The following is a 269329-nucleotide window of genomic DNA, read 5'->3' on the forward strand; positions in this document are numbered from 1 at the left end:
ATCCCGCCTGGCCTGCTCCTCGTCCAGCGACTCCATGATGGCGTGAGCCAGGCATGGAGGCTTGTCCCTGGCCAGGCACCTCTGCAGGTCCCGCCTGGCTTGCTCCTTGTCCAGCGACTCCACGACGGCATGAGCCAGGAACGGGGGCTTGTCCTCGGCCAGGCACATCTGCAGGTCCTGCCTGGCCTGCTCCTTGTCCAGTGACTGCATGACGGCATGAGCCAGGAACGGGGGCTTGTCCTCGGCCAAGCACATCTGCAGGTCCTGCCTGGCTTGCTTCTTGTCCAGCGACTGCACAACAGTGTGAGCCAGGAATGGGGGCTTGTCCTTGGCCAGGTGCATCTGCAGGTCCTGCTTGGCCTGCTCCTCGTCCAGCGACTGCACGACGGTGTGAGCCAGGCATGGGGGCTTTGCAGAGGGCTGCACAAACTTGTGGCTCTCCTGGTGCAGTTCGAGTTGGGCTGTGGCAATGCCAGGCACCTCCAGCTGGTCCTGGCACATGGAAGCCAGCTCTAGGAATGGCAGATGCACTGAGCCAGGTTCTGCCCGGCTCCCGCTGGCTTTGGGGCCTTCTGGCGCGGCGTCGGCCCAGCTTAGCCGGCGGGTCTTCCGGTCCAGCATCATGCAGATCTCGACGTCCGTCGCCTTGTCCTTGGGGCTGCTGGCTCCTCCTGGGGCCTCCTTCGGAGTGCTGGGTCTCCTGCCGCGGCTGCTGCTGCGGCCTTCCTTCCCCCTCTCCTTGGGGGTCCCGGGCCTCCCAGGCTCCCTTGCCGGGGGGCTCCTGCTTTGACCGAGCAAGCAGAGGAGTCCTGCCAGCTCCGCCTTGGGACACCCGCTGCTCATCTTGCCCTCTGCCAGGGCCTGGAGGCTGCTGCGGCTCTCGGACGGGCAGATCAGGAGTGGGGGAGGCAGCAAGGCTTTGGGGGACGGCACGAGGGGCCAGGGCCTGGGGTCGGGGCTGTGGCTGCAGCTGTGCACATGGGGGAGCTTTGGGGGGGTCTGGCGGACCTGCCGGATGGCTTGCAGAGGGGTGCGGCTGCGTGGCCCCTGGCGAGTGGGGCGCTGCTGGCTCACCCACTGCAGGCCCCCCTCCTGCGGGGCCTTGATGGCATCGACCTGCACCGTGGCTTCCATGGCAAGAGCCCGGAGGGGCGTTGGCACGCCCTCTTCCCGAGGCCTCTTCTCCCGATGCTTCTTCTGGACGTGCCAGTCCAGCAGCTCCTGCTCCTTGTAGCCCAGGAAATGAATCCTGCTGCCAAGCCTCTGGAGGTGGGCAGTGCTGCCTCTGCCGCGGCCTGGGCGCCAGCCTTCTGCGGCTCCGTCCAGGGCAGCGGGAGTCGGGGCGGGGGGCCTTCCGGACTGGCCAAAGGGGCTGTTCCTTGGTGAGTGGCCGTAGAGGGAAGTGATGGATGCCACGGAGCTGCTGGACATGAAGCGTGGGACCCTGGAGGTGGAGGACAAAACCAATGCGTCAGAACAGCCACCCCGCATTGGAGCCAGCCGTCAGCTCAGCCCTTTGTGCCCAAGGGCGCGAAGGGCACCGTACCGTGGGAATTCAGAAAAAGCGATGTGTCGGGCAAGGAATCTCCACTTCCCTTTTAAAAAGCCAATTTCCGCCCCTCCACAGAGATGCTCACAAATCTGCAGGCAACGTTTCTACGATCTCAGAAGCCAGGCAGGGTGCCCATGGGGCAGGGGTGGAGATCAGGGCCCTGTATCGCTGCTTCCTCTCCCGTGGCTCCCCTCTTGCTGAAGCAAAACCTGGCCAAGTCACGGACCCTCAGCCTCACTCACCTTCCAGAGATGCTCTTAGTTTAACAGGAAACCTGGAGGTGGAGCTGTCTACGAGTATCTCACTCCAAGGGGGCCCTGTGCTGGTGTAGCAGTGAGACAAGGGGCTGTATGGAGAGGCTGTACACAACTGTTTGTTTGTTTGTTACATGCATATCCCGTCTTTCCTCCAAGGAGCCCAAGGAGGCATACATGATCCTCCTCCTCTCCATGTTATCCCCACAACAACCCTGCGGGGTAGTTAGGGTGAGAGTCAGTGGCTGGCCCAGAGTCTCCTGGCCCTCTTCATGGCAGAGTGGGGACTAGAACCCAGACCTTCCCCCCGTCCCAGTCCAGCATGCTAACCGCTCCACCACGCTGGCTCTCACAGGCGGAAAAGCCGACAGCACCTGCGGTTCCAGGGGCCTCCCAGCCAAGGACTGTCCAAGCCTGAACATGCTTTGCTTCCGAGATCAGAGGGGACTGGGCATGTTCAGGGCACGTTGGCCACCGACGGGGCTGTTCCGTACCGCGAGACTTCAGAGGCGGCCTCGCCTGTCGTGATGTGTTCAGGCAGCATGGGAAAGAGGCCAGGGCGTGTGTGCGTACCTTCATACATATAGATCTGTGCTCCCTCCATAACCGAGAACCAGATCGCACCCTGGAAAAGGGTGTTGTGGAGGTCCAAAGCTCACATGCTTTTACCCCATAGAGTCACTAAGATACAGCGCTGTGCCTGCTGAGTTTCTCTCGCTTTGTGGGGCCAGCTCTGCCAGTGGTGCTGTGTGGCCAAAGGAAAAAGAGCTGCCTGGAAGGTCAGCAGCAGGGCGGAGACACGTGTCCACAGCTGGCTGGAAGGAGGTGCCTTGGGGTGGGGGCGGGGGGTGCTGATAGTGCTTTACAGACGGCCTTTGCCTGCCTGCCTGCCTGTCACTTCTGGTCTGCTCCTCCATGCTCAATGTGCGGATTTGTGAATAGGCCAGCTGTGAGCAAATCTCATTTTTTTCTGGCAATCGCCTCGGCGGCGCCTTCCCCAGCCCAGATGAGAAGCTGAGGTTTGTCGCTGCGCTTGCCATGGGCCTGTGAGGGCACTTTGGGGAGCAGAGAGCCGTTCTGCTGCTGCTGAGCGCCTCTGAAACTCATCCCGACATCAGAGAGCATCTCTTGCCCATCTGGGCAGATTTAGCGGAGACTGCAAAGTCTGGCTGGCTGCAGCCCTGGCTGTAAATAACCACATTGCAAAACAGCAGCCAAAGGCTAAATAGACCAGAAAAATGGCTATCCCTTAGACTGTTAATTGGGTGGATGGAGGCAGGTTTAATTTTCTGTGCCAGAGTAAAACGCTGGTAAATGTAGAGCAAGAGGAGAAGGGCTGGACAAATGCTGGGTGGGGAGATTACAGAATGTCTGTCTTGCTGGCACCAAGTAACTCTGCCGTAAGGTTGGTCCCCTCTGTGCCATTGGCCATCGAAACGGGAATGAACCCATGTGAGAACCGGCTGCTGTGCGACAGCCCTACCCAGAGTGCTGGGAGCAGCGGATGCTGGTCGTTCCACCCCCCACTGTCCATTCTGATGGCTCCTTCCATCACTCAGGACCCCCATGCTACGGAGTCTGCATGCCTCTTTCCCTGCAGGGATCCTGCCTGGGGCTGCCTTACCTGAAGTGCTTCATGTGCCTGGCGAGGGACCGGTAGGTCCTGTCCAAGGTGTCCAGAGCATGGTAAAGGGTCTGGTTCTCATGCGACCTAGGGGGGGACGCATATTAGGGGGCTGCTTTACTCTTGCTTGTGAGTTTCCCCTTCTGATGCTGCTTTTCACCCTTCCATCTTTTTCAGAACCTCTCTGCTACATTCATCTTCCCCTCCCAACAGTACAACCACTGCAGACCTCTCTTTCGCCACCTCACTGTTGCTGTTACCTTCTCCCAGCCCATTGGATTGGGCAGGCTGCACACTTACACAAATCAACAAGTCAAACTTTATTTTAGTCTCCCCTGTGACAAAGCATGGTTCCATGATGTTGGGTTTGACTTTCCCTGCCCTCAAGGACATCTTGGACTGTCAAAAAATAGCCACCTTGAGCACTTTGTAAAACGCCTCTGGCGCTTTACTGCTCTACTCTGAAAGGGTCCTGCCCCTGTGGGCATCCTTGGGCCCCATCCTGCACCCCCCCTGGGACATCTCTGCCCCTCCAGAGAACAAAGCAGAAGGCTTTTGGTCTACAAGGCTGAAGGAGAGGACTGGCCCTGGGGTTTGCCAGTGGGACACGGGGCGGTCTGCAGGCTGCTCACCTCCGTCCTCTGTCTACGGCTGTGTCCATTTCTTCTTCCAAGAACACTGCAGACAAAAGAGATCCAAGAAAGATCCGTGAGTCTCTGGGGATGCCAGGAACAACATCCCAGTTGCCAGAGGACAAGGGCAAAAAGGGGAGGGAGGGGGAGCCGTGTGCACGCCTTACTCGTCCACGTTGCCAACTTCTTGGCCCGCTTCTTCCCGAGACAAGGAGGCACCTGTCACGGAAGAGCAAGACACAAAACACAGGTCAGCAGGGGGATGCAGCTGCTAGAAAGGTGAATGTGAGGCCAAGCTGCATGAACAGAGCCAGAGTTTCCAGCTCACACAAATGAATGAACTCTGTCCATGTTCAGGCATTCCCTCCCCACGTGTTTACCGTTGTGTGCGGGGGGAGAAACAGGGTCACGCTTGCTGCCTCCACACATTGGTGGAGGAGGTTTGATGCGGGAGCCTGCCCCCGTGAACCACTCTCGGGGCATGGGCGTCCGCTGGCATTTCTCCAGCAGGGAGCAAAGCCACCCAACAGCTTGTGGCTGCAATTCGTGCGCATAGCGTGCACTCCTACAACACCCCTGTGCGCTTTCCTTGTGCCCTTCGTTGCTTAGTGTCACACTGCATGACATTTAGAAGCCTACACAGCCTGGAAGAAGATCCTGGGAGTTGAACAGCACTAATGCAGAAGAGTGTTATATTCAGGAGGCCTCATGAACTCCGACAAAGCTTAACTTGGAGTGAGAGATTAAAAAAGGCACACCTAGGAACAAGAGAAGAAAACCCCAAATGCATAAGCACGGTTCAGCTGCCTTCAGAATACCATATTGTATATTTTATATGCGGATGGCCTGGTTGGCTAAAAAGCAATAAACTATGTGTATGTGTATATTTTATGGCATCCCTGCCCTTGTCGTAACATTGACAACTCACATGACACATCCTAGAATGTTTTCCTTCAACTTGGAAACGGTGAACACTCTAGAACAGTCTTCCCCAATCTCATGCCCGCCAGTTGTTTTGGACTGAATCCCCAGCATTCTGGACCATTGGCCCTGCTAGCTGGGGCTAATGGGAGTTGAAGTCCAAACCATATGAAGGGCACCAGGATGGGAAAGGGAGCTCTACAGAGTACCAGTGGAGTCTGTGGGGAGTGTCTTTATCAGTGGAAGGAGAAATGCGTACGCTCGACCTGGTTTTAGGGTTCCAGAGGAGCCTGGACCACTCATTTGACTTTTCCAATTGTTATCAAGCCACTTTTCCCATCAGCTAACGATACATCTTTTGCATGGCTTGAATTTTGGAACTGCATATTTGTCCTCAAACGGCACATTTTGCTACAATACATTTCACAGTCCCACCTATGTTTCCCTAAAACACCAACAACATTGGACTACACTGCAGAGCTGTCATATGCTACTCTAACACACATTCCCCTCGATGAAATCGGAAGAACAGCACTGGGCCGCTTTGCAGGACTCTGTAACCTAGACTTCCTCAGCCACACGCTTGCCTCTTGCAAGATGAGTATAATAATAATGAATATTATCTGCACACACGGTCAAGGTAATTTTTTAAATGTTTATAAACTCTGAAAAAAAAATCTTGACAAGACCTGAGTTATCACAAAGTCCTGTCTTTTCTGCTACCTTTTGTTTTTTTTTTTGTAGACGCTCTACTGGCTACAGGAATTTCAAAACTGGATTTAGATTTCTACATTTTTTTTAATGATGATGATGTAATTCCTTTCTAACAGGGAAGATCCCCCAAAAGCTCAACGTACCCAGAAGGGTGAACACACCCAGATGGTGGCTGTGTGAACCATTGCCGTGACTTCATTTGTTGGCTAAAAATACTGAAGGGGGGGAGCAGGTCAGTTTCTCGCAAAATTAATAGGCAGATTAGTGGCTGCACATATTCCCTCATATCTCAGCTTCTACAAGGGCTAGAGACTTGCTTAAAAAACACACACACAAACAAAGATGGTAATCTGGGCATTATGTCTCATTCCCTACAGGAATTTCTAAATTGGATGTAGATGTCCAGTTTTTTATGATGCTGCAATTACTTCCTAACAGGGAAGATCCCGAAACGGCTCAACGTATCCAGAAGGGTGAACACACCCAGATGGTGGCTGTGTGAACGATTGCTGTGACTTCATTCGTTGGCTAAAAATACTAAAAGGGGGGAGCCGACTCATTTCTCACAAAATGAATAGGCTGAATAGTGGTTGCACATTTCCCCTCATATCTCCGGTTCTACAATGGCTAGAGACTTGCTGTTTTACAACAACAAAGCTGATAATCTGGAGATTATGTCTCATCCCCAGGGGGTCAGTTGCCCCTTCCTGCAGGTGCCCATGAGCACGGATGAAATATGGAACAGCTCTCCTCCTAATGTGGCAGTTAGCCATCTCTCCCTTTCCCGTATGCTCTTTTTCAGCACTTTCCTAGCCTTTGTGGGAGAAAGCAGAGGGTTTTAAGGGGTTTTCAATACCAACATTCACAGCCCACTCCTATGCATGTTCACGGCGGTGGGGTTAAGCCACAAAAAGCCAGTGGATGTAAGGAGTGCATCTTCCCTTGTGATTGTGGGACTGGCAGGGATTGTCTTTGCAGGCTACACCCCTCAACCACTTCCCAGATGGGTGATGTTCTTGAGTTCTCTCCCACCATGCCTCACTTGTGGGCTGGAAAACAACTCACTGGGCTACTTTAAATTAAACTCAGCCTGGGGCCCACAGCAGGTAGAGCAGGGCAGGAAGTCAGTGGTTTGTGGCATCCTCGCAGTTAGCAAGGGAGCCTGTCGTGCTGCTGCCCATTTGCTGTGTGAGGCAGGAGGTACCGCAGGCTACCCAACCGAGGGCTGAACAGGCCACAGTGCCGCCTGGCTGGGCCGGCCAGTCAGCTGGCCTCACCACCCCTTCCAGAGCCATGTAATACCGTTTGCATTGCAGCCGTGCTCAACCGGGTTGGAGAGAATCCCACCAACATGGGGAATTTATAGACCTCTGGGCCTCACCCATCTGTGTTGTGAGGAGGTGGAGAACAGACAGGCGCAGTACATAGGTGGCACAGGGGTGCACAGAATGAGATGTTGTTGCCACTCTCAGAATGGAGCTACTTTGGCATGGAGGAGCCTGTTCGTTCCACCACCTGCTACTACCTCTTTACCTTATGAGGTGCTTCTGCAGCGCCGGTTAAACTCAAGGGCATCCCCGAACCCGCCGTGTTTAATTTATCGACCTCCTCTTCTGCCCTGATCTCATCCGGTGAGACAAGGGAAGTTTTGCTTTCTGTGGGATCCCTAATTTTTCGGGTCAGTAGGCACATTTGGAATTTTGAGAGCCTGCCACGGGCACTCCCACAAAATGGCTGCCGGAGTGGAGCGGGCGGCTTGCCCATTCATAAAACAGCTGTCAGAAAACACTAATTTCCCAGAAGGCACACTGGTGAAGAACCTATGGACAAGGCAAGGGTGGGATCTGAGCTCTGAAACACAAAACCACTCTTTGAACCCAAATAAAGATGGTGCTGGAGGGCAGAACTTTGCTTTGCAGCCTCTCAGGCATATAGATAGAGACAGAGAGATAGATAGATAGTTCTCCTTATGAAATAAAATAGCCTGCCTCTTACCCAGAATGTTTTCACCCTTTTGAAGGCCCACTTAGTGGCAAAGAGAAACACAAGCAGTAACAGCAGCAAGTGGCAGCTGTCTAAAATGGCATCCATCACCATGGTCAGCATGATCCTGAGTTTAGGCTAGAATAGCAGCAACTGCTCTGAAAGGGGCTGATATCAGGCCGATAGCCCTCCAGGCTGGGAGACCACAGGGCTCCCCCTTCCCGAGGTGACGCCTGCATCACAAATGACTTTTGTAGCCCACACTGTACATGCTCAAATGTACTCCCCTCTTTATTACTTCACTTGCTCTCAGCACTGAAAACATGTCTCCATGTCTTCCCCTTCACCTGCTACCTAAGATTCTTTGAGTGGAGATATCAAGGGTTAACCTGGGATCTCCTGTATGTCATCCTCAAGGGTCCTTCTCCAGGAGCCCCCGCCAAAGGAAGTGAGGCGGGTGGCTACCAGGAGGAGGGCCTTTTATGCTGTGGCCCCCTGGCTGTGGAATGAGCTCCCTAGAGAGGTTTGCCTGGCGCCTATGTTGTGCTCTTTCTGGTGCCAGGTTTATTCTCCAGTAATTTAGCATTTTAGCGTCTTAATCTTTTAGCTCTGGTGTTTTAAATCTGTACTTTAAACCTCTGCGTTGCTGCTAGGTTTTATTCTGGTTGTATTGTTATATTGTGGTTTTAACCTTTAATGTTTTATATTGTTTTATGTCACACTCTGTGGTTTTATTTTTTGTGAACTGCCCAGAGCTTCGGCTATTGGGCGGTATAGAAATGACATAAACAAACAAACAAACAAACAAATATTACGAAGTGTATACCTGCTACAACCATGCGGCTATCTTTTAACTAAACCTATTTAATAGTTACAGTGTTTGAAATAGTTTTCTAAATATATACAGTTGTATGTGAAAACGAAGACCAGCTGCTGCCTGTTTTGGATGGCATAAGATAATTTATCCATCATTGACTCTTGAGAGATACAGTAAAACCAAGTAAGAGAAGCACAAGAGAGAAAACATAAATATTAATTTGACTTCTGCCTCATCTTTCAACCCAGACATATCCCTAACCAGGCACAGTAGAATGTGGGTTAACAGTCAGGATGTGTGGTGTATGCTGTGGCAAAAAGACAACTGAGTACAAACTCGTTTCCGCTCGTTTAGGGCTTGCCGCTGGAAGCGCTACATCATGGCCGCCAGTGGTAGGGGCTCGGTGCGCACGGCCCCCATTGGAGCCTACCCTTGGAGTTAGTTTGTAGTAGTCATTGAGGAAGAAGGTCTGGTGGGCAGTGTTTTAGAAGGATTAGGGGAAAGCTGAGGAGAAAGTGCATCGCTAAGGCCTGAATATTAAACTATTCCTTCTCTGTGGGGTAATCCTACGTGGCTAGTGACGATCAGGTGTAGGGCAGCTGTGTTATACCACGAGGCTGCCCTAAAATCCTGCCAGAAGAAGGTGACACAAGCAGGCAGTACAAAACCCAGATAAACTGTCCAGGCGGTCATAAATACAACATAAATACAAGCTCTGGGAGTCAGAGGAAGACTCTATGTAGCGCACAGCTAAGGCCTGAATATTAAACTATTAAACTATACCTTCTCTATGGGGTAACTATATGTCGCTGGTGACAATATAAATACAAGTGTTGGGAGTCAGAAAAAGATTCTGCCCGAGAGCTGGACTTGGTTATGGGTGTATTTGGCCGGGGTGAAGGTGTAGGGAATTTGGCCTGAGGTAAAAGACATCATTAAGAGGCTTGTAGGAGCTACAGTGTCTCTTTGGTCCTCCAGAATTGTCACTAAACTGTCTTTTGACACCCCCCCCCCCAATAAATATTAGCATTCCTTTATGTACAAAATATCCCGTTAATTTGTTAATCCATAGGTGGTGGCAATGCTGGGGAGAGGAAATCTCATAGGGAGCAGGTAAAGCCAAATTCTGAGGGGCTGGGGAGTGTAGCGAGGTGGAAAAGAGCGGGAAACGTCAGCTGGAATTAGTCAGCCTGTGGTAGTCAATGAGGGCGAAGATGTGCTGTTTGGTGGGTGGTGTTTTAGACGGACTAGGAAAACTGAGGAGAAAGTGCATAGCTAAGGCCTGAATATAAACGACTCCTTCTCTGTGGGGTAACCCTATGTGGCTTGTGACAATCAGGTTTAGGGTGGCTGTGTAATTTTAGGCTGCCCTAAAATCTTGCCAGAAGAAGGTGACACAAGCAGGCAGTACAAAACCCAGATAAACTGTCCAAGCGGTCATAAATACAACATAAATACAAGCTCTGGGAGTCAGAGGAAGACTTTACGAAGCGCACAGCTAAGGCCTGAATCTTAAACTATTAAACTATACCTTCTCTGTGGGGTAACCATATGTCGCTGGTGACAATATACATACAAGTGTTGGGAGTCAGAAAAAGATTCTGCCCGAGAGCTGGACTTGGTTGTGGGTGTATTTGGCCGGGGTGAAGGTGTAGGGAATTTGGCCTGAGGTAAAAGACATCATTAAGAGGCTTGTAGGAGCTACAGTGTCTCTTCGGTCCTCCAAAATCGTCACTAAGCAGTCTTTTGACACCCCCACCCCTGTAAATATTAGCATTCCCTTATATACAAAATATCCCGTTAATTTGTTAATCCATAGGTGGTGGCAGTGCTGGGGAGAGGAAATCTCATAGGGAGCAGGTAAAGCCAATTCTGAGGGGCTGGGGAGTGTAGCGAGGTGGAAAAGAGCGGGAAACTGTAGCGAGGTGGAAAAGAGCGGGAAACGTCAGCTGGAATTAGTCTGTGGTAGTCAATGAGGGAGATGTGCTGTGTGGTGGGTGGTGTTTTAGAAGGACTAGGAAAGCTGAGGAGAAAGTGCATAGCTAAGGCCTGAATATAAACGACTCCTTCTCTGTGGGGTAACCCTACGTGGCTAGTGATGGTCAGGTGTAGGGCGGCTGTGTTATGCCACGAGGCTGCCCTAAAATCTTGCCAGAAGAAGGTGACACAAGCAGGCAGTACAAAACCCAGATAAACTGTCCAAGCGGTCATAAATACAACATAAATACAAGCTCTGGGAGTCATAGAATCATAGAAAAGTAGGGTTGGAAGGGGCCTACAAGGCCATCGAGTCCAACCCCCTGCTCAATGCAGGAATAAAGTCAGAGGAAGACTTTATGTAGCGCACAGCTAAGGCCTGAATATTAAACTATTAAACTACACCTTCTTTGTGGGGTAACCCTACGTGGCTGGTGACAATATAAATACAAGTGTTGGGAGTCAGAAAAAGATTCTGCCCGAGAGCTGGACTTGGTTATGGGTGTATTTGGCCGGGGTGAAGGTGTAGGGAATTTGGCCTGAGGTAAAAGAAGTCATTACGAGGCTTGTAGGAGCTATAGTGTCTCTTCGGTCCTCCAGAATCGTCACTAAGCAGTCTTTTGAAACCCCCCCCCCCCAGTAAATATTAGCATTCCCTTATGTACAAAATATCCCGTTAATTTGTTAATCCATAGGTGGTGGCAGTGCTGGGGAGAGGAAATCTCATAGGGAGCAGGTAAAGCCAATTCTGAGGGGCTGGGGAGTGTAGCGAGGTGGAGAAGAGCGGGAAAAGTGGGCTGGAATGAGTCAGTCAGTGGTAGCCCGTGATAGTGGTGGTCTATTTGGCTGGGGCGAAGGTTTAGGGAATTTGGCCTGAGGTAAAAGACGTCATTAAGAGGCTTGTAGCAGCTACAGTGTGCCTTGAGCCCTCCAGAGTTGTCCCTAAGCAGTCTTGAAAACTGCGAAGAGAAAACTCCCTGGAAAAGACCCTGATGCTGGGAAAGATCGAAGGCAAAAGGAGAAGGGGACGGCAGAGGATGGGATGGCTAGATAGCATCACCGATGCAATGAACATGGACTTGAGCACACTCCGGGAGAGAGCGCAGGACAGGAAGGCCCGGCGTGCCATGGTCCGTGGGGTCACGAAGGGTCGGACACGACTGAACGACTGAACAACAAGTCTTGAAAAACCCCAAATAAATATCAGCATTCCCTCATGTACAGCATATCCCTTTGATACATTAACTTGTTTAATAGTTCGCCTTGTCTCTGGTGTTGGTGCTGTGGGGTGTACTGGAATGTATCCTGTACAGCACCCTGTGTGGGGCGCTGTACAGGATACATTCCAGTGCCCACAAACCTCCTGTTTGTGTCCATCTGTGGCCGTTCCGACGGGCACTTGGCTATTATGGCCATGCGCAAGCAGGGGGCATTGCTGGGGCACCGCTGCCTTTGGGTATTTGTGGGTACTCTCTTTGCACACGTGAGGAATATTGGGGGCACTGCTGCGGAGCAGCTTTCTGTGGAGCTGCTGCCACGATTCCAATGCATCCCTATGGCCATTGAGTAGGAAAGATTTGAAAGGGGCATTTGCAGGAGGGGGGGGGATCTGTAAAGACAAAATAATTCCAGACCCTTTTCGTAACCCTCACATGCATCAGCCATTTGAACATGGCGCTTATAGCTCATTATGTTAGGCTGCAGTCGCCTTTTACTTATTTCCTTCGGATTTCTTTGTCTGTTTGGAGACGACCCCTAGGAACTGCTGCGTTAGGGGTCATAGCAGCTGCTCCCTGACGCCACTCGTAAGGAAGCTTTTGCATTTGGATTGGCTTTCTCTGGAAAACAACTGCTTAGTCGATGCGGGTATTTTGATTTGATGACGGTCCCTGAGGCCCGGGCCGCTTAGCGACATTCCGAACGGGGAGGGGGGGAATTGCTTCCAATAGGAACAGGAGGGGCCTGGACCGGGCAACGTCGATTCTGATTGGCTGCGGGGTGTAGCTGGGCGGAAAGCGCGGGAAAAGGCAGCTGCGGCTCGTCAGTCGCTCTCTGGCGGTCGGTGAGGGTGGAGGTCGCTGCTTGGTGAGCGGCGTGTTGAGGGGGCTGGGAGAGCGCTGCTAAAGCGTGAAGAAGCAGCCTGCTTTTATATGAGGGTTTTGCACGGGGCAAAGCTGCTCCCTGGGCGCAATCTGCTGAAAGTCAGCCCTCAGCACAGCTTTTGTCTGTGTTGCAGTGGGTGGGTGTCATCCACCCATTCACCATGCACTGAGTAGACCAGGCCTCTGGGAGGTGGCTGACTATATCTGGGTCCCCTGTGGTCATCAGGCGGGGTAAGTGGCCAGTGAGCGAGGTGACTCGCCGTGGCCTCTGGAAGTGTTACTGCCTGGGTCTGAAATGCTGCCCCCCTCCACCATTCAGTCCTTAATTCTCTCTCAACAATCTCAGGAACCCCCCAAAAACCCATTCAAGACAGGCCTCTGCAGTAAATCACCAAACACTCACAACTCTCACCCAGAGTCCAAATTAGCAGAGAGGATTAATTCATGTCTTACCCCCATCTGGAGCCCACAATTGAAGAAAGTTGGTGCTCTGTTCCCACAATTTCCATATGCCCCATGGGAATTTTTTTTAATTGGTCCTTTGAGTACTACAGAGCTGAAGGGGGTAAAGGGATGGGGCTGGTGCTTAGGGAAAAAGTCTGCTTTGCATGGAGAAGGTCAGTGTCAGAAGAACCAGTTCCTCAAGGTTTTGTTTTCTGATTTTTAATGGCTCCATTTAACAATGCAGAGTGCTAAAAGGGTCAAGGCGGGAAGGCTCTGCTCAGAAACGAGTCTACTCATGAGGAGGGAGAACCAGCCATGCAGAAGTTGTTAAAATAGGTGTTTTTTTTCCTTTTAAAAAGTTTCAGTGCTACAGAACATCAAAAAGGTTAAGGTGCTATGGGGCAAAGCATCAAAGAGATCAAGGCTGGGAGAACCTACTCATGAGGAGAAAGACCCAGCTGTGAGTACTAATGAGCCAGACTCAGTTCAGCTGGGCTACATAGCCACAGACATTGTTTATTTAAGTTCTAAGTGTTGCTTATACTTTGGCTGGGTGGAGAGTTTCTGCAGAGCTCTTCTTCCCCGACACAAGACACTACATTCTGGGCTAGCATGCAAAAGGGTAGATTGGGCACTTACTCCGTTCCCCATCTCCTCCCCCCCCCCCCCCCCGGGCCTGGCTGTTCGGAAGAGCAAATAAGCAAATAAACTATTGAAATCCAGCTTTAGTTTGAGGGATGTCTGAAAGTCAGGTCCCTCTCTGGATGTGGAAATGAGTAAGTTTTACACTGAGTTAGTTTTGGTGTTTTATTCCTTTTCCTGTGTAATTGTGCATTTTTAATCCTCAGCCCCAGTTGCCTGTTTGTTCCAGATATGCAAGGAAACCACTTTGAAGATTGTTACCAAATGACGTGAAACATTGAAAGGTTCCTGCACAGGAAGAGCCCGCCCTGCAGGAATGGTTAAAGCTTTTTTTCTTTTCTTATTGCTGCTTTCGCTGCCACGGAGCGTCAAAAGGGTCCAGGTGCCACGAAGTGTTGGAAGGGTCAAGGGACCATGGCGGGTCAGAAGGGTCAAAGCTAGAAGGGCCTACTCATGAGCAGGAAGAACCCACTGTGAGTACTATTGAGCCAGGCTCAATTCAGCTGGGGCTACATATCCGCAGACCTGGTTTATATAAGCTCTGGGTCTTCCCCATACCTTTGCTCTGTGGGGAGTTTGTACAGAGCTCTTCTCCCCCGGCCCAGGATGCTGCCTTGGCCAGGCCAAAGAGTAGATCCTGCACTTGCACTGTTCCCCTTCTCCCCCCCCATCCCACCGGGCCCCTGGTCCCGGCCATACTAAAAAAAACAAGTCAGGAAAGAGAGCCTATTGAAATCCAGCTTCAGTTTGAGGGAGATCTGAAAAGCCAGGTCCCTCTATGGATATGGAAGTGAGTGACTTTCCCTGTGTTAGTTCTGGTGTTTCCGTTGCTTCTTCTGTGTAATTGTGCGTTTTCATTCCTCAGCCCCAGCTTGTCTGTCTCCTCCACATAGGGACTCGGGAAGCTGCTTTGGCTGGGCTGGCCGAAGACTTCATGAGCGCCTCATCTGCTTCCTCCTCGTGGACGCGCGGAAGGAATGGAAATGCAGCTTCCGTTCTGGGGGTGTGTGGAAACGTTGCTGTTACCACAGGCCAGTCTCGCCTTCCTTTCATGTGGATGGTTTAGCTTGGTCCTGGGGTTCAGCCGCGCCTTGACAAACTGCCCTTAATTGGGCATTTCCGACATGGGGTGCACACATGCAAGGTGAGCCTCCCCTTCATGGAGATGGCTACGCTCCCAGCTGTTCACACAGTACTGGAAATCTTCCCCTTCATGGGGATATCGACGCCCATTCCTGGCTGGGCTTAGTAGTGGGATTCACCCCTGCCAGGAAGCCGCCTCCTTCATGGAGATGGCTGTGTAATGGATGCTGGATGCCTGTGACGCCTCATCTCTGCCTCACCTTAGTGCTGGGTTGAAGTCCGGCCTGGCCACTCCGCCTAATGGGACTGTCTCGTAAGACACGTAGTTCACACGTGCATGGGAAGTCTCCCATTCTTGGCTGACTTCTGTGGTTCATATCTGCGAGATAATTGGCCTGTTCATGGGGATCGCTGTGCTCAGAGCTGGGGTTCACACAGGCCTGTAAGGTGTCCTCTTCATGGGGAAATCTTTGCTTCTTCCTGAAAAAGAATCTGTGGCACCTTAAAGACAAACAGGTCCTTATTACTAAGGCATGAGCTTCCGTGGGCCTAACCCACTCGGTCAGATGCAGGAATGGATAGGTACAGGATGGAAAACCCAGTGACAGGTAGGTAGACGGCCGCCATTCCATTTCAGTTTAAAGAGGCGTCTACAATATTAAGGAAAGAGAACTGCAAGACGGGACTTGGGCTCTGCTCACTGTCACGACTCGCCCATTCAGCCGACCTGTTCAAGCCAAGTTCCAAGGTGTGGAACTTAACCATGAATGTCGGCTGTGAGGCCTCACGCTGAATTCTGCCTCTCTAGTTTCTCTGTTGCCAGGCAGCCACTTGGAGGACTGTTCCCGAACGTCCCGAAGCGTTGAAAGGCTCCTCCACATTTTGCTGGTAGCGGTGTTAGTTGCAGGGCCGGGGTGCAGTGTTGTGGCCTGTTCAGAGTGGTCCTGTCGCGTTGAGTCTGTCAGAGGGACAGGAACCAATGCGCTTGTATCGCAGGGCCTGGCTGTAGACAATGGATCGCGTGGTGTGTCCAGGTGGGTAGCTTGAGGCGTGTAGGGATGCATAGTGGCCTGTGGGCTGCTGGTAGGATGAGGTGTTTCTGTGTGCATTGTGGAGCCGTCTAGTGGTGTCCGGTTGTGTCCCTGGCACACCTGTGGAGGAGCCTTCCAGCGTTTCAGGTCATTCCGTAACAGCCCTCGAAGTGGCTGTCTTGCGGCAGAGAAACTCCAGAGAGGACATTCATTGTTTAAGTTCCACGCCTTGGAACTTGGCTTGAAGAGATGGTCCGAATTGCTGGGCGCTTACAGCGTGTAGAGTCCAGGTCCCATCATGCCCTTCACTGTCCTTCGTATTGGAGAAGTCTCCTTCATCTGAAATGGAAGGTGTCCCTTCTGCCTACCTGTCGCTGACTTGAACATCTTGTCCCTCTCCATTCCAGCATTTGTCAAAGTGGGTTTGGCCCACGGAAGCTCATGCCTTAGTATTAAAACACCGTTAGTCTTTAAGGTGCCACAGACCCTTCTGTGTTTTCATAGCACAGACTAAGGCAGCTGCCCCTTTGGTAGCGGTAGCTTCTTGCTGGTGTTCACCTGTTCCTGGCAAGACCCGCCTTGAAGGGAATGGCTTCGCTTTGAGCTGAGTTGCCCCCTGCCAGGCATGCATCCTGTTCATGGGGATGTCTTAGCTTAGACCTAGGGTTGACACATGCTTAGCAAGCCTCTTCCTCGTGGGGATGGCACTGTTTAACACACCCCTGGCAACTCCCCTTTTGGGGCTTCCCTAGGTTAGACCGGGCCTCCCGCAAGTCACGCAATCCTCCTCTTCATGGGGAGAGCTGTGCTTCTCACATACCTGGCAAGCCGCCTCTTCATGGGGTGGTTGAGTTTAGAGGTCGGTTTAAGCCTGCGTGGGAAGCCTCCTCTTTATGGGGATACCTGTCTTTCTTCCTGGGGTTCGGCCCGGCCCAGCCCAGCCCAGCCCAGCCCCCTCCCCTCCCCTCCCCTCCCCTCCCAATGCCTGGGGATGATTCAGCGGTGAGCTGGGGTTTACCCATTCCGGCGAACCTCCCCTTCATGGGGTGGTTGAGTTTAGAGGTCCGTTTAAGCCTGCGTGGGAAGCCTCCTCTTTATGGGGATACCTGTCTTTCTTCCTGGGGTTCACCCCCGCCCGGCCCGGCCCGGCCCAGCCCAGCCCGGCCCGGCCCAGCCCAGCCCAGCCCAGCCCAGCCCCCTCCCTTCCCAATTCCTGGGGATGATTCAGCGGTGAGCTGGGGCTCACCTATTCCAGGGAACCTCCCCTTCATGGGGATGGTTGAGTTTAGAGGTCCGTTTAAGCCTGTGTAGGAAGCCTCCTCTTTATGGGGATACCTGACTTTCTTCCTGGGGTTCACCCCCTCCCGGCCCCCTCCCGGCCCCCTCCCCATTCCTGGGGATGATTCAGCAGCGAGTGGGGGTTTACCCATTCCGGGGAACCTCCCCTTCATGGGGATGGTTGAGTATAGAGCTCTGTTTAATGCGTGTATGGGAAGCCTGCTCTTTATGGGGATACCTGTCTTCATTCCTGGGGTTTGCCCCCTCCCGATTCCTCTCCCGATTCCTCTCCCGATTCCTGGGGATGATTCAGCAGTGAGCTGGGGTTCCCACATTTCGAGGAACGTCCGCTTCATGGGGATGGTTGAGTTTACAGTCCTGTTTAATGCGTGCGTGGGAAGCCTCCTTTGAAACCCAGCAAGACGGTGAGGTATTGACATGCGTGGTAACTCCCCTCTATGGGGCTGTCTCAGGTTGGAGATGTAGTTCACGTAGTTATTTATGTTATTTATTCATTACGTTTATCTCCCACCTTTTTTCCTCTATGAGGAACCCAAGGTGGTGTACATAATCCTCCTCCTCCTCCTCCTCCTCCTCCTCCTCCTCCTCCTCTCCATTTGAACCTCACAACAGCAACAACCCTGTGAGGTAGGTTGGGCTGAGAGTCTGTGACCCAGTGACCCAGTCAGCTTCTGTGGCCCAGTGAGCTTCTGTGGCCGAGCGGAGACTAGAACCCAGATCTCCTGGCTCCCAGTGGAACACTCTAACCACTACACCACACTGGCTCTCAGTATGCGTGGGAAGTCTCCCGTTCTTGGCTGACTTTGGTGGCTCAGACCTGCGAGTTAATTTGCCCCTCCCCGGGGACAGGTTGGCTTCTTGCTGAGGTGTGCGGATACCACTCAGGCCTCACCTTCCCAGACCTGCATTTCACACATGCTAGGCAACCCTCCCCCTCACGGGGGTGGCTGAGTTTATTACTGTGGAGCACTAAAAGGGTCAAGGCTGGAATGGCCTACTCAGATGCAAGAGTCTACTGATGAGGAGGAAGAACCCGCTCTGCAGGAATGGTTAAAGCTTTTTTTCTTTTCTTATTGCTGCTTTCGCTGCCACGGAGCGTCAAAAGGGTCCAGGTGCCACGAAGTGTTGGAAGGGTCAAGGGACCATGGCGGGTCAGAAGGGTCAAAGCTAGAAGGGCCTACTCATGAGCAGGAAGAACCCACTGTGAGTACTATTGAGCCAGGCTCAATTCAGCTGGGGCTACATATCCGCAGACCTGGTTTATATAAGCTCTGGGTCTTCCCCATACCTTTGCTCTGTGGGGAGTTTGTACAGAGCTCTTCTCCCCCGGCCCAGGATGCTGCCTTGGCCAGGCCAAAGAGTAGATCCTGCACTTGCACTGTTCCCCTTCTCCCCCCCCATCCCACCGGGCCCCTGGTCCCGGCCATACTAAAAAAAACAAGTCAGGAAAGAGAGCCTATTGAAATCCAGCTTCAGTTTGAGGGAGATCTGAAAAGCCAGGTCCCTCTATGGATATGGAAGTGAGTGACTTTCCCTGTGTTAGTTCTGGTGTTTCCGTTGCTTCTTCTGTGTAATTGTGCGTTTTCATTCCTCAGCCCCAGCTTGTCTGTCTCCTCCACATAGGGACTCGGGAAGCTGCTTTGGCTGGGCTGGCCGAAGACTTCATGAGCGCCTCATCTGCTTCCTCCTCGTGGACGCGCGGAAGGAATGGAAATGCAGCTTCCGTTCTGGGGGTGTGTGGAAACGTTGCTGTTACCACAGGCCAGTCTCGCCTTCCTTTCATGTGGATGGTTTAGCTTGGTCCTGGGGTTCAGCCGCGCCTTGACAAACTGCCCTTAATTGGGCATTTCCGACATGGGGTGCACACATGCAAGGTGAGCCTCCCCTTCATGGAGATGGCTACGCTCCCAGCTGTTCACACAGTACTGGAAATCTTCCCCTTCATGGGGATATCGACGCCCATTCCTGGCTGGGCTTAGTAGTGGGATTCACCCCTGCCAGGAAGCCGCCTCCTTCATGGAGATGGCTGTGTAATGGATGCTGGATGCCTGTGACGCCTCATCTCTGCCTCACCTTAGTGCTGGGTTGAAGTCCGGCCTGGCCACTCCGCCTAATGGGACTGTCTCGTAAGACACGTAGTTCACACGTGCATGGGAAGTCTCCCATTCTTGGCTGACTTCTGTGGTTCATATCTGCGAGATAATTGGCCTGTTCATGGGGATCGCTGTGCTCAGAGCTGGGGTTCACACAGGCCTGTAAGGTGTCCTCTTCATGGGGAAATCTTTGCTTCTTCCTGAAAAAGAATCTGTGGCACCTTAAAGACAAACAGGTCCTTATTACTAAGGCATGAGCTTCTGTGGGCCTAACCCACTCGGTCAGATGCAGGAATGGATAGGTACAGGATGGAAAACCCAGTGACAGGTAGGTAGACGGCCGCCATTCCATTTCAGTTTAAAGAGGCGTCTACAATATTAAGGAAAGAGAACTGCAAGACGGGACTTGGGCTCTGCTCACTGTCACGACTCGCCCATTCAGCCGACCTGTTCAAGCCAAGTTCCAAGGTGTGGAACTTAACCATGAATGTCGGCTGTGAGGCCTCACGCTGAATTCTGCCTCTCTAGTTTCTCTGTTGCCAGGCAGCCACTTGGAGGACTGTTCCCGAACGTCCCGAAGCGTTGAAAGGCTCCTCCACATTTTGCTGGTAGCGGTGTTAGTTGCAGGGCCGGGGTGCAGTGTTGTGGCCTGTTCAGAGTGGTCCTGTCGGGTTGAGTCTGTCAGAGGGACAGGAACCAATGCGCTTGTATCGCAGGGCCTGGCTGTAGACAATGGATCGCGTGGTGTGTCCAGGTGGGTAGCTTGAGGCGTGTAGGGATGCATAGTGGCCTGTGGGCTGCTGGTAGGATGAGGTGTTTCTGTGTGCATTGTGGAGCCGTCTAGTGGTGTCCGGTTGTGTCCCTGGCACACCTGTGGAGGAGCCTTCCAGCGTTTCAGGTCATTCCGTAACAGCCCTCGAAGTGGCTGTCTTGCGGCAGAGAAACTCCAGAGAGGACATTCATTGTTTAAGTTCCACGCCTTGGAACTTGGCTTGAAGAGATGGTCCGAATTGCTGGGCGCTTACAGCGTGTAGAGTCCAGGTCCCATCATGCCCTTCACTGTCCTTCGTATTGGAGAAGTCTCCTTCATCTGAAATGGAAGGTGTCCCTTCTGCCTACCTGTCGCTGACTTGAACATCTTGTCCCTCTCCATTCCAGCATTTGTCAAAGTGGGTTTGGCCCACGGAAGCTCATGCCTTAGTATTAAAACACCGTTAGTCTTTAAGGTGCCACAGACCCTTCTGTGTTTTCATAGCACAGACTAAGGCAGCTGCCCCTTTGGTAGCGGTAGCTTCTTGCTGGTGTTCACCTGTTCCTGGCAAGACCCGCCTTGAAGGGAATGGCTTCGCTTTGAGCTGAGTTGCCCCCTGCCAGGCATGCATCCTGTTCATGGGGATGTCTTAGCTTAGACCTAGGGTTGACACATGCTTAGCAAGCCTCTTCCTCGTGGGGATGGCACTGTTTAACACACCCCTGGCAACTCCCCTTTTGGGGCTTCCCTAGGTTAGACCGGGCCTCCCGCAAGTCACGCAATCCTCCTCTTCATGGGGAGAGCTGTGCTTCTCACATACCTGGCAAGCCGCCTCTTCATGGGGTGGTTGAGTTTAGAGGTCGGTTTAAGCCTGCGTGGGAAGCCTCCTCTTTATGGGGATACCTGTCTTTCTTCCTGGGGTTCACCCCCGCCCGGCCCGGCCCGGCCCGGCCCAGCCCAGCCCCCTCCCCTCCCCTCCCCTCCCAATGCCTGGGGATGATTCAGCGGTGAGCTGGGGTTTACCCATTCCGGCGAACCTCCCCTTCATGGGGTGGTTGAGTTTAGAGGTCCGTTTAAGCCTGCGTGGGAAGCCTCCTCTTTATGGGGATACCTGTCTTTCTTCCTGGGGTTCACCCCCGCCCGGCCCGGCCCGGCCCGGCCCGGCCCAGCCCAGCCCAGCCCAGCCCAGCCCCCTCCCTTCCCAATTCCTGGGGATGATTCAGCGGTGAGCTGGGGTTTACCCATTCCATGGGGATGGTTGAGTATAGAGCTCTGTTTAATGCATGCGTTGGAAGCCTCCTCTTTATGGGGATACCTGTCTTCCTTCCTGGGGTTCACCCCCTCCCGGCCCCCTCCCGGCCCCCTCCCGGCCCCCTCCCGGCCCCCTCCCGGCCCCCTCCCCATTCCTGGGGATGATTCAGCGGTGAGCTGGGGCTCACCTATTCCAGGGAACCTCCCCTTCATGGGGATGGTTGAGTTTAGAGGTCCGTTTAAGCCTGTGTAGGAAGCCTCCTCTTTATGGGGATACCTGACTTTCTTCCTGGGGTTCACCCCCTCCCGGCCCCCTCCCGGCCCCCTCCCCATTCCTGTGGATGATTCAGCAGCGAGTGGGGGTTTACCCATTCCGGGGAACCTCCCCTTCATGGGGATGGTTGAGTATAGAGCTCTGTTTAATGTGTGTATGGGAAGCCTGCTCTTTATGGGGATACCTGTCTTCATTCCTGGGGTTTGCCCCCTCCCGATTCCTCTCCCGATTCCTCTCCCGATTCCTCTCCCGATTCCTCTCCCGATTCCTGGGGATGATTCAGCAGTGAGCTGGGGTTCCCACATTTCGAGGAACGTCCGCTTCATGGGGATGGTTGAGTTTACAGTCCTGTTTAATGCGTGCGTGGGAAGCCTCCTTTGAAACCCAGCAAGACGGTGAGGTATTGACATGCGTGGTAACTCCCCTCTATGGGGCTGTCTCAGGTTGGAGATGTAGTTCACGTAGTTATTTATGTTATTTATTCATTACGTTTATCTCCCACCTTTTTTCCTCTATGAGGAACCCAAGGTGGTGTACATAATCCTCCTCCTCCTCTCCATTTGAACCTCACAACAGCAACAACCCTGTGAGGTAGGTTGGGCTGAGAGTCTGTGACCCAGTGATCCAGTGAGCTTCTGTGGCCGAGCGGAGACTAGAACCCAGATCTCCTGGCTCCCAGTGGAACACTCTAGCCACTACACCACACTGGCTCTCAGTATGCGTGGGAAGTCTCCCGTTCTTGGCTGACTTTGGTGGCTCAGACCTGCGAGTTAATTTGCCCCTCCCCGGGGACAGGTTGGCTTCTTGCTGAGGTGTGCGGATACCACTCAGGCCTCACCTTCCCAGACCTGCATTTCACACATGCTAGGCAACCCTCCCCCTCACGGGGGTGGCTGAGTTTATTACTGTGGAGCACTAAAAGGGTCAAGGCTGGAAGGGCCTACTCAGATGCAAGAGTCTACTGATGAGGAGGAAGAACCCGCTCTGCAGGAATGGTTAAAGCTTTTTTTCTTTTCTTATTGCTGCTTTTGCTGCCACGGAGCGTCAAAAGGGTCCAGGTGCCACGAAGTGTTGGAAGGGTCAAGGGACCATGGCGGGTCAGAAGGGTCAAAGCTAGAAGGGCCTACTCATGAGCAGGAAGAACCCACTGTGAGTACTATTGAGCCAGGCTCAATTCAGCTGGGGCTACATATCCGCAGACCTGGTTTATATAAGCTCTGGGTCTTCCCCATACCTTTGCTCTGTGGGGAGTTTGTACAGAGCTCTTCTCCCCCGGCCCAGGATGCTCCCTTGGCCTGGCCAAAGAGTAGATCCTGCACTTGCACTGTTCCCCTTCTCCCCCCCCATCCCACCGGGCCCCTGGTCCCGGCCATACTAAAAAAAACAAGTCAGGAAAGAGAGCCTATTGAAATCCAGCTTCAGTTTGAGGGAGATCTGAAAAGCCAGGTCCCTCTATGGATATGGAAGTGAGTGACTTTCCCTGTGTTAGTTCTGGTGTTTCCGTTGCTTCTTCTGTGTAATTGTGCGTTTTCATTCCTCAGCCCCAGCTTGTCTGTCTCCTCCACATAGGGACTCGGGAAGCTGCTTTGGCTGGGCTGGCCGAAGACTTCATGAGCGCCTCATCTGCTTCCTCCTCGTGGACGCGCGGAAGGAATGGAAATGCAGCTTCCGTTCTGGGGGTGTGTGGAAACGTTGCTGTTACCACAGGCCAGTCTCGCCTTCCTTTCATGTGGATGGTTTAGCTTGGTCCTGGGGTTCAGCCGCGCCTTGACAAACTGCCCTTAATTGGGCATTTCCGAGATGGGGTGCACACATGCAAGGTGAGCCTCCCCTTCATGGAGATGGCTACGCTCCCAGCCGTTCACACAGTACTGGAAATCTTCCCCTTCATGGGGATATCGACGCCCATTCCTGGCTGGGCTTAGTAGTGGGATTCACCCCTGCCAGGAAGCCGCCTCCTTCATGGAGATGGCTGTGTAATGGATGCTGGATGCCTGTGACGCCTCATCTCTACCTCACCTTAGTGCTGGGTTGAAGTCCGGCCTGGCCACTCCGCCTAATGGGACTGTCTCGTAAGACACGTAGTTCACACGTGCATGGGAAGTCTCCCATTCTTGGCTGACTTCTGTGGTTCATATCTGCGAGATAATTGGCCTGTTCATGGGGATCGCTGTGCTCAGAGCTGGGGTTCACACAGGCCTGTAAGGTGTCCTCTTCATGGGGAAATCTTTGCTTCTTCCTGAAAAAGAATCTGTGGCACCTTAAAGACAAACAGGTCCTTATTACTAAGGCATGAGCTTCCGTGGGCCTAACCCACTCGGTCAGATGCAGGAATGGATAGGTACAGGATGGAAAACCCAGTGACAGGTAGGTAGACGGCCGCCATTCCATTTCAGTTTAAAGAGGCGTCTACAATATTAAGGAAAGAGAACTGCAAGACGGGACTTGGGCTCTGCTCACTGTCACGACTCGCCCATTCAGCCGACCTGTTCAAGCCAAGTTCCAAGGTGTGGAACTTAACCATGAATGTCGGCTGTGAGGCCTCACGCTGAATTCTGCCTCTCTAGTTTCTCTGTTGCCAGGCAGCCACTTGGAGGACTGTTCCCGAACGTCCCGAAGCGTTGAAAGGCTCCTCCACATTTTGCTGGTAGCGGTGTTAGTTGCAGGGCCGGGGTGCAGTGTTGTGGCCTGTTCAGAGTGGTCCTGTCGGGTTGAGTCTGTCAGAGGGACAGGAACCAATGCGCTTGTATCGCAGGGCCTGGCTGTAGACAATGGATCGCGTGGTGTGTCCAGGTGGGTAGCTTGAGGCGTGTAGGGATGCATAGTGGCCTGTGGGCTGCTGGTAGGATGAGGTGTTTCTGTGTGCATTGTGGAGCCGTCTAGTGGTGTCCGGTTGTGTCCCTGGCACACCTGTGGAGGAGCCTTCCAGCGTTTCAGGTCATTCCGTAACAGCCCTCGAAGTGGCTGTCTTGCGGCAGAGAAACTCCAGAGAGGACATTCATTGTTTAAGTTCCACGCCTTGGAACTTGGCTTGAAGAGATGGTCCGAATTGCTGGGCGCTTACAGCGTGTAGAGTCCAGGTCCCATCATGCCCTTCACTGTCCTTCGTATTGGAGAAGTCTCCTTCATCTGAAATGGAAGGTGTCCCTTCTGCCTACCTGTCGCTGACTTGAACATCTTGTCCCTCTCCATTCCAGCATTTGTCAAAGTGGGTTTGGCCCACGGAAGCTCATGCCTTAGTATTAAAACACCGTTAGTCTTTAAGGTGCCACAGACCCTTCTGTGTTTTCATAGCACAGACTAAGGCAGCTGCCCCTTTGGTAGCGGTAGCTTCTTGCTGGTGTTCACCTGTTCCTGGCAAGACCCGCCTTGAAGGGAATGGCTTCGCTTTGAGCTGAGTTGCCCCCTGCCAGGCATGCATCCTGTTCATGGGGATGTCTTAGCTTAGACCTAGGGTTGACACATGCTTAGCAAGCCTCTTCCTCGTGGGGATGGCACTGTTTAACACACCCCTGGCAACTCCCCTTTTGGGGCTTCCCTAGGTTAGACCGGGCCTCCCGCAAGTCACGCAATCCTCCTCTTCATGGGGAGAGCTGTGCTTCTCACATACCTGGCAAGCCGCCTCTTCATGGGGTGGTTGAGTTTAGAGGTCGGTTTAAGCCTGCGTGGGAAGCCTCCTCTTTATGGGGATACCTGTCTTTCTTCCTGGGGTTCACCCCCGCCCGGCCCGGCCCGGCCCGGCCCGGCCCAGCCCCCTCCCCTCCCAATGCCTGGGGATGATTCAGCGGTGAGCTGGGGTTTACCCATTCCATGGGGATGGTTGAGTATAGAGCTCTGTTTAATGCATGCGTTGGAAGCCTCCTCTTTATGGGGATACCTGTCTTCCTTCCTGGGGTTCACCCCCTCCCGGCCCCCTCCCGGCCCCCTCCCGGCCCCCTCCCGGCCCCCTCCCGGCCCCCTCCCGGCCCCCTCCCCATTCCTGGGGATGATTCAGCGGTGAGCTGGGGCTCACCTATTCCAGGGAACCTCCCCTTCATGGGGATGGTTGAGTTTAGAGGTCCGTTTAAGCCTGTGTAGGAAGCCTCCTCTTTATGGGGATACCTGACTTTCTTCCTGGGGTTTGCCCCCTCCCGGTCCCCTCCCGGTCCCCTCCCGATTCCTGGGGATGATTCAGCAGTGAGCTGGGGTTCCCACATTTCGAGGAACGTCCGCTTCATGGGGATGGTTGAGTTTACAGTCCTGTTTAATGCGTGCGTGGGAAGCCTCCTTTGAAACCCAGCAAGACGGTGAGGTATTGACATGCGTGGTAACACCCTTCTATGGGGCTGTCTCAGGTTGGAGATGTAGTTCACGTAGTTATTTATGTTATTTATTCATTACGTTTATCTCCCACCTTTTTTCCTCTATGAGGAACCCAAGGTGGTGTACATAATCCTCCTCCTCTCCATTTGAACCTCACAACAGCAACAACCCTGTGAGGTAGGTTGGGCTGAGAGTCTGTGACCCAGTGACCCAGTGAGCTTCTGTGACCCAGTGACCCAGTGAGCTTCTGTGGCCGAGCGGAGACTAGAACCCAGATCTCCTGGCTCCCAGTGGAACACTCTAGCCACTACACCACACTGGCTCTCAGTATGCGTGGGAAGTCTCCCGTTCTTGGCTGACTTTGGTGGCTCAGACCTGCGAGTTAATTTGCCCCTCCCCGGGGACAGGTTGGCTTCTTGCTGAGGTGTGCGGATACCACTCAGGCCTCACCTTCCCAGACCTGCATTTCACACATGCTAGGCAACCCTCCCCCTCACGGGGGTGGCTGAGTTTATTACTGTGGAGCACTAAAAGGGTCAAGGCTGGAAGGGCCTACTCAGATGCAAGAGTCTACTGATGAGGAGGAAGAACCCGCTCTGCAGGAATGGTTAAAGCTTTTTTTCTTTTCTTATTGCTGCTTTCGCTGCCACGGAGCGTCAAAAGGGTCCAGGTGCCACGAAGTGTTGGAAGGGTCAAGGGACCATGGCGGGTCAGAAGGGTCAAAGCTAGAAGGGCCTACTCATGAGCAGGAAGAACCCACTGTGAGTACTATTGAGCCAGGCTCAATTCAGCTGGGGCTACATATCCGCAGACCTGGTTAATATAAGCTCTGGGTCTTCCCCATACCTTTGCTCTGTGGGGAGTTTGTACAGAGCTCTTCTCCCCCGGCCCAGGATGCTCCCTTGGCCAGGCCAAAGAGTAGATCCTGCACTTGCACTGTTCCCCTTCTCCCCCCCCATCCCACCGGGCCCCTGGTCCCGGCCATACTAAAAAAAACAAGTCAGGAAAGAGAGCCTATTGAAATCCAGCTTCAGTTTGAGGGAGATCTGAAAAGCCAGGTCCCTCTATGGATATGGAAGTGAGTGACTTTCCCTGTGTTAGTTCTGGTGTTTCCGTTGCTTCTTCTGTGTAATTGTGCGTTTTCATTCCTCAGCCCCAGCTTGTCTGTCTCCTCCACATAGGGACTCGGGAAGCTGCTTTGGCTGGGCTGGCCGAAGACTTCATGAGCGCCTCATCTGCTTCCTCCTCGTGGACGCGCGGAAGGAATGGAAATGCAGCTTCCGTTCTGGGGGTGTGTGGAAACGTTGCTGTTACCACAGGCCAGTCTCGCCTTCCTTTCATGTGGATGGTTTAGCTTGGTCCTGGGGTTCAGCCGCGCCTTGACAAACTGCCCTTAATTGGGCATTTCCGAGATGGGGTGCACACATGCAAGGTGAGCCTCCCCTTCATGGAGATGGCTACGCTCCCAGCCGTTCACACAGTACTGGAAATCTTCCCCTTCATGGGGATATCGACGCCCATTCCTGGCTGGGCTTAGTAGTGGGATTCACCCCTGCCAGGAAGCCGCCTCCTTCATGGAGATGGCTGTGTAATGGATGCTGGATGCCTGTGACGCCTCATCTCTACCTCACCTTAGTGCTGGGTTGAAGTCCGGCCTGGCCACTCCGCCTAATGGGACTGTCTCGTAAGACACGTAGTTCACACGTGCATGGGAAGTCTCCCATTCTTGGCTGACTTCTGTGGTTCATATCTGCGAGATAATTGGCCTGTTCATGGGGATCGCTGTGCTCAGAGCTGGGGTTCACACAGGCCTGTAAGGTGTCCTCTTCATGGGGAAATCTTTGCTTCTTCCTGAAAAAGAATCTGTGGCACCTTAAAGACAAACAGGTCCTTATTACTAAGGCATGAGCTTCCGTGGGCCTAACCCACTCGGTCAGATGCAGGAATGGATAGGTACAGGATGGAAAACCCAGTGACAGGTAGGTAGACGGCCGCCATTCCATTTCAGTTTAAAGAGGCGTCTACAATATTAAGGAAAGAGAACTGCAAGACGGGACTTGGGCTCTGCTCACTGTCACGACTCGCCCATTCAGCCGACCTGTTCAAGCCAAGTTCCAAGGTGTGGAACTTAACCATGAATGTCGGCTGTGAGGCCTCACGCTGAATTCTGCCTCTCTAGTTTCTCTGTTGCCAGGCAGCCACTTGGAGGACTGTTCCCGAACGTCCCGAAGCGTTGAAAGGCTCCTCCACATTTTGCTGGTAGCGGTGTTAGTTGCAGGGCCGGGGTGCAGTGTTGTGGCCTGTTCAGAGTGGTCCTGTTGGGTTGAGTCTGTCAGAGGGACAGGAACCAATGCGCTTGTATCGCAGGGCCTGGCTGTAGACAATGGATCGCGTGGTGTGTCCAGGTGGGTAGCTTGAGGCGTGTAGGGATGCATAGTGGCCTGTGGGCTGCTGGTAGGATGAGGTGTTTCTGTGTGCATTGTGGAGCCGTCTAGTGGTGTCCGGTTGTGTCCCTGGCACACCTGTGGAGGAGCCTTCCAGCGTTTCAGGTCATTCCGTAACAGCCCTCGAAGTGGCTGTCTTGCGGCAGAGAAACTCCAGAGAGGACATTCATTGTTTAAGTTCCACGCCTTGGAACTTGGCTTGAAGAGATGGTCCGAATTGCTGGGCGCTTACAGCGTGTAGAGTCCAGGTCCCATCATGCCCTTCACTGTCCTTCGTATTGGAGAAGTCTCCTTCATCTGAAATGGAAGGTGTCCCTTCTGCCTACCCGTCGCTGACTTGAACATCTTGTCCCTCTCCATTCCAGCATTTGTCAAAGTGGGTTTGGCCCACGGAAGCTCATGCCTTAGTATTAAAACACCGTTAGTCTTTAAGGTGCCACAGACCCTTCTGTGTTTTCATAGCACAGACTAAGGCAGCTGCCCCTTTGGTAGCGGTAGCTTCTTGCTGGTGTTCACCTGTTCCTGGCAAGACCCGCCTTGAAGGGAATGGCTTCGCTTTGAGCTGAGTTGCCCCCTGCCAGGCATGCATCCTGTTCATGGGGATGTCTTAGCTTAGACCTAGGTTTGACACATGCTTAGCAAGCCTCTTCCTCGTGGGGATGGCACTGTTTAACACACCCCTGGCAACTCCCCTTTTGGGGCTTCCCTAGGTTAGACCGGGCCTCTCACAAGTCACGCAATCCTCCTCTTCATGGGGAGAGCTGTGCTTCTCACATACCTGGCAAGCCGCCTCTTCATGGGGTGGTTGAGTTTAGAGGTCGGTTTAAGCCTGCGTGGGAAGCCTCCTCTTTATGGGGATACCTGTCTTTCTTCCTGGGGTTCACCCCCGCCCGGCCCGGCCCGGCCCAGCCCAGCCCAGCCCAGCCCAGCCCCGCCCAGCCCCCTCCCTTCCCAATTCCTGGGGATGATTCAGCGGTGAGCTGGGGCTCACCTATTCCAGGGAACCTCCCCTTCATGGGGATGGTTGAGTTTAGAGGTCCGTTTAAGCCTGTGTAGGAAGCCTCCTCTTTATGGGGATACCTGACTTTCTTCCTGGGGTTCACCCCCGCCCGGCCCCCTCCCCATTCCTGGGGATGATTCAGCGGTGAGCTGGGGCTCACCTATTCCAGGGAACCTCCCCTTCATGGGGATGGTTGAGTTTAGAGGTCCGTTTAAGCCTGTGTAGGAAGCCTCCTCTTTATGGGGATACCTGACTTTCTTCCTGGGGTTCACCCCCTCCCGGCCCCCTCCCGGCCCCCTCCCCTCCCAATGCCTGGGGATGATTCAGCAGTGAGTGGGGGTTTACCCATTCCGGCGAACCTCCCCTTCATGGGGATGGTTGAGTATAGAGCTCTGTTTAAGCCTGCGTGGGAAGCCTCCTCTTTATGGGGATACCTGACTTTCTTCCTGGGGTTCACCCCCGCCCGGCCCCCTCCCCATTCCTGGGGATGATTCAGCGGTGAGCTGGGGCTCACCTATTCCAGGGAACCTCCCCTTCATGGGGATGGTTGAGTTTAGAGGTCCGTTTAAGCCTGTGTAGGAAGCCTCCTCTTTATGGGGATACCTGTCTTTCTTCCTGGGGTTCACCCCCGCCCGGCCCAGCCCGGCCCGGCCCGGCCCAGCCCAGCCCAGCCCCCTCCCTTCCCAATTCCTGGGGATGATTCAGCGGTGAGCTGGGGCTCACCTATTCCAGGGAACCTCCCCTTCATGGGGATGGTTGAGTTTAGAGGTCCGTTTAAGCCTGTGTAGGAAGTCTCCTCTTTATGGGGATACCTGACTTTCTTCCTGGGGTTCACCCCCGCCCGGCCCCCTCCCGGCCCCCTCCCCTCCCCTCCCAATGCCTGGGGATGATTCAGCAGTGAGTGGGGGTTTACCCATTCCGGCGAACCTCCCCTTCATGGGGATGGTTGAGTATAGAGCTCTGTTTAAGCCTGCGTGGGAAGCCTCCTCTTTATGGGGATACCTGTCTTTCTTCCTGGGGTTCACCCCCGCCCGGCCCGGCCCGGCCCGGCCCAGCCCAGCCCAGCCCCCTCCCTTCCCAATTCCTGGGGATGATTCAGCGGTGAGCTGGGGCTCACTTATTCCAGGGAACCTCCCCTTCATGGGGTGGTTGAGTTTAGAGGTCCGTTTAAGCCTGTGTAGGAAGCCTCCTCTTTATGGGGATACCTGACTTTCTTCCTGGGGTTCACCCCCGCCCGGCCCCCTCCCGGCCCCCTCCCCATTCCTGGGGATGATTCAGCGGTGAGCTGGGGCTCACCTATTCCAGGGAACCTCCCCTTCATGGGGATGGTTGAGTTTAGAGGTCCGTTTAAGCCTGTGTAGGAAGCCTCCTCTTTATGGGGATACCTGACTTTCTTCCTGGGGTTCACCCCCTCCCGGCCCCCTCCCGGCCCCCTCCCGGCCCCCTCCCCATTCCTGGGGATGATTCAGCAGCGAGTGTGGGTTTACCCATTCCGGGGAACCTCCCCTTCATGGGGATGGTTGAGTATAGAGCTCTGTTTAATGCGTGTATGGGAAGCCTGCTCTTTATGGGGATACCTGTCTTCATTCCTGGGGTTTGCCCCCTCCCGGTCCCCTCCCGGTCCCCTCCCGGTCCCCTCCCGGTCCCCTCCCGGTCCCCTCCCGGTCCCCTCCCGATTCCTGGGGATGATTCAGCAGTGAGCTGGGGTTCCCACATTTCGAGGAACGTCCGCTTCATGGGGATGGTTGAGTTTACAGTCCTGTTTAATGCGTGCGTGGGAAGCCTCCTTTGAAACCCAGCAAGACGGTGAGGTATTGACATGTGTGGTAACACCCTTCTATGGGGCTGTCTCAGGTTGGAGATGTAGTTCACGTAGTTACTTATGTTATTTATTCATTACGTTTATCTCCCACCTTTTTTCCTCCCACCTTTTTTCCTCTATGAGGAACCCAAGGTGGTGTACATAATCCTCCTCCTCCTCCTCCTCTCCATTTGAACCTCACAACAGCAACAACCCTGTGAGGTAGGTTGGGCTGAGAGTCTGTGACCCAGTGACCCAGTGAGCTTCTGTGGCCGAGCGGAGACTAGAACCCAGATCTCCTGGCTCCCAGTGGAACACTCTAGCCACTACACCACACTGGCTCTCAGTATGCGTGGGAAGTCTCCCGTTCTTGGCTGACTTTGGTGGCTCAGACCTGCGAGTTAATTTGCCCCTCCCCGGGGACAGGTTGGCTTCTTGCTGAGGTGTGCGGATACCACTCAGGCCTCACCTTCCCAGACCTGCATTTCACACATGCTAGGCAACCCTCCCCCTCACGGGGGTGGCTGAGTTTATTACTGTGGAGCACTAAAAGGGTCAAGGCTGGAAGGGCCTACTCAGATGCAAGAGTCTACTGATGAGGAGGAAGAACCCGCTCTGCAGGAATGGTTAAAGCTTTTTTTCTTTTCTTATTGCTGCTTTCGCTGCCACGGAGCGTCAAAAGGGTCCAGGTGCCACGAAGTGTTGGAAGGGTCAAGGGACCATGGCGGGTCAGAAGGGTCAAAGCTAGAAGGGCCTACTCATGAGCAGGAAGAACCCACTGTGAGTACTATTGAGCCAGGCTCAATTCAGCTGGGGCTACATATCCGCAGACCTGGTTAATATAAGCTCTGGGTCTTCCCCATACCTTTGCTCTGTGGGGAGTTTGTACAGAGCTCTTCTCCCCCGGCCCAGGATGCTCCCTTGGCCAGGCCAAAGAGTAGATCCTGCACTTGCACTGTTCCCCTTCTCCCCCCCCATCCCACCGGGCCCCTGGTCCCGGCCATACTAAAAAAAACAAGTCAGGAAAGAGAGCCTATTGAAATCCAGCTTCAGTTTGAGGGAGATCTGAAAAGCCAGGTCCCTCTATGGATATGGAAGTGAGTGACTTTCCCTGTGTTAGTTCTGGTGTTTCCGTTGCTTCTTCTGTGTAATTGTGCGTTTTCATTCCTCAGCCCCAGCTTGTCTGTCTCCTCCACATAGGGACTCGGGAAGCTGCTTTGGCTGGGCTGGCCGAAGACTTCATGAGCGCCTCATCTGCTTCCTCCTCGTGGACGCGCGGAAGGAATGGAAATGCAGCTTCCGTTCTGGGGGTGTGTGGAAACGTTGCTGTTACCACAGGCCAGTCTCGCCTTCCTTTCATGTGGATGGTTTAGCTTGGTCCTGGGGTTCAGCCGCGCCTTGACAAACTGCCCTTAATTGGGCATTTCCGAGATGGGGTGCACACATGCAAGGTGAGCCTCCCCTTCATGGAGATGGCTACGCTCCCAGCCGTTCACACAGTACTGGAAATCTTCCCCTTCATGGGGATATCGACGCCCATTCCTGGCTGGGCTTAGTAGTGGGATTCACCCCTGCCAGGAAGCCGCCTCCTTCATGGAGATGGCTGTGTAATGGATGCTGGATGCCTGTGACGCCTCATCTCTACCTCACCTTAGTGCTGGGTTGAAGTCCGGCCTGGCCACTCCGCCTAATGGGACTGTCTCGTAAGACACGTAGTTCACACGTGCATGGGAAGTCTCCCATTCTTGGCTGACTTCTGTGGTTCATATCTGCGAGATAATTGGCCTGTTCATGGGGATCGCTGTGCTCAGAGCTGGGGTTCACACAGGCCTGTAAGGTGTCCTCTTCATGGGGAAATCTTTGCTTCTTCCTGAAAAAGAATCTGTGGCACCTTAAAGACAAACAGGTCCTTATTACTAAGGCATGAGCTTCCGTGGGCCTAACCCACTCGGTCAGATGCAGGAATGGATAGGTACAGGATGGAAAACCCAGTGACAGGTAGGTAGACGGCCGCCATTCCATTTCAGTTTAAAGAGGCGTCTACAATATTAAGGAAAGAGAACTGCAAGACGGGACTTGGGCTCTGCTCACTGTCACGACTCGCCCATTCAGCCGACCTGTTCAAGCCAAGTTCCAAGGTGTGGAACTTAACCATGAATGTCGGCTGTGAGGCCTCACGCTGAATTCTGCCTCTCTAGTTTCTCTGTTGCCAGGCAGCCACTTGGAGGACTGTTCCCGAACGTCCCGAAGCGTTGAAAGGCTCCTCCACATTTTGCTGGTAGCGGTGTTAGTTGCAGGGCCGGGGTGCAGTGTTGTGGCCTGTTCAGAGTGGTCCTGTCGGGTTGAGTCTGTCAGAGGGACAGGAACCAATGCGCTTGTATCGCAGGGCCTGGCTGTAGACAATGGATCGCGTGGTGTGTCCAGGTGGGTAGCTTGAGGCGTGTAGGGATGCATAGTGGCCTGTGGGCTGCTGGTAGGATGAGGTGTTTCTGTGTGCATTGTGGAGCCGTCTAGTGGTGTCCGGTTGTGTCCCTGGCACACCTGTGGAGGAGCCTTCCAGCGTTTCAGGTCATTCCGTAACAGCCCTCGAAGTGGCTGTCTTGCGGCAGAGAAACTCCAGAGAGGACATTCATTGTTTAAGTTCCACGCCTTGGAACTTGGCTTGAAGAGATGGTCCGAATTGCTGGGCGCTTACAGCGTGTAGAGTCCAGGTCCCATCATGCCCTTCACTGTCCTTCGTATTGGAGAAGTCTCCTTCATCTGAAATGGAAGGTGTCCCTTCTGCCTACCCGTCGCTGACTTGAACATCTTGTCCCTCTCCATTCCAGCATTTGTCAAAGTGGGTTTGGCCCACGGAAGCTCATGCCTTAGTATTAAAACACCGTTAGTCTTTAAGGTGCCACAGACCCTTCTGTGTTTTCATAGCACAGACTAAGGCAGCTGCCCCTTTGGTAGCGGTAGCTTCTTGCTGGTGTTCACCTGTTCCTGGCAAGACCCGCCTTGAAGGGAATGGCTTCGCTTTGAGCTGAGTTGCCCCCTGCCAGGCATGCATCCTGTTCATGGGGATGTCTTAGCTTAGACCTAGGGTTGACACATGCTTAGCAAGCCTCTTCCTCGTGGGGATGGCACTGTTTAACACACCCCTGGCAACTCCCCTTTTGGGGCTTCCCTAGGTTAGACCGGGCCTCCCGCAAGTCACGCAATCCTTCTCTTCATGGGGAGAGCTGTGCTTCTCACATACCTGGCAAGCCGCCTCTTCATGGGGTGGTTGAGTTTAGAGGTCGGTTTAAGCCTGCGTGGGAAGCCTCCTCTTTATGGGGATACCTGTCTTTCTTCCTGGGGTTCACCCCCGCCCGGCCCGGCCCGGCCCAGCCCAGCCCCCTCCCCTCCCCTCCCAATGCCTGGGGATGATTCAGCGGTGAGCTGGGGTTTACCCATTCCGGCGAACCTCCCCTTCATGGGGTGGTTGAGTTTAGAGGTCCGTTTAAGCCTGCGTGGGAAGCCTCCTCTTTATGGGGATACCTGTCTTTCTTCCTGGGGTTCACCCCCGCCCGGCCCGGCCCGGCCCAGCCCAGCCCAGCCCCCTCCCTTCCCAATTCCTGGGGATGATTCAGCGGTGAGCTGGGGTTTACCCATTCCATGGGGATGGTTGAGTATAGAGCTCTGTTTAATGCATGCGTTGGAAGCCTCCTCTTTATGGGGATACCTGTCTTCCTTCCTGGGGTTCACCCCCTCCCGGCCCCCTCCCGGCCCCCTCCCGGCCCCCTCCCGGCCCCCTCCCGGCCCCCTCCCGGCCCCCTCCCGGCCCCCTCCCGGCCCCCTCCCCATTCCTGGGGATGATTCAGCGGTGAGCTGGGGCTCACCTATTCCAGGGAACCTCCCCTTCATGGGGATGGTTGAGTTTAGAGGTCCGTTTAAGCCTGTGTAGGAAGCCTCCTCTTTATGGGGATACCTGACTTTCTTCCTGGGGTTCACCCCCTCCCGGCCCCCTCCCGGCCCCCTCCCGGCCCCCTCCCCATTCCTGGGGATGATTCAGCGGTGAGCTGGGGCTCACCTATTCCAGGGAACCTCCCCTTCATGGGGATGGTTGAGTTTAGAGGTCCGTTTAAGCCTGTGTAGGAAGCCTGCTCTTTATGGGGATACCTGTCTTCATTCCTGGGGTTTGCCCCCTCCCGGTCCCCTCCCGGTCCCCTCCCGATTCCTGGGGATGATTCAGCAGTGAGCTGGGGTTCCCACATTTCGAGGAACGTCCGCTTCATGGGGATGGTTGAGTTTACAGTCCTGTTTAATGCGTGCGTGGGAAGCCTCCTTTGAAACCCAGCAAGACGGTGAGGTATTGACATGCGTGGTAACACCCTTCTATGGGGCTGTCTCAGGTTGGAGATGTAGTTCACGTAGTTATTTATGTTATTTATTCATTACGTTTATCTCCCACCTTTTTTCCTCTATGAGGAACCCAAGGTGGTGTACATAATCCTCCTCCTCCTCCTCCTCCTCTCCATTTGAACCTCACAACAGCAACAACCCTGTGAGGTAGGTTGGGCTGAGAGTCTGTGACCCAGTGACCCAGTGACCCAGTGAGCTTCTGTGGCCGAGCGGAGACTAGAACCCAGATCTCCTGGCTCCCAGTGGAACACTCTAGCCACTACACCACACTGGCTCTCAGTATGCGTGGGAAGTCTCCCGTTCTTGGCTGACTTTGGTGGCTCAGACCTGCGAGTTAATTTGCCCCTCCCCGGGGACAGGTTGGCTTCTTGCTGAGGTGTGCGGATACCACTCAGGCCTCACCTTCCCAGACCTGCATTTCACACATGCTAGGCAACCCTCCCCCTCACGGGGGTGGCTGAGTTTATTACTGTGGAGCACTAAAAGGGTCAAGGCTGGAAGGGCCTACTCAGATGCAAGAGTCTACTGATGAGGAGGAAGAACCCGCTCTGCAGGAATGGTTAAAGCTTTTTTTCTTTTCTTATTGCTGCTTTCGCTGCCACGGAGCGTCAAAAGGGTCCAGGTGCCACGAAGTGTTGGAAGGGTCAAGGGACCATGGCGGGTCAGAAGGGTCAAAGCTAGAAGGGCCTACTCATGAGCAGGAAGAACCCACTGTGAGTACTATTGAGCCAGGCTCAATTCAGCTGGGGCTACATATCCGCAGACCTGGTTTATATAAGCTCTGGGTCTTCCCCATACCTTTGCTCTGTGGGGAGTTTGTACAGAGCTCTTCTCCCCCGGCCCAGGTTGCTGCCTTGGCCAGGCCAAAGAGTAGATCCTGCACTTGCACTGTTCCCCTTCTCCCCCCCCATCCCACCGGGCCCCTGGTCCCGGCCATACTAAAAAAAACAAGTCAGGAAAGAGAGCCTATTGAAATCCAGCTTCAGTTTGAGGGAGATCTGAAAAGCCAGGTCCCTCTATGGATATGGAAGTGAGTGACTTTCCCTGTGTTAGTTCTGGTGTTTCCGTTGCTTCTTCTGTGTAATTGTGCGTTTTCATTCCTCAGCCCCAGCTTGTCTGTCTCCTCCACATAGGGACTCGGGAAGCTGCTTTGGCTGGGCTGGCCGAAGACTTCATGAGCGCCTCATCTGCTTCCTCCTCGTGGACGCGCGGAAGGAATGGAAATGCAGCTTCCGTTCTGGGGGTGTGTGGAAACGTTGCTGTTACCACAGGCCAGTCTCGCCTTCCTTTCATGTGGATGGTTTAGCTTGGTCCTGGGGTTCAGCCGCGCCTTGACAAACTGCCCTTAATTGGGCATTTCCGAGATGGGGTGCACACATGCAAGGTGAGCCTCCCCTTCATGGAGATGGCTACGCTCCCAGCTGTTCACACAGTACTGGAAATCTTCCCCTTCATGGGGATATCGACGCCCATTCCTGGCTGGGCTTAGTAGTGGGATTCACCCCTGCCAGGAAGCCGCCTCCTTCATGGAGATGGCTGTGTAATGGATGCTGGATGCCTGTGACGCCTCATCTCTACCTCACCTTAGTGCTGGGTTGAAGTCCGGCCTGGCCACTCCGCCTAATGGGACTGTCTCGTAAGACGCGTAGTTCACACGTGCATGGGAAGTCTCCCATTCTTGGCTGACTTCTGTGGTTCATATCTGCGAGATAATTGGCCTGTTCATGGGGATCGCTGTGCTCAGAGCTGGGGTTCACACAGGCCTGTAAGGTGTCCTCTTCATGGGGAAATCTTTGCTTCTTCCTGAAAAAGAATCTGTGGCACCTTAAAGACAAACAGGTCCTTATTACTAAGGCATGAGCTTCCGTGGGCCTAACCCACTCGGTCAGATGCAGGAATGGATAGGTACAGGATGGAAAACCCAGTGACAGGTAGGTAGACGGCCGCCATTCCATTTCAGTTTAAAGAGGCGTCTACAATATTAAGGAAAGAGAACTGCAAGACGGGACTTGGGCTCTGCTCACTGTCACGACTCGCCCATTCAGCCGACCTGTTCAAGCCAAGTTCCAAGGTGTGGAACTTAACCATGAATGTCGGCTGTGAGGCCTCACGCTGAATTCTGCCTCTCTAGTTTCTCTGTTGCCAGGCAGCCACTTGGAGGACTGTTCCCGAACGTCCCGAAGCGTTGAAAGGCTCCTCCACATTTTGCTGGTAGCGGTGTTAGTTGCAGGGCCGGGGTGCAGTGTTGTGGCCTGTTCAGAGTGGTCCTGTCGGGTTGAGTCTGTCAGAGGGACAGGAACCAATGCGCTTGTATCGCAGGGCCTGGCTGTAGACAATGGATCGCGTGGTGTGTCCAGGTGGGTAGCTTGAGGTGTGTAGGGATGCATAGTGGCCTGTGGGCTGCTGGTAGGATGAGGTGTTTCTGTGTGCATTGTGGAGCCGTCTAGTGGTGTCCGGTTGTGTCCCTGGCACACCTGTGGAGGAGCCTTCCAGCGTTTCAGGTCATTCCGTAACAGCCCTCGAAGCGGCTGTCTTGCGGCAGAGAAACTCCAGAGAGGACATTCATTGTTTAAGTTCCACGCCTTGGAACTTGGCTTGAAGAGATGGTCCGAATTGCTGGGCGCTTACAGCGTGTAGAGTCCAGGTCCCATCATGCCCTTCACTGTCCTTCGTATTGGAGAAGTCTCCTTCATCTGAAATGGAAGGTGTCCCTTCTGCCTACCTGTCGCTGACTTGAACATCTTGTCCCTCTCCATTCCAGCATTTGTCAAAGTGGGTTTGGCCCACGGAAGCTCATGCCTTAGTATTAAAACACCGTTAGTCTTTAAGGTGCCACAGACCCTTCTGTGTTTTCATAGCACAGACTAAGGCAGCTGCCCCTTTGGTAGCGGTAGCTTCTTGCTGGTGTTCACCTGTTCCTGGCAAGACCCGCCTTGAAGGGAATGGCTTCGCTTTGAGCTGAGTTGCCCCCTGCCAGGCATGCATCCTGTTCATGGGGATGTCTTAGCTTAGACCTAGGGTTGACACATGCTTAGCAAGCCTCTTCCTCGTGGGGATGGCACTGTTTAACACACCCCTGGCAACTCCCCTTTTGGGGCTTCCCTAGGTTAGACCGGGCCTCCCGCAAGTCACGCAATCCTCCTCTTCATGGGGAGAGCTGTGCTTCTCACATACCTGGCAAGCCGCCTCTTCATGGGGTGGTTGAGTTTAGAGGTCGGTTTAAGCCTGCGTGGGAAGCCTCCTCTTTATGGGGATACCTGTCTTTCTTCCTGGGGTTCACCCCCGCCCGGCCCGGCCCGGCCCAGCCCAGCCCAGCCCCCTCCCCTCCCAATGCCTGGGGATGATTCAGCGGTGAGCTGGGGTTTACCCATTCCAGCAAACCTCCCCTTCATGGGGTGGTTGAGTTTAGAGGTCCGTTTAAGCCTGCGTGGGAAGCCTCCTCTTTATGGGGATACCTGTCTTTCTTCCTGGGGTTCACCCCCGCCCGGCCCGGCCCGGCCCGGCCCGGCCCGGCCCGGCCCAGCCCCCTCCCTTCCCAATTCCTGGGGATGATTCAGCGGTGAGCTGGGGTTTACCCATTCCATGGGGATGGTTGAGTATAGAGCTCTGTTTAATGCATGCGTTGGAAGCCTCCTCTTTATGGGGATACCTGTCTTCCTTCCTGGGGTTCACCCCCGCCCGGCCCCCTCCCGGCCCCCTCCCGGCCCCCTCCCGGCCCCCTCCCCATTCCTGGGGATGATTCAGCGGTGAGCTGGGGCTCACCTATTCCAGGGAACCTCCCCTTCATGGGGATGGTTGAGTTTAGAGGTCTGTTTAAGCCTGTGTAGGAAGCCTCCTCTTTATGGGGATACCTGACTTTCTTCCTGGGGTTCACCCCCGCCCGGCCCCCTCCCCATTCCTGGGGATGATTCAGCGGTGAGCTGGGGCTCACCTATTCCAGGGAACCTCCCCTTCATGGGGATGGTTGAGTTTAGAGGTCCGTTTAAGCCTGTGTAGGAAGCCTCCTCTTTATGGGGATACCTGACTTTCTTCCTGGGGTTCACCCCCTCCCGGCCCCCTCCCGGCCCCCTCCCCTCCCAATGCCTGGGGATGATTCAGCAGTGAGTGGGGGTTTACCCATTCCGGCAAACCTCCCCTTCATGGGGATGGTTGAGTATAGAGCTCTGTTTAAGCCTGCATGGGAAGCCTCCTCTTTATGGGGATACCTGTCTTTCTTCCTGGGGTTCACCCCCGCCCGGCCCGGCCCGGCCCGGCCCGGCCCGGCCCAGCCCAGCCCAGCCCAGCCCAGCCCAGCCCAGCCCCCTCCCTTCCCAATTCCTGGGGATGATTCAGCGGTGAGCTGGGGCTCACCTATTCCAGGGAACCTCCCCTTCATGGGGATGGTTGAGTTTAGAGGTCCGTTTAAGCCTGTGTAGGAAGCCTCCTCTTTATGGGGATACCTGACTTTCTTCCTGGGGTTCACCCCCGCCCGGCCCCCTCCCCATTCCTGGGGATGATTCAGCGGTGAGCTGGGGCTCACCTATTCCAGGGAACCTCCCCTTCATGGGGATGGTTGAGTTTAGAGGTCCGTTTAAGCCTGTGTAGGAAGCCTCCTCTTTATGGGGATACCTGACTTTCTTCCTGGGGTTCACCCCCTCCCGGCCCCCTCCCCATTCCTGGGGATGATTCAGCAGTGAGTGGGGGTTTACCCATTCCGGGGAACCTCCCCTTCATGGGGATGGTTGAGTATAGAGCTCTGTTTAATGCGTGTATGGGAAGCCTGCTCTTTATGGGGATACCTGTCTTCATTCCTGGGGTTTGCCCCCTCCCGGTCCCCTCCCGATTCCTGGGGATGATTCAGCAGTGAGCTGGGGTTCCCACATTTCGAGGAACGTCCGCTTCATGGGGATGGTTGAGTTTACAGCCCTGTTTAATGCGTGCGTGGGAAGCCGCCTTTGAAACGCAGCAAGATGGTGAGGTATCGACATGCGTGGTAACTCCATTCTATGGGATACCTGTCTTTATTCCTGGGGTTCACTCCCGCTTGGCCATCTCCCCATTCTTGGGGATGATTCAGCAGTGAGCTGGGTTTCACACACAGGGAACATACTGCAGGTGATGAGAATTCAGAGGAACAGAGAATATGAAGGCAGTGGTTCACAATTCTTTCAGGATCTATGCCTCGAAACCTTGCAGTCTTGTAAGCAACAGCATTTTCACAGAAGCAGTGCAAACAGCAAACATAAAGAGCAGGAAAGAAAGCAGCTTTACAGACTTCAGAACTCTGAGAAAAGGACAGACAGAATGAAGGAAGGCATCACGGAAGCCTTGAAGAAATTATTGGACTCCTAGAAATTGTTACCTGTCTTGTATGTGGGAAAGAAGGCTAGGTCTTATTCCTACCTTATGATGAGCTCAGGTTCTTAGCTGTGAGTGGTGGAAAGGCTCCAAGCCCGGTCTCTTGGTGTACGAGGGGGCTGAGAGCACTCTGAGGGTTTGTAATTTTGAGTGTGATCATTATTTGATAATAGGAACAACTCTGTATGGTTCCAGCCACCTGAGGACAATAGAGAATGTTGCATCAACAGCTGCTTATCTTGTTCATTCTCCTTGTCTAATGAGTTCCTTTTTCATGCTCCCTCCCCTTCTTCCCTCCTATTGCCTCTGCAACAAGCAACATGTGGTCTCTCCAGAGAGGAAGCAGTTAACCATGTCTCACGCCTTTGCTCACTTGTGCTGACACACCCAGCTTTATGGGGTGCTTGTAGTTAAACATGGCTAGCTTCTCTCGTGATGTGTCTTAGAGCATTAATAAATTAAGTTGAACTAAATTAGCTCTAGCCTGCATTTATTGCCTCAATTCCTTCTCTCTCCTGCATGTCATCTATTCCCCCTTTCTGCTCAGTGGATTGCCACTGGTCTGTTGGCCTCATGTGTATGTCAAGAGCTGCAAAGTGCATTGCCTTTGTTGGCTCGAGCTGCAGCTGAACTGTAGAAGAGCTACAGAGATGAGAACATATGAAGGCACTTGTGGATGTGAAAAGTGCCTTTCCTTCAAATCGTTCAAATCCTTCAAGTAATGACAGGAGCCCAGGAAAGGGGGGAGGTGAGTGGTGGGGGGGTGAGCTCCTTTTTGGGTGAGGTGCTTGCCCCCCGCCTCCCTCTAGTGCTGCCCCTGAGTGCTAGCAAGAACCCCCCCCCCCCCCGGAGCTCTTTATAGCTTGTGGCAGCCTGAACTACCTCACAGGGTTGTTGTTGTGAGGATAAAATAGAGAGGATTAGGATCATGTACGCCGCCTTGGGTTCCTTGCAAGAGGAAAAAAAGCAGGATATGAATGTAATCATAAATTGTATCCTCCCAAGAACCCTGTGAGGTAGGGAAGGGCTATGGCTCAGTGTGATAGAGCCCCTGCTTTGTACGCAGAAGGTCCCTGGTTCAATCCCCAGCATCTCCAGGTAGGGCTGGAGAAATTCCTACCTGAAATCCTGCATGGTTGCTGCCAGTCAGTGTTGACAATACTGGGCTAGAGAGACCAAGGGTCTGACTCGGTCTATGGCAGCTTCCTGGGTTCTTGCATTAGACTGAGAGTCAGTGACTGGCAAACAGAATGATTTGACAGTGTTTAGGCTCTGGCAGGTCTCCCAAGAGGAGGAAGCACAATTGTAATGAAACCACACAGAGAGAGGATCAGCTTTGGCAGCTGTAAGGATTATGGAGCGGTCGTGGAGAGGTGATCTTCGAGGTCCTGCGTAGTGTAGTGGATCGAATGATGGATTGGGAGTGGGTTCAAATTTCACTCAGGCATGACGTGCATTGGCCAGTCACTGCCCCTCAGCCTAACCCATCTCTCAGGATTGGTGTGAGGATGACATTTGTTGACCAGCAACTTGGTTTTCCACTTCCTCATTTGTCTGCCATCATGAGCTGAATACCTTTGCTTCTGCCAAAGTGTCCTTCACCCAAAGTGTCCTTCAGTCAGTGCGTTCTACAGCAGGTAGTCTCTACTTACGTTGTAAAGCAGCGAGGGGCCTGCCCTAAGAAAGTACCGCTGAGGAACATCCCAGACTAGGATACCCTCTTCCACTGTAGAAAATGGGATGTTGGATTTACCATGAAGGTTCCCTCTTTACAGCGGATGGAGATTTTCTTCCCACCCAGGTGAGACTTGTCTTGCTGCTGGGCAGGAAAGAATTCTCTCAGTTCCCTGACACTTTATTCAGAGGCTGTCTGTTGTCCTTGCCAGTTTTTCCTGTTGAACTCCCGTTGGTGAGAATATGTTTGCCTTTTGAGCTATTTTATTTCCGAAACTGAGAGGCGCTCTCCCACATGAGGTAGGTGACTTTAGCTTTGTGCGAATGTGGCCTGGCCTTCTGGAGCGAGTGGGAGGAGCAACCAAGACTAGGACACCCTCCATCCACTGTAGAAAAGGAGCTTTCATGTTAAGTCCCATGTTCCATTCTGGCTTGTTTGTTTTGTACTCCTGCCTCCCAGGATCCCACACTCTGCATCCACGAGCTCCATGGAGTCTATCGCTTTCCTCTGTAGCTGGTCCTGTTCATCAGCAAGAAACACCTGGAATGCCTCTCTCCTCCTGCTGCCCTGGACGGAGCTGCTCAAAATCGGCAGCATTCCTCAACCTCTTCCTGAAAAACTCTGGCCCATACCTAAACCTTTGATATACAGCAGCCTTAAAGGTTTCAGAGTCCACTACCTCGTCCATAGGAAAGCCATTAAATCCCTCAGACAATTCTGTAATCAAACTCGGAATACATCTCATATAATCATTTGGAGCTATATTCCACATCTGAGCAGCTTTTTCAAATGTGAACACTTGTGGATTCTCCCCAACCACATATGGGGTAAAATCCTTAGGGGATAATTTAGGAGGTCTGGCTTCTTCCTCAGTTCTCCTTTTCTCCTCCCTCGACATTTTCGCTTTTTCCAATTTAATCCTTTCCCCCTGTTTTTCTTTTTTAAACTGTCTATCTTGTTCTTGCTGTCTCAATTTCTCCAGTTCAGTTTCTCCATCTCTCTGTTTTATTTTCTCCAATCTCTCTCTGCTTCCTTTAACTGCATCTGTGCCCTCAGTGTCTCTTTCAAACTCCAAGTGCTGAGGCGACATTTCTATATGCGCATGTCTTTGAGGATTTACCTCAGCCTCTCCAGCACCCCTGCTCTGAGGTGATCTAGTAACCCCAATCACTGCTGGCTTCACTCACTGCCTGCATGCGGCCCTCGACACATTACCCCTGTGGGAACGCAGCCTTCCACAGAAAAAAGAGGAAATTCATCTAGGGAGGTTGCGAGATGAACTCCTTCTTTCCCATCCTCCTGAATCCTGCCCACCAAACTGTGGGGAACTTGAGACCCGCTCGCTGAGCACCCCACAGCTCAGCGAGGGCTTGGCAGCTGCCTGTCCTCCCTAGCGAGCTGCCATTTTGTACAATGATGACAGCTCAAGCGCTTCTGGGTTGATGTTGCATAACTGGCCCCGGGCCATAGAGGGCCCGTTTATACAAAATCACCTATCTGGACGGATGATATTCTGGAGGTGATGGACTCAACCTTGGGGGAGCTGGGGGTGGCGACGGCCCACAGGAAGCTCTGGTGTGGGCTGGTCCATGCAGTCATGAAGAGTTGGACGCGACTGAGCGAATAAACAAAAAACCTATCTGGACGTGCCCACCATTGCTGCACACAATGGTGGTTTGCTACGGAGGCCAGGCGGCCCCATGGCTTCATTGAACACTCGCTGGGCTGCAACAAAGCGCGCGCATTGCCGCGAGCAGGGGCAGGTGGCAGCAGCGGCTGGGCGAGTGCCTGACAAAGGCAGGTGAGTCCATCCCTAAACTCCGCTGACCAGCAGTGCGGCCAGCAAGAGGCTGGAGGGAATAACTCCTTAGGTCACCTGTTCTGCTGACCAATGACGGCTGGCTCATCTGTGACATCATAGACCATGACCAGCTTTGCCCTGGGGACTCCGCCACTCTCTGCTTTCAGCATGCGCAGCCTGCTGTGGGTTTTCTGGCTCTGCCAGGGAGACGGTGCTGTACATCAACTGGCAGAGAATGAACAGGAGGAAGGCGCGTTGCTTCAGCTGCCTTGGGGGAACTTGGCACTTAGCTCTGCCGTGGTTTTGGTGCTGATACTGGTGCTCAGGGTGAGAAAGCTCAGCAAGAAGACTTGCAAAGGAAACAAAGATGCAGAGGAAAGAAAGGTGACTGTCCCAGGACAGAAGCGTGGGTGAGTGGGCAGGGATGGGAACCCTGAACAGGGCTTGGGGATTCAGGGGTGGTCTCAGTTGCAAGTCCACTATCATGAGAGGCTAGGTGGCAGAGGATGCTCCAGCAAACTTATTTCTAGTGCTGTGCCGAAAATTTCTCCCACATTTTCCCAGCCAGGATTCCCCATGGTCGAAAAAAACGGTTGAGAATTTCTCCTCCTGCTGGAGAAATTTGGTGAAATTGTCTCCCACATTTCTGTGTCCTCAAATATGGTGGAGAATCTCAAGAGGCCATTTGTGCACAGCTCTACCTACTTCCCTGTAACTGTCTCTATGGCAAGGGTGCAAAACCTCCGGCCCAGGGCCAAATCTGGCCATCTGGGGTTCCACAGATGACCACACCTCTTTCCCCCTGGCCCCACCCCCTTTCCTCCAACCACAAATCATTTGGGGGTTTCCTGGATTTTGCGCAGATTCCCCTCCCCTGCTCTGTTCTAAGAGGTTGAAATGCCTCTGCTAAGGCTTTGTTACTGGCAGTAAGCGCTTTAAGCTACTGGGATTCTTTATATTTTGGGCCCTGCCCTTTTTGTCTGAAGCCCTGTCCACCCCAAGAGCTTCTCTGGAATGGAATGCAGAAAGGGGTTCAACACCTCTGCTATATAGGGTATGCAGATCTGGTAGATCTCATAAAACTTTCTGGAGCCAATCTGGAGCAGAAGATAGCAGGGATTTGTTCTGAACAATGAGCTTCTGCGTCATGTCCTCCTCTACAAAAGAGAGAGAAGCTAGAACTTCTCATTTGAGAGGCAGAGAGATGTATGCCTCCATCTGGGACAAGCTCTCTCAGAAACAAGTCTCCAAGACAATTCTTGGCTAAATAGCCTGACTTGTTGCAATGCAAAGTATTTTGGGGTTGGCTTGGTTTTGAATGGCCAAAAACAACATCAATTATCCATAAGGGTGCTCTCCTAAACCAAACTTAACAAGGAAACAAAATAGGTTTCAGGAAGCTCATAGGCATAAAGATACGACTGCGATAAAACAACTGTAATAAAGTGACTAGTGTAGCATGCAAGGTATAATTTTAAAAATGGAAAGATGCAACATATAAAATTGTACAGAAACAAGAAATTCACAGCCCAGCATATTACACATAGTGACAATGCCAGTTTCCCAATGAACTTTACCAATACAAATGCCATACTATTTTGTATGTTGCGTCATCCCGTTTTTAAAATTATACCTTGCATGCTAGACAAGTCACTTTAAGTCAGCCAAATTTATTTGTCTGTGGCACAAAGGCCATTACGTTGTACTTCTGTTGTGTTTGTATCTCCACAACGGCCTATACTCTTACTAAAAACTTGAACAGAGGAAATTCATATAAAAGAAATGCATGTGAAAGGAAATTGTATGAAGGAGCTGAATTGAAAAGGAAGGCTAAAATTTGACACTGGTAACACAATATAGACCCCAGTGACAATGCTAGCAGGATGTGATAGCAGGTCATCCCCTCCACAGTCTAGCTTCTTCAAAAAATGTTGGCGGACGTTTTGGGCTGCTGCAGCGAAAGTGGCAACCTTGACCGTAATCGCTTTGTTATAATCCGCCAACAAATCTTAGATAGTATCAGCAGTAGGCCAGCCTGCTCCTCCTCCTCAGAAGACCTCCCAAGAAACGATCCCTAGTATTTATACAAGGAACAACATAACAAGAAATGCACCACATCTTCCACCCCACTCCCCCTCACCACAGAGGTCCCTTTATACTTGCCCTCCAGGTGTGCTGTAGACTAGTCACTTTACAGGTCCACAAAATTATGCCTGGTGTGTAGAATGTGGATAGGGAGACATTTTTCTCCCTCCCTCAAAATACTAGAACCCGGGGTCATCCTATGAAGCTGATTGGTGGGAGATCCAGATCAAAGGAAGGACTTCTTCACATAGCGCAGAGTCAAACTATGGAATTCGCTACCATGGGATGTAGTAATGGCCGCCAATTTGGATGCCTTTAAAACGGCGTTGGACAAATTCCTGGAGGAGAAGGCTATCAAGGGCTACTAGTCTTGATGGCTATGTGCTACCTCCAGTACCAGAGGCAGTGAGCCTAAGTACACCAGTTGCTGGGGAACATGGGTGGGAGGGTGCTGTTGCGCTCCTGTCCTGCTTGTGGGTTCCTGGTTGACAGATGGTTAGCCACTGGGCAAACAGAATGCTGGACTAGATGGACCCTTGGTCTGATCCAGACTCCTCTTATGTTCTTATAAAAGTTGTTTTATCGCAGTTGTATCTTGTCACCTATAAGCTTCCTTAAACCTGCTTTGTTTCCTTGGTCTTGACTGGGGAGTTCAGACCCATTCAACTGATAAAAGACCTGTTCCTTGTGGAGATGGAAATGGCTGGAACTGCTTTGTTGATATGGATCCACACGGTTGCCTGCAATTTTGGACTCTCCTTGGAGGTGTGGCTATCTTGAAGAGTGTCATGAAGAGCGCCTGCACTTCCAAATTGACCACCACCACACCATTTCAGACAACTTCCTGTGCTTCCTGGTCAAACGCCTGCTTGCACTTTTTGGTTCATTGCAACTTGACTGCTCTCTCTGGAGCCCGGAAGGAACAGACAGCGAAGGCCACCCAGAGGCTGCTCTTCCTCATCCCCAGTGGTGTAGTGGTCAGTTTGGAAGTTGAGGTGCTCATCATGACAGCGCCCCGAAAAAGAGTCCAAAAATTCAGGCAGTTGTATCAATTTAAATCAGGTCTAGGAGGTTCCCCCCCCCACACACTAGGAGCAGGTCTTTTGTAAAGCTAATGGGTCTTACTGGCCATTCAAGACCATACAATACTTGATAACAAGGAACAATGTATTGCTGCTGGGAAAACTGAAATCTGCCCAGCTGTGGTGAGGTGAGGATTGCAGCTAAGCTTAGGGGGAACAGGGAAGTCTGAGAGGGGTGGCAGGTGCCATTAGTGTCCCTGCTAATAAATGTCGGGGCTGCCTCCACGTGAGCCCTGCCTCCACTACACTACTGCTCATGCCCCGGTAACACCCCCGCTCTGCTCCACAAAGCTTCTCCCTCCTTCCCTCCTCAGCAGGAAGAGGCACCGGTGAATCTCGAGGAACTGGAAAGCCGCCTCGTGTACGCCTTCTCGCAGATGGAGCAGGAGCTTGTCAAGCTCATGACGGTCTTGCGGAAGCGCAAGGCCGGCCTCGCTGTCCGCCATCGCCGCTGCAAAGTGGCGGAATGCCAGCAGAAAAAGGCTAGCACCAGGACCTTCAACTTGGCTGTGTATGATATTGTGGAAGACTGAGCAGGGGGCCCAGGAGGGAAGTGATGAAGGAATAAAAGGATGCACAGAGGATGGAGCGGACGGGACATCTGTGTTCAAGGGCACAGCAAGTGGGAGGTGGTGCCACGAAACAGGCAGATAGGGGTGCGGCTGGCAGAAATGCCACAAAGCCAGGAGTGTGCAAAAAGAAGTGGACACTCGGGGCCCTGGGGAATGGATCCGGGGCCAAGGCCCCATGGGTCCAGGCTTAGCAACACCCCTACCAGTAATAGTGCAATTGCCGATTGAGGGACCAGGGCAAGGAAGGGAGAGAGAACAGGCTGGAATCTTCTCCAACCTCCTGTCCTCCAGATGCATTGGAGGGTCCCAGCCAGCACGGTGAGAGATTATGGGAGTTGTAATCCAAAACATCTGGAGGGCATCAGATTGGGGGAGGCTTGGGTGCAGGCTGAGAGCAGCGTCCATTCTTTAAAGCCAGGGCTCTGTCCACGTAGTTTGGAATGCAAAGTCCAAACTACACATTGCTGTGCAACGTGTGACATCATTGCATTTAATGCTCAGGTTGGCAAAAATGCATATATGCTTCAGCAGGGGATGGGGGGCTGACAACTATCAGGATCACAGCTGTCTGCAGGAGTGGGTGTGCGCATGCGTGTGTTGGGTTTAACTTTTTCATTCCATGCTGCAGTCCTGATTGAAATCAACCTAGTGCCAATGGCAGGCAGACAGCTCCTGTCAGCAGCAGAGGAGGATTTCCTCTCCCTGGTTAACTTAGAGATGGAGAACACATGGCCGTTCCAGATGATGCTGAAGGACCACAACTCCCATCAGCCGCAGCCAGCCCAGCCAAGAGTGAGGGATGATGGAAGCCACAGTCTGACAATGTCTGAAAGGCCACTTGTTCCCCGTCCCTGGGTTAAATGTATTTATTTATTATTTATTACTACCTTTATATCTCACCTTTTTTCCTCCGAGAAGTCCAAGGCGGCTTACATGATCTGTCTCCTCTCCATTTTATCCTCATGACAACCCTGTGAGGCAGACTAGGCTGAGAAGTTAGTGACTGGCCCAAAGGCACCCAGTGAGCTTCAGGGCTGAGTGGGGACTCGAACCCGGGTCTCCTGGGTCCCAGTCCAGCACTCTCACTGCTATACCACATGAGGATTCTCTTTAGGACCGTAGCAGGTGAGGAAAAGGGTTAAAGCCCCCAGTGCCTCCACCTTTGCCTGCTGCGATTGTGATCATAGCTTTAAAAAACAAACAAACCTGCACGTTCAGTTCAGAGATACTTTGGCTGCAAGAAGGCTCCAGCAATTAGCCCTGCGAGGACAGAACGGCCTGCCTGCTGGGCCTCTGAGCTCAGCTTCCCTGCCAGCCCTGGGAACCAAAGGAGGACCAGGCAACACCTGTCCGCCTCACCTGTCCAGGTGTTTGTGATGTCACTCTGGGTCACTGCCTAGGCCAGGGCCAGGGCAACTAGGCAGGAAAAAAATGGAAATGTTCCAGGGCTGCCAGTTCCTTGCATTCTCCCTCTGGTGTCTGGCTGGCTGGGCCGCGCCTGTCTGGGCCCTGAGGGAGCGAGACAGGACCCTTGCAGAGGCCCAGGACGAGAGCCTGCTTTATATGCCCAGTCCAGCGCAGGAGCTGGGGCAGAGGATTCTCATGTGGTTGGGCAGCCTGGTGGCGTTTTACGGCCTGGTGTGGCTCTTGGATGATGTTGGCATGGAGCAGTGCCCTCCTGCAGGGCAGAGGGGAGTGGAGGTGAGTGCCCAGGCTGGGGATGGGCTGCGGCCATTCAGTGGCAGTGCCAGCTGGGGTGGGGGGTGGGGCCCGTTTTCCTAGGTACCAGTGGTGTCATGAAGGCAGGGCTCAGGGGACACAACCCTGACACTTTTTTTATTAGCAGGGACGTCAGCGTCTCTCTGAGCTTCTCTGCAGTCCACACAGTCGCTGGCAGGGGATGAATTTTCTCAGCAACAATATATTGCCCCCTGTTCTAATGCAAAGTATTTGGGGGGGGGGGGTAGCTAGGGCTGGAATGGGCAATTCAGATCTATTAGCTTTTCCAAAGATTTACTCCTGGGGAGATGTAATGGCTGGAACTGGTTTGCTGACTGGGCCAGAGCGAGGAGCAGGTGAATGAGCAGGCTGCAACGATGAAGATGAAGAGCTAGTCTTGTCAGGGCCCCCCTGATCAGGTGTGGGCCCTTGGCAAGTGCCTGATCATGCTTCCCTTTGATGCCAGTCCTGCATGTGCCAGAGGTTCCACACTCCTGTATTGTTATTTTATTTTATTTATTACATTTATACCCCCCCTTTCTTCAAATGTGGAACTCAAGGGGGCTACATGTGGTTCCCAGTGGGTCTCCCCTCCAAGCACTGACCAGACCCAGACCTAGACCTGCTCAGCTTTAGCAAGGCGGCTGCCTCTTGTGCCTTCAGACTATGGTCCGTGTTACAGGAGTGGTGACCCATCTGATGAGTCAGCTAAAGCCGATGGGAAAAGATTACTTAGGATTTAGTGCAAAAAGCCAGAAGTGGGGTTTGCAGCCATTCTTTCCAAGTTATTAAACTGCAAGGAGGAAAGCTGGGTCCATTACAAGGTCCATTTGTTCATTTTAGATAATGTTATGCCATCCTTCGATAACTATTCCCAGAGTGATTTCCATAAGGGGGAAAAAAAAGCAAAAACTATTAAAATAGTACAAATAATACAAGGCTGAACAACCATTAAAAAAAAGTGAAAAGGAAGCAAGGTCATAGAATAGTCATAGAATAGTAGGGTTGGAAGGGACCTACAAGACCATCAAGTCCAACCCCACAGATCTTAAAAAGCAGATAAAAAAACAGCAGGACTACGCTGCAGTTATTTATTTACTATATTTACTATATTTTTGGATTTCCCCTCCGCATGAGTGCTTGAGGTGACGTACAGATTTTTTAAAAAGTGAATTTAAAAATTATGCCTAAATGGCCGGGGAAAATAAAACTGGTCTTAGCCTGATGCTAGACAAGGACAACAGAGTAGGTGCCAGGCAGACCTTTCTGGGGAAAGCATCCAAAACGGTGCCACCCTCTCCCAGGTGCCCACCCACCACACCTCAAGACGGGGGGGGCGGGACCTGCAGGAGGCCCTCTATTGATGAGGTTAACACAGGTTGCAGAATGTCTTTCATCCCAAGGGCCGAATAACATTTTGGAGAAGCTTTCCAGGGTTGCATTCCAGTGGTGGGCAGAGCCAAAAGGGTGCCCCCCCCCCAATACCAGCATACTGTAGCTTAAAGCTCTTACGGCCAGTAACAAAGCCTTAGGAGAGGCGTTTCAACCTTTTAGGTTGTGCAACAGCCAGGAAACCACCAAATGGTTGGTGGTTGGGGGAGAGGGGTGCTGCTAAGTGAAGGAGCGTGGGCATCTGAGGAACCCTGGAGGGCCAGATTTGGCCCCGGGGCCTAAGTTCTGCACCCCTGTCTAAACGTAGGGATATTGGCAGCCCTTCAAGTGTCTTAGTCCCAAAGGGCCCCCCAAAAGTTGAAGCAGGTAACGAGGAACATTGTATACAGCAGGAGAGGGGACAAAACACAGGTTGGTTGGGGACAGCAAGGTGCAGTAAGGCATGGGAAGTCAAAAGGCAAGATCTCGGGTTTGCACAGAAGGGGACTGCTGCTATCCACCACCTGATCCTTCAGTTCCCAAGAAGCGATGGCCAGGAAACGGTAGTAGGAGCATTCATTGAAATAGTCCTGATCCAATTCAGAGCTTGTGGGCAAGAGAAGATCCTGGACCATAAGCACACCAGAAGCGCCCTGCTGGATCAGACCAAGGGTCTATCTAGTCCAGCATTCCGTTCACACAGTGGCTGGCCAGCTGACCACAGGAAACCCACAAGCAGGACAGGAGTGCAGCAGCACCCTCCCGCCCATGTTCCAGAGCAACTAGTGCACATAGGCATCCTGCCTCTGATCCTGGAGGTGGCACAGAGCCATCAGGACTAGGAGCCTTCTCCAGCAATTTGCCCAATCCCCTTTTAAAGCTGTCCAAATCGATGGCCATCACTACAAATTGTGGTCACAAATGATGTGGGTTGTGAAGACGTCCTTCCTTTGATCTGTCCTGAATCTCACACTCAGCCCTGTTGGGCTGTAGTATTATGAGAGGGATAAAAATGTCTCCCAGTCCACATTCTCCACACCAGGCATCATTCTCCACACCTCTATCATGTCTCCAGTTTCTCACCTTTTCTAAACATAGTGGAGGCTGGTGGCTCCAGTGTCGGTGGGGCAGTGATTCCGCTCTGGGTTTCAATCAGAACTAGTCGGAACTCTAAAGGAGCTCTCCAAGGTGTGGAAGCACCTTGGAGAGCTCCTTTAGAGCTCTGACTGCAATCTGGAGCAGAATTGCTGCCCCACTTACACTGGAGCCAGCCGCCTCTGCTGCCTAATCACCTGCTCTGCCCACGTGGCCTTCTTCTGCGCAGGTCATGGACTGCGACGTGTCCCCTGCCCACCCGTCCTGCCAGCCCAGGCGCAGCTGCTCCATCCAGTCCAGCCTGAAGGCCCTGGGGCAAATGGAGGAGGAGTTGGTGACCTTGCTGTACAGGCTACGCAAGCACAAGACCGCCCTGGACACCGGCTGGCCTTTGGAAGACCGGGGGTGCAGGACAGTGCAACGAGGCAGCCTCCCCAATGACCTGGTGATCTACACGATCCATGATGAGACCTAGATGCCATGTGGGAACGCGGGAGCCCCGGAAGCAGGAGGAGACCTGAGGAATAAACATTTTCTAGGAGTAATTCTGCCCCCACGTGGTTGGCCCCACACCGTATGTGTAACGCTTTCACAGATAGAGAAATCGTTGCCCCTTGGCCATAAGCATCTGCAGGAGAAGGGGGGGGCTGTGACCCCTGGTGCAGGCCAGGTCAGTCTTTGGGGCCAAAGTCCAGGTCCCTGCAGCCCGGGGCGGGGGCTGCCCAAGTGACCACCCACAGAGGGGCAGATGATTGAGGCAGCAGCAAACAGGCCTGACGTCAGCACCCAGACTGACACGGGCGCTACAAATATTTATAGGTGAGGGTCAGCTTGCCAGTTGTGTCCATGGCTACAGATGCTCATCTTATTTTCTTTTCACTTTCAAATATAGAACGATTCTTTTCTGCAACAACGTGGTGTTTATTCCCAAGTTGTGCCTTGCAGGACAGGCAAACTCCATTTCATTCCTGTATTCATGCTGTTGCTTTGATTTGAGTGAGTTTAGAGTGTGAAACTGCACATGCTCAGAGTATGTCTTTCTTTTCTTTTAAAATCAGGGTTAGCCAACAACAGGTGTTTTCTGGTTGCTCTGACACGGGGGTCTCTAACTCAGCACCCACAGGTACAGTGCACATGCCGGACTGGTCTGAGGCCCCCACAATGCTATTTTCCTACTTTGCAAGTGAATGGAGCGATTCCTTCATTCACTTGCACAGGAGGGAAAAGCCCCCCTCCCTATTAAAGCCAATGGATGAATCTATTGGCTTTAATGGTGGGGGGAGAGAGAGGGAGAATGAGGGGCCCTGCTGCCTGTGCGATAAAACCACCTGTCTCTGCAGTGGCTTAACGCTCACCTGACGGATCTCTTCCTCACCATCCTGGGTGGGCGTCTCAGGCCGTCTGCTAGCACCTAACAAACTCAGAGCACGCCTGTCCTGACACACACATGTGGACAGGGCCTTGCACAGTTCTTAGGAGTCTATAAGTGCAACCAGAGTAAAAAAGGACATTGATGTTAGAGAGGCACAACAGAGGTGCCGCTGACCATAGGTGGAACCTGGCAAATATAACCACGGAAGGCACTTGGCTAGGGCATCTCGGGGCCAGGCAGTGGCAGAATCGTGCTCTTTCGAACTCTACACCGTCGGTGGCTGCCTCACTGCGCCGCTGAGAAACTTCCCCTAGAGTTGCGTGATCCTTTCTGGGTGTTTCCATTTCACTGTCTTGGAGGTCTCCTCTCTTAGTCTCTATGGCTACTGAGAGAGAAAAAACACACCGTCAACGCTTGGAACAAGCCCTCAATTCTTCTTCTTTGGAATCCCACCTAATCTGTGTTTCTAGTTTAGATCTTTTCTCCCTCTGCAAAGTACACAGACAGGCAGCCAATACCTGGGACAAGACAAAACACGATGGTTTCTCTGGCACCAGCCAAACAGATTCAGACTTCATTCAGGCTGTCAGGTGGATTTGGATGTACTCCCTCCCCCTGCTCTGAATTCTCCTGCATTTGGGCTTCCCGTTTTTGTTTGGAGCTGCAGAAAGGGCTGTAGTCCAGGCCTAAGCAGGCTGAATTAAACGTCCTGGGGGTCTCATACTGTATATCACTCACCGTTCCTAGGGACTTCCTTACCTGGAAGCATTCACTCCACAGGGGTGCTCCAGATGTTTCGGCCTACAACTTCCATCAGCCCTCGCCATTAGCTATACTGGCTACGGCTGATGGGAGCTGTAGGCTAAAACATCTGGAATGCCAGAAGTGTATTTATTTGTCACATTTATATCCCGTCTTTTTCCCCAAGGAGCCCAAGGCAGCATCCATGATCCTCCTCCTCCTCTCCATTTTATCCTCACAACAACCCTGTGAGGCAGGTTAAGCTGAGAGTCAGTGACTGGCTCAAAGTCACCTAGTGAGCTTCTTGGCCAAGTGGGGACTTGAACCCAGATCTCCCAAGTCCCACTCTAACCCCCTAGCTACTACATTACACTGATTTTCAAGTTGATTTCCACCCCTGGCTTTCTGCAGCAGGTTTCAGAGAGGTGGGGGGCCTATTTCCTTGTGCATAGCTGGGGGGGCAGAATTACACTTTATATTAAGCACTCTTTTTCAAAAGCATGCTTAGCGCTGCTCCACATTCAATTTTTTTTTAGAGGAACAGCAGCCGTGTGTAATCCCAATTCAAATCTGAACCACCGTGCGGCTGGGTGGGGTTCGGTGGGGAGTTAAAACCCTTCCTTCCCGGCCCTGTTTTCTTACTGAAGTCCCGCACCCTGTGCTTGTGATAATAGCTAAGCAAGAGATCCTGGCAAGAGCCTGGCGTGGATCTGCTGTGCTGGTTTGGCTGAATATACCCCCAGGATAAACGCTTTGTGACAAACTTTAGACCTGCAGCTTGGACCATGGCACAAGTTAATTTTTCCCCTTCCCTTTTTTTTCCTGGGTTGTGTCTTTTTTAGATTGGAAGCCTGCAGGCAGGGACCGTTTTGTCTACTGATTGTTTATAAGCCACTCTGGGAGCCCCGGGCGGGGCAGGGGCTGAGATTGGGATAAAAATTAATGAATTGGGTTGGCCCAGGAACTGGTTCAGGAGCAGCAAGAGGAAGAAATGGCCCTTTTTTCCTAACTGACCAAAGAGAGACATTATGACTGGGCCTTTTGTTTGATTGTCAGTCACGGAAATATGCCTACAGACTCGTGGCATTCAGCTCAACCCCGGGACAAAGCAAACGTTGGTCAGCAAGGGAGATGAGTGCTGTCTTTAGGATTAGGTGTTCTGATAACTCCCCTGCACTAACAGGCTGGGGATGTCTAGAAATAAGCGACTCCACAAAGCTGCTAAGGTTTATTTTTATTTACTCAAGGCACAAGCCTATGCATGTTTAGACAGAAGAAAAAGTCCTGCAACTGCCAGCATGGCTGGCTGGGGCACGCTGGGGGTTGTAGGACTGTTTTCAGTCTAAAAATGCATAGGATTGTGCCGTTATTTATTTAATTTACTGAAAATCTTTTGAGGCTGCCTTTCAGGGCTGGAGCCCTCCCGCGGCAGCTCACAACAATCAAATCCCACGTAGTAAAAACTGATACTGTGATAAAACAGCAAACATTCGTAACAGCGACACACACCAGCAATAAAACATCCAGCCTGCGCCGTACTGAAATCTACAGCATCGTTGCAGCTGCAAGATCGTCTGTGACTTTGGGTGAACTCGTCCGAAAGGGACGTTCCCGCAATGTTGCATTGCTCGCAAGCCAGTGCTCTCCCTGAGCCGGCCAAAGACTATCAATCAATCTGCTTATAAACAGCCCAATAGCCGAAGCTCTCTGGGCAGTTCACAAAAATTAAAACCACAAAGCGCAGCATGAAACAATATTATTATTCTTACGTTTATATCCCGCCTTTTTTCCTCTTGCAAGGAACCCAAGGCAGCGCACATAATCCTCCTCCTCTCCATTTCACCCTCACAACAACCCTGTGAGGGAGGTTAGGCTGTGACAGGCCCAAAGTCACCCAGTGAGCTTCCATGGCCAAGTGGAGACTATAACCCAGATCTCCCAGCTTCCAGTCCAACACTCTCGCCACTACACCACACCAGTCCAGCACTCTAACCACTGCACCACACTGGCTCTAACCACGACTCCACACCAGTCCAACACTCTAACCACTAGAATATAAAATATGAAAGCTTAAAACCACAGTATAACAGTACAACCGGGATAAAATCTCGCAGCACTGCACAGATTTAAAATACAGATTTAAAACCCCAGAGCTAAAAGACTAGGAAGCTAAGATGCTGCGAGAATACAAAGGTCTTCAGAAAGGCGTCCAGAGGCAGCGGCCTTCTCCCCACTATCCTCACCCCCCCATTAAATATTGATGGCAAGAGCTTTTCATGCATTATCGCGTCCATTAACTCCCCTTGCCCTTGTGGATGGGTGGATGGATGGATGTACCGGGTGGCTGCCCAGCCTCAGGCTAAATGTCCATTTCCTCGTTTAATTCTGCCAGGAAGGTCCGTGCCAGCTCTGGGGGGCCCAGCAGAGTGGAACAGATGGGTCTGGGTGGAGCTTCAGAGCATCACTTACCCCTGTGACATAGGGTGGTCATGTGTCCTGTTTTCCAGAGAACAGTCCTCTCTCTGAAAAACTGCCAGAGGGCCATCCTCGATTCAAGGTGGCGAGATGGTAGATCTCTAGAAGGTTTGAACTTCAGCTCCCAGAAGCCCCTGCCAGCATGGCCAATGATGAGGAATGCTGGGAGCTAAAGTCCAAAATATCTGGAGATCTACTTTTGGCCCACCCCTGTGGTGTTCTCTATTATTTGAAGGGCTGTCCTATTGAATTCCGGTTTAAGGGTGAAGAACCCTAAAGACCCAGGTTCAAATCCCCACTCAGCCATGAACCTCACCTTGAGCCTGTTACTCTCTCTTTCGACTACTTTACAGGGTTGTTGTGAGGATAAAACAGAATTGGGGAAAGAACAGTTTATGCCCAGCTCAGCTCCTTGAAAGAAGGGCAGGATATGCCAACAAGTAAATACTTTCATCTCTGTGTAGTGAAAACAAAGCAGCCCTCGAGCCAAAGGAACAGCCCTTTGCTTTGACTAAAGTAGCCCTCCGTTTTACTGGGACAGCAGCAGCTTTGGGCTAGCTCCACCATTCGGCAGAGTGAGGTGGCTGCCTCAGGCGGCAGTTGCTGGGGGCGGGCAGAGAATGGCAGCAGCGACATATTCGAGGAATCGCAGTGTGTGCAACATGGCTTCCCTGTCGCAAGGGATGATGTTCCATTCCACGACCGGTCTGGGCAGTCTCCATACATGCAATGGGAGGCAGATGCCATCTGGTCCTTTGCCTTTGGCAGCAAAATATCTTGGGCCAGCCTTGCCTCTGAAGATACCTGTGACCTTCCCTCACGGCTCAGAACGGGCAACGAATGCCCTAGGACAGGGGAGGGCAACTAACGGCCCACGAGCGGAATGTGGCCCCTCGTGTCCTCTTGCACAGCCTGCTGCACTGCAGTTTGCTGATGTTTTACCCATAACAAGGGCAAATTCAGCTTCTTTTCAAGCTAGGTTTGTCCATTCTAAGGCTCCATTGCAGATCTATTTGGCACGAATGTGGCTGTGGCAGCAGGAGTGTGTCCCATGGGAGGTCCAGGGAGTGGAAAGTGCCTCCCTTCAAAGTTGCACACCCTGCCCTAGAAAGGGCAAGGGGGTGGGGGGAAAGATAGAGTAAGAGAGCATACTTCATGGGATTTTTCCTGGCGCAGTCTGGCCTCTCCAGGCAATTCAGAGCCGGCGGATTTGACACCGTTCGGCTTTTCTGACTCAGTAGCTCGGTTCGAGGTGCTCAACGAACCAAACAACGGGTGGCTTATCTCTCCAGCTTGAGGCGCTGTGGAAAAAAGGCATCTGGCACAACCACCTCTTAGCACACAAAAGCCTTTTAGTCTCCTGTCACTCAGTTGGAAAAAAGCGAGTCTTCTCTAGCCCAGGGGCAGGTGAATGGAAACTCCCACAAGGCCTGGCAAGGAGGGAGGCAGAGGGGTTGCCAGGTTATATCCCTTCTCTGGGTAGATTCACCAAGCCAAATTTCATACCATAGGGCGTTCAGCTTTTATCGTGCTAGACCATGGAGAAGACCCGGCTGTTGTAAGTGTGCAGCCATTCCTGGGGCGGTAGAACCTTCTGGAGTGGGCCCTGTGTCCTAGAATAACCTGAGTAGCAACTGGATAAAGTGCCATTTGAAAGAATTATTGCATCTCTTGCAGAAGCAACATAATTACCTATTTAATGCACTTAAGAGCGAGAAGCATGTCGGATCGCTTGGCAAGAAAATGTACTGCCCGGGCGCCTTCCTGCCGGTGCAGAGCACAGAGTGCAGCATGCTCAGGCCCAGTGGAGGCTGGGGGATCTGACAACAGTGGGGCTATGCATCTGCTCTGGATTTCAGTCAGAACTCGAAAGGAGCTATCCAAGGCGCTTCAACTGTCAGTGGGGCGGCAAATCCACTCCAGGTCTCAGTCAGAACTCTAATGGAGCTCTCCAAGGTGCTGAATCCATTTGGGGGATAGGGCTCAGCACCTCGGAGAGCTCATTTAGGGTTCTGACAGGTTCTGGCTGAAACCTGGAGGGGATCACTGCCCCACTGACATTGGCGCCATAAGCCTCCACTGCCTAAATGGTCTTCCAACTGACCATTAGCTACCGAGCCACGTGCGTGGTGATGTTATTGTCATACAAAGCTCTAAACAACTTGGGACCAGGATACTTAACAGACCACCTTCCCTTGTACATACCCAGGCGACCTCTGAGATCATCAGAGGGAGGGATGTACGGATTGTGAAAAATCTGCTCTGTCTGTGTTTTGCAGATTTTCAGGCACCTTTTGTCCCATCGTCCATTCACAGACAGATTCGAATTTTTCTTTTTTCGTTATGCAGTAAAACATGCAAATAATTCTATAAGAGGGTTTGCAGCTATATTTTATTTATTGCATTTATACCCCGCCTTTTTTCCTCTTGCAAGGAGCCCAAGGCGGCTTACATTATCCTCCTCTTCTCCATTTTATCCTCACAACAACAACCCTGTGAGGTGGGTTGGGCTGAGAGTCTGTGACTGGCCCAAAGTCACCCAGTGAGCTTCCATGGCCCAGTGGGGACTAGAACCCGGATCTCCCAGCTCCTAGTCCAACACTCTTGCCACTACACCACGCTGGCTCTCATATACATCACTTACCTTAGGATGTAACGTTTCATGTATTGTCCTCCATTCCATTCAACTTTTCCTGTGCGTATTTTCCTATGAATAAATATGTGTACATTGGGGAGACGGATATCGAAAAGTCCATGGACTCCGCATGGCCTGAGGGGTCAGTCCACAGCGGATTCCACAGGTCAGGTTCTTAGAAATCCGAGCTCATTTTAGCCTGTTTCGAATTTATCTGGCATCACTAATCAGAGGAGGCCTTGCTGGTCATTCCAAAACTAACGGAATATTGCCATGCCATGCCCCGACGGCAGGCCTTCTCGGTGGTGGCACCCACCCACTGGAAAACCCTCCCTCATGCAGTCTGGGAGGCAGAAAATGTGTCATCTTTCAAACACCTCCTGAAAATACCCAGGTTTTCCCTGGGATGTAATTAAATTAATCACACCACTCCATCTTACTGCTCCTGTATTGCTTTTATCATCATTTTTATCATCTCATCAGAGGATGAGATGGCTAGATAGCATCACCAATGCAATGAGAATATGAACTTGAGCATGCTCTGGGAGAGAGCGCAGGACAGGAAGGCCTGGCGTGCTGTGGTCCATGGGGTCACGAAGAGTCGGACACGACTTAATGACTGAACAACAACAACAAAAATTGCTTTTATCGGAATTGGAAGTGTTTTTAATGTTGTGTTTTCAGCACTGTCTTTTTAAATGTGATTGTAATATTTATTGTGAACCGCCAAGGGATTGTATTATATTTAGTGGTATATAAGTGTTGCAAGTGTTTAAATAAATAAAATAAAATGTCAGATGCATGGGAAAGCTTGCTGCAAACACAGAAACTGCTTTGGCAGACAAGTTGCAAGTGGCCCAGGTTTCTTTCTCCGACTTAAGAAGTGGGTGGGGAGATGGGGAAGGTGGAAGCTGCAAAGGGCTGAGCCCAGGTGGGGAGAGACAGCCGCCTGGTCTTGAAATACCCCTGGGAGTAGAGGAGACCCGTCACATCAGCCAACAGGAGTCTGCTTTGCCAGAGACCTGGGAGAGCTGGAATTCCGTCAAGTGCTGTGGGTAAGTGCGCAAGCAGTGTGCATGTGTGTTTCTGTGACTGGTTTCAGAAGCAGAGCACAGCTAAGGTATCGTTTGCTGGTTATGGGAAACCTGAATGATTAAAGCTGACCTGCAGCCAGAGGCTGTGGCTGTGGGCAACTCATGCTCAGGCTTGGAGCGATGTGGCAAGGATAAAAGCTGCAGGACACCTGACATCTGGAAAGTGATATGCAAATAGTAAATAAGTATTACAGCACGTGGAAAGTGATATGCAAATGGTCAATAAATACTAGCATGTGGGAAGTGATATGCAAATGGTAAATAAATAGTGTAGAAACTCTTGTGGGAGAGGATGGGATATAGAAAGTTCTGTAGCAGCACTGAAAGCAAAGAAGAGAAGAAGAATGAACAGATCGAACACAATGAAAAAAACAAAAAAAAAAGAAGGGAGGGAGGAAGAAAGAAAGAAAGAAGTGATGAGTGTGTGATTGATTCTGAGAGAGAGATGGATGGATGCAACAAATTGAAAAGTTGGTGTTGGCAATTGTTTTTTGTCTTAAAGCTCTAAAGAGTTGGTAAATGCTGTGTGAAGGAGCAGGGAGAATGTCTCTCTTAAGCTGAAGGTGTTTGGCATCTGCAGTTTTTATAACTTCACTTGTATTGAAAAGGGTTTTTTTGATGTTCATTTTTAAAACATCTGCTGCCTGATTAACCAGGGGCACCTTTTCAGTTTTGATTTAATTTATTATTTTATTATCACACTTATATTCTGCCTTTTCCCCTCAGAAGAACCCAGGGCAACGTCCATGAGCCTCCTCTCCATTTTATCCTCACAACAACCCTGTGAGGTAGGTTAGGCTAACGGTCAGTGACTGGCCCAAAGCCGCCCAGTGAGGTTCGTGGCTAAGTGGGGACTAGAACCCAGGCCTCCCCAGCCCGTCCAACACTCTAACACCTGAAAGTGTTTAAAAATAAGTTAATCTTTCCCACTATTTCTGATGATAGGTCTGCGGGTGCTGTTGCTTATGTAGCCAAAACAGTACCATGCACATACAACAGCGAGGGATCAGTGGGCATGGGGAAACTCCCAGGTTTACCAGAAGTACAAATAGTGTGTGTGTGTGTGTGCGCGTGCGCGCGACATAAACAGGGTGGGGAGCCCCAAACTCTCTCAGTGACTGCAGAGTGGGCATGGAATGCTGACTGACTGGCAGAGAGGGAAGGAATAGAGTGACTGGAATCCTGAACAGAAGCACTTCACCCTGCAACATTTTGTTCCAGTTTCCACTGGACTAACCAATTATCAATGTAGGCTGCAATCCTACATATTTATCAGGGAGTAATCCCCACTGGGCTTATTCACACGGAGCTTTTATCCTGCTATCGAGATTGATTACTCACGGATGTTTGCGGGTCCTTTAGATGACGTCATCAACCGCCAGGGCGTCTCCCGCACTAAATGGCCTCTATTCCGTGTTTTTTTAAAGATCAGAGATAATGAGCTATCAAATTACCCCGCCTGAGTTCCACTTGAGTTCCCTCCGTGAAAAAGGAAAAGCCGTGATAACAGGAGCTAGACCAATGAAACATATGGAAGACTCAGATAAGGGGGAGAAGGAGGCGGGGAGGAAGCACGTGTAAAGGGAGTCGGTTGTGATCCTGCATTTAAAACGGAAGCAGAAAGCCCTGCTTTAAATGCGGGGTTTTAGGCTGGTGTAGAGATGCTCAGGGACTTACTAGACATGTGTAAAATTGCACTGCAAACCTCCTAACCCTAAATTCCGCCTACTGAACCTATATTCCAGAGGGGTAGTAGCCATTTTTTGTAGCAAAAACAACTGGATTTTGTGGCACCTTAAGGACGAATGTTTATCAGAAGCAGAGTGTTGTGCTTGTGTGTTGGCATGTTGGAGACGGGTGCATATGTGTTGCCAGGATAGAGGTGCATTTGCGTGTGCAGAGGATAGGAAACAGTGGGGCCAAAAGAACATGAAATGCAAGAAGTACCATCTGTGACATTTCTATGCAAACCTCAAATAAATAAATAAATAAATAAATATCCAGAATAAGAGGAGGGTGTCCCATTTACAACAGCCTAGCCCTAATGCTAACCCTACAAAATTGCACAAAAGGAAATACGAAAATATGTTGTGCTTCCAAGAAGTCACTGGTTGTATAACATTTGTTCTTCACGCCTTGCTAATCGCACACCTAAAGACAGATGATTGCTTTCTCTTTGGGGAGGACGTAAATGGCATCCATGTAATCCCCGTGTAGAAATCCAGCAGACCTGTGTCTACCTTTGCATTTCATTGCTCCCCCCCTTTTTTACAAACAGCCCCCCCCCCAACAGATGCATTAAGAATAACTCCTCATGCATCTGACAGAACAGGATTTTGAATACACAAAAACGTATGTTGAAATCAAGCGATGAGTCTTTAAGCAGCCTTCCCCAATCTGGTTGCTGCTTGAAGGACTCTCAAGTCTGCCCCAAGTTATTTTGCTGCCTGAGGTGGAAGAGTAATGCCCCCCCCAAAAAAAAACTCAAGGAGCATAGCACCTAAGGCCACCCAAATAATGTTGGCACCTCAGGCAGAAAATATCAGAAGTGCCTCTCCCTGCTAGGAGTAAAAAAAAGAATTAACAACTTGCTGCCATTTCATGGCACCCGAAACTGGCTGCCTGAGGTCACCATCTCACTCTGCCTTATCAAGGGGACTTGATGCCTGCAGGCCAAATCTCGCCCTGCGGGGTTCCCCAGATGCCTGCACTCGTTCCCTCCAACCACCAATTGTTTGGGGTTTTCCTGGCTTTTGTGCAAACCCCCCCCCCCCAATTCTAAAAGGTTGAAATGCCTCTCTTAAAGCTGAGTGACTGGCAGGAAGAACTTGAAGCTACAAGAAGCTGGTATTTTTTGTGTTTTTACTTAGCCCCTTTTGCTCCATCCCTTTTGTCTTTGGCACACACACTCCTCTGGAATGTGGTCCCTGAGCGCTTCGACCCTTGGGATGAAAGACGTTCAACACCCCTGCCCTAATTATTACACTTCCAACCCACCATTCTTCCAAGGAACTCCGGGCAGAATCTTGCTTCTCCCCCTCCGCTGCTTTTTACCCTCACAACAACCCTGCGAGGTAGGTTAGGCTGAGAGATGTTGGCTGGCCCGATGTCACCCAGGGCATTTTGTGGTTCAGCAGACATTTGGACACAGTTTCTAGTCCCACACTCTAACCGTTACGCGATGCTCTCTGGGTTTGTTGTTTCATGTTTGCATACAATGACGTTGCATCATATCTTTGCCAACGCTGAGTCAAGTCTGTGACTTTCAGGGACCCCCGGAAGCGATGCCACCCTTCCTCCGTGTTGCTGCCCTCTCTCTTCTACTGACCGCAGGGTGCTGGAGTTATGAAGCCACCAGACTTGGTTGCCACCTGCATCGTAAGCTGCCTATGTTGTGGGGAGGAAACCGACACACAAACGTGGGTGCGGAAAAGGAGGAAGTTGATCTCCTGGGATCCACATCGTAGCCATTACACTTGTGTCAGCTCCAGGTTTTGGAGGGCCCTTGTTTTGTCTTTTGGTCCTCAGGATGTCTGGAGAAAAGGAGCATTCTAAGTGCTACCAGTCAAAAGGCCTTGTGTAGCTCTTCCACCTTTTTTCCTTAGCATGTTCTGTTTACGGAAGGAAAAAAGGTGGAAGCCGTGGGAAAACACAGGCGAGTTACAATTGGATGATGTTGTCTGGGTGGTGCTTCCAGACAGAGGGCTCCTGGAATGACTAGTTAGAAAGCATAGTGCAACAATTCCATCTTTTTTTCCTTAACAGCAAGGCCATCCTTTCTGTTAGAGAGAGGCCAGGTTCACACAACACGACAAGCCAGAGAATGGGTTGAGTGTGGGTTGTCAAACTGTGGGTTGTTGTTGAATCATGGCTTGTTGTGTTGTGTGAACCCAGCAGTGCTAACAAATCATGGGCTCTTAACCACAAACCATCCACAATTCACCACCCAACAACAAACCATGGGTTCTCTTTGTGGGTTGTTTGTGGTTACCTTTTCTCTTTCCCAAAGCTTTTGAAATGTTAGCTTAGATTTTATTCATTGCTTGGTAATATTAATTATGTATTTTTTGTATGTGCCCTGTGCCTGTTTGATGCATTCCCTTCCCTCCCTTGGTTTTATTATGTGATTTTATTAGAATATACACTTCTGTGGCAGGGATTTATTGTTCTATTGTCTTATTCTGTACAGCGCCTCGTACATTGATGGCACCATATAAATAAATAATAACAAACCATGGTTTGTAAGTGTGGCTGGGTTCACACAACACAACCCATGATTCAACAGCAACCCACACTCAACCTGTACTCTGGCTTGTTGTGTTGTGTGAATCCAGACAGAGTGAGGCAATCGCCTTAGGCTGGGAGGTGGCAGCAAAGTGTTGGAAGAGAGAGCTATGGACCACGCAGCCTGCCTTGTGCCCCTGTCTAAGCTACCCTGCCACAGTCAGGTGTGGTGGAAGACGTTGTTCCATCGTCAGTTTTGAAGAAAGAGTCAACTGTCAGCCCAGATGGTTTTTGTACATGGACTGGGAGATGCCATCTTGTCTTTTGTGTCAGGCAGCAAATGCCTTGAGCCAGCCCTGCTTAACCAATTTTGTGCAGTCAGAAAAAAGACAAGTGGTGGTGGGAAAACATGGGAGAGCCATGAGTGGAAGAGAATGTCGTCTGGACACCCCATAAAATTCCATGACTGAGGCAACTGCAAAACAAAAGCCTTGTCCGGAAACACCTCACAGAGAGTGGTTCCTGGCTCCATTTGCACTTTGCCAAGAGGTGCCATTTTGGATAGGGGGAGGGGAAGATTGACCCCAAGGTTCAAAGGCCCACTCCCATAGAAACATTTGAGTGAAGCTGCCAAAACCAGTGTGTGTGTGTGAATTTGAAGAGCATTTGTTGTTCATTGTTTTATACCTCCCAATAATCACAGCAATGTTATGATCACAGATCAAACAGCCCCCCCCCCGCCCTTAAAAGAAAAAAGCAAAGTTATTTCTCCTTTTGGTAGGTGAACTTGGCATGTCAACCCATTGCTTTGCATGTGACAAGTTATCCTAGCTGTCAACTGGTTTGTTGACGAGTGCCGTGGGTGTTTCTCTGAGGAATGATTGCATGGGATTCGAAATCTGGGGGAATAATAGAATTGTCATAGAATCGTAGGGTCGGAAGGGGCCTGCGAGACCATCGAGTCCCACCCCCTGCTCCATGCAGGAAGCCTGATTCCCAGGCGGTCTCCCATCCAAGCACTGACCAGGGCTGACCCTGCTCAGCTTCTGAGATCAGGCGAGCTCAGGCACACCCCGTTTCAGCTCTGCTCTCCTTCCCTCTCCAGCTTTCAATATAACCGTCAAGAGTGACAACTGGGGAAGCTGCCGCAGTAGCCATACGGTCCAGGCCTGCGTGGGCTACTGTGAGTCGAGTGCCTTCCCCTCGAAGTACTCCGTCCTTCTGGCCAGCAACTTCAAGCACAACATCACTTCTGTGTCCCAGTGTTGCAACATCACCAAAATGCAGAAGGTGAGTGGGATTCTAGCAGCCTCTCTCCAAGTCCTACGAACATCAGCCCTGCTGGGTCAAACCAAGGGACCATCTAGTCCAACGTTCTGTTCACACAGTGGCCAATCAGCTGCCCACGGGAAACTCACAAGCAGGGCAGGAGGGCAAGTCCCTCAAAGGGCACAGGTACACGTGATTCCAGCACCCCGTTGCTTCATAACCGAAGGATTAAATGACATTCTGAAATTAAAATTAGTTATTTGCAGTGGTGAGGTGGAGCCAGGTCTCACGGGGCTCAGCTCCAGTAGGGTTTTTTTTTTTATTTGTAGGGACACGGATGTCATCTGTCAGACTGAGCTTAGTTGCAATGGTCACAGTAGCTGGGGAGAAACGAATTTTCCCAGCAACAATCTATCCTTCCCTGTTGCCACAGGGTTTGATCTTGAATGGGCAATTAAGACCCATTTGCTTAACAAAAGACCCGCTCCAGGTGGAAATTAGAGCTGGTCTGCTGATGTGGGTCAACACAGCTGCCTGCATTTTTAGAATCTCTGTGGGGGTGTTGCACTGGGGACTGTCAGGTTGAGTGCCTGCGGTTCCAGATTTGCTACACCACCACTGATGTTTTGTATCCTGCTTTTCTGTTAAAATAATAACCACACATAATATCGTCAGACAAAACGATATGATAATACATCCACTAAAACAATAAACAACACATAACAGAAAAGGAAGTTCACGGGTTAAAAACTAGCTTGAATGGAAAGGTCTTAACCATCCATTGAAAGTTGGAAAGAGGATGCCTGACCAATGTCCATTAGGAGTGAGGGAGCCCTACAGACATGGTGTCACTACCCTGTCTCATGTGCCTGCCTGCCTGATCTCACCTACAGATAGCAGAGTAGTCCAGCTGATGCAGAAGGAAGACTGGGAAAGCAAGATTAAAGATGAGGCTCATTGGGAAAGATCCTCTCTCCAAACCACCTGTTAGCTCCAAAAAATCACCCCAGCAAAAAAGCCAGACCCTTTTGTAACAGGAGACCCAGAGACCCTTGTTCAGACTTCCTCCCACCCCACTCTGATTGTCAGCTTGTGAGACTCAAAGTTATTACTTCAAGTGGGGCGTCTCTGCAGACTGGGCATTGCCTGGCACTTAAAAGATCTGGTTAGGCTTAGGGATGTTGGCGAAATCTGCAACGGAATCAAATGAGTCCAGTTTTGTATAAATCCAATCCATGGATTCCAGTGCGGACTGGCTTTTCCTGAGTTGCTCAGATTCTGTGGACTTGCAGACTTTTTTTTTTTTTTTTAAACTTTCTGGAATTTTACGCAAATTTAGTTGTAGAAAAATACATAAAATAAAAAATACTGGCCAAAAATGTACATTTTCCCCATAGGCTAAGGTATGAAAACGCACATGGGGGGTGGGGGTGGGATTCACACATTTTGTGGAGAATTTGCACATTTGGGGGGATTTGCGCATTTTTACGCATACAAATTTGTGCAAATCCGAATTTGCGCGACTTTGGGAAATTGGAAAAAATCCTATTCCATCAATGATTAATTTCTGTGAACCAACCAGAGAGCTTCGGCTATGGGGCAGTATAGAAGTATAATAAATGAATGAATTAAAATGAGCGGCCAACGGAACAAAAGGCACCTGAAAATTCATAAAACACAGACGGAACAGATTTTATAAAATCCATACATTCCTAGATAGGCCTAACTTAAAAGGTTAGGCTGAAAGTGAGTGACTGGCCCTAAGTCACCCAGTGAGCTTCGTGGCCAAGTGGGGACTAGAACCTGGGTCTCCCCCAGTCCTGGTCCAACATTCTAACCATACACTACACTACACTGGGGTGGAGACTGTAGTTACTATAGCCCCGTGGAAGACGATTTGTTTTGCATGCAAAAGGTCCCAGGTTCAATCCCTCCATCTCCAGTTTGTCTTTCCAGTGCCAGAGGAAAATCTTATTTAAGGCTTCTTTCCTTGATCTGGCTTTTTCCTGGGCATGTTGCTGTTGTATTTCGTTATTCTTTTTAACGTGTTCATTTTACTTATATCAGAAGCCGCTCTTGGATTATTGTTTCTTTTTCTTTTAATTTAAGAGTGGCGTATTAAATATCTCAGCAGAACTGTTGGAAAGGCAGACACAGAGCTGGAAGGAAGGGGGGAATTATGAGGTGAAGTTGGGCGTCATAGAATAGTAGGGTTGGAAGGGGCCTGCAAGGCCATAGAGTCCTGCTCAGTGCAGGAATCCAAGTCAGAGCATCCCTGACAGGTGGCTGTCCAGCCTCGTCTTGAACACCTCCAGTGTGGGAGAGCCCACCACCTCCCTAGGGAATGGGTTCTATTGCTGTATTGCTGTAACCGTCAGGAAGTTTTTCCTGATGTTCAGCCGGAATCTGGCTTTCTGTCACTTGAGCCCATTGTTCCGTGTCGTGCACTCTGGGATGATCGAGAAGAGGTCCTGGCCTTCCTCTCTGGGACAGCCTTTCAGGTACTTGAAAAGCACTATCCTATCCCCCCTCAGTCTGTTCTTCTCAAGGCTAAACATGCCCAATTCTTTCAGCCTCTCCTCATGGGCTTTGTTTCCAGCCCCCCGATCATCTTTGTTGCCCTCCTCTGAACCTTTTCCAGTTTGTCCACATCCTTCTTAAAGTGTGGTGCCCAGAACTGGACACGTCTTCAGAATTTACTCTGAAATACTGAAAGCCATGGGGTTTGATGACAGAGGGAGAAGTGTGTGCTGGGAAACGATAACAAAGGACCAAAGAGAGCCTTGAAGAAAGCAAGACACTTCTCTCCCCTTCCTGCCCAACATGGAAATATTGAACAAGCAACTTGACAGAAAGGAAGGAAGCCACCCAAGAACACAGGCTTAGCTTTGTGCTAGTTTACAGCTCAGATTTTCCAGCCACTGGCTGGCTGGCTGTGGTTAGCATCTTGGTGGTGTGTGTTTCACCTTTCAAGGAGCATTATTGTTCCTGACTTTATGCTGATAAACAGGGCTGGCGTCAAGAGCAGGTATGGTCGGGCATCTGCCAAGGGCCCACACCCAGCAGGGTCCCACTGACCATATTGCCCTGGAGTTGCTCCTCCTCTTCACCATGGCAACCTGCTTGCTCATCTGCCTCTCGCTGTGGCCCAGGCAACGGTGGTGGTGAGGAGGAGCAGACGTTAAGCGGCAGCCACGATGAGAAAGAGGAGGAGGAGCCAGAGCAGCTGGGGATCATGGCAGTGAGAAGGTGGACTCCTTGAAGGAAGGGGCCCATGGAGGGTGTCTTGCTCAAGGGTCCTCCAAAACCTGGGGCCAGCACTGGTTGTACGTACTGGAATCTGGAAAAGGACTAGGCCCACCTAGTTCTTCGGCTCAGCATGGGATGCCTTAGGTCAACTCCCATGCTGTGGTGCAGCCGCGTCCCAAGTGTCGTGGGACCACGTGTGGTGGACAGGCAGCAGGAGCAAGGCGGAGAAGCCCCGCAGGCAGGAGAGACCTCCCAGGCAATGGGATGCTGAAGGCAGATAGACAGGAGCACTGGAACGTCAGCACTTCATAGGAAAGGGGGATGTCTGTGATGGCTACAAGCAGCCGCCCTCGGGTTCCTTCCTACTGGGGAACTGGGTACTGTGAGCAGTGCTGGGTCCAGGTTTTGGAGGGTTCTTGGGCACAACGCACTCAGTGAAATCCACCTTCTTGCTGCCATTGTGGCCAGCTGCTCTTGCTCTTCTTCCTTGCTTGCTTGAGAGCCAGGGAGCAAGTGGGCCGGGGCATCTCCTGCTCCTCCTCCTCACCACCGTTGCCTGGGCCAGAGCGAAGAGGCAGGGGATCAAGCTGGTTGCAACGGCGAAGAGGAGGAGCAACTCCAGGGGACTCTGTTCAGTGGGCCCCTGCTGGGGTGTGGGCCCTGGGCAGCTGCCCGACCATGCTGACCCTCGACGCTGGTTCTGACCACCCGCGCCTGCTATTTAGTCGGCCCAGCAGTCACACCAGGCAGGGAAAGTTATCTGGGACCTCACATCCTACAGGGAGCACAACACTGCAGGCCTGACTGGAGACAGGAGGCATGGGAGTGGACTGTCAAGGGAGGAGAAGCCAACCCTGCCCCTTTTGCTCTCTTCTTCTCCACAGATCAAGGTGCGGCTGAGCTGTGGCACCAGCTGGCGCGAGACCATGGAGCTGTTCACCGCCAAGGCTTGCCAGTGCGACATGTGCCGCCTCTCCAGATACTAGGGGGCCACCAGAGACCACGCTTGCGGCCTTCTTCGACTAATCCTCGCTAGCCTCTTCCCCTCACCCCCAACAGGGCTCGATTAAATCAAGGCCTCAGACTAACCTTCCCCCAACCTGGTGTCCTCCAGAGGCGTTGGACTACCCCCCATCATTCCCCTGCCAGCATGCTAGCTGGGAATGATAGCAGTTGTAGTCAACCCATCTGGAGGGCACCAGGTTGGGGAAGGCCGCGTCAGACCATCGTCTCTTTGTAGCAGAGTGTCAGGAGGCCCTAGCCGGCCTCTTTCAGTCTATTCCAGTAGCCAACTCCAGACACAGACAAAGGATTCTTTTCAATGCTTTATTCCTTTTACAACTTAATAACTCTATCACCAGCGACTAAGCTATGAACAGCAGAGTAATCTATGCCCCGGGTTGGAAACAGTTGGTCCCCGTTTGAACGAGAATCACTTGCAGACCCTGAACTTATGGGCTAGGGACAGTCCCTCCCCTCTTCCCTTGGGTCCTCTGGACGCGACCGTTGCTTGCGCGCCAAACAGGCGCTACGCCTCCTTTCCACGCCCTCCATAGCTCGTCGCTCTCTGTGTCGAGCATCCAGCCAGCCCTCCTCCCGCGCTCCTTCCCTCCCAGGACTGCTATCTATGTCTGGAATGCTGGTAGGAGGAATCTCTGCCAGCTGCAGGGCCTGGGAGGGATGAGCGCTCTCCTCTCCCATGGACAGCTGTTCCTCCTCAGAATCAGAACTGCTCTGAGGTTCTATGGGCTCGGTGTCCATCCTGACACAGAGCCATTTTGATGATTTCCACCTCCCCAGTTACGATCCCACATCACTGAAAAAGCCTGAACCATCCTGAAGGCTGCAGTGGAGAGACAGGCTTGGCCAGGTATCCGTGGAAGCCTTTTTCCACCTTGCAACATCGAAGTTCACATGGGCCACAGCCCCATTATTCATGGAGGAAGGAGGGTGCAAGACACTAGGTACAAAACCGCATGCGACTTTGAAACTGCACACATCACGCTCGAGAACCTCGTTTGGTTCACATTTGAACAACAACCAACGTAATTTGCTCTTCCCGAAATAATATATGAACAGGAATGCAAATCTCGTTCAGTTTTTGAAATTTTGCTATGGTGTCTGGATGAAAAAATACGTACAAAAACGCATCCACTTGGCAAAAACGGCAAAGAAGAAGGCACATATTAGGGAAAATAGCTTGCAAAAAATATTAAGGAGAGCAGCGTGCAAAAACACATACATTACGAGAAATGCACATAGAAATGCATACAAATTTTTGTCTGGACTTTTTACTCAAAGAAATTGACAACTCATGCAGAAACAGGATGGAATGAACTTGTGATTCAAAACATTCAAAAGTGGTAGAAAGTGAAACAGAGATTCGTCCATTCCTAATCCATCCTTGGCTCAGTCTCTCAGCTGGGAAGCAAAGAAAGGGCTGCTGATGACAACATAGCCAGAGAATCAATAGGGTGAGGCTATGGGAAGCAACGGGACCATTGTTTAGAAGCTCTGGGTTAGAAAGGGCAGCTCAAACACCCACACAAACCAGGAAATACATGTTCTGGGAGTTTTAGGGCAAAGAACTGCAGGTTAATTATATCTGCAACTTACAGGAAAATCAGTCTGCACTAAGGTTGTTCCCTAAACAGCTTGTACCACAGTAGAGGTGCAATCTTATGCACGTTTCAACAGAAAACAGTCCTACAACTCCCAGCATTCCCCAGCCAGCACAGCTGGCTGGGGAATGCTGGGCATTGTAGGATGTTTTTCCGAAACATTCATAGCATTGCACCCTAAGGCCCTAAAGGGCCCTGCCCTCTCACACACAGTTTTCCAAAGGAGTGCAGGCTTTCAAGAACAAGCAGCGGTGCTGAGGATTTGAAAGCCCTGGACTCCCATTTCATCGGCCCAGCTGGAGCAGCTGCAGTTCCTGAGCAGAGAAACAGCAGTGTAACATCACGCAGTCGCACTAGAGAGAGAGAGGCCTCTCCAGTTTTTCTGACATAAAGGCCTTTTCCCCCCTTCTTTTTTAAAACCATTCACCTTTAAAAGGATATAAGAGAACTTCATGGGGAAGGAGAAGCAATGGTGCCATTTGGGTAGGGCTTCGGAACAGATGTCCAGGGCAAGACATTACATTCTAAAGACAGCCCCCGCCCCTCCGTAAGACCATTAAGCGCAGAGTCTAAAATGACCTAGTTGCACCACTGAGGTTTTATCCCCAGCAATTAGCCAGGATGAGTAACTGGGACTCCCATGTTCAGCTGATGACCAGAAGCCGGTGGGGAGGAAAAAGAGTCGGCCTGCTCTCTGCATGCCATGCTTCAAAGCTTCCCGGTAGAAACCAGGGACTCTGCACTTCCTACAGAACCAGAGTCATCTGATCCAACGGTGCTCTTTTTATATTCTTGTATCTAGAAATAAAATGGAGCAGCGTTTGGCTCACAGGAGTCTACTTCAAAGGACTCCTTAATGTCTACAGTGGGAATGGGAAACCTCTTTCAGTGATCAGTGGTCAGGAAAAAGGGGAGCATGTCTGTAAGAGAGAGCGCCTTCTTCTTTACTAACCTGCCTGGTCACTGAGGTCACTGGAGGGCTTGCTCTTGGTGGCTCCACATGGACCTATAGCCTGGCTGGAGTCCACCAAGAAAAGAGCCTTCAGCGTGGCGGCCCCTTGCCTGTGGAACTCTCTGCTTTTGGAGGTCAGGCAGGTGCCACCATTGCGTTGCTTTTGGGGCCTCCTGAAGACATTATTTTGAGAAGCCTGCCCTGAGTGACCAGCCACAGTTTATTAAGTTCAGAAGCTGTTCTTTTAAAATGTTTTAATTATGGGGTTCTATTCTTTTATCCTGTTGTTCACCGCTCCGAAATCTTTGATGTGGGGCAGTATATAAATACTGTAACTAAACAAATTTTTAAAAAATATATCAGGAACCCAGGAGGGCAGGATTTGGCCCATGGGCTCCAAGTTCCCCAGCCCAGTCTACAACTTCAGAAGACAGCAACTGCCACGAGAAGCAGGGAACGTTAAACAGCAGGAAGGAGATGCTGGGCGAGAGAAACGGCACCAACTGGGTAGGAAAGAGTAAGAAGGGAACCTTTTGGTGGCCGAGGCAGAATAAAGCTGAGAAGAGTGTGTAATGACTGAAGGAACTGGGCATGTTTAGCCTTGAGAAGACTGAGGGGTGATATGGTAGCGCTCTTCAAGTACGTGAAATGTTGTCACAGGGAGGAAGGACGGGATCTCTTCTCCATCATCCCGGAGTGCAGGACATGGAATGGGCTCAAGTTCCAGGAAGCCCGATTCCAGCTGAACATCAGGGAAAACTTCCTGTTAGAGCAGTACGACAATGGAACCCATTCCCTAGGGTGGTAGTGGGCTCTCCCCCACTGGAGGCACTCAAAACGAGGCTGGATAGCCACCTGTCAGGGATGCTCTGACTTGGATTCTTGCATTGAGCAGGGGGTTGGACTCGATGGCCTTGTAGGCCCCTTCCAACCCTACTATTCCATGATTCTGTGCTTTGAGCATGTTCTTTTTACAAAGGCAAAAATGCTCTTCGGCTCTGAAGGCAGGGGTGGCGAACCTCCGGTTGAGGGAGCCAAATCCTTTCCCCCTTTGTGATATGCACTTTACCAAACCAGAAAATCTCAGTTGATCCGGCTGAAATTTCCAGGACCTTATAAAGGCAGAGTTAAGAGACACACCAAGTTTGAAGTAAGTTTGAAGGTTTTTGAAAACCTTTCCCTTTCCCCAGATGGTCATGCTCCCGTTGGACCCCACCCCTTTCCCCCCAACCACCGATGATTTCATGGCTTCCTGGCTTTGGTGCCATCCCCCTGCACTGCCATCTTAAGCCTTTCCTAAAGTGGAGTTGCTGGCAGGATGAGCTTCACGTTACAATACGCCAGTACATTTTCTATGTTTGGCCTTGCCCCCTTGGTCTTCAGCTCTGCCCACTACCAATGTGCAGCTGTCACGAGTGTCTCGGAAATGGAATGCAGCCCACAGGGTGAAAGAGGGTCTCCACCGCTGTCTTCAGGTGTGAGATTTTCCCATCCTCTAAGAACCCCGCAATTGATCTGGAGCTCACAGTAGTCAAGTATCAGGGGTCAGAATAATCTTGACACAATTCTGCAAGTAAGCACGTTGTTCAGCAGCGAAGAGGGGTGGGCAGTATGCAGGCTACATGCAACCCCCACGGGGAGGCAGAGTTCTGGTTCTTGGGGAGTTCCCTGCTGCCTTCATGTTGCCAGATTCCCAGCAAGAGAAGTTCTTGATGGACCACGCTGAAGACAGTGGAACTGAGACTGCCTCGGAAGGTGTTCCGTTGAAATCCCCTAATCTAGGACTAGTTATCCTCCAGAGAGAGTTCAGCGGCACAAGTTGGGCTGGTCTTTGAGCCATCCAGCCTGGGAAGCTGCCAAATGACCCCCTAGAAACTGGCAGCTCCAGGACCTGTGTGAACATCTGAGGGCCCACCAGAGCTGCCGCTGGCCACTGCAGCATCCTTTTTCTTCTTATGTTAAACAAATGTAATTGCTGTCAAAAGGCAGCCAAGCAGGCATGTACATGATTACAGCTGTTCATTTTATTTTTAGTTTTAAAATATATCACCTTATTCTGCAACAAACTGGTGCTTATTCCCAAGTAAATGTGCTTAGCAGCAGGGCAGAAGATGTCAACTTCATTTTATCCCAGTAGACAGGATGCTGTCATGATTTAAATAAGTTTAAAAATGCAAAACAGCACATGCTGAGAGTGTCTTTTTAAAGCAGGGTTGCCCTACAGTAGCCTACCCCAACCTCGTGCCCCCTAGATTAGGGGTTCCATGGGTGCCCATGAGTACCACCAATGATGCCCTCTGCATGGATGGAAGATTGGGCAGGCAAGGAGGCAACGCTTTCCATTTCCCCCTCCCAGCCTCAAGACTATTTCTCTTCCTCCATGCACACCCCAACCTTTTGACTAGCCAGCCCCCCACAGCAGCCATTATGTGAGTAGCCACATCCTTTATGGGAGCCATTTTTGATGGTGCCCACAGCAGCTTCTCAAATTCCCAAATATGCCCACAGATCCAAAAAGCTTGGAGACCTCTGCTCGAGACGTTTTGGACTACAACTCCCAGCATCGGCCATACTGGTTACGGCTGATGGGAATTTATTTATTTGACTGATTTTAAAAAAATGGCATTCAACATGGCTTGAATTGAAGTTCAAACCATCTGGAAGGTACGAGGTTGGGGAACACTGGCATACAGGTTTTTTTTTGTTTTGGTTTTTTGCTGTAATGTATCAGGAATGTAGAAGCTGTGTGTGTGCACGTGCGTGGGGGTGGGAGAGAACAGAAATTTTGAGTTTCACAACTGAAACAGTACACATGGCCAGTAAAGCCACCACCTCTGCCCTGATAAGATCATGAAGCCCGGGGTCTAAAGTAGAGCTGTGCACAATTGGCCTTTCAAAATCCTCCAGCCTATTTGTGAGCAGAGAAATTGGGGGGACAATTTTGCCCAATTTCTCCTAGGGGAGGAGAAATTCTCCAGCAGTTTCTCACAGACAGGGCTCCCTATTGGCAGGGGCTGCAGCACAGGCCCTTTCTTTTTCCCTCAGGGTTTTTGGTTTGTTGCACTGCTCCTGCAGGTGGCAATAGCGTCAATTCTGCTGAGGCGTCCACTCTTCCGAGGCAGAATTTCGAATGTCTTTTGGTGGTGTTTTTGAGCTTCCCTAATCATGGCGAGGTGGCTGAGGGGGCTGCGTGTGTTTTCGCTCTCCATTGCACATCTTTCCGTTGCTCTGCAGCCTCCCCGGCCACCTGCACTTCCTGAACTGAAAAAGTCCCATGGGAGGAACGGCCCCACGATGTCTTCCTCATGATGGCTTTAACGGAAGTGCGGGAAGCCGAGGAGGATGCCGGCTGCCGGAAAGACGACTGCACAATGAAAGACAGGACACTCCTGCACACTCCTCAGCCACCTCATAAGCAAGGGAAGCCCAAGAACCCCAAACCCAGCCCGTGCGAATTTCTCTGAATTTCTCCTCCTTTGAATTTCTTTCCAAAAGCCATTTCTGTTGTATCAAGTTGAATGAGAAGGGTCAGAAAACATGTGGGAGAAATTTTCGGCACAGCACTAAAGTCTCCTAGCTGCGCTGCTGGCTATTCCCCCAAACACACACTTTTCCTAACCAGCTGCTACGCTCCTCTCCCCCAGCAATTTTGACCTCAGGACTCAGGGATATCACGGCCGCCGCCACCCCCCACCAGACCCAAAGCCACTGATCAGACATCAAATCCGCTGTGACATGAAAGGTTCTCTTTATTGAATACAGACTCGTCCAGCAAAAGGAACACAGGGCAGGGGAAGGGTTTTGGTAGCGAAACTTTTAATAAATAGATTGACGCCCGCCCCCTCCAACAAAATAGCTCTCTTCTGCAGCGTCTCCCCGCCCCCCACCCCGCCCCCATGCCTTCTACACTAGTGTGGCATCTAAACAGACTACAGCAGCCTTCTCCAACGTGGTTCCTTCTCTGACTACAGCTCCCAGCATCCCCCACTCTGCACTGACCATGCTGGCTGGGGGTGGGGGGGTGATGGTAGTTGCATTCCAACAGATCTGGAGGGAAGCCAGTTGGGAAGGCTGGATTCTATAGAAGAAGGGCATCTGGTTACTACAGTGTCTGAACGGCTTCAGTGTTCTGCTAAAAAATAAAATTGTGATACACGCGACACCCCCTTTCCCCAATATAACCACCCAGTGACTATTTCTTGTTACAGATAAAGTTTTGAGGTCATCATGCCTAGAAGAACAGAGGGGGGGGCAGTGTGGGAGCTTTTACCTCCCCCCCCCCCCCCTGAACACACACCAAACCTTTGGTGGAGAAGAAATGATACAGTAAACCAAGGGTGTAATTGGGGCCTGCAAATTCTTTAAAAGACTTCTAGCTGGAGAAGCCACCTTCCACCCCACAATAGCACCCTTGGGTTGTAGACTTGGAGGGTCTCTTTAAGTTTCCCCCTCAAGGTGGCAGAGGGACACACAACCCCTGTGAGGAGGACCAGATCAGAGCAACCGTCTCCCCCTCCTGCAGAGAGATGGCACATTCTCGTCAGCTTCCCCTTTAGAAGTCCTGCCGTGCCCCTGCCCCCAACCAGTCACTTTCCCAGTCCGGGTTTCCTCCCCCCACCCCATCCCCTCAAACGCTGGAGTCCAACGGAGGCATCCCTGCTTCTACCTGTGCAACAACCTGCCCTTCTAAAGTGCAAGAGTTTGAACACTCTTCTTCCTTCACCCCCTCCAAATGTCTATTTGTGAGTGGAGGGAAAGGGAGGAAGGGGGCACATGCCGGAGCGCCTGAGGGCTGTGAGGATCTAAGCAAAGTGCACCTGAGTGTCTCTCTCTCTCTCTCTCATTCATACGCGCCCCTGTAACCCGCCACCCATCCAGCCACAGGATGCAAAAGTTTAAAAACCAAAACCAACAAATGGGAGAGAAACCTCTTTCAGAGCATCCTTCCCAAATATTGACAGGGAAAGGGAGCCCCCTGCCCAGGAGGAGACTCCCTCCCCATGACAGCATGCATAGGCCCAGATACATGCATGTAAACACACACACACACACACACACACACACACACGCATGGCCATCCCAACGTCAGTGGGAAATATCCCCTTCTGCCTTCGCCCCCTAGATAAGGGTGTTTCTTATCCCTGCTGCTCCTGGCTGCGGGGCCCACAAGAGCGTGTGTGTCGTGTGGGGAGCGGATGGATGAGTGGAAGGAGTCCTGCAGCTCTTCCCCTCAGGGGGGAAGGGCAGAGTGGCTCAGGAAAAGCCCTGACTAGACCATGGAGGGAGGGAGGGATGGAGGGAGGGGTGTGTCTCACAGATATGGGGGAAGGCCGCTTTCCTCCCTTGTCAGTACCGATGGGAACGGGATGTTCTCCTTGCCCAAACCAAAGGCTGACAGTTGAGGCAACCAACCCCCCCCCCCCAGAAGAACATCGCACTTTGCTCCTCTCACCCCAATTCCCCTGCTCTGCTCTGGCCCCCGGGGTCACCCACACCGAAAGCAGCTTTGGATCTAGAGGTCTATTGCTTTATACTGCCCTAGGTCTCACCAGCCCACCCCAAAAGCATGAACACCAGCCCCAAGCCTCTTAAGGACTCCCCACCACCTGAAAGACGTTGTTTGCCCCAGGCTACCCCGCCAACCCTTACTTCAGGGGGCACCAAGCAAGCACGGCAGGAGAGGCCCTCCAGTCCCCCCCCAACACAGCTACGCATTCAGATCCTTTGCTGGAACAGCCACGACAGGGGTGAGTGGGGGGCTTCGGCTGTCTTGCAGGAAGGAGGGGGAGGCATGCCCCTCACTCGGAGGGCAAAGGGCACGAGCGCTGGTTTGGCACAGGCTGGGGGCATCCGGCTGCCTAGAACGGGTACCGCACCAGTGTGCCGCCCCCATGCCACGGCAGGGGAGGGGGGCTCCGGGGAGGGAGGGGCTCCTAGCTGGCCCCCCCGCTCTGCGCAGCCAGGCTGTGTTGCAAGTTGAGCCGGTTCATCTTGGCCTCTTCCAGTCCTTGCAGCTTCCGCAGCTGCAGCTCGTCCAGCTGCCTCCACAGCTCCTGCCGCTCCTTCTCCTTCTTCAGTTCTCTGGTGAGGGAGGAGAGAGAGGAGGGAGGTGGTGCGAAGGGCGCGAGCAGGAGAGTGCCAGTGTAGCCCCCGCTGGCTGGCTGTGGAGGGAGCTCCAGGACAGCGCCCCCCCGCCGAGACTTTGGAAGTCACGCTGCCCTGCCCCCTTTTCCCGGCCCTTTCCCCGCCAGCCACTGATTGCTTGGTGGGTTGGCAGCTCCTGTGCAGCTTTCCCCCCATTCAGAACATCAGCAGAGTCCTGCTGGATCAGACCCAGGGTCCATCTCGTCCTGCACATCTTGTCTGTTCACACAGTGGCCGACCAGCTGCCCACGGGAAGCCCATAAGCAGGACCTGAGTGCAACAGCATCCTCCCGCCCATGTTCCCCAGCAACTGGTGTACATAGACAGACTGCCTCTCATACAGGAGGTAGCACCCAGCCATCAGGACTAGTAGCCATTGGTAGCCTTCTCCTCCAGGAATTTGCCTAACCCCCTTTTAAAGCCATCCAAATTGGTGGCCATCACTACGTGTTGTGGTAGCAAATTCTGTAGTTTAACTCTGCACTGTGTGAAGAAGTCCTTCCTGTCATCCAGCCTGAATCTCCCACTAGCCTGATGGCTAGTAGCCATCAGGAGTAGTAGCCACTGATAGCCTTATCCTCTAACAGATTGAAATGCCTTTCCTAAGGCTTAATTTAGTGTCAATACGGTCCTTCTCCCTTAACCTGCCCAGTCACTGAGGTCAACCTGCTGGTGGTTCCATGTGGAGCCCATGGCCCAACTGGAGTCCACCCAGAGAAGAGCCTTCACTGTGGTGGTCCCCTTCCTGTGGAACTCCCTGCCTCTGGAGGTCAGGCAGGCATCAATGTTGTGCTGTTTTCGGTGCCTCCTGAAAACATCTTTATTTCAAGAAGCTTTCCTTGATTGACCAGCCACTTGTTTCTATTGGTATTCTGTTTTTAAAAAACAGATTTTTATACGGTGTTTTATTATTTTTATCTTTTATTGTTCACCGCTCTGGAATCAGTTTAGATGTGGAGCAGTATATACGGGTGCAATCCTATGGCCGCTAGACAGCGGCTAGATGGCCACAGGATTTGTTGGTTTTCAGGAACCAATCTCGGAGCCTGTGCCCCGAGGTTCGTTCCCAGAAAACCGCCTCCCTGCCCCAAGAGGCACAGTTCATCCATGGCTCCATGCTCAGAATAGCAGTGCAGAGTGGGGGGAAAGGGGGCATTCCTGGGGGTGGGGAGGGGGTGGCAGAAGTGTTGTTATGACACTTCCTATGTGCTGTCTGGCCGCCCACCCACTGGATAGGTGGTCGCCTCCGAGTTCAGAGGCAGCTGCCTATCCCCATAGGATTGCACCCTAAAAGTTGCAAATAAATACATAAGTAAGTAAGTAAGTAAAAATCAGCTGGTGTTTTTGGTAATTTTGGCCCCATCCTTATTGAATGTTATATACATTGTAAGTTTTGAGAATTTTGGTAAGTAGGCTGGGTACAAATACTCCAAATACCTAAATAAATAGCAACTGCCCAGACCTTTCCCCAGACACACACTTACTGCTGTTTTTCCACCTTGTAGGAGGCTGTTAGCTCATCAAAGAGTTTCCCGTTCATCTCCATAAAGGTCTTGAGGACGTTGTAGACCAGAGAAACGATGGTCCTGGGGAACAGGGTGGTGTTGCCGGGTGGGGGAGAGAGATCAGAACATTAGACACAGGGACAGTGAAGCTATTTCCGGTTGCACACCTGGGTGGGAGGTCCAGATTGAACCCAGAGTGGGATCCCTTCTGCTCCCAGGTCATGCACGGGAAGTGGGGGGAGCACAGCTCAAGACTTGATATCCTCAGGACTGGACTACTGCAATACATTCTATGTGGGCTAGAGTTGTAAAATGTCTGGAAATTTTGAGGCCATGGAAAAAAACTGGGTCCTTCCTGTCCCGTCCCGTCCCCCCCCCCTGAAAAATGGGAACTTTGGGGAAAAACAGAAAAATAAGCTATACTAAAAAAAATTAGTGCTCTTTACAGCTCTAAAGTCACTTTGTTGCTTTAAGACAGCCTTCCCCATCCTGTGCCCTCCAGATATTTTGGACTTCAGCTCCCATCAGCCTCAGGCAGCATGGCCAACGTTCAGGAATGCTGGGCACTGTAGTCCAAAAGATCTGGAGGGCACCAGGTTGGGTGGGGCCGCTTTAGGAACATCAAGCAGCCTTTCTGTGCCTAAAGTTATTTATATATGACTTAGTTTGCTCATGAAATGATCATTATATTTTAAAACTTTTAAAAGTAAATTCAGTTAGTAGATTTGAATTTATTGTCTGAATAGATTAGAACAACATTAAATAACTGCTACAGCATCAGAAACACAGGACTCTATGGAACAAAACCCAAGATGCCAAGAATTTACAATGGTGACTCTACTCACATGTTGGGAAACTGAGCATAAATCTCTATCTGTAAAATATAGTTTAGATCAAAAATTTTAGTAAGGAATGAAACTAACTAACTAACTAACTATGCTGGGAGGATTAAAAAAAAAGACCCTTTTCCCCATGGCTTCATTATTTTCAGACATTTCACATCTCTAATCTTTCTATGAAAGTGTACTTATTATATAGTTTTTAGAAATTGTTCTGGGGTGGGGGGAGTAAAGGCTGTAGCCGTGAAATTAAAAGAGGCTTGCTCCTTGGGAGGAAAGCTATGGCCAACCTAGACAGCATAGTAAGAAGCAGAGACATCACCTTGCCGACAAAGGTCCATCTAATCAAAGCTATGGTTTTCCCAGTAGTAATGTATGGCTGTGAGAGCTGGACTATAAGGAAGGCTGAGCGCCGAAGAATTGATGCTTTCGAACTGTGGTGCTGGAGAAGACTCTTACGAGTCCCCTGGACTGCAAGGAGGTCAAATCAGTCCATCCTAAAGGAAATCAACCCGGTCTGCTCCTTGGAAGGACAGATACTGAAGCTGAAGCTCAAATATTTTGGCCACCTAATGCGAAGAGAAAACTCTCTGGAAAAGACCCTGATGCTGGGAAAGACTGAAGGCCAAAGGAGAAGGGGACGGCAGAGGATGAGATGGCTAGATAGCATCACGGATGCAATGAATATGAACTTGAGCACGCTCCGGGAGAGAGCGCAGGACAGGAAGGCCTGGCGTGCTATGGTCCATGGGGTCACGAAGAGTCGGACACGACTGAACGACTGAACAACAACAACAACAATATATAAATATTTGTCTTAAATTCTATAAGAAAATACTTCATAATCCAAAGTTGTTCAATTTTTCCATTTTTTTTGGTAGAAAACCAAAAACAGTCCTTGGGAAAAAACGGAATTTTTTTTTTCCCCCCTGAATTTTTCTGGGTTTTTTTCCCAGGCTTTCACATCTCTATGTGGGGCTGTCCTTGAGGCTGGTTTGGAAGCTGTAGTTAGTGCAGAATGTGGCTATCCAGCTGCTGTCTGGTCTCTATGTAACACCTTTCCTGAAGACAGCTTTGGCTATTGAACCGCTGAGAGATTTTTAAAATTATATTCAGCGGTAAATGCCACAAGTTCAGATTTAAGCTGTTGATAGTAGTCTACAAAGCCCTAAACAACTTGGGACCAGGAGACTGGGAGACAAGCTTTCACCCTTATCAGCCTTCGCAGTCACTGAGGTCTTCTGACGGGTCCTGGTGATCCCACATGGCCAGAGACCCACCTGGAGACTGTCCAGAGCAGGGCCTTCAGCGTGTTGGCTCCCACCCTTTGGAATGCCTGTCTAGCAAAGATCAGGTATGCACTGATGTTACTCAGTTTTGGTGGTTTGTTGAATCCACTTATTTTCGGGCAAGCATTTTCTGACTAATGACTAAATTCTAGCCACTGTTTTATTGATGTTTCTGCTTTCCTTGTAATTTTTCTGTGTTTTGACCGCTCCAGTATCTCTTGAAATGGAGTGGTTCATAAATCCAATAATTGATCACCCGTACGGCCCCCTTTCCAGGGTGGATTCTTTCTTTCTTTCTTTCTTTCTTTCTTTCTTTCTTTCTTTCTTTCTTTCTTTCTCTTTCTTTCTCTTTCTTTCTCTTTCTTTCTCTCTCTCTCTCTCTCTCGCTTTCTCTCTCTCGCTTTCTCTCTCTCGCTTTCTCTCTCTCGCTCTCTCGCTTTCTCTCTCTCTCTCTCTCTCTCGCTTTCTCTCTCTCTTTCCCTCCCTCTCCCCCCTTCCCTCCCTCTCCCTCTCTCACCTTCCCTCCCCCTCCCTCTCCCTCCCTCCCCCTCCCTCTCTCCCCCTCCTGTTTTGAAGTTTGTTGGTGACAAGGTCTGAGCGCTGCTGCATTAGCCCGCAGTAGGTCTCCTTGGCCTCCCCACCCACCCACTCACGGGTTCCAGTGCTCCTTGGAGACACGGTACAGTGTGCCGAAGATCGTGGGCAGCACAGCGTGACAGTTGTCTTCGACCAGACTCAAAATGTACTCGTTGTTCCAGAAATACAGAGCCCGCTCTGCAACCTGCCGGGGGAAGAAAAGGACGACTCAGAGAGGAAGGGGTGCATGTAGCAGGGAGACAGAACACCAGAAGTGCCCTGCTGGGTCAGACCCGGGGTCCACCTAGTCCAGCATTCTGTTTGCACAGTGGCCGACTAGCCACCCACGGGACACGAGTGCAACAGCACCCTCCCGCCCATGTTCCCCAGCACTGGTGCTCCCCAGCAACTGGTGCACCCATATTCCCCAGCAACAGAGGCACAGTGCCTCTGATAGTGGACATAGCACAGAGCCATCAGGACTAGTCGCCATCGATGGCCTTCTCCTCTAAAAGGTCGAAATGCCTCTCCTAAGGCTTAGCTTACTGTCATTAAGATCCTTCTGGGAGAATTTACCACTCATTCCTGATCTCTGCTTGCCGTTCTTTAACCAGTTACTGATCCATAAGAGGACCTCTCCTCTTATTCCCCGACTGCTGAGTTTGCTCAGGAGTCGTTGGTGCGGGACTTCGTCAAAAGCCTTCTCCCTTATCAGCCTGCCCCGTCACTGAGGTCATCCGAAGGCATGCTCCCGGTGGTTCTGTGTGGACCTATGGCCCGGATGGAGTCCACACGGAGAAGAACCTTCAGGGTGGTGGCCCCCTTTCTATGGAATTCCCTGCCTCTGGAGACCCAGCAGGCACCAACACTGTGTTGTCCAGGGAAGACGTCTAACCTCCACCCCTCGCACTCACACAGCTGCCCACGCCCAGCCAGGGGTCCCTGAGCCCACAACTCTCCCATCCACCCCTCCCCAGCTAATCTGACCCAGCCCTGCCTTTCCCTTTCCCCTCTGGTGGCACACCTGGAAGTGGGGACTGGCGATACATCGAGCCACCTGTCTGAAGAGCGGCTCCTGGATTTTCACAAACTGGGAGGGCTCGATGACATCCAGGATCTCCTCGATCTCTCCGAGGAACATCACCTGGGCAATGGCGAGGGGAGAATGGAAGTTCGAGGAAGAGAGATGGGCATTAGGTAATATTTATTTATTATTTTAGTTATTCATTCAATTTATAACCCGCCTATATACAAATACTCTAGGCGGCGTACAAAGTTAAAAACAATTTAACAAAAACACCAGCAATAAAAACAGCACAGCATAAGAACAGCGTATGAAAGTCAGCCAAAGGAACCAGAGTTCTAAAAAGGGAAGGCCTGCTGGAATAATAAGAGTCCTTAATTCCCGCTTTAAAACCTTCAAAGAGGTCAGCCGCCGCATTTCAACCGGCAAGTCATTCCACAACTGAGGGGCAGCATCACTACGTGTGCAAGCGCATGTGCTGTTGTTGTGGCAAGATGGGACAGCAATGCTGACGCTTCTCCTGCTTCCTCCAGCCCTACCGTTAGAACCCAGGACCAGCCCTACTGTTAGGCAGTATGAAGCAGCCGCTTCAGGCAGCAAATGTTAGGAAGTGACAGCAGGTATTGCAGAGACCTGTGTGCCGTGTGATCTGCTCTGTGCCTCTTTCAGTGGAGGATGCTGTTTTTTCATCAGTGTTAAGACAGAATCATCTGCCACTTCAGTCAGCTTTTGTACATGGAACGGGAGGGGGTGCCTTCCTATTGGCAGACAGCGTACTGGCTCTGGCTGCCAATACGTTTCCCATCAGAATTCAAGGTTTTGGTGATGACATTTCAAGCCTTAAGTGGCTAGGGACCTGATATTTGAGGGTGCGCCTCCTGCTATATATGCCTGTCCAGGGACTGAGATCTGTTGGAGGCCCTCCTCTGCGTCCCACCAGTGCGGGACATAAACTATGGTGGGATATGGGAGAGAGCCTTCTCTGCTGTGGCACCCTGGTTGTGGAATGCCCTCCCCTTGGAGGCTCGACTGGTGCAGATATTGGTTTCATTTCGGCACCAAGTTAAAACATGGGTTTTTACCAAAGCCTTTGAGGGGTAAAGGCATTCCCTAAAGTAGCACATTACTTTAATCTTTTAGATTTTAATTGGTATTAGCTTGTTTAATGGTTTAATATGTTCTTAGCTGTTTAAATTATTTATTTAATAATTAATATTATTATATTAATAACTTAATACTGTTTAAATTGATTTTATGTGCATGCCGCCCTGAGGTCTTAATGATATAGGGCGGGATATAAATGTTTTAAATAAATGCCTCAGGCAGCAAAATGTCTCGAGCGCATTCCAGTAGTGAGCAGGGACAAAGGGTGGGGTGTGGAATTCACAAAATGCCAGCATATTGTAGCTTAAAGCACTTACTTCCAGTAACCCAGCTGCAGGAGAGACATTTCAACTAGCGCTATGCCGAAAATGTCTCCCAATTTTTTTTTCGACCGTTGTCGTTCAATTTGATAGAAGAGAAATGGCTTTCGAAAAGAAATTCAGAGGAGGAGAAATTTCGGAGAAATGCTATTGGGCTGGGTTTGGGTTTCTTGGGCTTACCTTGCTTAGGAGGTGGCCGAGGAGTGAGCACAAGGACTGTCCTGTCTTTTACTGTACAACCATCTCTCTGGCTGCCTGTGGCCTCCTCAGCTTCCTACACTTCAATTAAAGTCCAGTTTAAGGCACCACGAGGCCATTCCTCTCTTAGGGGTTTTTCAGATCAGGACATACGGGCAGCCTGGAAAGCTAGCTTAAATTGTCTCCCAGATTTCTCTGCCAAAAAGCCAGGTGGAGAATTTCAAGAGGCCATTTGCACGCTCTAATTTCAACTATTCAGAATAGGGGGAAAATGGCACAAAAGCTGGGAAATGATCAAACAATTGATAATTGGGGGTAGGGATAAGGGAAAAGGGTATGGCCATCTAGGGAACCCCCGAGAGCCAGATTTGGCCCTGGGTCTGGGGTTCTGCACCCCTGCTCTAAATCTCCCATCTAGGCCCTTCTGTACCCCTGGTCAAACCCAAGAGCTAATTTCTGTTCCAGTCGAAACCAAAAAGAAATGAGAAATCAGGAAAGAGCTGCACATTTCACACACAAAATATCAATGCTGTAACTATTTATAAAACATGATTAAAAATGCACAACAGAAGGGAGAAGCAAAAGTCAACTAGTGAACAAGAAATATGAGCAAACTTCAAAATTCACAATAATATACAATGAATATTGAAGGGCAGACAAGACACAACATGATCCTGTTACACACTTCACAGTCTCAACTTACAAGGGCAATCTAGTAAGAAATAAACATTCAGTACCTCCTTCTGGGTGCAGGTCTTTGGCCAGTATTTCAATAGACCACGGATCACCTGGCAGGGGAAGGAGAAGAGAGAACAAGAGACAGAACAAGATAAAGTTAGGAACGCAATCCAGCATTGCCCTGGTCATCCTGCTCGGGTCAGAGTAAGGGCTTCCTAACCTTCTCAGTTAGGCCTCATTTAAAAAATGGGGAGGGGGCCTTTCCAGGGGAAGGCTCATAGTTCTCTCTGTTCTATACCTCAGTGGTAGAGCATCTGCTTTGCATGCAGAAGATTTCTGGTTAAATCCCCAGCATCTCCACTTAAAAAGTGATGAGATTGCTAGTGACAGGAAAGACTTCTGTGGGAAACCCTGAAGAGCCACATGCGGAAGGTCCCCGGTTCAATCCCTGGCATCTCCAGTTAGCAGATGATGGGAAAGAGTCAAGGCCCGTCTCTGACTGAGACCCTAGGGAGCTGCTGTCAGTCACAGTAGACAATACTAGGCATGCTGGACACACACTCTAACCTGGTTCTCTATCTTCCTAGAGAAGGGACCATTGCTCACTGATAGAACGTGTGCTTTCCATGCAGAAAGTCCCGGGTTCAGTCCCCAGAATCTCCACTTAAAAGGTGATTGACAGGATCCATCTCTGCCTGGGACCTTGGAGAGCTGCTGCCAGTCACAGACAATACTGGGGGTGATGGACATATGCTCTAACCTGGTGTAAGGTGGCTTCCTAAAGGGCCCATAGCTCAGTGGTCGAGCATCTGTTTTCCATGCAGATGGTCCCAGGAAAGACCCGTTTCCACCTGAGAACCTAGAAAGCCACTGCCGATCAGAGTAGACAATACTGGACTAGATGGACCAATAACATGACCTGGTCTAAGACAGCCTCCCTGTGTTTAGCCCCTGCTCTCCAAACACAGGAAAGACTGCCGCTACTATGCCCACTTGGCTGCACTCCACTTTGCTTACCCAGTCTAGGACCTACTCATGGTCTTCTCAGCTTCCCATAACTTTTTGCACACAGTTACAGGCATTACCCTACCACCTTGCTCCTCTTACTCTACTCCTCCCAGCGAACATCCCGCTACCCGCCTGGCAAACCCCGACTCACATGCTCCGTCAGGGTGGCGTCTTTCTCCAGGAACTGGACCACGCAGTAAGCCAGCTGCAAAAGAGACACTGGGGTGAGGGCTGGAGACCCAGGCAGCCACTGATGCTGGCTTTCACTTTGTTTTGGTTTGTTTTTTCCTCTACTTTTATTTTGTTTTAAACTTCTGAACGTTTTCATATTATGTTCTATTATGCTACTGTATTTTATAGGTTTTGGGAACCACCCAGAAATCTCTGGCTACTGGGAGGAATAGAAATGTACTAAGTAAGTGAACAAGTCAGCAAACAATAAAATAAAGTATTTTTATTTTAAGTTTAAATTCCCCTGGCTGTGGCTCACCTGGGCGTGGAATATGGAGAGGGATTTCACCGAGTGGAGTGGGATGAGGACACGTACCAGGAACTGCTTGTGTTCGGACTTCAAGGGCAAAGCAAAGCCATTGATTATGCTGGGGAGGCAAACACAGGGAGTCAGAGCGGGGAGCGGGGAGATGGGAGGTTGGGGCACTGACCCCTGGCCGAGTAAGGAACATCCTTGATGGTGGAACCAAGACAGCCTCAGAAGATAGTGGACTCCCCTTCATTAGACATTCCTAAGTACAGGCTGGATTACCACCTCTCAGGGGGGCTATTGTAGCAGATTTCCAGCACTGCCCAGGGGTTGGGTTGGATTGAATGACCTTTGGGGTCTCTTCGAATTCTATGATCCCTTTGTCCTGAGAAGGAGAAGCCATGAACTCCATTTTCAAAAATTCCAGAAGGGGGAGCGCCAGCATGGAGGCACAATTAACCCCCACTCCGTCCCTATGTCCCCTCCCCAAACTTTGGACTTCAAGATCAGCGTATTGCTTCTCGTGACTCACAGAGTGTTGGCAAAGCTTCAGATAGGAACAGAGGCGTCAGACCATGGGTGTACCTGGCTCCCCAGGGATTCAGACAGGAGTTTTTCCAGCCCCACCTGGAGATGCCAACCCCCTGCACTGAGCAGGGGGTTGGACTCGATGGCCTTGTAGGCCCCGTCCAACCCTACTATTCTATGATTTTATGCTGGGGTAAAAGCAGGGGCTCTACCACTGACTTTTGGCCCCTTCTAGATGTGCCTCACTCTGCCCTTTTGCTCCATCCACACCAGGACGGAACGCAGCTTGCACATGGCAGACTGGTGAAGTGGTGGTGGGGAGACAGAAGAGAAGAGAGCTATGATGGACGACTGGGGTTGCTTGAGGATCCTGTGTGGTCTGCATTTTTCAATGAGCCAACCTGATTCACGTTCCCCAGATCAATCTGTGGAACGGAACCCAGCTATCCTTCAGATTACACACATCTCTGAGTTTTATGATACAGTCCTCAGCTCAGAAGTGCATATAAAAAAGTGTATTTCAGGATCAAATGTATATTTAACCAAGTATTTAAATATGGATTTTCGTACGTTTTTTAATTTAAAAAATACAGATTGATGTGAAAACAGGATGGAACAGAATTAGAAAGGAACACATGTGAAACTGACACAGATTGGAGTTAGAGTGATTGCTCCAACCCTGCATTCACAACTGGGGGAGCTCTGACCCTGCTCTGCCCATAATGCCAAGCCAATCGTTTGGTGGCTTTTGTGCAGTTTTCCTGTTTTAAAAGGCTGAAATGCCTCTCCTAAGGCTGAGTGATCGGCCGTAAGAGCTTGAAGCTACAATTAGGGATGTGCGAACCCACTCCCATCCGGGTTCTCCGGGTGCCTGCCCAGTCCCTGCCCCTGCCTGCTGGTCCCCAGATCGCGCTCGAGCCCCTCCCGCACTCGGCAAGCAGCCTGCACTTACCCTGGCAGCCTCGTCAAGCTCCACGGTCGCAATTTTTTGAAAAATAAAATGGCGACTGCAAAAATGCGCACATTGGTGTGTGTGAAAATGTGCGGTTTTGCGAATATGCATATTTGCATATGCGCGAAGATGCATTTTCGCAAAATACGCAAAAACGTGCATTCACAAAAATGTGCATTTTCGAACATGCAAATATCTGCATTTGCAAAATGCACGTTTCTGTGCATATGCAAATATGCGCATTTTTGCTATCACCATTTTATTTTTCAAAAAATGGTGATTTTCTGAGCACAGGCAGGGGGCAAGCGGGGGCAGGAACTCAGGTGTGTGGGCAGTGGGGGTTCTGCAGGCTTCCCAGACCGAATTGGGTGCCTGCACCATCCCTAGCTACAATATGTTGATATTTATGGTATTTTAGACCTCATCCCCTTTTGCCTTCAGCCTCACCCACCACTGGAAAGTGGCCTCTGACAGCTTCTCCGAAATGCGGCCTTGAGGTTAAAAGAGGTTCTGCACCCATGCCCCTCCCCGTCCCCGGTGTCAAAAAGTGATTACCTCCCCAGGATCTCCAGCAGTTCCGCCACACCATTGAAATGTTCTGTCTCGTAGATAAACCTGGAAGGGAGGAAAGAGGTGGAGATCTCGTCATCCTTATCACTGCAGTCACCTGCAGATGGAGGAAGGCGGCAACGCTGGCTTCATCGCATCCAGCACTGCCTCCCACCAGCATCCTTCTCCTTCCGCCTGTAGACCACCAAGGTGCTTTGATGCCAAGCTGGCCAGGGGTGGCAAATGTGGGAGGGCAATATCAACATAAACAATCCTGTAAGAGACCTACAACACAGTGTCAGTAGTTTCGTGACTGGTCTGGAGAATGCTCACACGTTCTGGGAAGTGTGAGCTGCAAAAATCAGGGATTACCTCACCTTCAACCAGGTAATAAAGACGGCTATTTTGCCTTTATCAGGACCAGTATACCACTCTTAGAAACGATTTCTTCAGGAAGCGTAATTATTCTTTTGCAACGTTATCAGTGATTGTAAATTGTTACTGAACTTGTCAGATCTACGGGAATGCCTGATGAAGATCTCGTTTAGTCAAAACAGAGATACACCAGGGTTCTGTAGACGTAACCGTTAACGAGTTGTTGTTAAATAGACCAGCATAGTTGATATAGTTACTTTGAAATCCTGGCCAATTGTGCACAATTGTAACCCAGTTGGCACAACTGTACTTCCAGTCATTATAAATTTGGGAACCAGCTGGCCCAGTGCTGTGTTGTAGGCCTCTTACACCAGGCGTGTTTATAATGATACTGTTTTGGGGGACCCTGTCCTTTTAGTTTTGTTTCAACGTGGGAGGGCAGCCAAGGGCCCCAGACCACAGCGGGATTGCACGGACCAGTGATCTCCACTATTCTTCAAGCAGGAGCCACTCTAGCTCCAGAGACTTGCCACTGGAGCCCCTTGGGGGGCTTTTCTGGGCCCTGGGAGGCCTCTTCTGTCCTTGGCCCCTCTCCCTGTCAAGTGGTGATGCTGTGCGCTGGACAGAGCTGGAGGCCTTTTTGGGCCTCTTCTCCTAATCCCCTTCCACACTGCCCGAGCAAAGCTTCAGTCAGTCAGTCAGTCAGTGAGCGGCCTAGGAAACTGCCTTATTCTGGGTCCATCCAAGCCCAATGCTGTCGACACTGAATGGCAGCAGCAGCAGCTCTCCCAGGTTTCAGACAGGAATTTTTCCTGTCCTATGTGTGGGTGACAAGGATCGAACCTGGGATCTTCTCCATGCAACGCTGGGGCTCCACCACTGAACCTGGGACCTTCTGCACGCATAGCAACGCTCTACCACCGAGCTACAGCCCCTCCCCAGGCAGGCAAAATCCGACAAACTCATGAGGTCTTTGGACTGGGATGGATCTTTTTCTTGTAACAGACAGCGCTCTGCTCTAAGAGCTGCAAAACCTCCCAGCGCAGGTCTCCCTCTCACCTGTGCATTCCATTTCCCATTCTCCTCCAGCACCACGGCAGCAAGCCAAGCACATCGCTCCTTGTACTCCCCACCCCCCGATAATGGGCCAATTGCTCCTACATTCTCCTCTTCCTGCCCTCTCCTACCTACCACCTTACAGCTGAGGAGCGGCAGGTCTCCTGAACCCCCCATCCCCGAGGCATGTTCTGATGGCCCAGATCACAGCAACTGCCCCACGGCTAAAGCAAACTACGAGATAAAGCTGGAGGGAATCTGCTGAGAGAGAGCGAATGAGTGACTGAGAGAGGGGGAGAGGCGTACTTGAGGTGACTGGGTGCAGCCAGTGGCCCACGGGCCTTGCAGTGGAGAACACTGACCTATACCATGCCCACCACAGAATGGGACATAGAAAAGGTCAGACAGCGGAGTCCAGAAGCTCGTATGCGCACGCACACCCCCACACAGACTAGCCATCGGATTCTCCCAGAAGACACCAGAAGAGGGTGTCAAGGAAAGAGGAAAGGGGAGTCCCCCGCTAGTGAATGAGGGGAGATCCTGCCCTTTAGTGGGTCTCAGTCAGCGTTACCCATTGAATAGGCTCTGGCTCCATGCATAAATTCAGACGACCTCCACACTCCGTCCCGTGCTAGGAACGGGCTGTGCATGGGCTGGAAGTAACAGCTGAGTAGCCGCTTCTGATCCCCCCATCACTCCACCTCTGAAGGAAAGCCTGAACTGTGGGGCAGGATAAGGAGCGGGGAGGGGAGAGTGCTCACCGCAAAAAGATGTTGTTGCATTGCTTGCGGATGTAGGCACGCAGACCCAGGAATTTGCCATAGACACGGTGGAGGATGGTCTTGAGGTATTCGCGCTCCCGGGGGTCCTCACTGTCGAAGAGGTCTAGTAGCTGGAGGAAAGAGGAGGGGAGAAAAGATGTCGCCATCAGCAAAGAAAACCGGAACGCCTGCTCCCACATCAACTTTTCTGGATATTCAGGACTTCTACCAAGGCCTTTCTCCAGGCACCCTGTCCCCAGGCATAAAGTAAGTGCTGACTGGGATGAGGACTTTTCCAGCTGTGGTCCCCCCATTCTGCAACTCCTTCCCCAAAGAAGCAGGCCTTTGTTATTCACTTCCTTTTATTCTCCCAGAATTCGAAATTACTTTTTACATACTTTTTAAAGCACAGGCAGTTTTACTGAGCAATCTCACTGTGCCACTTTTAAATGCATTTATAATTGTTCTGTTGTTTATCGTAATAATGTATTGCTTATGAATTTTTACTGTGAAACACGCTGAGGGGAGGAGCCTTATCTAAATCCTCTAAACCAGGCTCCCCTAAGCTGCTGCCTTCCAGATGTGTTAGAGTACAATTCCCATCATCCTAGGCTGGCTGGGAATAATGGAAGTTGGAGCCTGGGAGGCACCAGGATGGGGAAACCTGCTCCGGATGGCCACCAATTTGGATGGCTTTAAAAGGGGGTTAGACAAATTCCTGGAGGAGAAGGCTATAAATGGCTACTAGTCCTGATGGCTCTGTGCTACCTCCAGTGTCAGAGGCAGGCTGTCTATGTGCACCAGTTACTGGGGAACATGGGTGGGAGGGTGCTGTTGCACTCATATCCTGCTTGTGGGTTTCCCATGGGCAGCTGGCTGGCCAGTCTATGAACAGAATCCTGGACTGGATGGACCCTTGGTCTGATCCAGCAGGGCTCTTCCAATGTTCTTATGGCTTCAGTCGGACACCTAGGAAGCTGCAGTATACAGAGTCAGATCCTTGGTCTGTCTAGCGCAGTACTGTTGACCTGACCAGCAGCGGCTCTCCAGGCTTTCAGGCAGGATTCTTTCCTGTCCTATCTGGAGATGCCAGGAATTCAACTTGGGACTCTCTGTCTGCAAAGCAGGGGCTCCACCACTGAGCTGCAGCCCCTCACATGGCCACCTGCACCCCCACCTCTTGCTGCTTCACCAGGAAAGGCCTGGGCCCCTCCCCACTTCACAGAGGCTATTCCAACCAACTGCCCTGTGAGCAGGAGAAGAGGTGGTAAACCATCGTATCTTCAATTAGGCCTTTAACCATTTTTAATTGCATATCTCCTCCCGTCTTCCCTATCCCTCCCGTGTCACATCTTAAATTTGGGTGATAAGCCTTATCTTTGCAAGTTGCTCTGGGAGGCTTTTTAGCTAAAGGGTGGGGTAGAAATTCTGCAAATAAATAAATACTACTCGACAATTTGCTATACTGCTTGGGGTTTATGCGACCTGTAATCTAAACTTCTGCATGGCACCATGTTGCCCTTCTGCCCTAGGACAGGGGTGGGCAGAAAGCAGATCTCCAGATGTTTTGGACTTCAGCTCCCAGCATTCCTGATCACTGGCTTTTGGGAGCTGAAGTCCAAAGTATCTGGAGACCTACCTTCTGCCCTAGACTTCCAAAACTGAAGTCTTAGGTGCCAAAGTCCAAGGCTGAGGCCCACCTGTGAAGCAATGAGGGCTCCCTCCTGCTCATGCTCACATACGATGCCCAGAAACTGGGCTTCCTTGTTCCAAGCCACGCACATACTTGCTGCCTGCCCACCCTCACTCACCAGCAATACGAACTTCTGGTCTATGTAGCGCTTGGCAACTGAGGGTTGGAAGTCTGGACTCTCGAGGAACCGGAGGAAAAACTCATACACAAGCTGGGAAGAAACAGATGGAGCTGGAAATCACTACTGCCACGAACTATTCCCCATGGACACGTTTGTCTTCCCCACCTCCAGCTCAAAGAAAAGATAAAAAGGCATCCCAGCCAGGGGTGTTGCTAGGCACTTAAGAGATCTGGGGCTCAGACCCATTGGACACAAATCTGCATAAAATGTGCATATGTTGATTTATATCTATATATGCAAATGCAGAAATAATTAGCAGGATGTAATTAAGTATCACAGGAGGCAAAGCCAGTCAATTAATTTCTCATGCAAATCATTTACAATAAAATATGGGCACCATCCTATGCATGTTTAGACAGAAAAAAGTCTACAACTCCCAGCATTCCCCTGCCAGCACTGCTGGCTGGGGAGTGCTGGAAGACACAGGACTTTTTTCTGTCTAAGCATGCATAGAATTGCACCTTAGGTTCTTCAATTAATTTGTACCCTGCCGAGATCATCCCAAATTAATGGGAAAAGTTTTTTCTGAGCTTAATTGCCATGCAAGGAGAGATTTTGGGGGGTGGGGGGTGGCGGTGTGTGTGAAGGGGAGAGTTAACCCTTCCGTCCCCCAGCTGCAATCCCCCTTGAAAACCGTCTCCTGCATGGCAATCAAGCTAATAAAAATGCCTTCCATTGGCATCAATGGCCCTGGGGAATAGAACCGGGGCCCTGGCCTAGCAACGCCCCTGATCCCAAGCCTCCAAAGGGCAGAGCTGGTAAGATGGCAGCCAGCTTGCCCTTCAGCCAAAGGTACTCCCAAATGTGCACACGTCCACACCACCCGCCCTACCTGTCCCCAGAGAGGATCTTTACCTGGAGATGCGGCCAAGACGGTTCCAGGTTGGGCTCATCCTCCTCAGGGTCAAACTCGGGGTTTTCACTGGGTGGAAGTGTCCGGAAAATATTGACTGAGATCTGCGGGGAGGGCGAGAAATCAGCCAGGCTTGCGTGGCCTTGCTTCTGCTCCGAGCCTACCATTCCTAAATTTCTGCAAGGCAAACCAAACCGGACCCTAAAGCCCACTCCTCTCTCTCTGCAGCTTTGCTTCAAGAACACAAGAATGGATATTCCGGGTTACCCAGCAACTCACCGGCCCCCACATGCTGCCCTCGACAGGGGGCAGCCGGATGCCACGAGGCGGCCCAGGAAAAGAGTGATGAGCCCATGATTAGCCTCCAGCACCCGGACAAGACAGACCCAAACCATCTCTGGAAACAGAGGCTGCATCTCCCAGCTTACATGGCTGGAATCGCTTGGAATGTTCTAGAGTAGGCTTCTCCAATCTGATGCCCCACAGATGTGTCAGACTACAACTCCCAGCATCCCCAACCTGCATGAATGCTGGGGGATACTGGGAGTTGTTGTCCAACACGTCTGGAAGGCATCAGGCTCTGGAGTGCTAGAGATCTTTCTGTTGCCTCTCAGATCCAGTGGATGAGCTGGTGGTGGCTGGTGGGGCAGGGTACCCAAATGTAGGCAGAGCCAAGGTGTTGCAGTAGGCAGAGAGCATGAGTTCAAAGCGGGAGGGGGGGGGACTCAGCCACAGTTGGGTGTTTGATGCCCTGCCTGCCCAGACACACCAGCCATCTCTCGGACGAGCCTCAGTGCTTGGTGGACTGGGGGTCGTTTACCCTCGCCCATTCTGCACCAGGGGGTCTGTTCAAGCGGGGAAAGCCTGCAAGGCTGCAGCATTCCTGCCCCCCAGCCTCCAGCATCTCTCCCCCCAAGCCCCACCCCAGCAGCCCTTCTTGTTTTTGCAGGGGACAACGACACACAACCCAGTCCTCTCGGCCCCCTCACCATCTTGATGATCTCGGGGTAGAGAGGCTCAATGAGGATGCCACGGTTGGTGGCCACACACTCCACCAACTCATTGAGCGCCGCCCGCTTGATCTCCTTGCCCTTCAGGTCAGCCACGCAGTCAAGGAAGTCGAAGAGAATGGAACACTGCTGGAGCTTTTTGCACAGAAGGTCATGCAGCTCTGAAACAGGAGCATCTGCAGGAAAAAGGGGGTACACAGGGCTGAGCTTCTTCCCCAAGAGGTGCTGGGGCACAAACATACTTGGTAGTCATGTTGATTGTTTAAAACCTGTTTTAGGTATGTCCCTGCATATGCTGTCTGTTTTTACATTTGTATATAAATGGCTTTTATAATATATTTTTAAGGTTTTAATCTTTGCAAACCACCCAGAGAACTTTGGCTATTGGCTGGTATAGAAATGTAATAAATGAAATGAATCTGTAATCCAGCTGTGGAGGCTGTGGTTGCTCAGCAGTGGGGCAAAAGCAAACTCTTTGTCATCCTTACCCCAACCTGGTTCCCCCTCCAGAAGTGTTGGCCTACTGTTGTGCTTTTAAGCTTTCCTATTTTATATCGTTTTATGCTGAACTTTGCGGTTTTAATTTTTGTGAACCACCCAGAGAGCTTCAGCTATTGGACAGCAGAGAAATGAATAATAAAACATTACAACTTCCATTATCCCCAGCCAGCTTAGCCAGGATGGTGGGAGTTGTAGTCCAACAAATTTGGAGGTCACCAAGTTGGGGAAGACCACTGTGTTTTTGCTCTATTTTATTACAGTTAGGGCAAGGTGGGGCAGCGGCCTTCAGATGACCCTGGATTACAACTCCCATCACTCCTGACTACTGGCCATGCTGGCTGGAGCTGATGGGAGTTGTAGTCCAACACCGTCTGAATGGCCACCGGTTCCTCCGCTTTAGGGGAAAGACAGTCGTTCAGCGGCAGAGCACCGGCCTTTCATGAAGACGGTCCCAGGTTGGATCCCCAGCAGCATCTCCAGGTAGGGCTGGGAAAGAGCCCCATCGGAGACCCCAGAGAGCTGCTACCAATGAGTGTAAAGCAGGTAATACTGAGCTTGATGGTCTCACGAGCCGTACAAGGCAGCTCCCTACTTCATACGTTATGAATGAAGTAGAGCAGCTCCCTACTTCATACTGTTACTTCATACGTTCCACTCCTGAGCCCTGCTGTTTAAAAGCAAATCCCAGGGTCAAATCCGAGCAAGCCTTACTTCAAAATAAACCCAATCATGGCAAAATGCCAGCCCTGGAGTGCCCACATTCTGCGAGGGAGGTGCAAGCCTTAGCCCCGGAGGCTGGGGGCTCTGATGTCAGAGGGGGGGTGGATCCGCTCTGGGTTTCAGTCAGAACTCTGAAGGAGCTCTCCAAGGTGCAACGGGCCTTAGAGAGCTCCCTTAGAGTTCTGACTGAAACCCGGAGCAGATTCGCTGCCCACTGACATCGGAGCCTCCAGCCTCCACTGAGCCTTAAAAGATGCTCAAGAACAAGAGACCATGGCAAACTGTCTGCTCCCAACCTCGGAACTCAATTCCAGCCCTCCCTGCCTGTGGAAAAATCTTTGCCAATGCAAAGTGGGTAGGGAGACGCCCAGACTGAAGGACCCGCCTGAATCTGCAGAGACCCCAAGTTGAATTACACAAATCCTGTGTGTGCATGTGTGCACAGGTGTGGAAGGACAGGTTCCCTGACAAAAGGCTCCAGCAGCCTCAAACGGGGCCAAGTGAGAGCCTGTGCGGTGTAGTGGTTACAGTACTGGACTGGGAAGATCTGGGTTCCAGTCCCCGCTCAGCCATGAAGCTCACTGGGTGACTTTGGGCCGGTCACTGACTCTCCGCCTCACCTACCTCATAGGGTTGTTATGAAGATAAAACAGAGAGGAGGATCATGTATGCCTCCTTGGGCTCCTTGGAGGAAAAGGCGCAATAGAAACGTAACAAATAAGCACAATAAAGAAAGAAAGAAGGCAGGTCATACCTCTGCACACCACTGCTCTGGAATTTAATTTATAAGGAACTGAGAGACAACCGAGCAAAGAGGTGGTTGCAGGACTTCTGTATTTGATCTATATCATACCATCTGTGCTGCATGGCACTTGACAAAGCATTAATAGGACACCGCCCGCCCCCCCACCCCCCGCATCAAGGAGCATATAGTCTAAAATTTGACACGGGGAACAGATGAAATGCAGAAAAATTAAGACGGTGCTGGTAGACAGGTAAGCAGTGTGCAGTAGTTTCACTTTGAACGTGTTTAGATTTAGTTACAGGGATGTGTGTTAACAGCGCCTGAGAGGTGTTCGGTTGGGGGGGTTGCAAGGGGAGGGCAGAATGGGCAGAAGGGTGGTGGCTGCCCCAAGGATCAGTAATATGGAATGGAAAATATTCCATGGAAAAATGCCACAGTGGGAAGGTTTTGTACCCCATATCAATGACCCCTGGTGGGGACACACCCTCCTTGGATGCTCATTCCTGTCAGTGACCCGATTCATACGATCAAATCACCCATGGTTTGTTAACCATGGGTTGTCTGTGAGCATGCCGGAGCTAGTGAGTGGGCTGGTTCTTGCCCACTTGCTTGCTCCTGCGTTCAATTAACAACCCAGAAACACCCAATTCCTGGGTTGTTTTGTGACATGCAAACCTGGAAAGTGTGGGTTGTTTAACCCCAGACTTAACCCATGGTTTGTTGTTGGGTTAACTCTGGATTGTTTAAGCTCTAAACAGCCCACACTTTCCAGGTTCATACGTCATGAAACAACCCAGGAATGGGGCATTCCTGGCTTCTTCATTGAAAAGTGGAAGTGGCGAGCGGACAGAAGCAGGAATTGCCCATGATGTGGGTCACTGTCTTCTGGGGGCCTCCTTAACATGGGGTTTACACATGCCTTCCTGTGATTAGCAAAGTGGCTCTGGCTAGACTGGCTTCATCCAAGCCCTTCATCCATTTTTAGAAATGCATTGTTTCATAACATTAATTAGGAGCATAACGAATGAGTACAATGCAGGGCAACTAGAGTGGATACAATAATTTAATACCATTAAATTAAAGTAGTTATGTGCCACCTTTTGGGGTTAAGACCTCCCCTGGCAGCTTATAAAAGATAATTGGCTTTGTGTACACTGGTAATAGTAGGATATTACCTTCATATACATAGTAGGGATATTATGCTTCCAAATGATTTACAGTACAATTCATTTGCTTTCAATCCCAGCCTCCAATGATCTTGCTTTTACTTGTCCATCTACGCCGTGCCTATCCAAAGTTGCTTCCGGTCCTAATCCCAGCTTTCCCTAACCTAGTGACTTCAGCTCCCATCAGCTGTAACCAGCATGGCCAATGGCCAGGAATGCTGGGAGTTGTAGTCCAAAACATCTGGAGGTTGAGCAAGGCTTCCTTATGTCTTTCCCTACCTTGGTTCCACCTCTTTCCTTTTCCCCTTTGATTTCATTTATTACATTTCTATACCGCCCACTAGGTGGTTTACAAAGATTAAAACCATTAAAATACATAATATGAAGTATAAAAACCACTTGTAAACTGTCTGGACAGTGGTATAGAAATGAAATTAATAATTATAATAATTTACATAAAAACATATAAACAGACAGCACACACACAGACACACACATATCTAAAATAATTTTAAGCAACCAAGAATAAGAAAAATCCAGGACTTGATTAAAACCTCATCATATGCTGCCAAATGCCTGAGATAAGAGGAAGGTCTTAACCTGGCACCAAAAAGATAACCATCATAGAATCGTAGGGTTGGAAGGGGCCTATAAGACCATCGAGTCTTTTTAATGGTGGAAAGATTTTGGAATTTGAATAGCGCTCCTTTTCAGGAATGGTTTAGAGCAGGGGTGGACAAGTGCCGCTCCAGATGATTTGGCCTTCAATTCCCATGACTGCATTCCCCCCATTGCCTATATTGGCTAGGGCTGATGGTCAAAGTATCTGGTGGGCCACAACTCCCCCCCCCCCCCCGATTTAGACTAATACTAGCCAAATCTAAAATCAAAGCTGTCATTCACTTTTTTCAGGGGTTTCTCACTAATTAAACATTTATGCACACGGCTCTTAGAATCATAGAAGCTGATCATCAACTTCAGGCAAGCTGCAATTAGGTTAATTATTTTCAGTGTCTTTGTTTATTTCTTAACATCTAAATAGTGTAAGGGAAGTGCATGCTATTGAGCTGACACACCTTAAAATATTTACAAGTATTCCAGTAAAAATAATTTCCAAGTGAAGTTTCACATTCGGTTCAATGTAATATTTAAACCACATTAAGTGTGCTTTATTGATCCTCCCCTCTGCCCAATTAAATATTTCAGTTCAAATACTTTGGTTACTGGGGGGGAAAAAACTTTCGAGAAATTTAAACAGAATGCAAAATCAACATTGCATACTTTTTTTAAAAAAAGGTCTGTTTACAAAATACAAGTCAAAAGTGCTATTCCATCAATTTAGGGCAGTGGAACATTTTCTGATTCAAAATTTTCCAGATGGTGTCTTTTTTTAATCCTGTACGTCATCCTGAGAGGGGTTGACCCTTAAAAGCAGCCTAAAAATACTTTAAATAAACATAAAAAAAACACAAAACACTGCTAGGAATATAGCATCCTGACAGCTCAGAATTGCCCTGTGCTTGCATCCATTAATGGATTGGGATATCTGGGCATCACTTCATCTTCCTCCTTGGCTGCAGCAGCAATAGATTACCTGAAATATCATCTCCTCCTATATAGACCATTAGGCCACTAAGATGGGAGGAGTTCTCTGTGGTGGCCCTCACCACCTAGAATGCTCTCTTCTGTGTGATATGTCAGGCACAGATGATCATGTGCTTGGTTATTGATTATTTAAAATGTACACACTTACCCTGACTCTTCCCAACCATTAGCTTGTCTAAGGCCTGGGTCGCATGTAATGACAACCCAGAGTACAATTTGAGTATGGGCTGTTGTTGAGTCACGGGTTGTTGTTATGGGCAAACTCTGAAGTATGGTTCAACCATGGGCTGTTAACCCATGGTTAACCACCCAGAATTCACAACATAATAACAAACCACTGGTTCGCTGTCTGGGTTGTTCATGATTAACAACTCAGTTAAACCATAGTTCAAGGTTCGCATGCAAAGACAACCCATGATTCAATGACAACTCATACTCTAGATTGTCGTTATGTGTGAACCAGGCCTAAATGTTGTTGTGCTTTTATAGTGATGTATTGTCTTATAATTTGCTGTAAGCTGCTTCAGGGTTGCTTAGAAAGAGAAGTGTATGTAAATACTGTAAAATAAATAAATAAAAATAAGCTTTTTTCCCCAATTCAAGGCACTTGTGAATTTCTCAAGATGCCATCATTAAAGAGGCCTCACCGAGGTGGCTCCAACATCCTAGAAGGCACCCCTCATCCACAGCCTTTTCCTGACAGGGCGCTGGGCCCCTCCGGCAAGGCCGGCCGTGTCCCCTGACAGGCAAGGCTGGCCCTTACATGAGGTAGAGTGAGGTGGGTGCCTCAGACAGCTGATTTTCAGTGCCATGAAAGGGCAGCAAATTGTTATTTATTATTGTTGTATTTCTGTTGTTGGGGGTGGGGGAAAGAGGTACTTGTGGGATTTTCTGCCTCAGGAGTCAAAATAAGGTGAGCAGCCTTGGGTACTATGCACTTGACTTGGTGGGAGGAAGATCTGCTGCTCTTCCTCAGGGACCAAAGTATCTTGGGCCAGCCCAGCTAACAGGGACCTCCTCCTGGTGCATAAAAGCTACAGCAAGGATGGGGAGGCTTCAGGCTTGCAGAGTCTACTTTATTTTTATTTTTTTACTAGAACCTCATTATCCACGACCCTGGTGGAAAAGACATACACTTAGAATTACAAGATTCTGAGCCCAGGAATTTGTCCTGGGTACCATCCCAACTGAATGGAGCTTACAATCCTTCTCTTTACCCCAAGCTTTCTTCATTTCAGCAGTATCATTTAGCATTGGGTGGGGGGGAAGTAATTATATTTATTTTTATTTATTAAAAATTATTTCTTGGCTGCAATTAAGGGTTGTTTCTGACCTTGTTAAACAACTGGAAGTCAGAAACCCTCGCTGCTCTATAGCAAGTCACCCAGGAATCTACTAGTAGATAGGGAACACCGGAAGCTGCCTGATACAGAGTCAGACCCTGGGTCCATCTAGCCCAGTATTGTCAACACTGACTGGCAGCAGCGGCTCTCCAGGGTTTCAGGCAGGATGTTTTCCAACCCTAGCTGGAGACATCGGGGATCGAACCTGGGAACTTCTGCATGCAAAGCAGGGGCTTTACCACTGGGCTACATAAGAACATCAGAAGCTGCCTTATACCGAGTTAGACCATGGGTCCATCTAGCCCAGTATTGTCAACACTGACTGGCAGCAATAGCTGTCCAGGATTTCAGGCAGGGGCTTTCCCTGCCCTACCTGGAGATTCCGGGGATCGAACCTGGGAACTGCATGCAAAGCAGGGGCTTTACCACTGGGCTACATAAGAACATCAGAAGCTGCCTTATACCGAGTTAGACCATGGGTCCATCTAGCCCAGTATTGTCAACACTGACTGGCAGCAATAGCTGTCCAGGATTTCAGGCAGGGGCTTTCCCTGCCCTACCTGGAGATTCCGGGGATCGAACCTGGGAACTGCATGCAAAGCAGGGGCTTTACCACTGGGCTACATAAGAACATCAGAAGCTGCCTTATACCGAGTTAGACCATGGGTCCATCTAGCCCAGTATTGTCAACACTGACTGGCAGCAATAGCTGTCCAGGATTTCAGGCAGGGGCTTTCCCTGCCCTACCTGGAGATTCCAGGGATCAAACCTGGGACCTTCTACATGCAAAGCTGGAGCTCTAACGCTGAGCTATGGCCCCTTCCCCTATCTTCTGCCCATCGCTGACCTGGAGAAGGCAAGGACCATGGTGCCCGACTATGGCAATTCGTCCCTGGCACCCTTGGTGGACTGACAACAGGCATTGCAACCTGAGGAGCTGGCTGCTCGAGCCGCAGAAGAGCCGAGCATCAAGACTCGATCATATCAGTGATACAAGCACATCAGCCATGTTGCCGCCACCTCTTCCTCCTCCCCCCATGCCTCCTGGGATAGGAAGCAGCACGGGGGATCCCCCCAGGATCCGTAACCATGGCAGCTGTAAGCTGATCAGCCACATCTCAAGGCAGGGATGTACAGCTCAGAGCCTGCGGCCTAGCATGGAGGCAAGAGCACACAAGAGCACTCCTGGGGGCCAGACCAGGAAGCGTGAAGCACCTTTCCAAGGAGAGCAACAACCACAGCCAGGAACACTCAGAAGAGCCAAGGAGAGCCACTTCCCCATCCTGATAATGGGCCAGACACTATCTCCTCCCAGGAGCATCACTAGGCCTGAGTCTATGGGGCTACAGCCCTGAATCTATTTCCTAGGGCCCCAAGTTCTATTCCCCAGAGCCCTGGGTGTCCGTTCGTGCCAAAGGAAGGTTTGGGTTGTTTTTTTACTTTGCTTAAGGAGCAATCCTATGGATGTCTAGACAGAAAAAGTCCTACAACTCCCAGCATTCCCCAGCCAGGATGGGTGGGAACCTCTCTCTCTCTCTGCGTGGCAATTAAGCTTAGAAAAAAACTTTTTCAATTGATTTGAGATGACTAGGGGCAGGGTGAAAATTGACTGAAGTATTGATTCATTTGTGAGTATTTGGATGAGAGGTTAATTTGCTCATTTTGCCTACTGTAAAATTTAAATACATCCTAGTAAATATGTCTATATTTGCATGTATGGATATAAAGTAACATATGCCAGTTTTATGTGGATTTGTGTCCTACGGGCCTCGGCCCCAAATCTTGTGTCCTATGGGCCTGAGCCCCAAATCTTTTAGGTCCCTGCCTCCACCTACCATTAAACCTCTGGAGTTTAAATGGCTTCTGTCACACTCAGTCACAGGGCGCTGACAACTGCCCTTCAAACTGGGGAGAGGGATAGCTGTCAATTGAGGTCTCCCCGCTCACCACACTTTTAAGAGAGACACCCGCAGGATGTTCCACTCTGGAGTGCAGAAAACTGCCCTCAGGGTGTTTCAGTTGCATCTCAGTAGGTTCTCAGAAGACCTGAGTTGGTGCTCAAATTACAGAGGAAGAGATGTGTGCATGGGGTGGGGGTGGGTGCTTAATGAAATCCCGACTGATTTTATTGCAGTTCTTACTGTCTCAGTGTATCCCTTGTTTTAACATAAGCATCTGTTCATGCTAACATCTGTTTATTTACTACAATATAAATTGTAGTAAATAAACACTGTTTTCTTAATTGCTCATTTGTAATGTATTTTGCGATGACCGTTTTTAAAATCTGTGCTGTTAGCCACTCTAAGTACATCAGCAGAAATTATCTGCATTCTTTTAAAATCATTTTTATTAATAATATCCAAGCCCCGCCCACGGACTCTTGCCGATTTTGGTCTAATCATGCCCCCTCTCCCTCAGTTGCCTTCTAAAAAGAGTAGCTTGAAGAGGACGCCTTCCAGCCCCCTCTGACATACAAACACACCTGTCATTTGAGCACTCCCAGGAACAGTGCTCCATTGCCATTCTCAAGCTGCTGCAGGCCCAAAGATAGGCCTCTGATAGGGCAATTATCTTCAACCACTATTCTTCCACTTCACAGAGCACCCAAAGGTAGGAATATAGGATCAGCCTTATCACCAGGCCAGACAATTTTTCCATTTAGATTAGTGTTGCTCACACTTAACTGGTAGCAGTTCTTCAAGGTCTCTGGCAGGAAAAGGTCTCTCCTCATCTTCCGCTACATCTTAATGGGAGATGCAGGGAAATGAACCTTGGACTACGGCTACTGGGCTATGGTCCTTCCCCTGGAACGCAGGATGCTGCCTTATACGGAGTCAGCCTATTTGTCCGTCTAAGCCAGTATTGCCAACACTGCCTGGCAGCATTTCTCCAGGGTTCTCCAGGCAGAGAACGCTCTCCTCCATCCCCTGCTATGCTACCCTTTCTCAAAGTAGACCTGCCGGGAACTGAAGTTTCGGACCTGCAAAGGGGTGTACAATCTACCCACCTGGCTGGCCCATGAGTGAAACAGTGCCAGAGCTGTAGGGGCAATGGCAATGCCAACCTGCAATGACTACCCTGACTCAAAGCAATGCCTAAGGAAGATAAGGAGCATCGCAAGGAAGCAAGCTGTCTGGCTCCAGAACTCCATCCACAAGTAGCCAAAATTACACTTCATTGCATCTGTCTCTTGCTCAAAGCAGCCGTCTGAGTAAGAAAGGGTTACTTGTAAGAGAGCGAAAGTGTGTGTGTGTGTGTGTGTGTGTGTGATGAAACAAAGGGCACCACAACCAAGCTTCATAGCTCAGATTCTAGCATAGGTTTTGCCAGAGCCAAGCCCAACACCCAAGTCGTTTCACCACACTAGCCCTCATTAAGGAGTCACTGGTCAGCCCTTTTTGCTGCAGCAGGAAACGATGGATATTCTTCTGCAAGTCAAGACAGAGCAGATGCTCGGCCACCCTTGGTGAACCAAAAAATTCCAGATGCTGTTATTCGGTGGGGCCACTCCCAACAGGTCCCCCATGGGGCAATGGCCCCAAACCAGAGATCGAGAGAGCCTGAACTTCTTCCAGGGCCTCAAAGAAACTCACACCTCTCCTGCGCTGACGTTCAACCTGCTGGGGAGGAAGAGAGACAACCCAGCTGCAGATCACGACCTTACCTTTGAGGAGAGGAAGCGGCGTGAGCTCCTGCTGGTTGCTCTGGTACCGGAACTGGGAGGAACTGTGGGACCGCCTCTGGCGGGAGCGGCGCAGGGAGCGGCGGGAGAAGCCATCCACTTTATCTGGCGGCGGCACCGGGGAGAGCCCCGGGGACGAGGGGCTGGTGGGGGTCACGGCAGGAGGGATCTTGGTCTCCATGTCGGCGGCAGGCTGCCTGACCCAGGAGGGCGCTGGGAAGAAGAGTCTGCCCCCCCTAGTATTCCTGGGCAGCGCCTGGTGATCCTTTGGGCTGCAGCAGCCACCCCATGCCACGGCCGAGGCCTCTATGCGCAGTCCACCTGCCGACTCCTCTTGGCTCAGCCTCACGGGTGGCACCGGCACTTGACGCTCCGCAGCCCGAGTGGCTCGCATCCAGGGCGGCTCCTGGCCTACTTGGCTTCCAGGTGTGGGCCCCCCGTCGGGGCGGGCGCAGGCCGGGAAGAGTTGCTGGTGCCCGGGAATTCCTCCGAGGAAGGCCTGGCAGGGAAGACGAGCATGGAAGACACCCCGGCTCCCGCAGGCCGCCCCGGGGGCTCAGAGGGCACGTCCCAGCCGGCTGTCCAACGTCCCCCTCTCGCCCCCGCTGAGGGGGGGCCGGGGGTGTCCGGCAGCACCCTCCTTGGGCGACTCCACAGAAAATCCACAGGCCCTTTCGGGGGCAGCCCGAGGGCAGCAGACGGCCGCCCAGCAAGTCCCCTTGCAACAGGTTTTGAAGGGCAGGGCTGGGCCCCTGCGCTCCTGCGGGCTCCGCAGGCAAAGCTCGTCTGCGGAGCGACGGGCCCCGGCAGCCCGGGGCGGCGGGTTCAGGCGCGGCTCAGCCCCGACGCGTCCAGGGCAGGGCAGGGCAGGGCAGGCCCCGCTTCTAGCTCAGGCCGGGCCGGCGCAGGGCGCGGGAGCCATGCCGCGGGCCAGGACGCAGGCGGGGCCGGGGAGCGCCTCCCGCCCGGCCCTTCCCATGGGGCGCCGGGCAGCGAGCGGCGGGCTCGGGCAGCGCCTTCTTCGCGGGCGGGGAGAGGCGGCCCAGCCGGTCCCTGCTGGCTTCACCCGGCGGCAGGTGCGGGCAGGTGCATTGCCCGGCGCCGGGGCGAGCGCGCCGTCGCCGTCACCGCCACCGCCAGCGGCTGCGGCCGCCCAGGGAGGCGCCTTCCTCCGCCTCTCCTCCTCCTCCAACCTCGGCTGCTACTGCGGCATCCGTCGCTCCCAGTGCAGCCCGGGCAAGGCCAGGCCAGGCCAGAGGAGGAGGAGGGCGGGCGAGCCGACACGGCGCCCTGCCCGCGCAGCACCAGCAGCACCCGCAGCAGCGGCGCCGGCGCGCGCCGCTCTCCCCGCCCCGCGCCCCGCCCCGCGCGCGCCCCCGCCCCCGCCCCCTTCTCCCGGACCCCGCCAGGCCCACGTGACCCGGGCTGGGGGCCTCCCATTGGCCCCTTAAAAATAGAACCTGCGTCATTCCCTGCCGGGGTGATGTCATCCCCATCCGCGCGGAGAGGGCAGGGCGCGGAGGATGCGGCGGCTCGGTGCCGCCGGCCCGGCGGCGGCGGGCGAGCCGCGGAGGGCCCCGTCGGGCCGGCCCGGATGGCGGCCCTCGCGCCTCTGCCTCTGCCAGCGGGCGCGTTGCCCGCGTTGCGCGCAGCGCTCCGGCTTCCCGGCCGCCGCGCTCGCCCGGCGTTGCGCACGGGGCGCTGCGGCGCTTCCCTCGCCCTGCCCAGATGCGCTCGGCTCCTGGTTGTGCCAGCAGACCAGCGCCCCCCCGCACCGTCCCCCCGCGTACCGCCCCCCCGCCTCGAGCCGGCGTTGCTTTTTCCCTGTTGGGGGGAGAGACCCAGCGGCAGCCCGGGGCGCTCCGCGCACCTGTGCAAGGCATGGGCGCGTTTCGCCCCGGCGCCGTTCGCTGACGTTGCAGCAGGCTTGAAGGGGAGAATCCGGGTGGGTGGCGGGGGTGTAAAGCGGGCCCGCGGCGCTTCTTGCGCACAGGGGTTGGTGCCGCGCGCGCGCATCGTGCGCTGCGGGCAGAGCGAGGATGAACGAGCCGGAGCGCGCGCGGGCAGGCTTTTTGGGCCGCGGCGGCGGGGCTGAGGCTGTCCCAGGCAAAGCTGGGGCGGGGGGGTCAGCGGGAGGAGCAGGCCGCCGCTAATCCGTTTATGCCCCAGCGATCCATCTTCCGCCGCAAGAGGCTCTGGAAGGGAGGCCAGAAGGAAGCACAGTAGCGCATTGATCGCATCACCCCCTCTTAGCGAGAGAGGCCGCTATTCCCATTTCGTAGATGAAGAGCTGAGGTGTGCGCCCTGATCCTGCACATGTTCAAGGCGACTTACTGCCAACTAAGCATGGCTAGGATTGCGGCATGAGGGTGACTTTGTCCAAAGCTGCTCCGCTAGCATTTTAACATGTTTTTAGCTCTGCTGTCTCAAATCTGCTATTGTGTTTTAAGTATCGGCACTGCTGCTAGTTTTACTCTGGTTGTATTTTTATTCCGTGGTTGTAATCTCTTATATTGTATTTTCTGTTGTGTTTTTGTGAACTGCCCAGCGAGCTTCGGCTATCGGGCAATATAAAAATGAAATAAATAAATAAATACTAACTGGTAGAGGTGAGGTGCAGGGCCGTTTCTGGAGGGCTGCCCTTTTCATTTTGGGGATCAGGAGGAAAGGTATAAAAAATAAATGAAACTTCTAAAATTGTACTCCCTGTATACAAATATTGGTGCAACCACAGTTGGAATAATGTGCGCACAGTTCTGGACACTACACCTCAAAAAGGACGTTGTAGAGCTAGAAAAGGTGCAGAATAGGGCAAGCAAAATTATTGGGGCTGGAGCAAAACCTGTGAGGAAAGGTTGCCACATCTTGGATGGTTTAGCTTAGAAAAAAGGCGACAAAGAGGGGGGGATGTAATTCGTTCATTTCATTCATTCATTCCATTTCTATTCTGTTCAATACCCGAACTGGGCAGTTTACAAAGATGAAAAACCATTAAAATACATTATGCATATTTAAAAAAAAAACCATTTACATATGAACAGACAACACTCACGCAGACACACACATCCAAACAATTTTAAACAACAATCAGAAAATCCAGGACCTGAGTTGGATATGTTGTGTGCTCTGACTATTTTTATGGTTTGTTCTAGTGTTTGGTTGTCTTCTATGAGTAGTTTTACCTTGTGAGTTTCTGTTAGCATATCATCCCCATTCCTGAAGGCACAGTCTTTGAGGATTAATTGCAGCTGGGTTACCTATTCATCAGTAGTTGCTGTTGGGTTCTGGTTTCTCTCATAAAAACTGTCCTGTGTATGGAGGTGTTTTTTCTTAGCATGCAGGTTGATCTTATCTATTTCTGTGAGCTTGCCAGTTGAGGTCCTTGCTCTGCAGAAACCCCTGCTTTTTTGCCCGGTATATATTAGAAACTGAGCCGCTTTGGGGGGGACCGTAGAACGCTTCTCTCCATCTGGTCCTGTAAACACCAGTTCCATTCCTTCCTTCCATCTTATCTAGTTCTCTGCTGTGTCTCCCCTTTCAGAATCCATCAGTGGTGCATTTCTTCTAATGCTCTGAATGAGGGCTGTTGTTCATCTTACTCTGACACCATGTATTGTTCAGAGACTTCCAGCAGTTGAGGTAGTTAAATCAAACAAACTTTATTTCTTACATGAATAAGCCCCTGCTGCACAATTCTGGATATTCTAGCCAGCCATACCCAAGAGCCAACTCTCCAAGGGACTACCCTTTTGCATCACAGCTGTTTCTCTTAAAGGGAACACATGCTAGATATTTAACTGGGTGCATACATTACAACAGTGATGCAGCTCCAGTACATAAAGATCAGTAGAGATGCTGATGTCATCTGTCATCTAGAAATGTACAGATCTTTAAAAATCTTTCCCATCTGCGTTTCACAGATTGTCAGGTCCATTTCGTTCCATCCTCCACTCATTGGCAGAATCGGATTTTTTCCAGTTTCCCAAATGTGCACAAATTCACATTTGCACAAATGTGCCCTGAAAATGTACAAATCCTCACTCAAATGTGCAAATCCCCCCCCCCAATGCACATTTTTGTGCTTTAGCCTATGGAGGAAATGCGCATTTTTTTTTAATTTTACATATTTTTCTACCACTAAATTTGCGTAAAATTCTGGAAAGTAAATAAAAAAGGTCCACAAGTCTGCGGAATCAGTGAGACTTAGGAAAAGCTGGTCTGCTGTGGAATCTGTGATTGGATTCATAGAAATGCAAACTCGCTTGATTCCGTTGTGGATTTCTCCAACACTGCTACTACCAGCCCCCTCAGACCTCCCTGTTCCCTCTGACTTTACCTGCAGTCCTCACCATAGCTGGGAGGAAATTATTTTTCCCTGCAAGAATATATTGTTCCCTGTTGTCATGAAAAGCATTTTCGGGTGGCTCAGGCCTGAATGAGCAATTCACACACGTGCATTTCACAAAAGACCTTCTGGTGGACATGAAAACTGCTAGAACTGGTTTGTTTATATCAGGGGTGGGCAACTTTAGGGAGCCTAGGAGGCCATGCCTGCAAGCCACATTTCTGCTGCCACCGCCATGCCATCAGATTCGGTGGTGGCAACAAAACATTGGTGATCTGCTGCTGATTTTTGGCAGCAAAGCACTACGGAAGGCTAAAATGGCCCAGTTCAGCTTGGGAATGAGCTAGATTTGGCCGTTGAATCCTTCTGTAGCTATTTGCGGCTGAAATTTGGCAGCAAACCGCCTCTTTCTTTATTTTTGCTGCCATGAATTTTGGCAGTGCCGTGGTGGTGGCTGGGGCTGCACCGGGGGCGGGGGGGCTCACGGGCTGCACTTTGGTTTATATGGATCAATGCAGCTGCCTGAGTTTTTGGACTCTCCTGGGAGACATGGTTTTGGGGACATGGTTATGGGGCTCCTGTCATGAGGAGTGCCTGCAGTTCCAAATTTGCCATGACGCCACTAGGGAATAGTGGAAGGGGACCGTTGTCCTCATGTCCCGCTTGTGCACTTTCTGGAGGCATCTGGTTGGCCACGGCAGTGGACTAGGTAGGCCTCTGGTCAGATCCAGCAGCACTCTTCTTATGTTCTCTTACTACCTGTTCTGTCATTTCCAATCATGCGAGTTGTGACAGGAGCATGGAGGAGGAGAGGAGGCAACCTCTACCCACCTTGTCTTCTCCTCTGAGCAACCGGACCGCAAGAAAGAGAAGTGAATGGCAGCCATGACAGAAAGAAGGTGGGGCCACCTGGGAGGTCACACACTGAGGATATCTTAACTCAAGAGCCCCACAAAATCTGGAGCCAGGACTGCTTAGCTCAACAGTTGGCGATGCATACCTCTGTCTCTCACACACATTTTGTGAATGGCCCTCCGTCCGGTGGTTTTACCCTTCTCCCTTCACAGAACTCATTAGGCTGGCTCCCAGAAAGAAGAGATGCCCCACTGAGCCTTCGAGGCAAGAAAAGGAAGAGCTTGGTGGATCCACATCCTCTCTGAGCGCTGACCCATGAGCAGTGATGACGGAAGCTCGCTGCTGGCAACTGGACAAGAGAAAGGCCTCGCTCACCCCGGAGTCTGCTCTCCATGGTGTAAATATGCTTTTGCAGATTCATCAGAGCCTCTTGCGTGAGAGAAAACAACAGGCATAGGCAGGACTAAACCCTGGCGAGTGTGTGTGTGTGTGTGTTGATGGGTGTGTGTTGATAGCCGAACTTAACCCTAAGTGCAGTTAAAGCAAAGGAAGGGTGAAGCGGAGCATATTGGGAGTAATGCTTTCCCTCTGACCCTGAGTAGCCACAACCAGCTCCCCACACATTTAGGGGTTCCAAAGTGAAGGGTCTGATTTTCCAGTGGGTTTGAGCCCTGCTTCCTCTCACTTCAGCAATTCAGCACCTGCTGGACCCTGGCTTGTGTTCTGCACCACCTCTTCCTGGGATGGAGGATCAGAACCCTGCGCTGGAGGCCTATTGTGAGGGCATCTGCTTCACCGTATTTTTTCAATCTGGGTTGGGATTGCACAGAGGAGAGATGAGGCCATGTGTGGGTCAGTGGCTGTTATCTGAACACAGGTGAGAACCCATTTGCGATCTTATCCTCTGGTGGTGACCTGCAGCGAAGAAATCTTCCTTTTCTTCCCTCGTTGATCTGCTCTCATCCAGCGGAGCTCTTTCGGCGGCTTAAAGGCCTCGTGGGTGTAGGCAGGGCTGGCCCCACCATTGTACGGAGTCAGGCGCCCACATCAGGCGATGGAGCAGGAACAAGTGGAGAATTGTGCTGCTCTCCTCAACCTGGCCCCTGCTCGGAGGGCTTGCTGCTTCTATTGCGGGCCTGGAGCCGCCCCTGCCCGCCCTCCCACCTGCTTGGCTAGCTGCTTCCTTCTGTTGCAGGTGGCCACAGGCAGCTGGAGCCATCACTGCCCGTCCACCTGCTTGGTCCGCTGGTCCCCCACTTGCTCAGGCAGCCGGCTGGCTGCTTTCTCCTGCCTGCCCAGTCGCTCCTGCCTTGTGCCTCAGCCACTCGTGGGGCTCCTACAAGCTACCTGGAGCGGCTGGCCCTGGCCAACTCCTCCCGGGAGTTCGCTGGACTTCCACAATAGTTGGTGCACAAGGCGGGAGCAGCGGTCACACCAGCGGGAGCAAGGGGCCAGCTGAGCAGGCTGGCCAAAGGAGTGAGGGAGAGGCCAGAGGAAGGAACATGTGCAGGGGTGTGGGCAGGGACGGCCAAGCTGCTGCCAAGAACAGTGGTAAGCTGGACATCTGGGCGGGAGGCGGGACAGCCATCTCGCTTGAGGCGGCAAGATATCTTGGGCCGGGCCTGGCGGGAGGCTCTGGAACACAACAATTTGTGCCCTCAAAGGCCTGTTGTGAGCAATTTGCTAGACGTTTTGCAAGTAAAGTCACTCGTGTTCATGCCAACTTGGATGCCATTTTTGACGGAGTCTGAGAGGGATGGGGTTAGTGCACCATCTAGTCATGTAATGGGTATCTTTTGGTTTGTGCAACTGGAGGACGTGGACAAACTCCTTGGAGGACTGAGGCCTACTACTTGCTCTTTAGATCTTTGTTCATCATGGCTCATGACATCTGCCAGACGGGCTGGGTTCCTGGACCCCCAAGGTAGTCCGTGCCTCCTTCAGGGATGGTGAGGCTCCTGCAGCTTTGAAGGAACCCGAGACCCTTGTTGGAGAAACCGAATCTACATCCTACCGTTTTCAATAACTACCGCCTTGTGTCAAATGCGCCATTCTTGGGCGAGGTCCTGGAGCATGTGGTGGCCTTACATCTCCAAGCAGTGTTGGATGACAGTGGAATGGATCTAAATAACTAATCAGGTTTCAGTCCTGGATATGGGATGGGAATTGCCTTGTTTGCTCTGGTGGATGACTTATCCTGGGCAATGGATGAGGGGAGTGCAACCCTGCTGGTTCTTCTGGATATCTCGGCGGCTTTCGAGAGCGTCCACCATGGTATCCTTCTGGATAGTTTGTCTGGGCTGGGCTTGGGAGGAATGGTATTCAAGTGGCTCTGGTCGTTCCTGGAAGAGCAGTCTCAGAAGGCTGTACATTCATAAAATGGCTACCGTGGTGGCAGAACACTAATTTCCCAGAAGCTAAAAGCAATAAAAAAAATCAGGAGCCTGAAAGGCGCCAAGAGAGGGCTCTGTGGGAGCATTGGTGCCCTTGGACGGCCCGTGGACACCCTGGTGTTAAGCCCTTGTAAGCCTGACTCGAGGTGTGTGTGTGTGGTGGGGGGTGTTTGATCTCCTCAAACAGCATGTGCCCCCCACCCCATCAAGTATAGTGTCACATGCCCAGGGGAGAGATCTAGAGGAAATAACCCCAATTGGAGAAGTCGGCCAGGGGTGTGCCTGTGTTTGTGTGCGAGACAGAAAGCGAAAATTTCCAAGAATTTCCAGTCATGCAGGCAGTGGCCACAATTAAGGACACAGGGGAGACGGGCAGAGGGCACGCCTGGCAGGAAATGGGTGGTCAAATTAAGAATGAGTAACCATTTATGTACTTTTCCTTCCTTAGACGTAAGAAGGCCAGTGTTTGATGGGGCGGGAGGAAATCGAGCAACATCAGCTTGTTGCTTCTATAAAGTGATTATTAACTAGGGGAGCCTTTGTGGTGGTCATGGCGGGGAATCGGGTTGCTCCAGTTAGAAGGAAGAAAGAACGGGGAAGTCAACAGGGGTGCAAAGGAGGAACTCCCTGTCTTCTTCTTAGCTCTGTACACAAAGGAAACATTAGGCAAAGACATTTTTATTCAAGACAGTCTTTGGCATGAAAGCTGTTCCTTTGGGTTGTGTTTTTAGGGCTAAATTCTATGCATGTTTAGACAGAAAGAAGTCCTACGGCACCCGACATTCCCCAGCCAGCATGGCTGCCAAGGAATGCTGGGAGTTGTAGGACTCCCCGCCCCCCCCCCCCCCGTCTAAACATGCATAGGATTGTGCCCTTAATGTATTTGTTTAACTGAGGGTGTATTTTAATATTTTTGGTTCTTATTGCCATTTGCCTGGAGTGCCATTTTTGTGGTGGAAAGGCAGGGTATACATCAAATAAACAGAAATATAATAAACGGGGGTCCTAAATTAAACAATACGCCCCACACACATGTTGTACAGCAGGAATGGCCAGACTTCAGCCTTGGAGGATCTAAACTCGAGCCCCAAGTTCCACAAACCAGAGTCAGGTTTAAAATAGCGTCAAAGGAACGTCATGAACTTAGAATTAAGAAATGGTCCCAGAACTGAGTTCATAGCTTTCTCAACCAGAAATCCATTGCTGGTTTCCTTTATCTTAGCAGCCTAACCATAGGGTGTGTCATTGTGGGGTGTGTGTGTGTGTGTGTGTGTGTGTAGCCTTGTTGTTGTTGCTATTATTAAGAAATTTGGGGTGCAAAACCCTTGCCGATCTACCACGAATCACACAGAGATGTGCTAGTAGATCCCAGTCTACATTTCTGGTCACACTTGCTGCACAGGGCCAGCTCTACCATTAGGCAGGTAACTGGTTCTGAGTGTTTGAAAGGGAAGGAAATAGTTTATTTATTATTGTATTTTTACTCTCAAGAAGAGAGACTTGTGGGATTTTCGGCTTCAGGTGCCAACACAACTTGGCCAGCTTTGGGGACTATGTAACTTGACTTTTCGGGGTGGGGATCGCTGTTCCAAACAAAATGATCCAAAACAAAATGTTTCGGGCCAACTCTTTCAGTACAACTGAGCAAACATACAGGAAACCTTTCCTCCCCATCCCTTCCCCAAATTAAAACAATACGGGGAAGTAGATTCCCATATCATCCTAAAAAATGTGTGCTGGGTGTTTTTTTTAAGGGGATTGTGTTAAAAGACGATCTATGGCCTTGAAATGACCTGTTTGCTGACTTCAGCCCAAGGTGGCTACAGCATGAGACCCAGTGAGGATTTTGTCCTTGCTAGAAGATATTAGGGGATGGAGAAGAACTATCTGTTTTATGACCAACACAAAAAGAATGCATTGTCAAGTCATGTTTGTAGTGCATTGGATTTTTATTTGCACTTTTAAGGCTAATGTGTGAATGTGCACCTAGTTTTCTTTCTTGCGAAATGAAGGCTCTTGTAATTTTGCATATTGCGATGAATTGCGTTAATCATGAAAGTAAACATTATTGTTAGCAATATTACGACGACAACATGAAACTACTTTCCAGTTGTGGCAATGTGTATGCACACACCCGCCGTCGTGGTCTCGAGCTTTCCTTTGCCTGCCTTCCCACTGGCTTCCCGCGTCCACCTCCCATGGAAAGGGGGACCCTGGTCACCCTGAGCTCCCTCTGACCGGGCTGCTTACAGTCACTGATTAACCCATCTTCCCGCCCCACCCCCCAACGTCTTCCTCTCCTTGGGCATAAAAGGGGATGCTATACCCGGGACAAAGGTAAAAAATCCTGGCTGGTCAACGATGTCTCCTGTGAAAGGCCAACGCCGCCTCTCCCTCTGCCCTGGGGGCCCTGTGGCCACCATCCCCTTTGGGGACCTGCTGGAGGAAGTGGGCAGCATGGGGACCTTCCAGCTCTTCTCTGTGCTCCTGCTTTCCTTGCCGGTCCTGCTCCTGGCCAGCCACAACCTGGTGCAAAACTTCAGTGCTGCCTCCCCGGAGCACCAGTGCCGTTTGCCGCCTCTGGCTAACGGCTCCCACCACAGGCAACCGGTGCCTTTGGACCAGGCCCTGCGGCCGGACGGTTGCCAGCACTTTGCCCTCTGGCCGGCTGCTGGCCCCAACAGCTCCCTGGACAAGGACGGGAACGCTGAGGTGGAGCCATGTCGTGATGGTTGGCAGTACGACCACAGCACCTTCAGCTCCACCATCGTCACGGAGGTATGGACTAGGGACTAGGACCACTGCTAGGCACCAAAGATTTGGGGGTGAGGTCCGTAGGAGACTAATCTGCATAAAACGTGCATATGCTGATTTATAGCTATATCTGCAAATTTAGAAAGAATTCCTAGGATTGACTGAAGCTTCACCATGCCAATGCGGTTCCCACCCAAACCATGACAAATCAAATCAATCCTTTAATTAATTTGCACCTTCATCCTAAATCACTAGTTCCTCTTCGAGTATAATTAATTTGCAATAGCTGTGAACAGGCGTGAACAAAATTCACAAAGAAGAGCGGCTGGTCAGTTTTTTCACAAGCCCTTACGAGCACACCGCCCCCCTCCAGTAAAGCTTAGAAGAAAAGTTTCCCTTGGCACCAAAGGGAGGTTTTTCCCCACGCTGAATTCCCATGCTGGGGTGTGTTAGGAGGTCTTGCGCCATGTGGGAAGGGAGCATTAACCCTTTCCTGCCCCGTTGTAATCCCCCTTAAAAATTGCCCCTTGCACAGAGGTGGCTCTATATCTGGGGGAAATGGGGCAGTGACCCCCTGGCTGTCCTGTACCCACTGGTGGCAGAGATCCCCCCACAGCCTTGGTGGTCACCAGCTGTCACTGCCCTCCCATGGCAATTCAGCCTAGGAAAAAGCTTTGCGTTGGCACCAATGAATACTCAGGGCTCTGGGTAAAAGATTCAGGGCTGTAACCTCACAGGCTCAGATGTAGCAATGCTCCTTCTGGGGGCCACTGGAGATTTTCCTTGCCCAGACCAAACCAGCTGGGTAAACCCTCCTACTTGAGTCTTTTTATGTGGTTCTGTTTATTATATTTTTATCCCGTCCTTCCTCCAAAGAGCACAGGGCAGCATACATTGCTCTCTCCCCCATTCTCTTTTTATACTCACAACAACCCTGTGAGGTAGGCTGAGAGAAAGAGACTGGCTCAGGGTCACCCTGCGAGCTTCCTGGTTGCAGGGGGATTCGAACCCAGGTCTCCCTGGTTGTAGTCTGGCGCTCTGTCTGGCCCCGCTCCCGAACACAATGAGAACAGAAGATCCCATTCTGAATGGTGAACATGGGTGCTCTCAAACCATTATGGGATGGAAAGTGAGGTGGACGGTGGTGATGCTGAGTAGAAACAGGCAGGGAGGACATTTTATTTATTTACTTACTTGATTTATACGCCGCCTTTCTACCAAAAAATGGCACTCAGGGCAGCTTAAAAAATGGCATCTGACATTGCATTGTCAGATGCCCAGGCAGCCTGGTAAGCCAGCTGGTGGCTGCCTTGAAATGAGCCAGGATGGCCAGAGGTGACTACTGCAAACCAAAGGGGGACAACCTCTTCTTTTGAGCATCTCCTCCTCCATTCCACATTTCCCTCAAGAACCAGCTCAACTGCTGTTCCCCCGATGGTCTCTATTCATTTCTGTCTCATTTGTACCCTGCCCTTGTCCAAGGAACCCAAGGTGGTATACATGGTTCTCTCCTCTTCCCCAATGTGGTCCTCACAACACCCTTTCAAGGTAGGTCAGGTGGAGAGACTACAACTGGCTTGAGGCTGCCTGATGAGTCTTTCCCTCCCTCCCTGAGGCTTCCCTGCCAACACTGTCTCCTTCACTCTCTGTCACCTGCAGTGGGATCTGGTATGTAATCTGCAACCTCTCAAGAGCCTGGCACAGTCCCTGTTTATGGGGGGCGTCCTGGTGGGAGCCTTTGTCTTCGGTGACCTCTCGGACAGGTAAGGAGCCGGACCGCCTGCCCTCGCCTGTTCTCCAGCTGGGCAGTCCACCACCCCAAAAGCTAATCTCCCCCTCTGCCTCCGCTGGCTTGAGTAATCCTGTTTTACTCAAAGATGCTTTACCCCACTCACAACCGTGCTGGTCATTTGGAAGTGCAGGCGCTCCTCATGACTATTCCCAGAGCCAAGGAGGGTCCAAGCATTCAGGCAGCCGTATGGATCCACACCAACAAACCCGTTCTAGCATTTTTGATCTCCATCAGAAGCAGGTCTTTTGTGAAGTGAATGGATCTGAACTGCCCATTCAAGACCAAACCACCCCATAGCAGCAGGGAACAATGGGGCTGTTCACACAACACGCTAACACGCACTCAGTGGTTGAGTTGTGGGTTGTTTTGAGCCGCGGGTTATCTTGTTGTCTGAACGCAGCCCAGGTGGCTTGTTAAACATGTGGTGTGGCCAATTTTTCTCGAACAAGCCACCTTGAGAAGCCATGGTTTATCGGTGGGTTGTTCAGGGTGGTTAACAAGCCACCCCACGGAAAACGTGTTGCGTTCAGGAAACACAGTACCCCATGGTTAAACAACCCACAGTTAACCCCCCCCCACTTGACCACTGGGTGTGGGTTAGCATGTTGTGTGACCAGCCCCAATATACTGTTGCTGGGAAAATTCATTTCTCTCCAGCTACGGTGAGGATTGCAGCTAAGCTCAGAGGGGACAGGGAAGTCTGATGGGATGGCAGGTGTTGTCAGCATCCCTGCTAAAAAAAAAGTGCCAGGGCTGTGTTCCTGCAACACCACGCTGCTGGGCACTGATAGCTAGGCAACGGGAAACCTACAGGAGCCCTGCATTGCTTGCTGCTTAGTCTGATATCGATGATGAGGTCTCACAGAAACGTGTTTGGTTTGGCAATCTTGGTCCCCACCTGCCATCAGCTGGAACCCCTGAAGCTGATTGGCAATTTGTCGCTGGAGGGGTTTGGTGGTCACTGAATAAACTATGAAGGCAAGAGCATTGATTCGTGGGCAGCCCCAGAGCAGATTCCCCACGTGACATTTTCCAGGGCTCATTAGGGTCACCTTGGCCATGTAGGTATGGACGCCGACTGATTCTCATCTGGTCGCTGCTGCTGATCGCTGCCATGGGGACTGGAGCGGCCTTCTCAGCCAACTTCGTCACCTACTGCATCTTTCGCTTCCTGAGCGGCGTGGGCATCTCCGGGTTCCTGCTGAACTACATCTGCCTCAGTGAGTGTCTCTCGTGCTAGGAAGATTGTGCCCTGGAGACAACCTGGGAGCGATGTTGGTGAAGAGGGTGAGGGTGGGGGATGAGACAGGGTGACTGTCTGATTTAAAGCAGGGGTGAGCAACCTGATCAACACATCTGATCAGTGAACAGTTGTCCCTTCTCTAGGAAGCTAGAGAACACGTGTCCCTCATACCCAGTATTGTCTGCTCTGACTGGCAGCGGCTCCCCAGGGTCTTGGGCAAAGAAGGGACCTCCCCGTCACCTGCTCCCTTTTAAGTGGAGATGCCAGGGATTGAACTAGGGACCTTTGGAATGCAAAGCACAGGTTCGACTAGTGAACAATGGTCCCTTCTATAGGAAGCTAGAAAACCATGTTAGAACATGTGTCTAGCATGCCCAGTATGATCCGTAACTGGCAGTGGCTCCCCAGGGTCTCAGGCAGAGAAGGGCCTTGACTCTTTCCCATCATGGGCTACCTGGAGATGCTGGGGGTTGACCTGGGGACCTTCTGCAGGCAAAGGAGGTGCTCCGCCCCCCAGCAAGGCTTGTTCCCCGGAACATGGGAAGTAGCCTTCGATCAGGTCAGGCTATTTGTCCACTCTGGCTGGCAGCGGCTCTCCAGGATGTCTGGCAGAGAAGGCCCCTTCCCATCACCTGCACCCTGATTGTTTTTAAGTGGAGATGTTGCTAGGGATTGAACTCAGAATCGCTTTTCCTCTCCCCCCGCTTCAGGTCTGGAGTGGGTGCCCACCAAATACCGGGCGATGGTTGTGGCCATACAGAGCTACTGCAGCACGGCTGGGCAGGTCCTCCTGGCGGGCCTGGCCTATGGCATTCGCGACTGGCGCTGGCTGCAGCTGGCCATCTCCGCCCCATTCTTCTGCTTCTTTGCCTATTCCTGGTGAGTCTCCAGCCCCAGCTGCCTTGGCTGCAGTGGAGTCAGGGGGAGAGTGAAGGATCCTCTATTTCTTCTGAGTACCAGAACTGAGCTGAGCCCAATAGTCCCTCCACCGCCAGTTCACCCTGATTTATACCCCCAGCCCAGCTTTCTGAATTTCAGTAGTTAGTGGAGGCTGATGGCTCCAATTTTGGTGGGGCTGTATATCCATTCCAGGTTTCAGTCGGAACCAGTCAGAACTCTAAAGGAGCTCTCTAAGTTGTTCCACAGAGAATCTGCTCTGGGTTTCAGTCAGAACCAGTCAGAACTCTAAAGGAGCTCTACAAGGTGCTGAGCCTGTTTTGGGGATAGGGCTCAGCACCCTAGATAACGCCTTCAGAGTTCTGGTTGCTTCTGACTGAGACCTGGATGGATTCGCAGCCCCACCGAAATTGGAGCCACCAGCCTCCACTGCACTACCCCACAGCCAGTCACCATCTTCAGCCTGTCCTACCTCACAGAGCTGTTGTGAGGACCAAGCGGGGTGTGTGAGAAACCATGTGCGCAGCCCCAATCTCCTTGGAGGAAGGATGGAGTAGAAATGTGACAAAGAACATGAGTAAATTACCGGCCAGTTTCAAACAAAAGGAGGAATCCCTCCTCAGGTGGCTCCCGGAATCGGCACGCTGGCTCCTGATGAACAATGAGCGCGAGGCCGCCCTGCGCAACCTCAAACTCGTGGCCAGGATCAATGGGAAGGCAGCTGCAGGAGAGGCGGTGGTCCTGGAGGTGAGTGAAGCTGCCCGCCCCAGCAATCTCTACCCGCACCGTGGCTATCTCCAAGGGTTGGGATGGCAGGTGGGTACAGGTCAGTGGAGGCTGCTGGCTCCGAGTCAGTGGGGTGGTGAATCCGCTCTGGGTTTCCGTCAGAACCAATTAGAACTCTCAAGGAGCTCTCCAAGGTGCTTCCTTGCTTGTTGCTCCATTTTTATAAGGGAATCCTGGCTTGTTGCTCTATTTTATAAGCCAGGATCATAAACCAGGGTTTGTTCCTGATTTCTGCATCCTGGCTTGTTTGGGAGCAAGAAGCCAGGATCCCCGGGTTCAGACCGTGTGCTAAACAAACCAGTTGTGGTTTGCTGAGCCAGTTTTGCTTTCAGGAGGCAATACACAGTTCGTTCATGGGAAGGCCAGATTTTCCAGAATCCTGGTATGGACACGATGTCTGGTATTCAGAAATGGATTCTGTGGAGGCTGGTGGCTGCAGTCAGAACTCTAAAGGAGCTATCCAAGATGCTTCCACTCCTTGGATCACTCCTTTACAGTTCTGACTGAAACCCGGAGTGATTCACTGCCCCACTGACTTGGAGCCACCAGCCTCCACTGGTAAAGGTGCCCTTCCTAATGTGTGCAGAGGACTGGTACATCACGGAGCAAAGTCTGTGTGCACATGTCAGCATCCCACCCCACCCCACCCCCTAATGTCCTTCTCCCCTGTTGCTTTGGGTTTCCATGCCTTCTGTTCCTCCCTAGATGTTGGAGACACAACCAGGGAGCAATTCCCCAGGGAGGGGCACCCACTCCTGCCTGGACCTCTTTCGCACTCCGGGCCTGAGACGCATCAGCTGCTGCCTCATGTTCATCAGGTACTCCAGGAGGGTCAGAGAATGTGTTGGGACAAAGAAAAAAGAGGGGATAGGGAAGACATAGAAGGAAAGGGAGACTAATAACAACAACAATAATAATACTGAGTAATAATGAAGTTATAATAAAGTTCCAGAAGAAAGCAACTCAAATAGGAAACAAAGCCCTATGAGGAGAGACTGAAAGAACTGGGCCTGTTTAGCCTTGAGAAGAGAAGACCGAGGGGAGACAGGATAGCGCTCTTCAAGGACTTGAAAGGTTGTCACAGAGCGGAAGGCCAGGATCTCTTCTCGATCCTCCCAGAGTGCAGGACATGGAAGAATGGGCTCAAGTGACAGGAAGCCAGATTCCGGCTGAACATCAGGAGAAATGTCCTGACTGTTAGAGCAATACGACAATGGAATCGATGGCCTAGGGGGGTGGCGGGCTCTCCCCCACTGGAGGCATTCAAGACGAGGCTGGACAGCCACCTGTCGGGGATGCTCTGACTTGGATTCCTGCATTGAGCAGGGGGTTGGACTCAATGGTCTTATAGGTCCCTTCCAACCCTACTATTCTATGATATGATTCTATGAAATGATCAAGGGGCTGGAGCATGTCCCCTATGAGAGACGTTTACAACAGCTGGGATTGTTTAGCTTGGAAAAAAGGAGGGTCGGGGGAGACAGGACAGAGGTGTACGAAATTATGCCTGGTGTGGAGAAAGTGGAGAGGGAGACATTTTCCTCCCTGTCTCAAAATACTAGAACCCAACGGGGTCCTCCCATGAAGCGGATTGGTGGGAGATTCAGGACAGATAAAAGGAAGAGCTTCTTCACGCAGCGCAGAGTTAAACTATGGAATTTGCTACCGCAGGATGCAATGATGATGGCCACCAATTTGGATGGCTTTAAAAGAGGGTTGGACACATTCCTGGAGGAGAAGGCTATCAGTGGCTACTAGTCTTGATGGCTCTGTGCTACCTCCAATACCAGAGGCAGTGAGCCTACGTACGCCTGTTGCTGGGGAACGTAGGCAGGAGGGTGCTGCTGCACTCCTGTCCTGCTTGTGGGTTTCCTGTGGGCAGCTGGTTGACCACTGTGTGAACAGAATGCTGGACTAGAAGGGCCCTTGGTCTGATCCAGCAGGGCTGTTCTGATGTTTTTAATGATGATAATAATAGTGAGCCTCTGGAAGGTGGATGCTGTGAAACACTGCAAAATAGTGCACAAGCTCTTGAGTTCTCCAGACCTCTTCATCAGACTGGTGGACGGCAGCACTGAGCAAAAGGCAGGAGAGAGAAAAAACTAGTTCGATGTTCAAAACACCAAGTCTTCATTTGGTCACAGACTTTATACCAGTGTTGCACTGCCCCAGGCCCGGGGGTCAAATCCAGCCCTTTCAGTGTCCCAATCTGGGCCCACCCCCTTCCCCTTCCCTCCAATCACGTATCATTGGTTGGTTTCCCAGCTTTTGCACAGTTTTATTTCTCGGGGCCCGCCAAACCTAGGAACATTGGAAGGTGCCTTTGACTGAGCCAGACCCTGGGTCCATCCAGCCCAGTATTGTCGACACTGACTGGCAGCTCTCCAGGGTTTCAGGCAGGATTCTTTTCCTCGCCCTGCCTGGAGAAGCCGGGGATTGAAGTGGGAACCTTCTTCAGGCCAAGCATGTGCTCTGTCCCACTGAGCTAAGGCTCCTCTAAGGGCACAAGCACTGGCTACTGGGGACATGAGGAGGATCAATGTTTGTCTAACCAGGGTAGCCGGGGGGGGGGGGGAGCAATCTCTTTCAGCCTGACAGCCAGATGCCATTTCAGAGAAACTCTCGGGGGCTGCATTCCAGTGGTGCGCAGGGCCAAAGGCAACAGGGGTGGAGCCAAAATTCCCAAAATACTTTAGCTTAAAGCTGTCATTGCCAGTAACTTAGGAGAGGCATTTCAACCTTGTAGAATGGGGGGGAAATGTGCAAACGCTGGGAAACCACCCAATGATTGGTGGTTGGAGGAAAGGGGGTGGAGTCAGGGGGAGGGGGTGTGGCCCAGAGAGCCAGATTTGGCTCCCCGGCCTGCGGTTCCCCACCCCAGCTCTAAACAAGAGTCTTCACCTCAGGGTGAGGAGCGAACTGAACGGTTGCAGCCATCCTGCTTGCCCCTTGGGCGTCCTTCCTCCCCCCGTCCCCGCCACCCCTGACCAGTCCCTTTCGCCCCCTCAGCTTCTCCATGAACATGGCATACTTCGGTCTCTCCATGGATCTCTCGATGTTTGGCCTCAACATCTTCCTGGTGCAGCTCTTCTTTGGGGCGATCGATCTGCTGGCCAAGATGGCATCTGCCGTGATGCTCAATTACTTTGGCCGGCGCATCATTCAAGCTGTATCCCTCGTCCTTGCCGGAACCTTCCTCTTGCTCAGCCTCCCTGTGCCCCCTGGTAAGAAGCAACTTCTGGGAGATGGATGCCCCCTCTTCAATACTGAGCCCCTGAAGGGTTTGTTGAGCAGGAGTCACATCTGTATCTCTTCCAGAACAGGGGCAGCAGAGGCATCTGAAAGCCGAGTGGTTTCAGGGACGGTGTCAAGGGTCGGCATGGTGGGGCACCCCTGCAGGGGCCCACTGACAAGAACCCCCTGGAGGTGCTCCTCCGCTTCTCCATTGCAACCAGCTTGTTCACCCGACTTGCTCTGGCCCAGACCAAGGAGAAGCAGTGGACTGCCTACTTGCTCCCTGGTTCTCTGCCTGTCAAGCAAGCAAGCGACAGCAAAGATGAGAAATAGGATGAAGAGCAACTGGTGACAATGGCGGTGAGAAGGTGGACTCACTGAGGGAGGAGAGGGCCCACCGAGGGGGACTTGCCCAAAGGCCCTCCAAAACCTGGAGCCAGCACTGCTCCGTTTCCTCACCCTACGCCGACCAAGGAACAGAGATCTGGCTTGGAGGAGGCGGCCGGGGGTATCCCATGTGTCCCCAATCAGAGGGTGTGATAAAGGCAGGGGGTGCATTCATTTTGGAACATAAGAAAAGGTAAACCAGTTGGAGGCCTCTTGGTTCGGTTTTGAATCGTTCTGAAACAAATGCAGAGCAGAACTAATGGAGATGAATCCCATGTATTTGTGAGAATGGGTCTGAATCCCATTTGTTCCTTATCCATGCAGTTTGGAGGATGCTTACCTGCTCCAGTGGACCACGGAGGTCTCGTCAGTGGCTGCCTCTTGGCGGTCACCATGTTATTTACCCACAGTTGTGGCTGCTACAAAAAGAATTGTGGGTGTCTGTGGGAGCTGCCATTTCTTCCCCCTGGGAGCTGCCATTTCTTCCCCCTAGGAGCAACCATTTCTTTCTTCACAAAATGTTCTGAAATAACGTGGCGTCCAGGGCATTGCGGGTAAATCAAATAGTGCCAGGAGGCAGCCTCTGAGAGATGTTGCATAGCCACAGTTAACTGCAAAATAAAAATCCACTTGAAGCAAGGGTGTGTGCGTGGGGGGCGGGGGGGGGGGGGCTCATGAATCACTAAACCAGCCTGGCGCCCTTCAGCTGTGTTGGGGATACAGCTCCTACAATCCCCCTCCAGCGTGGCAAATGGAGTTGTTGTCCAACACATCTGGAAAGCACCAGGTTGGGGTAAGTCTGCGCTAAACGAATGCGCTTGTGATGAATGAATACCCCCCCATGGGATTTTCACAAATGAATGAATCCTGAAAGTAATGTGGTCTCTAAAGCTGAAAACAAGTTGGGTAAGAAAATTATTTCCCCCCCGTCACATACCCCTATTGTGCAAGCTCTTAATCTGGGACAAAACGTTTCCAGCCTTGTGACCCGAGGGAGTATTTTGAAAACGTGACCAGGAGTGCCGTAGTTCCACGTTGCAGCGGGATACTGCAAATCAGTGCACATTTGGATAACTCCTTCAGCTTGAACAATTCTGCATCATCAAGCCAGCGTCTGCCTTATACCGAGTCAGTCCATTGGCCCGTCTAGCTTCGGATTCTCTGCTCCTCCTGGTAGCATCTTCCAGGGTTTGGATTCTTTCCTAGCCCCACCCAGAGAAGTCAGCGATCGAACCGGGGACCGTTTGCATGCAAAGCTGGGCCTTTACCACAGAGCTATGGCTCTTCCCCTAAAAATAAGCAAGATTCCAGTCCTCATGGTTCTGAATCAAAGGGCTGATTTAAACAAGAACACAGAAAGCTGCTTTATATCATGTCAGGCCACTGGTCAATCTAGCTCAGTACTGTCTATCTACTGAGTGGCAGCAGCTCTCCAGGGTCTCAGACAGGGAACTTTCCCAGCCCTACCTGAAGATGCTGCCAGGGATCAAACCTGGAACCTTCTCCATGCAAGGCAAACTCTCTACCCCTAAGGTATTGTCCCTCCCCATGTAAGAAGCTGCATTAGAGTAGATCAGACTATTTGTCCATCCAGCTCAGTGGTTCTCCAGGGTCTCAGGCAGAGAAGGGTCTTGTTCTTGTTGTTTCTATACTGCCCATTTGCCGAAGCTGTCTGGGAAGTTCACAACAATCCACAAAAATTACAAACCACAGATACAAGATAATAAAATGCAGTGTAAAATTTTCAACAAACAAAATGGCAAACAATTTAAACAGAACTGTCACTTGAGGCACAGGTGAACTCAGTGGCACGGAGCACTTTTTATCAGCTTAGGCTGGTATACCAACTACGCCCTTATCTGGACAGAGATAGCCTAGCTACAGTTATCCATGCTCTGATAACTTCTCGTCTGGATTACTGCAATGCGTTATACGTGGGGCTGCCTTTGAAAACGGTCCGGAAACTTCAGCTGGTCCAAAATAGGGCAGCAAGATTGTTAACAGGGACTGGCCTGCGAGCTCATATTATGCCAGTACTTTTCCAGCTGCACTGGCTGCCGGTCCATTTCCGGGCCCGATTCAAAGTGCTGGTGTTAACATTCAAAGCCCTTAACGGCTTGGGGCCAGGTTACCTGAAGGATCGCCTCCTCCCATATGTGCCTGCCCGGACCTTAAGATCATCAGCAGCGGCCCTTCTCCGTGAGCCCCTGCCAAAGGAAGTGAGGCGGGTGGCTACTAGGAGGAGGGCTTTTTCTGTTGTGGCACCCCGGCTCTGGAATGAGCTCCCTAGTGAGGTTCGCCTGGCGCCTACATTGTACTCCTTTCGGCGCCAGGTGAAGACCTTTTTATTTTCCCAGGCATTTTAGCTTTCTAAATTTTTATCTTTGCTGTTTTAAATCTGTATTTTAAACTCCTGTACTGCTGCTAGGTTTTATTGTGGTTGTATTGTTATATTGTGGTTTTAATGTTCTATATATTTTAAATTGTTTTATTGTGTGTTGTTTGGTTTTAGTTTTTGTGAACCGCCCAGAGAGCTTCGGCTATTGGGCGGTATAGAAATAAATAAATAAATAAATAAATAAATAAAATAAATAAACAGCTCAGAACCATTTCAATAAGATACTAGACCTGTTCAAGACAGCTGATATAAGTGCCCAATCCTATGCCATTACATGCCTGGGAGTAGAGGGCAGTCTTAACCTGGTGCTGAAAAGATGACAGTGTTGGTGCCAGGCGGGCCTCGGTAGGGAGGTTGTTGCACAATTGGGGGCCACCACTGAGAAGGTCCTGTCCCTTGTTGCTGCCTTCCAAGTCTCCCTCTGAGGAGGTGCTCGGAGGAAGGCCTCAGATGTTGATTGTAGCGTCCAGGTAGGTTCATGTCAGGAGAGGCACTCTGTCAGGTTTTGCAGTCCTGAGCCATGTAAGGCTTTATGGGTTAAAAGCAGCACCTTGAATCGGGCTTGGAAACATACAGGCAGCCAATGCAAAGCAGGCCAGAATTGCTGTTATATGCTCAGACCTTCTGGTCCCAGTTATCAAGCTGGCTGCTGCATTTTGCACATCCTCTTGCACATGCGTCTTTCCCACCCCCTGCTACATGATCCTTTGTAACTGGAGATGCTGCCGGGGGACTGAACCTGGAGCCTTCTGCTTGCAAAGCAGCTGTTCTGCCACTCCGCTGTGGTCCCCTCAGGGACGAGTTTGGGAGCCAGTACAGGCACTCTCCCCTTAACTGCGATCGTTTTTCCTTCCCTCTTTGCTCCTAGAGATGCTGATGGTGCGGCTGGCCTTTGTGGTGCTGGGGAAAGGGTGTCTGGCAGCCTCTTCCATGTGCCTCTATCTCTACGGGGGGGAGCTCTTCCCAACCGTCATCCGGTAAGCTCAGCGTTGGGCAAGGACAGGGATTGGGTACCTCAGGCCCAGGGGCTAAATTGGGGCCCCCTAGCAGGGCCGGCCCCAGTCATTTTACTGCCCGAAGCAAAGCACACGACGGGGCCCCCTCCCATCCCAGGCACAAAAAGTGACTGGACTGGCAATTGAATCTTTCTTCAGCACTGGAGATAGGGTAGCATCCCCGCCACACCTGACCCTGAGGGCAGCAGGGCAGCTTACAGAGTGCAAGGCAGGCCTAGGGCAGGCGGCTTGGTGCATCGCTTTTATTCCCAACGCCTTGATGCCCAGCATCTGCTGCCTGAAGCATCCAGCTTGCTTTCCCTAATGGTAGGGCCGGCCCTGAGTCCTGGGGACACCATCTGGCCCTCTGGCGTTCCCCACGTGGCTAAACCACACAAAAAAGCCACCAAACAGTACAGGTTATAGGAAACGATATATATACAGGTGTGTTAAATATACAAACAATTTTAATATGCAATTAAAAACAAGGTTAAATGATCTATAAACAGTCCTCAAGTATGCCCTACATACATATTACGATAACTGGTATCTGTACTGGGCTGGGCTATACAAATTTTGCAATGCCCCTGTCCTATACGCATTTCGACCGAGACGGTCTTCATCAGCGGGGAAAATGAACTCAAATTACAGCCCATATAATCACCAATCACAACTAGTATCTCATAATTGCAGAGATTCTGCACAGAACCTGTAAAACAGAAATAAACAGGTTTAAAAGTATCTAAAATATTATCACTGACTCGGGGCGCAATTCTATGGCTGCTAGTCAGTGGCTAGATGGCCATAGGATAGGTTGGTTCCTTGAGAACCAACCTCTACTACCTCCTGCACTGCCTCGTAGGCAGCGCGGATTGGCCCCGTGTTCTGCGCTCGTAAGAGCAGCAAAAATGGGGTGTTCCTGGGGGTGAGCCGGGGAGGGCAGAAGTGCCTTTTCGACACTTCCTATGCGTTGTCCAGCCTCTGTCCCCGCCCCCCCGCTGCTCCAACTTCCTGCAGCTAGGCAGCCAAAATCAGCTGTCCAGCTGCAAATGCAGGGCGGCTGAAGCACGGAGGAGACGATCCCCTCCGCGCTGTTCCTGCCCTGCATTGGCTAGGTGGTCGCCTCTGAGTTCGGAGGCGGCCACCTATTCTGATAAGATTGCGCCCTCAATTGGTAGAACGACTCCAAAATAGTAAAAGGGATATTTACCAACAGGTTTTAAACTAATAAGATGGTTGGTTTCTCCCCAAACAGTATGTATGTTTCTGGAATTACACAGAGCCTATAGCTTATGACCACCAGCTATATGATTTCTGGAGAGTGGAACCGTTACATTTTTGCGGTGGGATTTCCTACAACAAAGACGTCTCACTGATTTTGGTGTCCTATATCAGATTGCCAGCGTGTGCATGCTTGAAGGATTGGGATCCTGACAGCATCCCACGATGTCTGCAAAGGCATCGCAGGGCAAGACAGCAGGGCCCACGAGACATGGCCGGTTGGTCAATATCTTAATGCACCTCTTTTTTGGCAGGCAAACAGGCACCAGTTTCACCACAGTGATGGCACGTTTGGGCGGGATTGTGGCCCCGGTGGTGCTGATGGCGGGCGACTACCAGCCTTTCCTGCCACTGGTGATATTTGGCGTCACGCCCATCCTCTCTGGCATTTCCGCCGGATTCCTTCCTGAAATGCTCAACGTGCCACTGCTGGACACTGTAGAACAAGTGGAAGAAAGGTAGGCCTTTGTTCTCCAGATTGCAAAATCTGGCTGGGGGTGGGTAAGTGGGGGAGAGGTTTCATGCCATATGTAGGAAGCCACCTTATCCATGTCAGACCATTGGTCCATTCTACCTCGGTATTGTTTACACCTGGGGTTTCCAACATGGCACCCATAGACACCAATGTCCCTGTGGGCAACTCCCTTGGCTCCCTGCCCCTCCTGATTTGTATATTATTTCTTACCATTCCTTTCACTGGGAGGCTGGCATGCTGCAAAGCAAAGTGCTGCCTTCCAGCGCCATCTTTATTTGGGTTCAAAGCAGTGGTTTGGTGTTTTGAGGCTCCGAACCCACTTCAGTTCTTGAGCGAGTTACTTTTCTTTGAGCCTCAGAGGTTTGCCTTCTGGGAAATGAGTGTTTTGCAACCAGTCATGCCCACCATGGCAGCCATTTTGTGAATGCGCAAGCAGCCCCACTGGCAGCCATTTTGTGAGAGTGCCTGCAACACCCTCAAAATTCCAAATGTGCCCAGTCAGTGAAAAAGGTTGGGGACCCCTGGTTTACACAGACTGGCAGTGGCTCTTCAGGTTTTCAGACAGGTTTTTTTTCCACAGCCATCGTGAGCTTATTTATTGTTGCGCTTCTTAGAATTTAATGTTGCGCTGCCTGTTGATGTTGCTAAGCCAGGCCCTTGCGTCTTTCTGTCTTTGTCTTGTGCCTGTGTGATGGAAGAAGCAAGTCTGTTTGTTTGCAAACAGGCTGTGCTGGCAAGCGTTGTTGCGGTATTCTTAAACATCCAGTCTGAAGAATAGTCCTGTGTGACTCAGAACCTTGTGTTCTGCACTTCAGACCGTAGTTAATCGAAATAAAATGTGTCATCTTGCTCACCCTGTGCAGCTGCTTCTGTGGGACCACCGCAGTTGCTTTGATCTCTTTTGTCATTTTCACAATTTGCCATTAGCTGCTCTTCCCTATCTGTTTTAAATTGATTTCCTCCCTCCCTCCCTCCCTCACACACACACACACACACACACACACACACTTTAACTTCCTTCCTTCCTAGCAAAGACCAAATTCTGCTCACATTCCCTTCCTTTCCAAAAAGGCTGCATTTCTTTGTCTGCTCTTTTACTTTCTTCCTCCTCCCAACAAGATTTATTTTCTTTTAATGCTCTTTTAACGCCATCTATTCCTAGAGCCAGATGGAAATCCAAAGCAATCCTTCGGGAGCAGCCAGAAAAGAAGATCACTGTTCACGTCATCCAGTCGACCCGCTTCTGAGCTCCAGATGAATGCAACTCAGGAACACTCTCTCCGGGCCATCTGGGCCAGAACGGTGCAATTTTTGAGGGGCCGTGCAATTCAGCCCTTGCAGGCTGCAGAAGGTTCCGTATGCCAGAGGAAAGGGACCTGAAGGAACGCCTGCTTCCATCACACCTTGTCTGTGCTACTGAGGTCATCACTTGAGGCTCTCCTTTCCTGGTGCCCCTCCATCTAAACTGAGGCACATGGCGACTGGGAAGAGGGTCTTCGCAGTGGTGGCATCCCATTTATGGAATTCTCTCTCCAGGGAAACCGACTTCTCTCTCTTCAGTGTCAGGCAAAGACCTTTTGAAAAAAATTGCCAGGCCTTTTAATTCTCAAAACTGTGATGCTTTTCTTGCTGCCTGTTTTTATCCATTGTTTTATGGTGTTGTAAGTGTGTGTGTGTTTAATGGTTGAACAACACAGACCACACGAGTGCACGGCCCTTGTCAGAAAGTATCCCTGCCATGATTAGCTCTCCGTCTTGGTCGCCAAACCACCATTCTGTGCTTAGTCAGGTAGAATGCAGGGAGGATGCTCTGGATGTGGATAGTGCTGATGAACAGGAATTAACTTTGCCCTCATGGGATGCGGGTGACTGGTTTTATTTTTATTTATATCCCAACTTTCCTCCCAAGGCTCCTCCAGCCTCCTGCTTGCCGTGTTATCTTCACAACAACCCTGTGAGGTAGGTTAGGCTGAGAGTCAGTGAGTGGCCCAAAGCTCATCCAGTGAGCTTTATGACTGAGTGGGAACTAGAACCTGGAACTCCCCAGTCCTAGTCCAACACCCTAACCACTACACCACGGAGGGGGGGCAGGTGCTAATGACCCTAAAACTGAGGGCTGAGCAGGAAAGCTGTGGGAAAGAGTCCAGGATTCTGCAGAGGCCTGCCTGTGGGACAAATTCTGAATGGGAGGTCCCTTTGAGACACCCAGGAACAGGAGCAGTTGAGCTCACAGGGGGGTTCACACTCACCATCCCTTCCCGACTTGCATGTCTGGGTACCTAAAACTTGACATGGGGGGCTGTGCTTATCGAACTCGTTTTAAAGCCTTATTTATTTGGTGCCTGTGCTCATTGATCTGTAATTAATAAAAGGTTGCCTTTGTTATTTGGCGGGTGTGCCGAGTTCACGGGGAAACTCTGAATGCCACTTCCAGCTGGGAAGTAGAGAAGTTTGGTGCCCTAAACCAGGGCAGCCAGGGCATAAGAACATAAGAGCCATGCTGGATCAGACCAAGGGTCCATCTAGTCAAGCATTCTGGACTAGGGCAATTGGTGGGTGTTTTTGGGAAGGTCACTTGTTCTCTCTCTGCCTGAAAAGGCTTGTTGATCAGTGCTTCAACAAGGGCTGGACTTTGGGGCCAAAGTCCAGGGATCCCCACAGTCCTAGAGGCCCCCAAATAATCCAAATAAACCAGGGTGCAGGAGGTGATCCAGTCAGCAGCAAACAGCCCTGGTCATCAGAACCTGGACCGCTACTGATGGGAGTCACTGCAGCAGCCTTTCTTCTTAGTCCTCTTTTAAATTATAGTCAGTGGGTGGCCAGCTGGGCATGTGCAGAGTTACACCTGCTCATTCCATTTGTTTTTCTTGAAATATATATTATCCTTTTCTACTAGAAAATGGTGCTTATCCCTAAGTCAGTGTGTTTCGCATCAGGGCAGCAGAAGCAGACTTTCTTTTATTCCTGCAGCTGCGATTTAAGTGAGTTTAAAATGCAAAACTGCACATGCCAAGAATTTTGTGTTTTGTTCTTTCAACTGGGGTTGGCAAAGAGTTTTCTGTTGATCGGTTGGTTGGGTTTTTTTGTCTGTTTGTTCATGTCAGGCGTGCAGAAGCAGTTGTAAAGTATGGAACAGCAGTGCAGGGGGGAGAAGATAACTGTCAGTTGTTTAACAAGTGAGGTAATGCACATGACCACCTAAAGGGTTCCCCCATAATACCATTAAGTCTGCCGTCTAAAATTGCCTGGCTGCACCACTGTTTTTGATGTGCCTCCTCTCAAACCGACAAGCCATTCTAGATCTTATACAAATACTGGCTCAGATGCTACCAGCATGTGATAATAAGAGTAGACTACACTACAGGGCTGGCTCAGTCCCGCCTGAAATATGAGAATAATTGTGTGGACTGCATTTGCATTGACAGGACCATTTTTAGAAGTTTACAAACTAAAATAATAATTATAATTCACACGCAAAAAGCTGGAGAACATAAACTCATATCTTTGTTTCTATACTTTTGCGGGCAGAGGCATAATACTGCCCAGCCACAGCTACGCTAAAGTCCTACAATAATCTTGCAATCCTGTCCACGCTTACTTGGGAGTGAGTCCTATTGTACTCAGTGGGACTTACTTCGGAGCAGAAACATACGGGATTGAACTGCACAGCTGCAATTCTGTACATACTTCATGGAATCATGGAATAGTAGGGTTGGAAGGGGCCTATAAGACCATGGAGTCCAGCCCCCTGCTCAGTGCAAGAATCCACTTACCTTGGAGTAAGCCTGAGCGAACTCAGTGAGGCTTATTTCTGAGCTGAGATGCATAGGATTGTGCAGTACAGCTTCCCCCTTTTCCCTTAAAAAAAAAAAATCCCAGTGGCGTTTTAGATAACAGCACTGGACTACTTTGGAGGGCTGTTGTAAGGCATGCTTTCTCAGCCATTACCCCCTTGTGTTATGGGTATAACAACACTGGGCCATGTGTATTAGCATTCACAGGGTAATTTTTTAATGTTTAAAAATATAAAAAGTGAAATTTCTATGTAAGACCTCACAGAGCGTACTTTATTGCGACTTTTTGTGGGTGAGGGGGAACACAGCTGCCAAGTCACAAGCTCATCAAAATCTTTGATTTTGCCACTATGAACCAGAGAAAATACATGGTGTCAAGGAAGTCAACTGTTGACTTCATCAGACGCATGAAACGTTCACCTCAAATAGGCAGATCTATATACACATGCTGGGGTGGGGTTGGGGAGATGTGAACCCTGTTGTCAGAGAGAACAGAAATGCAAGAAGTACAGACGACGATGATTACTTAAACGGTTACCGTTCGCAAAACCTTGTTGTGTAATAACTCAGACATCATTGAGTGGTGAGCAGATTAACACACGTAGCATGATTAAAAACAAACAAACACCTTTGCCTTTATTAAAACCACAGAGAATAGAGATGGATCTCTTGATGAACTGTCCTTCAGCAATTTCACTGCTTTGCCCATTGCAGCTGCTGCAATCAGCGCTTTGCAATGCCCCCCCGTCCCTGAAATGAATAGGTAGGACCGGCGTCAAGAGTCGGCATGGTGGGGTACCTGCCGAGGGCCCACACCCCAGCAGGGGCCCGCTGATAAGAGTCCCCTGGACTTGCTCCCCCTCTTCCGCATTGCAACCTGCTTGTTCACCTGCCTCTCTCTCCGGCCCAGGCAACAGTGGTGGTGAGGAGGAGGAGCAGGGGAGGCCACGGCCTCCTTGCTCCCTGACTCTCCGCCTCCCGAGCAAGTGATGAGGAAGAGGAGGAGGAGCAACAGCAGCTGGGACTCACAGTTTCTTATTCTTCTGTCTAGAATTCAGCCCCCGCTGCCACCGTGGTTCAAGGCTGCTGGACTGCAACCCACTCACTCAAACAGGCTCCGCTTCCAAGCAAACAAGTTTGATTTAAACAAAGGCGCCCCTACAGAGCTCTCCGGGCCTGCGGCCGCGCTCTCCTCAGGCCAGAAGCCGTGGGTGCTGCCCTTGAGTACTTCCTGGTTTCCCCCATTCCGGTCAAATCGAGCATGGTTAGGCTATCGATAGCAGTGAGAAGGGCGACTCGCTGAGGGAAGGGGCCTTGCCCCAGCGCCTGCAAACAGGCGCAGTTTGAGCTTCAAAGAGCCTCAGAACAGCCCTGCTGGATCAGGCCAAGGGTCCGCCTAGTCCAGCACGGTGTTCACACGGCGGCTGGCCAGCTGCCCGCAGGAACCCCACAAGCAGGACAGGAGCGCAGCAGCACCCTCCGCCCACGTTCCCCAGCCACTGTTCTGACTTCCGCCTTAGAGAGGGAAGGAGAACTAAATATAGTGAGCCCGGAAGTTCCTTACCCATGCAGCGAGACCGGTTATTCTACCCCTTTCCTTGCAGAGCTAGGCAGAAAACTTATTTCACGCTTACACCCTTCCCCGGGCGGGACTTATTTCACGCCCCGCCCGCGGCTTGCTGTGTTTCCCTTCCTCTCCCTCTGCGTCCCCGCCCGCTCCTGCGACGTCACCCGCCCTGCTGCCGAGCCAGCCAATCGGACGCGCGCCGGAGGGCTGCGCGGCCAATGAGCGCGCTCCGCTGCCAGCGGGGTCGGGCCTAGCGGGCAAAAGAAGCCGAGCGCGGAGCCGGGGCGTCGAGTAAGCGGGCCGGCCGGGCAGGGCGCCGCGCGGGCGGGGTGGCCGCCATGTCGCGGTGGTTCTTCCCGTGGTCGAGCTCGATCAAGAAGCGCGCCTGCCGGTACCTGCTGCAGCACTACCTGGGCCACTTCCTGGAGGAGCGGCTCGGGCTGGAGCAGCTCAGCCTCGACCTCTACGCCGGCTCCGGCCGCCTCAGCCGCATCCACCTCGACGTCTGGGTGAGCCTCCCCCGGGGACGAGCGGGAGCAGTCCCCGCCGGCCTCGCCCGCGTCTCGGGCCTCCCTGGCGGCAGCGGCCAGCCGGCAGGCGGGAGCCCCACCGGCGAAGCGGCCCTGAGCGCAGGCCGCCTGTGGCCGGGGGCTGCCTCGGCGCCCGCCCAAGCCCGGCCTGCTGCCTGCCCTTCCTCGGCCGCGGCGCCCTGCCCTGGCGTGCGTGGCCCGCCTTTCCCGCGAGGAGGCCGAGGTGGCGCACGGCGCTCCCTCTTTCCCGCTCCCCGTTTCATCCGCACGACAGCCCTGTGAGGTGGGGTGGGCTGCGGGAGGGCGTCTGGCGTGAGCTCCCTCTTTTCCCAACGCCCCTGTGAGGTAGGTGAGGCTGAGAAAGGGTGACGAGCCCCCCTGCACCTTCACAACGGCCCTGAGAGGTAGGTTAGGCCGAGAGGGGGTGTCTGACCCCCCTGCACCTTCACAACGGCCCTGAGAGGTAGGTGAGGCTGAGAAAGGGTGACTAGCCCCCCTGCACCTTCCCAACGGCCCTGAGAGGTAGGTTAGGCCGAGAGGGGGTGTCTGACCCCCCTGCACCTTCACAACAGCCTTGTGCGGCGGGTTAGGCCGAGAGGGGGTGTCTGACCCCCCTGCACCTTCACAACAGCCCTGAGAGGTAGGTTAGGCCGAGAGGGGGTGTCTGACCCCCCTGCACCTTCACAACGGCCCTGAGAGGTAGGTTAGGCCGAGAGGGGGTGTCTGACCCCCCTGCACCTTCACAACAGCCCTGAGAGGTAGGTTAGGCCGAGAGGGGGTGTCTGACCCCCCTGCACCTTCACAACGGCCCTGAGAGGTAGGTTAGGCCGAGAGGGGGTGTCTGACCCCCCTGCACCTTCACAACGGCCCTGAGAGGTAGGTTAGGCCGAGAGGGGGTGTCTAACCCCCCTTCACCTTCACAACGGCCCTGAGAGGTAGGTTAGGCCGAGAGGGGGTGTCTGACCCCCCTTCATCTTCACAACGGCCTTGTGCGGCGGGTTAGGCCGAGAGGGGGTGTCTGACCCCCCTTCATCTTCACAACGGCCTTGTGTGGCGGGTTAGGCCGAGAGGGGGTGTCTGACCCCCCTTCACCTTCACAACGGCCCTGAGAGGTAGGTTAGGCCGAGAGGGGGTGTCTGACCCCCCTGCACCTTCACAACAGCCTTGTGCGGCGGGTTAGGCCGAGAGGGGGTGTCTGACCCCCCTTCACCTTCACAACGGCCCTGAGAGGTAGGTGAGGCTGAGAAAGGGTGACTAGCCCCCCTGCACCTTCCCAACGGCCCTGAGAGGTAGGTTAGGCCGAGAGGGGGTGTCTGACCCCCCTTCATCTTCACAACGGCCTTGTGCGGCGGGTTAGGCCGAGAGGGGGTGTCTGACCCCCCTTCACCTTCACAACGGCCCTGAGAGGTAGGTTAGGCCGAGAGGGGGTGTCTGACCCCCCTGCACCTTCACAACAGCCTTGTGCGGCGGGTTAGGCCGAGAGGGGGTGTCTGACCCCCCTTCACCTTCACAACGGCCCTGAGAGGTAGGTGAGGCTGAGAAAGGGTGACTAGCCCCCCTGCACCTTCCCAACGGCCCTGAGAGGTAGGTTAGGCCGAGAGGGGGTGTCTGACCCCCCTGCACCTTCCCAACGGCCCTGAGAGGTAGGTTAGGCCGAGAGGGGGTGTCTGACCCCCCTGCACCTTCACAACGGCCCTGAGAGGTAGGTTAGGCCGAGAGGGGGTGTCTGACCCCCCTGCACCTTCACAACGGCCCTGAGAGGTAGGTTAGGCCGAGAGGGGGTGTCTGACCCCCCTGCACCTTCACAACGGCCCTGAGAGGTAGGTTAGGCCGAGAGGGGGTGTCTGACCCCCCTGCACCTTCACAACGGCCCTGAGAGGTAGGTTAGGCCGAGAGGGGGTGTCTGACCCCCCTGCACCTTCACAACGGCCCTGAGAGGTAGGTTAGGCCGAGAGGGGGTGTCTGACCCCCCTGCACCTTCACAACAGCCTTGTGCGGCGGGTTAGGCCGAGAGGGGGTGTCTGACCCCCTTTCACCTTCACAACGGCCCTGAGAGGTAGGTTAGGCCGAGAGGAGGTGTCTAACCCCCCTTCACCTTCACAACGGCCCTGAGAGGTAGGTTAGGCCGAGAGGGGGTGTCTGACCCCCCTGCACCTTCACAACGGCCCTGAGAGGTAGGTTAGGCCGAGAGGGGGTGTCTGACCCCCCTTCACCTTCACAACGGCCCTGAGAGGTAGGTTAGGCCGAGAGGGGGTGTCTGACCCCCCTGCACCTTCACAACGGCCCTGAGAGGTAGGTTAGACCGAGAGGAGGTGTCTAACCCCCCTTCACCTTCACAACGGCCTTGTGCGGCGGGTTAGGCCGAGAGGGGGTGTCTAACCCCCCCTTCATCTTCACAACGGCCTTGTGCGGCGGGTTAGGCCGAGAGGGGGTGTCTAACCCCCCCTTCATCTTCACAACGGCCTTGTGCGGCGGGTTAGGCCGAGAGGGGGTGTCTGACCCCCCTTCACCTTCACAACGGCCCTGAGAGGTAGGTTAGGCCGAGAGGGGGTGTCTGACCCCCCTTCATCTTCACAACGGCCTTGTGCGGCGGGTTAGGCCGAGAGGGGGTGTCTGACCCCCCTTCACCTTCACAACGGCCCTGAGAGGTAGGTTAGGCCGAGAGGGGGTGTCTGACCCCCCTTCACCTTCACAACGGCCCTGAGAGGTAGGTTAGGCCGAGAGGGGGTGTCTGACCCCCCTTCACCTTCACAACGGCCCTGAGAGGTAGGTTAGGCCGAGAGGGGGTGTCTGACCCCCCTTCACCTTCACAACGGCCCCGAGAGGTAGGTTAGGCCGAGAGGGGGTGTCTGACCCCCCTTCACCTTCACAACGGCCCTGAGAGGTAGGTTAGGCCGAGAGGGGGTGTCTGACCCCCCTTCACCTTCACAACGGCCCTGAGAGGTAGGTTAGGCCGAGAGGGGGTGTCTAACCCCCCTTCATCTTCACAACGGCCTTGTGCGGCGGGTTAGGCCGAGAGGGGGTGTCTGACCCCCCTTCACCTTCACAACAGCCCTGAGAGGTAGGTTAGGCCGAGAGGGGGTGTCTGACCCCCCTGCACCTTCACAACGGCCCTGAGAGGTAGGTTAGGCCGAGAGGGGGTGTCTAACCCCCCTTCACCTTCACAACAGTCCTGTGAGGTAGGTTAGGCCGAGAGGGGGTGTCTAACCCCCCTTCACCTTCACAACAGCCCTGTGAGGTAGGTTAGGCCGAGAGGGGGTGTCTGACCCCCCTTCACCTTCACAACGGCCCTGAGAGGTAGGTTAGGCCGAGAGGGGGTGTCTGACCCCCCTTCACCTTCACAACAGCCCTGAGAGGTAGGTTAGGCCGAGAGGAGGTGTCTAACCCCCCTTCATCTTCACAACGGCCTTGTGCGGCGGGTTAGGCCGAGAGGGGGTGTCTGACCCCCCTTCACCTTCACAACGGCCCTGAGAGGTAGGTTAGGCCGAGAGGGGGTGTCTAACCCCCCCTTCATCTTCACAACGGCCCTGAGAGGTAGGTTAGGCCGAGAGGGGGTGTCTAACCCCCCTTCACCTTCACAACGGCCCTGAGAGGTAGGTTAGGCCGAGAGGGGGTGTCTAACCCCCCTTCACCTTCACAACGGCCCTGAGAGGTAGGTTAGGCCGAGAGGGGGTGTCTAACCCCCCTTCACCTTCACAACAGCCCTGTGAGGTAGGTTAGGCCGAGAGGGGGTGTCTAACCCCCCTTCACCTTCACAACAGCCCTGTGAGGTAGGTTAGGCCGAGAGGGGGTGTCTGACCCCCCTTCACCTTCACAACAGCCTTGTGCGGCGGGTTAGGCCGAGAGGGGGTGTCTAACCCCCCCTTCATCTTCACAACGGCCTTGTGCGGCGGGTTAGGCCGAGAGGGGGTGTCTGACCCCCCTTCACCTTCACAACAGCCCTGAGAGGTAGGTTAGGCCGAGAGGAGGTGTCTAACCCCCCTTCACCTTCACAACGGCCCTGAGAGGTAGGTTAGGCCGAGAGGGGGTGTCTGACCCCCCTGCACCTTCACAACGGCCCTGAGAGGTAGGTTAGGCCGAGAGGGGGTGTCTGACCCCCCTTCACCTTCACAACGGCCCTGAGAGGTAGGTTAGGCCGAGAGGGGGTGTCTGACCCCCCTGCACCTTCACAACGGCCCTGAGAGGTAGGTTAGACCGAGAGGAGGTGTCTAACCCCCCTTCACCTTCACAACGGCCTTGTGCGGCGGGTTAGGCCGAGAGGGGGTGTCTAACCCCCCCTTCATCTTCACAACGGCCTTGTGCGGCGGGTTAGGCCGAGAGGGGGTGTCTAACCCCCCCTTCATCTTCACAACGGCCTTGTGCGGCGGGTTAGGCCGAGAGGGGGTGTCTGACCCCCCTTCACCTTCACAACGGCCCTGAGAGGTAGGTTAGGCCGAGAGGGGGTGTCTAACCCCCCTTCACCTTCACAACGGCCCTGAGAGGTAGGTTAGGCCGAGAGGGGGTGTCTGACCCCCCTTCACCTTCACAACGGCCCTGAGAGGTAGGTTAGGCCGAGAGGGGGTGTCTAACCCCCCTTCACCTTCACAACGGCCCTGAGAGGTAGGTTAGGCCGAGAGGAGGTGTCTAACCCCCCTTCACCTTCACAACGGCCCTGAGAGGTAGGTTAGGCCGAGAGGGGGTGTCTGACCCCCCTTCACCGTCACAACGGCCCTGAGAGGTAGGTTAGGCCGAGAGGGGGTGTCTAACCCCCCTGCACCTTTACAACGGCCCTGAGAGGTAGGTTAGGCCGAGAGGGGGTGTCTGACCCCCCTGTACCTTCACAACGGCCCTGAGAGGTAGGTTAGGCCGAGAGGGGGTGTCTGACCCCCCTGCACCTTCACAACGGCCCTGAGAGGTAGGTTAGGCCGAGAGGGGGTGTCTGACCCCCCTGCACCTTCACAACGGCCCTGAGAGGTAGGTTAGGCCGAGAGGGGGTGTCTGACCCCCCTGCACCTTCACAACGGCCCTGAGAGGTAGGTTAGGCCGAGAGGGGGTGTCTGACCCCCCTGCACCTTCACAACGGCCCTGAGAGGTAGGTTAGGCCGAGAGGGGGTGTCTGACCCCCCTTCACCTTCACAACAGCCCTGAGAGGTAGGTTAGGCCGAGAGGGGGTGTCTGACCCCCCTGCACCTTCACAACGGCCCTGAGAGGTAGGTTAGGCCGAGAGGAGGTGTCTAACCCCCCTTCACCTTCACAATGGCCTTGTGCGGCGGGTTAGGCCGAGAGGGGGTGTCTGACCCCCCTGCACCTTCACAACAGCCCTGAGAGGTAGGTTAGGCCGAGAGGGGGTGTCTAACCCCCCTTCACCTTCACAACGGCCTTGTGCGGCGGGTTAGGCCGAGAGGGGGTGTCTGACCCCCCTTCACCTTCACAACAGCCCTGAGAGGTAGGTTAGGCCGAGAGGGGGTGTCTAACCCCCCCTTCATCTTCACAACGGCCCTGAGAGGTAGGTTAGGCCGAGAGGGGGTGTCTGACCCCCCTTCACCTTCACAACAGCCCTGAGAGGTAGGTTAGGCCGAGAGGGGGTGTCTGACCCCCCTTCACCTTCACAACAGCCCTGAGAGGTAGGTTAGGCCGAGAGGGGGTGTCTGACCCCCCTTCACCTTCACAACAGCCCTGGGAGGTAGGTTAGGCCGAGAGGGGGTGTCTAACCCCCCTTCACCTTCACAACGGCCCTGAGAGGTAGGTTAGGCCGAGAGGGGGTGTCTAACCCCCCTTCACCTTCACAACGGCCCTGAGAGGTAGGTTAGGCCGAGAGGGGGTGTCTAACCCCCCTTCACCTTCACAACTGCCCTGAGAGGTAGGTTAGGCCGAGAGGGGGTGTCTAACCCCCCTTCACCTTCACAACAGCCCTGTGAGGTAGATTAGGCCGAGAGGGGTTGTCTAACCCCCCTTCACCTTCACAACAGCCCTGTGAGGTAGGTTAGACCGAGAGGGGGTGTCTGACCCCCCTTCACCTTCACAACAGCCCTGAGAGGTAGGTTAGGCCGAGAGGGGGTGTCTGACCCTCCCCTTCATCTTCACAATGGCCCTGTGAGGTAGGTTAGGCTGAAAGGGGGTGTCTGGCCCAAGAGTTTTCCCCATGTTGTCCTCCGAACTGCCCTGTGATATAGAGAGAGGGTGGGCAGGAATAGATCTCCAGATGTTTTAGACTTCAACTCCCAGCAGTCCTGACCCTGGGCCATGCTGGCAGCAGCTTCTGGGAGTTGAATTCCCAAACATCTGGAGAGCCCCCTTCTGCCCACCCCTGGCTTAAGGTCACCAGGAGGAGGCTTCATGGCTGAGCTGAGATTTGAACCCAGGCCTCCATGGTCTTAGCCTGATGCTCTAACCATTGCACCAGGCTGTCTGTCTGTAGCCATCTTCAGGAGGCTGAAAGATGCCCAGCGCCAGAAGAGTGGGTTGTGCTCCAGCTGGGGGAGTGGGTGTTGTGTGTGTGTGTGTGTGTGTGTATCCTTCCTTCTCCCCCTTCCATTGTGGCAGGATCAGCTGAAGGAATCCGTGCCCTTCGTCTCGCTCTTATCTCAGTCTGTGTGCGAAAAACTGATGATGACGACAATAATTTTGAGTATTATTAAAGGGTCTCATGCCACCTTAAGGCAGCCTTTCCCCACCTGGTGCCCTCCAGATGTGTGGAGCAGATGTGGTTCAACGCACTGGGAGGGCGCCAGGTTGGGGACATGTGCCTTAAACGCTACCCCCACATTTATTACAGAGGGAGCTTTTGTGCACTGCAGTCCACTTCATTAGATATTCTAGTCCACAAAAGCTTCTGGGTAGAATGATTCCATTTGGCTAGTCTTCAAGGTGGCACAGGACTCTTGTTATGCTTGTTTGCAGTCCCCTCGAACACAGCTACCATCCTGGATCTGTTTACATGCTGCCCTTCGAGCAATTGCTTCCTGGTTTGATTTGTGTTCAGATAAACAACAAGAAGATCAGCAACTGTTTTGTGTTCTTAGGCATTTCAACCTGGTCTTGGCAGGGCTGATGCTGTCCGTGATGCCCTTGTTGCAGCAGGAAGGAGACAAACAGCCCATGTTGTTGCATGGGGAGTGTGGTTAGAGTAGGGTGGGGAACCTCTGGCCCTCCTGGGGTGCCCATCCACCGTTTTGGGGTTCCCCAAATGGCCCCCACCCTAGCCATCGATTTGTTTGGTGGTTTCTTGCCTTTTGTGCAGTCTTTCCCCCCATTCTAACCTGTTGAAATTCCTCTCCTGAGGGTTACTTAGTGGCAGGAAGAGCCTATAGCTACAGTATGCTGATATTTTGGGTCTTTTCGGCCTTCATCAAAAAAGAAACAGCTGCACCAACTGAATTCCCAACGCGTTTTGACACTTGGTCTTTATCAAGGGAAAAGCTCTTAGAGATTCTTCTGGAGGATTCCCTGTCCCTTGCCTCTTTCAAAGAAGACTGGAAAGTATTCTACCTTTCAGGGCACATGTAGGGCATCAGCCCCACATACCACTGGGATGCAGTCCCAAGGGCTTCCCCAAAGTGGAATTTGGCCCCCGGGCGGAAAGAGGTTCCCTTCCCCTGGGCTAGGCCAAGAGTACAATGTTAGGGGAAGGAATGGCAGTTGGCTCTTTTTGTTGGGCGGAAGTTGCCACACAGGGTTGGAGCCGACCTGCCCGAGCTCCTTGCAGCATGACGCTACTCGCGAGGAATGTGCTCCGTCTCCCCAGCCGGTTGTTGTTGGCTGAGCTTTTCCGAGGCGCTTTCCCATTTCCCTTGCCTGCCTCGGGGCAGTGGGGCAACTTTGGCTTGTTGGGGGGGAAGTAAAAAAACCTTACTACAGCCCTTTCTCATACCGGGAGCCCTGCAGATGTGTTGGACTACAACTCCCATAACCCCCAGCCAGCTATGTAGTTGTAGTCCAGCAAATCTGGAGGGCTCCAGGTATGAGAAGGCTGCCTTACTATTTTGTTAGTTGGTCATTTATACTGCGGGGGGGTGGGATGTGGGCTTCTGGTTAGGTAGGTGTGTGTGTGTGTGTGTGTGTGTGTGTCTTTGCTTGCCTGCATCAGTGCAGCTGCCTATGGGACGAAGCGGACGGGACGTGGGGCGAAGTGAAGAGCGGCTCTTGCTGGTCCTGAGACCGGTGGAATAGGGTCTGGTGGCAGGCGGGGAACCGAGACCTGAAGCCCTAGAACTTTTCAAGGGGACCTAATGGGGGAAGAACTTTGTGTGGCTGCTGGCTCCCTGTGGTTCTTGTGGGCTAGAGACAGGTGCTGCTAAGGGCAGAGAGGTCGAGCGGGTTCACAGCAGGCGAAGTGGGATGCCTTTGACTGGGCTTGGTGTTTCTCTTTGGTCCGTTGCTCTGGTCAATGTTAGCTCCAAGTTCAGCACTCAGGTGAGGTGCTGTTGGGCTCAATGCCCCTTTCTGTAAAATGGGTGTCTTGTTAGAATTGCACAGTGAGGGTCCTCCTTTTTTTTAAAGGAGAAATGAAAATAAGGAAAAGCCACGTGTTTCTGACGGGCAGAAAAGGGATATGAAACACCCCTTAAGCAAGCCTTCTCCACATGTACAGAGAGCCGGGCAATTGGCAAACGAGAATGCACGATTGCGATTGTCTGATATGGCTTCGTGTTCCCGTGAACCACCCTATCATACTCTTAGCTGCAGTAGCAAACGGAAGTGGATCCCCCCCCCCCCCCTTAAAGTATGCCTTTGTGAGAACAGGGGATTTTACTTTATGGGTGATTGTGGCTGCGGAAGCAGGGCTGGGGACGTTACTCTGGAAGAAGAAACATTCTGGAGTCCAAGGATGTGACTGCCTCTCAGTCGGCTCTTGGCTCTAAGGCCCATCCTGCCCGGGAGACAGGTTAAAATTATCCCTAAGAGTCACCGCCTGCCAGTCTGCTGGCCGTTCCCATCCTTCTGTGTGTCTTCCCTATTTCTTCACACCTCCCTATTCTTAGCTTCCCTGTAAGAAATCACAGGGTAGTGCTTGGCTGGCTCCAGCAGGCCGAGCAGAATTCCAATGGCCTTACAGGTGGAATGCCTGGGTATTTCTGGGCCTGGCTTCAGGGGTCTCCGTCCTGCCAGCCCTGCCCCATGCAGTCAGGGATGGAGCCCATACAGTGCCTGGCATGGGGGCAAAGCATCTCGTCTCTCCCCAGCCAGTTTGCCCTGGTTCAGAGGCGGCCCTGTCATTTGGCCTTCCTAGCTGGGGATGATGGCAGTTGAAGTCCATCACATCTAGGGGGCACCAGTTTGGGGAAGGTGGCTCTAACTGAGCATTCCCAAAATCCCCCTCCCCCTGACCCCGTTGCTAAAATGCCAGCCTCTGGGAGGGGTGGGCCCTGACGTGGGGTGGGGAAGCGAGCGGGCCCTTGTCTCGTGGAGATCAGGGGTGTTATGATGAAGCAACCAGCAAGGAAGTGTCGGGTAGCCGGAGAGGAATCCGGGCTGTTTTGTCTTCGTGGAATCGGGCTGCAGGAGGCAGCTGTGCTCACATGCTCCCCGCCCCCTTGTCATCGTTGCTGCCTCACCGTGGCTGCCTCACCGTGGCAGCCCCGCCTCTGCTCCAGCAAAGCTGGGGTGGTGGGGAGCCGGGGCCCAGGGAGTGTTTAAGCTATATGTGGGGGCTACAGCCAGTGGAGTGAAAGCTGGGCTCCCCTTGGTGCCAAAACCCTGGCGTCTCCAAGGCTTACTGCTGCCTCCCCCTGGTCCCATTTCCCCCCTCCAGCTTTCTGCAGCCCAAATGGTTTGGCTTTCTCTTTGCTCTGACCATATGATGCCCCTTCCTAAATCTCTACGCTGCCATCGGGTCTGCTCCCAGACCCAGTGTAAGCACCTTGTCCTGACCTTTAAAGCCCTCCATAACCTTCTCCGTCTCTCTGCTCTAGCATTATAGTATCATTTACCCCCCAAGCAACACCACCTTCACTGTCGAAAGGTCTCCTGCTCCCTCGAAAGACCTGCCCCCCATTTTTCCCTTGCTGCCCCCTATACTTGGACCTGCCTCCCAGCACCCCTGCGTAATGCCACCTTTCTCACTTCCTTCAAAGCTGGCTGGGGGATTCTGGGAGTTGAAGTCCAGCACGATGAGAGAGCACCAGGTTGGGAAAGACAGCCTGACTGCAACTACAATAATTGCACATTCTTCCCCTGTGTACCCCTTTCTTCATTTCTTCTCTCATTTCCGCTGGCTGGGTTTGGATGATCAGCAGGGGAAACAACGTAGTGTGGGTTGTGTCCTGTACCTGTGTGCATGCCAGTCGTGCGCATGCCGATCATGTGCTCGGGATTCCCCGCACTGCAGGTCGTCATGTCGTCCAAACCCGGCATGTGGCGTGGGCATAGTGACTTTTCACCCACCCTGCAACTCATGGCATGCAGTAGGGGTTGTAGGGTGGGGGAAAAGGCACTACGCCCACGCTGTGCGCCAGGTTCGGACAACAGGGTAACCTGCGATGCAGTGCAGGTAGAGTAATTCCCGGCCTCTGTGCTGACTTTTAAATGGTAAGTGCCCTGGGTCAGGGACCTGTCCCTTCATCCTCTGGGAAGCATCATGCACATGGATGGCGCTGTATAATAGATAGTGATGATGGTGTTTGCAGCTTGGCAGGTGGGCCTTTGGCGGTCATCAGTTGCTTCCCACTACATATCCATGTTTCCAGCTTTCCCTCACCCGCCCAAAGTGAGCTGAACCTCAGCGGGCTGCCTTGCTTGCATGCCAGCTGGCTGGCGCTGTGTGCTCGTCCTCGCCGTCTGACCCCCGCCTCTCTGTCTCTTCCCGCTGCAGTCAGTGAATGAGTTCCTGGAGTCCGTCGGCGCCCCGCTGGAAATTGTCGACGGCTTCATCGATAGCATCGCCGTCACCATCCCCTGGTCTGCCTTGGTCACCGAGAACTGCACCGTGGAAGTGAGCGGGCTGCAGATCACCTGCCGCCCAAAATACCGTAGTGGTGAGAGCCAGAAGGGGAGGGTGGGGTGGAGATGGTCCCGATTGGGAGGTGGGCACGGGACCTTTTGGGGTCGTGCTTGTCCGATGTTTAGGAAGGACGGAAAGTGGGGCCACTGGGAACATGCAACTTCCTTATGCTATAGTGGGAAGGCATCGTAGCTCGGGGTAGAGCCCTTGCTTTCCATGCAGAGAGTCCCCGGTTCGATTCCTGGCATCTCCAGGATTCCTGGGAAAGATTCCTGCCTGAGATCTTAGAGAATCACCGCTGCCAGTCAGTGTCGACAGTACTGGACTAGATGGACACAGTCTGAGCTGGTCTGGTTTCTGTCATTAAAGGGAGGGGCTGTTGCTCAGCGGTAGAGCCCCTGCTTTGCACGCAGAATGTCCCAGGTTCAACTCCCGGTATCTCCAGGGAAAGCTGGAAAAATGCCTGCCTGAAACCCTGGAGAGACCGACCCATGGTTTATACCGAGTCAATTTTCTATTTCCCTATTTAAACCCAGCCCTTTAACCATGAGCTCTGGAACCATTCTTTTTAGGGAAAGGACCATAGCTCAGCGGTAGAGCCCCTGGTTTGCATGCAGAGGGTCCCGGGTTTGATCCCTGGCGTCTCCAGGTAGGGCTGGAAAAACTCCTGCCTGAAACCCTGGAGAGCCGCTGCGGCCAGCCAGCGTCAACAATACTGAGCTAGATGGACCCAGGGTCTGACTCAGTATAAGGCAGTTTCTGATGTTTTTGTGCTCTCTTATGGTGCAGGGGGAATTGTAGGCAACTGCCTTGCGTGTCAGTGGTGGTGGGCAGAAGAGGAATCTTATGAGCAAGGCCTGTAAATTGTAAATGGCAAGCTGCCCCACAGTAGGAGCTACCTAGCTAAGCCCGGGGAGGTGGGATGGTGGGGTATTTATTATTTATTTATTTAGAGTATTTTTAAAAATCATTCTCCTCAGCCAAAAAGGCTCCCAGAAAGGCTTACATATAATCAATAAAAGAAGAGAGTCCCTGCCCCGCAGGCTCTCAATCTAAAAAGACACAACACGCAAGGAAAAAGGGATGGGGAGGGAAGAGGAAAAAACGGAGTCTTTCAGTGGGGCTGGTGGAATGGCCCCACTTCTGGCTCTCACTTCCCTCAGTCCAGCCCACTGGAATGGCTGGTGGCAGCAACGCTTGAGGAAGGAGGAGCCTTCTTCGTGGCTGGTGGGGTGGCCCCGCTCTCATTCTCATTTCAGTAGCTGAAACAATGAAAGTGTGGCCTGTCTTCTTGCCCCAGCCTGACTCTCCCTGCCGCCATGAGTGTATCTGAGCACTCATATGTCTTGTTTGGCCTGCCTGCCTGCCTGACTCTCTCCCCTCCCCCTTATGTTCTCGCAGCTGCCCCCGGTGCAGATTCGCAAAGCTGGGCATCATGCATGACCACGAGCATGCAGCTGGCCCAGGAATGCCTGAAGGAGCAGGCTGAGGAGCCGTCCGACACCCCCCAGCCACTGGAGGGGCTAGAGATGTTTGCACAAACCATTGAAACTGGTGAGCGTGTGGGTGAGAGGAGGGAGGATGATGCAGCGCAGGCCCTGTGGAAGAGCTTTGCTCACCCACAGGCCCTTACTGATTTACTGTTGCCTGACATGCTTCTGCCCCTAACGCTTCTGGGGGTCTCCCCTTTGTTCTGAAGCGTTTGGCTCGATTTGCTTGCACGAGCTCACCTGGCATGCTGTGCTGAGAAGACCCCTTTTCAGGGCTATGTCTGCTGTCTGCTTGTGGTCTTCTGAGATGCTCCTGAATGTCCCATTCTTGCAGAAGGGGATTGGAGAAAAAAACAGCACAAAAGCAGAGAGGTCCTGCACTGAGCAGGGGGTTGGACTCGATGGTCTTATAGGCCCCTCCCAACCCTACTATTCTATGAGGTCATCAGTGGCTGGGAGAAAGAGGATAGGATGCCAGAAAGCGAAAAGCAAAGGGGTAGACAAAGAGGGGTGTTCCTTTCAAAGAAAGACGGTTCCGATGCATTTCAGACCACATGCAGGCTCTTCTTCAGGGAAATCTAAAAAACAATATACAGCCTTTATAGATTTTGAACTTTCCATGAGTTCAGCGGTATATCCCATATCAGCAATACAACTGTCTGTCAACATACAAATATATAAAAACCTACACAGCCCAACGCTCAAAATATTCACATCCCTTAAAGATAAACTGACTTATTATAATACTAGTGTTGTTTTCCCTTCAGACGCCAGTCTCTTGTGCTATGTCAGAATGGGGAGAAGAAATTAGACATTTTAGTACACAAAACCTGATTAGAAACAGCGGTATTTCAAAGGAGTGTTGCAAGGTCCAGAGACTCATTAAGGCCAAAAGGAGCCATTGTATTTTACCTCAGGATCCACCTGGGTTCCCTTTCTAAAAGAATTCTGTCTGTTTGCAAATCGTCTCTATTGCCCAGAATGAAAGGTCTCTTATTCTATGGGATTTATCATTCCAGTGTTGTAAGACTAATTGTTCCTTCACAGCTGTTGCAATTGCACATTCCAGTTTTGTTAACCTTTGGGACAACATGTGCTTCCCTCCAGCACTAGAGAGACCATTTCTCTTTTAAGATCGATCTCCCCCTCCCCCTCCCCCCCCCTCTCTCTCACACACACACACACACACACTCTCCATAAACCACAAATACAGAATAATATGTTTTCCCCTCTGTGGAAAGTCCATCACCTTTAGGAGTAAAATTGACTACACCAAAAGCTACTTATTTGTTGGTCCAGTCAATTCTCCCTCTTTCTCCAAAATGAGACTGGGGAAGTGGCTGCAGTTAGGAACTAAGAAGGAAGATGGCCTTGTAGGCCCCTTCCAACCCTACTATTCTATAATTGTATAAGATTATACAATTATAATCACATTTGTCCTGCAGTTGGTTTGTGTGTGTGTGTTTGTGTGTGGTCTTCAAGCTTCTAAACCTGCATCAGTCCTATTACAGTGCTAAGGATGAAGCTGCTTCTTTCTTTTCATGAATAACGTATTTATTTAGTCAATGTATGAGTCGCCCTGTGGCTGAAGCTCTTAGCTTCATAGCTGAAGCCACCCATGCTGGCTGGGGAATGCTGGGAGTTATAGGACTTTTTCTGTCTAAACATACATAGGATTGCACCCTAAAAGAATTGTTTTAAAAACAGCAACAATTTAGAATAATGTAAAAGATAAATAACTGAGCTGCTAAAACATGGAGAAAGTTGATTTTAGAACGCAGCATTAAACATATCATGAAAAATGATAGCAAGTAGCAGTTAAAAACGATTGTCAAAGGCCTGGGAAAATAAAAAGGTCTTTGCCCGGCACTGAAAAGTCAAGAAAGTAGGTGCCAGGCGGACCTCTCCAGGAACGGCGTTCCACAATTTGGGGGCTGTTGCAGAAAAGGCCTGCTTGTGAGTAGCCACCCACTGAATCTTGGTATATGGGAGGGTACTTGGAGCTTGTAAAACATTGTGGGTGAAATATCATCTGCGTTCAGCGTTATTGCAAGCAAGCCCTCTATGTGTCATTAAGGGCTTGGGGGGGTGTACCTCTCCAAACCAGCATCCTGACTGAGTGGGGTGAAAGAAGCCCCACCCTTCCCGCTCATTAAGTGCTGAAAGTTGCCGTGGGACCGAGGGTGGGAAGGATTCAGTTTTCCTGGCCCTCTTCATCAGCCCTGCAATACCTGGTATTCTCTGCTTCCTGCCAGTTCTGCGAAGGATTGAAGTGACCTTTCTGGACACCGTGATACGTGTCGAGCATGTGCCCAGCGGCAGGGAGGAGAGTGTGGCCCTCGAGGTGCACATCAAAAGGTAATGGGCTTTTCCGTATCCAGTCGCCTTTTAGGAGTGGGGTGGCTTTGGTCGGTTTTCTCGTGGCTTGGCAGTGCGACACCTTTTCATTGGTGACAAATGTTCTCAAGGCATTAAAAAAGCACAGTGAGATGCATAGAGCAAAAGTCAAATCCCTCTCTTTCCTGTCTGCAGAACTACAGCAGGGGTGCGGAACCTCTTTCATTTCTGGGAAGCTTTCGGGGACCTCATTCCAGTGGTGGGTGGGACTAAAGGCCAAAGAAAGTGGGGCCAAAACAAAAGGGGCAGGGCCAAAATACGATCCTATTGTAGTAGAAAGTTCTCACTGCCAGGAACGAAGCCTTAGCTGTTCAACCTTTTAGAATGGGGAAAAAGTGTTCTGGTGAGGCCTTGGAGTGAGTAAGAGAGAGAAGGGTAGTGGGGGAGAGAGACAGGGGAGGGGGGAATTCCAGTCACTGGCTGCCCCCCTCCCCTTCCCTCCCTGGTTCTCAGCTTTGCCTCAACATTTTTTTCCCAATCTTTTATTGTGAATTTTTACAAACCAAACCAGACTGAAAACATAACAAAACCTAATTAAAAAAAATGAAATAAAAATAAAAATACAACGAAAAAAAGAAGAAGCTTAGCTTCAACCTGAAACAGAATTTGGCCAAATCTTTACATGAATTTTGGAGCTCCATTCTGAGGAACAGCTCAGGGGAAATTATATTTTAAAGCCAGTTGATGGCTTTAAGGCTGGGTGGGGAACCTCTTTTGCCACAGGGCCGAATTCCATTCTGGAGAAGATTTGGGGGGCCGTGTTCCAGTGGTGGGCGATGTCAGGGTGGACACTGAGCCCATAGAGTCCCAGAGTAGTTCTGATTCTGAGGAGGAGCAGCCACTCCTGGGAGAGGAGCGCGCTCATCCTTCCCAGGGCCAACAGCTGGCAGAGATTCCTCCCACCAGCATTCCTGACATAGATAGCAGTCCCGGGAGTGACAGAGCGCGGGAAGAAGACTTGCTGGACGCGTGATGCCGACGCAGGGAGCGGCGCCAAATGGAGGGGGCGGAAAGGAGGCGTAGTGCCCGGTTGGCGCGCAAACAATGGTTGCGCCGGGAGGATCCAATGGAAAAGGGGAGCCACTCTCCCTAGCCCGTAAGTTCAGGGTCTGCCAGTGATTCTCCTTCAAACGGGGACCAAATGTTCCAACTTAGGGCATAGGTACTCTGCTGCTCATATCTAGTTGCAAATGGTAGAGTTGTTAAGTTGTAAAAGAGGAATAAAGCTTTGAAAAGAATCCCTTTGTCTGTGTCTGGACTTGGCTACTGGATTAGACTGAAATCTAAAGCGGATCGGTGGGAAATTCAGGACAGATCAAAGGAAGGACGTCTTCACGCAGCACAGAGTCAAACTATGGAATTCGCTACCACAGGATGTAGTGATGGCCACCAATTTAAAAGGGGGCTAGGACTACTAGTCCTGATGCCTCTATGCTACCCCCAGGGTCTGAGGCAGTCGGCCTACATACACCACTTGCTGGGGAACCTGGGCGGGAGGGTGCTGCCGCATTCCTGTCCTGCCTGTGGGTTTCTCGTGGGAAGCTGGTCAGCCACTGTGCAAACCGAATATTGGACTCGATGGACCCTTGGTCTGATCCAGCAGGGCACTTCTTCTGTTCTTATGAACTGCTGGTGTCTTGGCTGTCCCTACAACACTCTCCCCCCGCTCAGGTTGGACTACTGCGATGAAGCGGTGAAGGACCCTGCGCAGGCCCTCTCGGTCGACATCCACCAGCCTCCCCCGTTTGTGCACAAGATCCTGCAGCTGAGCGGCGTCCTGCTTTACTACGAGGAGTTTGCGGAGGGCAGTGCCTGTGTACCGTCCCCCATCCCAGAGGTAGAGCCAAGTGGGGCTGACTCCGTGCCCTGTCTCGGGGGGCTGCAGGAGCATCCAAGCACCAACCTGTCCCTGTTCTGTGGGGCTGGGGCTGCCCCTCTACCATGATGCAAGGCGAGGGGTGTCGCAGCTCTTCAGGCAGGCCTCATCTCCTCCTCCTCGCTCCGATCCAGGATGCTGCCGAGCCACCCGGCTCCCAAGGGGAAGAGGCCTCGCCCAGCTCTCTGCTTCAGATTGGCAGCTGCTCTGGATACACAGAGATGCGGATCAAGCTCAAGCAAAACGAGGCCTTTCCTGGAGCCAAGGTCAGCCGGGCAGCCCCGGTTCCTGTATTTGCCCGTTGTTATCCTGCCTTTCCTCCGAGGTGGCTTCCAAGGTTCCCCCGCCTCCCATTTTTATCCTCCCAATGCCCTTGCGAGGTAGGCCAGGCTAAGGGAGAGTGACTGGCTGAAGGTCACCCCGGGAGCTTCAGGGCTGAGTTGGGATTTGCACCTGGGGTACCCCAGAATTAGTCTTAGCGTGCTAACTGCCACACTGCACTGGATCTGTAGAGCAGGATGAGACCATCCATGGCCCTAGGGCTGCAAGTCATCCTCTGCCTACTCTCAAAAGCCCTCTGCAGGGGACCGGTTCAGGTCCAGGTCTCCGGCAGCACAGCGCCTGCTTCACATGCCGAGGGTCCCAGGTTCGCCCCCTGGCATCTCCAGGCGGGGCTGGAAAACTCTTTCCTGAAATCCTGGAGAGCCGCTGTCGGCACCACACTGAAGACTCTTCTCCTGGTGGACTCCACAGGCCACAGGGCCACAGGTCCAAGCAGAACCACCAGGAACATGCCCTCTGATGACCTCAGTGACTGGGCAGGGAGAAGGATCTTACTGACACTACACTAAGCCTAAGGAGAGGCTTTTTGACCTTTTAGAGGAGAAGGCCATCGATGGCGACTAGTCCTGATGGCTCTGTGCTCCCTCCAGTCTCAGAGGCAGGATGCCTAGGTACACCAGCTGCTGGGGAACATGGGCTGCTGTTTTACTCATGCCCTATTTGTGGGCTCCCATTCGGGGCAACTGGTTGGCCACTGTGAGAACACAATGCTGGACTAGATGAACCTTGGTCTGATCCAGCCGGGTTCTTCCGATGTTGCTGGCAGCGAGGGGCTCCGTGATAGACGATGTCCGATTTCCTGGCCACCACCACCAAACCTTTGGAAGCCGGTGATCTTTCCACTCCCAGAGCAGGAGGTTCTTGCTTCACTCTGAACCGGAGTCATGTTCTCCCTCTCTCCACAGCTGGAGCTGGACGGGAAGGTGGGGTCACTGCACCTCCTGCTGACCCCACGGCAGATCTTGTATTTGCTGGATCTTCTGTCTTCCCTGAACCTCTCAGGTGAGCTCTGTCTGATTGGGGTGGGGTGTGGGGAGAACTTGTGCCTTGCGGGAAGCAAAGTGCAAACTCATTAAAGTCTGGGAATTCAGACGGTCTCCAGTTCCGTCCCCGGCATCTCTAGGTAGGTCTAGAAAACCTCTTTGAGCCCTGGAGAGCGGCTGCTGCCAGTCAGTGTCAACAATACTGGGCCAGATGGAGCAAGGGTCCGATTCAGTATGAGGCCGCTTCCTAATGCTGGTCCTTGCCCGCAGTTCTGCGAGGCCCAAGTGGGTTGGCGCAGGTAGGCGGAGGCCTCGCTGGTGGAATTTCTGCCTCTCTTCTCTAGCCTTCCTTCTCTGGCGATGGCAACTTTTGCATTAACTATCTAAGACAGGGGCAGGGAACTTGACAACCCCCCGATGTTGTTGGACTCCCAACTCCCAGCAGCATGGCCAGTGATCATGGTTTCTGGGAGTTGTAGTCCAACAGCATCTGGAGGGGCAAGAGTTCCCTACCCCTGATGTAAGGCCTTCGGGCAGGTGCCTTCTGCATCGCTGTGGCTGGTAACAACCCCTTTCCTTAACCCGCTTCTCTTCTCCCCACCCCCTGCAACCCCCAAATAAGAATCCAGCATCCTGCAGGAGCAGCTGAGCAAGAGTCGCCCTCTGGACTCAGAGGACCTGAAGCTGATCGAGCAGGACCTCAGCCAGCAGCTGCATTCGGGGCTGGGCGCTGCCTCCACGCGTCTGGAGGGGATGGAGACCTGCGTCGGACTAGAGAATGGAGGTGACTGCTTCCAAAGTATCCGACCTCTGGACTCCGCGGCGGACCAGCTGCGCTTACCTCCGGGTCCGGAGGAGTTCCCATGGGGCAGCTCTCTGGCTCCCTATAAGATGCGATACGTGAATGGCAGCTGCTGTTAGTTTATCGCAGGAAAGTTACAGCTGTAAAAGTCATATTGTATGCCTTTTGCAGTCGTAACACGCTTACTTTGAGCTAAACAGAGCCATAAATAGCTGCAGTTGAGGTTGAGGTCGGTGCTTTACGGCCACAAATAGCATACAATACACCATTTGCAGCTGTATTTTTCCCTGCAATAGGGAGCTGGAGAGCCGCTCCACCAATTCTAGCGGACATGGCTGGACTCCAGAGGATTCCACGGGGCCCTGAGCAGCCCGAATTGCCCCTCCATGAACACCCCCTGGACCAGACAGTGGGGGGTTTGGACATCCCTAGCTGTAGGCCAAAGCTTCTCGAGGGCCACACTTTGCCCACCCTGGCCTTAGCCCACCCTGGCAAAAGCAGGCACCGATGGGGCACTTTCACCTTGGCTGCACAGAAAGGGAGAAGGAGAACCCCATTCGGCCTCAGCATTTCTCTGCAGGAACTGGGCCTGGAAGGACCAAAAATGCCACCTGGGAGGGTCTGGAAGCCAACACGAGTGCTTGCTGCGGTGCGATGGCCATTCAGGGGCTGCATTCCTGTGGTGGGCAGGGCCGGAAGCAAATGGGATGGGGGCAAAAGCATGAGAAATACCAGCTTGTTGTAGCTTCATGCCCTACTGCCAGTAACAAAGCCTTAGGGAGAGGCCTTTCCGCCTTTGAGAACAGGCGGAACGACTGCACAACAGCCAGGAAACCATGAAATGGTTGGTGGTTGGAAGAAACGGGCTGGGGCCAGGGAGGCAGTACGTGGCCACGTGAGGAACCCTGGAGGGCTGGTTTGGGAGTACCAGAGTGCCCCCGGGCGTAACGCACCCCTGATTTGAAGCCTTCTGCATTGGTGGCCATCGCTGCATCTGGAAGGAGCAGGTTGCAGCGCAGGCAACGCTAGACTGGATGGGCAACCCATCCAAGCAGCTTCCTAGGTTCCCCCAGATGTGTTGGGGTAATCCTGACGGGAGGCTCCACTTGGGGCAAGTTTTGGTTTTGCATCCTAATATGAGTTCTGGGCCAAGTCTTGAGATGTTTGGCACTTGGCCAGGGGCTCCCTCGAAAGGCAGGACTGAGCTGGTGGGTGCTTTTTCCTCCCTTCTCCCTTCCCCCTTCCCCGCCCCCGATTGCCTTTCAGAGATGTTCTTCTCCATGGCACCCATGACGAGCAGCGTGTCATCTGTGCGCTCCGTCAGCGAACTGTCCGATGTCGACCTCGACTCCTCCACCCACAGTGACCTCAACACCAGCCCTCTGCATGCTGCAGCCTTCGCACCAGGGGTAAGAGCCTTCTCGAGCTTTGGGAGAGGCGTCCCCCATCAGCCGGCCCTGTGGGTTTCGTGCATTTGCACAGAGACGTCAAACTGTATGTCCTCCGAATGTAGTCCCCCACCCCACCTGTGCCCTGACATCAACCACAGGGTAGATTGTGCTAATCAGCTGGAATTCTGGGAATCCCAGGTTTTGGTTCCAGACCAAGGGGCTGTAGCTCAGTGGTAGAGCCCCTGCTTTGCATGCAAAAGGTCCCAGGTTCGATTCCTGGCATCTCCAGGTAGGGCTGGAAAAACTCCTGCCTGAAATTTATTTATTTATTTCATTTAATTTCTGTACTGCCCAATAGCCGAAGCTCTCTGGGCAGTTCACAAAAATTAAAACCAAAAAGCACAGGATAAAACAATATAAAATATAAAAGCATTAAAACCGCAATATAACAATACAACCAGAATAAGACCTAGCAGCAATGCAGAGATTTAAAAAACAGATTTAAAACACCGAAGCAAATAGACTAGGAAGCTAAAATTCCTGGGAGAGTAAAAAGGTCTTCATCTGGTGCCGGAAGGAATACAACGTAGGTGCCAGGCGAACCTCTCTAGGGAGCTCATTCCACAGCCTGGGTGCCACAGCAGCAAAGGCCCTCCTCCTGGTAGCCACCCACCTCACTTCCTTTGGTGAGGGCTCTTGGAGAAGGACCGCTGAGGATGATCTTAGGGTCCAGGCAGGCACATATGGGAGGAGGCAATCCTTCAGATAACCTGGCCCCAAGCCGTTAAGGGCTTTGAATGTTAATACCAGCACTTTGAATCGGGCCTGTCAGCCAGTGCAGCTGGAAAAGCGCTGGCACAATGTGATCTCGTTGGCCAGTCCCTGTTAACAATCTTGCTGCCCTATTTTGGACTAGCTGAAGTTTCCAGACCATTTTCCAAGGCAGCCCCATGTATAACACATTGCAGTAATCCAGACGAGAAGTTATCAGAGCATGGATAACTGTAGCTAGGCTATCTCTGTCCAGATAAGGGTGTAGTTGGTAAACCAGCCTAAGCTGATAAAAAGTGCTCCGTGCCACTGAGTTCACCTGTGACTCAAGTGACAGTCCAAGATCACCCCCAAACCTGTTCCTTTGGGGGATTGCAACCCCCTCCAGAACAGGTTGAATATCACGTAGCTGGGCAGACGAACCACCCACTAACAGTACCTCTGTCTTATCTGGATTGAGTTTCAGCTTATTGGCCCTCATCCAGTCCATTACTGCGCCCAGACACTGATTCAGAAGAGCCACTGCCTCACCTGGGTTTGATGAGAAAGTGCGGTAGAGCTGGGTGTCATCCACGTATTGATGGCACCTCAGCCCACACCTCCAGATAACCTCCCCCAGCCGTTTCATGTAGATGTTAAACAGCATGGGGGATAAAATAGAGCCCTGTGGAACCCCATGGCATAATTGCCATGGCACAGAGCAATAATCCCCCAGCACCACCTTCTGGAATTGGCCATCCGAGTAGGAGTGGAACCAGTGCAGTGCCTCCAACTCCCAACCCAGACAACCCATCCAGAAGGATACCATGATCGATGGTATGAAATCCTGGAGAGTCGCTGCTGCCAGTCAGTGTTGACAGTACTGGGCTAAAAGGACCCATGGTCTGATTCAGTATAAGGCAGCTTCCGATGTTCCTATGTTACCCTGGTCCCCAAGTCCTCTGTCCGCTAATGTCCCATAACCCCACCCCCTTCTCTTTTGTGTAACGCGTCTCCTAGCAGGCTGCTGCTCTGTCCACAGCTCTTCACTCTTCTCTCTCCCCACAGCTGATCCTGAGTAGTCCCAGGCGTTATGGACGGTCCCCCTTCACTGCTACCCTTCCATGCCTCAACAAGATACCAAGTAAGATTTATTTTATTTGTACTACTTTTATACTGCTGAATATCCTAAAAACCTATGAGCGGCTCACAGGACATATGTAACACAGCCTAAAAACTGTGTAAGAAAAATATAAAATAATACGTAATTAATTAATTACGTAAACATTACGACAGAGACAATGGCCTGGTTCACACATCATGCTAACCCATGGTTTATTTAACCATGCCCTGCCCAGGGTTTGTCTGGCAGATGATCAAACAAACCATGGTTTCTTTTTTGAATCCCTGGGTTGTTTGTTTCCCTCCTCCTTTGCCTGCCCACTCCCTGTGTTCCAAATGGCTTTGTGACACTGTAGTACTGACTTGTACAGTGGCTGGTTGTTTTTTTGCCATGTTTGCCTGCTGCCTCTGTAGACCGGAGAAACAACCCACGAACAATCCACAGTTGAGGTTACATGTAACAACAACTCATGGCTTGAACAACCCAGAGTTCACATCCCAGCAACAAACCATAGGTTCTCTTTCTGGGTTGTCCGTGGGTAACAAGCCATGGTTTGTTAGCTCAGTTGCATTCATACATCCCAACAACCCAGAATTCAAGAAACCATACCATGGGTTAACGTTATGTGTGAACCACCTCAATGATTAAATGAAGCAGTGCATAATCCAGTCCCAAGTCAGGGAAAACACATATATGCAGCTCCTTCCTGAAAGCACATGGGGCTGCTTGGCAATCACTTTCCCAGAGGACCTTGGTCTCAACTCTGCCCCTTGGGGCCATTGCCAAAGTCCTTGAGAGAACAACGTGCTTCACACCATCACTGTAGCCCGCCATGGCTTATTTAAGCCATGATCGGTTGTGGCATGGGCTGGCGGCCATTTTGAATATTCAAGCCGTGGTGGGTGAGCCTAGCGGTGGTGAGTTGCTGGCCTGGTGTGTTGGGGCTCAGCCCTCACCTCTGCCTTGTCACTTGTCCTTTGCCACACCTTCCATGGCAGCCATTTTGGGGTGGTGCTTGGGGGAGTTTCTCCAGTTGCCATATGTACCCCCACAGGCCCAAAAAGGTTCCCTGCCCCTGCCCCTGCTGCTCTGTCCAGTCATCCCACTGCTGAGGACTTGACCGTTCTCCACACGGTCTAAGATTGATGGGCACATCCTCGCCTTAGTGAGCTCCTGCAAGTGCCGGATGAGTGAGCAGCTGCTGCTCCCCTAGAGGAATCCCCTTGTTATTTATTGGGAGGTAGAGCACCCTCCATTGGGTGAGGGAGTGGCAGGCAGGAGGATCCCCTGTTTTCTCCAGTCTGTGACTGGAGATAACAAGGGGATTCCTCTCCCCAAGCTCCCAGTATCCCCCAGGCCAGAGGGTGGGGTTTAAGGAGGGGAGCAAGCTGGAAGCTGTCATCCCCCCCCCCCCGCAAGAAGTAAATTAAGGGGGAAGTCTTAATTCCGACTGGCTGCAGCTCCTCAAGCAGAGAGAGGCTAGCCTGGGCTGGATGGTACAAGTTGTCGGACCTGGTAGAAGGCACGTTCCTAGGAGAGGCTGCTGTCAGAGTCCAGGCCTCCCTGTTCAAAGACTTCTTCTCTCTCTCTTTCAGGCAAGACCAGCCACCCCCCACCACCCCCATCTCTCGAGAGCCAGCGTCCTGAAGTGCTGCTGCGGGTGACGATGGGGGGGCTCACGCTGACGCTGCTGCAGCAGTGCCCCGGGCCTGCGTCCCCTGACACCTCCCACCTCCTGCTGGCTCAGCACTTCTTCTCCCACCTTGGGGGCCTGAAGGACTCTGCCTTTGGGGGGCGGGATTTCCAGCCCCTGCGCCAGTGCTTTGAGGAGGCCTGTCCGCGCAGCAACTTCCGGTAGGTGTCAAGAGTGGAAGCCTGGAGCTTGCCAGTCGCCCTCCAGGTTGCTCTGCCCAGGCCTTGGGGTGTTATTTTATGGAAAATCGTTCCTTTCTACCCCTTCGCCGTATTAGATTTCAGGGCATTCTGCAGCAGAAAGCTATTACCAATCCCTGCCCTGCTAAGACAAAAGCGGCAGATAAAGCCTGAAAATAGACGAAACCTTTCTCAGGGATAACCGTTACCATTCAGCCTCATACACCACTGGAATGCGGCCCCTGAAAGCTTCTCCGAAATTGAATTCGGCCCTCGGGCTGAAAGAGGTCCCCCCACCCCCCGGCCCGATTCACAGCCTCCTTGCGAACTGTTGGGGGAACATCTCCATTTCCCAGTCTTCCCCTCTGCCCCAGCGGTGTCTGGTCCTTGCCAGGTTTGCAACCAGCCTGCATCTTTTTCCCTCCTCCAGGCTCACGGGGGCAGCCGTGCAGCTCAGCTGTGAGCACAAGGCCTCGGGGCAGCTCCACATGCTCAGCTGGGACACATCCTTCGGCCTGCTCGAGATTTTGGAGTGCCTGTGGTCAGAGGGCTCCAGGCAGGCGAAGCCAGAGTACACCGAGGTGAGGCCTGACCCTGCTCGCTTTTCTCCCCCCGCCCCTGCTCTCCCCGCCCCCATTTCCCTTTGAGCTTCCTGTCCCAGGCAAACTTTAGACCCCCTGGTGTCCTCTCTGCCTTGGGAATCCTAAAAACACAGGACACTGCATCCACAGGCAGTGTATGTAATACAGGCTGGTTGTATGTAATACCCACCAGATGCATTAAAAGAGGGTACATTTCACTGGTGGGCCTCTGTTCTAAGCTCGTTTTGCTTCTTCCCTTCCCCAGTTGCTGGTCTTTGCCACCCCCAGTGCCTTTCCATACAGCCAATTGCCTCGACCCTGTGCCCGTCTCCGCTGCAAGCACACGGAGAAGGTGCCATCCTCCAAGGTTAGTGTGGCAGCAGATGGGTGGCTCGTTGTATGCGCCAGGAGCAGACCGGCCTGTGAACGGGTCTCTGACGTGCTTGTGGGCACCCAATTTTTTTAAAAAATATTATTTTTTAGTTATACATACATGGATTTCTTTGAAATGCATACAACTTTCTAACTATTATACATGGGCTTCAACAAAAGTGGACCAAATATCGAAATAGGTATCCATTTGAAGGTGGTGTCTATATGCCACCCATTCAAACGTTGAAAGCGTTGTAAGGTCCTCAGTCCGTTACATTATAGGGGGTGAGCGTTCAGCCTTCCCATTTTGTAATATCAGTCTTTTAGCTGTTGAAAGGGTGCAGAGAACCTGTTTGTGCTGGCTGTTTGTTAATTTCCATGAAGCAGGTAAATAATTTAAAGGAGCGTGTACGTCAGTGGATATTAAAGACTGTTCCAGAGCAAAATTTATCTGTGTAATAACATCCTCCACAAAAGAAGCAACTATTGGACTTTGCCAAACCATATGGTTAAAAGAAGGGTTAGCTGAATTAGACAATCTTTTATTAAAGAGGCATTGCGATGTCCAGTAGACATGAAACATTTTTTTTAAATACCAGCATCTTGTAGCTTCGCACTCTTCCTGCCAGTAGCTGAGCCTTGAGAGAGGCATTTTAACCTTTTAGAAGGGGGGAGGGGGAATGGCATAAAAGCCAGGAAAACACCAAATGATTGGGGGTTGGAGGAAGGGGGCGTGGCCAGGGAAAGGGGCATGGCCATCTGGGGAAACCCAGTGGGCCAAATTTGGCCCCTGGGCCTGAGATCCCACACCCCTGGGCCTGAGATCCCACACCCCTGGTCTAACCCTAATGTAAAAAATGGGGTAGCAAGGCTGTGTTTTTAGTGGAAGTTTTAGGTGGGGGTGCGTGGGGCAGGGTGTGTGTGGCCTGACTCCAGTGTGACACCTGCCGACTGTTGATGTCCCTGCAGAGCCGCCTTGCCAAGGCCACCACCAAGCAGACTGTGGAGCTGGCGGCAGAGCTGGCGGAGTTCTGCTCCGACGTGGACCTGGCAATGCTCGACCGGCTCTGCTCCCTGCTGCACTGTGCCACCGCATCCTCCCCGCCAGCCTGGCCTCCTCCTGAGGCGCACTTGGTAAGTCGGGGGCGCAGCAGACTGTGGCCATGGCGCATGCCCCCCCGCGCCCACTCGGCTCCACGCCCCAGAGAAAGCGCCTCCTTACCGTTTCTCTCTTTTCCTTTCCCTTCCTCCTTGCTGGGCGCCAGGCAGATTCGCCCCCTGCTGCCCAGTGGCAGGCAGGCATGCGGCTGGCGGCGCCCAAGGCCACCCTGCGGCTGCAGTTCCCCATTCCGGACCTGCGCCCGTGGCCCGAGCGGCGGCCCTGGGGCGAGAAGGCGGTGCGCAAGGAGAGCTTGCGCCTGGACCTCGCCGGCGCTGAGATGCGTACAGAGCTCGGCCCGGCAGGGCTCAGCCACCTGGAGGTCACCTTCAGCGACCTGCATGGTAAGGAAGCGCGTGAGCTTTAACTTTATTAAGGTTGCTGTTTTTCATGAACTGGGCGGCAGGCTGCAAAGCCAAGTTCTGCCCTCCAGCGCCACCTTTATTTGGGTTCAGAGGAATGTTTTTCTGTTCTGGAGCTCAGACCCCCCCTTCTCCCTCATCCTTAGGTTCATGGGCAAGTTTCTTTTCTTTGCGCCTCACTGGTTTGCCTTCTGGGGAAGAGTATTAAGAACTTCAGAAGAGCCCTGCTGGGTCAGACCAAGGGCCCACGCAGTCCAGCCTTCTGTTCTCACCAGCTGCCCACGAGAAGCCCACAGGAAACCCACAAGCAGGACACGAGTGCAACAGCACCCTCCCACCCATGTTCCCCAGCAACTGGTGTACACAGGCATCCTGCCTCCGATACTGGAGGTAGCACAGAGCCATCAGGACTAGTAGCCATTGATAGCCTTCTCCTCCAGGAATTTGTCTGACCCGCTTTTAAAGCCATCCAAATTGGTGGCCATCACTACGTCCTGTGGTAGCAAATTCCATAGTTCAAATATGCGCTGTGTGAAGAAGCCCTTGCTTTTTATCTCTCCTGAATCTCCCACCCATCAGCTTCATGGGGTGACCCCCTTGGGTTCTAGTATTTTGAGAGAGGGAGAAGAATGCTCCACTCTCTACATTCTCCACACTAGGCATAATTTTGTACTCCTCTATCATGTTTCCCCTTACTCACCTTTTCTGGGACAAGCTAAGCAGTCCCAGCTGTTGTCACCTTCCCTCATAGGGGGGTTGCTCCAGCCCCTGGATCAGTTTAGTTGCCCTTTTCTGTTTCTTGAGTTTTGTAACCAGTCATGCCCACCATGGCAGCCGTTTTATGAATGAGCAACTCCCCCCTTCCCATGGCAGCCATTTTGTGACAGTGCCCCCTGAGCAATGTTCTAGATTCTGTCTTCATTCATATGCAGAAATTGATGATTAATAAATTCATAATCTCAGCTAAAAACGTGCGGGCTAGATATTGGAAGTTTTCTGGCTCTCCCTCAATACATGAATGACTGATGAAGTGTTTGGACACAGCACAAATGGCTAAACAGACGGAGGGGGAAATTTACACATAATTAATATTGCAGATAGATAGAATATTTTTATTTTGGATTGGTACAGTAATTGTGGCCATAAAAGCAAAATTCTATTCAGCCTTTTGACGTAATTAGAAGTGGATGTCAATTCTGATTCTTTTTTCCTTTTGTAATGTATTTGACTGTTTTTGTATTGGATTCAGTTCAATGATTACCTTTAAAAAGGGGGGGGAGTGGAAAAAGCACGGTCTCAGGATCACTCAAAAGCTGTCTGGAATGAAAAAAGTCTTTAGGGTTCTCCTAAAAACCTGTAGAGAGGGTACCATACATATTGCCCTGGGAAGAGAGTTCCAAAGTGACAGGGCCACCACAGAAAAGGTCCCGTCCTCGGCAGTTGCCAGCCTAATAACTCTTTGCTGAAGGACTGGAGAGCAGGGCCTCCAAAGCTGATTGCAAGGCTTGGGACAGCTTGATCTAAGATCCACACCCCCTACAGGTGTGTACGAAGATGGTGAGAAGCTCTCAGTGCCCTGCTTCCGGGTTGGCAAAGCCCCTGACCTGTCAGCCAAAGGAGTAGGGAAGAAGTATGCCCTCCCCAAGTAAGTCTGGCTTCCACACCTCACTTTATAGCAGCAGCAGCAGCAGCCAGGATGGCTTTGGGTGTCGCTTCAGCTGCCGTGGACAGGGCCAGGGGTGCCTGCCCTCAGGCCCATGATTTGGGTTGCTGCTTTGTGGGGCGAGCGGTTGTGCAAGCTTCAGGCCCTCTTGTCTAGCGCTGTCCTCTCCTCGGCAGAATTGATCTGACTGTCCGGCCTCGGGTGAGTGATACCCAGTGGGACGCGGCCCTGGCCAAGCCTGAGGAAATGGAGCTTTCCATGGCAGAAAGCCCCTGCGAGCTGAAGCAGCCGGAGTCTTCGCCCTTCTCATCCAAGCGGACCATGTATGAGACAGAGGAGGTGAGAGGCGTCGCAGGGGCTGGCAGAGTGTGTGTGTGTGTGTGTGTGATGTCGGTCAGCTATTGGGGGAGCAGCTGTGCTTCATGTCATAGGAACATAGAACATCAGAAGCTGCCTTATACGGAGTCAGACTCTCCATCTGGCCCAGTGTTGTTGACACTGAGTGGCAGCAGTGGCTCTCCAGGGTTTCAGGCACGACCCTTACCCAGCCCTACCTGAAGATGCTGACAATCGAACCCAGGACCTTTGCATGCAAAGCAGGGGCTCTACCACTCAGCTGCATAGGAGTATCGTAAGCTGCCTTATCCCGAGTAAGACCCTGGGTCCATTTAACCGAGTATTGTCAACACTGGCAGGCAGCAGCGGCTCTCCAGGATTTCGGGCAGGGATTTTTCCTGCCTTTTCTGGAGATGGCGGGGATTGAACCTGGGGTTTTCTGCATGTGAAGCAGGGACTCTACCACTGAGCCACAGCCACTCATCAGCTGCTCCCTCCTGGATTTAGCCCTGCTCTCCAAGCAGCCTCAGGTGACCTTCCTTGTCAGCTTCTGATCTGTCCTTGCTCTCCCCCCCGCCCCTTCCCTTATAGATGGTAATCCCTGGAGATCCCGAGGAGATGGCAGAGTTCCAGTCCCAGACCCTGGAAGCCTCCCAGTACTCCCTGGAGCTGAGCTTCCCCATCATGCATATCTTCCTCCCCAGCAAAGAGTTCTATGAGAGCATCTACAACAGGTCAGAGTCCCACGCGCTGCGAGGTGGGTGGGTGGTGGAATCCTGGTCAGCAGGAGCCGCTGAACACCACTGGGCAAGGTGTGTGTCCAGCCTGCGGCTCTTCCACCAAACCCTCGTGCCCAGACATTTCCCTCTTGGGAGCAGAGAGTGGCTGCCCTCCACCAGGTCAGGCTTCTTGTCCGTTTTGCCCTGGGTTGTGTGTTCTAGTCGGCAGCGGCCCTCTAGAATCTCAGGCAGAGAAGAGGTCTTCCCATCAAGTGCTGCCGGTCCTGCTCTAGACTGAGTCCTGGCTCTTTGCAAAGCAAGGACAGGGAGGTATACAATTGAGTGGTCAATTTAGGCAGCAAAGAGTCAAGCGCAGCGGTTTCAGTCCAGTGGGGTTGAGGCTAAGGCAGGAGTGGTCAAGATAGCAGGCAGAGGTCAAAACACGGTTAGGCAGTCAGATTACACAGCCCAGAAGCTGGGTCAAGAAATAGTTCAAGGGCCAATAACACGGAGCATCAATCACAAGGCAAGGGAGCAGGCAGAGGGGTTGTTTCTAGCCGCTCTCCAGTTACTGGGGGGGGGGGGCGGAGGGGGGGGCTGATGTAGTTTGAGCTACTAGAGCCTCACCCAGTGCTCAGCTGCATCGCATCAGAGGCTTGTCAGATGTCCTCCTTGTGAGCGGAGCCCGACTCATGAGTAGTCCTCTTCAGGAAACGAGCACTCCTTTCCCTGGCCACCCTCCTATCGTGGATCTTAAGACGCTGGCGTTCTTGGGAGCCAGCGTCTCCCTCTGCCTCAGAAGCTGAACTCTCAGCCTCTGTAGGAGGCAGATTCAAAGGCATCATGGTCCTGGACTGTCTTGGCTAGTGCCAGGGTCTCCTGAGGCCCCAACTGGCTTTGAAGATGACTCCAGTAGCAGCAGGACACCTGGGACCATGACACGGCCTTATCCTATCTCAGGGGTCCCCAGCATGATGCTCACCTTCTTCGGCGCCGACTACGCTCCCTGCCCCTCCTGATTTTGAAGTTCTTGGGCAAATTACTTTTCTTTTCACCTCACCAGTGTGCCTTTTGGGAAATGGGTGTTTTGAGACTAGCAGTGCCCACCATGGCAGCCGTTTTGTGATTGGGAAGGGCCCCACCATGGTGGCCATTTTGTGAGAGTGCCCACAGCACTGTCTCAAAATTCCAAATGGATCCATTGGCCCAAAAAGGTTGTGCATCCCTGTTCAAACTGGGGATGCCGGGGATTGAACCCGGGACCTTCTGTAGGCAAAGCAGGGGCTCCATCAGTGAATTATAGCTCCTCTCTAAACTCTCTGTGACTGGACAGGTGAAAAAAGCTCATGAGGGAAGTAAGCTGTCGAATTTCCCTCCCATCCAACTTTCTTGGAAGAGATGCATTTGTTGAGAACACTTTAAAGCAGTTTGCAAGACACCTTGGACTGCCGGGGTGTGTAGCCTTCCAGATGTTGTTGGACTCCAGCATGGTAGGGGGATGGAGGGATGAGAAGGAGTTGCGTCAAGGAGGTTTTTCACACGCCTCCAGGTAGTTTGGGGCACCGAGGGTAGAGCCTGGGATGGGGAAAGCAGGGTGAGTTCACCATCTCTTCCTCCTTCTAGGATCAACAACGACCTCTTGATGTGGGAGCCCTTCAGCCCACCTCCCAGCCCCATTCAGCCTCTGGGGGGTGCAGGCTCAAGGACGAGCTCCTTGGCCAGTGAAGGGCCCACGTCCATCTGCTGGCAGGAGAACTTCAAGATGTGCAAATCGGCCTTTAAACTGGGTAAGTGGTGGTGCTCCCATTCTGGGCTGGGGCGTCCCAGGATCTTGGTTAGGGAAGTGCATGCAAGCAGAACTCGGGCTCAGAGTTCTTCAAATTCCACATGGAAGCTCGTTCTGACTCCTATCTGTATCAGATTGCAAGGTTTGTTTTTTTTCACGTGAAAATCCGAGCGTATTTCGTACATATTTTTCCAAATGTGCTCCTCAGTTGTGCACATCTTTGAAATGTGTGCATCCTTTTCCCATTGATGAAAGTGTGTTTGTATGCATTTTTCAAAAACATGCATTTTTCATGCGCGTTTTCCAAATGCACGCATGCTGTCGAATACTTTTTGGGGAGGGGGTCCGCCAATCACTTTGCAAGCTCGGAAATACGTTTGAGCCTGCATCCGGTCTAGGAGGTACAAACTGGATAAATCCTGATAAAAAATGAACTGGATCAAATTTCTCCTGTGTTCCTAGTCTTGCTTTGCACCATCCCACATAAGGGACCGCTCTTGGTGTCACAGCTGGTGCCGTCTTTCAGCCTTACTGAGCGTGGCTTTATGATCTGTCCTGGCTTGGAGGGGGAGTTGCAGGAGCCAGGATTTGTGGAGCTTCTGGGGTGTACCAAAATGCTGCTCTCTTGCCCACTCCCCCAGATTCAGACTCCGAGGAAGAGGATTCTCACTTCTACTCGGTGGATGAGGCAGCTGCGCAACGGAAGAATGGGGAGCAGAGGAGCTCCTTTCCCCAGAGCTGCATATCCGTTGTGCTCTGCGTGGGGAAGGGACGGGTCACAGCTCTGTGTGCTGCCAAGGTAATAGGTGCAGGGGCTCGGGATGGAGGTGGGGGCGGATGGTGTTGCCTGCATCCCCGCAACTGACCACTAATATGGCCCAGGGATGGAAGGTCTTAGTAGAATTTCTAGCCCTCGTGTTTTCTGGGGAGGGGGACAGGATGTTTATTCCCCAGCGTAAGCTGATTCAGCAATGTCAATTCAGCACCTCTAAGCAAATGTGGGAACAATTTTGTGGCAACAAGGGAGAGGGCCTTTTTGGTGGTGGCTCCCCATTTATACAACAATCTCCCATCTCCCTGCCAAGGCCTGCCTGGTGCCAACGTTGTCTTCTTTTCAGTGCCAGGTTAAAACTGCCCTCTTCTCTCAGGCATGTGGCAGCGTATGATGGGTCTCTTGATTGTCTCTGGCCACCTGTTTTAAACTGTTTTAGATATATGTTGTTGTTGTGTGCACCATTTGTTTTATGTCATTGTCTTTATATTTTATATAATGTATTTTAATGTTTTTTTACTTTTGTGAACTGCCCAGAGAGCTTTGGCTATGGGGTGGTTTAGAAATATAATACATGAAATGAAAAATGAAACGAAATGTTCTTCTTTGACCCGAAAATGTGGCAGCTTGTAACTTTACCGGGCACTGCCCTGCTCTCCGTACTATGGAGAAAGCAGTGGCGTGGGGGTCTTCCCAGAGCTGGCCTGGCGTCCTCTCAGTGGGCCTGCCAAAGATTGGGTGCTCGATCCTCAGACCAGCCAGTAGGCATGGATCCAGGCCTTTTCAGTGGAGAGGCGGAGTTCCTCTCTCTGTCAGGAGCTGCTGGGGATTGAACCGGGAGACTTTGGACCTGTGCGTGGCACTGCCTGTTTCAGCGTTTGTCTAGGCCGGCCTTCCCAACATGGTGTCCTTCAGTCGTGTGGGACTAGGGCAGCTCCCAGTGGCATGAAGGGCAGCTCTGTCTCTCTTTCTCTCTCTTTGCTTTTGCAGTGCAGCAGCTGCTGTGATCTGGGCTATCAGAGGAGGCTTCGGGGGTGGGGAGCTGGGAGACCCGCTGCTCGAGGGCTGCAAGGTGGTTGAGGGGCAAGGGCGAGGGAACCGCATGGGCTATCAGCCAGTTAGCTGCGGCAGAGGAGAGCCCAAGGGACAAAGACCGACGTGATTGGCTAGCTGCTGTGGTGCACTGCGCAGCTGCCAGAGGCGGAGGGAAATGTGAACGCCCCGGTGAGAGGGAGCGCAAGGGGGCGATTTTGCAGCCCTTCGAGTGCTGCGCTCTCTGTCACAAGAAGATCCATCTTGAACCCAGGACCGAGTGAGCCTGTTGGGATTTGCCTGCCTGGTGACTGACTGGCAGAGGCCTCGCTTGGATGACATGATGGGAGATGGGGTTTGAGAGTCCCCGAAGTGCCTCCAGCCCTGTCTGGTATGCAGCATCGCCACTCATGAGGGGCGGGGGAACACATCCCCACCCCCTGGCCTGGGAAAGGCTCTCAGGTGGCCTCGGAGGCAGTGCCTGGAGCCAAAGTGGCTCCTGCTTGAAAAATAGTGAGCTGTAGGAAGTTGTCATCTCACACATCCAGAGGGCAGTTAGAAATGGGCAATGACACTTACTAAATAGTTGTTTGGGCCAGCAGGAGGCGATGGTTATCAGAATCTTTCTGTCCTTGCTGACTAATCCTCTCTCTGGTAAATAAGGGGTGAACTTGCTTAACTGTTCTTTAATTGCCCTTTTCCTGCTGCTGTATCTTGACCACTTCCCTTCTTATCTCCCCGCCTCCTCTTTTTTTCTCTCCTCCGTCTGCAATGAGGTGCAGTTTTATTTTCCAGCAGCTGAGATGACTATGTATGTTTCCTTTCTTTTTTTAATTTGACTAAGGTTTTTTATCCTCCTCCTTTTTCACCTCGGCTCTACGTCTTAACAGACTGTTTCTTGCAACTGCTGTCTGCAAATTTATCACACTATTCCCAGTTTTCCCACAGGCAGCGGGTTGGAGAAGGCTTGCCCCAGGCAGTTGAGCATCTTTAGGCCCTGGACTGATCCCCCCCATCCAGGGGCTTCCACTTCAGCCTTTGCCAGTCTTCCTGAGCCCTGGCCAGTCCTTGTGCATCTTCTCCTGCCTCCTGACTTCTTCCCTCAGTCCTGCTTCTCGACTCCCCTGGGGCTGCTGCTCCTTGGCCCAGTCTTGGCGTTGTCTCTGAATGGGGCTCTCTCTTTGCCCGCACAGGGTGAGGGGGGCAAGAAGCTGGAGGGCTCCCACGGGGAGCTGGTCTTGGACGTGGAGGGCGGCAGCCTCTTCAGCGTCTCGCAGTACAAGGGCCGTGAGGACCTGGGCTACTTTTGCGTTGAGGCTGAGAAGGTGGCGCTCTACCACAAAGGTGTGGCTCTGTTTGTGGGGCTCTGATGGGTGGGGGTCCCGCTGCGTTGTTCTCAAGGGCGCCAGACATGTGAAGGGATGAGTTCCTACCTGTGGCTGCTAGACCAGGTCGGAAGCTCTCCAAGCACTTGTGTCAGCAACTGTAGAAGGTTCCAGTTTCAGAAGCAGCTCTCTCTAACCGCTGGCTGGGAGAGGAGAGTCTGACCTGGTTTGCACGACCACTGTGGCTTAAACAAGCTGCGGAGGTTTGTTTAAGCCATGGTGTGTGACGGCAGCCATTTGCCGAATGACTGGTACTTGTTGTGTCATCCGAACCTGGTCAGCCTGGCTTGTTGGAGGGGGAAACAACCCTCAAATAGCCCAACAGCAGCCCATGGGTTATTTGATGCTTGTTTCTCCCTCCAACAAGCCAGGCCACCCGGGTTCGCATGACAGGACAACCGGCATCTGCGTGGTGATTGTTCAAATTGTGCCCTCCCCACGCCCCCAGGCTTAAGCCACTGTGGCTTCTTTAAGCTGTGGTGATCATGTGAACCAGCTGCGTGTGTGTGTGTGCGTGCGTGTGTGTGCCTGTGGGGTGGCTGTTCACCTGACATGCTCACCCACACTCAGTGGTTGAGTGTGGGTTGTTTTGAACCATGGGTTGTTTGTTGGACCGTGGGTTAGCGTGTTCTCTGAACGCAGCCAGGGTGGCTTCTTAACCATGCAGCATGGCTAGTTTTTCTTGAACAAGCCACCTTGAGAACCCGTGGTTTGTTGTTGGGTTGTTCATGGTGGTTAACGAGCCGTGCTGCATGGTTAATAAGCCACCCTGCGGAGAATGGCATGGGTTCAGACAACATGCTAACGCACGGTTCAGAACAACCCACACTCAACCACTGAGTGTGGGTCAGTATGCTGTGTGAACAGCCCCTGTGTGTCTGTGTGTGCGTATGCCTGTGTGTGTCCGTCTTTCTGTGTGTGTGTGCTCGCGCGCGCGTGTGCATATTTTCTTGAAATGTTGTGGTGAGAAAATGGCCCACAGCAAATGGAGGATACTCGCCCTTTCCCCCACCTCCATTTTATGTGATCTGCCCCTGATAATGCCTCTGTTCTCCTTACCCAATTTAAGGATGGATTCAGATGAAGAGTGATGTGTCTGTGTGGGTATGCACTTGGGTGGGTGGCTGTGCTTTTGTTCATGCACGTGGGGACTCTTCCGTGTGTGTGTGTGTGTGTGTGTGTGAGAGAGAGAGAGAGAGTGAATGCTGCAGTGTGGTGCAAGGGTCGTTCCCCATCTCCTGGACCCCATTTGCAATGCGGAGGGGCCGGAGGTCAGGTTGTCCTTGCCTGTAGCTGTGACGTTTTTGTCCCTTCTAGAATGGGCACCCTTCCAAGAGCTCCCACGCCCCCAGTTTGGGGGCTCTGCCTCCTTAAAGGTCTTGTCTGAGTACACCTTGAGATGCATGCAGGTGGCCTGACCCGTTCAGGTCAGGGGATGTTGCGGGGGGAGTGGGGGAGAGGGGAAGGGTGCTATAAATAGATAGAATAGATTGACTGATTGATAAACTGGATAGATCGATAGATTGGATAGGATAGATAGGAGAAGGCAGGGGGGTGCTCAGTGACCAGGAGAAGGTCACAGATCTCTGCCAGATATTGACCTCGGATGGCCTCCATTCTCCCTGCAGCTGTGGTGGAAGACTACCTCAGTGTGGAGCACCTGGAGATCCCCAGCTTCTTGCCTCCTGAGGGGCTGCACCCCACCATCTATGCCTCCCAGGAGGGCACCATCAGCTGGCCCTCGGGGGCCAAGAAGGATGGCCCCCTGAAGATGCTTTCCCTGGCAATTCAGATCGACCTGGATTTGGAGAAGAACATCAAGGTATCTTCATAGGCCGTTGGCTCAACCTTCCCTGAGGATCAGGAGAAAGGGCCCTTTGGGCTGTTGGTGGGTGGGGCCGCCTACAGAATTTTGCTCCCACAGCCTGTGGCTTGGCTCTGGGGGAGATTTATTTATTTATTTATTGCCTTTACACCCCGCCTTTTTTCCTCCTGCAAGGAACCCAAGGCGGCTTACATTATCATCCTCCTCCTCTCCATGTTATCCTCACAACAACAACCCTGTGAGGTGGGCTGGGCTGAGAGTCCGTGACCGGCCCAGAGTCGCCCAGTGAGCCTCCATGGCCGAGCGGGGACTAGCACCCGGATCTCCCGGCTCCCAGTCCAGCGCTCTCGCCACGGCGCCACGCTGGCTCTCAGGTGTAGCGGCAAGATTCCCTTGTTAATTTGCCCCACCTTCTAGGGCAAGTGCTCACAAGCAGGATGTGAGTCGGGAGAGGGGGCCTCCTGACCCCGGAGGCAGCGGAGTGCAGTGATGGAAACAGCTGTCTTCTCTCCCCCTCGGACCCGCACGCACGCACACACCCCAGAGCGCCCCGAGACAGCTTGCCAGCCTCAGGAGATCAGTACGCACTGCCCGCACAACTGAGGATGCTGTCACATGAACCAAGGCGAAGAGGCCTTTGGGGTATAGTGGCTGGAGCGCTGGACCAGAAGGGGAGCAGCCACGCATCTGAACACGGCCTGAAATCCTCTTTTATACCTGTCTGTTACAGGAGTTCTTGGTGACGCTGCGCCTGGAAGGAGCCACCATGCGCCATCATACGGCGTTGACTTATCAGAGTTGGTACAGTCAGGTGAGGGGGGTGTGCCTGGCGGGGGGCGGGAAGAGGGCCTTCCTCGCTGAGGAGCTGAGCAAGATTGGAGAAGGGCCATGGGGCAGGTCTTCGGGGTGTCTGTGTGTTTCTTCCTTCCCCAGACCTCATTGTGCCTCTCTTATCCTCCCAGATGTTCGACTTCTTGGACGTTCTGGACGACCCAATCCTAGGCTTTGTACCCCCCACAGTCATCACAGTGCTGCATACCCACCTATTCAGCTGTGCTGTGGATTACAGGTGGGGATGGCGGAGGAATCCGTCCGGGGGGGTGGAGTTCACTGAGCTTGGCCCCCTGGACTTCGGCCTGCCTACCTGCAAGCTGGCCTGACTCAAACCTGCTTGATGGAAAGCTACAGTTACACAAATTTCTCCTTAATGGAAAGTTACACAAATTATGGCTGAAATTTGCACAAATTGCATACATTCCACCTGCAATTTGCACAACTTTCTATTGCTGGGGGGAACCCGGAAAAAGTCCCCCAATTTCACGAGCAACCCGCAAAATGAATGCAAGCCGAGCCAGCTGGGCAGTGGGGAACTGCTGAGCCCCCCAAAAGCCAGATTTTCAAAGGACGTACATCTGTAATTACAAGGACTGGCAGGAACAGAGGAGACGTATACTGCCTCAGACCCTGGGTCCACCTAGCTCAGTATTATCTAAACACTACCTACCTACCTATTGTTATTTCTAGGCCACCTTTATGGGTGGAACCCTGTCAAGGCGGTGTATAAGACAGAAACCACACAAAATGGATACCAGTAAAAACCAACGACCCAGACTTAAGGGAAGGCCTGTGAAAACAGGTGGGTCTTCAGAGCTTTCCTGAAGACCTGCAAGGAAGGGGCCTGACGAACCCCTGATGGAAGCTGATTCCAGAGGTGCGGGGCCACCACTGAGAAGACCCTGTCCGTTGTACTCATGAGCTGAACTGCCCCTGGCAGTTTGACCTCAGAGTGCAGGCCGGCCGGTACACCAACAGACTTCCCAGGGTTTCAAGAAAGGGACTATCCCAGCCATACCTGGAACTGCCTCAGGTGGAACCCAGGGCCTTCTGAGCACGAACCAGGTGCTCTAGCGCAGAGTTACGGGTGCCTGTTGGGTGGAAGGGCAGCAGGCCGAAAAAAGGCCCCTGTGGAAAGCAGACGGGGGGTGGGGGTGGGGAGGCAATGATGGGTTTGGAGTCTAGGAACCTGGAGCCTCTCCCGGGGGTGCCTCCACTGGCCCTTGGAGCTTTGCCTGTCCTGGAAGGCGTCAAGCACCCTGGCTCTTTTTTAGTGTTTCGTGCAGCCATAGCTGTGTCAGGCAGTTGAGGATGTGGTGGGCAGGCCTCTCCCGGCCGTTCCCAGAGGTTAAGCCGACCCAGGTCTGGCAGAAGCCCCCCAAAGGAAGGCTACTGAGCCACGTCCATCCGTCCTCCCCACTTACTCATTTATTTGAGGCATTCTCATGCCGCTCCTCAGCCAACAAGCATCCTGGAGCGGCTTACGTGTGACCTGTTAAACCAGACCTGTTCTGCCTCCTCCGTCCACAGGCCTCTCTACTTGCCCATCCGGGTCCTCATCACAGCCGAGACCTTCACGCTGTCGAGTAACATCATCGTGGACACCTCCATCTTCCTCCTCCGGTGGGTCCCAACTTCCCAGGACCGCTCCTTCCCCATCACGGCCTTTGGGGTGCTGGGTCATGTGGCACTGAATGTGCCGCAGCCTGGCGTAAAACGATGCCTCCCCATGGGGGTGGGGGGTGCTCCTGTGGTGAAGGAACACTCCCCCCACACACACACTGTGTTGCGTGTTGTTGGTGGGCAACCTCTTTGCAGGTTTATCCGACCCTTTCTACAAGGAACTCAGCGTTGTGTATATGGCTCTTCTCCCCCACCCCATTTTCTGTTCATTTCCCCTTTGATGGTAGTGGAACCTGTTGGGAATGTTTTCTTATATTTTTTTAGCGAGAAAATCGCTGTGCTTTTATTGCTCCCGTTTTACCAAAAATGCCTGGCAGGTCAATTGAGTTTTATCTGTCTGTCTTCTTTCTGATCAGGATGCTCAGGTTACAGATAAGGTGGCCAGGCTTTGTGCAGCTGCTAGCCCTTGCCCCAGTGTAAATAAAATGGAGCTATACAGGCTGGTACTCTGGGGTCATGCTAAGTTCTTTTGAGATTCTGTATAATTACATTACATTGTGTGTAAGTAATGCACAAGTAAGGTGCTGGTCAGTGATCGAAATAAAAAGTATCTGTCTTCACAACAACCCTGCAAGATAGGATAGGCTGAGCGAAGGTGACTGGTCCCAGGTCACTCAGTGAGCCTCGTGGCTGTGTGGAGTTTTGAACCTGCCTCTTCCCAGTCCTAGCTCAGCCTCCCTAAACATGACACCCTCCAGATATGTTTCACAACAATTCCCACCATCGCCAGCCACATACTGGCTAGGGATGAGTGGGGTTGTAGTCAGTGTTCCACCTCTAAACACAGCCTGACTCGTACCTGTGTCCATGTTTTTCCTTTTTGCGTGAAAATCACGAACTAGTCGGGTGCATGTTCAAAAGTAAACACAAAAGTACTTGGGTTCACATTCACAGGTTCTCCCATTGATTAAAGCATGTTTGTGTACACTTAGAAAATATGCGTTAATTTGTATTTTAAAGTACACATTTTGCCCCCCTCCCTCCACCCCAAACAGCATCATAAGACTGGGAATGTCCGAGCTGTGGGCAGTATCCAACTGTGTCATTCTGTTAGTGCAAACAATGTTGTCCTAGTGGAAACAAGGCTATGAACTATGAGCAAGAGGAGAATCCAAATAAAGTTACGTTTGTGCAAGCATGGTTGCGCATTGTGCTTGCACAACTCGTGCGTTATGCTTGCACAACCCATTGTGCAGCTAGTTGTGCGTAACTCTTGTGCAAGCCATCATGCAAGCTGTTGTGGTTTCCACTTGTGCAAGTGTAATGGGCAGCCACTCACACCACAGAAAAATTCAGTGCAGCTCCGCTAGCGCTATTTGAGTTTGCGGAATGACACTGTTGGATGCTGCCCTGTGACTGCAGATTGTGCTCGCATTCGGGTTTGGGAGGTGCGAATGGCGTGAATTCTGGTCATAAGCTAACTGAGACTAATGTCTCATACCTCCCCATGTCCCACACTTCTGGAAGGCACCAGGTATGGGGAGGCTGCTGTAACCATTACACCACACTGCTTCGCAGGTGCAGGGAAAGTCTCTTCCTTTGTTGCTGCCGGCAAGGTGGGAGAAGGCGTTGCACTGAAGAGACCCCACTGTAGAATTTCAACGTTTCTGCAGGGGCGTCGTGAATAGAGGTTGACTCCAGAGCCTGTTTTCCCAGCGTCTGCTTGAGGAGAGGGAGGATGCTAACCAGCTCTCTTGTTCCCTGTGCAGGTTCATTTTGGACGACTCGGCCCTTTACCTCTCAAACAAATGTGATGCAGAGACAGGTGACCTGAGGAAAGGTAACTTTGCCAGGTCTGGGTAGCCCTCTACGCTTTTTGATCTAGAATTCCTTTGGTTTAATCTAGATTTGGGATGGGCCAGTAGTGGCCCTTCAGGTGTTTTGGTCTACAACTCCCACCCACTCTGGCCGGCATAGCCGGGGGCGGGGGGATCATGGGCACTGTAGGCCAAAACATCTGGAGGGCCACAAGTCGCCCACGCCTGATTTTAGATCCACATTTGGGTCATGTTAGTTTGCGGCACATCAGTATGACGAGTATATAGGTACAAGGGAGGCTATCTTGGACAAATAGTCTGACCTGCCCCATCTAGTCCAGTACTGTCTGCTCTGATGGGCAGCGGCTCTTCGGGGGGGTTTGGGTGGAGCCATGTCATTCCCTTCCACTGCTGCCTGATGTTTTTTAACTGGAGATGCCAGGGACTTTCTGAATGCAAAGCACAGGTTTGAATAATGGTCCCTTCTCTAGGAAGATAGAGAACCAGGTCAGAGCATGTGTCCAGCATGCCCAGTATTGTCTACTGTGATTGGCAGCAGCTCTCCGGCATTTGAGGCAGAGAAGGGTCTTTCCCATTACCTGTCCTCTTTTAAATGGAGATAGCAGGGATCGGAACTGGGACGTTCTGCATGCAAAGCACATGTTCTATCAGTGAGCAATGGTGCTTTCTCTAGGAAGCTACCATACACCAGGTTAGAGCATGTGTCCAGCATGCCCAGTACTGTCTACTGTGCCTGGCAGCGGCTCCCCAGGGCCTCAGGCAGAGAAGGGCCTTCACTCTTTCCCATCATGGGCTACCTGGAGATGCTTGGGGTTGACCTGGGGACCTTCTGCAGGCAAAGGCAGTGCTCTACCCCTGAGCAAGGCTTCTTCCCCGGAACAAAGGAAGCAGCCTTAGACCCCCTCAGATGATTTGCTCATCGAGCCCAGCATGATCTACTTTGGCAGTGGCTCTCCAGAGCCTTGGGCAGAGAAGGCTCCTTCCCATCAGTTGTGACTCGATCCTTTTTTTAACTGGAGACGTTGCTGGGGATTGAACCTGGGACCTATGGCGTGCAAAGTGGGGGCTCTGTGCTGAACTGTGGTTTCCCCCCCTCTCTCTTGGTCTCAGATTATGTTTGCGTGGTGGATGTGGACCTCCTGGAGCTGGTGATCACTACATGGAAAGGGGCCATGACTGGGAAGCTGGTGAGTTTCTGGAGAGGTGGGGGAAAGGCAGGAGCTGTGCCACTTCCACAGTGGGGGTGGAGTGTTTTGACGTCCGCACGCTCTACCCCTCTCCATCTGCTTTGGCGCAGACCCGGCCGCTCTTTGAGCTCCGCTGCTCGAACAACGTGGTCCATGTGCACACTTGTGCGGACTCATGTGCGGCACTCGCCAACCTCATCCAGTACGTGGTGAACAACGGCGACTTGCACCCGCCGCCCAGGCACGACAGCCCCACTGAGATCGCCGGCCAGAAGGTGCAGGTGAGTGCGAAGCGTGGGTTGCAGCCTAACACCGCGGGAGCCAGGGCCGGGGTTGCTGCCCCCCTCGCCCCCATCCATGCTAGATGTACACTGGCTGGGGGTGGTGTCATGCAGAGTCCCCAACCTTTTTGGTTCAGTGGGTACTCTTGGATTTTGAGGGAGTGCCATGGGTGCCCTCGCAAAATGGCTGCCAGGGTGCGTTGCCCATTCATGAAATGGTGGACATGGATGGTTGCAAAACACCCATTTCCCAGAAGGCAGGATCTGCAGCATCACTCGGTGGGTGCATTTGGAATTTTGAGAGTGTTGTGGGCACACTCACAGAATGGCTGTCATGGGAGAGGGGGAAGCTGCTCGTTCCTAAAATGGCTGCCGTGGTGGGCATGGCTGGTTGCAAAACGCTCTTTTCCCAGGAGGCAGGCTGGTGAGACTCAAAGAAAAGTGACTTGTCGGAGAAGCTAAGTCCAAGGCAGAGGTGGGGCCTGAGCTCTTTTGAACCCAAATAAAGATGGCGCTGGAGGGCAGCACTTCGTTTTGCAGCATGCCAGCCTCCTAGTTAAAGAAGAAATCTTAAGAAATGAAATACAAATCAGGAGGGGCTGGAAGCCTGGTGGGTGCCCAGAGAGGTGTGCACGGGCACATTGGTGTCCGTAAGAACCAGGCTTCTGTTTAAAGCAGAAAGGGGTTCCTTCCCCTGAGACCTTCTGCCCCATCTCGGCATGCTCAGCCCTGCTCTTGTCCTCTCCCAGCTGTCAGAGAGCCCGGCATCCCTGCCCTCGTGCCCCCCTGCCGAGACGGCCACCATTAACCAGCGTGACCTCACAGACGCCCTCATTGACACGGAGCGCAGCCTCCAGGAGCTGGCCGGTGAGACAGGTAAGGGGGGGCTTGGCTTGCTCTCAGGACTGCTCTCAGTAGCCATTCTTCGGTAGTGCAAAATACTTTGGCACGATTATTAGCTGGGACCAGTCATAAGGAACATCTGCCCGTTCTTAAACGACCAGCCACGCCGGCTGGTTCCAGGTCTCTTTCCAGGCACAATTCAGAGTTCTGGTTCTTGCCTCCAGAGCCCTTAAATCGGGGGTCCCCAACCTTTCTTGGACCTGTGGGCACATTTGAGGAGCTGCTTTGGGCACCACCACAAAATGGCTCCAGGGGAGGATGTGGCGAGTCACATAATGGCTGCCACAGGGCCTGGCTAGTCCAAAGTGAGTTAAAGAGGGACGGAGGAGAGAGATAAGGGTGGCTAGAGGGTGGGAGTGGGGAAAAACAATGAGGTAAAGAGGTGAGGAGAGAAGAGGCAAAGTTAGAGGCAGGGCGGTAATGGGAAACAGCAAAGCAAAGAGATAGAGAAGAAGCAAGGCTAGGAGCTAGGAGGGGGAGGAAGAGTGAGCTAAAGAGGTATGGGGGAGAGAAATAGGGACGCTAAAGGCTGGGTGAGAGGGGGAAGCAGCAAGGCAGAGAGGTAGAGGGGCGAGAAAGAGCAAGGCTAGAAAGGGAGAGAAAGAAGATTGCCTGAACATTTTCCAAGGTTTTTCTTAAAACTGTTTTTCCCAAGGGGGCAGGGCAGGGAGAGCTTTGTGGGCGCCACAAAGGGGATCCCTGCCTTAAATAGCTTGAGACCAGGTTACTTGAAGGACTGCCTGTTCCAGTGTGAACCTGCCCAGGTATCAAGATCAGTCTCTCTGGCCCTGCTCCGGATCCTGCCATCTCTTGAGGTGAGATGCATCATAACAGGAAACACAGGGACTTTTCTGCTGTGGCACCTCCCCTCTGGAATTCTCTTTCCCAGGAGTCGCACCTGGCATCATCGTTTTCTTTTTGGCCCCAGGTGAAAACCTTTTTGTTTGCCTATTTATCAAAAGCCTTTCCACTCTGCTCTTGAACGAAAAAGTCTTGCAGGACGACTTACAAAGATCATTAGCCAAACAGGCTCTACTCCAGGCTTAGAAACTGAAAGAAATGACACAGAAGGACAAAGGGATGGAGAGGGAGAAAGAAAGAAGCAAGCTCAAGGACCAGTTTTTGAAGTTAGGAATTACTGATAATGACCAGCTCAAATGGCTCTAAGCAGTTGCGGGAGGACCAAAGGATGCTGGTCTCTTCAACAGAGGCGACAGAATAGCCCTGTTTCTCTTTTCTCCCCCTGCTCTGCAGCTGGAACGGCTGTCGCTAGGTTACAGGAACACAGGCTCCAGTGTTCGAAAAAGCAGGATCTACTGTGCTCTACGCGTTTCGGAATGTCTCCTCCAGGAGCTGTAAATCAGACAAAACATTTATATTAAGAATATTATCTTATGGATAACACCCTATTCCATATTACAGAAGTTCAAAAAGCATTTTTGGAATACTACAAGGCCAAGGCCTTTTAGACTCTGTGCTGGCATTTTATCTTACTTTGTTACTCTGCTGTGTCTTATTTCTTTCTGTGTGTTTGTTAACAATTCATCGTCTCAGATGGTGATTTTTTTTGTTCAGTTGTCAGCCGCTCAGAGGGTGTGGCTGATGAGCCGCCAAATATCCCCCTCCTCTTCCTCCGTTGTTTCTCCTGTGTTGAATTTTAGACTGTAGGATCCTTGGGGCCTTGTCCTCTGTGTAGCACTGGGCATAATCAGCGAATGAGACCAATCTGCTCGAATCTGAAAAGCCTTTCCCAGTTTTCTTGTTGTGTGTACTGGGAGGGAACACTCCTGCTCTAGCTGGCGGCGTCCCAGCTGGGCCTTCTTGGTCCTCCATGGTGCTAAGGAACATGCCATCTGCGAGAGAGCTGGGAGGCTTTTTAATTGGCTGGTATGTGTGTGGGGGGGCAGTGACTACCTGGCCATTACTCTCTGGGGTGGGGCTGAGTGAGGCCTGCCATTTCTAACCTTGCCCTCTTTCCCAGGTGACTCCGGGCTCAGGCGGCAGCCATCCCCAGTCTCTGTGTATCTGTTCCCCGGGGAGAACGGAGCAGCAGGCAAGGGGAGAGCCCCTGCCCCGCCACCTGCCCCTGTGGGGGAGGGGCTGGACTTCAGCCCTTCGGAGGACAGTGAGGGCGAGAGCGAAGCCACGGACGACTTCTGCATCCTGGACGCCCCAGGCACAGGCATCCCGGTAAGCAGGGCTGAGGAACGTTTTTCAGCAGGATGGCCGGATGATGTGTCGGAGAAGCTCTCAAGTGCTGCGTTCCAGTGGTGGGTGGGGCCAGGCAGAAGGGGTGGAGCCAGAAATACAGACAGTGCCAGCATATTGTAGCCTTTTTTTAAAAAGTCGGTTTTTTATTGTGAGCTTCAACAAAACAAACAAAAACGTCACAAAACCAAAAAATTAAAAGTATAACAACATACTCTAAAGTCCTCAGTTTGAAATATTACAACATACGCTAAAGCCTTTGATTGTGTGGATCACAACAAACTGTGGCAAATTCTTAAAGTGATGGGAGTACCAGACCACCTTACCTGTCTCCTGAGAAACCTGTACGAGGGTCAAGAAGCAACAGTAAGAACCAGACATGGAACAACCGCGTGGTTCAAAATTGGGAAAGGAGTACGACAAGGCTGCATATTGTCACCCTGCTTATTTAACTTATATGCAGAGTACATCATGAGAAATGCCGGGTTGGATGAATCACAGGTCGGAATTAAGATTGCCGGGAGAATTATCAACAACCTCCGATATGCAGACGATACCACCCTAATGGCAGAAAGCGAAGAGGATCTCAAGAGCCTCTTGTTGAGGGTGAAAGAGGAGAGTGCAAAAGCTGGTTTGAAACTCAACATTAAAAAAACGAAGATCATGGCATCTGGCCCCATCACTTCCTGGCATATAGAAGGGGAAGAAATGGAAGCAGTGACAGATTTTACTTTCTTGGGCTCCAAGATCACCGCAGACGGTGACTGTAGCCATGAAATTAAAAGACGCTTGCTCCTTGGGAGGAAAGCTATGGCAAACCTAGACAGCATAGTAAGAAGCAGAGACATCACCTTGCCGACAAAGGTCCGTCTAATCAAAGCTATGGTTTTCCCAGTAGTAATGTATGGCTGTGAGAGCTGGACTATAAAGAAGGCTGAGCGCCGAAGAATTGATGCTTTCGAACTGTGGTGCTGGAGAAGACTCTTACGAGTCCCCTGGACTGCAAGGAGGTCAAATCAGTCAATCCTAAAGGAAATCAACCCTGAGTGCTCATTGGAAGGACAGATACTGAAGCTGAAGCTCAAATATTTTGGCCACCTAATGCGAAGAGAAAACTCCCTGGAAAAGACCCTGATGCTGGGAAAGACTGAAGGCAAAAGGAGAAGGGGACGGCAGAGGATGAGATGGCTAGATAGCATCACCGATGCAATGAATATGAACCTGAGCACACTCCGGGAGAGTGCTCAGGACAGGAAGGCCTGGCGTGCTATGGTCCATGGGGTCACGAAGAGTCGGACACGACTGAACAACAACAACAACAACGGGGGAGAATAGATTACACATCAACTTCAGTAAAAGCAAACCAGATATCCAAATATAAGTCCATTCGCAAGTGATGCCTATATGCCACTCTTTCAAATGTTGCTGGCATTGTTAACTCTTCAATCCATTGCATGATGGGCAGTGAGCTTTTATCTATCTAGTCTTGTAATATTAGCCTTTTGGCAGCCAAGTGGGTGCAAAACATCCATTTTTTAATTTAATTTAATTTAATTTTAATTAATTAATTAATTAATTTTATTTACTAGATTTATTAGCCGCCCATCTGGCTGGCTGCCCTGCCACTGTAGGCGGCATACAATACTAATAACAAATTTACATAATCAAGTGAACAAAACAACTTCTCTAACCCACCCCAAATGCCCTCCAGAACAGCCAGGTTTTTAAAGCCCGGTGGGAGCTCATCAAAGAGGGGGCATGGCGGAGGTCATGAGGGAGGGAATTCCACAGAGTGGGGGCCACCACAGAAAAGGCCCTCTCCCTAGTAGCTGTCTTGGCTGATGGGACAGACAGAAGGCCTTCCAAGGCCGATCTCATTGAGCAGCGTCCCTGGTGGTGTTGGAGGCGCTCCTTAAGATAGACTGGGCCAGAACCATATAGAGTTTTAAAGGTCAATGCCAATTCCTTGAATTGGGCCCGAAAAACAACTGGTAACCAGTGCAACTCCTTCAGCACTGGAGTGATGTGGTCTCGTCAATGGCTGCCTTTAATTGGGCGGGCCGCTGCATTCTGCACCAGCTGCAACTTCCGAACTGTCTTCAAGGGTAAATCCACATAGAGCGCATTGCAGCAGTCTAGGCGAGAGGAGACCAAGGCGTGAACTACTGATGGGAGCAGATGGTTAGGGAGATAGGGACGCAGCTGCCGTATCAGATGGAGTTGGTACAGCAGTGCCTGGCTCACAGCTGACACTTGAGCCTCCATGGACAGCTGGGAGTCTAAATTGACCCCCAGACTGCGGATGGCCCTTCAAGGGCAGCCGCACCCCATTGAACGCTGGTCAACATCGCCCAACCTCCCCTTGTCTCCCACATATGTTTATCCATATGATAACTTCCTCCTGAAAGAAGGCAACTGTTGGGCATTTCCAAAACATATGAATAAAAGAAGCATTAACTGCATGTCACCTCCAGCAGCTAGCCAGGTCTGACAGACTAGAGACACTGTGGCCTGAAGCGCTTCCTTTGGTTCACTAAGCCTTAGGAGTGGCTCTTCAAACTTTTAGAATGGGAAAAAAACTGCAAGAGCCGGGAAACACCCAAGGATTGGTGGTTGGGAGAAAAGGGGCAGGGCTATCTGGGGCAGGGCCGTCTGGGGGATTTGGCCTCCAGACCTGAGGTTCCCCACCCCGTGGTAAGGCCTTGTTCTTACATATGCGGGGCAGGAACCCTTGGCTCTTCCCCTCCCCTCCCCTCCCCTCCCATATCCAACCCTTTTCACTTTTGGATTCATCAGAGCAACCGTCCTTGCTTAACAGCCTCTGGAGAGTCATGAAAAAGAGCCTGCATGGCGTAGGGGTTCGAACATTGCACAGGGACAAGCGAGGCCCAGGTTCCAATCCCCACTCAGCCATGAAGGTCACTGGATGACCTTCAGCCTGTTGCTCCTTCTCAGCTTCACCAGCCTCACTGCCCTGCTCTAGATCGAGTCTTGGCTGTTTGCACACAAGCCAGGGAGCGATGCCATAGAGCGGTCGAGCTGGCAAGCACAGGGTCAAGCGCACAGGGCTCAGTCCAAGGAGGTTTTGGCTGCGGCAGCAGTGGGTCATACTGGTAGGGTATCCCTGTCATTGTATTTCTCTGTGACTACATGCCTCGTAAGAATGCTCCTCCTTACTGACTGTACAAGAGAGATTTCAAGAACGGGACAGAAAAAGAAAAGAAAAAACCGCTCGGGGTGGGAAGGACTGGCAAAATAGGGTGGAGGGGGCGGGGAGCCATGCGGTGCTGATTTTGGCCCCTTCAACCATCAGGGTAAGAAGCTCCCTTGTGTGCTCAGTGCAAAGGGGGGCACAATCCAGTGTAAGGCCTACTTAGAGTAGACCCATTGAAATGAATGGGGCTTGGGTTAGTCATGGCTACCTTAAACCGCATTCATTTCAGTGGGTCTACTCTAAGTAGGACTTACGCTGGATTTTACCCCGAGACCCAAAGAAAGCAAACACATCTCTTTCTCTCTGCCTCTCGCTCACTTTCTGCAGCCCCGGGACGGTGAGCCGGTCGTGACCAAGCTCTTGGAAGGGCCCGTCCGCATCCAGGAGGGACATTTTTCCCGTCCGCTGGGCAGCACAGACTTGCTGAAGGCTCCTTCCCGCTTCCCCGTGCCCGAGAGCCGGGTCATGATGCGAGAGATTTCGGTGGTCTGGCACCTCTACGGTGGCAGGGACTTTGGGCCTGGGCGCTCTGCCTCGGGTCACATCCATTCGCCTAGGTAAGCCCCCCACACCCACCCACCCCTGGCTGGGCTCAGCAGTCTCTGTTACCCTGCCAGACATGTGTGTGTGTATGTATTTTTCTTACATATTTCCTTTCAAATATTCCCATCCTGCCTCCTTCATTAAAAGAACCCCCTCCAATGTGGCTAATGAAACAGGCAAGGCTGGGCCAAGACAGAGTGAAGCAGAAAGGAGCAACACCGAAAAGAAAAAGACTAAACTGTCCAGTGTGCATCTTCCTTTATTCCCATAAGGTTGCAATCTTAGAACCATTTGTCTGGGAATAAACCCCCCTTGAATGAAATGGAACGTATTTCTTCATAGACATACATAGGATTGCGATGTTCGCCTGTTATGGATGCTGGTCATAAGAAAGTCCATATATGGGAATATTTTAACAGCATTTCCCCTATAGGTAAACTCTATAGGTAAAAAAAGGAAAGTGTGTCTGTTACATTGTAAGCCTGAGGACAGGGACCGTTCTGTTACTGATCTTTGTAAGCTGCTCTCATAGCTTTTCTGACTGAAGATTGGGGTGAAAATGCTTTAGGGCACAATCCTACGCCATGCTGGGAGTTGTAGGACTTTTTTTCTGTCTAAACATGCATGGGATTGCACCCTTAAATAACAGTAGCCAGCAGAAATGTGAAATTATTGCCTGCATAGCAGCTACACACTAATCCCATGAAGGAGTTGAGGTCAATCAGTCACACTAGGAAGAGTTAGAAACGTTCCTATCTAAATGCTTTTCTCAAAAAAGACAGGTCTTTCGTACTGTGGCTGACGGCCATCCAAGAAGCAAGCACTGCAGCCCACTAAATTTCTTTCTCTGCAGCACTTTTACCCCACTCTTCAGCCCCAAAAGGCTCCCAGGATAGCTGATGAAGATTAATAAGGCGAGAGTCCCTGTCCTCCAGCTTCCAGCCGAAAAGACACGGCACGAAAGGAAAAGGGATTGGGAGGGAGCAGGGCGGGAAATGGCAAAACCTCAGCACCAGTTCTCAGTTTCAGAGTTCTTCGAGGTGTTCTGTGCGGCAGGGAAGAGCAAAACAAGCATTTCTTCTCTGGCTGATGTACGGGGTCAAGTTGGTCTCCCCGTTGCTGTGATGTTTATCCTAGGAGCCGTGTGTGTGTGTGTGTGTGTGCGTGCGCGCGCGTGCGTGCGCACACACACACATCAGAGGGACACAGACACACGCACCTCTGCCCATGATCCTAACCATGACCCCCCCCCATCTTGTTCCTCCCCCTGCTGCCTTTCAGGGCAAAGCCATGCCTCTCCAGCGCCCGCTCCTCCCCCTCGCGCTCCTCAGCCTCCAATCGACCCCAGAACACCTGGCGGGCCCAGGGGGGAGCCTGCCGCATCCACGACCTGTTGATGGAGATCCAGCTGACCAAGGTGCCCTATGGAAGGGGCTGGGGGCTGGGAGTCCGGCTGCAGGCGGTGGTGGGGCTGACACGCCACGGGGCATCTGCTTTCCTGGCTCCCTTGGTTTGACTTGGTGGCCGTCCTTCAGGAGGAACGAATTCCTGCGGTGTAGGGCAGCCTGTGCAAGCACCACCTCCTCCCTCGCTGCCTGACAGTGCGTGGCGGGGGGTACAGGGACCACCATGGTGCAGAGTGAGATGCATGTCGGACTAGGGCTCAGGAGCCCCGGGTTCCAATCCCCTCTCCGTGTCTCCTGCAATCCCAGGAAGGTGGCCTTTGCTTCTCCCTTCCTCCAGGTGAGCTTTCAGCATGAAACCTACCCCAGCGGCTCCTCCGAGAAACCCTCCCAGGAGCTCGAGGAGCAGCCCTTGGCTCGGCAAGTGTTCATTGTCCAGGAGCTGGAGATCCGTGACCGCTTGGCCTCCTCGCTGATCAACAAGTTCCTCTACCTGTACAGCAGTGAGGGCATGCCACGGCGTGCCCACTCCAACATGGTACGCAGCCAGGGCTGGCAGGCAGCGTGTGCAGGCGCTGGTTTGGTGCGCAGGCCTGGCTCTGTGCTTCCTAGGAGGACGGTGTGGGCTCTTGTTCAGGGGGCAGGGAGCACCACGAACCAGAGCTCGCTGCAGGGCCAGCGAATGCCTTGCTCCGCAGCTGTGGGTGAGCCTTCTGCATGACTCGATCCTCGCTTCTCCTCTCCCACGGCTCTTTCTCGCACAGCGAGGGGGCCTCTGGCTCCCTCCCACAAAGCCGTTCTCCCTTGGCCACCCCAACACTGAACGGGCTTCACGCCATCCCCGCCAAGGCTCTGGTTTGCATTCTTTCCGTGCTGGACTGGTGATCCCTGAATCATAACCGCAAGGGGTGTTGGGGGGAGCGCCGTTTTCTGTCGAGACCTGGCGATTTCTGAGAGACAGCCTGAAAGCCGGCCTTAAAACAGCCTTCCCCAGCCTGGCGCCCTCTGGGTGTGTTGGACTGCAACCCCAGTCATCCCCAGCCAACATGGCACCAGGTTGGGGAAGCCTAAACTCACGTGTTCTCAAGTTCCTCCTGCGAATGCATGGGGCCGTTTTCTCAAGGTAAACCGCTCTGCCTTCCCCAACCTGGCACTCCCCGATATTTGGGACTTCGGCTCCCATCAGCCCCAGGCACCATGCTCAGTGGTCAGGAATGCTGGGAGTTGTAGTCCAGAACCGCTGGAAGGCACCTTCCGGGAAGGCTCTGTGATGGAGCCGCTGCAGAGATGCTGAGCGACCTGCATAGATCTTGGCTGGGGAGATGAGTTCGCTGTGGCATTGCTGGCAACGCGGTTTGCTGGGTGGGGATTTCATCTGCCTGATGAAGCTGCCCTGTGGCAGGTCAGCCGAGGGAAAGCCTTCCCGCCTGCCTCCCTTCCCTGACCCTGGGATGCTGCCACGAGGGTGACCCTTTTCCAATCTCTTCCTTCGCAGCTCACCATCAAAGCCCTCCACGTCTGCCCCGAGGCCGGCCTGGGCGGTCCTGAGTGCTGTCTCCGTGTCTCGCTGATGCCGCTGCGGCTCAACATTGACCAGGTGAAAGGGCGGGAGGGATGCTACCTCAGAGGTGAAATGGTGGGATGGACCAGGAAGGGTGGGACGGATGCTCCCACAAACACTCAGCCTGCAGGGGAGGCCCTTTTGGATGAGGGGCCTTTCCCAGATTGGAGGGGGGTCCTGCCTGTGACTTCCTGTGGTAGGACATGGGATATGCACCACTTCATTACCTGGGACTCCTGGCTCGTGGGAGTGGCCTCCTGGGACAGGAGTTGTGGGTCTGGCCAGCCCAAGGTGGGGAGGGCTTCTGGGTTCTTCCTGCTCCCCACTACGGCTAAGCTGCCTTCCCCGAGCTGGTGCTAGAGGCATCCGAGCTGGGGTGTCCAAGGAAGGTTCTGCCCCTGACTCCCTGTCTCTCTCCCTCCTTGCTTCTTCCAGGACGCCTTGTTCTTCCTCAAGGACTTCTTCACCAGTGTCGCCGCCAGCATTAATCCCGTGGTGCTGGTCGAGGCTGGGTCTGAAGGTGCGTCTCCAGCCATCTTCAGTGACCGGTGGCCATGTTGGCTGGGACTGCTGGGAGCTGCAGTCCAAGAACAGCTGGAGGGCACCAGGTTGGGGGAAGGCGGCCCTAGAGCAGGGGTGCGGCACCTCAGGCCCAGGGGCCAAACCGGGCCCCCTTGAGGTCCCAATCTGGCTTTCTGTGGTTCCCCAGATGACCGCGCCCTCTTTCCCTTTCTCCTGCCCCCTTTCTCCCAACCATCAATCCCAGCTTTTGTACCAGTTTTTCCCCATTCTCAAATGTCTGAATGCCTCTCTCAAGCCTCCGTTAGGGGCAGTAGGAGCTTTAAGCTACAACAGGCTGGATTTTTGGCCTCGCCCACCACTGGGATGCAGCCGCCCCCCACCCCCAAGCTTCTCTGAGTTGGAATTTGGCACTTTCCCCACCCCTGCCCAAGAAGGGGTTGGGGGGAAAGGGGGTGTCCCTTTTCTCTCCCGTGGGTACAGTGCTGCAGGGTGGAAATGGATCCATGAGTTGCCCCTTCCATGATGCGGCCCATCACTGTTGTCCCGCTTCCACCCCTGCAGGCCGCGCGGAGTCCCCAGGGAAGGAACCGGAAGGAGCCGAGGGCGAGTTGATGGCTTCCATGGAGACCACCGCCAGTGAGAACAGCTCCACGTCCAACGCCTCCTCTTCTTCCTCTGACCAGCCCATTTACTTCCGGTGCGAGCACCAGAGGGGGAAAGCAGGGGGGCTTTGGGGCGTGTGCGTGGGGGTGCGTCAGCAGGGGGGGGTTGGCTTGATCTCCCCCGTTTTCTCCTACCTGGAGGGGGGGGTGTTTGTGTTCTCACGGCAGCAGGAACGGCAGCAGAGAGGTGCCCAGGGAGAAGCACCCTCTCATCTGCTCCCTCGCCCGCTTGGCGTCTCGCCCCCAGGGAGTTCCGGTTCACCTCTGAAGTGCCCATCTGGCTGGATTACCACGGCAAGCACATGACCGTAGACCAGGTGGTGAGTAGACCAGACGCCCCTCGGTCGATGGCAGGAGCGGCCACACGCGGGGCGCAAACGGCCACTCCGCGGCTGTTCTCGCAGCCCCCGCTGCAGCAGCACTGCAACGCAGCCGTTTTGCAAGGAAACAAGGCGTGCGGGAAGCTCTCCTGTGTGTTACGGAGAGAAAGAGAAATATTTTTCTCTCGCTCTGTCTCTCTCTGTCTCTTTGTCTCTCTCTCTCTCTCTCTCTCTCGTATAATACTAGAACCCACAGAGAGCCAGTGTGGTGTAGTGGTTTGAGTGTTGAGCTGGGAGCTGGGAGATCCGGGATTGCAGACTCTCAGCCGGGCTTACCTCACAGGGTTGTTGTTGTGAGGATAAAGTGGAGAGGAGGAGGACCACATAAGCTGCCTTGGGCTCCTTGCAAGAGGAAAAAAGGCAGGATATAACTGCAATAAATAAAACATAAGTAATAATAAATCCAGTAAAGTTTCATAGAGCCTCCCGGGAGCACGGTCCTGCTTGCAAAGAAGGTGCGCCTCGTTACCTTGCAAAATCGACACACTTTTTGCAGCCGCTGTTGACAGTTCAGCAGCCATGTTGGCAAATTTGGCAAAAGCAGTTCTTGAGGGGTGGGGGGATGAATTTGCCCACCCCTGCTCTGTGGTATGGAACTCCAGCCATACCTTCTTCCTGCTGTTCAGTCTTTCCCACCCCCCCCCGTGCAAAATATCATGCAGTCTTTTTTTGCCGCTGCCGCCATTGTCATTATCTCCCACTTCATTTTTTGATAGAAAAAAATCAAGCTTACTGTTGAAAGAAATGTGAAATCCCCATGCACCCAAGCAGGCAAAATAGAAAGGGCCTTGTGGTCCCTCTGTCTCCTTAACAGGTGCTTCTGACCGGATGGAGGGCGCTCCACCTGTTCTGGATGGGGTTGCACTCCCCCTGAAGGAGCAGGTCTGTAGCCTGGGGGTCCTCCTGGAGCCATCCTTGTCGCTTGAGGCTCAAGGAGCCCCAGTGGCACGGAATGCCTTCCACCAACTTGGGCTGGTGGCCCAGCTGCGCCCCTATCTGGACAGGATAGCCTGGCTTCAGGCATCTGTGCTCGGGTGACCCGCAAGTTAGATTACTGCAAGGCGCTCGACATGGGGCTGCCCTTGAAGACGGTGTGGAAGCTGCAGCTCATTCAAAATGCGGCAGCCAGGCTGATAATAGGGACAAGGAAGTCCGAACATATAAGACCGATTCTGGCCCGCTTGCACTGGCTGCCTGTATGCTGCTGAGCCCAATTCAAAGTGCTGGCTTTGACCTATAACGCCCTGCGCGACTTGGGGCCGCAGGACCGGATGGAACACCTCTCCCGGCATGAGCCGACCCATACGCTGCGCTCTGAAATGGGACCATCGGTGCTTCTCCCCTCTGAAGCCTCTTCCCCATGGAACGTGATGCTTAGGGGGGAGAGAAGATAAATCCAGAGCTGGGGGGGGGGGAAGGGGCGCTCCCCAAGAGGCCGCAGGTGCGCTGGTGCCAGCAGCCGCCTCCTCCGCAACTTCCCGCTCTCTTAGGGCACCTTTGCTGGCATCCTTATCGGCCTGGCCCAGCTCAACTGCTCCGAGCTCAAGCTGAAGAGACTGTGTTGTCGACACGGGTGAGGAGCCACGCTTGGTCTTGGGGACAAGGGGGCGGGGGGAGGGGGGTCATTGGGAAAGGGAGGGCTTCAGGCATCCTCAGTGCCTGGCTGGCATGCGAGCCGAGGTGAGCATCAGCGAGCGGAGCTGCAGGGAAGGGGGCATGTGAATGTAAGCAGCTGCGCCGTTGCATCTTTGCGTGGTGGTGTTCCCAAAACCCTTCAGCGGGGTCCATTAATCAAGAACTATATCTGGCCTGCCCTATGAACAGCTGTGGGTCAGGCGATGTATTGAAGGCGCACTTCGTAAAGTTGAGCTGCCTACCGTTCAAGCCGAGGAGGGCAACCTCCTGCTCGTAGGCCCGGCCCGGCCCGGCCCATGGGGCTCGCTCGTCTGGCCCATGGAGCACCTCTGGATTGCTCCAAGGGGTGGTGGGGCTCAGCTCAAGCCACGGCAGCTTCAGCTGCCCCACTTCCTCTCCCCAGTGAGAGAAGTGAAGCTGGTTCCTGTCAGATGTGCCAGAAGGATCATGTTTCTTGTGCACCTGCTAGGGACCAAGCTATGTCTCGGGCGTGTGGCTGTGACCCCTGACACATCATTTGGCCTGCGGAGGTCTGGGTAGGGGGTCGTCCCATCATTTGGAGACCAAAAGGGAAGGCGCTGTGCGCACAAAACATCAAAAGGGGGGGAAACCCAAAGCGCCCCTGAATATGGTCTGTCGTCATAATTTTGTATTTATTATGCAGACCTCTAAAACACTTGTGGACTATAAAAATATTTATTATGCAGATCTCTAAAAGCATTTTAGAGATCTGCATAATACATATTTTTATAGTCCATAAGCGTTTTAGAGATCTGCATAATACAGATTTTTATAGTCCACGAATGTTTTACAGATTTGCCTAATAAATACAAAATTATGATGACAGACCATACTCAGAGGCACTTTGGGTTTTTTCCCCTTTTGATGTTTCATCCCATCATTTGGCCCACGGAGAGCTGAGTAGGGGGCCCTGCCCTCCAATCTGGGTTGCCCTCCAGGCATTAAAAGGTTCTGCAGCCAACAGCTCACTTGTACCTTTTATTTGAGTGGCCTGGTCGGCCCGGTTGGGCACTGCTCTGTGGACCCCTCCGACCTTCATCCTCCTCCTCTCTCCTAAGGCTTCTGGGTGTGGAGAAGGTGGTGAGCTACGCCCTGACCGAGTGGCTGACAGATATCCGCAAAAACCAGCTGCCGGGCATCCTGGGGGGCGTGGGACCCATGCATTCGGTTGTGCAGCTCTGTAAGTTGCCCCTGGAGCGGCCGGGGCTGGTCGGAACGGGGTGGGGAGGAGGGATCTATGCCCCTTTTACGGATGTGTGAGCCAGACGCCTGGCGAGGGCTGGTGGAAAGGCTTCCTTTGCCTAACTGCTTCCCCCCTCTGCCCCTCCTGCCCAGTCCACGGCCTGCGTGACCTCTTCTGGCTGCCAATCGAACAGTACCGCAAGGACGGGCGCATCATCCGGGGCCTGCAGCGCGGCGCGGCCTCCTTCGGCACCTCGACCGCCTCTGCTGCCTTGGAGCTCAGCAACCGCCTCGTGCAGGCCATCCAGGTCGGGGGTGGTGGTGGTGGTGGTGGGGAGGGGGTCAGAAGAGAGTTGACCCTGAGGGTGGGGTCACCCCTGAGGGTGGGGTCACCCCTGTCCCTTAAATATTGGTGAGGAGGGATGTCGCTTGAGAATACGGCAGAGGGCAGAGCTCTCTCATGGTTTTTTAGAACCTAGAGCCTGTCCCTCGGCTGTCCTCCTTGCAAGGGATGCCTGATCTTTGTCCCAGGCACATCTCTTAGGACATGCTCCCTCTTCAGACACGAGGCATTCTGGGGACGTGGTTTCCAGGGACAGCGCCAGGCATAGGCATTGTTGGGCCCCTGCCAAGGGCCCATACTCAGGCAGGGGCCCACTGACAAGAGTCCCCTGGAGTTGCCCCTCCTCTTCCCCCTTGCAACCGGTTTGCTCGCCTGGCTCTCGCTCCAGCCCAGACAATGCTGGTGGTGGTGGTGAGGAAGAGCAGATGCCATGGCCCGCTTGCTCCCTGGCTGTCTGCCTCTCAAGCAAGCGAGCGGCATCCATGATGGGAAGGGGGAGGAGGAGCTGGTGACGGTGGTGGTGAGAAGGCAGACTCATGGAGGAAGGGGGGGTCTTTCCCCAAGGCCCCCCCCCCCAACCTAGAATCTGCAGTAGTGGTTTCTGAGGGAAACGGAGGGCTCGGTGCTGCATCTCCCTCCCTCCCTTCAGCTCCCCTCCCCTCCGCCATCCAGGCCACAGCCGAGACCGTCTACGACATCCTGTCCCCCACGGCTCCCCCCACGACACGCACCCTTCTGGACAGGAAGCACAGCCGCAAGCGGAGGCGCGGGCATCAGCCGGCAGACCTGCGTGAGGGGGTGGCCAAGGCCTACGACACTGTGCGAGAGGTGAGGCTGCCTTCTGGGAGCTGCTCCGGGGGCCAGGCCGAAGGGGGCGTGGAGGGACGGGGCCATGTCTGCGTGTGTCTCTGGCTAATCTGCACGTAGCATTTACACCGTTATCACAACTGTTGGTACACAGGACACCAGCGGGCACCGATAGTCATGAAAACGGAATGATAACAGTGTAACTGCTGTGTGCAGATTCAGCCTCTCTCTCTGCCCAATGAGGGGCCGGAGGGGGTCGCCTGCCCCAGTTTTTTCAAGGGGCCCTGCAACGATATGTTGTACCGTGGAGCACTTCATTCCATTCCTTCTCCACAACTGACATGCCACATTGCATGACTGCTGAGCCTGCTCCCTCTGCATTGGGCTGCTGTGTGTGTGGGGGGGGGGGGGTGCAGGGAGGGGGGCTCCCTCAAGAGAAAAATGTGATCAAGATGGCGGGGGTGCGTGTACTGCTGCAAGCCTTGAAGTCCCCCTGGACGTGCCGATACCTCCCCCTGCTTCCTCAGCACCATTTCAGCCACATGACCATCAGCACTCACCACCCGTGTTTGCTATTAGAGGGCGGGATGATGATTTACATCCCACTTGTTTTATATACTCCCATCAGCCAGCTAGTGCATGGTGAGAGATGATGGGAGTGGCAGAGCAGCTACATGTACAGCAGAGCTGGGGAATCTCAGTGCCAGGGGGCCAAATGGGGCTCTTTCCCCCACCCCCTCATTGTTTGGGGGTTTCCCAGCTTCTGTGCAGCCCCCCACCCCTTCTGAAAGGTTAAAATGCCTCACCTAAGGCGGATTGACTGGCAGGAAGAGCTGGAAGCTACACGATGCTGTTTGGTTTTGCGTGTTTGGCCCTGCCTGTTTTGCCTTTGGCTCCGCCCACCCCTGGAATACAGCCCCTGAGAGCTTCCCTGCGGTGGGATCCGGCCTGCCTGCACCCCTGAGATACGAGAGGGCTTATATATATTATAGAAGGGAGGTGGTGGGCTCTCCCACACTGGAGGCATTCAAGACGAGGCTGGACTGCCATCTGTCAGGGATGCTCTGACTTGGATTCCTGCATTGAGCAGGGGGCTGGACTGGATGGCCTTGCAGACCCCTTCCAACCTTGCTGTGCTAGGATTCTATGATTCTAAACCTGAAAGAATGCAAACCCCAATAAAACGCAGCCCAATGCCCGTGCCCTGCAGGAAGGCTCCTTCCTTGCTCCCCGGCTCGCAGCCCCCGCCTGACGTCCGCCTCTCCCTTCCCCTCCTCCTCTAGGGCGTCATCGACACGGCCCAGGTCATCTGCGATGTGGCGACCCGCGGCCACGAACAGAAGGGCATCACCGGGGCTGTCGGAGGGGTCCTGCGCCAGATCCCGCCCACGGTGGTCAAGCCCCTCATTGTGGCCTCGGAAGCCACCTCCAACCTCCTCGGCGGGATGCGCAATCAGATCAAGCCAGACGCCCGCAAGGAAGAGTCGCTGAAGTGGCGGTCGGAGGAGGCCCAGGAGTGAGGTGCCCACCTCCCGGGGACACAGACCCGGATCCAGGCCGCTGCTCCAACCTGCTTCGACATTGTACGGACAGCAGAGCTGGCTGCCCCCCCTTTGCCAGTCTTACCATGTAAAGAACTACGGCGAGGGGGCAGGAGAGGAGAGCTGGCGCCTCGTCCAGGGTTTTGGGAGCGGCTCGGCCTGCCGGAGCGCCACAAGCACATGGGGCATCGCTGAGGCGGTGCTGCCACCACCTCGTCGCACCTCGTCGCACCTCGCCCTTATTGTTGTCCCTTTCGAGACTGCGTCTGCCAGCGGTTTGGTGCATGACCCACAGCCGTGCTCTCTCCTCAGTAGAGCGTTATTGGGTTGGGGGCGGGGGGAGAGAGAAAGAAAGGTGGCTGAACATTAAAGGACGTGACTTGTTTTCAGCTCCCGCTTGCGTCGCTCTTGGATAGGGGCTCTTGTGGGGTGGGGAGCTCCTTTTCGTTCTTTCCAAAAGGATGCCGGATGGTCATAATGTGCTCGATGCTGCGGCGACCATGGTAGCAGATGCTTTCATGCATGGAAGGCTTTCGAAAAAGGGGTGGGGGGGACAGGCAGGCGCCCGTGGCAATGTGTTAGGCAATACCCAGGCAGCAATGCAACCATAATTCTTTCAGGACAGCCTTCCCCAGATGTGTTGGGTGACAACTCCCAGAATCTCCCAGCCAGCATGATGGGAGCTGTAGTCCAACACGTCATGTCACTTCAGACATTTATTGTACGAGCCAAAGGCCACGACAAAAGGAATAACACTTGAAGAAAGGTGTCACTGAGGAATATGGATACAGCATGCCGTTTGCTCTAATTTTCTTTGCTGTTCGTGCAAACGTCAACACTTGATAGGTAGTTAGCACATCCGGCTCTGACAGCAACTAACAGGCTCCTGCTACATCTGAAGCAAGCTCATGAGCTCCTAAGATACCATTTATAAATTTAACTCTGCTGTCGCTAAACAGGGGACATTGCAGAAGGCAATGCCCCAAGTCCTCCGTCTGATGAGAGCTTTTTGGACACACTTGCCCCTCCCAGGGTACCTTGCTCTAGGGCCCTCCTACCACGGCTAAAGCCATGCAGCTCAGTAAATGTGTGCCTTTGCGCCAGGAGCATCGGAATATCTAAATCTGTATTTTTTATTTTTGTGTCGTATTTATATCCCGCCTTTTTTCCTCCGAGGAGCCCAAGGTGGCTGACATGATCCTCCTCCACTCCATTTTATCCTCATGACAACCCTGTGAGGTAGTTTAGACTGAGAGCGGCTGGCCCAGAGTCACCGAGTGGGGAATAGAACCCGGGTCTTCCCTCGTCCCAGCCCAGCACTCCCACCTCTGCGCCACGTGGGCCCCTCGCAGCCAAGGGGGTCAACGCGTCTGGATGGTAACAGGGTGAGGAAAGCTGCTTTATTAGGGCCAACTAGAAATCAAAAAGGAGCAAGCCAAACTCCCCTTCATAGTGGATGCTCAAAGACAAACAGAGGAGAACACGGTGGGAAGCAAATGCGACGGAAGGGATAAAAGGGGAGGAGTGGCCGGCGGGGTGAAGGAGCAGATGAGGTTTCGCCCAGGACAGACTGCGTTGGAAGAGGCCCCGCGTGCCCAGGGGCCTCGTCAAGGCCCGTCGCAGCGCCCGTCTGCGAGGCCCCTTTTGCCAGCAGGGGGCAGGGTGGTGCCACGCCAACGGGGCGTCCCGTGAGCCGCCTTGAGGCGAGGTGCCTGGTTTCCGGAACGCAGCGAAGGAGGAAAAGAGATGCAAGTGCTCCCGGCAGCCCCGCGCAGTTGCTCCGGCCTCTTCCTGTCGGCACCGTCTGCCAGACGTGCCTGGGAAGCTGTCTTGGCTCAACTCAAAACCATGGGCCCATCTAACCCAGCACGGCTGCTCCGGCAGGGGGGCCAACCCAGCCCTCCCAGGGTTCCATGCTGGCCCTTCCGCGGTCCCCAGCTTTTGTGCCCCTTCCCCCTTCTAAAAGCTTGAAGTGCCTCTCCTGGGGCTCAGTTATCGGCATTAAGAGCTCCAAGTGAATATGTGCCAGCGGTTTTCTTATTTGGGGCCTGCCCCCTTTCGCCTTTGCCCCGCCCACCACCGCAAAGCGGCCCCCGAGAGCTGCTCAGAAAATGGATGTGGCCCTCCGGCTGAAAAAGGTCAGGCACTCCTGGTCCAACTCCCAACTGGCAGCAGTTCCCTTGGGTTTTGGACATAGGTCTTTCCTAGCCCTACCAGGAGACACCAGGGAGTGGTGCCTTTGCACCAGTATTCCTCCTGGGATTACCTGACCCCACTGCAACAGTCGCCTATTCTAGATGCTGCTTGGTTGCAGCTGCAGGATCTCCACTGCTTCTGCTCAGAGTAATTGCGGGGGTGGGAGTCCTGCCTGCCCCGTCTGCTTGAGCCCCAGCACCTATTATTCCGAGAAATAGAGCTGGGAAGCAAGCAGTTGCCCCCATGTTCCTAGCAGGACAACCTCCTGCTCCACTTCTCAGTGTGTCAAAATAGTAGTTCAAACAGATCAAAAAACCAGGGGTAAACTCCAACAGAACTCTTACTAAGAGTAGACCTGTTGAAAGGACTGGGACTGCAGCCCTACTTGGAGGAGACCTCTTGAAATGAGTGGGACTTAAGTTAGTCATGACTGACTTAAGGTCCCATTCATTTCAATGGGTCTACTCCGAGTAGGACGTACGTTGGATTTTACCCCGGGGCCTCCCCCCGCCCCCGTGGCCTGCGTGTCTCCAAACGTGGCCTCTCCTGCTGGCTGTTCTCCTCCCACTCTCTCGCTTACCTTGCCTGAAGAACAAAAATGGTCTCCCTGGAAACCAGGCTTATGAAAAGGCCTCGCTGCTTGGGATGCGGGGCTGGCGGCGGCGGAGTGGGGGCGCTTCACGCTGTGGGAGTTGGGGCAGAGGGGGCGGCACCTCTTCCACCCAATTGGCCCTGGGCTCTGCTGGGCGGTGGAAAAGCTTCTGCCACCTGCCCCATGGCGTTGCCCTGGGCATGGCCACGTAGCGGGGCCGGCTCGCACCCATCTTCGCCGGCTTGCAAGGAGGGGAGGAAAGACGAGAAACTGCTCCCTGGGCCCTGCTGCTCTGTTAACCCACCCCTGGGCTTTAATGAGTTGTGAAAGGCGGTCGCAGAGCAGAGGGCCAGGATCGCTTCTCGATCATCCCAGAGGGCAGGACGCGGAATAATGGGCTCAAGTGGCAGGAGGCCAGACTCCGGCTGCACATCCAGAGAAACTTCCCAACTGTCAGAGCAATATGACAGTGGAACCCGTTCCCTAGGGAGGTGGCGGGCTCTCCCACACTGGAGGCAGCAAGACGAGGCTGGACAGCCACCTGTCAGGGGTGCTCTGACTTGGACTCCGGCATTCAGCAGGAGGCTGGACTTGATGGCCTTGCAGGCCCCTTCCTACCGCATGAGTCTACATTTTTGCGAGTCCCTACGCAAATTCTTCCACAGGGAGAAGAATCCTTACCGCAAGGCTGGGCAACGTGTGGCCCTCCAGATGCTTTGGTCTGCCACTGTATGGAGGGAGATGAGAGGGAGGACAGGGCCATCCACCAGCCCTGCTGAAAGGCTTCAGTTTCTCGTCCCTCCCTTTCTCTGTGTGGGCCCTGGCTTTTGAGACCATAAGCCTGCGGACAGGGGCCATCTTGTTCTACTGCTTGCAGGCCAGTTGTTCTGGGAACAGAAGCGGGACTTCAACAGAATAATAAACTCCCATTGACCCACCCAGCATAGCCCAAGGGGGAGAAGGATGAGAGGTGTTGTAAGCCAGAACATCTGCCTTCAAGTAAAGTAAGGCTGTTGGCTGCAGCACCAAGTTCTGCTTCGTCCTGGCCCCGTTCATCGCTCTGCGGCCGAAACCTGGCAAGCAGCAGTTCCCCACTGAAGGAAAGGGGCAGTGAAGGCCCCAGTGCAGCACTATCTGCCAGAGGGATGTTTCCACCTGGGGCGTGTGCCAGGGTGTTGAACATCGGAAGAGCCCTGCTGGATCAGGCCAAGGGCCCATCCAGTCCAGCATTCTGTTCACAGTGGCCAACCAGCTGTCCACCAGGAACCCACAAGCAGGACTGGAGTGCAACGGCACCCTCCCACCCATGTTCCCCAGCAACTGGTGTACGTAGGCTCACTGCCTCTGGTGCTGGAGGTAACATACAGCCATCAGGACCTGTAGCCGTTGATAGCCTTCTCCAGGAATTTTTGTCCAATGCCCTTTTAAAGCCAACCAAATCGGTGCCCACCACAACGTCTTGTTGTAGTGAATACCATAGTTTGACTATGCGCTGTGTGAAGACGTCCTTCCTTTTATCTGTCTTGAATCTCCCACCAATCAGCTTCACGGGAGGACCCTGTTGGGTTCTAGTATTATGAGAGAGGGAGGAAAATGTCTCCCTGTCCACATTCTCCACACCAGGCATAATTTTGTACACCTCTACCATGTCTCCCCTGACCTTCCTTTTTCCCAAGCTAAATAATCCCAGCTGTTGCAACCTTCCCTCACAGGGGAGTTGCTCCAGCCCCTGGATCAGTTTAGTTGCTCTCCTCTGCACTTTTCCCAGTTCTACAATATCTTTTTTTAGGTGCAGCAGCCACAACTGTACACGATATTCCAAGTGCACTCACGCCATAGATTTGTATAAGGGCAGTACGATATTGGCAGTTTTATTCTCAATTTCCTTCCAAATTATGCCTAACATGAAGTTTGCCTTTTTCACAGTAGCCACACAGTGGGTTGACATTTTCATTGAGCTGTCCACGACAACCCCAAGATCTCTTTCCAGGTTGGTCACCACTAGCTCAGACCCCATCAGGTTATACTTGAATTTGGGATTTCTTGCCCCAGCATTCAATCACTACACTTGCTTACACTGAATCACATTTGCCATTTGGATACCCATTCCCCCACTATGGAGAAATCCTTTTGGAGCGCCTCACAATCCCTTTTTGTTTCTCTTCACAATCCCTTTGTTTCAACCTAAATAATTAGGTATCATCTGCAAACTTGGCCACTTCACTGCTCACTCTTAATTCCAGATCAGTTCTGAACAAGTTGAAAAGCACTGGTCCCAATACAGATCCCTGTGGGACCCCACTACTTACTTCCCTCCATTGGGAGTATTTACCATTTATTCCTACTCTCTGCTTGCTGTTCTTTAACCAGTTACTGATCTGTAGGAGGACCTCTCCTCTTACTCCATGACTGCTGAGTTAGCTCAGGAGTCTTTGGTGAGGGACTTTGTCAAAAGCCTTTTGGAAGTCCAAGTAAACAATGTTTACCGGATCACCCATCTACATGTTTATTGACACTCTGAAAGAACTCTAAAAGGTTAGTGAGACAGGACTTACCTTTGCGGAAGCCATGTTGATTCTTTAATAAGTCTTTCAACCAGTTTACCCAGAACAGACACTACGCTAACTGGACTGTAATTTCCCAGATACCCCCTGGATCCCCTTTTAAAAATCGGCATTACATTGGCTTTTCTCCAGTCTTCTGATACATAGGCTGATCTTAGGGACATGTTGCATATTTTTATTAGAAGATCAGCAATTTAATATTTGAGTTCTTTAAGAACTCTAGGATGGATACCACCTGGGCCTGGTGATTTATTAACTTTCAATTTGTCAATAAGGTTGAGAACGTCATCTTTTGTCACCACTATTTACCTCAGTTCCTCAGACTCCCTTCCTGAAAACATCAGTTCAGGCACAGGTATCTGCCCTACATTCTCTGCAGTGAAGACCAACAAGAAGAATTCATTCGGTTTCTCTGCAATCTCCTCCTTCAATACTCCTTTAATGCCATTGTCATCCAATGGTCCAACTGCTTCTCTAGCTGGTTTTCTGCTTTCGGTATGTTTAAAGAACTCTTTATTGTTGGCCTTGATGTTGTTAGCAATATGCTCCTCAAAACGCTTTTTTGCATCTCTTATTGTCTGCATCTCCTTTGTGCAAGCTTATGCTCCCTTCTGTTTTCCTCATTCGGGCAGGACTTCCATTTTTTGAAGGAAGGCGTCTTTTCTCAAATAGCTTCCTTAACACAGTTCAGTAACTAGGCCGGCAACCTCTTGGACTTCGTGCTACCTTTCCTAGCCTGCGGGATACATTTCAGCTGAGCTTCTGTTATTATGGTTTTGAGTTACCGGCAAGCATTTTGAAGGGATTTAATGCTCTCGACTCTCCCTTTCAACTTCCTTTTCACCAGTTCCCTCTTTTAGAGAAGTTTCCTCTTTTGAAGTCAAGTGTGACTGTTGTTAGACTTCCTGGGCAATTTCCCACTTAAATATATATTAAGTCTGATGGCACTGTTTGCAATTCGTTCAGCACATTTACATCTCGTACTAGGACCTGGGCGACACCACTTAGGATTAAATCCAGGGTCGTCTCCCCTCTGGTCAGTTCTATGACCAACTGTTCTAGGGCACTGAGAAATCTAAGTTCTTTGTCCAGACTGGAGCATGCATTTATCCAGTCAATCTGGGGGTAATTGAAGTCAGCATTTATCACTACACTTCCGTGTTTGGAGGCCTTGAGATGTGCCATCTCAAGGTCACTCTGAGCATTCTGGTCTGAGGGACAATAGCATGTTCCTAGCACGAAATTAGTTTTGGAGCCCGGTATTGCCACCCACAGTGCTTCTGTGGAAGTCTGCAAAGGTTAGGTGTTCTAGTCTGCTCAGCACTTATGCCCTCTTCGATGTACAGAGCACCCTTCCCTGTGAGTTCATATCCAGAGTTTACCATATCCCACTGGTTCTCTCTCCACTCCTCCAGGTTTCAGTAATGCCCACTATATCTAGGTTCCGCTTTAAAACCAGGCACTCCAATTTGGCTCAGAGGCTTCTAGCATTTGCATAGAAAGAGGAGGGCGAGGGAAAAACGAGGTGCAACCCAGGAGCAGATGGGATTTTATTGTAGAGCATGAAATGTCAGCATCCGTACACTGTACTGCCCTCCACTAGATTCCAGGCAGACAGCACTGTCCAAGGACACCCCACCCCCATCTTGTGCCTACGGAGCAGCCCTCCCCAACTGGGCCTTTTGTACTTCAACTCCCAGCATTCCTGTGCATTGGCCAGGCTTGCTGAGGCTGCTGGGCACTGAAGTCCAAAACATTCTGGAGGGCACCAGGTTGAAGAAAGCTGCTGGACAGCTGAGGTTTCCAACATGCGCCTACGGACTCCTCTCTTGGTGCCCGGCAGGCTCCGTCTCCTGAGCTTCCTTTCATTTGTAAAGATTTGTTAAATTAATATTTTTTTTTAACTGGGGGGCTGCCAAGCAAAGTTCTGCCCTCCGGCACCATCTTTAATCAGGTTCCAAGGAATGATTTTCTATTCTGGAGCTCAGACCCCAACTTCTGCTTTGTCCTTCAGTTTCTTGGGCAAGCTGGCTTTTCTTTGAGTCTCAGCATTTTGCCTTCTGGCAAGTTAAGAGTTTTTACCTGGCCGTGCCCTCCATGGCAGCTAGATTACAAATGGACAATCCCCCTCCCACATGGTAGCTCTTTTGGGAGGGGCGCCTATGGCACTCTTGAAACTCCAAAGGGACCCACTGACTCAGCAAACAGAAGTGGGCAAAGGGTGAGGAGTGACCCATTGGACAGCGCAATTGTGGGATTGGGGAAGGCAATCCCAAGGGAGAAGTAGAGGAACTCCTAGGGTTCCCTCTGGCTGTGACGTCGGTCCCCACCATTTTCCAACACGTGCCGCAAGAACTGGATCCCAGTCCTGATCAGGGTGCCAAGCACTTGAACTCTGCTGCTTCGGGAAATCCGAGATCAACAGATCTCCCTGGGGCACTGCTCTGCGGCGTGCTTGTCACCATGGTTAGCACGGCCTTGGGCAGCCCAGCCTTGTGGGCCGCAGAGTCCCTCTCTACTCCTTCAGGCTCCAGCCAGACTGGCCCAGCGGGCTGTCCACTCCTCTCCCTGGGATGGAGGTCCGGCAAGCTCAAGAGTGGGCCGGGACCAACTTTTGCCCCTGAGCTGCCTTACGTAGGGTCGCCTGCACGGTCTCGATGAGATGCCGCAGCCCAATCAAGTAGCCATCCTCGTGGTTTCCGTGGCTCCAGGCCACATCGTGGTGCAAGAGGCAGTTCACAGGAGTGGGCAGCGTCTTGCCAAAGTCAATCATCCAGACGCTGGCTTGTCCCTTCCGGTCATGGAGGAAAAGCAGGGAGCTGCCGATCACCTGAGTGAGAAAAGGGAGGAGGGGCTGTTCGGTAAGCTGAGGATGGGCCTCGGAGGGCCAGGAACGGGGCAAGGGTTTTGCCCTCTGATCTGGAGCTGCACGGACACCTCTCTGGGTATCCGCCACGCTCCCTGCCTCGCCAGATTTTTATTTGATTTTTTAAATATATATTTTCTTAAAATTTGAACTGGAAGTTTGGCATGCTGCCAAGCAAAGTGCTGCCGTCCAGCGCCATCTTTAATTGGGTTCAAAAGAGCAGTTTTGTATTTATGAGCTCAAAAGCCACCTCTGCCTTGGACTTCGGTTCTTGGGCAAGTTACTTTTCTTTCAGTCTCACCCATTGCATTCTGGGCAATGAGTGCTTTGTGACCGGCCACACCCACCCTGGCAGCCATTTTATGAACAGGCAAGCCCCCCTTTGCCCTGGCAGCCGTTTTGTGAGAGCACCCAGGACACTCTTAAACTTCAAAACGTGCCCACTGACCCAATAAGATGGGGGACCTCTGCCTTTGAAAGACCAGGTTGTCCACCCACGCAGTCACCTATTTTCTATATATAAAATCAAAATGTAAATTTTTAAAATTCCAGACTGTTGAAAACTGAATTTTGAGAGAGACTTTTGAAAAGCCAAAACTGAAGTATTGCGCTATGTGTTGGGGTGGGGGAGGAGAGGCAACAGTGTGCATAATTAGAGAAAACACAAAACCTGCACTTTTGAACCCAAATTAAGATGGCGCTGGAAGCCAGTGTTTCACTTGAAGATGGCAACCTCCCAGTTAAAAATAATAATTAAAAACACATCTTAAATAGAATGAAAACCAGGAGGGGCAGGGAACCGGGTGGACAGTGTCTCTGGAACTCCCAGCATCCCCCAGGGGCACCGTGTTGAAGACTCCAGGCCTAAAGGAAAAGCCCATTTTTCCATATCTTGCTTTTAGCAGCCAGAAATGGAGGGGGCGAAAGGTGCCATCCTATGCGTGTTTAGACAGGAAAATTGTAGGACTTTTTTCTGTCTAAGCATGCACAGGATTGCTCCCTAAGAGGGTTTTTTAGACAGGCATTTCTGTGGGATGAAATCGTGACATTCTGCAGACCTGAAGCCCACACTTCCCTCTCCAGACCCCTGAGTGTACGTCTGCCCCCCGGGAAAAGGGGACTTGGGTCTCACCTCGTGGGTCTTGAAGAAGGTGGATTCCTCCATGGTTTTCTGCATACTCTCCAGGCGGGCCAGATAGGTGCTCTGCAAGGCAAGGCGAAGTGTTGAGGCGGAGTAAGGAGCCGTCACCCCATCAAGGCCAGGAACCCCATATCGACACCCATTTCCGCCCCTTGCTAGAACAGGCCCTGGCTAAATGTGGGGTGGAGATCCTCCCCTGCTAGGACTAAACTAGGACTACAAGTCCTGGTAAACGTTAAAGCAGCCTTCCCCAACCTGGTGCCATCTAGATGTGGCTGGGGGATGCTGGGCATTGTAGTCCAACACACCGGGACAGCACCAGGCTGTCAAAGGCTGCTTGAAATGGATTCTTCTGCCACCAGCTGCAACAACAGACTGGAAAAGACAATGATGTGAATCTGCAATAGCCACAGAACAACAGCGCACATGGGCAGATGGGGGTGACGTCTCCCTGGTCCAGCTCGGTGGCGGTCAGCACCAGCGATGTCATTGATGCATCCAGTGGAGGCTGGGGGTCCAATGTCAGGGGAGCGGTGAATCTGCTCTGGGTTTCAGTCAGAACCAGTTAGAACTCTAAGAGAGCTATCCCCTCTGAGTTTCAGTCAGAACCAGTTAGAACTCTAAGAGAGCTGTCCCCTCTGAGTTTCAGGCAGAACCAGTCAGAACTCTAAGGGAGCTGTCCCCTCTCAGTTTCAGAACCAGTCAGAACTCTAAGGGAGCTGTCCCCTCTGAGTTTCACCAGCCAGAACTCTAAAGGAGCTGCCCGCTCCAGGTTTCAAGGTGCTTCACAACTTGGATAGCTCCTTTAGAGTCCTGACAGGTTCTGCCTGAAACCCGGAGCAGATTCACTGCCCCACTGATATCGGAGCCCCCAGCCGCCACTGGATTCATCCCAACTCTCCCGCGTTTGGCGCAAAGAAAGCTCCCTTAGCCATTCTGCGCTAGCCTAGCCGTTAAGAAACTCACGGTGTCGTGGACAGAGCAGCCTTCCCCAACCAGGTGCCCTCTGGACATTTTGGACATCAGCTCCCATCAGCCTCAGCCAGCATGGCCCATGGTCAGGGATGCTGGGCACTGTAGGCCAAAATATCTGGTGGGCTCCAGGTTGGGGAAAAGCTGGGTCAGAGGGTCAGAGCAGGGGAGAACAAGCTCAGACATGAAACTCCCTGGGTGACCTTGGCCAGTCGATACCTCCCAGCCTAACTCACCTCGCAGGGTTGTTGTGAGGACAAAAATGGGGACCAGCTATGGTGTGCCTTCTGCTCCTTGGACGACAAGGCAGGATATAAACATCACAAATAAATAAATGTTTTGAAATGGGAGTGGTGGAGGATTTGGGTTTCTATCATTCCACCTTGAGAAACAGGCAGAATACCACTGTCCCTGCCTTTGTGCAATGGCACAATCTCCTTTTCTTCAATACACCAAACCCTGAGGATTGCTGGGAAGTTTCCATGAAAACAAGCCTTTCTGAAGGGAAGGGGAAAAAATGTTCAAGATGTGAATAGGAAGCAAATGGGGACATGAAGATATTCAGATTCTGGAGTATGATGGGCCAGGATTTATGGCAGTTGTATAGCACTGAACGTGGCAATTTAACACCTCATTGCCTTAAAACGGGTGGGGAACCTCAGGCTCCAGAGACAAATCTGGCTCTTCTGGGGGCCTAATGTGGCCCTTCGGGGCTCCCCCGGTGGCCATGCGTTCTTTCTCTTGTCCCCACCCCTTTCCCCCTGACCAATGATCATTTTGTGGCTTCCCTGCGTTTGTGCAGTTTTTTCCCCATTCTAAAAGGTTGAAATGCCTCTCCGAAGGCTTCTTTACCGGCACGAAGAGCTTCCAACTACAATCGGCGGGGTTGGGCTCTTTAACCCCGCCCCTTTGTCTTTGGCCCCACCCACCACTGGAATGCGGCCCTCAAAATCTTCTCCGGAATGGAATTCGGCCCCAGGGCGAAAGAGGTTCCCCACCCAGCCTTAAATCCATCAACTGGCTTTAAAATATAATTTCCCCTGAACTGTTCCTCAGAACGGAGCTCCAAAATGCACATGAAGATTTGGCCAAATTCTGTTTCAGGTTGAGACTAAGCTCCTAACCGGGGGCAGGGGGAGGGGGTAGCCACCCCTCTCTCTTCCCACCTGCCACCCCCCTCTCTCTTACTCACTCCAAATCCTCACCAGAACGTCCAGGCGGCTTTTGGTGAACGTCAGGAAAATCTCCATAATTTGCTCCTGGCTCCGGATCTGCTTGAAGTCCTTCTGAACAACTCCCCCCTCGATCTGCAGAGACCATTTTGGGGAGACAGGGCTCAGAGAGATATTGGGGGGGGGAGCTGGAGTCTGTGGGAGAAGCGTCGCTCGGTGCCGATTCCGCCCCCTCTGGCCTGGGCATGAACCAGCCCTGCCAGGCTCAGCAGAGGCCCTCCTGCCCCGTCTCCTCCGCTGCCGCTCACCGTGATGCCCTCGATCCGGAACCCGAGGGAGGCGCTGGAGCTGATCCCCTCCCGCCACTGCATGTACCGAGGCTTGGTGACGGCACCCTGGCAGTGTTCCTGGGCGGTGGGCGCCTGCGGGTCGATCTTCACCATCTTCTGGTACAGGTCCCGGCGTGCTGTTGGCCGTTGCTGGGCCTTGCACAGTTCATCCTCCAGGTATGTCCTGGGCAGAAGCAGAGGGCATGCAAAGGGAGAAAGTGCTGTCACAGTCACGGCAGCCTCGTGGAAGGTCCATAGTTCAGTGGTAGAGGCCATATTTTGCATGTCCCTGGCGTCTCCGGGTAGGGCTGGGAAAAGCTTCTTGAGCCACTATGGCTCAAAATGATCTTGTGAAGCTGGTCAATTTAAGCCACCGTGGTTTGTGGCACGTGCCAGGCACCCATTCCGCTTACGTGGGTTCTGGGTGGTTTGTTAACCACACCAACAACCCACCCTTGCTGGGTTTGGAGGACATGACAACCTATGAGCAGAGGTTGGGTTATGGAATGGGCACCCAGCCCATGCCGCAAACCACGGTGGCTTATTTTTTTATATGTTTTTATTGTAGAATTTTATTGTTTTAAACTGTTTTTATTGTATATTGTACATCGCCCAGAGTGGCTGGGTGACCAGCCAGATGGGCGATTAATAAATTTAATAATAATAATAATAATAATTTAAGCCGCTGTGGCTGAAAATGATTGTGCAAACCCACCCTCTGTCTCCCTCTCTCATAATGCTAGGACCTGGGGTCCTCCCATGAAGCTGATTGGTGGGAGATTCAGGACCAAGAAAAGGATGGACTTCTTTGCGCAGCACATAGTCAAACTATGGAACTCACTGCCACAAGATGCAGTGATGGCCACAAATTTGGATGACTTTCAAAGGGGGTCTGACAAATTCCTGGAGGAGGAGGCTATCAATGGCTACTAGCCCTGATGGCTACATACTACCTCCAGTATCAGAGGCAGGATGCCTATGTGCACCAGTTGCTGGGGAACATGGGTGGGAGGGTGTTGTTGCACTCGTGTCCTGCTTGTGGGTTTCCTATTGGGAGCTGGTTGGCCACTGTGTGAACAGAATGCTGGACTAGATGGACCTGGGTCTGGTCCACCAACGCTCTACTTAAGTTCTCATTTCTTAAACCCTGGAGAGCCGCTGCCAATAGGAGAAGATAAAAGGAGCGGAAGCTGCGCTCTCAAGCTCTGCTTAGCGGGCCACACAGCCCCTTTCCTGGGCCGGGGACTCCCCTTCCCCAAAGGGCTGCTGCTCTGACCTGGTGCCCATCTTGCAGTCCATGATGCTGGGCGTGTCGAGGCCACGCAGCAGGTCGTCCATCTGAATGTAGCATTCGCCGCCCAGGTTCACCACCCCATGGTAGGCGGGCACAAAGGGACACAGGACGTCGGCCATCAACTCAGACAGACAGGCGTCTTCCACCGCACTGAACTTCTTCAGGATCTGACCCCCCTCGCTGGGCTTGAAATTGCCTGGAAGGAGGGAAGCAGGGAGGGGAGACAGAAAGAGTTGGAATCCAGCAGCGGAAGGCGGGGAAGGACAGTGAGCTCTCTTTCTAAAATGAGAGGTGCTCAAGCTTGCAGGACTGGCGCCAAGGGTCGGCATGGGTGGGCACCTGCCAAGGGCCCAAACCTAAGCAGGGGCCCACAGACCAGAGCCCCCTGGAGTAGCTCCTCCTCCTCTTCCCCATGGCAACCCGCTTGTTCACCTGCCTCCCACTCCGGCCTGGACAACGGTGGTGGTGAGGAGGAGGAGCACGAGACGCCCTGGCCGACTTGCTCCCCGGCTCCCTGCCTGTCCAGCAAGCAAGCGGCGGCCGTGACGAGGAACAGGAGGAGAAGCAAGAGCAGCTGGGGACAATGGCGGCGAGAAGGCAGGGGGGCTCACTGACAGTGGCTTGCTCGAGGGCCCTCAAAAGCCTGCAGCTGGCACTGTCTGGAAGCTATGCCCTGTAACATGGAAGCCCTGCTTCTTAGTCCCGGGCTGGGCAGAGGGAAATGCACTCTGCACATTCCCAGAAGTAAGCCCTTTATGAGTACTTCACGTGCCAAGTCCAGAACGGCATGCCAGTGGCTCGGAGGAGGCCCATCCCTCTGCTCTGCCCAGAGGCCGCAGAGGGACGCCCGCTTTCTCTGACCCCGCTGCCTCCTCTCTCTGCCCCCCAGGGCCCCGGCCCCCATCTCCCACCCCCTACGTTGCTGTTCTTCGCTTGTACCTTCGTGGCCAGCCAGCTGCACCCAGGAGCTGCGTCTCCGCAGGGACCAGTGCACCACGGTGAAGAAAGTCTTCCAGGACTTGGTCTAGGAGGAAGCCAAGACAGGAGGTGCTGCAAGCCGAGGGCAGAAGGAACTCGGGGCTCTGTGCAAACCACATTCCCCTGAGCGCACGGTTCAGAAGCCTGAGCATCTCCAGTTTCCAGCATTCGGAAGACAGGCTCGTGCCTGGTAATCTCCCACTGACCAGCAAGAGCTCGGTTTCTCCGTCCAGCCCAGCCCAGCTACGTGAAGCCAGCCTATTTGCTTCCAAAAAAATCACTAGTGAACAGACCCAAATTCACACGGGAGGGAGGGAATAGTCCTTGCCTTGATACGGTGAAGGCTGCAAGCAGAGCTCTGCAGCTGTCAGAGCTGGACATGTTGGGCCTCCCCTGTCTGAGTGAATCCATGCCCATTGGCAGCCCCAGGCCCGGACAGCCCTGCCATGGTGGTTCCCTGCAGCCCCGTAAGGGAGGGGTCTGTCCACTCCATCCCCCTGAGGGAGGGCTGCCCCACAGCAAGGTGGGCGGGGGGCAGGCAGAGAACTCTGTCCCTCAGCTTACTAACCTCCTCTGCCTTCGAACTGTATGGTGGCAAGCTGTGTGCTGGTTAGTGTAGCCTCCCCTAGTGACTGGAGATCTCACTTCAGGCTTCAACCACACGGACACATTTAAATGAATTAAAATTAATCAATGCATTTTAAAAACAGCCTAACCTCAAGCAGCACATCCCTAGCGTCCCCCTGGCACACATGCCAAGCTTCAGTTGTCTAGCTTTCCCGGTCTTGGCACTACGGCATGGACAGACAGACAGGCAGGCACACATCCTCTTCTATTATTATAATACGTTCTGCATGCAGAGCTTCGCTAAACCGCTACAGGCTGCACAGGCAAAGTCCCTCGGATGTCCTGAGGGGCTCAGGGTTGGCTCCAGATTTGGGGAGTGCCTGGGCCAAGATGCGCTTGGTGGGCGAGGCCCTCGACTGAGTGAGCCTGTCCCTGCCCGCGCCACTGGGCCCACCGGCTTGCCCCTTCTCTCCTTGGTCCTGTCATTCTTTGCACGTGAACAGCCAAGGGCAGCCAGACGGAAGAGCAGGTCAGGGCGCTCTGGGAGCCAGCAGCGGGTCCCTGCTGAGGCAAGGGGCCTTGGCAGGCACCCAAGAAGGCCGTCCCCGACACCAGACCTGCTCGTACGTGCGAGGGATTGAGAATGGGGGTTTTTTGGCCCAGATTCAGGACTTTGTGAGGGGGGCTGGGGAAGGCCTGCCGGGCAGGCTGCCTCAACCCTTCCCCCCACCCCGCCACACCCCCCTTTTCGGTTCACTGAGCAGTGTCTGTAACCACAGCAAAGGAAGTCCCACGTCGAAGGAAGCCAAAGAGGGAGCGTGTCAAAAGCGGAAGGAAAGGCCTTGCCAAGGCGGGGGAGAAGCCGTGCGCTTAGCAACTCGGGGAAACCTCTGCCAAGGCTTGCCGTGCAAGAGAACGCTCCCCTTGCCTTTTGTGGGGCCGCGTGCACAAAGGTGCAGGCCGTGCAAGCGGTGCATGTGCAATGGGCCCCAGCGAAAGGGCGCAGCCCACGTTTGCATGCACGTGAGGGCTCTGCACAGCTACGGCCACAAAAACAGCGCGAGGCCTCTGCAGAAGCACCCGGGAGCCCCTCGGCCTGTGCGGAGCGAACCAGCCGGGCTGGCGGCAGACACACAGCATCCTGCCGCGGTTCCCCTCTGACGGCAGGGCGTTGCATGTGCAAGCATGCACCTCTGCTGGAAGTTGAGCTGAGCCCGTGCACCTGTCCTTCGTTCATACATCCGCTGGGTGCATGTCGGTGCGCAACTGTGCACTGCAGCCAAATCAGCATGATGTGGGTGCTTTGGAAAGGGACAGCGTCTACAGACATAAGAGTTAACCCTATAGCAGCCCCACAGAGGCCCTGATCCTTCCTCCCAGCTCCCCTCCCCTCCACACATACACAGAATCGCATCAGAAGTCCCTGGAGATGCCAGCCAGCCAGCCAGAGACAGCACAGATCCAGGATGATGAAATCAAGCATGTTTGCAGCCATTTTGCCACGATCTCTTCCCTCCCTGCACTCTTGCTGCCCCAAATCAGGAGATTTTCGCGATTCCAGAGCTCCCGTTTCGGTACAGCCCTGTCAGCGCGAGCACTTGACTGACCGCCATGCGCTACCGCTGGACGAGGTCTGACCGCTGACTTGCAACAGCGTTTCATGCATGTTACGCTCGTTTCAGGCCTTCTTTTTGTCTTACATATATGGCCACAACGAAAGAGGTGATGGTAGAATTATGATGGGGCATTTCAGTTCAAAAAACCAAGTGTTGGATTGGGGGGACAAACTTTGATGTCAAAACTGTTCTTTAAAAAAAAACAAAAAACTCTTCCGGGATCCCAGCTCCACTCTCACGAGTCCAGAGCAAACCCTGCTGTGAAAGCCCATCACAAACCTTTGCAAAAAGTTGGGAGACGAAAGCAGATAGATTACAGCCAGGCAGGTATTACCACCAATTAACCCCCCCCACCACCTCATTGTACTTATTTTGCATACATTTAAGTTTTAATTGAATTGCCACAGATGTACGTTTTCCATTTCTTTGACATTTTAACCCTGCTATTTACATTCTCGCCCAGCCCGGTAGTCTAGTGATCTATTTTCAAATACCGGAACTCATCATGACAGCTTTTTAGCTACAACCCCATAAGAACGTCAGAAGAGCCATGCTGGCTCAGACCCAGGGTGTATCCAGTCCAGCATTCTGTTCACGCAGTGGCCAACCAGCCGCCCACGGGAAATCCACAAACAGGACATGAGTGCAACAGCACCCTCCTGCCCATGTTCCCCAGCAACTGGTATACATATTGCCTCTGATACTGGAGGTAGCACAGAGCCATCAGGACCAGTAGCCATTGATAGCCTTCTCCTCCAGGAATTTCCCCAATCTCCCTTTAAAGCCATCCAAATGTGTAGCCATCATGACATCCTGTGGAAGTGAGTTCCATAGTTTACTTATGCGCTGCGTGAAGAAGCCCTTCCTTTTCTCTGTCCTGAGTCTCCCACCAATCAGCTTCATGGGAGGACCCCGTTGGGTTCTAGGATTATGAGAGAGGGAGAAAAATGTCTCCCTCTCCACCTTTTTTCATACTAGGCATAAGGAGAATCCGTTGTCACACACACACACCCCTCCAAGATATGTTATAGTTCATTTGAATATAAAGATCAGAAAATCAGGATCTATCTATCTATCTATCTATCTATCTATCTATCTCCTGATTTTCTATTATTTATACTCAAATGAACTAAGACTGGTTAAAAGCTCCTTCATTAAAAAAGACATCCAAAACAAACAAGCCACTAATAAAATCTTACAATTATGTTTACAGGCCATGACTGCATCCCTACGTGGAATTCCCTAGGAGGTGATTCCTTTGGACTTGCAGGGGTTCAGCTTGTAAAACATACTGAACTTTAACCGAAGATCTTCAGCCACATTTAGTTCTTGAATGAGAACTGCTAACCATCTTGCAAAGACCTGGGTTGCCGTTTAAACTGCTTGCACGAAGAGGGAACCCCATCCAAGGAAAGGAGACAAGATTATTTGTCCTCATTCTCTGACTTCCTTGACGCGAATCTGTCGCAAACAATAGTAAAACCGGAAAGCCCCATTCACTTGCCAGAGCAAGGTGGAGTCCGTCAAAAAGTCCCAGACCTGCACGCCCTTGAATTGCCCTTCCGCTAACACCCCACAGATCAAGGAACGAGATCTGCTTTCCAAAGTCCAAATTCTTCCTTGCAGATTCGGGCAAATACCTGTTAACATGGGGACGTAATGTATATCCCTTTCCCATATAATCCTGCCAACTGAGGATAAAATTCCATACCACTGCTGAAGGGGACTCTGGCCCACGGAGAAGTCTGCCTGCTGTAGCAGGCTAACACGGCTACCTCTCTGGAAGCCAGAAACGCCACACGCTCATCCAGTGGGTCAAAGTCCAGCCCCCTCAAATGACCACCCAGAGACTGGAAGACGATGACGGCATCAGACACAAACTCCATTTTATTCCTGCCACCATGTTGGTGCTAGGAGTTTAAAATGCAAAGCTGCACATGCTCAGAGGATTTCTATTTTACTGTTAATCGGGGCTGGCAAACAGTTTTGTTGTTACGGCTCCAACATATCAGGAACGTAGACGCAGTCGTAAAGCACGGGGGGCCATTGTGGGGCAGGGGAGAGAACAGAGATGGGACAGCTGTGCTTCGCAACTGAAGTAATGCCTATGGCTGTCTCAAAGCGAGCCCCATAAGACCATGACACCCAGGGCCTAAAATGACTTCACTACATTGCCGCTCAGCCACACGCACACGCAGCCCTGTGACCCCTACTAATTGGTTCAGGCCCAATTATCCTTGGACGTCCCTGCAATGGCGAGGAGGATGTGTGTGAGGGGAAGCAACCCTAAAATGTTTTGTGTCCTGCTGCCCATTTCTTTACTGGATTTATACCCCGCCTTGCTAGCCAAAAATGGCACTAGAGGCAGCTATCTGCTGGCAAGCTACAGACGGAGGCTTGGGTTATGGGGAAGAGGAAGAGAGACCACTGCAATCGAGAACAGGCCTTGCAGGTGAAAGCCGCCCCCATGGCCCCATAGAGCCATGGGGCAGATTTCTCAGCCCATCAACAGGGTTCTGGCCATCTGAACAAGCCTCGGTGAAGCCTCCCACGTTGGAAGTCCAGAGTCTCCTTGCGTGACCCTTTCTGCCAAAGTGGAGGCAGCATGATGCAGTGGTTAGAGTGTTGGGCTAGGGTTGCGGAGACCCGCATTTTAATTCCCACTCAGCCATGAAGCTCATTGGGTGACTTTGGGACAGTCACTGACTCTCAGCCTAACCTACCTCACAGGGTTGTTATGAGGATAAAATGGAGAGGGGAAGGATCGTGTATGCCACCACGTATGGACAGAAAAAATGCAGGATAAAAATGCAATAATCATAACAATACAACAACAAAGTGAGATAAGCCCAGTTGTCAATAGATTCTGTTGGCTGTGATCCGTGTCGAGGGAGGCCGTCCGTGCTGCAGGAAGTTATCTCCCATCTAGGCCCATTCATGAATGTGTCTTCTACTCGAACCTGCTGCTCTGCAGCTGTGTTGGAGTGCATCTCCCAACATCCCCAGCAATCATGGGCAGTGATCGGGGATGCTGTGCGTTGCAATCCAACACATCCAAGTCCAGCCAGGTTGGATAAGGATGATTTAAAGGACAGGATCAGAGAACTGGGCTTTGATGAACGAAGTCTAAAGATACGGGGCCTTTTCTATTGCAGCACCGAGGCTGTTGCAACACACACAGCTGGCTGAGCTCCCTCCCTTTTGAAGCTTTCAGATGAGCTGTTTACCCTGTTTATATATATTTTTGCCTTGCTTTTAGTCTGTAAAAACCATTCTCTCCCCTTGCCAATTAAGCTTTAGCATCTCATTCTATTTATCCTTGGGTTTATTGTAGATTAACTGGGTTTTTTTTGTTGCGTTTCTTTTGCGTGTGCTTTTATATGAGCCGCTTTGGGAGGTCTTTTTAGTGCCAAGAAGCGAGATACAAATGATGTTATAAATAAATGCGAAAGTCAACAAAGGAGAGCAGAACGTGTTGCGGACGAGAAAAAGAAACGGAAAATAGCAGAGGCGTTGCGAAGAACAACAGCTCTGTGGTTGGGAGGAAACTGAGGCTTTCGCACGGGGGGCAGAAAACGCTTAAGGACAGACACCCCACGAGAGGCAGTTATTCGAAAAAGAAGGATGCACGAAAGACACGAAGTCCTTGTGCTGACCCATTTTAAGTCCAGTTATGGTAACCCCTTTTGCAAGGGTGAGTTCAAACAGGGTCTGAGGTCAGCCCTGGAACAGCATGCCCCTTCCTTGCATAATGTAGCTCTCAACAGTGCTCCTGAGCACGGGCAGAGAGACTCTCTCGCTATCTCCAGCCCACACCCATGGGTTTTGCAGGGAGGAGCCCGACAGCGGGGTGCCTGCAACGACCCCACGTCTCTGTCAGGAGCGCCCTGGCGGCCTCTTTCAGTCTATTTCAATAGCCAACTCAAGACACAGACGAAAGGATTCTTTTCAAGGCTTTAATCCTTTTACAACTTAATGACTCTTTCAGATGCTATCACCAGCGACTAAGAAGGAGCAGCAGAGTAGCCTATGCTCTGGGTTAGGCAGTTAATCCCTGTTTGAAGGAGAGTCACGGGAAGACCCTGAACTTATGGTCTAGGGAGAGATCCTCCCTCTTTCCCTTGGGTCCTCGGGATGCGACCATTGCTTGCGCGCCAAACGAGTGCTGCATCTCCTTTCCGCGCCCTCCATCTGTCATCGCTCCTTGCGTCTGCGCCGAGCGTCCAGCAAGCCCCCCTCCAGCGCTCTCTCACTGCCAGGATCACTATCTCAGGAATGCCAGCAGGAGGAATCTCTGCCAGCTGCTGTGCCTGTGTGGGATGAACGGGCTCCTCTCCCACGGATTGCTGTTCCTCCTCAGAATCAGAACTGCTCTGGGGTTCTATGCGCTCAGTTTCCACCCCGACAGTCTCCTTTGGACAGCAATGGCGGGGGCCGGCTGCGGCAACCCGCATTTTTAAATGCCTCTTTTGGGCAGGGAGAGCGTTACCGACCTGGCGGACGTTGCTTGGTCTTTAGCACAGACTTTTTAAGGGTGGCTGTGATGTGAATCTTCTGGATAGCCCTAGAGGGGTCCCAAAGATGGGAAGGGGCAGGTGGGAGGGGCTTACAAGACTGGAAGGCGTCAAGCACGGAAAATGTCCTGCCAGCAAAAGCGGATGATGCTTTGGAAGGGAGTTCCTCAGAGGCCTTGCCCAGACTTCCCCAAGCTGGTGTCCTCCATGCTGGCTGGGAATGATGGGAGCCGAAGTCCAACACATCTGGAGGAGACCAGCTTGGGGAAGGAGGAATATACCATCCACCGAGCTAATACAAGCCAGTGCTTGAGAGGTAGCAAAGTCCCAGAACCCCGTTTCAGTGCCAGAGCTCAGCCTTCAAACAGATGCCCCTGAGCATGTGCAGAGTGAAGACTATATGCCTCCACACACATGTCTTCTGGCAAGGATGGGCAGACATTATGCTGGTGGGATTGTGTGTGTGTGTGTGTGTGTGTGTTTCCTGGGATCACGAGATCCATCAACACTCAGACATACACGTAGAGACCGAACCACGTTTTCCGAGGAGAAGAACGGATTGGAACTCACAGTCCTTCCATTCTAAGATCCAACCCTAGTTACCCCCAAACTGTCTTCAATTCAGCAATATAATTTGGGGAAGGGGGCAACCATTTTGCTGCCGCTATGGTGAGAAATCCTTCCACTTTTGCAAGGCAGCTAGAGATCCACTAGCATGGGTGCAAAAAAGTGCGGCCCCCCAGCCTTTTCTGGTGGCCCCCAACATCTGCCACCAAAGAAAGGAAGAGGAGGTGGGAAGCACTCTGAACAAAAGGGTCTATGGTTCCTCCCATAGAAGCTTCATTCCTAGAGTGACCTAGGAAGCCATGCTTGAAGGTTCTTGCCAGCTTCCTAAAATGCTGGGGACACTCTAGGAATGAGGCTTCTGGGGCAGGAACCATAGAGCCCACTCATAGAGCATTTGTGGGGGGTAGGGCAGCAACAGGTTGAGGGGGCCGGAGAGGGGGCCTCAACTCCTCAATGCTAAGACATGGGCTGTCGTTGCAAGACCAACATCTCTAGCTGCTGGTGTGTGCATCTCTGCACGTGGTCCGGCCCCCGACACCCGATGCAGTCCTCAGGGCTGAAAAAGTTGTGCGCTCCTGCACGAAAGGTCCCAGGTCCACCTTCTGCCCACCCCTGACGTATGGGACATGTCTTGGTTTGGCAAGGGAAGGACAAGGCTTCCACGGTGGAGCTTTGTCACCTCGCTTTTTGAGAAGTGTAGCTCTCCAAAGGTATACCCGGTCCACACCAGAGGCAGACCTGAGCTGGGGCAAAGAGCCCAGAAGGTCCCAGGTTCGATCCCCAGCATTTTGGGAAAGACCTTTTCCTGCTTAAGACCTTGGATAGCCGCCCACAGTCACAGCAGAAAATGCCGGAACATCAGAGGCTGCCTTATACCCTGGGTCCATGTAGTCCAGCATTGTCAGCACTGACTGGCAGCAGCGGCTCTCCAGGGTTTCAGGCAGGGCTTTTCCCAGCCCTGCCTGGAGATGCCAGGAATTGAACCTCAGACCTTCTGCATAGAAACCGTGTGCTCTACCTCTGTGCTATGATCCTTTCCCTAAAAATAAGGGTTCTAGTCCTCATGATTCTAAATAAAGGGCTGATTTAAATAAGGAAATAGAAAGCCGACTCAGTAGAAAGCATGCGTCCATCTAGGCCAGTACTGTCAACACTGACTGGCAGCAGCAGCTTTCCAGAGTTTCAGGCAGGAATTTTCCCAGCCCTACTTGGAGTGCCGGGAATCGAACCTGGGACGTTCTACCTGCAAAGCAGGGGCTTTGCTGCTGAGCTCCAGCCCTTCCTGTCCCTTCTGACGCAGTATAATGCAACTTCCTCTATTTCCATTTAAATCAGCCCTTTATTTAGAATCATGAGGACTGGAATCTTACTGTACTTTCAGGGGACGTGCCAGAGTGCCTGCTTTGCAGGCAGAAGGTCCTTGGCTTGATCTTTGGCATCTCCAGGTAGAAGGGGATGCGAAAGACCCTTCTCGGCCTGAGGCCCTGCAGAACCGCTGCTACTCAGAGCAGGCAATACTTGGCTGGATGGTCAAGCAGTTTAACACAGTGCAGCTCCTCATGTCTTTATAAGGTCGCAGGTCATGTTCTAGAATTCTGCACCACCAGTGGAGGCTGGCGGGTCCGATGCCAGTGGGGTGACGGCTCCGCTCCAGGTTCCAGTCAGAACTCTGAAGGAGCTCTCCAAGGTGAGCGCCTTTCAAGTTCTGACTGAAACCCGGAACGGATTCTCCGCTCCATCTGACATCGCCACACCCTCCACCGTACACCACACACATAACTCGGGTCAAACCACAGGATGCACAACAGTGGTTCCCAGAACAGAGGCCCCCCCGGAACAGAACCTGGCCCCTGACAGCAGCAGGCGAGTGCCAGCCCTGCGGAGGAACTGCACCCCACGCAGACCGAGTGCCCAGGGCAGGTCCCGGCTGCTGACTCGGTGGAAGGTTTTGCTCGTGGGCTGGAAGGGGATTCCCACGCAAACAGCTAGCGGGCCTTCGGGGCGGGCGCTTCCGCCGTTGGCAGGCGGCCTCTGTTCGGAGGGCTCTCTGGCCCGGGTCCGGCAGAAAGGTAGAGAACGCCAAGAAAGGACAGCGGAGCAGGGGCCCCTGAGCTGCCCCTCGACATTCGACGTGCCTGGACAGCAGAAGGAGCAGTGGGCACTCAGCTCCCCTGCCCACCACCTTCCCCACTACGGGGACATGTACTTCACTAGGGTGAGATTTATTGTGTCTCTCTGTGAATTAGTGATTGTTTCTAAATTTCATCTAGATACACAAATTAGCGCACACGCACACATGCATATTAAGAACATAGGAAGAAACATGCTGGATCAGACGAAGTGGTCCACATCACTACCAGATGGTACTACTAAGTGATACTACTACTACCACCATGTGGTCTACCAAGTGCTACTGCTACTAAGTGATCCTTGTTGTTGTTCAGTCGTTCAGTCGTGTCCGACTCTTCGTGACCCCATGGACCACAGCACGCCAGGCCTTCCTGTCCTGCGCTCTCTCCCGGAGCGTGCTCAAGTCCATATTCATTGCATCGGTGATGCTATCTAGCCATCTCATCCTCTGCCGTCCCCTTCTCCTGTTGCCTTCAGTCTTTCCCAGCATCAGGGTCTTTTCCAGGGAGTTTTCTCTTCACATTTGGTGGCCAAAATATTTGAGCTTCAGCTTCAGGATCTGTCCTTCCAATGAGCACTCAAGGTTGATTTCCTTTAGGATGGACTGATTTGACCTCCTTGCAGTCCAGGGGACTCGTAAGAGTCTTCTCCAGCACCACAGTTCGAAGGCATCAATTCTTCGGTGCCCAGCCTTCCTTATAGTCCAGCTCTCACAGCCATACGTTGCTACTGGGAAAACCATAGCTTTGATTAGACGGACCTTTGTTGGCAAGGTGATGTCTCTGCTTCTTACTATGCTGTCTAGGTTGGCCATAGCTTTCCTCCCAAGGAGCAAGCCTCTTTTAATTTCATGGATACAGTCACCGTCTGCGGTGATCTTGGAGCCCAAGAAAGTAAAATCTGTCACTGCTTCCATTTCTTCCCCTTCTATATGCCAGGAAGTGATGGGGCCAGATGCCATGATCTTAGTCTTTTTAATGTTGAGTTTCAAACCAGCTTTTGCACTCTCCACTTTCACCCTCAACAAGAGGCTCTTTAGATCCTCTTCACTTTCTGCCATTAGGGTGGTATCGTCTGCCTATCTGAGGTTGTTGATAATTCTCCTGGCAATCTTAATTCCGACCTGTGATTCATCCAACCCGGCGTTTCTCATTATGTACTCTGCATATAAGTTAAATAAGCAGGGCGACAATATGCAGCCTTGTCATACTCCTTTCCCAATTTTGAACCAATCAGTTGTTCCATGTCTGAGTGTTACTGTTGCTTCTTGACCCTCGTACAGGTTTCTCAGGAGACAGGTAAGGTGGTCTGGTACTCCCATCTCTTTAAGAATTTGCCACAGTTTGTTGTGATCCACACAATCAAAGGCTTTAGCGTAGTCAATGAAGCAGAAATAGACGTTTTTCTGGAATTCCCTTGCTTTCTCCATGATCCAGCGACTGTTGGCGATTTGGTCTCTAGTTCTTCTGCCTCTTCGGAACCCAGCTTGTACTTCTGGTAGTTCTCGGTTCACATACTGCTGAAGCCTAGCTTGTAGGATTTTGAGCATAACCTTGCTGGCATGTGAAATGAGCACAATTGTATGGTAGTGACAGATTTTGTTTTCTTGGGCTCCATGATTACCGCAGACGGTGACTATAGCCATGAAATTAAAAGACGCTTGCTCCTTGGGAGGAAAGCTATGGCAAACCTAGACAGCATAGTAAGAAGCAGAGACATCACCTTGCCGACAAAGGTCCGTCTAATCGAAGCTATGGTTTTCCCAGTAGTAATGTATGGCTGTGAGAGCTGGACTACAAGGAAGGCTGAGCGCTGAAGAATCGATGCCTTCGAACTGTGGTGCTGGAGAAGACTCTTACGAGTCCCCTGGACTGCAAGGAGGTCCAATCAGTCAATCCTAAAGGAAATCAACCCGGTCTGCTCCTTGGAAGGACAGATACTGAAGCTGAAGCTCAAATATTTTGGCCATCTAATATGAAGAGAAAACTCCCTGGAAAAGACCCTGATGCTGGGAAAGACTGAAGGCAAAAGGAGAAGGGGACGGCAGAGGATGAGATGGCTAGATAGCATCACCGATGCAATGAATATGGACTTGAGCACGCTCCGGGAGAGAGCGGAGGACAGGAAGGCCTGGCGTGCTATGGTCCATGGGGTCACGAAGAGTCGGACATGACTTAACGACTGAACAACAACAACTACCACCACCATGTGGTCCTACCAAGTGGTACTGCGACTAAGTGGTCCTACTACCAAGCGGTCCTACCACTAAGTGTTACTACTACCAAGTGGTACTACTATAACCAAGCAGTCCTACGAAATGGTCCTACTACTACTACCAAGTGGTACTACCAGTTGGTACGTCCACCTCCATGTCGCTACCAAGTAGTCCATCTAGTCCAGCATTCTGTTCACACAGTGGCCAACCAGCTGCCCGCGGGTAAATCACAAGCAGGACAGGAGTGCAGCAGCACCCTCCCGCCCATGTGCCCCAGCATCCTGCCTCTGGTACTGGAGGTAGCACAGAGCCATCGGGACCAGTAGCCATTGAGAGCTTTATGCTCCAGGAATTTGTCAGTGAACATTCAGCTGAAATGTCTCCGTCTGATAGCCAATTTCCGTACAGGGGCTGCCCCCTGCTTACGCCCTCACGCGTCCCCACTTTGTGGCTGGGATTACGTGAGTTGGGAAAGGTGCTAGTGGGTGCACAGGCTGCCTCACTTCAGGGAGTTGCGCCACATGGCCTTTCGCTGGGCCTGGCTCACAGGTGCAGGGCTCACTTTGCCTGCGAAAGGTCCCAGCTTCAATATCCAGCTCAGATGGGGAAAAACACCCGTCTGAAGCCCTGGAGAGCTAGGCAGACGCATTGCCTGACCCGGCACATAGCTTCCTACATTTCAGAGACTGACTGTAGCTCGGGGTAGAGCACCTGCTAGAATTCCGGGGTCCCCATACCTTTTGGGTCCGTGGGCACATTAGGAATGCTGCGAGGGCGTTGTGGCCACTCTCACAAAATGGCTACCACGGGAGTGGAGGGCTTTTCCCTCTACAAAATGGCTGCCCTGGGGGGCACGGGTGGTCACAAAACATTCATTTTCCAAAAGGCAAGCTGAGGGGAGTGTAAGGAAAGGGACTTGTCCCCAAACCCAAGGACAAGGGCTCCGGGCTCCAAAACACAGAAACACTCTTTGGCACCCAAACGAGGATGGTGCTGGAGGGGGGCACTAGGTTCTGCAGCAAGCCAGCCTCCCCGTTAAAAAAAATCTTAATAAAATACAAATTGGGGTCAAGGGGGAGGGAGCCTGGCAGGTGCCAAGAGGGGTCCCACAGGGGCCACGTTGGAGCCCCCACTGCTAAATGGGCTGAAAGACCGACTTGCTGCAGGGCGGCTCCCTCTGCGCTGTTTTCAAGGCAGCTCCCTCCTCTGCTCCCCACCCAGCAAGGGGACACGATTCACTTACCCACCACCTTTCACCCCCCCACGCGCCGCCATCTCACCTTCCGCAGCACCCGCTTCTTCTCCAGCAGGCTCTTCTCCTCCGCATCGCTGAAGACCTCGTCCGACTCCTGCGATGACCCGGCCAGCAAGGAACAGGCGGACGAGCCGGAGATGGAGCGGTTGGGAGGAAAGCCGGGCCCCTGGCTTCTTCCAGCAGTGGCTGGGGGCCCCCGTGGCTTGCTGGGCTGCGGATGGGCAGCCGTGCAAGACGGCAAGTCCTGGAGTCCTTGCAGGCCATTGCTCGGGGAGACCCCAAAGGGGGGCGATGCTGCCCTCCCCCCCGCCGATCCCCTTGCCGACGCTTCGGATGCTTCCAAGGGATCCAGCGCTGCTCTTGAGGCCGCCCACCTCTCCGGTGCTGTATGTTCAGCTAGCGCCACAGAGGAAGTGGGAACCCACTCCAGGGTGCTGTAACCTTCCAGGCCTCCAGAAATCACTCAGACCCCTTGGAGATCTCTCTTCGGCTCTGGTCGGGGAAGGTTAGCCACGTGTTGCTTCATCCAGTTTTCTGTAAAGAGCTGCAGAGGGTGGGTAAAAACGTAAGAGCGCTGCTGGATCAGACCAGGGTCCATGCAGTCCAGGATTCTGTTCACACAGTGGCCGACCAGCTGCCCACGGGAAACCCACAAGCAGGACAGGCGTGCAACAGCGCCCTCCCGCCCACGTTCCCCAGCAAATGGTGCACGTAAGCATACAGCCTCTGATACTGGAGGTAGCACAGAGCCATGAGGACTAGTGGCCATTATAGCCTTCTCCTCCAGGAAGTTGTCCAACCCCCTTTTAAAGCCTTCCAAATTGGTGGCCATCACTGTATCTTGTTGAAGTGAATTCCGTCGTTTGACTCTGCGCTGTGTGAAGAAGCCCTTCCTTTGATCTGTCCTGAATCTCCCACCAGTCATGAGATGACCCTGTTGGGTTCTAGGATTTTGAGAGAGGGAGAAAAAGGTCTCCGTATCCACACTCTCCACACTGTGCATAATTTTGTACACCTCTCTCATGCCTCCCCTGACCCTCCTTCTTTCCAAGCTGAACAATCCCAGCTGTTGTAACCTTTCTCTCATAGGGGAGATGTGCCAGACCCTTGACCATTTTAGTTGCCCTTTTCTGCCCTTTCTCCAGCTCTACAATATCCTTTTTTAGGTGCGGCGATCAGAACGGTACACGGTGTTCCAAGTGTAGTTGCACCGTAGATTTGTATACGGGCAGGATGACCTTGGCAGTTTTATTCTCAATTCCTTTTCTAATTATGCCTAACATGGAATTTGCCTTTTTCACAGCAGCCCCACACTGGGTGTTATTCTCAAACAGCCGTCCCCAGTGAGGTGCCCTCCAAATGACTTGGATTACAGCCCTAATGGTCCCCAACCAGCCAAGAGGGAACTAGTGAAAAAAAACCAAATGTTTTTATGTTGGATTTGTCATCTGTTTTTGATGTTGTGTACACCTGGGTCCCTGTGGAGGAAGGGCAGTTTATAAATTTAGGAAATAAATACACAAAAACAAAGAATATTACAGTATAACTGTGTTCGCCTTTTGTTTACAAATTTAAGGATGAAGCAGGACAGACATAGAGTGACTGTTTTAGTTGTTCAGATGTTTTAATACATTGGCATGAGGTTTCATGGGTTACAATATGTTTCACTTATAGCATCTAGAAGTGGACTGTAACCCATTAAAGCAGTTTGTCTGTATGTGTGCTAAATGCACTCCTATGCATGTTTAGACAGCGATGAATCCTACAACTCCCAGCATTCCCCAGCCAGCACAGCTGGCTGGGGAATGCTGGGAGCTGTAGGACTTTTTTTGGTCTAAACTTCCATAGGATCACACCCTTAATCATTAAATTTAGAAATAAATAGTTCAGGAAATGATGAATTAAAGGGTTGGTAGCAGGGGAAGCAGGAATCACACCAAAAAGAGATCTTTGCTGATTGAAGGCTAGAGTCAGGATAACATTAAAGGGCAGGTAGCCGGAAGAAGCCAGAGCCACTTTATTTTATTTTATTTATTTATTAAATTTATTAATCGCCCATCTGGCCGGTCACCCAGCCACTCTGGGCGATGTACAAAGTATATAATAAAACAGTTTGAAACAATAAAATTCTACAGTAAAAACACCATATTTCTAAAAATACCCACCCTAAATGCCTGCCTGAACAACCACATTTTTAATGTGCGGCGGAAGCTCATTAAAGAGGGAGCATGGCGGAGTTCCCTAGGGAGGGAGTTCCACAGAGTGGGGGCCACCACAGAGAAGGCCCTCTCCCTCGTCCCCACCAGTCTAGCTGTCCTGGCTGATGGGACAGAGAGAAGGCCATCCGAGGCTGATCTTGTTAAGCGGCCTGTCTGGTGTTGCTGGAGGCGCTCCTTAAGATAGGCTGGGCCGGAACCATATAGGGTTTTAAAGGTCAAAACCAACACCTTGAATTTGGCCCCGAAAACAACTGGTAAACACTTTAAACCCCAAACACGGAGACCTTTCCTGACATTGGGCCTTTAATTAATGGTTTCCTCCATTTGTTCCCTCTTGGCCACCAGCATGATCTATTTTCTTGTTAGCCGCTTTGAGCTTCTCTTGGGAAGGAAAAACAGGTTATAACTTAATCCATAAATGAAAATAATAATACGTTATTGAAACCAGCCTTTGTTTTATTGTTCTTTTTAAGATGTATTTTACATCAGGGCAACCGTACTTCTGCAAAAAATGAAACGCATCACATTTCAGCACAAAAATGAAATCAGATTATGCTTTTAAAGGCAAAATGCCAGCTTCAGGGGAGGGGGAGGACCACATCCTAATACAGGGAAGGGCAACTTCCAGAAGTTTCGGCCTACAGCTTCCATCACCATTGGCTATGCTGGCTAAGGCTGATGGGAGCTGTAGGCCCAAACATCTGGAGCACTGCGTGTTGCAGCGCAAAAAGAAAATGCAGGCCACGCAACACAGAAAGGCACCACCAGCCAGGTCACCGCCTGCCTCATAGACCACTTTTCCCTTCTACTCCTGTATCAACAACAGCACTGCCCACATCGCCATGACTGAGCAGGGGATGTATGGGAGCGATGTGGCTAAACGCAGGGGGATTCGGGGAGCGGGGCTTGTGGGCTGAACCCTGCCCTCCCCCCTGTCCTCCATAACTTGAGCTCTGCTTTTAAGGCAAGCTAAAAATCAAAATGAGCGGCAGTCTCCCCCGTCTGTGGAGGGGGGGATGGTTCCGCAGCTGCACGGTTATCCTGCTATGGCTGAATCAGACTCAGCCCTAGAGCAACTTGTGGGGCCGTCCAAAAGGCAAGCCGGACTCTGTGGGGCCGTCCAAAAGGCAAGCCGGCGAATGGTCATGCGCAAACCTTCCAGACCGGGATGGGATCAGGCAAAGCCAGGAGTGCTCCAGACCTAAGCAGAGGTCAAAGCGCAGTTAAGCAGGAAGTTACCATAGCCCAGAAGCAGAGTCAAATAGGAGTCCCAGGTTCAGTAGCACAGAAGGTCAGTCACAAGGCAAGGTCCAGAAAGCATGGTACAAGGTGCAGGAGCTGATGAACGATGTTGTTCCAGCACTGGCTAAGCTGAAACTGAAGGCTTCCATAGTCAGAGCTTTCTGAGCCCCACCCAGGGCTCAGCTGCAGCGTGTTACAGGCCCTCTGGCAAAAGTCCTATTTGGGAGGAGATCCTTGCTCCAGAGGAGTCCTCCTTTGTAATCGAGCACTTCTCCTCAGAGAAGCCCTTCTGGCCGGCCTCTTGAAGCGGCAACGCTCTCAGGGGCTAGGTGGCTGCCCAGCCTCTGCCTCAGAAGAGGAACTCCCCTCCTCCCGCAGGGATCTGCTCAGAGGGCCAAGGCTCCCCCAGATCTCCCAAGACGGGTGGCTCCTCAGCACTGTCTGTCTCTGGGAGCTTCAGCTCCTCCTCAGAGGAGGATTCCTCTGGCAGGGGTATGACAGGGCTCAAGCTCACACCTTCCATGCAGCAGGTGTCCAGTTCAATTCCCAGGTAGGCCTGGAAGGTTCCTGCCCCGCAGTGAGGGGACCCGGAATGGGGGAGGTGTGCTCCTCCAGATATTGTTGGGCTGCAACTCCCATCAGCCCTAGCCAGCATAGTCCTTGGTCAGGGATGATGGGGGTTGCAGTGCAACCACATCTAGAGCAGAGCTGGGGAAGCTCAGTTCCCGGCGGGCCACATTCAGCCCTCTGGAGTTCCTGGAGCCACACCCTTTCCCCCAACCACCCATCGGCTGGTGGCTTCCCAGGTTTTATGAAGTTTTTCCCTGTTCTAAAAAGTCAAAATGCCTCTCCTAAGGCTTAATTACAGGTGGGAAGGGCTTTGGCCTGGCCCCCTTTGCTCTTGGCCCTAGCCACTGCTTGAATACAGCCCCTGGGAGTGTCTCCGAAATGGAATTCGGAGAATCCACACCTATCAGATCTAGAAGACCGCACATTCCCCCATTCCTGGGGTAGCCAGAACCAAGCCAGATGGGGCGGACCAAGGACCGGACCCCATCTAAGAGTTCCAGGACGCTGCACCCCTGCATGCGACCCATGACATGGCCCAGCTGTCTGCCATCACAGCACTGGCTCCTGCAATAACCCCATCAACGAACAGGGCCATTTTCACTTGAGATTGTATACGCACGCGCAGAGTGGCTTTTCAATACATATGGGGCTTGCACTGGGGGGGGGGGTAGCCCCCCAAAGCACCCTCAGAGTGTGTTTTATTTTTCCTAAAGGGGGTCCTTTCTTTTGATCCATCAGTCTCATTTTGGGGAGAGCGGGGACGAGTGGGGGATGGCGTGTGCTGCCAGAAGCCCACCCTTTCCCCTCCTCGCCCTGCCCTCCCCCTGAACCCCTGAAATGTGAGGACTGCTTCTCCTGCTGACACTAACTGGGCAGTTACTGAGGGAAAGGCACTCTGCCCACACCCTGAGGTGCTCTCGTCCTGCTGCAGGGACATCTAGGCATGGAGAGAAAAGAGGTCCTGGCAGTGACAAAGCCAGCAAATGAGGCCACGCAAGGGCAGCCAGAAGCGTGCCCCCCCATCCAGTCGAGCCCCGAACCTCCTCCAGGTCCATATCTGTGGGTGCTAATGCATGTTTTGTGGGCTCATTCGAGAAGCATGCAGGGGCAAGGTCACCCAGTGAGTCAGAACTGCATGGGCGAGAGAGAGAGAAAGAGAGAGAGAGAGAGAGAGAGAAAGAAAGAACATTGCAGGAGGCAGTGTGGAGCCCAGCACCCAACAGACAGACCCCACCCCGTCTTTACTGCGCCCCCCTCGGCACCTAAAGCCCCCAGTGGGAGCCTCCGCTCTGCTCTGACCGCTAGGCCGCACTCCTCTCTTCCTCTGCGGGTTCCCTCCAGCCCCACACGCAGCCCCCTCCCCAAATCCTCACCTGGAGAGCACGGGCTGAGCTGCGGGGGCGCCGGCCGTGCGACCCCCATCCTGGCCCCGCGTTTCTGGCTTGCGGAGCACGGAAAGGCGGGGACCGGAGCTGCGGGCGAGGGAGGAACAGCTGACGGAGCTGCCCCCGCGGGGCAAGGCTGGTCTCGTGCTGCCCCCTGAAGGCCACGGGCGGGACTGCACGGAACCCCGGCGGCGCGACGCGGGGCAGAGCGAAAGGGCACCCTGGGCATGTGCGGAGCGCCTCTCAGCCAGGGCTGCCGCTTCTTCGACCCCCCAGTTCAGCTGGGGTTAAACAGACCAGGCGTGCAGGGAAGGAAGGGTGCTTGCGGTTACTTACCCACGGAGGAGGGGAACCGCATTCTGCCCATGCTCAGGGGTGCTCTCCACTTTAGGGTGTTGTTGCTTGGTGTGTTCCAGGGTTGAGCCCCGACGTTCCCTCCCACACACCGCAAAAAAGAAGGTTCCAAGGAGGCGCTTGTGCTCAAATTGACAGAACGGAGAGACGCAAGCCCGGGAGTGATTTAGAGGAAGCCTGGTGTACTGGTTAGAGCAGGGGCAACCTTTTTGGGCCTGGGGGGACACTGGACATTTGGAAACGCGTCCTGGGCACCAGCACAAATTGCCGTGGGAGGGGTGGCCAGTCACGAAATGTTGGGAGTGCCTCCATTTGATTTTTCTGGTTTTTCTTGCTCCCCCCACCCCTGGATTCTGACTTCCCCCTCCCCCCTTGAGTGCCTCTACCTGTTAAGAGTATCAGACTTAAAACAGGGTGATCCAGGGTTCAAAACTCCATTCAGTCACAAAGCTCAGTGTTTACCCTTGTGCTTGCTGCTGTCGTTCTGCCTAACCTACCTCACAGGTGAGTTGTGAGGGCAAAGTGGACAAAGTAACTCGCAGGGGGTCATTTCATGATGAAGCACCTTTCCTGGCCTGAAGGCGGCGACAATGGCAAGGGCCTTCTTGGTGGCGGCCCCCAATGGTGGAACGGTCTCCCCAGGGAAACCACCTGGCTCCATCATTGTGATCTTTTTGGTGCTGGGTTAAGATCTGCCTCTGCTGTCAGGTATTTGGCAGCATATGATAAGGTTTTTAATTTCTGAGAGTTCTTATCACTGATGGTTAAAATTGTTTAGATATAGATGTGCGCGCGCATGCGTTGTCTCTTTATATGTTTGTATCGAATGGGCTTATCATATACAATTTGTAAGGTTTTTCATCTTTGTAAATCACCCGGAGAGCTGTGGCTGTTGGGCGGTACAGGCTTGTAATGAATGAAATGAATGAAATGAAATGAAATTGTGGCGGCGTCAGGCGAGTGAGTGAGGGGATGAGGAGGCTTTCAAGTGTTCCCGCTATTATTTGTGACAGATTAGCTCATGTTCCAAAGGAGCGCAAGTAGACGCTGAGCCAGTCTCTCTGTAGGATGGGGAGAGGAACCTTTCTTCTTGGGGGCGGGCGGCTGCATTCCCTCAGGGATACTCTGTTGGGGGTCGAAGCCAGTGGTCACTGGGGCAAGAGCCCAAAGTGGGCAAGGCCACTCCGTTTCTCTCTTCCGTTCTCTCATCCGGTTTTCCCTCTCTCTCCCCCACTCATTCCCCACCAAGGGGGCTGCGGGGCTGGGACAGATCGTTCTTACCAGAGGTCTGAACTGATCACTCGCAGAGGGCTTTGAAACTGGGCCAGGGGCCAGGGACGCAAGCTGCCCACCCCTGCTGCAGGACAATGCTCGTTCTGTCATCTTAGCTATGCGCATCAATTGTCATCTTAGCTATGCACATCAGTTGGAGCAAACAGAGGATTCCAATCTAAGAAAAAAAAACCAACAAAAAAAAAACAAGTGTGTGTGTGTGTGTGTGTGTGTGTTCGGAGGCTGGGGAAAATGGTCCTAAAAATTTGAAAGGGAAGAGAAACCTGTCAAAACTGTGGAAAAAGTCACAGCTTAATTGTTTTTTTAAATCCATGTGTTCATCAACATAATAAAATCCAAAGTAAACTCTGTTGAGTTAAACAGGGCTTACGGCTACGTAACTGTGCGTAGGATTGCAGCCTGAGTTCTGTAACTTCATCAGTTCCCATCAGACAATATTTGTGTCGATAAACGCATGTAATATTGTTGTGCTACCATGGTGGAATAGGAGAGCATAGCCGGGTAGTAGAAATTCATGCTTGGCTAAGGAGCCTTTGGGGCTGTTCACACAACACCCTGACCCAGACTCAGTGGCTTAGTGTGGGTTGTTGTTGAACCGTAGTTCTGTGTTGAACTGTGGGTGAGCGTGTTGCCGGAACCCAGGCCATTCTCCGCAGGGTGGCATGTTAACCACCCTGAACAACCCAATGAGAAACCATGGGCTCTCAAAGTGGCTTGTTCGAGAAAAATAAGCCACACCACATGGTTGACGAGCCACCCTGGCTGTGTTCAGACAACACGCTAACCCACGGTTCAACAAACCACCCGTGTTTCAACAACAACCCACACTCAACCACTGAGTGTGGGTTAGCGTGTTGTGTGAACCCAGTCCCTTCCTTCAAATGGTCTGAGAGGCAGGGAAAGGTCTCTTTCTATGGTAATGTGTATTGAGGGCCAGCTTCAGGTTTGGGGATGCTTCGGGGCAGGACCCCTCCTTGAGTGGGTCTACCTTCTCACCACCATTGTCCCCAGCTGCCCTTCCTGCTGCTCTGCTTCCTCATCATGGCTATGACTTGCTTGACAGGCCAAAAACCAGTGAGCAAGGAGGCCGGGGCATCTACTCCCCCCCCCGCCCCATCGTCTGGGCCAGAGCGAGAGGCAAGTGAGCAAGCAGGCTGCAATGCTGAGGAGGAGCAGGTCCAGGGAGTTCTTGTCAGGGGCCCCCTGCTGGGATGTGGGCCCTTGGCAGGTGCCCAACCATGCCGACCCTTGGCGCCAGCCCCGTGCGTATTACTTCACTTCCAATGTGGTAAGCCAGCCCTGCTGGGTTTCGGGCCCTGCCCTCCTATTCATTCTGCAGAGGGCACCCTGGGGGTCTGCCCTGGAGTCCAGCCCTAACGGCACCACTGGGACCGCTGTTCTGCCTGGAGCGTCTGGGAGGAAGAGCAGGCTCAAGTCCTGCTGGAGAGCCAAGGAGAATTCTGGGGAAACATGGGTGGGAGGAGCGGGGAGCCCGCTGTCACCAGTCCTTTCTGCTTAAGGACCAACACGCCATCCTGGCCTGCCCTCTGTGCAGCCCATTTTATTTGCACCCCCGGCCACCGCCCCTCTTCCTCCCGCGTCCCCTGCCCCTCGTGGGGCTCCTGGTTCTTGGGACCTCACAGAAAACAAAGTGCAGCAAAGGGGGGCTCCCCGTCGTTCTCTGGGGACTTGGGGTCTCCTCAGCCAAGGTGCTCGGCGGCTCCACGGCTGGGGCGGTCGGTCCCTGCTCGCCTGGGGGCTTTGGGGCATCCTCTCCTGGGGGCTTTGGGGCAACCTCGCCTGGGGCTGTCGGCTTGGGCCCCCGGAAAAGGCGCAGTTTAAGCAAAAGGTTTTCCAGCTCCTTCTCCACAAAAGCCCACAAGGTGCTGTCACTCTCCTCATCAGCCTGGCGGGGGGAGAGGCTCTTGAGCTCCCCGTACAGGGGAGGGTCCACGTTCCCCTCAGTCATGGCTTTATTCTCCAGTTGGGAAGAGCTCCCAGTTCTCTCCTGTGAGACATTATGCTCCATCCAGGATGGGCTCCGAGTCGCTGTGCCAGAGGCTTTATTTTCCACTTGGGAAGAGCTCCCGATCCTCTCCCTTACGACGTTACTTTCCATCCAGGAAGGGCTCCGAGTTGCCATGCCTGAGACTTTATTTGCCAGCTGGGTAAAGCTCCCCACCCTCTCGCTTGCAACTCTGTTTTCCAGCCGGGAAGGGCTCTGAGTCGTCACACGTGAGACACGATTTTCCAGTTGGGAGGAGATTCCTGTCCTGTCGCTTGTGAGGTTATTTTCCAGCTGGGATTGTCCCCCAGTCCTCTCACTTGGGGCTTGATTTTCTGGCCAGGGTGGGATCCCGATGTTTGAGCTTTTACTCTCCACTTGGAACAGCGTTTTGATCGATTCCTTCTGGTCGCCCTATCCACAGGAGAAAAGAGGTCGCGCCTGGGGCCTTTTCAGGCCAGGGTATCTCTGGCATCCAGTCCTAACCAGGGACTCCTGTCTCAAGTCTGCAAATCTGGTGTGGCAGATGTTTTCCCTGGCTGGCCTTGTTGCAACAGGTCTCCCTCTCCTCCAGCCTCCACTTCCTTGCCTTCCCTTCCTCATTTCTCCATTGCCACAAGACTCCGCCCCACTGACCAATCCGTCCACCCTCTTCTCCATCCAACAGACTGGGTTCGCACAACGCACTAACCCACACTTAGTGATTGAGTGTGGGTTGTTGTTGAACCGTGGGTTAGCGTGTTGTCCAAACCCAGGACCTTTTCCTCAGGGTGGCTTGTCAACCACGCAGGGTGGGTTCTTTTTCTCAAACAAGCCACCTTGAGAACCCATGGTTTGTTGTGGGGTTGTTCAGGGCGGTTAACAAGCCACACTGTGTGGTTAACAAGCCACCCTGCAGAAAAGGTCCTGGGTTCAGACAACACATGAACCCACGGTTCAACAACAGCCCACACTCAACTACTAAGTGTGGTTAGCGCGGTGTGTGAATGCAGCCTCTCTCTCTTGTCCTTTCCCTTTTCTGTACAGCAGGGCCAGGGAGCCCTTGGGCTTGCAGGGTCTACTTGTTTTTTTAAATTAGAGTCCTGAGCTGCACCCCAAATGAGGGCCAATTGCGAAATAGCGGCCCAGGCAAGCAGGTATGTGCTAAGTATTAAGGAACAGGGTGTCTCTGAGCACATACACAGCCCAGGGGTTTGTGATCCATCTCAGAACCAAGCTCTCGGGTCCTTTCACACAAAAATCCACACCTAGTTTTTCCCCAAGCATCCTTCTTCAGCAACCTGATTTTGGGGTCGCGGGGGCCGCTTCTTAGTTGTTCCTATCCTTAAACCATTGGGAGTTTTGCTGATCTAATGGAAATCACCCAGAGGTCCTCACCTCCCTTCTGCCCACGCCTACTGAACAGCAGCTAGTCTAGGGATGATGCTGGAGCAGGGGTGGGCAGCTCTGGAGGGCCTGGGCGCCACGTTTGGCAGTGGCAGCCCCACCCCAAATCAGCATTTTCAGCCGCAAACTGCCACAGAAGCCTACAATGGCCAAGCGTCACTTCTTTTCACGTGAGCGTTGGCCCTTTTAGGCTTCCGAAGCGGCTTGCCCCTGAAAATCGGTGGCAAACTGGCCTTGTTTTTCCCACCGCCATGAATCTGGGCAGGGCGGCAGTGGCCACGTGTTGCCCACCCCTGCACTCAAGCACTAGAAGCGCCCACCGCCACAGCCGGGGGCATTCTGCCATTTTGCAAGCGTCGGCCTCTCCTTCTTACGGCCCCTTCCGCGTGTCACTGGCTCCCCTGCCTTGCCACGTTGGCAACGTCTCTTTCCTGCGCCGCCCCCCTTCCAGAGGCTCACCAGTGAGGTCGTGGCTGCCTGTTCCTCATTGCTCCTGACCTGCGGCAGCTCCTTCCCTCCCCGTTGGCTCACATCATAGGTAATGAAGAGGATGCACCAGGCCAGTCCGCAGCAGCCGCCCAGGATGATCATCAGGGGAACCCAGTAGCCTGGCCACTGAAAGGAGTCGATGGCAGGCTTCCGGCTGCGCAGCTGCTGTTCACAGGGGCTCCTTAGGCTGGCCACCTCCCTGATCAAGAAGGCCATCGCCAGGAGGGACCAGGCCAAGGTGGCAGGCTGAGAGACACTTTGAAGAGCCATGGCCAAGAGTCCAAGGAAGCCAGGAGATGGAGCGGGTGGCGTGGCTCTGCTGGGTGTTTCATGCAAGCCTCAGCCTCCTGTGAAGCCTTCCCTCATGTCTATGCAGCCTCACAGCTCCTTTCCATTGTGTCATCATTACAGACAGCACAAAGATACCCCTCCCTCCCCCCCCCCTCAGCATAACTAGCGAACCAGCCTTGACAGGAGAAAGGTCCACCAACTCGGTTGGTGAGCTGCCATCTTCCTGGCGTGTTTGTCAAAGGTGGGAAGGAAGGGAAGCGTAGTTCGGGGTGTCCCCTGGTGAGGAGAGCGGGCGCAAAGGACCCAATCAAAGGGGACACTGAACAGAAGTTTGTAGAACGAACACTGTTGGGATGAGATTTGGAGTTGGTCAAGATGGGCCCTCCGGATCCCCCTGTCCCTGCAAGTCTGTGATTCTGAACTCAATATATTTCTGTCGGTAGGACTATCAGTTGGGGTCTATAGCGTTGCACCCATGGTCACCTCTCTTGGTGTCTGCCAGGTTCCCTGACACTCCTGATTTTTATTTTATTGCTTGAGATTTTTTTAATTAATAAAATTAACTTGGAGGCTGTCCTGCCACAAAGCAGAGTGCTGCCCTTCAGAGCCGTCTTTATTTGGGTTCAAAAGAGTGGTTTTGTGTTTTGGAGCTCAGATCCCACCTCTGCCTTGTCCTTGGGTAAGCCACTTTTCTTGGCATCTCACCGGTTTTCCTTGTGGGAAACTGAGCGTTTTGCCAATGGCCAGCCCCCCCTCCCTGTGGCAGCCATTTTGTGAGAGTGCCCACCACATTCCAAATGTGCTCACTGAGCCAAAAAGGTTTGGCTTTTCAAGTGCCTCTCAAGACCTGACAGAAGATTGTTGATTGCAAGTAAAGTTCAGGTGATGTGTCTCAGTGGAAGCTAAGATGGCATAAAAAAGGAGCGATGGCTAGAGATGACTCACCTGCATTTCCCTCACAAGACTGGGAAGAGAGCCAGGACGGTGTAAGCAGGAAACCAGGAAGGGGAGAGAAACACAAGAGTGCTGCATTGCTCTCTGTAAGAATCCTATGATGTGCTGTTGACCCTCCTAGAAATCTAATGGGGGAGGTTTCCTGTTGGAGTAGACTTAAACCAGGGGACCCAACCTTTTTGGGCCGGTGGGCACATTTGGAAATGTGAGCGCGTGTCATGGGTGCTCTCACAAAATGGCTGCCATGGCAGGAAAGTTGCCCATTGGTAAAATGGCTGCCCTGGTGGGCATGGCCAGTCACAAAACACTCATTTCTCAACAGGAAAGCTGGTGAGATTGAAAGAAACGTAACTTGCCCAAGACCCTAAGGACAAGGCAGAAGTGGGGGCTGAACCCTAAAATACAAAAACACTCTTTGGAACCCAGATAAAGTTGGAACTGGACAGCAGAGCCTCCCTTTGCAGCAGGACTGCCTCTCAGGTGTTTTTTTTAATTTTAAATTTGTTAATTTTAAAAACCCTAAGAAATAAAATACAAATTTTAGATTTGAATCTAAAGGATCTCCTCCCATATGTATCTGCCCGGACCCTAAGATCATCTTCAGGGGTCCTTCTTCAGGAGCCCCTGCCCAAAGAGGTAAGGCAGGTGGCTACCAGGAAAAGGGCCTTTTCTGCTGTGGCACCTGGTTGTGGAACAAACTCCCTAGAGAGGTTCACCTGGCGCCTACGTTGTACTCTTTCCAGCGCCAGGTGAAGGCCTTTTCATTTTCCCAGGCAATTTTAGCATTTTAGCACTCCAGGTTTTAAGTTCTGCTGTCTTAAATTTGCTATTGCGTTTTAAACATCGGCACTGCTGCTAGGTTTTACTGCGGCTGTATTTTTATTCTGTCATTTGAATCTATTATATTTTATATTGTGTTTTCTGTTGTATTTTTGTGGTTTTAATTTTGTGAACCGCCCAGACAGCTTCGGCTACGGGGCGGCATAAAAACGAAAGAAATAATACGTCAGAAAGGCCAGGGAGGTGTCTACGGGCACCACACCGCAGACCCAGGGTTTAAACTGTGAGCCTCCCTCATTCAAAGGAAACCCAAACCCTGGATAACTCTTGCAGCCCTGGAGTTCACACCGCTCAGATAAGTGGGGTGCAGAGAGCACAACGCTGTATATAACAAGACAGAACTGAGTTGCTTTCAAGGAGTTCCCAGTCACCAGTGGCAGCCTCACGTTGTTCGAAGTGAACTTCTTGTTCCCCGTTTCTACAAAGGCATAAAATTGGACGCAAGCTCTGTTTAAAGAACTTGCTAAGCGTGCGACTTGCGTTTCTGCCATGTTTGTTTGTATACATTGCTGTACTGTTTGACGCGTGACAAGAACCAGCCCCGGCTCCCATTGATTTGACATCTCTGTTTATCCATTTCCAATAAATGTACTGTCCTGCTTGTTAACGGACAAGACCATGATATACACACAGACGCGTCTGCTCCGCTGTATATCCTCTGCCTGCTGTCCATCCCAGTCCGTCTCAACGCCTTCATCTGTTGCTTGTTTTCACTGGAGCCTCTGCTTGCGTCCGCTCTGTTCCACCCCGCCGACTCCCTCGCGGTCCGCAATTTCATAGACGGTGATGCGCAGCTTCTCGGGGTCCCCCTTTGAGTTTAGGGAGCACTTCTCGTCCGTCGCAATTTCCCCAAGGGCACATCGCCGGCTCTTCACCTCACGCAGGAAGCCCTCCAGCTCTTGCTCCATGGATGCCAGCTGGCGTGCGTAGGCTTGCTGGACCTGGCTGGACGCTGGCTTGCGAGAACCACATCTGGGCTGGGTGCAGGCAAGGGCCTGGGACCCACATGTGGCGGAACGGTCCTCATCTCCTTCCGTGCATGATTCTTGGTTCCCCTGCCCGTGGGAAAAGCGGGGTGGGGGGGATGACAAACCTGTCAGCTTAATTCCTGCAACTGGCTAAACAAGACAAAGCAGAAGGTAGGAAAATAGCAAAAACAGTTCTTACAATGGGTGAAGGTTTTAGGCCTACAGAGGCAAAAAGACAAAGGTCAGGCTTAGAGGCCTGGAGTTTTCTGTTGGGAGGAGGTAACCCTGAGAAGAGTCATTTCATTTCTCCGGTTAAGTGTCAGTTTCATTTCCCCAGTTAAGTTTCATTTTTTTCAGGTTTGAAGCAGTGCTTTCAGTTTTGAGGGAGGACGGTATATAAAGAGAGCGAGAGAGCCAGTGAGAGCAGAGGCAGCCAGAGCCTGAAGTGAGAGCAGAGTCTGAAGAGTGAGCAGGAAGAAGCAGCCTAGAAAAGTCTAAGGACAGCTAGGGTAAAGGAACTTGCGCTTTGCAAATTTCCTTTTCTTATAATGCCTTTTGTGTCACTCAGCTCCATTGTGTAAATACCTTTAGTTGTAATTAGTTTGCTTTAAATCTACTGGTAAACTGCTGTACCCCAAGTGTCTACAGTATCAGTCACCCCATGTCTACAGCCTAAACCCCACATTACTGGGAAGGGGAAGTTTAAAAGAAGGAAGGTGGACTCTTAAGGAGGCAAGAGATCCTTAAGGGGTTGCTCAGGGGGTGCAGGTCATAAGGTGAACCCTGACACAAAGCAAGGAAGTAAGAAGTAGGCTTGGGAATGGTCCTATTAAATTCATAAACATCTAAAGTTAGGCATGAGCTGTGTGCAGATGACACCATGTTATTATTTATTTATTTATTTATTTATTGCATTTACACCCCGCCTTTCTTCCTCTCGCTAGGAACCCAAGGCGGCTTACATTATCCTCCTCCTCTCCATTTTATCCTCACAACAACAACCCTGTGAGGTGGGTTGGGCTGAGAGTCTGTGACTGGCCCAAAGTCACCCAGTGAGCTTTCATGGCCGAGTGGGGACTAGAACCCAGAACTCCCAGCTCCTAGTCCAACACTCTTGCCACTACACCACACTGGCTCTCTCTTTGGGATGGAAAAAACCAAGTGAACTGTGAAGGGTGGCTGCTTATGAATCTCCCAAAAGAAGGAGATTCTCCAACTGGCTGATGAGGTTTAATGTAAGTGCAAAGGGATGTACGTTGGAGGCAGGGGCAGAAATTGCTAAGTTTAAATATATGCGGATGGGGCCTGAACGGGCTATGACTACCCAAGACCGAGATATCACGGCAGCATGCTGTGTCAAGGAAGAAGTCAAACTCAGTGACAAATTCAGGGTCAGGCATTATTAGGATCATAAAAGACCAATACAGTTTTTGGTGTGACCACATTTAGGGTGGAGACCTACATGTTGCAAAACAAGGGGTGGGCAGAAAATGTTTTGGACTTCAGATGTCCAGATGTTTTGGCCTTCAGCTCCCAGAAGCCCCTGTCGGCGTGGCCAATAGTCAGGAATGCTGGCAGCTGAAATCTAAAATGTCTGGCGTTCTACTTTCTGCCCACCCCTGGCATAAGCAAATACCCAAGGGTGGCCAGGTGTCCTCTTTTACATTCTTCTGTGTGAAGGGCTGCCAGAGGACTGTCCTATATTTTGAAGGCATTGTCTGTTTGAAGGGGTGTCCTGTCCAGGTGTGGTTTAAAAACAAAGAACCGTCAGAAGCAAGAAAGGGGCCTTGAAGCTGCCCATCGATAGGACCTGGATTGCAGACTGAATAAGGCACACAGGTCACCTGGCCACAGTCTTCCATGCTAGGGTGAGATGTACTGTATTTCTATTTAAATTATGAGGATTATTTCTAAATTGGCATCGATTCATATAAATTAAGTTTATGCAAATTTTACGCAGAGTGGCATTCTCTTTTGTCATCTGTTCTTGGTGATGCATTTCCTCCTTTTTGGAGATCCGTAAGCGGCCACCTGTCAGGGTGGAAACTGAGCCGATAGAACCCCAGAGCAGTTCTGATTCTGAGGAGGATCAGCAATCCGTGGGAGAGGAGCCAGCTCATCCCTCACAAGCACAGCAGCTGGCAGAGATTCCTCCTGCTGGCATTCCTGAGATAGATAGTGACCCTGGCAGTGAGAGAGTGCGGGAGGGGGGCTTGCTAGACCCTCGACGCAGATGCAGGGAGCGACGAGCGATGGGGGGCGCGGAAAGGAGGCGTAGCGCCCGTTTGGCGCGCAAGCAACGGCCGCCTCCCATGGACCCAAAGGAAAGAGGGAGGATCTCTCCCTAGCCCATCAGTTCAGGGTCTTCAAGTGACTCTCCTTCAAACGGGGATCAACTGCCTACTCGGCACATAGGCCACTCTGCTGTTCCTTGCTTAGTCGCTGGTGATTAGCCTCTGTAAGAGTCATTAAGTTGTAAAAGGATTAAAGCCTTGAAAAGAATCCTTTTGTCTGTGTCTTGAGTTGGCTATTGGAGTCTACTGAAAGAGGCCACTAGGGCGCTCCTGACACCACCCTATCCCAAACCCACATTCCCTGAGATAACCCAAGAACAGTTCATGGGTTATGTGAGGGTGGTTTCCCCCTCCAACAAGCCATGCCGCCCAGGCTTGGACAATGCAACAAGTTGCACCCCGGTGGGTAATTAGGCAAATGGCGCCCAGCATGTGCGGTGGCTTAAGCAAGCCACGGTGATAGTGCCAAGTAGGTCAATGGGGCCATTCAGACAACCCACTGAGTGTGGGTTGTTGTTGAACCGTGGGCTGTTTGTTGAACTGTGGGTTAGCGTGTTGTCTGAACATCCACAGGGCGGCTTGTTAACCTTGCAGCGTGGCTTGTTCTCACAGAATCATAGAATAGTCAGGTTGGAAGGGGCCTATATGACCCTTATTTGTTGTTTTTCTCAAGCAACCCACCTTGAGAACCCATGGTTCGTTGCTGGGTTGTTCGGGGCAGTTAGCAAGCCACGCTGTACAACCCTGTGGACGTTCAGACAACACACGAACCCCACGGTTCAACAAACAAACCACATTCAACCACTGAGTGTGGGTTACTGTGTTGTCAGTGTGATGTTCTGCCTTTGGAATACTGTGCACGCTTCAAGAACGTAGGAATGTCTGTGCTGGATCTGGTCAAAGGTCCTATCTAGTCCAGCATCCTGCTCACACAGTGACCAACCAGTTGCCTGCGGGAAACCCACAAGCAGGACACAAGCGCAACTCCTGCCCATGTTCCCCAGCAAGTGGTCTTGAGAGGTGCATTGCCTCTGATGCTGGACTTCATGTAGATGGCCCAAGGGGGGGGGGGCACGGCTGAAGGTTCCAGGAGGGGGGGGCACCTCGCTGGCGCCTTCTCCACACCTCCATAAGCTGAGTTGCTGCTGCAACCCGCTCCCCAGTCAGATCCACCCCACGCCCCCCGTCCCACTCACCTCCCCAGGGACTTCACATCCCTCTTCTGTTTCCAGGCCACACTGACCCTTCTTCGCACACAGGCAGTGGAGGGCGTAGAAAACAAACAGCCATATTGCGAAGACGCTGCTGAGCAAGGCCATGGTCGACACCCAGGCCTCCTCAGCTCCCATGGGGCTCTGCCGGTACCGTAACTGCTGCTCGCAAGGCCCCTCCGGAGCCATTCCGTCTGCCCTCGTGAGGGGCCGGCTCCCAAACCCCCAGGCTAGGACCAGGGGAAGAAGCATGCTTAGGGTGGCCGTGGCTAATCATGTGGTTGCCGCTGTGCCCAGGGGCAACTGGAGGCATTCCGGAAGCTCCCTGACCACACGGCTGCCTCCCATTGTGAGTTCGCTGCCTCAGCGTTCTCCCGACTGCCACTGGCTGGTCTCGTGGGGCGGCCCGTCCTGCGCAAGCCAGTGGCTCAGGCCAGGGCCAGCGTCAAGGGTCAGCACGGCTGGGCACGTGCCGAGGGCCCACGGCCCAGCAGGGGCCCACCGACAAGAGCTCCCTGGAGTTGCTCCTCCTCTTTGCCCTTGCAGCCTGCTGCCTCTCGCTCCGGCTGAGACACCATTGGTGGTGAGAACGAGGAGCAGCAGATGCCCTGGCCGACTTGCTCCTGGGCTCTCTGCCCGTCAAGCAAGCAAGTGGCGGCCATGATGAGGAAGAGGAGGAGGAGGCGCAAGAGGGTGACATCTGCAGTGAGAAGCAGACTCAATGAGGGTGCCTTGCGCATGCATGCTCAAAAACATGGGATCTGCATGGAAGCTCTGGTCCCTAATCCCAGAGTTGCGCGAGCTGGCTACCCAGTACTTTTTAACGTTTGTTAATATTGTGAGTTTTAATGAAACGAAACAGACAACCAAAAAGGGGACTTTTTGGTACTGAGGGGAAGGCGTTCTGTGCATTCTCAGGATGGCCATACTGGCTGGGTATTATGGGAGCTGCAGTCCTGGAAGGTGCTGGGTACAGCTGCTAGACACACTCAGCACAGGAGGGGAGGGGAAATCGCACAAGGAAATACACAATCGGCGCAAAAACGGCGGACATCGCCTGCCCTCCTGGAAACACTGCTAGGGCCCGATGTTCAGGCTGTGAGTGCCGATGCCTGTGTAGCCAAAACGGCACCACCATGCAGTGGAGGGAGGCCTTGGCAGGCTTGGGCGAACCCCAAGGTTCGCAGGAGTGCAATAAACAGTTCAGAAAGAAAACCTTAAGAAAGAGGGGGGAACTTCCCAAACAGCGGGATGAGGGCAGAGCGCACTCGGTCATCACCTAATGCCGATAGATGGTTGGGAAATAAAACCCCCAAACTGGGAGGAACGGGGAATGGAGCAGAGTGGCTGGAATCTCGAGTGAGCTGCCTTTCTTGTGTGTTGCCATGGCACGCCATGCAACCCCCCTCTGGCTGCTTGGCCAAAGGGTCTTTTCCCCCCCCGGAATGGGTCCTGAACCCTTGTCACAAAATGGTTGTGTGTCTTCTCTTAAAGGCCCCGCTGTCCAGGGAGCCACGCGGGCGCTTGTTTTCTTTGCGTGTCTTGCTCCAAAACGGTGCTTGTGATCACGGCCGAGCTGGTCCAAACTTACAAAGACCATTTCTCCGCCGTTTCCCCCATCTCGAAACCGACGGTGTGGCTTCGGCTAGATTTGGAGGGATGAGGTGAAATTCTTCTGTGCGGGAGAGAGTTGGAGTGGCTGTCATTTTCTTCCCCCTATAGAAAGCCCTGTTCTGAGGGGCTCTTCGAAATTAGGGGGGTTCAAAATGGCTGCTCCTGAAAGGAAAAGGCTGCCACTTTTGCTGCTGGTGGAGGGGGCCGCCTTTATAGCGGGCAGCTATAGATCTTGAATATCTACAGAACCGATAGCTAAAGAATATCAGCCAGCCGTATCCTCTTCCCCTCCCACCTCGGGTTTCCATCCCCACACCTCAACAGTCAGTCAGCAATCCACTGAACATGCTCAGTCCTCATTGGACTGTTTGGGGTTTTTCCATCTCTTAGGATTTCCCCCCCTAAGCATTTTGATACTTCTGCAAACTGTAAGATTGCCCCAAGCCTGCTAATGAGCTTTTCTAGATGAGACTGTTTAACCCGCTGTTGCTACTTCCGCTGTTGTTGCAGAATTAAGATCGGATCTTTACCCCTTCCCACCTTTCCGCGACATAACCTCTTGGTGGTGCTATTGTGTTATCACGGAATAACGCACATGCACCAGTGGGATTTGTGCTTTTGTTTTGCTTTGGCAAAAACTGGCTCCCCCCCCACCAGCCCCCCCCGAATTGCTTTTGTGAGAAAGAGAAACTGAATGGTGACAACATCATCTAAAGCACCCGTACAACCATAAGTTAACTCCTTTTTTAAAATATATAATAGACATGATATACTGTATATAAAATTCTGGTTTGTGGATGTATAGAAATGTACACACTCATATATATATTTAGAAACGATACTATCTAAAATATAGGTAGTATAAAATATACTAGTGATTGTTGTTGATTTTTTCTCTTTTTTCCTTAATAATTTTCTTCTTTTTCTTTTAATTATTATGAGTATTATGAGTATTATTATTATTATTATTATTATTATTTTGAGACTATGATTATTAATATTCCTGGTTGGTTGATTTTAGCTTTATCATTATATGTTAGCTGAAAAGCATTTTATGGCTAGGGGAAAATTTATAGCCTGTTTCTTTCCTATAAATCTGAGGATATGTTACTGAAATAAGATGGATTACCTAGGCTGTACTGAATTGTAATATTGGCAATGGTATAATCTTTTAAGTGAGTGATACTTAAAGTGTATGTGAAATATGTAACTTTTTTTCTTTTTCTTTTCTCTTAATACTTCTTCTTGTTCCCTTTGTTTCCCTGTTCTTTCACCTTTTGCCTTCTCTTTCCTTTTTATATTTCCTTTTTTGCTTTTCTGGTTGTTGCTGTGTCCTCAAGAATAATGTAATGTTGGAAACTGTAGCTGGTGATTAAGTTGTTGGTATTCTTTATTTCATTTATAAAGATAAAAAGTAGAATATAAATTAAGTAAAAAAATTAATAAATAAAGCACCCGTACAACCATAAGTGAGAAATGACAAGCGCACAATAAAAGTCTCATCTGGAAAAGCTCAATATCTCCTTCTTTTGTGTGCGTGGTGCTATTTCGGCTACACAAGGATCAGCACTCAGAGAATGAGTGCGGTAGTCATATATTTGTGTATTTATAAATATAAATACAGATTTATATTTATATAAATCAGAGATATAAACCAGAGAGCTTCGGCTATTGGGCGGTATAGAAATAAATAAATAAATAAGTTTATTTGTTTGTTTGTTTAAGATATTTCTGCGCCACCTTTAAGGGAAAAACCCTCTCAAGGTGGCTTCGAAAACATAATATAAACACGAGTCCTATTAATAAAACAATAAACGTAACATGCAAAAAACAATCGTTAATAGAAACCAGGTAAAAACGAAAACGGTGTTCAGTAAAATACAAAACTCCAGGAAGTTTTTGGACAACAGTGGCTAAAACCATCTCCGTTCAGCGGCTCATAAAAGCTGTTGTTAAAAAGGGCCAGAGAAAATAAAGGTGTCTGGAGAGGCGTTTCACGACTATGGGGGCACCAGCTCAGCTGCCCAACTTTCCTTACTGGAGAGCGTGCGAGCAGGGCTTCGGCACCTGACCTCAAAATACAGTTGTTCAGTCGTTCAGTCGTGTCCGACTCTTCGTGACCCCATGGACCATAGCACGCCAGGCCTTCCTGTCCTGCGCTCTCTCCCGGAGCGTGCTCAAGTTCATATTCATTGCATCCGTGATGCTATCTAGCCATCTCATCCTCTGCCGTCCCCTTCTCCTTTTGCCTTCAGTCTTTCCCAGCATCAGGGTCTTTTCCAGGGAGTTTTCTCTTCGCATTAGGTGGCCAAAATATTGGAGCTTCAGCTTCATTATCTGTCCTTCCAATGAGCACTCAGGGTTGATTTCCTTTAGGATGGACTGATTGGACCTCCTTGCAGTCCAGGGGACTCGTAAGAGTCTTCTCCAGCACCACAGTTCGAAAGCATCAATTCTTCGGCGCTCAGCCTTCCTTATAGTCTAGCTCTCACAGCCATACATTACTACTGGGAAAACCATAGCTTTGATTAGACGGACCTTTGTCGGCAAGGTGATGTCTCTGCTTCTTACTATGCTGTCTAGGTTTGCCATAGCTTTCCTCCCAAGGAGCAAGCGTCTTTTAATTTCATGGCTACAGTCACCGTCTGCGGTGATCTTGGAGCCCAAGAAAGTAAAATCTGTCACTGCTTCCATTTCTTCCCCTTCTATATGCCAGGAAGTGATAGGGCCAGATGACATGATCTTAGTTTTTTTAATGTTGAGTTTCAAACCAGCTTTTGCACTCTCCTCTTTCACCCTCAACAAGAGGCTCTTTACATCCTCTTCGCTTTCTGCCATTAGGGTGGTATCGTCTGCATATCGGAGGTTGTTGATAATTCTCCCGGCAATCTTAATTCCGACCTCTGATTCATCCAACCCGGCATTTCTCATGATGTACTCTGCATATAAGTTAAATAAGCAGGGCGACAATATACAGCCTTGTCGTACTCCTTTCCCAATTTTGAACCAATCGGTTGTTCCATGTCTGGTTCTTACTGTTGCTTCTTGACCCTCGTACAGGTTTCTCAGGAGACGGGTAAGGTGGTCTGGTACTCCCATCACTTTCAGAATTTGCCACAGTTTGTTGTGATCCACACAATCAAAGGCTTTAGCGTAGTCAATGAAGCAGAAATAGACGTTTTTCTGGAATTCTCTTGCTTTCTCCATGATGCAGCGAATGTTGGCGATTTGATCTCTAGTTCCTCTGCCTCTTCGAAACCCAGCTTGTACTTCCGGTAGTTCTCGGTTCACATACTGCTGAAGCCTAGCTTGTAGGATTTTGAGCATCACCTTGCTGGCATGTGAAATGAGCGCAATGGTGCGGTAGTTTGAACACTCTTTGGCGTTGCCCTTCTTTGGAATTGGAATGTAAACTGACCTTTTCCAGTCTTGTGGCCACTGTTGAGTGTTCCAGATTTGTTGGCATATTGAATGCAGCACTTTAACACCATCATCTTTTAGGATTTTAAATAGCTCGGCTGGAATACTGTCATCTCCGCTAGCTTTGTTGTTACTAATGCTTCCTAAGGCCCACTTGACTTCACTCTCGAGGATGTCCGGCTCAAGTTCAGTGACCGCACTATCATGGCTATCAGGGACATTCAGATCTTTCCTGTATAGTTCTTCTGTGTATTCTTGCCACCTCTTCTTAATCTCATCTGCTTCTGTTAGGTCCCTGCCTTCTTTGTCCTTTATCATGCCCGTCTTTGCACAAAACGTTCCCTTGAGATCTCCAATTTTCTTGAAGAGATCTCTAGTCTTTCTCATTCTGTTGTTTTCCTCGATTTCTTTGCATTGTTCATTTAAGAAGGCCTTCTTGTCTCTCCTTGCTATTCTCTGGAACTCTGCATTCAGTTGGGTATATCTTCCCCTTTCTCCCTTGCTTTTCGCTTCCCTTCTTTCGTGAGCTACTTGTAAAGCCTCATCAGACAGCCACTTGGCTTTCTCGCATTTCTTTTTCTTTGGGACGGATTTCGTTGCTGCCTCCTGAACAATGTTACGGACCTCCGTCCATAGTTCCTCAGGCACTCTGTCTATCAGGTCTAATCCCTGAAATCTATTCCTCACCTCCACTGTATATTTAGAAGGGATATGACTGAGGTCATACCTGAACGGTTTAGTGGTTTTCCCGATGTTCTTCAATTTAAGCCGAAATTTTGCAAGAAGCAGCTCATGATCTGAGCCACAGTCAGCTCCAGGTCTTGTTTTTACTGACTGTATGGAGCTTCTCCATCTTTGGCTGCAAAGGACATAATCAATCTGATTTCGATATTGACCATCTGGTGACGTCCATGTGTAGAGTCGCCTCTTGTGCTGTTGGAAAAGACTGTTTGCTATGATCAGCATGTTCTCTTGGCAAAACTCTATTAGCTTTTGTCCTGCTTCATTTTCATAGAATCATAGAATCATAGAATTTTCACCAGTCAGCTGCTGGGAGTACTCAGGCCACACCCCTCCAATTCAGTTGGAGCTCTCAGAAGCTCCTGGTGAGCTCACAGCCAGTCAGAAGGATAAAGGGCAGCGCCCTGGGCTTCCTGCAACCCACTTACCTCTTAGCCTCTGTCTCCTTTGTCTCCTTTGTCTCTTCAACCACTGCAACTCCCCTGGCCAACTCCTGTTTGCTCCCCCTGTTCGCTCGCTCTGTTCGCTCGCTCTCTGGGAGCTTGCCTGCTTCTGTAGTCCCTGGACCAGCTGGAGCAGCTAATTTTGTACACCAAGGCCATGCCTGCCTGTTATCCCGGTGATTTCTTGACTTCCTACTTTAGCATTCCAATCCCCTATGATGAAGAGGACATCTTTTTTTGGTGTTAGTTCTAGAAGGTGTTGTAGGTCTTCATAGAACCGATCAACCTCAGCTTCTTCGGCCTCAGTGGTTGGGGCATAGACTTGAATTACTGTGATGTTGAATGGTTTGCCTTGGATTCGTACTGAGATCATTCTATCATTTTTAAGATTGTACCCCAGTACTGCTTTTCCCACCCTTTTGTTGACTATGAGTGCTACTCCATTTCTTCTAATGGATTCTTGCCCACAATAGTAGATATGATGGTCACCTGAATTAAATTCGCCCATGCCTGTCCATTTCAGTTCGCTGATTCCCAAGATGTCGATGTTCAATCTTGCCATCTCATGTTTGACCACCTCCAGCTTACCTTGATTCATTGATCTGACATTCCAGGTTCCTAAACAATATTGTTCTTTACAGCATCGGATTTTCTTTTCACCGCCAGACACATCCACAGCTGAGTGTCCTTTCGGGTTTGGCCCAGCCGCTTCACTCTTTCTGGCGCTACTTGGAAATACCCTCTGCTCTTCCCCAGTAGCATATTGGACACCTTCCGACCTGAGGGGCTCATCTTCCGGCGTCATATCTTTTAGCCTTGTGATACGTTCCATGGGGTTTTCTTGGCAAGAATACTGGAGTGGGTTGCCATTTCCTTCTCCAGTGGACCACATTTTGTCAGAACCCTCTGCCATGACCTGTCCGTCTTGGGTGGCCCTGCACGGCATAGCTTATGGCTTCACTGAGTTACGCAAGCCCCTTCGCCACAACAAGGCAGTGATCCATGAACCAACACTTTAAATTGGGTTCAGAAACACACTGGCAGCCAATGTAACTGACACGGTGCCACCTGGCCCCTAGCAGTATCCAGGCAGCCATTTTCTACAGCAACAGAAGTTTCCGTATCGCCTTCAAGGGCAGCCTCATGTAGAGCATTTTATTTATTTATTGCATTTATATCCGGCTTTTTCCCCCCTTCAGGAACCCAAGATGGTTTACATTATCCGTCTCCTCTCCATTTTATCCTCACGACAACAACCCTGTGAGGTGGGCTGGGCTGAGAGCCTGCGACTGGCCCGAAGTCACCCAGTGAGCTTCCATGGCTGACTGGGGACTCGAACCCGGACCTCCCGGCTCCTGATCCAACACTCTCATCACTGCGCCACACTGGTATTAGGGTGCAATCCTGTGCTTGTGTAGATAGAAAAAAAGCTCTACAACTCCTATAGTGCTGGGAGTTCAAGGACTTCTTTCTGTCCAAACGTGCATAGGATTGCACCTTTACAGAGCTATATAGGATGTATAGTATATAGGATGCTGAAGGTGTTGTTGGCCTAAGGCTGAGGTCTCCGACAAGTTGTCCACGGACACCTCTCTTAGCACCCACAAGGTTACCTGCCCCTTTTGATTTTGACTTTATTTCTTAAGATTTTTAAACATTATTACATTTTCATTGGAGGGCTGGCACGCTGCAAAGCAAAGTGCTGTTTTCCAGCATCTTCTTCAATTGGGGTAAAAAAGTGGGTTGTGTGTTTTGGAGCTCAGCCCCCGTCCTGCCCTTGTACCTAGGTTCTCAAGCAAATGACTTTTCTTGTAGTCCCACCCGTTTGACTTCTGGGAAATGAGTGTTCTGTAACCACCGTAGCAGCCATTTTATGAATGGGCAAATCCTCCCCCAGGGCAGCCATTTTGGGAGAGCGCCCACAAAATCCCAAACTGACCCAAAAATAATGGGGACCCTAAGGAGGTCACATGGCTGTTGGAATACACTAGCGGAGAAGGCCTCTACTCCTCCAGTCTGCAGATTAAAGTTGTGTTTTATTCTGTTCCCCATTCTGTCGTTTATAGTCATGCCCGCAATAATTGTGAAGTCTATTATTATTATTTTATTATTATTTATTCCACTTCTATACCGCCCTATAGCCGAAGCTCTTTGGGTGGTTTACAAAAGTTAAACTAGTTTTAAGGTTGCCCTGTTTATTGTCTTGGGAGGAGGGCTCCTAACTTTTAGCAGCTGCGGGATAGGCAGAAACCCAACCGGTGCAGCTCTGCCTGTCATTTCTTCCCCATGCCAGGAAAAAGGTTTCAGCGTATGAACTTCTGCCTGTCTTGAAGCTGTTAAAGGCTCAGGACGAAACCCTGCCTGAGGAAAAATAAAAATAGAAGCAGTAACCCTTGGCTAAGCTCAGGTCCCACCCTGCTGCCTCCAGGAGATAACCAAGCGAAGGAACCTCCCTTCTCCAACAGCCAGCAAGACACCAGCCCAGCACGGCTGTGGCAAGAGCCAGGAGCGAGCGACCTGCCTCTCTGCCTCCTCTGCTCAGCCAGCCAGCCGGTGGAGAGACATGGGATGGTCACAGCTACATTAAAGGGCAGGATCTGTGCCTGTGGTGGGCCATGACTAAAATGAGAGGCGCTGAGGTTCCAGCCCACCTTAGAAGCCCTGCACCATAGATGCTCAGGTGTGCAGGGCCTGGCTGTGGCTGTGCGCTCTCTCTCTCTCTGCCCAAAAGCTTGCTGTGTCTTCACCGGAAAGGGCCACAGAGGGATAAATCTGTTCAGAAAGCAGCCCTCCTTTACCTGGGGGCTAGGGGGGACGCCTCCCAGGAAGGAGGGTAAGCTGGAACCCGGATAGCTCCAACTTTGCAGCTGGGATAGGAAGCCAGGGCCTGGCAGAGAAAGGATCTTCATGTGCACGGATGGAAACGGTAAGTGTGTGTGTGTGTGTGTGTTGGAATTTGCACACCCCACACCGAGAAAAGGAGTGGGGTGGCAAGAGGGTGCCCCTGTACTTTGCATGGGCCTGCGTCTGCCCTGGGTTAAGCGGTTCTTCCCTGAGTCAGATTGGCAAGCTGTCTCACGTTCCGTGGTGGTGTGTAGCTTGGCTCACTTACTGAAGCTGCTTGCAACGACCTGAATAAGTGCTTTTGCTTTGTTGCACCCTGCGTCACCCCCACCCCAATTTCCTACTCCAGAACAGCTGAATTCTTTGTTATAAAGGCCCCCCTCAAGCTCTGTCACTCCCTCCCAACCCCACTTGTGGTATGTCATGCTGCCGCAACGTTTGTAGGGTAAATTAGGGTGCAATCCTATGCATGTTTAGACAGAAAAAAGACCTACAGCTCCCAGTTTTCCCCAGCCAGCTGCTGGCTGGGGAATACTGGGAGGAGTAGGGCTTTTTTTCTGTCTAAACATGCATAGGATTGCATTCTTAATCTACTACTAAATGAATCAACTAAATTAATCTACTGTTATTAGATGGATCCCAGCTTTGCAAGAGCTTGGACAGAGGCCCTTGGTAGTAACAGCCTAGTGTTTGCTGACATGCAACAGCATTTGGCTTGAGGAGGAACGAGTCTGAGCCCTGGGGAAAGGCGAAATGAATGGGCCTTCCTCTGAGTACATGCAGAGTGCACTCCCTGGTCCACTGGATAAACCCACGTGGTCAGGGCGTGTCTCAGAGTAGGGGAGAGAGCTTTTCTAGGGTGGAGAGTGTGAATGTGGGCCCAAGCTTTGATTCCAGCATCTCCTTTGAAAGAAAGAAATGGAATGAACTTCTGCCTGCGTCTTAAAAACTGCCTCCGAGTTCAAGTCGGAGAAGCAGGATCTTGTGCAGAAAAAAAAGGCGATTCCGGAAAAGTTGGAGGGAGAGCCACAACTGTCGGGGTCGGGGGGACACGGGGACACCTCTCCCATGGCCACGGTGAAGAAGCTGAGATCCCATTTCGGCTCAGGCTGTGCCAGAGCTTCCTGGGCAACTGTACTTTGAATCCCCAAAGCACTTATCAAATATTTGCAGCTGGGATAATCATTAACCTGCCTGCGTTTTATGAGCTGGGTGTCCCGACAAGGGGGGGGCGGCTGCCCGAGCGGTTTTCACGCTGCCCGTTCCTTGGGGTGCACAGCAGGCTAGAGGGTCACTGGCTCAGGTGAGCGTCTTTCCGAATGTCCTGTAACCTTTGCTGCTCCCACCTCCTCCCTGCACTGTCCTGGTCCCGGCTTCTCCAGGCCTCCCCTTCCTACTGGTGGCACGACCCCGTGGCTCAGGTTACACCGCCCCACCCTACCTGTGCATCTGCCCGCGGCTGGCTTGGAGGCTGTTTTCCGGGGAGAGAAAGAGCTCTGGCTACGGGGTCCTTCCTTCCTGGCGGCCAGGTGCCCTCTTAATTCAAAGGGTGCAGCTCACTTGTTTGATCTGCGTTACCTGCTTTCAAAGCCATCCCTGGCTGCAGGGGGCAGTTCTGGATTTGTAGAAGGGAGGGCGTTAAGGGGCTCCCATGAACTACAAACCGTGCCCCGTAATTCTCAAAGTCTGCCTGCCATGTTTTGTTTTTATGGACATTTTTTAAAATCCCACCTTCTGTCCTAGGACCTTGGGGGTGGAGGGCTTACATGGGTCTTTCTCTGCCCATTGTATCCTCACAACACCCCTGTGAAGTAGGCCAGGCTGAGACAGAGAGAGAGAGAGAGAGAGAGCGTCTCAAGGTCATCCAGTGAACTTCATGGCTGAGCCGTGGAGATCTGAACCCAGACATCCTGAGTTGCTCCAAGCTGGCGGGTGGTGACTGAGATAAAACTTTGTGTATGGTCAGAAGCCCTTTCCCCTTCCAGCCAGTTTTCAGGTGAAGGAGAAAAATGGCCCAGTTCAGAGCCCAGCTGAGCCTGCAAGGACTTTGGAGGTCAACCAGGGACCAGCCTCCGTTTGGCAACAAACATAACGTTGTCAGCACCATAGGGTTTGGGTTGTTGGGTTTTTCCACCGGTAGCGGTGAAGTCTGTGCCGATCCTGTCCTGGGGCAGCCCTCCGATCACGTGGCGCCCCGGCTCCGTTTGGGCCTCTTTCCCCCGCATGCCCTGGCTAGACCACGTCCCCACAAATGCTCCAAGGAGCAGGTGATATTTATGGTGGGGAGAAAGGTCTTCTTTGTTTATGGGCTGTTCTTTTTGCACACCTTCAGGTGCTTGGAAGAGCTGGATGTCCCAGGGCACGTCGCCGAGATAATGGAGAGATGGAGAAGGTGGACACCAGAGGGGGGATGGGAAGGGGGTCCCGTCCTCAGCCAGCGCCCCCAGCCGCCTTAGCAGCGAGTGAAAGGTGCTCACGACCCCTGAGCGAGGATGGGTGAGCACTCTGGGGAACCCCACCGCACTCCCCTTGGCAACAGAGCTCTCCCCCGCCCCGCCCCTGGGCTCCCGTGTCAAGCTAACAGGATCCAGGAGACTGCAGGAGGGCCCAAAGCGACCCCAACCAGCGGTCGGCTAACAACATGAAGCTGGGGGCGAGGCGGTGGCTGTGGCACCGGAACAGAAAGCAGAGATCCCCCAAGAGGTGGCAGCAACGTTGTCTCCTCAGGGCAGGCTCTGGAATGAGGCGCACGGACCATGGGGAGGGGAAATGTGGCAGGATCCACATGGGGAGGGGTTTGTCTGGATTCCTTTGGATTTATCCACTGATCTTAAAACAGTTGCCTTCCTCCTCAAGGATTGGGCGAGCAGCAGTAGGTCGAGTTCAAGCCTTGCTGGTTGTTTTCCATTTTGCCTTTTCATGGAAGCCCACGTGCTCACGGTTTTCCGTTTTGCCTTTGCACGGAAGCCCACGTGCTCACGGTTTTCCGTTTTGCCTTTGCACGGAAGCCCACGTGCTTAACAATGGCCTCATGCAGCTGGCAAGTCCAGAGTCCCTTAATTCCACCTCTTTATTGCAGGGCTATTAGCGGTACTCAGGGCGGACGCCAAGTGAGCTGGACAAAGTTCTCTTGCAATGCCCAGGGGCTAAAGAGATGCCCCAGCTTTGCTGGACTAACTGCCTAGCTTGCTGGTTTCCTGGGATGGAGAAGGAATCGGTGTGAATCTGGGCTTGACTTGGGTGCAAAGGTCCGCAAACATTTTGGCTCAGTGAGCACATTAGGAATTTTGAGAGAGTGTTCTGGGTGCTCTCACAAAATGGCTGCCATGGTGGTGCTTGCCCATTCACAAAATGGCTGCCACAGAGGGCATGGCCGGTCACCAAACACTCATTTTCCCAGAAGGCAAGCTGGTTAAGCTAAAAGAAAAGTAATTTGCCCAAGCACCTAAGGACAAGGCAGAGGTGGGGGTCTGAGCTCCAAAACACAGCACCACGAACCCAAATAAAGACGGTGCTGAAGGGCAGCCCACTGTTTTGCAGCATGCCAACCACCCATTAAAATTATTATTAAAAATTAGTAATTTTAAAGCGTTTTATAAATAAAATACAGTTCAGGGGAGGGAGCCCGGTGGGTGCCGAGAGGTTTCAAGGGGCGCATTGCTGCCCACAGGCACTACGCTGGAGACCTCAGACGTCGGGACGAGAGGGTTCCGCTTCAAGAAACGGAGCATGAGGAATGGACCATTGCAGCCCGCTCTGCTGGAAGAACGAAGGAAGCTGCTTCATCCCTAGCCATGGCATTAGTCCCCCTAGGCAAGTCTTGTGTATTCCAGCTGCCATCAGCTTCCCAGCATCTCACAAAAACCAGAAGGGAAGCACCAGAACAAAACGGAATGCGAAAAGGGGACTTAGGGGGCTTCTTGTGCAGAAAGCTATGGCAGAAAGCTCCAGCTCTAAAATGGGCAACTCTTCCAGCAAGGGAGCTTCTGAATCTGACGGCTCAGAGATTCACCCGGGAAGTTGCCTTCTACCAAGTCAAACCTTCCGTCCGTCTAGCTTAGAGCTTTTCTACGCTGACAGCAGCTCCATAGGGTTTCAGACAGGGGCTTTCCCCAGACCCACCCGGGGACGCTGGGGATCGAACCTGGGACCTTGAGGCAAAGCGGTGCTCTGCCGCTGAGCTATGCTCCTTTCCCTTGAATTGAGCTTTCCAATCCATTCCCTTAGCTAGAAACATTGCAGGGGGCGAGGTAAGGACAGGGAGTTCCATCACAGCATATAGCCATCAGGGCTAGGAGCTGTTATATCCAGTACCAGAGGCAGCGAGCCTACGTACACCATTTGCTGGGGAACATGGGCGGGAGGGTGCTGTTGCACTCACATCCTGCTTGTGGGTCCCTGGTCGACAGCTGGTTGGCCGCTGTGTGAACAGAATGCTGGACTGGATGGACCCTGGGTCTGATCCAGCAGGGCCTTCTGGTGTGCTTAGAAGTCAAGGTGAACCTGCAAAAAACCAAATACAAGTTTGATATGTTGATTTCGGGTGCAATCCTATGCATGTTTAGACGGAACAAAGTCCTACAATTCCCAGTACGCTGGCAATTGTAGGACTTTCTTCTGTCTAAATATGCATAGGATTGCTCCCTTATTAATGCTATTTAATTCATGGGTAGGAGGGCTGGCGTATTCCTACAGGGGCTAGGCCTCCTCAGGCCCCCGGTGGGTGGCTCTCTGGTCCAATCTCCTCCCCACCCCCACCTCCCAGGCTCTCCTTCACTGTTCAGAACCAATTTGACAAAATAAGTAGAAACCGTGACAGTGTTTACCCAGACAATTTGAACAGGGTCAACAGCTTAATCTGAACCAGGGTTTAGCACCTAACAGTTTTTTCAATGCCAGGAAGGACTGTGGCTCTTTTTTTAAAGTGCTACTTGTCCCAGAATAGACTCTTCTGTAGCTCTGTCTGAGAAAGAATTTGGAGTTGGAGCTTCCATGCCTAAAACCAACACTCTATCCTCTGGCCCAGACTGGCAGAAGCGATGGGTGGATTGCAGATTGTGCAGACTTTAGGAGCTTTTCTACACGAAGCTGTTAATCGGCTGTTAATCTGCTTTATCTACTTTCAGTTTCTGTGCAGAATTGAGCTCTGAGCACTACATAAGGAACATTTCCTTTCCTGCTTTTTTCCTACGTAACCTCTAGGTGGCACTGTGGTATAGCAGAATAGTGCAGATACACAAAAGGAAATTGCGCTTTCTTTTGCTTCCACAATTAAATGCTGCATTATCCCTGCTCTAAAGAAAACCCCACTGAAAGTGCTGGTTAGACACCAAAGTAAAACTGAAGGGCCACGATGTCATCTAAAGAACATGTAAACAACTCTGAGTACGGAGTGATGAGTGCACGATAAACGCCTTGTGTAGAAAAGCCCTAGGAGACTGGAACGCTTTGGAAAATGTCCTTGTAAAGAGAATTAACTAACCATGGTTCCTACTTTCCCCAGGTTGCATGTCTTCAGCATGCATGCGCAAACCTCAGTGGGTCATGCCCAGACAAAGGCCAAAGATGGAAGAGACAGCCAAGAGAGAACTCTAGAAGACCCTCTCCGACTGGAAGGATGTGTGGGGTTCCTGCCCAGAGTGGGGGGGTGCCTATCAGCTGTAACAGCAACTCCATGTGGAAGTTATCAAGCCATTCCAGTGGAGGGGCTGTTATTTTCGATGGGCACTCAAAAGGCATCTGGTGCCACATGGGACTCTGGGAGAGCAGGACAATGAGGGAGATCTTGACCCAAGCAGTGTAGACCTGTGACCAGGGTGCACGCAACAGAGCGAGGCAGCGCGTGAGAACACATTTCAGGGGGCTTCAGCATGACCAGCCTTTTTGCAGCTGGGGAGAGCAATCCTGTGGCCCTTAGACAGCATCTGGGGGCCATAGCGAGTTCGGATTCCTGGATCCGAGTGTCAGGAGCGCCCTGGCAGCCTCTTTCAGTACACGCCAATAGCCAACTCAAGACACAGAGGAAAGGATTCTTTTCAAGGCTTTAATCCTATTACAACTTAATGACTCTTTCAGATGCTAATCACCAGCGACTAAGCAAGGAACAGCAGAGTAGCCTAAGCTCCAGGTTAGGCAGTTGGTCCCCGTTTGAAGGAGAACCACGGGAAGACCCAGAACTTATAGGCTAGGGAGAGATCCTCCCTCTTTCCCTTGGGTCCACGGCTGCGCCTCCTTTTCGCGCCCCCCATCGGTCGTCGCTCCCTGCATCTGCATCAAGCATCCAGCAAGCCCCCCTCCCGCACTCTCTCACTGTCCGGGTCACTATCTTTCTCAGGAATGCCGGCAGGAGGAATCTCTGCCAGCTGCTGTGCCTGTGAGGGATGAGCTGGCTCCTCTCCCACGGATTGCTGATCCTCCTCAGAATCAGAACTGCTCTGGGGTTCTATTGGCTCAGTTTCCACCCTGACATCGAGCTTGGAGACAGTGCTCAGACTTTGGAGCTAGGAGTCTGAGCTCCCTGCGCCATCCCCCTCACAGCTGGTGTGGAGAGAACCACGTCAGCTGCCTCTCTGAGGTTGCAAAAGCAGCCTCGGGGGTGAGAAGGGGGCGGCTCTCTGGGCGGGGAGGGGAGGGGACTGGGGAAGCAGGACTATGAGCTATCCCTGCCCTGCCCTGCCCTGCCCTGCCCTCTCCTCCTCCTTTGCAGAGCCCTAAACGCCCATCTAGCGAGAATGCCGCCTCCGAGTTCAGAGGCTGACGGGCATCCGGATTCAATTGCACCCTCAGTCTGAGCCTTGTTAGTCATGGTGCAGGATCCTAACCCGTTCTAGCAGCCATTCCAAAAGGGGAGGGTTAATTTGCTTCCTATCCTGAACTTTTCAGGTTTAGGATCACAACCACATCCCAATGCATTCCAGTGGCCGCTAGAACGGGCAGGACTTATTTTGTTTGGCCTTTTGTCGAGGGTCCTGAAGCCCACTGCATCAGCAACCACACACCCTGCGATGGATGCTTTCCAGTGGCCATTTTGAAAGAACCAGTGTCTTTCGGTGGCCATTCTCTATGGTTCCTCGTAGTACAAATCGGGAAATACTTAATTTAAATAGAAATACAGTCACGCTCTCTGGAGTTGGGGAGACTTGTGACCCAGGTGAGGCGCATGACTGCTGCTCTGTGTTGGATTCCTGCACTGAGCAGGGGGTTGGACTCGATGGCCTTGTAGGCCCCTTCCAGCCCTACTATTCTATGATTCTATGCTACCTGAAGCTGGGTATTTTTACGGCCTTTGCTCTGCTCTCCCTTCTCAGAGTTCTTGATCTTTGGACTGGACTTGGACTGAACAGCCTTTCAAACGGAGGACACCTCCGAAGTAGGAAACATGTCCTTCAATGGGCAAAGTCTCCCCGGCGTCTCAGGTAGAGACGGCCCTTTTCTATTCCCTGCTTCCTGATAGACATATTTTTTAAATTGGGGGTGCCGGGAATTGAGACTGGTGCCTTCTGTGTGCAAGCGAGGTGCTCTATTCCTGAGTTGTGCCTGGATGAGGGTTCTGGAGGCCTCTTCGCCAGCATGACTCATTCAGTGCTGCACGGCTAATTGGCAAGGCTAGGAAGAGAAATGCCTCCCCGCACGGCATGAAACCGCCTTTGGCCCTCTGCGAAGGGATGGCCTGTCTCACCGTTTCAAATTGTTCCGAGAGCTTCCACAAGCTCTGTGGACAGAGGCGATCCAGCGGAGATTGTTTACTTGGACTTCCAGAAGGCTTTCAACAAAGCCTGTCACCAAAGACAAGCTTAGCAGTCATGGAATGACGGGAGGGGTCCTCTTGCAGACCGGTCACTGGTTAAAGCACAGGAAGCAGAGAGTAAGAATAAATAGTAAATTCTCGCAATGGAGGATGTAAAAAGTGGGGTCTCTCAAGGACCTCTACTGGACTTTATCAAAAGCCTTTGGAAAGTCCGAGTAAACAACGTCCGGTTAGCTACTGATCCCCAGGCATAAAGAAGTCCAAGTCTACATTTGAGTTACTACACACCAGGGAGTCTAACAGACTAATTTAGCGAGGGAGAAAAATCCATGTCATTCTTACCATCGTTCAACAGTTGGGACTCTGCATCCCGTAACGATCTACCGCATATCATCTCAGAATCTCCCAGTAGACCCTGCTCTGCCTTCTGGCCACCCGTGGTCTATAGGAACTGAGAGCAGCTCTCTGGGGCTGAGACAGGAGTCATTCCCAGTCTGACTTGGAGATGCCAGGCCCCGAAGCAGGGGCCTTTTGCATACAAAATATGGCTTCCACCCCTGAGCTACAGCCCCTCTGGCCATGAAAAGCATGGAGATAGAAACAGTGGTCCAGCTAGGTAATTTTAGACCCCTGGGCTTAACGCACCCCCTCACACACCCCTTTTAGATCAGAGCTCCTCAACACAGCACCATGGCGCCCCCAGAGCCTCCAGTGATGCCCACGAAGCTCTCCCCTCCATGCCCCCTTCACAAAAATTACTTGAAGAAAAGCCTTGGAAAATGTTTGGGCAATCTTCTCCCTCTCCCTTTCTAGCCTCTAGCCTCGCTCTTTCTCTACCCCTTTGTCTTGCTGTTTCCCCCTCCCAGCCTCTAGCTTCACTGTTGCTCTCTCCACCTCTCTACCTCGCTGTTTCTCCTCCTCCCAGTCTCTAGCCTCACTCTTTCTCTACCCCTTTGCCTTGCTGTTTCCCCCTCCCAGCCTCTAGCTTCACTATTTCTCTCTCCACCTCTTTACCTCGCTGTTTCTCCTCCTCCCAGCCTCTAGCCTTGCTCTTTCTTTCCTCTCTACCCCATTGCCTTTTATTTCCCTCTCCCTCCTAGCCTCACTGTTTCTCTCCCCCGCCCCTTTTAGCTCACTTTTGACTAGCCAGGCCCCCCACAGCAGCCATTATGTGACTAGCCACATCCTCCATGGCAGCCATTTTGTGGTGGTGCCCACAGCAGTTTCTCAAATTCCTAAATATTCCCACAGGCCCCAAAAGGTTGGGGACCCCTGCTTTAGATGGCCATGCTTATAACTTCAGTTGTGAGATGCACAACTAACCATTATCTTCTCCCCCATGCACAGCCAATCCGTGCTTTACAACCGCTTCTACATGCCTGATACATTAGAGCAAAAACCCAACCAACCGCGAAACACAAAGCGGGTTGCCAACCCTGATTTGAAAAACCATACACACACAACAAGCCTGAGCATGCACAGTTTTGCATTTTAAACTCACTTCAGTCCCAGCACCAAACAGACTTTTGTGTCAGGGTGGACACTGAGCCCATAGAATCCCAGAGTAGTTCTGATTCTGAGGAAGAGGAGCTGCTCCTGGGAGAGGAGCGCGCTCATCCTTCCCAGGGCCAACAGCTGATGGAGATTCCTCCCACCGGCATTCCTAGCTTAGATAGCGGTCCTGGGAGTGACAGAGCGCGGGAAGCAGACTTGCTGGACGCGCGACACCGACGCAGAGAGCGGCGCCAAATGGAGGGTGCAGAAAGGAGGCGTAGTGCCCAGTTGGCACGCAAACAACGCTGCGCCCAGAGGATCCAAGGGAAAAGGGGAGGGACTCTCCCTAGTCCTTAAGTTCAGGGGTCTGCCAGTAATTCCCTTTCAAACGGGGACCAACTGTTCCAACGTAGGGCATAGGTACTCTGCTGCTCATATCTAGTTGCTAACGGTGGAGTTGTTAAGTTGTAAAAGAGGAATAAAGCTTTGAAAGGAATCCCTTTGTCTGTGTCTGGACTTGGCTACTGGATTAGACTGAGAGAGCCCTCCAAGGAGCCCTTGACATTTTGCTTCTATTGCCCTGATGCTAAACACATCGACACGGGAATGAGCACTGATTCGTTGTTGAAAAGGATAATCTATTTCCAATGTAAAAATAATAAAATGAGCATCTGTAACTCTGCACATGCCCAGCTGGCTACTCACTGACTATCATTTAGAAGAGAAAGGAGGAGGAAGGATACTGCAGTGACTTGTATCAGTACTGGTCAATGCCTATGCTGGTCCAGTTTCTGACGAGCAGGCCGTTTGCCTCTGCCCCCATCGTCTTCTGCTCTCTGGGTGGTTGTCTGGGGCCTCCAGGGCTGTGGGGGCTCTGGGACTTTGGCCCCACTTGATGGGAGGGGGCAGTAATAAGGCGTCACGGCTGTTGCCAGTCCACACAAGGGGGACTTGCTCAGTGGTCCACATTCAGCCAGGAAGGCGTGACGATGGTGGCGGCTGAATGACGTCTTCTGGTCTCGGACAGAAGCCAATCGAGGGCTCACAGCTATGACCTATGAACTGACAGCCAGTTCTCCTGCTGTATCCTGGCTGTCAGTTTTGTAGGGCACAAGTATGTTCACCTCCATGCCCCCCTGACCCCAACCACCACCAAGGAAGAGCCCTGGGTCTGGGAAGCAAGGGGTTACAGGGAAGGAAGGAGGGGCAGTTCTGATCAGGTCTGGAGGGCGGGTTGGGGGATAACTAGCTTAAAGCAGTCAGTGTGGTTTAAGGCTAGAGAAAGGGTGCTGAACTTCAGGCCCGGGGGGGTCAATTCCAGCCCTCCTGCACTCCCCAGTTAGCCACACACCCTTTCCCCCGAACACTAATCTTTTTTCTGGCTAGCTTTCCCCCCATTCTAAAAGTTTGAAATGCCTCTCCGAAGGCTTCATTACCGGCACGAAGAGCTTTCAGCTACAATCGGCGGGGTTGGGTTTTCTGGCTCCACCCCTTTTTCCTTTGGCCCGCCTATCACTGGAATGCGGCCCCCAAGAGCTTCAAAATCAAACATGGAGCTTGGGCTGAAAGAGGTTATGCATCCCTGGGTTAAGCATTGGGGAGATGTGAGTTCCAATGCGCACTTGGCCATGAAGCTCACTGGGTGACCTTGGGCCAGGCACCGTCTCTCATCCCAACCTACCTCGCAGGGTTGTTGTGAGGATAAAATCAGGTGCATGAGGAGGGAACCCTATATGCCTTGGGGTGTCACAAATAAATAACCCAGGGAAATATGTGTGGCTGTCCAGGCTAGTAAATAAAACCTTCCACACATTTTTTCCAAAGTCAAATCTGTAATTTGGTTTTAAACATCACTTTTAAGGGACCACTTTTGAAAAACAACAATATGTTAAGTCAGGGGAGCAGAACCGGAATGGGGCGGGGGGGGGATTGCCCCCCACCAGGCCCTCCATGGGCCAGACAACATCAGAATGCATCCTGAGCTGTTGGCTTTCTCCATGCTGAGAGAGGAGTGTGTTGTCCCCGTGCAGGCAGTGCATGGAAACACTCAGCCTGCATCTCAATTGGAATGTTTTGAGTGTCAGCTGGAAAAGAAAAACAGAAAACAGAGGGAAGGGGTGTGAATTGGCTAGCTTGAACCCCTAACAACTTATAGTATCCTGGAGGAAGGCATAGCTAGCTTGCTGGAACCCTGAGTAGGAGCTCCACTGTTAGTGGGGATGTACTGCAACATTTTGTCACAGGTCTCGCTTGCAAGTTGTCCCATCCAAATTTTTAATCTTTGGCTTTTAAAGAATTGCTGTTCGGTTTTAAAGTTTTTTTTGCACGTTTTACTATGTCTATTTATGATTTTTGTTTTCTGAATTGTTTGTAAGCTGCCTTGGCTGCTGGTTCCAGAAAGGTGGTATAGAAATGCAATAAATAAATAGAATAAATAAACGCCAGGATGTTTTGTCCATCCTTCATCACAACGATGGCTCAGAAGCTGACACGGCGTTGCCTCTTGGGGCTATTGTTCTCTTGGGCTCCCTCACCCCCGATCTTTTCAGCCATTCCGTATGCATCCTTTCGCACCTCCAGCTTTGCTCACTTGCAGCCAGCCCAGCCCCAATCCACGAGGTGGCGCTTTTACCTTTCCTTGACTAAAGAAGAGCGTGGTCTCCTTTTATTCCAAGAGAGCCTTGTGCGCACGTGCGCCTGGTAAATGCTTGTTCTAGTTTGTCGTTTTGTCTTTTTTCTCTGCTAGCTGCCTTTCTAACGGGAGGCAGCAATATCAAAATAACCCCATCAACATCTCCCTTCTCCAGAGCATTTAATAACAGTGCCGGGTCAAAGAGCACCCCGACGTTGTACACGTGATTCTTGATGAGGAGCGTAACTCCCTCCAGGACAGGCTGAGCTCCGAACGCCAGGCCCAGGCCAACGGTACTTCCGTTTCACTTAGGTTAAGTTACATGCGCGCGATCAGCCACACAGCGGGAGGAAGCAGTGCATGCCCATGACAACGCCTCCCTGCCGGCTGTTCCGTGCTTTCATAGAAGCTGTGGGATCATACCGACAGCCCCTGGCCCATCCCTGGAAGGGGCCGTTCTCTGCCTTGCAATTCGGCTGAGCTCCTTGCACATCACAAGGATGGTGGGAGCTAACCGCACCCGTCAGCTGAGTGCACACAGCTGTGCACTTATGCGCAGGGACGGTCAGGTTCAGAAGAGGGCTGAAGACCAAGAGGGAACGTTTTATCATTTATGGTGGACCTGTAAAAAAGCTAAAACATTTTGGAAACGAATACAGTATTTAGCTCAAAGAATATTAAAGACTACTATAGAACTGAAGCCAGAAACTTTTTTATTGGGACTAACAGATAAACACGTAAAAGAAGAAGGGGGGAACCATCTTTCTCTGCGTGACAACGGCTGCAAGGTTATTGTATGCACAAAAGTGGGAGAAGGAAACAATACCAACTGTGAGCGAGCGGATCATGAAAATGATGGAGCTGGCAGAGATGGCAGAACTTACTATTATAATTAAAGAAGGGTCAACAACTAAATTTATGTTAGATTGGAAACCTTTTATAGAATTTGTACAAGAAATAGAGAAAAATTATATCTATGTATATGGATTTTGAACTCTGAGATGGTTAATTCTCTTTTTTCTGTTAAAATTAGGAGAGAAATGACATAATGTCTGTGAACTCAATGTATGATATGCAACTAAGATAAGAACTAGAGAATAATAATAAGCATTTGTTGTGTAAGGGGAGCCAAAGGTAGATATCTTACAATCTTAAGGATATTTTAGTGTATGTGTCTTGTTGCGTTTCTGTGGTTGTTGTGTTTTGTTTTTCTTTAAAAAATTTTTTTAAAAAATTATTATATCATAGATTCAGAAGAAGGAAGGACTACTGGGCGCATTTCCCTCTGTTTTTGTGGGTTGTGGGGTGAGGGACTTACACAACAAAGGAAAGGGGAGCATTGACCAGCAATCAGGACTCCTGGGTTCTCTCTCTGGCTCTGGGAGAGGTGTGGGTTGTGGTGCAGGGAGGTGATTTTAGACCCTGGACTTAATGCGCAATGCTTTGCATGTTTAGACAGAAAAAAGTCCTACAACACCCAGTATGCCCCAGCATACTGTCTAAGCATGCATACAATTGCACCCTTATGATCTTATGGCGGGGCCCTTTAGACAGCCAAGTGTTCAGTCGTGAAGCACACCACTCATATTTATTTTCTCCCTTCCCCACCATTCCATGCTTCACAACGGCGTCTGCTTTTCTGACACGTTAGAGCAACAACAGCAAGAAAACCTGTTTGCCAACCCTGAAATTTATTTTGTAAAAAATAAATACTCTACGCATGTGCAATTTCACGTGTTGAACTTACTTAAATCCTAGTAGTATCATGGCTACAGGAATAAAATACAGCTTGCTTCTGCTGCCCTGATTTACTGCGGAATAAGCATTATTGTGTTGTAGAAAAGGAGAATATATTTTAAAAGCAGAAATAAAGAAGTAATCAAACGGGCATCTGTAACCATGTACATGCCCAGTCAGATTTTCCCCAACTCTAATATATTTTAAAATAAGGAAGGAGGCTGTGGTGAACAGCCTCAGGCTTGGTGGGTCCCAGGTGCTGATATAGGGTCTTTTTGCCACTCCCCCCATCACCTGCCACTCTCTGGATGGTAATTTGGAGAACCCTGGGCTGCGTGGGCTCTTGAATTCAGCCCCGAGATCCAGCCAGGGCTGGCCCTCCCATGAGGCAAGGTGAGGCACCCGCATTCAGCCCTGAGATCCAGCCAGGGCCGGCCCTCCCATGAAGCAGGGTGAGGCACCCGCATCAGGCGGTAGAGTGGGAGGAGTGGCAAAATGTGCCCCACCAGGAGGGCCTGCCACCACCACTGCTGCCTCACTGCCTCCAGCGGGTGCTCTGGAGAGCCCCGCCAGCCGCTCTCTCACAGTGGCATTCCCTGCAGTGAGAGAGAGTCCGCCTTCCCTTTCTTCGCCTCATTGCGCAGAGCGCTGTGTGGCTGGAAGAAGTAGCTGTGGGACTCTTGCAAGAGCTTGCCGGGTCTCCCGAGAGCCCTGCAGCCGCTTGTTCCGGCCATGCAGCTCTCCAGGCGACGAGGCAAGCAGAGGGTGAGCAAAGGTAAATGGCTGCGGGTCAGGGGAACAGGGCGTGGGGGTGATGCGGCAGCAGCAAGGTCTAATGCAGTGGCGGCAGCGTGTGTTCTCTCACACCTCGGGTGGCAAGTGAGCTTGTGCCAGGGCTGGGTGCAGCCGTAGCTGTATCACTGAGCGCCGGGTGAAAGGCCCAGCTTCTGAGGCCCGACTGCCGCTCTTTCTCTCCCTGCCCACTCAAGCGGCCTCCATTGTTTGGGGACTTGTTGTGGCAAGAGCTGCTGTCAACAGGAAAGGTTCCCAACAGCTGCTTCCTTCCCTGACATCATGAGATGGGGTGTTTGGATGGATGAGCCATTGCTCAGAAGAGAAGGTGTTCCTTCTCTTTGGCAAGTGGCCTTCTCTGGCTGCCTGGGGAAGCTGAGGTCCTGGCTCTGTCCAAAGGGCCTCCAGATCCTTCTGGGCCCCCCTTGCAAGTGGAGCCATGGGGTGGGGGTATCGCTCGGGGCGTTCTGGGGAGACAGCATCAGACGACAGAGGCAATAATCGGTTTCCGGAGTACACCATCATCGTAAAGAATGGGGCTGTTCACACAACACGCTAACCCACGCTCAGTGGTTGAGTATGGGTTGTTTTCAACCATGGGTTGTTTGTTGAACCGCGGGTTAGCGTGTTGTCTGAACGCAGGACATTTGCCACAGGGTGGCTTGTTAACCATGCAGCATGGCTTGTTAACCACCCTGAACAACCCAACAACAAGCCATGGGTTCTCAAGGTGGCTTGTTCGAGAAAAATTAGCCATGCTAATTTTGGTTGAACGTCAGGAAAAACTTCCTAAGGGTCAGAGCAATCGGACAATGGAACCAACTGCCTCGGGAGGTAGTGGGCTCTCCCTCGCTGGAGGTCTCCAAGCAGAGACTGGACAGCCATCTGTCAGGGATGCTTGAAACTGGATTCCTGCACTGAGCAGGGGGTTGGACTCAGTGGCCTAAATGGCCCCTTCCAATTCTAATGTTCTGTGATCATAGCTCCAACTTGTTCTTATATCGGCTGGAGAAAGACGCCCGCCCTGGAGCAACTGGTTTCTGCTCTGCCTTCTGCTCTGCTGGGGGCTGTACACAGACATGAGGTTAAAGCGATGTTATCTCGAGGCTGGGATTTCAAAGCGCTCCTGCTGAGAGGCGGCTACCTTTTCTGGCCCAGAGTTGCCATCTTGTTTACTACAGCTTCCTAGCGGATCAGGGCTGCTGCAATCCCATGGACACCTGGGGAGGGACGGATGCGTGCGATTTGCGGGCCCTGCACAAGAAGGAAGCTGTTGGGCTTATAGTCTCCAAGACACCCTTTCCCAACCCGGTGTCCTCCGGCACCGCTGGGCTGGATTTGGGGGCCATGATCTGGGGCGCTGGAGCCCATAGAGTCCCCCAAATGACCACTCAGGGAGCAGAAGATAATGAGAGCATCAGAAGCATCCTCCATTTTATTCCTGTAGTCATGAAGGTGCTATGACTGAAGCAAGTTTAAAATGCAAAGCTGCATATGCTCAGATATTTATTTATATATATATATATATATATATATATTTAAAATGCAAAGCTGCACACGCTCAGATTTTTTATATATATATATAAACTTAAAATGCAAAGCTGCATATGCTCAGATATTTTTTAAATAAACATTTTAAATGCAAAACTGCATACACTCAGATTTTTTAAATATGTATTCATTGGGTTCAGCAAAGAGTTTTCTTATTGTCGTTGTTCTGACATATCAAAAGTGGAGAAACCAAAGGCGGCTCTCTGTTCTGGGCAAATATGGCAGCAACCCTCTGCCGCTCCTGCACCCACTTGTGGCAGAGAAATCCCCCCACAACCAAGTACATTTGCTCCAGAGCCCAGCATGCAGCTGCCGATGGCCACAGGTGATCTTCTCCAACAATCTCAGTAGAATATCAATCAATCAATCAATCGCATTTATATCCCGCCCTTTTTCCTCTTGCGAGGAACCCAAGGCGGCTCATAATAGCCTCCTCCTCCTCTCCTTTATCCTCACAACAACCCTGTGAGGTAGGTTGGGCTGAGAGTCTGTGACTGGTCCAAAGTCACCCTGGGAGCTTCCATGGCTGAGTGGGGACTTGAACCCGGATCTCCCGGCTCCCAGTCCAGCACTCTCGCCACTACGCCACATTGGCTCCCAGTGTCTGCCCTGGGACACTGAGTGTCTGCCCTGCCCTCCACCCCTCCAGCCCCAGCGAGCCCTGGGTACCACTGTTAGAAACAGTTGTGAAACATGGGGTGGTGGCTGGGGAACGAGAGAAATGTTGGCGGCGAGCTTCACAACAGAAGTTATACACGTGGCCACTTAAGGACCATTATGTCCAAGGTCTAAAATGACCTAGCTGTACCACTGGTCTCCCTCCAGATGCGTTGGACAACTCCCATTATCCGGAGCCGGCATTGCTGGGCATCTCTTTGGGCCCACGCCCCAGTGGGGTGCTCACTGCTGATGCCCCCAGAGGACCCAGGTAACCTGCCTCTCCTCCTTGCTGTTGCTTCTCATCCACCTGCCCTCTCCAAGATAGCGGCCAGGGACCGGAACAAGAGGAAGGAGCTGCTTTCCTGGCGCCATCGGGCAGGAGGTGCAGAGTGTGCTAGAGTGTCGGCCACAGGCTGGCTGACCGCTGAGCCAGAAGCAGAAGGGGAAGTCCAGGGAATAGCAGGTTGCTCTGGCACAAGCCCCTGCTGCAACGAAGCTGGTGCGGAGGGATTCGGTCCCTCAGCAAGTGCTGGCTAGCTCCCACCTGAAGGATTCATAGAATCATAGAATAGTAGGGTTGGAAGGGGCCTGCAAGACCATCGAGTCCAACCCTACTCTTTTATGGATCTCCCGCTGTCCGTCCGCAGCCTCCACCCTCTCGCAGCTCGGCTCGGAAGGACAGAGCCCTTCAAGCGTTTCTGGAGAGGTCGCCGTGTTAGGTCTGTAGCAGCAAGGACAACGGCTGGTGACACCCTAAAGCCGGCATGGGCAACTTGTTAGCCTTTCAGGCAGGTGTGGGCAATTCGTGGCCTTCCAGAAGGTTTGGCCTTCGACTCCCATCAGCCCTCGTCAGCATAGCCTATGGTGAGTGACGATGGGAGTTGGAGGCCCAAACATCCGGAAGGGCCAAATCTGGCCCGTGGAGGAGGTTTCTCATCCAGCCCGCAGAGCCTTCCTGGATTTGTGGACCAGATACTGCCTGCTTCATCAGATGCCTGAAGGAACTGAAATGTAGAAAGTACAGCCAGGGATTGTTACCTTATTTACAGGGGCTGCTCGTAAAAGTAGATAGCCTTGGATGATAACACAGACAACCTTGCAATGGTGAGCTAATTAACCCATGTAGTATGATTTTGAAAAACCACCCTTTGTCCGTATTCAAGCCACAGGAGATAGAACTGAACCTCTTGATTAATTGTAGTTCACATTCCCTCTTGAAATCTGTCTTTGAAGTTCTTTTGTTCAAGGATGGTGGCATTAAGGTCAGCGACAGAGTGTCCAGGGGGACTAAAATCTCCCCCCACTGGTCTTGAGCCCTTTCTGATGTCAGATTTATGTTCATTTATTCCCCCCCCCCATTTTTATTTTTTATTTTTACAATGCTGACAAAAGCCTATAAAAGTATACAAACAAATAATAAGACCAAGTATTATCAACAATTTAACAATAGAGAGTATAATGAAATCTACCAACAAAACCAGCAAATATCACAAGGTTCCCAGTAACACAAAGGGTTGTGCATTCTCTTGATTCTTGTTACACCAACACATTACAAATAAGGACCACTTTTCTATAAATCTATTATTTTGTTGTCTTCCCTCCCTAACCCTTACTATCTTATTTTATTTATTCCATTTCTATACCGCCCAATAGCCGAAGCTCTCTATGTTAGTTAACCATATATATTATTTCCCAGAATTTGATAATCCAGTCATCAGTTGTGGGGACTTTCGTTGTTTTCCCAGTTTGCTGGTATCAGTGTTCTGGCGGCTGTTTATTCTTTTGTGTAGAGCAGGGGTGCAGGCCTGGGGTCCCAATCCTGGCTTCCCCAGATGGTCACACCCCCTTTCCCCTGACCAGCGATCATTTGATGGTTTCCCAGGTTTTGCGTATTTTCTCCCCATTCTAAAAGGGTGAAATGCCTCTCCCAAAGCTTAGTGACTGGCGGTAAAAGCTTCAAGCTAAAATGTGTTGGTCTTTTTTGCCCTGCCCCTTTGGCCTTGGGCCCCACCCACCACCAGAATGCGGCCCCCGAGAGCTGCTCTGAAATGGAATTAGGTCTCTGGGCTGAAAGAGTTTCCCCACCCCTGGTGGAGAGACCTGCCTGTTTGTCCTGGGTAGATTGCAAGAGGGCATTGCTGGCAGGACATCGGATGGGAAGATGAGCAGGTACATGAACCCCAGCTGTCGTGGATGGTGTTATTAGGGCCTGTAATAGTGTTGCCAGAGCAGACACTGGGACGGAGTTGGCATCTGGGCCTGCCAGAGGTTCTGGTTCCTGTGTCTTTATCTCTGTTTTGCAGTGATCGCAGGGCACCGTTCTTGCTGGTGAGGAACCTTCTCAGGTTGGTGGCTGTCTGCAAACAAGGAGGCCTGCGAGGGGCGGGGGTCTCATTGTCCAGGATGGGCCCTCGATAGGATGGCTACTTATGAATCACCCCAAATGAGGAAACACATCACCAAAGAAAGGGGACAAAAGAGGACAGCAATTTAGTTTGTTGATGATAACTCGGTATCACCCAGTTATCTCTTCTTACTGCTGTGCTGACTGGTTGCTTTCCTTATCTGAAGCTTTTCAGAGTATTCTCACAGACCATATTTTGCCTTTCTTCCTTTCTTCCTTCCTTTCATGTCCTGACTTTTTTCCTCCCTAAGGAACTCAAGGCGGCATACCTAATCCTCCTCCTCTCCATTTTATCCTCACAGCAACCACCCTGTAAGTCACCCAGTGAGTTTCCACGGCTGAGTGGGGACTAGAATCTGGATCTCCTGACTCCTGTTCCAACACTCTCACCACTCCACCACACCGGCTCACCACATTTCCTGTCCATCTGGGCCCAGTTCTTTTCCACATTCCCCATAGCACTTAAATTCTCTCTCCCTGCCTCAGTGGTCCTTTCTGTGTGTGAATGGGTATGTGTGTGTATGTCTTTGGGATGTGAATGTGTTTTTGTGTGTGGTGTGAACATGTTTGTGTGTGAGAGAGAGAGTGTGTGTGTGTCTTTGGGATGTGTGTAGGAATGTGTGTCTGTGGTGTGTGTGAATGTGTCCATTTGGGCAGCCCTCAGAGGTTTCTGTGGGGGCCAATGTAGCCCCTTAACACCCCCGAGCTCACCCACCCATGCTCTAACACAACCTTCCCCAACCTTGCATCCTCCAGAAGGCTTGGACTACAACCACCATTGTTCCCAGTCACATTACTGGGCTATGGAGGATGGGAGGACATCTGGGGGACACAGTGGTGCAACTAGGTAATTTTAGACCCTGGACTTGATTACCTTACTGGAGTGGGGTCCTTTAGACGGCTGCATCTGTTACTTCAGTTGTGAAACGCACAACTAGCGTTTATCTTCTCTGTCATGCGCTGCCATTCCACGCTTTGCAACTCCTTCTACTTTCCAAGTTGCAGCAAAAACACAGACCCCTGATTAAAAAATAAAAATACTCTGAGCATGTGCAGGTTTGCAGTTTAAGTTCACTTCCACCATATTGCCACCATGGCTACTGGAATAAAAAGGATGTGATGGTGAGTAGCATCGAATCTAATGGCCCCCTGGCACGCCCATCCTGGCCCAGGTGCTGACAGCAGGACCACTCTGCTCTCTGGGTGGTCATTGGGGAGGGGGGCTGCAGGGCTTCCGCACCTTGGACAGCTCCTTTACAGTTCTGTCTGGTTCTGACTGAAACCCTCCACTGGCTGGGACAGCATCTGGAAGCAGGAGAGACAAATGGTAGAGCGGGTGTCAGGGGAGAGCCCCCAAACACAGCTGCTGTGGCTTACTACATTTTGAAGTGAAGTACTGCACGCGTCAAGGGTCGGCATGGCGGGGCACCTGCTGAGGGCCCGCACCCCAGCAGGGGCCCGCTGATGACAGCCCCTGGACTTGCTTCTCCTCTTCCGCATTGCAACCTGCTTGTCCCCCTGCCTCTCGCTCTGGCCCAAAGGAGGAGCAGTAGACAGAGTGGGTTTCTTTTTAAAGGTCTCCATTAAGTTCTGCCGGTGATGTTGGAGCTCCACCACCTCTGTTGTGGATGCAAAGTTGCACTGGCATCCGAGGTGGGGCTGGGGGGGGGGCTGTGGTGTGTAGGATTTAGTGCATCTCCTCTCCTCAGCCTCGCCCATGTCTTGGCCCCATTTGGGCCACTGTGCCGGTGGCGTTGTGCCGATGCTGCAATTCAGAACATCAGAAGAGCCCTGCTGGATCAGACCAAGGGTCCACCTAGTCCAGCATTCTGGTCACACAGCGGCCAACCAGCTGTCGCCCGGGAACCCACAAGCAGGACACGAGAGCAAGTGCACCCTCCCGGCCATGTTCCCCAGCAACTGGTGTACATAGGCTCTCTGCCTCTGGTACTGGAGGGAGCACAGAGCCATCAGGACTAGTAGCCATCTCCTCCAGGAATTTGTCCAGTCCCGCTTTAAAACCATCCAAATTGGCGGCCACTACTGCATCCTGTGGTAGCGAATTCCATGGTTGAACTCTGCGCATGTGACGAAGCCCCTCCTTTGATCTGTCCCGAATCTCCCACCCATCAGCTTCACCCCACTTCTAGTTTCCTGTCATCTGATCTTGGGGCAGAGAAGGCGTTACACTCGTCTTCTGCTCCCCAGAAGAGAGAGGCTTTTGATGCAAGCCATGAGTTTCCTAGACTCACATGATTTGAGTGGCCGGGACTGAAGAGAAATTAAATCACAGGGCTGTCATTGTTCGCAGCTGGAAGAGGGACCCCTGGAGATGCCGAGGAAAGCAGGAAAAGCACATCAACACTCCTGGTCCCCAGCTCTCTCCCCCTCCCTCCCTCCCTCCCTCTCTTTCCCATGCTTCCCACATCTGCGTGGGTTCAACTCTGTCAGGCCTAGGGAACAGCCCTTGTTAAAGCAGGAGAAGCACATGTGTGCATATGCTGGGGCGGGGAGAAGGTTTAGGATAGATGTTGCAGAAGCAGGGAGTTACTCAGCCTTTCGTGGTGGTCAATGCGCAGAAAGCACAAATGTGCTGCATCAGTGTGCAGAAAGCATTGCATAGCAGGGCGGGGCAGAGACGGGTCCTGAGAACCAGCAGAGGAATTCCAGTCCCACAGGAAATGTGAGAAGGGGAAAGAGGCCAAGTCCTGAGTTGAAGGGATGGGGGTGACTTTTGGGGGAGCTAACAGGGGGGTTTGTGCTGTGCTCAGTAGCTGTGCAGTGGTGATGGTATGTTTG

General features: G+C 52.1%; 8 protein-coding genes and 1 long non-coding RNA gene across 20 annotated transcripts; 6 read left to right on the forward strand and 3 right to left on the reverse strand.

Moving 5' to 3' along the window:
- The first annotated feature begins 21539 nt into the window (after positions 1-21539).
- LOC146334250 (uncharacterized) lies at positions 21540-38707 on the forward strand. Of its 7 annotated transcripts, XR_014786363.1 has the most exons (5): positions 21540-22593; positions 23014-23264; positions 26900-27178; positions 32164-32442; positions 36483-38707. It is a non-coding gene; the product is annotated as an uncharacterized LOC146334250 (long non-coding RNA). The 7 variants fall into 7 exon arrangements; XR_014786358.1 differs by lacking the exon at positions 36483-38707 and having other exon boundaries at positions 22986-23264; positions 32164-34747; XR_014786357.1 differs by lacking the exon at positions 36483-38707 and having other exon boundaries at positions 32164-34747.
- A 10478-nt stretch (positions 38708-49185) lies between these two features.
- Positions 49186-52657, forward strand: LOC146334251 (uncharacterized). The gene is made up of 2 exons (XM_084824704.1): positions 49186-49630; positions 52344-52657. Exons 1-2 carry the CDS (start codon positions 49361-49363, stop codon positions 52587-52589), a joined length of 516 nt encoding a protein of 171 aa, XP_084680830.1. The 5' UTR covers positions 49186-49360; the 3' UTR covers positions 52590-52657.
- A 7563-nt stretch (positions 52658-60220) lies between these two features.
- On the forward strand, positions 60221-71276 carry GPHA2 (glycoprotein hormone subunit alpha 2). 2 transcript variants are annotated; one of them, XR_014786261.1, is made up of 5 exons: positions 60261-60392; positions 63701-63809; positions 65761-65945; positions 70058-70276; positions 70376-71258. XR_014786261.1 is itself a non-coding variant. In XM_084823837.1 (4 exons), exons 2-4 carry the CDS (start codon positions 63716-63718, stop codon positions 70157-70159), a joined length of 381 nt encoding a protein of 126 aa, XP_084679963.1. In that variant the 5' UTR covers positions 60221-60392; positions 63701-63715; the 3' UTR covers positions 70160-71276. The 2 variants fall into 2 exon arrangements, 1 of the variants encoding a protein (XP_084679963.1); XM_084823837.1 differs by having other exon boundaries at positions 60221-60392; positions 70058-71276.
- A 5194-nt stretch (positions 71277-76470) lies between these two features.
- PPP2R5B (protein phosphatase 2 regulatory subunit B'beta) lies at positions 76471-106978 on the reverse strand. Its single transcript, XM_084823836.1, has 13 exons — positions 105615-106978; positions 95850-96046; positions 94863-94964; positions 93945-94037; positions 92134-92264; positions 89948-90007; positions 87922-88030; positions 87583-87636; positions 86483-86533; positions 84124-84243; positions 83177-83304; positions 80375-80476; positions 76471-78827 (listed from the first exon to the last, which is right to left on the reverse strand). The coding sequence occupies exons 1-13, from the start codon at positions 106024-106026 to the stop codon at positions 78680-78682; spliced, it is 1707 nt and encodes a 568-aa protein (XP_084679962.1). The 5' UTR covers positions 106027-106978; the 3' UTR covers positions 76471-78679.
- Positions 106979-115497: 8519 nt separating this feature from the next.
- On the forward strand, positions 115498-131851 carry LOC146334254 (solute carrier family 22 member 6-B-like). The gene is made up of 10 exons (XM_084823842.1): positions 115498-116003; positions 117639-117742; positions 118837-118991; positions 119725-119893; positions 120535-120658; positions 121403-121515; positions 123707-123921; positions 127585-127693; positions 129247-129450; positions 130630-131851. Exons 1-10 carry the CDS (start codon positions 115587-115589, stop codon positions 130712-130714), a joined length of 1695 nt encoding a protein of 564 aa, XP_084679968.1. The 5' UTR covers positions 115498-115586; the 3' UTR covers positions 130715-131851.
- Positions 131852-135079: 3228 nt separating this feature from the next.
- Positions 135080-194377, forward strand: ATG2A (autophagy related 2A). Of its 3 annotated transcripts, XM_084823838.1 has the most exons (43): positions 135080-135337; positions 146148-146310; positions 147678-147830; positions 150022-150124; positions 151835-152000; positions 152174-152305; positions 153287-153383; positions 153987-154148; positions 155433-155575; positions 157376-157451; positions 159026-159284; positions 159733-159883; positions 160149-160250; positions 161225-161389; positions 161521-161758; positions 163319-163421; positions 163616-163778; positions 164367-164509; positions 166118-166281; positions 166922-167079; positions 169278-169428; positions 171098-171291; positions 171469-171537; positions 172025-172105; positions 172257-172363; positions 173659-173751; positions 175521-175591; positions 176700-176776; positions 176887-177057; positions 177807-177933; positions 179942-180150; positions 183710-183939; positions 185207-185342; positions 185669-185866; positions 186824-186925; positions 187325-187409; positions 187973-188108; positions 188321-188393; positions 189944-190026; positions 191168-191289; positions 191445-191599; positions 192307-192462; positions 193725-194377. In XM_084823838.1, the coding sequence occupies exons 1-43, from the start codon at positions 135167-135169 to the stop codon at positions 193959-193961; spliced, it is 6075 nt and encodes a 2024-aa protein (XP_084679964.1). In that variant the 5' UTR covers positions 135080-135166; the 3' UTR covers positions 193962-194377. The 3 variants fall into 3 exon arrangements, with proteins under 3 accessions (XP_084679964.1, XP_084679965.1, XP_084679966.1); XM_084823839.1 differs by lacking the exon at positions 171469-171537; XM_084823840.1 differs by lacking the exons at positions 189944-190026; positions 191168-191289; positions 191445-191599; positions 192307-192462; positions 193725-194377 and adding an exon at positions 189268-189412.
- A 6476-nt stretch (positions 194378-200853) lies between these two features.
- On the reverse strand, positions 200854-226442 carry LOC146334256 (inositol-trisphosphate 3-kinase A-like). Its single transcript, XM_084824456.1, has 8 exons — positions 226355-226442; positions 220976-221494; positions 208048-208132; positions 207091-207304; positions 205794-205998; positions 205519-205620; positions 203333-203404; positions 200854-202164 (listed from the first exon to the last, which is right to left on the reverse strand). Exons 4-8 carry the CDS (start codon positions 207225-207227, stop codon positions 201925-201927), a joined length of 756 nt encoding a protein of 251 aa, XP_084680582.1. The 5' UTR covers positions 207228-207304; positions 208048-208132; positions 220976-221494; positions 226355-226442; the 3' UTR covers positions 200854-201924.
- A 7560-nt stretch (positions 226443-234002) lies between these two features.
- LOC146334257 (uncharacterized) lies at positions 234003-239010 on the reverse strand. Its single transcript, XM_084824654.1, has 2 exons — positions 238437-239010; positions 234003-235033 (listed from the first exon to the last, which is right to left on the reverse strand). The coding sequence occupies exons 1-2, from the start codon at positions 238701-238703 to the stop codon at positions 234689-234691; spliced, it is 612 nt and encodes a 203-aa protein (XP_084680780.1). The 5' UTR covers positions 238704-239010; the 3' UTR covers positions 234003-234688.
- An 8077-nt stretch (positions 239011-247087) lies between these two features.
- LOC146334258 (uncharacterized) lies at positions 247088-261194 on the forward strand. 3 transcript variants are annotated; one of them, XM_084824657.1, is made up of 4 exons: positions 247088-247595; positions 249846-250009; positions 251184-251326; positions 253017-261194. In XM_084824657.1, the coding sequence occupies exons 1-4, from the start codon at positions 247587-247589 to the stop codon at positions 253106-253108; spliced, it is 408 nt and encodes a 135-aa protein (XP_084680783.1). In that variant the 5' UTR covers positions 247088-247586; the 3' UTR covers positions 253109-261194. The 3 variants fall into 3 exon arrangements, with proteins under 3 accessions (XP_084680783.1, XP_084680784.1, XP_084680782.1); XM_084824658.1 differs by having other exon boundaries at positions 249846-249982; XM_084824656.1 differs by lacking the exon at positions 251184-251326.
- The last annotated feature ends 8135 nt before the right edge of the window (positions 261195-269329 follow it).

The sequence above is a fragment of the Heloderma suspectum genome, chromosome 17 (assembly GCF_057233095.1).
Source record: "Heloderma suspectum isolate Gila_16-S chromosome 17, 16-S_ref, whole genome shotgun sequence".
NCBI lineage: Eukaryota > Metazoa > Chordata > Lepidosauria > Squamata > Helodermatidae > Heloderma > Heloderma suspectum.

Bases quoted from the DNA above. Each gene is read 5' to 3' on its own strand.
- LOC146334251 (XM_084824704.1), top strand. From the start codon at position 49,361: ATGGAAATGTTCCAGGGCTGCCAGTTCCTTGCATTCTCCCTCTGGTGT. The intron at 49,631-52,343 runs GTGAGTGCCCAG...TCTTCTGCGCAG, and splicing joins CAGGGCAGAGGGGAGTGGAG to GTCATGGACTGCGACGTGTC.
- GPHA2 (XM_084823837.1), top strand. From the start codon at position 63,716: ATGCCACCCTTCCTCCGTGTTGCTGCCCTCTCTCTTCTACTGACCGCA. The intron at 63,810-65,760 runs GTAAGCTGCCTA...TTCCCTCTCCAG, and splicing joins ACTTGGTTGCCACCTGCATC to CTTTCAATATAACCGTCAAG. The intron at 65,946-70,057 runs GTGAGTGGGATT...TCTTCTCCACAG, and splicing joins ACATCACCAAAATGCAGAAG to ATCAAGGTGCGGCTGAGCTG.
- PPP2R5B (XM_084823836.1), bottom strand. From the start codon at position 106,026: ATGCGAGCCACTCGGGCTGCGGAGCGTCAAGTGCCGGTGCCACCCGTG. The intron at 96,047-105,614 runs GTAAGGTCGTGA...TTTTTCCTGCAG, and splicing joins GCCGCTTCCTCTCCTCAAAG to ATGCTCCTGTTTCAGAGCTG. The intron at 80,477-83,176 runs GTGAGTGGGTGG...CCTGTTCCCCAG, and splicing joins TCCAAGGAGCACTGGAACCC to GACCATCGTTTCTCTGGTCT.
- LOC146334254 (XM_084823842.1), top strand. From the start codon at position 115,587: ATGTCTCCTGTGAAAGGCCAACGCCGCCTCTCCCTCTGCCCTGGGGGC. The intron at 119,894-120,534 runs GTGAGTCTCCAG...ATCCCTCCTCAG, and splicing joins TGCTTCTTTGCCTATTCCTG to GTGGCTCCCGGAATCGGCAC. The intron at 127,694-129,246 runs GTAAGCTCAGCG...CTTTTTTGGCAG, and splicing joins CTCTTCCCAACCGTCATCCG to GCAAACAGGCACCAGTTTCA.
- ATG2A (XM_084823838.1), top strand. From the start codon at position 135,167: ATGTCGCGGTGGTTCTTCCCGTGGTCGAGCTCGATCAAGAAGCGCGCC. The intron at 152,306-153,286 runs GTCAGCCGGGCA...CTCTCTCCACAG, and splicing joins AGGCCTTTCCTGGAGCCAAG to CTGGAGCTGGACGGGAAGGT. The intron at 167,080-169,277 runs GTAATAGGTGCA...TTGCCCGCACAG, and splicing joins CAGCTCTGTGTGCTGCCAAG to GGTGAGGGGGGCAAGAAGCT.
- LOC146334256 (XM_084824456.1), bottom strand. From the start codon at position 207,227: ATGGCCGACGTCCTGTGTCCCTTTGTGCCCGCCTACCATGGGGTGGTG. The intron at 203,405-205,518 runs GTGAGGATTTGG...CTTGCCTTGCAG, and splicing joins AAAGCCGCCTGGACGTTCTG to AGCACCTATCTGGCCCGCCT. The intron at 202,165-203,332 runs GTGAGACCCAAG...TTTCTCACTCAG, and splicing joins CCTTCTTCAAGACCCACGAG to GTGATCGGCAGCTCCCTGCT.
- LOC146334257 (XM_084824654.1), bottom strand. From the start codon at position 238,703: ATGCTTCTTCCCCTGGTCCTAGCCTGGGGGTTTGGGAGCCGGCCCCTC. The intron at 235,034-238,436 runs GTGAGTGGGACG...TCCCACGGGCAG, and splicing joins GATGTGAAGTCCCTGGGGAG to GGGAACCAAGAATCATGCAC.
- LOC146334258 (XM_084824656.1), top strand. The intron at 250,010-253,016 runs GTGAGCACTCTG...TACTTTCCCCAG, and splicing joins CGACCCCTGAGCGAGGATGG to GTTGCATGTCTTCAGCATGC.